At 42.4% G+C, this 288,358-nt stretch overlaps 1 long non-coding RNA gene across 2 annotated transcripts; it reads right to left on the minus strand.

The window, feature by feature from the left end:
* Positions 1-40,373: 40,373 nt before the first annotated feature.
* On the minus strand, positions 40,374-145,671 carry LOC146072510 (uncharacterized). 2 transcript variants are annotated; one of them, XR_014473163.1, is made up of 3 exons: positions 145,554-145,671; positions 112,483-112,609; positions 40,374-40,727 (listed from the first exon to the last, which is right to left on the minus strand). It is a non-coding gene; the product is annotated as an uncharacterized LOC146072510 (long non-coding RNA). The 2 variants fall into 2 exon arrangements; XR_014473162.1 differs by lacking the exon at positions 40,374-40,727 and adding an exon at positions 71,322-71,446.
* Between the last annotated feature and the right edge of the window lie 142,687 nt (positions 145,672-288,358).

The raw sequence follows: 288,358 nt of genomic DNA on the forward strand, positions 1-288,358 counted from the left end.
ATGGGAACGAGCATAGGATCAGATTTCAAACACATGCGATTTGACCACTTTCCATCCAGTTTCTCCACCCAGTCTGTCTGAATTGGATGAAAAGTGGCCAAATCATACTAGTGTATGGCCAGCTTTACATTTGGCATTGGACAAGCAGGATATGATCGCAACATGTCATCTGACAAACAAGCTGCAGGAAAAATGTCAAATACTATTCCAACCATGGCCAGCATAAATGCAATTAAATTGCATTTCTTTCCAGTCCCAGAATATTTTCTTTCCTTCTTTTATTTTAAGTTTGAATTTTTAACATCATTGTGTGAGTTGTGAGTATTCTAATATGTCATTTCACTTATGCATTTTTAATGTTGTAGTGACAATAATTTATTTGAATTTAAATTGAATTTCCCTACTATTTTGGGGCCCCGTAGCTTCCAACATATAGTGAAGATGCCCAAGCATCTGAAGGCAACACCTTAATACCTACAGTAGCAGACAAAAGCAAGTGAAATTCCGGATAGGGTAGCTGAAAGCTGATGTCACTGCCAGCTGGCGAAAGCTGAATCCTAAGCCTCATCCTGAATGGACTTAAGGTGGCCATACACACGCAGATTTATCTTCAGATCTGGCTGGTTGGAACAAAAACATGGTTACGGATGAGAGCCAATGACAGTTGATCATTTGCTTGAAATGCTGGAAAACTGTCACTGATCCATAACCATTTTTTTGTTCCAACCAACCAGATCTGAAGATAAATCTTACTAGTGTATGGGCACCTTAACTGCTTTATTTGACACAAGAACCTATACTACAGAGGCAAGCGGTATCCTGTCCTGAGCTATTGGCACATAATGTACACTGTACAGTACATGCTGCCGCTGTTGATTAGTGTTCTCTAATATTGCAGATTTGCTAGTATCAAATAGATAATAGTTTTGGTTTCTCTGTCATTTCTATCTAAAGAGCAATAATGTTACTAGCTAGAAATGGCTAGTAAAAGCATAGTTTTTTTTAAATGTTAGGCATACTCTAAACACAGTCAGAGTTTCCAAGTTTAACAATAATAAGTAAATCCCATAGTATCAAATTAAAACATGTTGATATGGTTATTTAAGGCAGAATTAAGTATCCTGTGTATAGTATTTAACAAAACGAGAAATTAGTACATATCTCTTGCATTTCAAGCAACAACACTCACAGTAGCCATCCCATGCTTTCCTATATGGACAACATTACTGAGGCTATAACTTTTAATCAATGCTACATATGTCTCCTCATACAGTACACTTAGCATGTCTTTGTCTATTTGGCACCAGACACTTGGCATGACTTCAATTTTTTTTTATCATTTTGGGTGCTGACATCTCTATTGATGTCAGGATGTCTGCACCAATTTTGTATCTGGTGAACAACATTCTGACACTGGTATTTTGACTTCCGGCATTCCGATTATTTGCATCTTTACTGCATCCAGTTACAACTGTAGACCTGTAATTGTATAATGCTTAAGATATAAACTAGTAAATACAAGCGTTGTTATTACTTTAATACATCTATTATGCTTCTCTCCTTATCTTAGTTAAATAGTGAACTGAGAGGAGATCATTTACTATAAAGAATGTCTGTAGTTTGTTGCTTAATGCAGCTTACACCTCGTCAAACTTGGGGGTTTATTTACTAAGTTGGGAGTACTATTGAATATAGGATGTTGCCCATAGCAACCAACCAACCTCTTTGTACTTATTTAGCACCTTCTAGAAGATAATAAATATAGGCCCTTATTTAGATCTGATTGCAGTTCAAATTTGTTCTCAAAATGGGCAAAACCATGTGCACTGCAGGTGGGGCACATGTTTCATGTGCAGAAAGAGTTACATTTGGGTGGGGTGTGTTGAAACTGAAATCTAAACTGCCGTGTAAAAATAATGCAGCCAATATTTACCCTGCACAGAAACAAAATAACTCACCCAAATCTAACTCTCTGCACATGTTACATCTGCCCCACCTGCAGTGCACATGGTTTTGCCCATTTTGAGAACAAATTTGTACTGCGATCAGATCTGAATAAGTGCCATAATCTGATTGGTTGCCCATAGCAACATTCCAGCTTCAAAAGAACTCCCATTTTAGTAAATTTACCCCTTGGGCATAAATGAGTTTATGACAAGTCACTGTCATAGACATGTTTGACAGGTTCAACATTTCTGTCAGGTGTAAATATTATTTAGATTTAAACAATATATCCTACAATACAAATAACATACTGAGTTCTGAGGGATAGATTTATTAAGCTCTGTGAAGCTATAAAGTGTCTGGTTTTTATCACCGGCCAATCAGCTCCTACCTGTCATTTTTCAAACCAAGGGCCAGATTCTCTAAGCTTCAAAAGTGATAAAATGGAGAGTGATAAACAGCCAGCCAATCAGCTCCTGTCTGACATTTTTCAAACACAGTCTGTGACATGGCAGGTAGAAGCTGATTGGCTGGCTGTTTATCACTCTCCATTTTATCACTTTTGAAGCTTAGATAATCTGGCCCCAAGCCTGTAACTTCACAGTTAGGAGCTGATTGGCCGATGACAAAAAAACAGACACTTTATTACTTCACGGATCTTAATAAATCTGCCCCTCAGTTACATACAGTTGCAAATGAATGGAAAGCCATCACTTTTCACTGTTTTTTGAGCCAACATGTGCCGACAGGCGGTATTTTATGCCCTACCATCCACTAGGACATGGTGGGAGAATAAAACCCATTGCGCGCGCAGGAAGCGAGGCGATGCGGTGCACTTGAAACTGTGTCCATGTCGACTGTGTTGACATTCAGGTAAAAAACTGTGAAAAACCCCATGTCGAACTTTTGACTTTCGACATAGACATTGTCGAACTAATGACCTATTGAACTAACGACCTGTCAAACTAACGACCTTTCGACCTAGAACCATGTCGACATTTCCCCATGTCGACCTAGACCCAAATCGACCTTTTCCCATGTCGACCTAATGACTGTCGACCATCATGCTGTAGACCAAATGATCCCAACCCGTGTGTTTACAGTGATTATGTGCAGAATAAAATCTCTAAAGATAAGCTGCTGTTATAGTGAGTGACTGTTATAGTGCGCACTCTGAATCATCCCCTGCATATTAATGACAGGAATTATTCATGCAGTCTACTGTGCAAAGACCCATGTATCAATACTAAATATACTGTAATGTCAGGGTTAAACATACAATACATGTTGTACAGATGTGAGCAGATCAATACGAAAAACTAATGAATCACTTCAGACCCTGGATTCCAGCAGTATTCCCACAGCATTGTGGCCTACAAGCTTGACATTTTGGCTGCTATTAACTTTTAGAAAATGTAAAATTAATCTCTTCATGGATATGCATCACTTGTAAACCTGTCTCCAAACAGCCTGATCTTAATGAGTTCTTGGCTTTCATTTGTCTCCACGAATACCTTTGTTTTATAGGGGACAAACCAATCACACTCATAACTTCAAAGTGAATGTGCATGGCATCTTTAATAAACTGATGCCACATCTTTTTTTTTTTACTGAGAATAATTAAAAGAAAATATTGTTTAATATCTGGAAGCAATAGAACATGTTCTCCTTATTTTTAAAAAATATATATCTTTTTTTACATCAGTAAAATACAAATGTATTGCAGGACTATAACCTACAATTATATTTTATTTGTGTGGTCCTCTGAACAAGATCCACAGAACCCATTTCTACCAGTTCTCCAACTATCAAGTTAAGTCCATTTGCAAAATTAAAATGGTGATGTATGGATCTAATTCTGAATAGTGTATGAATTGCACAGCAACAGCAAAGCTGCTGTTTAAATAAATTGCAAATGCAGCAGGAGATGTGTTATAGATCAGAGTGCTAAGGCTGCATATTGGGATCACCAGCCATGACTTGTGATGGTAGCAAACCTTGGTCAGTCTGGGTAAGATGAAGCTTACTTACACTGTTATCAGAGTGCCCTAAAGAAGTACAGTACTTACCTTTATATATAATTATAAATATTGCCATGTAACGAAAATTCAATTAATATATTTTGTGATGTGTAAAAATAGTTGCACACCAAAAATGACTTAGAAGGAATGTAGGTTTTTAAAATATGTGAAATGTGTTTCTGAATGTCTGCGCCAAAGAAGCCTTTGGAAAATCACTGAAATTCAGTGGGGTTAACACCTAGAACCCCCAAGTGTGATAAAAAGGGAAATTGAATAACAAAAAACAATCAAAAGCGCTAAATTAACATACACAAGTGTTATAAGTGCATTATAAACATTAATATAAGTGCAAAAAACTGTGCATCAATAAATGGAACAAGATACCGTATATACTCGAGTATAAGTCGATCCGAATATAAGCCGAGGCACCAAATTTTACAACAAAAAAACTGGGAAAACGTATTGACTCAAATGGGACCCTCACTCGAGTATAAGCCGAGGGGGGCTTTTTCAGCATAAAAAATGTTCTGAAAAAGTAGGCTTATACTCGAGTATATATGGTACTTTCCTTCTGCGTATCCATCGGGTAATCTGATAATTGTCCCGAAGTGATCCAGAAATGTTTTTTTTTTATTAAATAGAAAAAAATTTAAATAAAATAATTCTAAAGTAGTCTTATTGTTCTTTCATCTATACGTGAAGAAACCCCACTCTTACAAGGGATGTGAATAAAATGTGTTGAAAGGTATCTTTATAATGTGGTTTTTCCTTCACCAAAATAGGTTTCAGAGGAGCGTTCCCTTACTTATATGAGCAAATAGATAAAGCATATATAGGTTTCCTTTAGGTATCCTAAAGTGTCACACAAGGAATGGCATATCCCACTCACTCTTAAACAGGCTGCTATACTCCTATAAATGTATCTTTTTGTTCCTGAACCAACAGGGAGGGGATCTTCCCAAATCACAGTGGTGAGTAATTGGATACTTAAAATATATTTACTGACATATGGATAAGGCCACAAATATGCATACCCCCACTCACATACAAGAGAAGGGGGAAAACCCCATAAAGGTATCTTTTATCTGTAAAGCCTGTGAAGCTCTCACAATAAGAAGCGTATCACACTCATGATGTAGAAACTGGATATGTACACATCAAGGTATCTTTAATCATGATTCCCCCTGTATTATACCAGGCTTTGATCCCCAGATTGGTAGGCAGTAGTAGACCCCCAAAAAAGGAAGAAATATATATGGCCAAATATAGTCCTTAGTTGGACTTAAAATGACAATATATATTATTTTTTTAAAGGTTGCAAAAAGGAACCCAAACCAGGAGGCAACATGAAACATCAATCACACAACCACTTGTTAGCTGTTGCTAGATGTTAAAAAGGTCCGGACAAAGGCCCTTATTCTGGTTGGTGCGGATATATCCGCGTGCGTTTGGGCCGCCAATGTTTTGTGTCTGCGCATGTGCAGAGGCGTCTCTGCGCATGTGCGAGCGGGGCGTACGGCCAAATCCCGCATGATATGTGAACGCTCCGAACAGGGGGTGGAGAGGGGCGTGAAGGGCTATTTGGGCTCATTACCATATGCATACGCCCCACGTTTCATGGGCGTTCCCATGCAAACGCTGGGCGTATGTATGGTAATGCGGCCGTGACACACGTGTAGGGGGTGGACATATGACATCGCCGGATGTCAGCTGCCCGCCCAGATCCCTGCTTTTACACGGAAAAATGTCCGTGTGGTCTGAGGTTGCGGGAGCTGGTGGAGCACTCGGTCCTGCATTCGATGGTCTGCGACCATCGAATGATGGGGGAGGTTCCCTTAGATGGAGGGGGCGTATTCTGTGTAAAATACACGTGCGGTCCGTTCGGCCAGCTTCTTACCACATACGGATGGAGTTGGCGATCCGTATGGAAGGCGGGGTTTCGCACGCACGGTCCTGGCCGCATAATCGGATCCGGCCGCACCGACCAGAATAAGGCCCAAAGTGACAGGCAATAAATGTCTAACATTACCTCCGTGGTATTATATTCCATTATACAAACTACATAAAAAGCTAAAATGTTTTTTTTCTTTTGCTATCATTTGGCGGCTTATTTGAATAATAAAGAATACCCTGTAAGGGAATCAGGGCTTTAAATGAGCATTAAAATAAAATATAGTTAAAACAAACACTGTAAGTAAGATATACTGTATTTAGCACCAGCTATTTAATATGCATCACATTTACCTATATCTACATATATAATTGTGTTCACATAAGCATAGGTTTTATGTGATTTTGTTCCATTTCCTTCATATAGCTTTATAGCAGGTTTAAGCACTGAATTCCTAGTCCATTGAATTCAATTAGGCGAAGTTAATGTTCATTACAAGAATTTACATTGCCTTAGCCCTGGTTACTTAACCTTTAATTACCCTGATTTACCAGCATTACAAAAGTGCTTTAAGTGCTGCCTTTACAATTATGCTCGACGAGACAATTTCTTTTTACACTAAAGATGTGTTAAATATGAAAAGTCATAAAACTGAAAAAAGAGGCAAATCTTTATATCCATTCTTTAGGCTACAACATTATGTAACATTGCTTGTAATAATTGAAAGTAACTTTTACGAAATCTTGATGTTTAATTGAATGAACCAAGGCAACTAAATTACACTGTCCTGACCTTTGCATTGTATTTGATATTAAAGTTAAATAAACCAGATTTGACTATAAATATAATTTTAACCTATTGTCATCAGTATCTTTAAAAATAAATGTACACTACATTTTAAGATGCTAATGTCAGCGCTGTCACAAGTGCTCCTGGCGACCTGTGCTGGTGCCGCCTCCTCTGCATGTGACATCATATACAGGGTGTAGGTTTACTGGCACCCAGAAACTACAGCGTTCTCCAGAATCCTGCTGGATAAGTAAGTGATTTCTATCCCCTCCCCTAATTGGTTTGAGGATATGGTCAATTATTTGATATCTGAGACTCGAAAGACTGTGTCCTAATTGTGCAAAATGGCATGCCACGGGTTGATAATTGCCTTGTTTTTTTTACAGCAGCCCTAATGGTAGATTGATGTACACCCATTTGCTCCTTAAACTTGCACTGGGTCTTTCCCGTGTATAGTAAACTGCCCATGTACTCTGGAACACAGTGTGGGTGCTATTACGGGTTAAGTGGTATCCTATTTCTTCAATCATTTTTACCACAATTCAGGTGATAAATAGAATCACCTACCAACAGAAACTGGCAAGTTGAATAGGTTACCATTTTAGGTATGAGAGGAATTGACTCCCATAATGAAATCTGCAGCAGTGGCGTGCGTTGGGGTGAGGCAGGTGAGGCACCGCCTTTAATGTCATACTAGCGTATATGCTGGAGTTTGGAGTTTATAAAGTATGTCAAAAATACAAAGGATATATAAAAAATCTTCTTTTTATTATTGTATTCATTTTTATAGTCAATACTGTGGAGTAAAAAGTCTATGGCAGGTGAGGCACTGTGTCACCTGGCTACCTGTTCTGCACATCTATTATCAAAACTCAATGAATCTCCAGTAATATATACTGCTGGACATGTGTATAATGCCGACATGTACCCCATGGCTCATATATTGTGTGCATATCTGGCTCTGGTGGGGGGGGGGGTGTCAGCAGTGTGTCAATGCATACACCCCAGGAGGTAGTACTCAGGTGCCAGCATTTGGGCCTGAGAGGTAACCATGGTTCCGGGCACCTCTTAGTAGGAGTCTGGCGGTAGCAGTGATATCCTTGCCCACTGCATAGTGGGTGGAGTCCATAACAGGTGGTTATTGACGGTAACAGCAAATCCCCTATTGGCCTGGTCCTGTGAAACTAGGAAACGCCATCTGTGGACCTGAAGGGCGTAGCCAGAGCGTAAGGGCAGGTGTCCGATGATAGAAATTAATCAATTTTTTTCTGGATCATTTGAGAACATGGGAGTCACAGTTTATCTTTGGTGGGTGACAGCTGCTCATATGTAGTAGTGTAGTCCTGTCAGATACTTTATGATGGTACTTTTATGTTGCACATTCTGACCGGAACTCTGGGAGCATGTTGATGATGTAATCTAATGCTGCTGGGTCAGGATGTGCTTTCTATCTCTGCAGGAGTCCTCACACTTGGGTGAGGTTATATAAGGTATGACAATTTTTTGTATCTGTTATCCTGACAATAGTGCATTAAAGGGGCATTTTTGTTTCTGCACAACAGTTGTATCCATGGCAGCCTATTAGATGAACTGACCAGGCTGAACTTTGTCATCAATTAAGGGGCATATCCTCTCCTACAAGTCTGCTCAGCCTGCCCCTGCCTATCAGTACAATAGTTTGCTTGATACAAACACTACATACAGTGCAGTCAGTGAGTAAACAGCATTTACCTTTATTGCAGTGTCTACATTACCGTGGCTAGAAACTTGCAGAATTCTCTCTACAGCTTTACCCCACCTATTTTCAATGTAAATCATTCTACCAAGATCAAGTTTTTTCAATATTAAGAATTCAAAACGATGAAACAGAAGGCATATATACATATGAAGAAGCCTGCTTTGCACCTTCCCAAAAATGCAGTAAAGCTAAGTACTAAGGTTAAAAATGTTGTTTTTTAAAGGCAATGTTATTCCTTACTGTATTGAAACAGAATAATCTGGATATAGTATAAAGTTCAAACATTTTTGTGAAATTTATATATTACAATATATTAGTACTGTAGTTTAGTTTGTATGGAAAGGTATAAATAATGGGCTTTTTAAAAAGTAGTTGTGAAAGAGTAAGCACAAGAAAATATAAAAACAATGTACAGTAGATAAAGTTTTAAAACAAACAGGTCAAGACATGATAAGTAATCAAAAACAAAATACTGTAAATCAACCAGATAAATCAAATTTAAATTAAGAAAAATATTTAAAATAATACAAAATGCAGACAAATTGAAAAATCTAAAATTGCAAGAAATAAATGATGTGTTAAGCTGGATAAAACTTTATATTCATTGATTGACACTGCAGAGTTCACTGCAAGACTACAATCATGGAATGAATATACATTGATTATTAAGCTACATCAAAGTAGAGTGTTTCTGTAAATAGCATTTTTGAATACTCAGGGGCTGGATTCTGAGTTAGGAGCAAATTCAAAATGGAGCAATTTACACCTCAGCAAAAACATATTGAGCTGTAAGTGAAAAATAATGTTGCCCAGTGTGTATTCAGTATATGTAAAATCAGCTAGTTTTGTTGGAAATTTGTATTATCAACAAAATATACCTGTGGTTTTTTATTTTTATTATATACTCCTGATATACATCTATGTGAAACTGGGCCAATAAAATGCCCAGTGTCACTTAGATACACAATTTAAAACATTGTAAGCTGAGTTAACAGTATGGCATAACATTCCATTGATAATGTTGACTAATACAATGAAGAAAAAAATTCAAAAGGCTATTTTTTTAAATGACTGATTAACACAAAATTTTAGCTAATAAATCTATCTCACTATACATGTTCATGCAAATACTGAAAATGCTATAAAATAGAATGAAAAAATAGGCAGTAAACATTAGTTGCCAACAAAGTTCACCAGTATATTTAATTAAATAAATCTAAGATCTAATTGCATTGCTGTAAACATAAATGGTGCTATAAAAATAGACTACGTTCTGACAGCTTTTGTTCAGCTTTCTTCACAGGGAATTATGTTCAAGTACAGCATTCTGCTTTAACAATAGGAATAGATTTTTTTCATACTGCTTAAAAATTATTTGTGTAGGCAGATCCCAGGAAACTTTTCAGCTATAAAAATTTGACATCCCACAATGTTTCTTAAATGCACTTCCATTACAATACCATGTAACCCCTGCAAGGTAGTTGCTTAAAATAAATACTTCATTGCGGTTGTGTGAGATATTTGCGGTGACATATATAATATTAAAAAGAGATTTATGACAATGTTAATCAAAAGTATTTATACAGTAGTTGTACAATGAAGTATATTTAAATTTGTCAAAGTTCTTGGAGACTTCTTGGAGAATTTAAAACATGAATATCATGAAATACAAAACCATGTATGTATATAATTGTCATTTTAGGTCATGTTGTAATAACTGCCAAAAGCTGTTCATTTAAATAACCACAGATTCAGAAATATGACTCACAATCTCCAAAACAAGAAATACAAGAAATACATGTTTTCTTTGCATAGTGCCATAAAAGGCTAGCAATGCTCCTCACCTCTTTGGGGGGGAATTCAATTTTTTGCATTCTGGTGGCCAATAGATTGTGCCCAAAAGAGCAAGTCAAGTGTTGCTATTTTCAGCCATACACAGCCACTAGCACTAACCTTTTTTTTTTTTTTTAAACATTCAGTTTTTATTGTGAATTTTTCATAGAAATAACAAGGGGGTACAGAAGGGAGAAAGGGGTGGGGGGGACAAGAGAAAATCATAAATATTGAATGATAAAGCAATAATTGTCTCACTAATCACATCAGCCTGGAAAAATGCATTAGAATAATATAAAGTAACAGTCTGTATCCACACCAAACATTGAATCATTGTATAGCGAAGTTACACTCCGCTACTTCGAATATAGTAACGCTAGATCAGGAGGGTTGCTGTATATAGTTGAGTAGCCCATCTTTTCATTATACATAGACCAGCTAAGCCATTTCATAACTATCGAGTTTGGAGACGAAGAGTACGTAGCATTGGTAGTCTCATATACAAAGTGGCTGTGTATCTTGCTTCGGATAGTTTCTATGGATGGTAGTATATCCGATTTCCACAATTTAGCGATAACAGCTTTGGTCGCTATAAGGACATGTCCCGCAATATATCTGTCTGCTGCTGAAAATTGTATTGGGAAAAGGTGGAGCAGCGCAAGAGCTGGGTCCGGGGGAATGGGATGGTTCAATATCAAACTCATCATCCGAAACACTTCCCCCCAGAGAGGTCGCAGGCGTGGACACTCCCAAAATATGTGGAAAATGTCCCCAATGTTACCACATTTTCTCCAACATAAGTTAGAGGACGATGGCCAAATTCTATGCAGCCTCTCCGGGGTGAAATAGGCCCTGTGGATAAGCTTGAAAAACATCTCAGAATGATTTATACATCTAGAGACCTTGAAACAAGACCTAAAGATATTTTCCCAGTCTTCCTCGCTAAATGTTCTATCCAAGTCTCTCTCCCACAAGGCTTGGGAGTTCAGTTTAAATCTACTATTGATTGAGAGTAAATGTATGTACCACCACGATATGCCCCCCTTATGAGAGTAAGCACTCGCCCTAGCTTTAAGGAAAGCGGGAAAAGCTGGTTTTTTTGTATGAGTAGGTAGGTGTGATTGTATCCAACTCCTTATCTGGAGGTAAATGAAGAAATCTTGTTTGGGAACATTAAAATTACTCTGCAGAAAAGTGAAGGGCACCATATTATCTTCTATATATAAATCCCCCACTGTAATTATTCCTTTTTTAACCCAACCATCTAGTGGCAGATTGGGTATTGATGACTTCAAAGCCTTCAGTGATAAGAAAGGAGCCGGCAGTGCTACATTTTCTAAGGATGACAACATTTTATACCAGGCCTCTAAGGTTGCTTTGATGGATTTACATAGGGCTGAGGTTTTCCTCGTTACAGCAATTGGAAGCCATAACAGGTCTGCAATGGGGGTAGGGTGGGAATAGATACTTTCCAAAATCACCCACGGTTTTGGGTCCTGAAGGTCAAACCAGTCTCTAGCCTGGTTTAGCATACATGAAGTGTAGTAAGACTCTATATCTGGGTAGGCGACTCCTCCCTCAGTTTTGGGTCGTATTAATACTTTCTTTGCGATTCTAGGCCTAGCCCCTTTCCAGATATATTTAGTCAGAAGTTGGTTAAATTTGTTGAACAGGTATTTGGGAGGGGATCTTGGGATAGAGCGAAATAGGTACATTAATTTCGGTAAGAGGACCATTTTGGCAGCAGCAACTCTACCAAGCCAAGAGACATCGTGCATCATCCAATCACCAGTTAGCACTGCAAAGGCTCTTAACAAAGGGTTATAATTGCAGTCAATAAGGTGTTTTTCTGAAGCTAAGTTAATTCCTAAGTATTTCAGAGATTAGGTTTGCCATGAGTACTTGTATGTTTCCTTTAGTCTAGTGACGATATCAGGGGGGAGACCCAGGGGAAGGGCCTCGGTTTTACTAGTGTTAAGTTTGTAAAATGACACTTCAGAATAGTCCTGTAGCACTCGGTGGAGAGCAGGAAGAGACTTTTCAGGGTCTAAAATACATAATAGGACATCGTCTGCAAAAAGGCTAATTTTATGGGAAGAGTTACCAATTGCAGGACCTTTAATAGAGTCATTACATCTGATATATTCAGCCAGAGGCTCAACCGCCAAAGCAAAGATTAGAGGAGAAAGCGGGCACCCCTGTCGGGTACCATTAGAGATTTTGAAGCCTGAAGAAGTACATCAGTTCGTAAATACCTTAGCAGAGGGGTAGGAATACAGTGCCAATATAGCATCAAGTATCCGGCCATTGAAACCAAATTTTTCTAGGGCTGCTTGCATAAATCCCCAGTGGAGCCTATCGAAGGCCTTCTCGGCATCCAATGAAAGTACTAAGAGGGGGACTTTCTTTGTTGAGCAGAACTCAATAACACCCAGAACTCTGCGTGTATTGTCCGGGGCCTGTCTGTTCAAAACAAAACCAACCTGATCGTTTTTAATAAGGGAAGGGAGCAAGGGGCTTAAACGATTGGCAACCAGTTTAGCATATAATTTTAGATCAGAATTTAGAAGCGCAATTGGTCTATAGTTTTGGACTGATGTTTGGGATTTCCCCGGTTTGGGAATAGTAATGATACGGGATTCTAGCATTTCAGAGGGAAAATGTTTTACCGAAGAGGCTTCGTTGAAAACTTTGAGTAGCACTGGTGACAATTGGGTTTTGAAGGTCTTGTAAAAGTTGGATGGAAACCCATCAGGCCCGGGGGCCTTATCAGATGGTAGTGAGTCAATACCATTTTGGACCTCTTCTAGCGACCATGGTGCGTTAAGAGACAGACAGGACTCCGGGGACAATGCAGGAAGGTTAATTTTATTCAAAAAACTTTTGATCTTCTCTTGGATGGGTTGGCAGGTGGAAGGGTCATCTTTTAAATTATAGAGTTTGGAATAATACTCTGAGAAGACATTGGCTATTTCATTTGGGTCGTAAACTTTTGAGCCATGGTCTGAGTAGATCATGTGTATTTTTTCTTTAGCTTTCTTACCTCTCAGCCTTCTGGCCAACATTCTACCTGCCCGATTCCCAAATTGATAAAACTTTTGGTTTAGCTTACTAACATTACGTTGGACCTCTGCCAGATAGTAGCTATTAACTTTATCTCTTGCGTCCTTTAAGGTCCTAAAAAGGGCTTTGTCGGTTGGGTTGGTTTTATGGGTAGCCTCAAGGGTAGCAAGCTCTAGTTCTGCTTGCTCTAGGGATTTCTTATAATCTTTTTTAATTTTGGCGGCTATTTGGATTGCTGAGCCTCGAACCACCGCCTTAAGGGCGCACCAATGGTTAAAGGTAGATGTGTCGTTAGTGGAATTCTCCTGTAAATAATAATCTATGGACGAGCGGATAGCCTTCTGAGCCTCCAGCTGAACAAGACTCCGAGAGCCCAGACGCCAAGGTCTGGGAGCAGTCTTTCTACTCATTATTTCTTATTCAATAAATACCGGGGAGTGATCCGACCAGGATCTGGGAAGGATCTTTATCTTACTAAAGGAATCTAAAGACCATTTGTCTGAAATAGCGAGGTCAATTCTCGAGTAGGTGCCATGTACATGGGAATAAAATGTATAGTCTCTTACCGAAGGATTTTTGACCCGCCATATATCGAAGAGATCATATTCCGCTAATAGTTGGCGGAGACCCTTTGAGTGATTGTGATGTCGACTGTAGGGCATGGATTGAGCACGTGTACTATCCACAGAGGGGTCTGGGACCAAATTAAAATTTCCCAGGAGCAGCAAGGCTCCTTTGGACATTTGCTGAATTTTAGAGCAGAGCTTTCTGCAAAACGGGAGTTGCCTAGTATTAGGGGCATAACAGGACACAATAGTCACCTCTCTATTTTCAAGAGAACCAGTTAAGATCAGGAATCTACCCTCAGGGTCAGAATATTGGGTTGAGAGGGAAAATGTACAGTGTTGAGATATTAAGATCGCAACCCCGGCTCTTTTAGCCGGACCGTTAGCCATGTAGCAGTGCGGGTAATTTCTGTCATGAAATAAGGGGGGAGCTGAGTCTATGAAATGCGTTTCCTGGACAGCTGCAATATGGACTTTCTGTTTATGGAAATATTTGAGAGCTAGCCTCCTTTTGTTAGGGAAGTTAAGACCTTTGGCGTTAATGGAGATAACATTAACCATGGTCAATTGTTGAGAAAACTGCTTGAGAGATCAGACACAGACAGAGGATTGTACAAGAGAGAACATAGATATAATTCTGGCTATTAGATGAGGAGACAACAAAACAGTAAAAGGGAAAAGAGTGAGGTGGGGAAAGAAGGGAGAGGAGGTGGAGACCCCCGTCTGGGGGCAAAGTTGGACGCCGTACCATGGCGACACACAAAAGAGGTGTGGGGGGTAGTGGAGAACACAATAACGCCTGGATCTGTATCCAGCCTGGAACATAACACAGAGCTGATAACATGAATAGCCGCAATATAGTGCGGGTCGTCTCGTCCAGCAATCCCTTCTAGGATGCCCGAGGAGACGGGACCCGCCATCAGCAAAACAGAAAATATTGTCTAAATTCTTAGCGCCCAGAGCAGAAAAATAGCAACCTGTCATTAGATATAACACTTACAACATAATATTGATTGAAGAGAAAAGGCCAAAGGAACATCTCTCTAGCCTACAATACAATTATGCATATTTCCTATAATTTAACAAACAAACCATACACAAACTGTATAAAGGACATTAGAAGCATTGCAAGTATAACATACTTAATGATCAGTTCCCGACGCGGACCAGTCCTGCTGGAGTCCACGCCCGGGGGACGGGTTAAGTGGAGAGCTTGCAAAGTTTAAGTTGGTGAGGAAGTGTTTCCCTTCTTTAACCGAGGTCAGCACAACTGTGGATCCTCCTCGATTGATTAATAGCTTTGTGGGGAATCCCCATCTATATAGGATGTTCTCCCTCCGTAAGACAGTGGTGACGGGGTAGAAAGAGCGTCTCTTTGCTAGGGTAGCTTGAGAGAGGTCCCCATAGATTTGGAGCGCCCCCAATATTCTGGAGGATTCTTCGGACGGTCTGGCAGCTTTAAGTATCGCTTCCTTTACATGGAAAAAGTGTATCCGCATAAGCACATCACGTGGAGCATCTTCTGGGGCCCCTCTGGCTTTGGGAAGTCTATGTATCCTGTCTATCAACAAGTCCATGGAAGTTCTATTAGGAAGGAGTTTCTGGAATATGTTAACTGCAAAGTCATTCAAACTACTATTAGAGATCGTCTCTGGAACTCCACGCAGTTTGATGTTGTTCCGTCTTGATCTGTCCTCTAGATCTGAGATTTTATCCCGTAGGGCATCAACCTCAGCTTGCATTGTGTCATGGGAGGAGATTAAGTCGTTGTGGGAGGACGCAAATTCACCCATTTTGGTTTCAATATGGTCAGTACGCTCACCGAGATTGTCTATTGATTTCTGACAATCCTGTAGCGTAGCTTTAAGCTCCTCGGTCACATCTTTTTTAAATTGTAATAGTAGAAGCTTCATCGTACCCACAGTCAGCGCTTGATTATCATCCAGAGCATTGGTGTCTGAAGCAGGCACTGCCAATGGTGGCGTAAAGGGCTGTGGGGGACTAGGAATATTACTCTTAGGTTCTTGCCCTTCCTTTTCGTCAACTTTCTTGGATCTTATGGGGGAGGGCTTAAAAAACGCCATCTGTGGGATCGGTTTGGGTAATTTGCTGCGTTTAGTAGGCATATTTGAGGCAGAGTGTCACAGATAGAGAGAAATGAGGCAGTCGGATGGATTCAATCGAGAGAGATACTAGTGAGATAAACAGGTGCTAGGTTTTGCTGGCTACATATCCAGGCGAACACGGACCAGGTCAGATCATAATTTCAGTATGTTGGAGCACAAAGATGGGATTGTAATAAATCTTGGGGTCAGCAGGTGGCGCCTTGTGCTTGGTAATGGCTCTGATATTTATTAAAATGTTATCAATAATGCACAGTCTGGGAGAGATGTAATATATATATGCCTGGTGCTTGTAGTGCACAAAATTGACCCAGGGTGTTAAGTGACACGACAGCCTCCCTGGTATCTGTTAGCCAGGCAATTTTGAGGGAGCTGCTGCTAGGCAGACTCTGTGCAGGGAGTGCTGGCTGATGGATGCAATATGGCTGCCACCAACTCCGCAGGGGGACCAGAATCTGGTCCTGATTTTCTCAGGGAGCTCAGGTACTGCGGGGAGGACGGATGCCAAGCTTCCCCTGGGGTCTGGGCGGGGAACCAACCGCCCCAGGACGTTATTCCAGGCGTCCGTGCGGCTGCACGGACCGCGAATCGCCACGCGCCGGCGTCCGGAGCTCAGGCGCCGGCCGCGGCCGCTACTCTAGGCCCCGGCTTCAGTCGCGGGGAAGGCCGCGACCTCCAAACAGCCACCGCAGCTATCCCCGGGTCCGCAGGGCAGAGCACTCACCCCCGGAGATCACCAGGCAGCAGGGCAGGGTCACCAGGGCTGTACAGGCAGGCACTGCAGGCCGAATTCAGCGTATTCAGTTCAGCACTAACCTTTTTGATGGCCAGGTAACTAGTTGGTTATAATGCACAATGATCCTTTTGGCTAAAGGCATTTTTAAACAAGGTTTCTCATGGCCACTTATTTGGACTTTCTTGTAAAATACAAAGACAATTAGCAAACTCTGAAAGACTCCGTGTTTATTCATCAATAAGTAGATCTTATTAATTGCTTTGGGGCTCATTTGTATTTCAAATTAAATAATTTTTTGAACACGCTAAAACACCTAGACAAAGAAGAGTAACAATTCAGGTGCACTAGAGATACTAATACAGTATATGACATTTTTTACAATGATTAGTTTTTATTTATATGTGCTAAAAGTGTGAAAAGGGAATGCCATAAGAGCTGCTCCATTAACAACACTGCTGATATTAAACCACTTAGAAACTGGATAGATAACAATATATATTAGAGCACACTATTCACATATATAATAACATGTTACTTTATTATTATTATTATTATTATTATTATTATTACTACAGTTATTTATATAGCGCCACATATTACGCAGTGATTTTTAAACAGAATATTTGAACTTTCACATAAGTCTCTAACACATGTATATGCTCAAAAATTCATTCTATGGTTAATTTTGCTGGGAACCAATTGACCTTCCAGTATATTTTTGGATTATTGGAGAAAGCCGGAGTACCTGGAGAAAACCCACGCAAGCACAAGGAGATTATACAAACTCCACACAGCTAGAGCCATGTTAGAAATTGAACCCATGACCTCGGTGATGTTTCGCAGTAATGCCAAGCATTACACCGTCTGTGCTGCCTTTACATGCAAATATAATGTAAAATTGATGGGCTGTACTAATAGGGAAGTGGTCTCTTTTCAAGGCATAATAAAACGGGCAATAGAAGATTACAGTGCAACTGCATTGCCCTTGTATTTAAGAAAACTGAGAAGGATACAGTTTTGAAACATTTGAGAAAATGTACTAAGCCTTACAGAGTGATAAAGTGGAGCGATATAAACTAGTCATTTTTCACACCCATCCATTAACATGGCAGTTAGGACCCGATTGGCTGGTTCTTTATCTCCGACCACTTTATTACTCTAAATGGCCCATTGTGTCTAATAGTGAATAATATTTGAACCTTCACAAGCAAATGAAATAAAGGGAAGGACAAATTATGTAATCCGTACAAACTATACTATCTGTAGAAGGGATATTATTCTTCTATATATAAATGTGAGACACAAATCAAACAGAAAATTGGATACAGTGTTTACAAAATTACCTTTATTGAAGAAATTACATGATGTAATACAATAGGACTATAAATCAAGAATAATACACAAGGATTACAGCATTCTTAGAACATTTAGTAAAGCTTATACAAATAGGTGATGTTGCCCATAGTAACCAATCAGAGTCATTTTTTAAGATGCAATTTACAAATGTTAGACAGAATCTGATTGGTTGTTATGGGCTTTATGACCTATTTACATTTTTAGAATGTTTAGTAAAAGTATCTCTTAGCTTTTACAAGTATTTAAAGTGCAATACACTAATTGAATTTTAACTAACTATCAACTCTGTGACAGATACAGGCTGATTGAGGCTGGCGCTGGCGTCACAGACCCTCCTTTAAAATGCCTAGGCGCATCTGCAGTTTTTTCTGACACTCCCAGAAAATGCACGGTTACCACCCCAAATTGCCAGCTTCCTGTCAGTCAATTTGCTAGGGAATTGTGATAAGATCCATTTGCTATTTCTGTAGCTATTTTGGCTTCTCATTTGCAGATCAATTGATTATCAAATGACTGCACATACACACCAATCGGAGCACGCATGCACAGTCATTCAACTATTGTTTGATCTGCACATTCGCACACCAGCAATAAATTATTTTGTGTGCAACTGTTGTGATGTGCCTCTCAGATGTAGCAGTACACATATATCTATGCTTATATGTGTTACTTTCACAATTTATCTGTAATGGTTTTTCAAAATAGGCAAGTATATGCAACTATTGCAGTTAAGTTGCAGTATACTGATACTGCAACTTAGTACAGTATATTTAATTGTACAAGTTCTTGAGCTTATACAGTAGGTATAGCTACTGTATTTGATATGGTGAACCAATATAAAAATGATATTACAACAGTAGTTTATATTTTCCCTGTGATAAGTACTGTAGGTCAAACCCACAAATGATCATCGTTGGCCTGATTTAGAAGTGTACGCAGATGTGAATGTTTCAGATCTATGAAAATATGCTTATTAGAAAAACTCAGGAAGCTATACAAATATATTTATTAACAGTGTCTCTGATATGCCACTGGCATGTACAGATGCATAATTGGTTGTAAAATCAAACTTCAGAGCAACCCTATGAGCAAATCCTACAGTTTCTAAAAATGTCCACATACAGACATGGGGGGTGTTCCAGTTGCCCAGAAACCTTGATTCCTCACAGCCTGGCCAGCAACCAATACATCATACTTACTGACTTTTCTTCCACTTCCTACTTGATGTGAAGTCTGGTCGGTGTATAGGGGTCATGGCCAGTCAGTAGGTGGGCTGATCAGGGGTGTAGCCACACGATTGTGTCATTGTGATTCTGCCCTCTGCTATGCGGCACCAAAAAAACAGACATTGTATAGTGGGTGGCAGAGATACAATCATGCGATTCAGCAGATCTGAGTACTCCATATTGTAACCAATATCTCTGAATTCTATTATCATATAGTGTTCTAGACTGGTAACTAATATCACTCAGTGTGCCAGGAGAAACCATGGATTGTTACTTACTCAGTATTACCCCTTCTCACATTTATCCCCCCCCCCCTCTATCTATAGAAAGCTTCAGCTTCTTATCACTAATACCAATTAACACTATAGTATTTTCACTGGTGTGCTGCTCTGGGCTCTCTAGCTTGTGCTGGTTTTTGGGGTGCCACACCCTGCACCTGGATACAGTGCTAGGGACCCCCAATATACAGAGAAGCCTTGACGACAGCTTGAGGGCTTACACATAAATGTGTGCAAATATATGTAACCAATATCTCTGAATTCTATTATCATGTAGTGTTCTAGACTGGTTACTTAAACCATTCAGTGAGCTGGGAGAAACCATGGATTGTTACTTACTCAATTCCTACCATGTCCTGAACTATGTGTTTGTATAATCTCCCCATGTTTGTGTGGGTTTTCTCCGGGTACTTCAGTTTCTCCAACAATCCAAAAATATACTGGAAGGTCAATTGGATACCAACAAAATGAACCATAGTATGAATTTGTGTTTTTATGTTGCCCAATAACTAGAGCGTAATATTCCTACTCATCTTTGCTAGAATAACTGATTGCACTTTTACTAATAATATACAGTTCAGATGCTGGTACCTTGAGAAATACAGTAGCAACCTATCTAGTTCTCATGAGACTAAGGCAGGGGAAAATAGAAATTGTGACATAATGTAAACCACAATTACATACTGGTAGTGCTTAAAAATGATAATAAATCTGTAGTTTGGTTTTCCTGAAATGTGAACACACCCGATTTAAATAAAGTAGTTCAGAATCAATTTTGGGTTCCAAGTGGAACCGAGTGCCAGCTCAGTTCTTTAATCAGTTCAAAACTTGTATTTAAAAATCAAACCCAGGTTTCTGGACATATTACATCTGCCCCACCTGCAGTGCACCAAGGTTTTGTCCATCTGCAAAAATTGAAGCCTTGCTAACAGGTCTGAAAAGCTTGGTCTTGTGTTACTGAGTGATCAGTAGTGTCAACAACTGAAGCAAAAGACCAAACCTTGAAGGATTTAACAATAGACTGTACTCTTATTGAGAGGTACTATATTCTAATTGTTTGTCCTGTCACCTGTGCTTACCTAGTGCTCTGTACATGTTTCTACACATTTGATTTAAACTAATCAGCATTAGCCTGAATGTTATTCATACTGTGAATCTTGACAGTTGCCTGTTAATTTAATTTCCTGTACTACACCCTGTGTGTTAATAAATACATCTAGAAAAATTGTATTGTTCAGAATCAAAACTCAATAATCCGTTACACTTTTTAGCTCCCAATGTACAATAAGGGCCCCTCAGTAAATTAAATTTCAAGCAGCCATCTATTTACCAAGGAACATTAGAGACTATCACTTATTGTATTTTTTCTTTATTCAGTCATTGTTAGTCTATTTATAAACATTGTTCTTAATATTGCCCTTATGTATTAACCCCTTCCTGACGCAGCCAGTTTTTGCCTTCCTGACAGAGCCATTTTTTTCAAATCTGACATGTATCACTTAAGTGGGTATAACTTTTTTTTGCTTTTACTTATCCCAGTGATTTTGAGATTGTTTTCTCGTGACACATTGTACTTCAAGTTAGTGGTAAATTTTGGTCGATACAGTCTGTGTTTTTTTGTGAAAAATACCAAAATGTCGTAAAAAAATGGAAAATTTAGCGATTTTCAAAATGTTAAATTTTCTGCTTGTGAGACAAATAATCATACCACTCAAAATAGTTAATAACTAACATAGACCATATGTCTACTTTATGTTTCCATCATTATTTCAACCTCCTTTTAATTTTTTTGGACACTAGGAGGCTTAAAATATGAATAGCAAATTCTCAAATTTTCAAGAAAATTTCAAACACTGATTTTTTTAGGGACCAGTTCAGTTCTGATGTGACTTTGAGGGACTTGTATGTGAGACACCCCCATAAATGATGCCATTTCAAAAAACTGCACCCCTCACAGTATTCAAAACAGCATTTTGGAAGTTTGTTAACCCTTTAGGTGTTTCACAGGAATTAAAACAAAGTGTAGGTGAAATTTCAAAATTTCATTTTTTTTGCAGATTTGCAATTTTAATACATTTTTCTAAGGAACACAGTAGATTTTACTAGAGAAATGTGACTAAAAATTGATTCCCCCAATTCTTTTGTTTTCATAAATATCCTATATGTGGCCCTAGTGTGCACGTTGACCAAACCACAGGCTTCATAATAGAAGGAGCACCTACTTGATTTTGGAGCCTCCTTTTTATGAGATTATTTTTTAGGCACCATGTAGGTTTCTAGGCACCATAAGATGCTAAAAGTTAGGAACCCCCCCACAAGTGACCCCATTTTGCAAACTACACCCCTCAGGGAATTCATCTAGGGGTATAGTGTACATTTCAAACCCCCAGGGGTTTCAACAAATTTTGACACAACTGGGCTGTGCAAATGAAAAATTACATTTTTTACACAAAAATGCAGTTCTGGCTCAAAATTTTTCATTTTCACAAGGAATGAAGGAGACAAAGCACCCCAAAATCTGTGCCCCAATTTCTCCCGAGTACGGCAATGCCTCATATGTGACCAAAAAATACCATTTAGGTGCATGGCAGGACTCAGAAGGGAAGGAATGATATTTAGATTTTGCAGCTCAGATTCTGGTGGAATGTTGGTGGGTGCTATGTCGCATTAGCAAGACCCCCGAAGCACCAATACAGTGGAACCCCCCCACAAGTGACCCCATTTTGCAAACTACACCCCTCAAGGAATTCATCTAGGGGTATAGTGTACATTTCAAACCCCCAGGGGTTTCACCAATTTTGATACAACTGGGCTGTGCAAATGAAAAATTACATTTTTTACACAAAAATGCAGTTCTGGCTCAAAATTTTTCATTTTCACAAGGAATGAAGGAGACAAAGCACCCCAAAATCTGTGCCCCAATTTCTCCCGAGTACGGCAATGCCTCACATGTGACCAAAAAATACCATTTGGGTGCATGGCAGGACTCAGAAGGGAAGGAGTGATTTTTGGATTTTGCAGCTCAGATTCTGGTGGAATGTTGGTGGGTGCTATGTCGCATTAGCAAGACCCCCGAAGCACCAATACAGTGGAACCCCCCCACAAGTGACCCCATTTTGCAAACTACACCCCTCAGGGAATTCATCTAGGGGTATAGTGTACATTTCAAACCCCCAGGGGTTTCACCAATTTTGATACAACTGGGCAGTGAAAATGAAAAATTAAATTTTTTACACAAAAATGCAGTTCTGGCTCAAAATTTTTCATTTTCACAAGGAATGAAGGAGACAAAGCACCCCAAAATCTGTGCCCCAATTTCTCCCGAGTACGGCAATGCCTCACATGTCACCAAAAAATACCATTTGGGTGCATGGCAGGACTCAGAAGGGAAGGAGTGATTTTTGGATTTTGCAGCTCAGATTCTGGTGGAATGTTGGTGGGTGCTATGTCGCATTAGCAAGATTCCCGAAGCACCAATACAGTGGAACCCCCCCACAAGTGACCCCATTTTGCAAACTACACCCCTCAGGGAATTCATCTAGGGGTATAGTGTACATTTCAAACCCCCAGGGGTTTCACCAATTTTGATACAACTGGGCAGTGAAAATGAAAAATTAAATTTTTTACACAAAAATGCAGTTCTGGCTCAAAAATTTTCATTTTCACAAGGAATGAAGGAGACAAAGCACCCCAAAATCTGTGCCCCAATTTCTCCCGAGTACGGCAATGCCTTATATGTGACCAAAAAATACCATTTGGGTGCATGGCAGGACTCAGAAGGGAAGGAGTGATTTTTGGATTTTGCAGCTCAGATTCTGGTGGAATGTTGGTGGGTGCTATGTCGCATTAGCAAGACCCCCGAAGCACCAATACAGTGGAACCCCCCCACAAGTGACCCAATTTTGCAAACTACACCCCTCAGGGAATTCATCTAGGGGTATAGTGTACATTTCAAACCCCCAGGGGTTTCACCAATTTTGATACAACTGGGCAGTGAAAATGAAAAATTAAATTTTTTACACAAAAATGCAGTTCTGGCTCAAAATTTTTCATTTTCACAAGGAATTAAGGAGACAAAGCACCCCAAAATCTGTGCCCCAATTTCTCCCGAGTACGGAAATGCCTCATATGTGACCAAAAAATACCATTTGGGTGCATGGCAGGACTCAGAAGGGAAGGAGTGATTTTTGGATTTTGCAGCTCAGATTCTGGTGGAATGTTGGTGGGTGCTATGTCGCATTAGCAAGACCCCCGAAGCACCAATACAGTGGAACCCCCCCACAAGTGACCCAATTTTGCAAACTACACCCCTCAGGGAATTCATCTAGGGGTATAGTGTACATTTCAAACCCCCAGGGGTTTCACCAATTTTGATACAACTGGGCTGTGCAAATGAAAAATTACATTTTTTTACACAAAAATGCAGTTCTGGCTCAAAATTTTTCATTTTCAGAAGGTATGAAGGAGACAAAGCACCCCAAAATATGTGCCCCAATTTCTCCCGAGTACGGCAATGCCTCATGTGTGACCAAAAAATGGCAGGACTCAGAAGGGAAGGAGTGATTTTTGGATTTTGCAGCACAGATTCTGGTGGAATGTTGGTGGGTGCTATGTCGCATTAGCAAGACCCCCAAAGCACCAATACAGTGGAACCCCCCCCACAAAAGACCCCATTTTGCAAACTACACCCCTCAGGGAATTCATCTAGGGGTATAGTGTACATTTCAAACCCCCAGGGGTTTCACCAATTTTGATACAACTGGGCTGTGCAAATGAAAAATTACATTTTTTTACACAAAAATGCAGTTCTGGCTCAAAATTTTTCATTTTCAGAAGGTATGAAGGAGACAAAGCACCCCAAAATCTGTGCCCCAATTTCTCCCGAGTACGGCAATGCCTCATGTGTGACCAAAAAATGGCAGGACTCAGAAGGGAAGGAGTGATTTTTGGATTTTGCAGCACAGATTCTGGTGGAATGTTGGTGGGTGCTATGTCGCATTAGCAAGACCCCCAAAGCACCAATACAGTGGAACCCCCCCACAAGTGACCCCATTTTGCAAACTACACCCCTCAGGGAATTCATCTAGGGGTATAGTGTACATTTCAAACCCCCAGGGGTTTCACCAATTTTGATACAACTGGGCAGTGAAAATGAAAAATTAAATTTTTTACACAAAAATGCAGTTCTGGCTCAAAAATTTTCATTTTCACAAGGAATGAAGGAGACAAAGCACCCCAAAATCTGTGCCCCAATTTCTCCCGAGTACGGCAATGCCTTATATGTGACCAAAAAATACCATTTGGGTGCATGGCAGGACTCAGAAGGGAAGGAGTGATTTTTGGATTTTGCAGCTCAGATTCTGGTGGAATGTTGGTGGGTGCTATGTCGCATTAGCAAGACCCCCGAAGCACCAATACAGTGGAACCCCCCCACAAGTGACCCAATTTTGCAAACTACACCCCTCAGGGAATTCATCTAGGGGTATAGTGTACATTTCAAACCCCCAGGGGTTTCACCAATTTTGATACAACTGGGCAGTGAAAATGAAAAATTAAATTTTTTACACAAAAATGCAGTTCTGGCTCAAAATTTTTCATTTTCACAAGGAATTAAGGAGACAAAGCACCCCAAAATCTATGCCCTAATTTCTCCCGAGTACGGAAATGCCTCATATGTGACCAAAAAATACCATTTGGGTGCATGGCAGGACTCAGAAGGGAAGGAGTGATTTTTGGATTTTGCAGCTCAGATTCTGGTGGAATGTTGGTGGGTGCTATGTCGCATTAGCAAGACCCCCGAAGCACCAATACAGTGGAACCCCCCCACAAGTGACCCAATTTTGCAAACTACACCCCTCAGGGAATTCATCTAGGGGTATAGTGTACATTTCAAACCCCCAGGGGTTTCACCAATTTTGATACAACTGGGCTGTGCAAATGAAAAATTACATTTTTTTACACAAAAATGCAGTTCTGGCTCAAAATTTTTCATTTTCAGAAGGTATGAAGGAGACAAAGCACCCCAAAATATGTGCCCCAATTTCTCCCGAGTACGGCAATGCCTCATGTGTGACCAAAAAATGGCAGGACTCAGAAGGGAAGGAGTGATTTTTGGATTTTGCAGCACAGATTCTGGTGGAATGTTGGTGGGTGCTATGTCGCATTAGCAAGACCCCCAAAGCACCAATACAGTGGAACCCCCCCCACAAAAGACCCCATTTTGCAAACTACACCCCTCAGGGAATTCATCTAGGGGTATAGTGTACATTTCAAACCCCCAGGGGTTTCACCAATTTTGATACAACTGGGCTGTGCAAATGAAAAATTACATTTTTTTACACAAAAATGCAGTTCTGGCTCAAAATTTTTCATTTTCAGAAGGTATGAAGGAGACAAAGCACCCCAAAATCTGTGCCCCAATTTCTCCCGAGTACGGCAATGCCTCATGTGTGACCAAAAAATGGCAGGACTCAGAAGGGAAGGAGTGATTTTTGGATTTTGCAGCACAGATTCTGGTGGAATGTTGGTGGGTGCTATGTCGCATTAGCAAGACCCCCAAAGCACCAATACAGTGGAACCCCCCCACAAGTGACCCCATTTTGCAAACTACACCCCTCAGGGAATTCATCTAGGGGTATAGTGTACATTTCAAACCCCCAGGGGTTTCACCAATTTTGATACAACTGGGCTGTGCAAATGAAAAATTACATTTTTTTACACAAAAATGCAGTTCTGGCTCAAAATTTTTCATTTTCAGAAGGTATTAAGGAGAAAAAGCACCCCAAAATCTGTGCCCCAATTTCTCCCGAAAATGGCAATGCCTCATATGTGACCAAAAAATACCAGTTGGGTGCATGGCAGGACTCAGAAGGGAAGGAGTGATTTTTGGATTTTGCAGCTCAGATTCTGGTGGAATGTTGGTGGGTGCTATGTCGCATTAGCAAGACCCCCGAAGCACCAATACAGTGGAACCCCCCCACAAGTGACCCAATTTTGCAAACTACACCCCTCAGGGAATTCATCTAGGGGTATAGGGTACATTTCAAACCCCCAGGGGTTTCACCAATTTTGATACAACTGGGCTGTGCAAATGAAAAATTACATTTTTTTACACAAAAATGCAGTTCTGGCTCAAAATTTTTCATTTTCAGAAGGTATGAAGGAGACAAAGCACCCCAAAATATGTGCCCCAATTTCTCCCGAGTACGGCAATGCCTCATATGTGACCAAAAAATACCAGTTGGGTGCATGGCAGGACTCAGAAGGGAAGGAGTGATTTTTGGATTTTGCAGCTCAGATTCTGGTGAAATGAATGGTGGGTGCTATGTGGCATTAGCAAGACCCCCGAAGCACGGTGAAATGATGAACCTAATAATCCATAGATGTGTGGTATATTTTAAAACACTCCTTTATACATAGGCCGGGTTTGTCGGGGCAAGTTTCACAGTGGAAAATAGTTTCCTTTCTTATTCCCTTTTTATAGCAAACTTTGCACCTTTTTTGTGTCCTGCCCTTTCTTGCAGTGGAGGGGATTTCGTTCGGAAAATGCTGCCCTGGTACAATACGGGGGCCAGTACTAGAAGTACTGGGGCCCTCTGCTTGCTGGTTCCCAAATATTAGGCCCTTTATGACTTCCTCTTGAAAGTGCATAAATGTCCCCCTCTGGCTGGTAGAACGGAATAGCACCTAAGCGTTATACAGTGCCATCTGGATGATATACACGGCCAGCTTCTTGTACCATATTTTTGTTTTCCGCAGGACACTGTACGGCTTCAGTACCTGATCTGAAAGATCCACTCCGCCCATGTACTTATTGTAATCTAGGATACAATTAGGTTTTGAGGTGTGGGTACTGGTACCTCGTACAGGGATGGAGGTGGTGCTGTCTCCATGAATTGTTGTCAGTATAAGGACATCCCTCTTGTCCTTATATTTGACCAACAACATATTTTCGGTGCATATTCCCCTGCTTTCACCCCTTCTCAGTACTTGGGCAATGTGCGTTTTTGGGAGGCCTCTTTGGTTCTTGCGCACAGTACCGCAAGCTGCTGTACCTCTTGAACCAAGGGCCTTAAACAGGGGGATGCTAGTGTAAAAGTTATCCACACAGAGGTGATAACCTTTATCCAGGAAGGGGTGCACTAAATCCCAGACAATTTTTCCACTAACACCTACGAGGGAGGGGGGGCATTCTGGCGGTTCAATTCTTGAATCCTTCCCTTCATAAACCCTAAACCTGTGGGTGTACCCTGAGGTGCTTTCACACAGTTTATACATTTTTATGCCATACCTTGCCCTCTTACTGGGAAGGTACTGGCGGAATTTAACCCTTCCTTTAAAATGTATAAGGGACTCGTCGATACAAATAAATCTGTCAGGGATGTACATCTCTGCAAATTTGGCACTGAAATGATCAATGACCGGCCTGACTTTGAATAGCCAGTCAAAGGTGGGATCATCTCTGGGTGGGCACTGTGCATTATCGGTGTAATGTATAAATTTAAGGATTGCTTCAAAACGAGTCCGAGTCATGGCCATACGGTAAAATGGGGTGCTGTACAGAACATCTGTACTCCAATATTGCCTAATTTCTGGCTTTTTTACTATGCCCATATGTAACACCAGACCCCAAAACGTCATCATCTCTACTGCATCTACAGGGGTCCACCTAGTAAATGATGACGTGGGGTTTTGAGCAATAAACTGCTGGGCATATAAATTACTTTGGTCCACCATTAAATTTATAAAATCATCAGAGAAAAATAATTTGAAAAAGTCAATTTCTCTGAGACCTGTACTATCAAATTGGATTCCTGGGATGGCCAAAAACTCAGGAACCTGGGGCTCAAAATTGTCTGGTGGTGGGGTCCATACGGGATCAATCATTTGGGGGGGGGTCTCAGCTGCTCTACGGGGGCGTCTTTGAGGGGGTCCCTCATCACCAGAGGAGGAAGAGGAGCTTAAGACGAATCCTTCAAATTCCCCGCTTGCCTCACTGGCTATGTCAGAGTCAGAGGCAAGTATGGCATATGCCTCCTCCGCTGAATACATTCTTCTGGAGGACTGGGATGACATTTGGGATGCCATTTTTATTTTTGTGTTTCTGTAAGTGTAATGTTTCAACACGTGTATAGTGTAGGGGGGTACAAACTTTATTTCAACACGGGTGGAATGTAGTGTGTAGTGTGTATGTAGTGCAGAAAAAAAAATACTTTATACAGGAATTTGATCCCAATAAAAAAAAAAAAAATTGAAGGGGTTAAAAAAAAAAAAAATTGAAGGGGTTAAAAAAAAAAAAAAAGGTCCTGCGCCAAAAATTGAGCACAGATGTTGGTCAGTAACGACCGTCACTGAACAGCGCTCAAAGGCAACAGGACACCCACAAAAGCAACGTGGGTGTAAAAACAAAAACAATTTAAAAAAACTGCAGAAAAAAAATTATATCAACCCTGTGCCAAAAATGTTGTTCAGTGATGTACGTCACTGATCAGCGGCCACAGGACACCCACAAAAGCAACGTGGGTGTAAAAACAATTTAAAAAAATATACCACAGCACTCTCCAAAAAAAAAAAACAATTTAAAAAAACTGCAGAAAAAAAATTATATCAACCCTGTGCCAAAAATGCTGTTCAGTGATTGTACGTCACTGATCAGCGCTCAGCGGCCACAGGACACCCACAAAAGCAACGTGGGTGTAAAAACAAAACCCCACTGCACTCTCCAAAAAAAAAAAATGCAGATCAGTGATGCAGTGATCAGTGAACACTGATTAGCAGTGAGGGGCAGCAGGCACACAACTGTGTGCAACCTGACAGGGTGTATATATATAAAAAAAAACCTGGACCCCCAAAAAGTTGCTGATTAATTAATTTAAACTAATCAGCACAAAAGGGGGGGCAGCAGGGGGGGGGGGCAGCAGTCAGTTGCACACGCAGCACAACCTTTGGTGCAACTGACAGGTATATATATATATAAAAAAAAAACCTGGACCCCCAAAAAGTTGCTGATTAATTAATTTAAACTAATCAGCACAAAAGGGGGGGCAGCAGGGGGGGCAGCAGTCAGTTGCACAGGCAGCACAACCTTTGGTGCAACTGACAGGTGTATATATATAAAAAAAAAACTCTGCACCCCCAAAAAGTTGCTGATCAGCTCAGATATAGTGATCAGCACAAAAGGGGGTGCAGCAGACACAAAATATATCACTCTCTATCACTCTCTATCACTCTCTGTCACTATCTCTCACTATCTATCACTATCTTGGACTCTATGACACTGCAGCAGCAGGACACAGGAAGTCACAAGATCCAGGAAGCATCCAGCTGCTGGCAGCACGCTACCAGCAGTGATCAGCGGTGATCAGGTAAGTATAAGGCAAGGTTCAGGTATGTATAGCAGGACAGAGTGGCCGGTGACCGCTCTGCACGCAATTCCAGACCGGAATGGCGTCTGCAGCGCAGTCACCGTTAGTTTAAATGGCGCGCCTTGGCTGTGATTGGCTCGTCGGTCCGACGAGCCAATCACAGCCTTGGGGGCAGGTGGGGTGAGGTGTCGTCGTCACCGATGACCCCCTCATGCCCCCTGACGCCCGGCGGTGATTGACACCTGTGTTACCGAGCGTCTGATTCGCCGGTAACACAGGAAAACGCTGTGAATGGCTGTTCACACTGAACAGCCAATCACAGCGATCGCCGACAGGGGGGCGGCATCGCAGCCCCCCCTGGGCATGCAGGGACATGTCTGCTGTCAGGGACAGCAGACATGTTTAAACTGTCCCCGCGTCTATAGACGCGGGGACAGTTTAAAGTCATGACGTACATATACGTCATGTGTCGGGAAGTACATCCCGGCCATGACGTATATATACGTCAAATGTCGGGAAGGGGTTAATTGACTATTTATTATTGTCATTCTATAATATCAGATATATTGTGATGATTGCTAGCTAAATTTCCCAATCATGTAATTCACATCCTGTAACTCACATCAGTTCTTACCTGCTACAGTTTTTTTAGGGGGGGGGGGGGGTGTGACATACAGTAATAACAACTAACAAACTCATACATTATGTAGTCATAATATTTTAATAATGTGCTTTTCATGGCCCTATTGTATTTATTCTGAACAGGATACCATTTGTGCAATGTTTATATATTATCACTATGTTTGCTCCCAGCATTTTGTCCCAGTGGCTAATTCCAGTACCTTATGATTTCTTTTAAAACTGGGTTAGCTCAAATGTATTCAAACTATATAAGGTCACGCTGTTCTAGTGACTTCTCAACATGTTTCCATCAGATACTACTCCTATTGTCCTGTGTTATTTCTCTATATGTGGTTGTGTCAGATATAGGTGCAATGTAACTTTTTTCTACAATTAAATTGACTGGAACAGGGGTTCCCAAAGTTTTTTGAATCAGGGCGCCCTTGAGTATCAGAAATGTCTTCATGGCACCTGTAGTCCAAAACGTTCTTATTGAGAAATTTAGAGAAAAAATATTAAATTAAGTAAATTGTGCTTATAAGTCATCCTTAAGGGGCCTACAGATGGGGCTTCCCAGCAATGTGTCAGCTTTGTGTGCTGAGCAATCTGTCAGGGCCAGTGTTCTCTGGATTTATCCTGCATGCAGGATCTTAATCGCCCGGTGACAGGGACACACAGGGCCATGCATCGCTATCATTATGGCCCCTACACACGGAATGATGTAGGGTCATTTTCTAAGCTATGTAGTCAGATCAGACTTAGAAAATGATCTGAAATCGCCCCGTATGTAGGCCCATTAGACTTAGTAATATAGTGAGGCACAGGAATCACTTTTGTTTGTACACATATGTTATGATTGGAATCCACAAGCATTAGTTGTGCCGATTACATTGACCATAAATTGGTCCTGGACCACCAACCTGCGGCACCGCTGTAAGTGTCCCACACCCAAAGGTGCCACAGCACACCAATTGGGAAACACTGTACTACAAGGTACATCACAGACACCATTACTGTACTGAGTGAAGAGTAATGCAATAAAATGTTTAGAGCATTACACTAACACTTGTTTTTCTGGATTCTAAAAGTTTTTATACCTATTTCTTTTAACCAGTAAAACAGTACATTGATGTGTGATAAATATAAGAAATACTTTATTCTGTAGTGTCACCTTAAATTGCTTATCTTTAATTACAGGTAGATTTTGCTAATTTAGGTAATAACTAAAAGGACAGGCATTGATAATTTAATTGACCTTTTCTCATTACTGTTATATTATTTTATTAGCGTTCTTCAGTCATCTTTTTATATAAATGATCACCTTTTTCTAGTACTTTGATCTTATAAAATTATTATTACACCATTAAACAGAATTAGACAATCTAATGAAAAGTTAACTATTATTAGATGTCCCAAATGTGACCAACAGTAATTAAATTTTCATTAGCATTTCTCTTTGATGGATCTTTTATCACTTATTCCTTTGGAAATTTCATCTTATATTTTATATATATATAGTCTAAGATACCATTATCATTGTTCCAACTTGGGGGAACAATGAGATTACCAATTATTAAGTTAAATAGCCTCTAAAATATTAGTCACCTCTACTTAGTACAAGGTCCAATCTGATTTCCAACAATTTGAAAAATAGTCAAATCATGATGAGCAGTTAATTCTTTCATTTGGTGATAATGAATGTATTCATGATGTTATGAAAATAAATTAAGTGAAGGCTAAACAACTAAAAAAGCTTTATGTGTTAAAAACATACTGTATATATAAACATATATAAAACACACATGTACAAACACACGTCCCTGATCCTGGAGTCCGTGAGACATGGAGACGGAGAGCGATTGCCATTAATCAGCTTGGCAGCCTGTGTGTGATGAATCAGCTATAGGACCATTCACCCATGAGGCTCAACTCTGTTATTTTAAATGTATGTGATGGATATTTTTTTCAGTAAATGTGTTTCTATATGATACTTACCAGTGTGCGCCCCTGTCTTTCTTGTCTTTATGCAAAAAAAAACCCTGACCTGTGGTGGGTGGAGGCTGCATATAGACTGATATCCTATTACATCTGTCTACAAGACACTCTGCGCACTGGACTTTTCTTTACATATATATATATATATATATATATATATATATATATATACATATATATATATATATATATTTTACATACAAGAAAAAACAATGCTCAAACAGTCAAAATTCTCGGGACTCAGTTTCTGAACCTCTAATTAAATATGAAATCATTGGGAATTGGGTTCCTGGACCTGTTCTGGCCAAAATGCGCTTTCCATAAGATATATTTATATTCCATGTGCAATTAATGTATGCTAAACATTTAAGTAATGAATAAAATACTTCTTATTCTTTATTTATTTATTAACCTTATATAGCACATACATATTCTGCAGCGCTTTACAGAATAGTTGAACATTCACATCAGTCCCTACCCCAGTGGAGCTTACAATCTATATTCCCTAGCACATGTACACACAGACATTCTAGGGCTAATTTTTGTTGGAAGCCAATTGACCTACCATTATTTTTTGGGATTGTGGGAGGAAACCAGAGTACCCGGAGTAAACCCATGCAAACACTGGGAGAATATATAAACTCTGCATAGTTAGGGCCATGGTGGGAACCCAAGATCTCAGCGCTGTGAGGCAGTTATGCTAACCATTACACCATCCGTGATGTTCTTATCTGAACACTTATAAAAAAAACACAATAAATGTGAAAAACACAACAAAAGGTTTTCAGGTATACTGTACAATTAGTAAAAGAAACTTGGAAAAAAAGAGGTACAGTATGGAAAAGTGCCTAGCACAATGTAAGATATAGGTCTTTAATACAATCTGATTTGAACTCAGATTTGGATCTGTTTCTATTGTTGTCTTCTCTGTTTTTTTCAAGATGGATGCACTTTAAGATTAAAATAGTAGGGTATCCTTACCATTTCATTAAGGTAGGAATGGACTATACCATAATACCTAGTATGGTACAGAATGCGAAGGGACGGAACCCTCCTTAAAAAATCTGCATACAAATATTTTTATTTGGCACCTCCCAATTCATCTGTTGGGAGCAGGAATGTAAATATCGGGGCTATATGGAATACAACTTGTATCAAATATAACACAAATATGACCTACATGGGTGAAATGTAAAAGTACAGCAGAATATGTTTATTTCTGCCAGCAGATATATTTGGAACGCAATGGAACACATACCAATTAAGGGTCATATGGAAGTTGCAAATTTTGGAACACAAATGGAAAGCATACCACTTCTGGTTTTACCAAAAGTGGTCAAAAATACAGCAAAAATCGGTTACGGCCCAACATCAACTAATTTATGTGGAGTCTGTGAGTATGACATGTATAAAAAGTGCAATGGACAACTATCTATTAAAATCATAAGCGGAGACTGGAGATCACCAAATTGGCTGTTATCATTGTCCCCCCCATTGGTAAAAGCAATATTCATTTTTATTTGCAGAGTCTAACAAAACCCAAAGAAAGCTTCCCTTTGAGAAGCAATACTATTTTATTTTTATAGGTGGCCACCGATTTTCAATTCTGTGTAGAGTCTATATGTGTTTATTTTATTGTTATGCATAAAAAATGTTTTTTAATTTCTAACTTGATATATTCTTATTAATAAATATATTTATGTACAACTAAGTGGTGAGCGTTGATTCAGCCATACATGCATCTGGTTTTTACAAGCGCAGTCTTTCTGTACAAAATTTTTTGGGAGTACAGGTGGGGTACACGTAAGTGCACCCAACACCTCAATAGGTGTAAGATCACAATCACACCATTTAGCCTGCTGCTAAATAGATTGTGTTCTGTTGTAATATTAAATCAGGATATTGGAAAGTGAGTTGAAATTAAAACATCTTCAATTAGCACCTATCACAGGGGGAGATTTCTTCCCAAAAGTAGATTTGTAATAGCCATGGACCTTCTCTGATACAGCTGGGCTGACCATCGCTCTCTGGCCAGCTGTCACTGGTCTGAAAGAATTTAACTCCCCCTTGGCAACAAGCATCTAACTCCCCTATGACAATGAGCATGTCATCACCCATAGCAATGAACATTTAAATCCTAATTTGCAACAAGCATGTAATTCCCTTTGGCAATGAGCATGTAATACCCCATGACATTGAGCAAGAAGCCCCTGGCCACAAACATGTACCCCCTGACATTGAGCAAGAAACCCAGAGCAATGAGCATGTAGGTAAGCGGCACTTATGTGGCATAATATGTAATAGCCATTCAGTGTGTGGTATAATATCTAATGGGCATTATAGTGAGTGGCATAATAAGTGATAGGCATCATGGTGTGTGGCACAATATGTAATGGGCATTACTGTGTGTGTGACATAATGTGTAAGTGGGATTACTGTGTGCAAAATCAAGAATAGACTTGAAGCAAATAAAATTGTATAAGGCAGGTCAAAGGGCAGGTCTTGGTTCTGGTCAATGAATTAGCTGTGGGTGGGTCAAGGGGCGGGCCACTGTCATGTAAATCTCTCTACACTGCAATGTAAATCTCTCAACTCAACTATAGAACAACTTTGGGTTGTTCTATAGCTGAAAACTGGTTTCTGGAGAAGGCTGCTTTGTTAAGCTGTGGTATATCTGATGGTAGGATTGCTAGGGAAGGATTTGGGAGATATGCTGTAATTCTTTGTCTATATTCTGCTATCCTTTATACATGTAGTTTTCATGATTCTCAGTGAAATTCTCCTGTGTGTCTAATCCATGTAAGAATCACAAAAATAAGTTAACTTAAATCTTTATTAAACACACAAAATTAAGTGCAAGGTAAAACAGGTTTTAAGCAGCTAACACAAGCACTTGGAGTATGCAGGATTCATGCAGTTGATTCATGCACCAATATTATGGAGGCTAATGCACAGGTAGACTCTGGAGTATGGCAGATAACTCACTGTAACATAAAATCCATAAGCAGTGAGCTTCAGCCCACAGAAAATATTGGAAGTTAGCAAGTATATCACTGTAGCATACCTTCCATGACCATCTCCAGGAGGGACAGAATACTCTGTTCCTGGACTTCCCTCTTAATGTATGATTGCCATCACTTGTCACACACAGGTTAATTGATAAGAAAGGCGCTTCAATGCAGGTGATGACAATTATAAATTAAGGGAGAAGTCCAGAAACAGAGCATTGTGTCCCTCCTGAAGAGAGTCATGTTGGGAGGTATGCTGTAACAAAATGTCCATAAATCAGTAAAATGCAACTTTAAGAAACACTGGTTTTATTAGGTATCTCTCAGTATCATTATGTCAATAAATCAGTGAAATGATACATTGAGTAAACACTGGATTTAGTAGGTACTGTATCTCTCAGTATCATAATGTCCATAAATCAGTAAAATGCAGCACACATGAAGCGCTGGTATTAAGTAGATCACAGTTTGGTTAACCTTCAAGGGAATAGTTACTGTGGGCCTTATCCTAGTTCAATTGAATGGGAGGTATACTCGAGATTGGAAACTCAGAGTAGAAATAGGCGCCCTGTGGGGTGTGTCGCTAAGCTGCTCCTACTTGAGGGGTGTAAAGCCCTCTTGTGGATACAAAAGTGGGAAAAAAAGGTGGAGCGCTAAATGGATCAATTGGATAACACAATTTTAATATATATAAAATATTATTTAAAAAACAAGCAAAATATAGAAAGACAATAACATTAATGTCAGTGACAAAAAACAATAATACATATATAATAAATAGGACAAGGAAGACAATACTTATGTCTCTGCGTAGCTGCCTTTGTGTCCCTTTGAATAAGGGGGGCTTTTTACTCTCCGGGTAGTGCACTACCGAAATGGTGGTTGGCAAGTTGCCGTCCTAGATGGTATTAGGAGACGCTGGAGGATGATCTGGTTCCCAAGATTGGGGTCCTCACTAGGTTGCGCTGATCCCAGAAATAAATGAAAGCTGTGGTCAATTTTCTCGCTGGAGGAAGATCTGAATACCTTCTGGATGAAGGGTCCTCACGATAGTGCGATATTGGACATCCACAGAATGCAGGTTGATGACTCCCAGTTGGAGATAGGAATAAAGCTGGGATCCGGAGGGTGGCAATGAAAGGGAAAGCTTCCAGGAGAGTACCAGATGGAGGGGGGGGGGCAGTAGGCAGAGTTAGAGATTCTTCCCAGTCCTTGTTTAGTAAAAGCAATTGCTGCCTCCTGGAAGCTTTCCCTTTCATTGCCACCCTCCGGATCCCAGCTTTATTCCTATCTCCAACTGGGAGTCATCAACCTGCATTCTGTGGATATCCAATATCGCACTATCGTGAGGACCCTTCATCCAGAAGGTATTCAGATCTTCCTCCAGCGAGAAAATTGACCACAGCTTTCATTTATTTCTGGGATCAGCGCAACCTAGTGAGGACCCCAATCTTGGGAACCAGATCATCCTCCAGCGTCTCCTAATACCATCTAGGATGGCAACTTGCCAACCACCATTTCGGTAGTGCACTACCCGGAGAGTAAAAAGCCCCCCTTATTCCAAGGGACACAAAGGCAGCTACGCAGAGACATAAGTATTGTCTTCCTTGTCCTATTTATTATATATGTATTATTGTTTTTTGTCACTTATCCTAGTTCACTCTTTCTGACAAAATCTTTCTTAGATGGACAGAACCATGTGCACTGCAGGGGGGCAGATTTTAAATGGGCAGAGAGAGTTAGATTTGGGTGAATTATTTTGTTTCTGTGCAGGGTAAAAACTGGCTGCTTTATTTTTACACTGCAATATAGATCTCACTTTGAACTAAAACCCCACCCAAATCTAATCATCTCTGCACAAGTAACATCTGCCCCACCTGCAATGCACATGGTTTTGTCCATCTAAGAAGGATTTTGTCAGAGTGAACTAGAATAAGGCCCTATGTTCTGTGTGGGTTTTGCATTGGTCCGCTGGATCAGTGTTCTGGGTTTTGCTGATCCACCTTGCCTGGTTTTCATGCATACCATGGTCTTTGGGTGTGGCTGCATGCTAGGCCACTTCCTATTTATGTATGACTCCAGCACTGAGACCCTGCTGGTTATAGTTTGTGTATCCTGGTCACATTTGTTATATTCCTATGTACCTCAAGATTCTCAGAGTCCTAGCTACTACCTTAAGAGAGTACTCTGGAGTTCAGTGTATTCCAGCCTGTGTCTGAGGAATCCTTTATCTTACCTGTCATGTGTTCTGTGTAAAACCTGCCTGTGTCTGATAACCTTTACTTCCAGTCTGTGTCCAGCTTCTGTGAGTACCAGCGGCCTTCCCACACATAGAGAAGGAGGTCGCACCTTTCATTACCCTCTGCTGTTAGTATTCTCATCTGGAGATAATGCCATCTGGAGCCCGGGCTTTTGTCTGGAGACATGGAGGCAGTTAGGATGCAGGCTTAATTGCATGCTGTCTTGTCTAGTGTATATTGTTGTTTGTTTGTCTCATGGCAGTTGCTAGAGACGTTGGTTTTGTCTGGTGGATAGGTTGCCAACCTATCCACAATACTTTGGTTATTGTTTGATTAATTGTGACGGATTTGCATTTAGCAGCAAGGGCCACATCTCTTAGTTCTGTCTAAGTCTGCAAGGTTGCATATTTTGTTCATGTTCATGAGCTATAGCCTAGTGTGTATTTTTTTTGCTAGTTAGATTTCCTCTTGCTGATACCCTGATTCAGTTGGGACTTTGTGACCAGGTGGCATCTAAGTACAGGGTGGAGCTAGTCTGTCCTGTAAGGCGGCTATTATTGGTGAAATCTAAGACCGGCACAAGTGCCAACTGAGTCAGGGTACAGCAATAGAGTCAGGGTCAGGCTTTTGTGTCTCTGTGGCCTCACCATCTCGGTCACAGAGGTACATTTCTGGTTTAATCCCGAGTTTACCTCTGAGAATCCTAACAATTTCAGGTTGATTAAGGGTTAACTTTAGTTGATGTTAAAATGAACTGTTAACGTTTCTGGATGATTTTCAATCGGTTTTGACTTTAGTAAAGCTCCGATTTGCAAATATGACTAAAAATCTATCAAAAGGCAACAAGTTAATTCAATTATATCCCCTAGTGTAAGCATTATATGAGCTACTGTAACATTAAACTCATTTTTTTTTTAAAGCCAAATGGACCCTAACTTTATTAAAATCATGACATAATTACACTTGGCATAAGAATATCATAAGTTATTATGATGAATATACTGTATCTATGTATTGCAAAACAACATATCACATCTAATTTTTTGTTAAATTGTTAAACCACACATAACAAAATCTTTAAAATAGAAGTAAGAATATATATTTTCTTAAATCAATGTATATTCATGTATAATTAATTACAATTTTTCAAATGACATTTTAACAACCTATATAACTATGACATTTGTTTATTTGTTTGTCTGACAACATACTGTAGCAAATAGGTGAATTTTCTCCCATCACTGTCAGGTAAATTTGCTTTGTCATTTTTTTTTTTTTTTTACCAAAGTCTCTAAAGACCCAAAAATATAAGGGATGTAATGTTCTGAGATTTTTACATTTATAATTTACAAATCTTTTTAAAATGTTTCTCCTGTGGTTAAAACTTGCTTCAGGAGAATAATACAACAATGCCTATTGTAGTATTAGAGAAACAAGAGACATACAGCAGGCATATAATTATAAAACATATAATTTAGTTTGAGTACATCTTTCTAAAGTGACAATGCTCACAGCAGTCTCTTAGCAGTTTAATGCAGTGATAATTGGTGTAGCTAATTTTGCCATGCACATAATCCAAGATTAAAAAAAAGCCTTTATTGCAGATTGTAAAACAAAATAACTAAAGGTGGTAGTGATATATGTGTAAATTCTGATTATCTTAGTTTTTTATAGCAATAGATGTTGACAATAGAATTGTATGCTTTAATCCAATTATTGCACATAAAAACGGATACATATCAATTAATCATTTATTTTCCAAAGGCATTTAACTGAAAACAAATTTAAGCATTAATATATCTATGTACAAACATTATTGATAGGTTATTATTACAAGGCCCATAACACTTTTTGTGATATGTATCATTATTTGCATTTCTGTACCATCATGTCTACATGCTGACCAATTGCCTACAAGCCTACATTGCTCAAATAGTTCTACTATAAACTGTGACATTTTTTGTAAGCTGTTACATGTGATTTAGTCAAAGCAGAACAATTTACTCTAAATCATACAGCTTCAATACCCTTCTGAGTAGAGATAAATAATGTTAGATTTACATTTAAAAAATTAGTCCTGTTTTAACTCATCTTTCAGAGACTCAGTCTTCTGGTGTATTGTTATATGGCATTGTGACTAAGAAGCCTTTCTAGGTGAACAGATAAAAAATATGCTCAGCGGTAGAAGAGTCTCATGGGACTTGTTGCACTGATAGAGGCTCTTTGTCTTGACTACAACTACAAGGTACAGTGGGGCAGATGTATGGAGTGTCATTATGTGCTTTATGCATATAGCGCACCTTAATTCCTGGTTGTACCAGTTTCTTCAAATGCATGAATCGGCTTTTATCGAGGACAGCTTTGCATGCTTTCTATAACGAAGAAGCGCTAAAGCATAGTTTTTTCCCCCTTACCCGAATGTATCATTCGTCATTTGGTTGATATCACTCTTTATGGGCAGCAGCTCTCTTTGGCAGCTCAGTGCTGTAGTTGTACTGATTTTCTCTGCTCCAGCCGTATCCCCGTCCCAGCTCTACTGCTGCCTCCATTCCCCTTTCCCTCTCTGCTTCAGCTCCTTCCATCCTCTGCTTACCTTCTCCTGCCTGCTTCCCCGACATCTACAGTTGGAGCCCCAGTCAATTTTTTTCCTTAGGTCGTGGCTCACCATGGCAAGCGATGGCTATCCTATTGTTCTCAGAAGCAATTCAAAATATGAACAATACAGTAGAGGATTAGCATAGTAATCCTATTACTCACTTAATCCTATTAACAGGCCAAATGAGGAGGGCTCCATCTGTATTCTCCTGCCAGGACCCCGTCTGTTTATCTCTGTTCCAGTCGCATCCTCCCTCCTTGTCTCTCCCATGGCCACATCACTCGTTTCCTTCTCTGCTTCAGCATGCCTTCCCCACACTCATCTCGATGTCTAGCTAGTCTACAATCTACTTTGTAAAAGGGAGGTTTATTGGACCCGTAAACTCAATCCCCTTCACCATGATTTACTAAACGAAACAATTTAATTAAATACAGTAACCATCTTGTCTATCTTGTCTATATTATTGGGACAGCTAACAATGGCACACCTTGTTTTATTCTTTCACGGTTTTGGGTCTGACAACCCAGTGCCAGCTGCTATTGATAGCGCACTACTCCACCCCTTTTTTTTTTCTATAGTTTTCACTGAGGCAGTGTTTACAGAACTGGGTACTACTGTATGCAGAGATGTGCATCTGATTTCAGACATTTTACCCTCGTTGCATCAAATGCACACCTTTGGCGAGAAACCATGCACTGATAATGATGAATATGATAAAGATGATGGATATCAAACTAAGAATATGTGTTAGTGGCTGTCCTCCTGCAGGTAATTTTACATTTCTATATATGGGAATATACAGTACTGTGCACACATTTAGGGAGTTATTCAGGTTTTTCCGAAAGGCTGAAAATTTGCAGTTTTGTGAGTCCACCAAACCCTGCCATGCGAATGGTGGCCCGGCCACCACCCATTCAAAAGGGAGATTCGCTCACAGGGCCTGCGAATGGATGTTACACAGTAACATTCATTCACAGCCTTTGGGGATCCTCTCACATCATTTGATGGTTGGCGACCATCGAATGATCGCGAAGGGGCATGCATATAAAAGTGACTCTCAATTCACTTATATATGCGTGGATGCTCGGGAGGAAGTCGGCAGGCAGCTGACATATGGTGATGTCAGCTGCCCACCCCCCCCCTGCACCATCAGCCGATTAGCTTGAGAACGCCCAGCATTTTCAAGGTAACACCCATGAGATACTGGACATTGCCATCTGAAAATGGACTGGCTAACCGCTCCACGCCCCTCTCCACCCCCACCCCACCCCCACCCGCACACACCCTGTTCGCCATTGCCGCATGCACCTGTCATATGCACATGCACAGAAATTACCCTGCGCATGCGCATATGCAACCATTGATGCCCTTGCAAGTATTCTGGTCTGTGTGAATGGACCAGAATAATGGCCTTAGTTCTGTCCATGCACTGTAGAAGCATTTGAGAACTAATTGTATTCAGCTTTGCATTGAACCCTATGTTAGTATAGTACAGGTTGAGTATCCCTTATCCAAAATGCTTGGGACCAGGAGATTTTTGGATAACGGATTATTCCGTATTTCGGAATATTTTAATATTTCAATGATGTATTTTGAAGTATCTTGCATTTATGCTGTATAAACACATAAAATAAACACACATATTTTATTACCACATAAAATACACACAAAGATATTTTATTTGTTCAAAAAACAAGGTTTCAAAACATGAAACAAAGTTTGTGTACAATCTCAGGCACTGAAGTTGAATGCCAAGCAATCATTGTCTTGCACATATATAGTGCCAGTTACATATCATGTCCTCAGTTGGGCTGTTACAAATGTCCCCAGTGAGTTTTTAGCAAAAAAAAAATTTTTTTTTCACTTTCTGAAAAGTATGGTTTTCGGAATAATTCAGATAACGGATATTCGGATACGGGATACTCAACCTGTATGTACAATAAAATAGATATGTGTAATGGCAAATGACTTGTAAATATACATGTATGTAATATTTATACTTCTATTAGTTTTAGAGATTGGTTCTGATACTCTTCTCCAACAATAAAGTTAGGATATTCTTTTGATGCTGCAATTAATAGTGTTGATATTGCTCTATAACTGTGTACAGAGCCTATGTGGCTGTGAATTAGACATTGTAAGGACCAAACTATAGCCCTTTAGATACAGCATACAGTACATACAAAACTAGCTAACTGTAATTGATTGTGTCTGCAGTATATGAATAAACTAGTCATTTTGTTGTTTTTATTTTTCATTGAGTATGTTTTTTATAACTTTAGAACCTAAAATAAAAATACATTATTTAAACAGATTTGAAATATGTATTTGTACAATTTTTGACCCCAAAATCTGATCACTTGTTCAGATTTCTGGTAAACACGTTCATACTAACTACACACCATATGACCACATTTTCATACCATCTGATGTGTTGGAAGCCTTGCAATATAACAAAACAAAGATGTCAGAATGATTGAAACATGACAGAGAATCTGTCATTTTGCTGTGACTCACTTGAATCTGTTTTTCATCCAATATGCTTCGAATATTAAAGCCAAATCTTTATTTAGAATGGAAGACATGAAAAATAGGAACCGATTCTAAACTGTATTTTTAATTCCCTGCTGAAATGATGTTCATATCTAGCAATGATATATATATTAGCAGAATATATTTTTTTCTTTAGGTTGTATGCAAACTCTGCATTTATTACATAAAGTTTTTATTAAAAGTAACTAGGAATAAAGTCAATCAAATGATGATTATTTTTTGAGTGTGGAATATTTGAAACTACAATGTCCCTAAATTGAACAACAACTCATATGGGATATGGTTACATGGTCAAGAAGCATAAGAACAACTCCATTTGGTTGACATGCATGAAGGTCGGCCTTCCCCATGTCAACATAATGCGCATGTCAACATTCAGTCATGTCAACCTTCATTCATGTCAACCTAGTTGCTGTCTATCCTATGATCCATACCCAATCATACAGTATTATAGTAATTATACATTTGTATGCATTTATTAAATATGGTTAATTGCATGCTATTAATGGTTTTAAATCAACACTAAATCTAAACTTTTAAGTGAATGAATTTCAGTAAAAATTGCTATATCTATACTTGCAACCTATAGTGAAATACTAAAACTACTCAAAGCATATGCTGTGATGCTACAAATGCTTGAGCAAATACAATTATCAAATATAAATTATATTTAGAATACTGATATATATATATAGATATATGTATATATCTATATATATATATAGATAGGATCACACTCTCCCCTTCCACGTTTGATGATGGAGAAGTAAAGAAGAAAAGTTAGTGTATTCACAAGAAATACTGTACATATCAGTAAATTGCAGATGTTAACAGCCGACCCGACAGCTGTTTCAACCAGTCTTAGCTGAGGAAAAAAACAGCTAAGACTGGTTTAAACAGCTGCCGGGTTGGCTGTTAACATCTGCAATTTATTGATATATATTTCTTGTGAATACACAAACTTTTCTTCACCAAACCTGTGTGCTGGTTCTTCTTTTTCTTCTTTACATCTCCATCATCAAACATGGAAGGGGTGAGTGTGACCCTATTGACCTTTACAGACTCTGCACCAGCAAACATCATCAAAGTGATATATATATATATATATATATATATGAAGCGCCTTCTCTCTGCCCTCTTCTAGATTTGCCTTTCTCTGTGGATTCCAGAGTTCCTTCCTGAGAGTGAAGCAGCCGCAGGTCCATAAGTGACTTTGGTGTCCCTTCCCTTCGTTGTCATACAAGGGTATTTCATACTGGTGGACTATACTGAGATTACACTTGGCGCATAGGTCCATGCCCTTTACAATATATATATATATATATATATATATATATATATATATATATATATATATATATATATATTATGCAGGAAATCCGCACTCCCATCCAGGTAATGTCCACAACAGGGGGTGCTCCTATTAAGGAAAGTCACTTCCAAATACAAATGTACGGTTCCAGTGTAGATCACCAGAGAGGGCACTCACCACCAATAGCAGGTAAAAGAATTGATTTATTTGACAGAAGTCAGCATAAGTTGTCGACGTTTCGACCCCAAAGGGCCTTTTTCAAGACAGAGTAAAGCGATGCAGTGTGTCACCAGTAGAAGACCAGGAGTGGAGTGAAGCAGCCGCAGGTCCATAAGTGACTTTGGTGCCCCTTCCCTTCGTTGTCATACAAGGGTATTTCATACTGGTGGACTATACTGAGATTACACTTGGCGCATAGGTCCATGCCCTTTACAATATATATATATATATATATATATATATATATATATATATATGGAAAGGAGATTGAAAAGTCTGCGCCCAACTGTCAGTCAATAATGGAAGTACCAGTTAGTAGGTCCCTTGTCTCTCACACAGAGGGACAGATGTACCAAAAGTCCAATAACAGGAGGACTTGCAGCTACTTCTTTCTCTTTGGGGGTAATCTCTGGAATCCAAAGAGCAAACAAATCTAGAGAAGAGCAGAAAGAAGGCGCTTCATGGTGTAGTATTTTAGGATACACAATTTATTTAAAAGACAATCCACGATATGGGTCAACATGTACTCGTACCGAATAAAAAGACTCTCTGGACTGGGTACCACACGGCATAGGTTTAAAACCAGGGCAAATGCTACTCACACTGTACCAGGCACTTGGTTGTACTCGAACGCCGCGGGGCTGGGTTGCAGAGAAGCGTGGAGAGACACAACACGTCCTGGATACCGGTGTCAGGAGAAGGAGCGTCGTAGGCCACGCCCTGACGCGTAGGCACGCCCTCTGACGAAGTCTGCAGTGACGAAACGCGAAAACCTATGCCGTGTGGTACCCAGTCCACAGAGTCTTTTTATTCGGTACAAAACAATAATGTAATGTATAATACAAATTTATTTATAATAAAAATAAATATAAAAATTAAACAGTGACGATAAAAAACACTTAGTACCGATTGTTAATAAAAACATTGAATGGACCTGCCAAGAATTGATAATATAACCTGCTCTGGTCACTCAAAACAGTCCCAGCACGATTGGAGAGAGATGTATAGTGGGAGTCCAATTGTAGATATCCTTAAGCGCTGCTGGAGGTGTCCCGGTCCTTTAATAGGATTTTGCAGACTTGTGGGGATCGTCTCTAAAGCTGTGCTTTTTTAGGAAAGTGTGCTTTAATCTACGATCTCCATACAGTTTCAGAGGTATCACAGTCCATGGGGACTCGATGGATGTTCGGATCCTCTGTAAAGTGCGTTCGTGCTTGGGATAGAAGTGGGTCCCAATTGGGGGAGAAATAAAGTGCAAGTCCAGATAATTAAGCAGGAAACATAGTAGGCAGGTCTCAGTCAGGTCCTTTGGTGTTTTCCAGTGACCTGACTGAGACCTGCCTACTATGTTTCCTGCTTAATTATCTGGACTCCTAAAAAAGCCCAGCCGCACTTTAGAGAGGATCCCCACAAGTCTGCAAAATCCTATTAAAGGACCGGGACACCTCCAGCAGCGCTTAAGGATATCTACACCAAACAATAACACAGGAAAACTTTCCTCATGCCACACTGACACGCACATGACGTCATTTATGGTATCACGGAAAGCTAATAAAATCTACCACAAAATAAAATAAACAACTTTGCATCAATGGTGATACAGGTGCCCTGGGGGTACTAACGCTTATTGTGCCTAATCAATAATGCTCACAGAGAAGCAGTAGAATGTGGCCAGGGCTCCTGACCGGAAGCCGAAGTGTCTGTGATATGTGGCACCCACTAGTGTCCTTGTAGTTAGGGCAATATTGGAAACAGTCATCTATTCCACGTAGCTATTGGAGACCATCTAGTGTTCACAAAAAGTAACTGCACTATGGCCGTTATTCAGATCTGATCGCAGTACAAATTTGTTCTCAAAATGGGCAAAACCGTCTGCACCGCAGGTGGGGCAGATGTTACATGTATAGAGAGTTATTTTGTTTCTGTGCAGGGTAAATACTGGCTGCATTTTTACACTGCAATTTAGATTTCAGTTTCAACACACCCCACCCAAATTTAACTCTATCTGCACATGATACATCTGCCCCACCTGCAGTGCACATGGTTTTGCCCATTTTGAGAACAAATCTGTACTGCGATCAAATCTGCATAAGGGCCTATGTTACATCTTAGATTTACGCTGGCACTGTTGTGTATAAACAGACAATATTAAAGCATCAAACCATTATCAAGGCACCTAGGTCTGCACATACGGGCAGGTTGCAATTATGTACAGTCACCAGATAGTCAGTCTGTTAATCATAGGTGGCTACCTGGGCACCATATATGCCTGTATATATGGCATAACCTTCAAAGCATACACCCAGACATAATCAACAAAGTACAATACAACACCAAAAAATTTAAATATCTAGAACAAATATACAAACAAAAATATAGATAATTTAAATAATATAGCAACCTGCTCTATTGTTTAGGGCCTATAGAGCATCATAGCCTAGCCACCACTCAAAAAATGTGGATTAAACAACAATGTTGATGTCACATGGCACAAAGAATTGGGTACTTGTTTCTTATCACGGCCACAATCGCGGGCATCGTGTGCCTTAACTTTAAGGCACACGATGCCCGCGATGCCCGCGATTTCCTTTGAAAAAAGCAGTACTCGGGTACATCGCGTCGGTCGTGTGCCTTAAGAAGGCACACGACACGACCGACGCAATGCCCACGATTTCCCCATAGGCTTCAATGTTAAAATATTTTAACATTGAAGCCTATGCGCGCCCGACGCGATGCCCCCGATTTCTCCATAGGCTTCAATGTTAAAATATTTAACATTGAAGCCTATGCGATGGACCCGATTTGTCCATAGGCTTCAATGTTAAATTATTTTAACATTGAAACTGAGTCCATTTAAGATAGTAAAAAATGGGAAAAGGCCGAATAAGGGTCATTTCTCATTGGCTATGGCCCCGTCATGTGTGTAAAAAATAATGGACCCCATTGTGGCCGCCACCCCCACGATTAACGCAAACCCAAAGCGTGGCGAGGGGCGGCGGTGCGCGTCCTCCGACCTTTTCATTCCCCTACTATCCACGTCGGCGTGGAGTTGAGAATAGATTAGTGTGGCGAGCGCAGCGAGCCACCGAGCCCGAAGCGTGGCGAGCGGACGCTGATACCTGTGAAGCCCGCGAGGGGACGCAGGGATCTGTGAAGGTATCAGCGTCCGCTCGCCATGCTTCGGGCTCGGTGGCTCGCTGCTCTCGCCACACTAATCTATTCTCAACTCCACGCCGACGTGGATAGTAGGGGAATGAAAAGGTCGGAGGACGCGCACCGCCGCCCCTCGCGGGCTCGCTGCGCTTGCCACGCTTCGGGTTCGCGTCAATCGTGGGGGTGGCGGCCACAATGGGGGGACATTATTTTTTACACACATGACGGGGCCATACCCAATGAGAAATGGCCCATATTGGCCCTTTTACCATTTTTTACTATGTTAAATGGACTCAGTTTCAATGTTAAAAAATGTTAACATTGAAGCCTATGGACACGATGGACCCGATTTCTCCATAGGCTTCAATGTTAAAATAATTTAACATTGAAGCCTATGGACATGATGTACCCGATTTCTCCATAGGCTTCAATGTTAAATTATTTTAACATTGAAGCCTATGGAGAAATCGGGTACATTGCGTCGGTCGCGTCGTGTGCGTTTTGGTATGCACCCGACGCGACCGACACAATTTTTTCCGACACGACCACCACGATAGAAATCGTGGTGGCTGTGCTAGGAAACAAGTACCAAGAATTGTTCACTTGAACTAGTGTATAAAGACATTCAAAGGATTCAAAGGATTAAATTAATTGAATAAGGTGGTGGCCAGGCTATTGAGCTCCAAAAGCATGTTCAACAATTTCGGTCACCAAGCGCCAGCGAAACAAACGTGGGGAATCCTGCTGTGTCACGTAGTGCACACACGTGACCGGCAACCAGGCTGCAGACAGCTGCAAAAAGATGCAGACAGTTTTTCTCATAAAACCACCTCCAAAAGTCTTGTATTATAGGCATATCCGCCTTTATTTTATGCACAAGGAAAATTCATCATTCATTTTAAAGCATATCCAATAAAAAATGATATTTTAATAGCCGTTATAATCAACACCATTTTTCTGTGATGCAATGGTTCTCCCACCAAGAGTTTATTTTTTCTCTCCACCTCCTTTGGCATTAACAAGTCCATTGTTTATCTCAGCAATGCACCACTGACAGTCAACTACAAAGGTACCCTAAATAAATTCCATTATTGGGGTATCCTACGACATATATACCTGAAATTCAGATCGATGTCAGTTATCACAAAAACACCCAATTATAAAATTTCTAACTAATCAGTGTGGTATTACTCTCAAAAATTCCCTATCCCCCTTCCCCTATAAAATAATGTATAAATAGCACTATACCATCAGTAGGTTCCTTGCTGTAGGAAATGCTGCAGCTGCATGGTTAATGCTGTGCTTTACAAACTGGATTGCTGATGTTGATGTAACTCTTGAAGACAGTTCCTAGTGGACAGAAACCTTGAGTATCTCTTTTTTAATATGTCTATGCTTAATATCTATTAAATCCACAGCAGTTTTTAATTGCATAAAAAAGCTGGCCAGTGCTTCCTGATTTTAATATACCTTACACCAGCTCACATCTCTAAAAGGGACAGTGAAAACTTTTTTTTTGGACTGAGACCTCAACTCTGTACCAGCCGTATCTGTTCTTAGGTGCAGATTGGTTGGCCCTAAAAGGAGTCCACCAGGCAGAGAGGACCCAATTGTGAACAGCTTATGACGGAATACAGAGCATACCCATAATTAATAATTTAGTGCTGATCATTTGAATATACACATTTGAATATAAGGATCATTTTAAAGAACAAAAAATGATTTAATAATTTTAGCCACTAAGATCCGTTATATTTATTATAAGATACTGGGGACATATGATTTACTGGGATAAATCTAGAATTTCACATCTATGCATCACATCAAATCTAGAATTTTACCATTTTCAATACCACTCAGGTATTGTGTTTTTATCTATGCTTTTATATATTGTATTTTTGTTTTTAAATTTGGAATAAATTAGTGTGACATTAAGACGGTTCCCTCTTATTTGTATACTACCCAACTTGCGAGTTTACTTAATATGGAGGAGTAGAAATGAGGACCAATAAAGAAACCGCTATATGCGTTCATCTAGAAGTCGTGCTGTAAGTAACGGTATGCATTGTCACACTAAGGATTCCTCACGCAAGGTCCTGGGGTCCTGGGGTGAAAGTAATCACAATATTAGAGCCATATCTAAAAATAAACATAAATTAAAATGCTTACTGGCTAATGCAAGAAGCTTAGTGAGTAAAATCGGGGAGCTTGAAACGGTGATCAGAAGGGATGACTACGACATCATTGGTATTACAGAAACATGGTGTAATGAGTCGCATGACTGGGCATTAAACATGGAGGGATATACACTCTACAGGAAAGACAGGGAAAATAGAAGGGGCGGGGGTGTGTGCCTATATGTAAATAATAACTTAACATCATGTGAGAAAAATATGAGCACAGACCTGGAAGACGACAACTCGGAGACAGTGTGGGCAGAGATAACCGACAATAATAAGAAACCAAAAAACAAATTTATAATAGGGGTATGCTATAGACCACCAAATATAAATGAAAGGGAAGAGTCTCTTCTTTTAAACCAAATCAAACAAGCTTCAAATCAGGGTCAGGTATTAATTATGGGGGATTTTAATTTACCCGACATTGATTGGGAAAACGAAACAGGTAAATCAGCAAGAAGCAATGGGTTCTTAAGCTTACTTAAAGACCAGTTTATTACACAAACGGTAGAAACTCCAACTCGTGATGAGGCGCTCTTGGACTTAGTATTAACAAATAACACAGACTTAGTTTCAAACACAAAAGTAATTGAACAATTAGGGAATAGTGATCACAATATGGTTTCACTGGAAATCAACTTCAGTAAATTACATCAAAAAGGATCTGCAAAAATACTAAACTTCAGAAAAGCGAACTTTGAATTATTCAGGGAAGCCCTAACAGGAATTGGGTGGGAAACGGTTATGGAGGGAAAAAATGCAGAGGAAATGTGGGATACTCTAAAAAAGGTGCTTGATTCACTAACTATTGAATACATTCCTAAAGTAACTAAAGGTAAATTCAACAAAAAAAAGCCACCATGGTTGGACAAAGAAGTAAGGTCAGCTATCAACAATAAAACCAGAGCCTTTAAATTCTATAAAAATAACTTGAATGAGGAGGCGTTCGCAAAATACAAAGAATCAAACAAAACTTGTAAAGGGGTAATCAAAGCAGCTAAAATATTATATGAAGAGTGCATAGCCACTGAAAGTAAAACCAACCCAAAGAAGTTTTTTAAATACATAAATAGTAAACGTTTAATTAAGGAAAACATAGGCCCACTAACTGATACTAGTGGAAAAAGTGTTACTGAGGACAAGGGAAAAGCAAAACTGTTAAATGAGTTCTTCTCATCAGTATTTACTAAGGGAGAGCAGACTGTGGAACGAACATTTACCACAAACGGGACAAATAAGCCAGATCTCATTGTGGATTTCACGCCGAAGGAAATAATACTGAGGCTAAGCAAACTCAAAACAAATAAGTCACCAGGGCCAGATGGGATTCATCCGAGGGTATTAATGGAATTAAGGGATGAACTAGCTACCCCCCTACATTATATCTTTAGCAAGTCACTATCGTCAGGTATAAGGGGGGACATGCTCAACATGTACAAGTATATCAAGGGCCAATATAAGGAACTGTCACACACCCTATTTTCTACTAGAAAGGAATCTAGGACGCGAGGGCATGAGTATAGATTAGAAGAAAAAAGATTTCATTCAGCTAGTAGAAATAATTTCTTTACGGTCAGAACAGTCAAACTCTGGAACTCTCTTCCCGGAGAGGTGGTAACGGCTGGCTCATTAAATGCGTTCAAGGCAAAGTTGGACAAACATTTACTGGAGAAAAACATCCATGGGTACAAATAAGAAATATAATCTGTCTGTAAAATACCAGAACCTACCAAATCAGCAATGGATATCTATACCAGGTTGAACTAGATGGACGCAAGTCTTTTTTCAGCCTTACCTACTATGTAACTATGTAACTAAGGTGATATCCCATAAAGAAACCATTATATACATTACACGGGGGGTTATTCTAGTTCATTCTTTCTGACAAAATCCTTCTTAGATGGACAAAACCATGTGCACTGCAGGGGGGCAGATGTAACATGTGCAGAGAGAATTAGATTTGGGTGAGTTATTTTGTTTCTGTGCAGGGAAAATACTGACTGCATGATTTTACACTTCAATATAGATCTCACTTTGAAGAAAAACCCCACCCAAATCTAATTCTCTCTGCACAAGTTACATCTGCCCCACCCGCAGTGCACATGGTTTTGTCCATCTAAGAAGGATTTTGTCAGAAAGAATGGACTAGAATAACCCCCACGGTGTCATACACTCTCCTGTGAGTTTGGTACAATATAGAGGTTTCCCATGTACCCTTGAATATTTGAAAACCCTTGAATTTTTGAAGACTTACAGATTTCTTTTTTCATTTGGTATCTAAACGTTGCCATACGGACATTTATGTATGAAATTCTAAGAAGTCGGGCAGATCCAAAGATACCATTATAGGAGTCTTATCTATTCCTTTGTGAGTATGGTACGCTATCTATCCACATTCCCCATGTCTACACAGAAGGTGATCCTTTAAAGAAACCTTGATGCAAGGGATCTCACTATTTAATTTTGTGAGTTTGGTATGGCACCATATCTAGTAACTATTTTGCATGGTTGTCTGGAAAGCCCAACCTAAATGTCCCTATTTTTTTGTATAATAATATATATTGGGGCTAATTCAGCCAGCCCTAAAGATTACCAAAAATCGTGATTACCAATTTTCAGGAATCTGCTCATGCACAAAGCTTTAAACTGTGATCAAATTGCAAAAAAAGTGACTAGAGTCTAAGGGACAAGGGAGCAGTGGCCAAGTGTTGCAGGAGCACAGACAGCTAATTTTTTTGGGTATGGTCCAGACAATAGTGGAGTGTTAGGACCATTGGGAGAGGGACCCAAGCAGCTGCATAATATCACATGCAGCCTCTGTGACTCCAAAAATGGCCACCATGTGACTGACTAGACAACTAGGCTGTGCAGCCAGGGAGCTACCGCTAGTGTGACAGTGCTTCACTGTATAGCAAAAGACTTGTACTATAGAGATGCAAATGGTAATTTTTTCATTAGCATCGTGGGGGAGGGGGCAGCAAAAATAAAATACTAGCTAAATCAGGCTTATTATTAAAAATATTGTTCACATGTATGATATATTACATATAAAGTCTGTAAAACAGATTCTCAGCCATTATGCTTCTTTTGATACAATAATCCCTTTCCAATAAAACCAATTCAATCTTATTTTTGACTGCAAGTTAAAGTATGGTCATTTGCAGAGCATTATGAATAATGCAGGAACTTCCAGAAAGCACATGGATATTGTAATGTATGTAATTTAGAACAAACACGCTGATCACTTGGGAATGTAAAGACCAACAGCTGCTTCAAATATTTCTTCAGAACACATGCACAACACAAAGAACTGACAGGAGGGCACATGAAAAAACACATTTCCAGAATGCTTTCTGAGCATCCACTTCCATGGAACTGTAAGGCAGTCCAACTAATCAACACTTACCTCCACAACAAGAAACACAAAGTGAAAACATGCAACAAATGTCTAGACAGAAATGCCTTGTTTATATTAATACTTAAGACTTTAGATTCTTTGAGGCATCAAATTGCCAGATATTTTTTAAAACTTTGGGTCACGGAACTGAATAAGCAGTTCTGCTTTGGGACAGGTGTGGTATAAGATCCCGACAGTCGGGATCCCGACAGTCATTAGCCCGATGTCGGGATCCCGACTGCCTGGACAGCGGGGGAGCGCAATGAAGCCCCTTGCGGGCTCGCTGCGCTCACCACGCTGTGGGCACAGTGGCTCGCTATGCTCACCACAGGTTCTATTCTCCCTCTATGGGGGTCATGGACCCCCATGAGGGAGAATTGCCGGTAGCCGTTGGGATCCCGAGAGTCTGGGTTTTAACAGTCGGGATTCCGACGTTGGTGTAATGTCTGTCAGAATCCTGATTGTCTGTCAGCCATCCGGCACCCCTTTGGGACTTGCTGTCAGTGAGACAGCAAAGTGCTGCAAGTAATGAGGCACAATGTGTTTCTGTCAGTGATGAAGTAGTTTTGCCGTCAGTGCTGCTATAGGGCAGGGATGGGCTGCTGGTAGTGAGGCAGGAATGTACTTCTGTCAGTGAGACAGGGACAAAGGCATAACTCTGGGAGGCAATGGAGTCACCTGCCATCGGGCTGCTGCTTCCAGGTGGGCACCTCTCCCTCCCTGCAAATTTCAATCATTTAATTGAAAGCCATTGATATTGCTTCTGTGGCTGACCCCCCCCCCCCCCTCTTTGCAGGACAATAGATGTTGCACTCTCTTTATTCCTAACATAATATTTGCAAGTGCCACATTCTGTATTAGAGCCTTTGACCTGTTCCACTAGAAACAGATACCTTGCTGATTAAGCTATTTGCTCCTGCATAGGACACATGCAAATTCCAGTGATATGAAGTTACTAGATTGCATAGCTCTGCCTAAAGTACTAATGGTTGTGAACTAACTAATTTCTCTATGCTACCTAATTACCCCCCTCCCCCTCTAGGCAGACACATGGCCAGTGGTAGGGTTTTTTGGCATCCCCTTGCAAACTAGAATGCTATTCTGTGAGAATTAATGTGCAGGACCAATGTGGAGGTTAAAGTGGCTCTAAATTGCACACCCTCAGTAATGAAAGGTGCCATCTGCTGAGAATAAAATGGTTTACACACAGAGAGAGGGTGCAAATGCATTATGTGATCATTACATTACAATATAATATTTTATAAGAGGTCATTGATATACTAACAACCTCTTATTAAATATTATATTGTAATGTAATGATCGCATAGTGCATTTGCACCCTCTCTCTCTGTGTAAACCATTTTATTCTCAGCAGATGGCACCTTTCATTACTGAGGGTGTGCAATTTAGAGCCACTTTTCCCTACTATGTATATGTGTAGAAATACACACCTGAGGTTTTAGAATGCCTCATTTAGATAGGCACCACTCCCCCAACACCCTCTATGTTTTTAAGCAGGGAACTAGCATGGACTGCACTGAGACAGAGGCATAATTCCAAGAAAGTCCTATTTATTTGTACATAGTGTCAGAAAATTTGGGGTTGGCATCTACGCGTGGGGGCCCCCAGGCTGCTCTGGCTGGAATGTCTCAGGGCGTCACAACTTAAATACACAGTCACTTTTTATATCATGTTTGTCTTATTTATGTATGCACTACTTTTTTCACACTCTCTCTACCTCCAAACATATAGTAGGGACTTTCATACTTATAATTTTACCACTTTACTATCACTATTCTTTATTGTGATGCCCTGGGGGGGGGGTCTTTAGCTCTATTGTGTTTCAGGGTTCCCTGCGTCCCAGGTGGTGACCCCATAGTGTTAGGGACCTGCTTGACAAGAGGTGACCTGGACGATTGGTGAGCAGGCCAAAATCACTGGCCATTGATATACTAACAACCTCTTATTAAATATTATATTGTAATGTAAGGATCGCATAGTGCATTTGCACCCTCTCTCTCTGTGTAAACCAATGTGGAGGTTAAAATGTTCCACCTCACCATTAGAGGTGGTGGAACTCAGTTCCGCCCCGTTCCCCCTCACTTTCTCCTGATTACAACTAAAGAAAAGGAAAACAAAGACACCATTCCCTGCAAAACTAAATTTGACACCTTGAGACCAGTAATACAGAGGGCCAGTAGAGCATTTGGCCTATTGTTTATACCGACAAAGACTTACTGTAAACCTCACATCCGATGGCATGCTTTACTATAGCAACCAACATTAAAGACTGCATAGTACATACAGAAATCACTGGTATCGATTCACCAGCTATACTGAAGAACTTTTTAACCAAACCACCTTGGTGCTATTGTTGCTTGGTTATACACCTCTTGTAAAAACATGATGGTGGCATCAACATCGCCTTCTCCACACTCAAACAGGAATATCGATATTAAATTTGTCCTAAACTGCATTCCAATTTATGAAATCTATGTGATTATTTGCCCCTGCAAATTATACTATGTGGGGAAAACAACTAGAATGCTTTGTGAGTGGATGGCCCTCCACCGTTCTGCCATTAAAAATGCGATCAAGAACAAAACCTCAGAACAACCGCTGGCCAAGCAATTTAGCAATTAACCATCCTTTGATGTCTCTACAACACATTATCATTGATCCTCTCCCATCTTATATTGATCAGAACTGAATTTTTTGGCTGATTTATTTTTACACTGCAATTTAGATTTCAGTTTGCACACACCCCACCCAAATCTAACTCTCTCTGATAATGATACATTTTCCACACCTGCAGTGCAGCATGGTTTTGCCCATTAGAGAAAGATTTTGCTTTTGATTCATACTGAATTAGGTCCTAGATCTTAAATTCCTGCTTAGGAGCATCATTCATGATGTATGCACAGTAGATGTATGTTTATCATTTTAATAAACAAACAAGAAGTATTTTTTTATTGAAAATCTCTACTTTTTCAAACAGTTCTTCAATATTTTTCAGCTCCAGGCTGAAGCTGGCCCTAATTTTGGAATGATTCGTTGTTTATTTACTTGTAAAAATTTTCAGGCAGTAAAAGGCAATAATACAAATAAAGCTTCTTATTCTATTTGCACAATTGTAATATGTGTTTAATAACTTTAAGCAGCTGCATGTCATTCTGTCATCTTCACTTTCAATCTTTCTTTTTTCTCATAAAATGTATAAAGCATCTGATGGGTTTGTGTTCAGTAAGCAGCAGGGGTTATTCATATTTTAATGCAAAACACTTGCATATATAAAGTTAAACTGAAAATGTTATGCTATGTAATCCATCAAAGAAGTTATTTTTTAACATTATAAATTTTCCAACATTGACACTTTATTCATTTTCTTAAATTATAAACTATATGGGAAAGTGGCCTTAGACTGCACATGCTAACTGGGTGTGGATCAGTTGGTCACCAGCAAGTTGTTAAACAGTCATTAGGTCGACACCCATAGGCATACGCACATGTTATGCACAGAAACCCCCTAATGCTGTGCCCACCCTTATGAACACCTCCCTGCCGCTAGAAACCAGCTACAGTATACCTTTTCACTCTCTGTGTGAGGAGACTGCGCCGCTCGGGATGATGTGTGGGTACAGGTCTTGACTTCCTTGAAAAAGGCCAAGGGAAGGCCGAAACGCGTTGAAAGGACATTAAGACATTTCCACACAATCCTCTTCACAAACCAAGACCCGTACCAACACATCATCCCGAGCGGCACAGTCTTCTCACACAGAGAGTTGAGCACATGGACACAGCTGATACATCACTCTGGGAAAGCCAGTGTTAAAATAAAGCACCCAAAGCTAACTCTCTCTGCACGTTACATCTGCCACACCTGCAGGGTACAGTACATGGTTTTGCCCATTAGCAAACCAAATGTGATTTGCAACTGAACCAGAATCAACACATAAGTCCTGTAGTGCTGCACATGTTAAGTTAAGGAGTGCTAGGTAAGTGAGAGCAGCTAATATATATTGAGAGGGGCATTGAAAAATGTTACATACAGTAGATAAAAAATCAAAGTGTTATAAAGTGCTGAAAATAAGTATTACTTGGTGGTGGCTTGCAATAATAATATAAGTTTATTGATATTTCATAAATATGTTTGTCCTAGTTTGTCACACTTTGGCCCTTATTCTGGTTGGTGCGGTAATATCCGCGTGCATTCGTGCCGCCGATGTTTTGTGTCTGCGCATGTGCAAAGGCGTCTCTGCGCATGTACGAGCAGAATGCACGGCTGTCACAACTGAAGGGCTGGATAAAGTCGTGTGGTGTGTAGCAACCGGAGGCGGACCAGAGGAGGAAGGATTAAATCGTGCAGGTTTAATAATAGAATTCATCAATGGAAACAATACACACTTGAATACTTTCTTTAAGTGGCAGTTAGTGGTAAATAATACTTGAGCCAGCAAGGCACTTTTAGAACAAGAAAGTTCATTTGAATAATGACAGTTCAATAGCACAGGACGACAAGCAGGGGTCTTGAAGAATAAGAGGATCCGGAAAGAGAATGTACTTGATGGTAAATGAAGGATCCTTGAAGACTGGAACAAGATGAATGATGCAATGAAGATTGCAGAATTGCTTGGAAGCAGGAGACTTGAAGAGCTAGGCCAGGAAGCTCAGGGATACAGGCAGAGGCCAGACTGTGGAGAGAACTGGCAGCGATGGGGTTAAGCAGTAGCCTAGACCAGCACAAAGCACGAGCAAGGCACCAAGGTCAGGAGAGGTGAGTCAGAGAGCCGGAGTCAGCTGGGAGCTGTGAACGCCTCGGGAGACTCTTTGTACTGGCACTGAACAGCCCTAGGCAGATCCCCTATATCCCAAGAGGGAGGCTGTCATTGGCTGTCAGGTCAGTATGGGCGGAAACCTCAGACCTGGGCCAATCTGCTATTTGCCCTTAACCAAGATGGCGGTGCCCGCCTCCCGGCGCCATTACAGCACACACTGCTACACCTGTCGGCCCCCCATGCTGCCTGCTGCCCACCAGACTGCCGCTGCCCGCTGCCGCTGACCCGGAGACCACTACACGCTAGCCGACGGCGGGCGCGAACGGGTGAGTAATATGCCCGCCGCGCACCGCCGCGGCTGCGTGTGACAGTACCCCCCCTTTTCTGGGTGACCCCAGGGCACCTACGCACCTTGTGTGGGTTCCTTTGGAAGAATTGCCTCACCAGACGGGGAGCATAAAGATCTGCAGCATCAACCCAGGAGTTCTCTTCAGGACCGAATCCAAGCCATTCTACCAGATACTGCAGATGGGCATTGCGACAACGTGAGTCGATGATGCGCCTCACCTTGAACTCTGTCTCTCTCTCTGAGCCAATCTGGGGCGGTTTGGGCACCTTCTTCTGATATAAGTTCAATCTCAAGGGCTTTAGAAAAGACACATGAAAAGAATTTGAGATCTTCAGGGAAGAAGGAAGCTGTAGTCTGTAGGCGACAGGGTTAATAACTTGAGTAATTGGGAATGGCCCGATTAACCGGGGAGCCAGCTTCATAGATGGTAACCGCAGGCGTATGTGGCGGGTAGACAGCCACACTCAATCTCCAACCTTCAATTTGGGAGCCGCTCTTCTTTTCCTGTCCGCCATCCTTTTGTATCGAGCGGATGCTTTGAGGAGAGCAGTATGAACGTCTGACCAGATTTTCGCAAACCGTTGTAAGGAAGCAGCAGCTGCAGGAACATCGGAAGAAGATAAGTCTGAGAAATCTGGAGATCGGGGATGTTTGCCAAAAACAGTAAAAAAGGGAGTGGTGCCGGAGGATGAATGATAAGAGTTATTGTGCGCATATTCCGCCCAAGGCAGAAGGTCTACCCAGTCGTCTTGAGAAGAAGAGATGAATAAGCGAATGAAGGCTTCCAAGTCTTGGTTGACTCGTTCCGTCTGCCCGTTGGTTTGTGGGTGGAAAGCGGTGGAGAACTTGAGTTTGACTTGTACAGCGGAACAGAGGGCCCTCCAAAACTTTGCAACAAACTGCACTCCACGGTCAGATATAATCTCTTTGGGCAACCCATGGAGTTTGAAGATTGTGGAAATGAAGAGCTGAGCCAAAACTGGAGCGGATGGGAGGCCTTTCAATGGGAAGAAGTGCACCATTTTTGAGAACCGGTCAACTACCACCCAGATTACCGTATGCCCTTTGGAGGGAGGAAGTTCGCAGATAAAGTCCATAGACAAGTGGGACCATGGTTATGTGGGTATGGCTAGAGGTAGAAGAGGACCGGCAGGAGACGTTCTGGAGGACTTATGCTGGGCGCACTTTACACAGGAGGCGACAAAGCTGGTTACATCTCGACGAATGGTGGGCCACCAATATGAACGTAATAGAAACATTAGGGTCTTCTGTGCACCAGTATGTCCTGCGAAACGGGAAGCGTGTGCCCAGGACAGCACTCTCTTGCGAAGATTGAGGGGAACAAAGGTTTTGCCCGGAGGAGGTGAAGGTTGGACCGTAACTTGAGCAAAAACCAGAGGATCGAGGATTGGTCGAGGAGGAGTCTCAAGGTCTGCCGGAGTCTCGAAAGAGCGTGAAAGAGCATCGGCCTTGGCATTCATCGACCCGGGTCTGAATCTGATCTGGAAATCAAATCGTTCGAAGAACATGGCCCAGCGGGCTTGACGAGCAGTATGGCATTGGGCGTGCTTGAGAAAAGAGAGATTCTTATGATCAGAGTATACAGTGATCTTATGTCGTGCCCCCTCCAGGAGGTACCGCCACTCCTCCAATGCTGACTTGACTGCCAGTAACTCTTGCTCCCCAATGGGGTAATTCTTCTCTGCTGGAAGAAACTTCTTGGAGTAGAAGGCACAAGAGTGAAGTTCCTGGTCCTCCCCTTTCTGCGACAAGATTGCCCCGACTCCCTCTGAGGATGCGTCCACCTCGAGAATGAAGGGTTTGTCGAGATTTGGCTGAAGAAGAATTGGAGCGGAGACAAACGCATTCTTTAGTTGTTGGAAGGCTAGAGAGGCTTCGGATGGCCACTGACTTGGATCTACTCCCTTACGGGTTAGAGCAGTAAGGGGTGCAGCAAGGGTGGAGAAGTCCCGGATGAAGCGACGATAATAATTTGAGAAGCCCAGGAACCTCTGGATGCCTTAGAGCGTGGTAGGCGCTGTCCAGTCTAGGATGGCTCTTACTTTCTCTGGGTCCATCTCTATCCCAGTGCTGGTGAGGATGTGGCCAAGGAATGGAATGGAAGTGACCTCGAAAACGCACTTGTCTAGCTTGCAGAATAATTGATTTTGGCGTAGACGCCGCAGGACTTCAGAGACGGTTTGACGATGGAGATGGAGGTTAGGGGAGAAGGTGAGGATATCATCGAGATACACCACGACGGAATGATACAGTAAGTCCCGAAATATGTCGTTTACAAACTGTTGGAAGACGGCCGGGGCATTGCAAAGACCAAATGGCATCACCAGGTATTCGTAGTGGCCATCGCGGGTGTTGAAAGCCGTTTTCCACTCGTCACCGGAACGAATTCGGATCAAGTTGTACGCCCCTCTCAGATCCAGTTTGGTAAAAATAGAAGCCCCTCTGATCTTATCGAAGAGTTCGGTGATGAGGGGTAATGGGTAGCGGTTCTTGACAGTGATATCGTTTAGACCCCTATAGTCGATACATGGCCGGAGAGTTCCATCTTTCTTTTTTACGAAGAAAAACCCCGCTCCGGCTGGCGAAGTGGATGGACGAATGAAGCCTTTATTCAAGTTCTCACGAATGTAGTCAGACATAGCCTTGGTCTCGGGTAGAGATAAGGGGTAGATACGGCCCCGCGGTGGGAACTTCCCGGGTATCAACTCTATCGGACAGTCCCAAGGACGATGAGGGGGCAGAGTATCGGCACCTCCCTTGCTGAATACATCAGAAAAAGAATGGTATGGTGTGGGTATAGACACGGGTGAAGCTGGTGAAGATGGAAGACTGGGGCCTCCTTCTTGAGAATTAATTTGATTGAGTGGAAGGATACGAGGCATGCAAGTGGTTAGACAGTTCGTACCCCATGCTTTGATCTCCATGCTGGTCCAATCAATATGAGGATTGTGTTTAGCGAGCCATGGTAAGCCCAGGACCATCTGGTGTGATGACTGAGGAAGGACTTTAAACTCTAGAGTCTCTTGATGTAAAGCACCAACTAGCACTGTCACTGGATTGGTTTGAAGGGTGATTTGCCCACTACAAATACGACTCCCATCCACTGCAGTGAGAACCAGGGGATGGACCAAGGGTTGTACTGTCAAGGAGTGTTGAAAGACGAAGGATGAAGAAAGAAAGTTTCCTGCCGCTCCGGAATCCAATAGGGCCTGGACTTTGATTTTCCCTTGAGGACACACAAGGGTAACTGGAATGGTGGAAACAGTTCAGGAGGGAGATGAAAGCAGGACTCCTAACCGGGCCTCCCTCTGGGAGGTTAGGAGCGTCCGTTTCCCGGACGCAATGGACAAGAGGACAGCAAATGGGCGGAAGAACCGCAGTAAATGCAAGAAAAAGTGGACAGAGTACCCTTCACCAGTGCTTCAATAATAATGGAAATACTTCCCCTTTTCCTATTTCGAAGGGGGAGAGGGACAGGTTATCTACTGTGCAGTGTGCTGCTGGCCACTGGTGATGAGATGGATCCTGCTGAAGAACCGCAGTACATGCAAAGATTCTCCCGTCGTCTACGTGACTTTTCTTCCAAGGAGAGCCGAGAGCGATTGATCTGCATGGGTTCATCAGGGGGTGTAGTTGTGGAAGAACCTGATCTAGGAACGGGAACAACATTGGTGGTAAAGCGAGGGCGGAGGCGATCGGAGCGGTTTCTCTCTAGTTGGCGCTCCTGCATCCGTAGATCTACTTTGTTGCACAGGGAGATGAGCTCGGCCAAGGTAGCAGGAAAGTCACGAGTAGCTAATTCATCCTTGATACGACCTGCCAGCCCATTCCAGAAGGCGGAGACGAGAGTCTCTTCGTTCCATTTTAATACAGAGGACAGGGTCTGGAACTGCACAACATACTGTCCCACAGATCGGCTACCCTGGCGAATCCTCAGGATTTCAGTGGCGGCAGAAGACACTCTGCCAGGTTCGTCGAAGGAAAGAGGTAATGAAAGCTTCATAGTCATTGAGCAGGGGGTCAGAGCGTTCCCAGAGAGGGGACACCCAGTCCAGAGCTGACCCTGCCAGGAGAGACACAATATATGCCACCTTTGCCTTGGAGGTTGGGAAGTGAGACGACTGCAGGGTGAAATGAACATCGCATTGGTTCAGGAACCCACGGCATCCCTTTGGCGAACCATCAAACTTGCTGGGAGTTGGTAGTTGCATGTGATGAGGAACTACGGATCCTGGTGTGGAAACAGGAACTGGAATCACTGGTGCGGGAGCCACCGACACTGGGGGAGCCGCCTGGGGCGGGGACAAGGCCTGAAGAAATTGAGCCACTTGGCGTTGGGTAGTTTCCACTTGTTCAAGACGAGCCACGATGCTTTGAAAGACGTCCGCCATGGAAGCCTGTTCAACACCCGACTCCATCGGGTCAGTACAAACTGTCACAACTGAAGGGCTGGATGAAGTCTTGTGGTGTGTAGCAACCGGAGGCGGACCAGAGGAGGAAGGATTAAATCGTGCAGGTTTAATAATAGAATTCATCAATGCAAACAATACACACTTGAATACTTTCTTTAAGTGGCAGTTAGTGGTAAATAATACTTGAGCCAGCAGGGCACTTTTAGAAGAAGAAAGTTAATTTGAATAATGACAGTTCAATAGCACAGGATGACAGGCAGGGGTCTTGAAGAATAAGAGGATCCGGAAAGAGAATGTACTTGATGGTAAATGAAGGATCCTTGAAGACTGGAAGAAGATGAATGATGAAATGAAGATTGCAGAATTGCTTGGAAGCAGGAGACTTGAAGAGCTAGGCCAGGAAGCTCAGGGATACAGGCAGAGGCCAGACTGTGGAGAGAACTGGCAGCGATGGGGTTAAGCAGTAGCCTAGACCAGCACAGAGCACGAGCAAGGCACCAAGGTCAGGAGAGGTGAGTCAGAGAGCCGGAGTCAGCTGGGAGCTGTGAACGCCTCGGGAGACTCTTTGTACTGACACTGAACAGCCCTAGGCAGATCCCCTATATCCCAAGAGGGCGGCTGCCATTGGCTGTCAGGTCAGTATGGGCGGAAACCTCAGACCTGGGCCAATCTGCTATTTGCCCTTAACCAAGATGGCGGCGCCGGCCTCCCGGCGCCATTACAGCACACATTGCTACACCTGTCGGCCCCCCATACTGCCTGCTGCCCACCAGACTGCCGCTGCCCGCTGCCGCTGACCCGGAGACCACTACACGCTAGCCGACGGCGGGCGCGAACGGGTGAGTAATATGCCCGCCGTGCACCGCCGCGGCTGCGTGTGACAACGGCCAAATTCCGCATGAAATGTTTACACAACGAACAGGGGGTGGAGAGGGGCATGAAGGGCTGTTTGGGCTCATTACCATATGCATACACCCCGCGTTTCATGGGCGTTCCCATGAAAATGCTGGGCGTACGTATGGTAATGCGGCCGTGACGCACGTGTAGGGGGTGGACATATGACATTGCCGGATGTCAGCTGCCCGCCCAGATCCCTGCTTTTGCACGGAGAAATGCCCGTGTGGTCTGAGGTTGCGGGAGCTGGCCGACCACTCGGTCCTGCATTCGATGGTCTGCGACCATCGAATGATGGGGGAGGTTCCCTGAGATGGAGGAGGTGTATCTGTAAGAAATTCACTCGTGCTCCGTGCGGTCGGCAGATTACCGCATTCGGACGGAGTGAGCGATCCGTACGAAAGGCGGGGTTAAGGACGCACGGTCCTGGCCGCATATTCGGCTCCGGCCGCACCGACCAGAATAAGGCCCTTTATATTGGCGCTAAGATAAGTACCATGATATGGAATATGGCCTTCAAATATATAAATGTACAAGTAGTCAGAAACTCCATCCATGAATGGATCCCTGTAGAGAAGTACACACTTTTTTTAACCACTTACTGTAGTAATCAACAAGCTATATAGTAGCTTAATTTAAATGCTTCATTCCATAAACCAATTTTGTTATAAACACAAAGTACAAAATGCATGGTTAGTTTTTTCGAAAATTATAAGTAACTTACTTGAAGGACTATTTTATTCTCTGTCACAAATCTCCGAAAAGTGGTAGTCTAGATATGTTTTGAAACATCTTTTGAAAGGGCCAAGTTTAGAGAAATAAAATAAATTTAAATTTGCAGAGTAAAATTATATATCACATACAGTAAATAAAACTTCAGATCCCTGTGAGTGAAGATTAAATTTGACATGCAAAATTACATAATAAGATCAGAGAAAAAAGTGAACAGTAAAATGAACAATTTAATATGAATATCTTTGAGTGCAATTTGAAGTTAATTAGTATTTTTTTAAAAGTTGTTAACCCCCTAACACTCTGCATAAGATTATATAGTTTGTCAGTTGTGGACCCATCTGAATTTATCTGACTAAGATGATTAATTTTTTCAGCATTTTAATACTTTCTTTTTATATGTAAAATGTTTTACACACTTTCACACCTGTATTGTCTTCAATATAAAATAATTGCTATCATTTGCAATCCTTTGCTAGTCTGGTGCCTGTCAGTGGTCTCTTTGGGCTGGTTTGGTAGTGCCCAACGTCCTAGTCCTGAACACCTAGAATGATGGGGAGTTAGGAACTTTTCCACCTCTATGAGGGTACCAGCCTGTGGTGGGAAAGATGATTATTTTAGCAAAAATTATGTAAAGAAACCTCTATTTAATTACATGTATTGGAAAATTATTCAAATTAGAATTAGTAAAGATTGTATAGTGCACCTGCATTTTTTGCCTCATAAATTATAAACTACATTCCTCACTTAACGACCTACCTGTTTAACCACCACCCGGACTTACGACCTGGGCCTTCGTTTAGCATCCGTGCTATGACTGGTCGGACTTACGACCCCGCCTGCTCAGATTTATGACCTGCCCATCTACCCTCTCGCAGTTATGACCTGCCTAGACTGTTTAGGGGCTTTATATAGGTTTGTTTAACAACCAATTCGCTTAACGACCGGGTCGTAGGAACGGAACCTGGTCATTAATTGAGGTATGTCTGTACAAGATTCTATTAGTGGTGAATAGTATATGCCTAATATAAGAAAAACATGTAAAACAAGGAATTTGGGAAAAATATTAAAATACAACTGATTAAAGTAAAAAATAGCAGGGATGGATGTATGAAGTGTTGAAAATATAACTACTGTATACAGGTTGAGTATCCCGTATCCAAAATGCTCGGGACCAGGAGAATTTTGGATAACGGATTATTCCGTATTTCGGAATATTTTAATATTTCAATTATGTATTTTGAAGTATCTTGCATATATGCTGTATAAACACATAAAATACACACAAATATATTTTATTACCACATAAAATACACACAAATATATTTTATTTGTTCAAAAAACAAGGTTTCAAAACATGAAACAAAATTTGTGTACTATCTCAGATATTGAATTTGAATGCCAAGCAATAATTTTCTTGCACATATATAGTGCCAGTTATATATCATGTCACCAGTGATGCTGTTACAAATGTCCCCAGTGAGTTTTTAGCAAAAAAAAATTTTTTTTTTCACTCTCTGGAATGTATGGTTTTCGGAATAATTCGGATAACGGATACTCGGATACGGGATACTCAACCTGTATACAGGACACTAATGTCACTGTTAGATCAATATGCCGGGTTGTACCTGAAATTTTATTTATTGATGTGACACAGCTTAGACCTCTTAACACAGCTTATCCCTGGATCAAAGATCATCTTCAAAGGCCAGCTCTTCTTACTATGCTGTAAATGGATCATGGGTCACATTGACTTGATTTTCTTGTTTACACTTAGCCTTACCGGGGGCCTTACCAGGAAAAACCCTGCTCACTAGGAGGTTTGGATTCCCTGATCCAATCCGTTTCCACTGACATAATTTTATGGTGAATTTGCAGTAAACCAGGATTTTCTTGGCAGTGAAAAAAAATAAATAAACCAGATCCTTAAGGCACCCTAACAGTACAGACTTTAAGGATAACCATGCTTTGGCACAGTTGACTTAATTAGTACCACAGTCAATTTGATTTAACCATTTGTGCTCAGCTGTGGATCGCCTTAAAACCTGAACAGTTACTGTAGGTTGCTTTGAGGGAACTGCTCCAAATTTTAAAATAGTGCCTAATGAAGTCATTAAATAGTAATTAAGCCATTTTCTAAAGGAAAAGGTTAGTCCATTTTAACAAAAATGATTTTAGAAAGAAGACAGCTCTGAAAAATCACCAAATATCTCCCTTATACAGTATATAACAATACATTGTAACTGATATCAAGATTTATTTTTAAGTACTATGTATTTCAGAATTCAAGATTCTGGTTCTAGGCCCACCATTGGTAAAGCTGGTGGCAGGTGGGAGGATCACGATGGAGGAGAGAAGGCAGAGGATTGTTCCCCATGGTAGTGCGGCAGTAATCTGGCCTAGCAGAGGCCACCACAAGCCTGGTCCCTAGACGCCGGACGTCCCTCAAGGTGGAATCCGGGTACTGGACCATGGGTTCAGCGGCAGAGGAGGACCTCAATCCATCCTGTGACCCAAAGTCCAGGTTCCCAACTACCATGCTCCAGTGGCCAGGTATCCTGTGACAAGGCTTCTGGTGGTGGTGGACCCCAGGGAGAGAATCCAATTGCCAATGGGGGAAGTAGTAGCAGCAGCAGCAGCGTCCACAGTGGAAGTGTTCTGAGGAAGGACTCAGTGTCTGAAACACATTAAGTGTGTGTGTGTACTCCACTGTGGACGCTGCTGCTGCTTTCCCTATTGGCGATTGGATTCCAGACCATCACTACACTATCCCCTTCGACTCCCTGAACTGACTAATTTGCAAATCATGTCTACATGGGGAAAATGGGGGCTTTCCACAATAGGAGACATATAATGGAAACATCCTGAAATCATTCCAGGGGCTGAGGTCAGACTTTTCTGTATTCAATTAATTTTTATATAGCTTTCTCCAGTTGAGACATGCTCTTAACACAGTTTAGAGATGCTCCCCACCCCCAATGCTCATGGACTCCTCATATAAGGACCTCTTAGTGGGAACAGCATGCAAGCATTTGGTATATACCATATATTCCCCTTTTCAAATGGTAGTGCATACTAGTAACTTACCCATGCTTATGGCTGCATGGGAGGCAAATTTGGGATCGATCACTGATGATATTTGGGAGTTGGATACTGGCAGTCCGCGCATTAGTACTATGATTGTTAGATTTCAACAGATTCAATTCTTTAATTTGTAGTCTACAGAATTTACTACACACCAGACAAGCTGTGCCGCATGGGAAGTATCTCTGCCCTGCAGTTCCACAAATGTGAAGTAAGAGAGGGTTCTTTTTGGTACCTAATCTGGTCATGGTATAGCAACATTTTGGTCGGAGGTATAGATACTACAGCCATCAGCGGCATTCCTAGGGAAGTTCTAACACCCATCTATTAGCTGCCATTTATGAGGACATTTTAGATCCTATGTGATAGATCTCTGCACCCTGACCATTGTTTGTATTTCCAGAACTTGGTTGGCTAAACCTTCCCGTCTACAGTCTCTTGGGTGTCTCTAATTAAATAAATGGTTTCCAATGAGAAATTTACACACCTATCAAAAAGATTAAAACTGAGCGCGATCCCAACTGGTTTAGGTCCAATCTGCTGCTGTTTAATGGGATACTAAACCCTTTTATCAAACAAAGGAAAAACACAGAAATAAACAGCGCTTTTGGACCAAACCAAATAAATATAGTTCATTTTTATTCTTAATTATTAACATACAATTTCTATATCATGCTGGTATAGGCCAGTTTAATACATCTTGGGTGAAATTTAATAGGATGAGAGATTCAGAAAGTGAGCGATTTGGTAAGAAATCTCCAGTCTTTTTAAAGCGGCAATCATTTACACTGCAAAACCAGTTTGATTTTGCAGTGTAAATGATTGCTGCTTTAAAAAAACTGGAGATTTTTGACCAAATCTCTCACTTTCTGAATTTCTCTTCCAATTAAATTTCACCCAATACAGTATATCAATTATCAATCAACATACATTGCTAAAACAACTGTGCCTTATTTTTATATAATGTGGCAATTATACTTCACAGCTTTTTAGATAGCAGCATAAGGGTTAATATCCAGAACAACTGTTACTTTTTCTTCTTGCTAATTTCAATAGCATAGCTTTATAGATGTTAATTATACTTCACAGCTTCTCATTAGCAGCATAGAGATTTATAGCCAAAGTAAGCAGATTCAGGCTTTATTAGTTCCACCCTGTTAGTATGGGTTTGCAAGAAGGTTAGCAGTCAATTCATAGAACAAATAGGTGGTTAATATAAAAACAATATATAGTCTCAGTCTTTGACCCAAATGGGTATTTGTAATCCACACTCTGGGTATTGGCAGTCGTCTTACAGGAACGTTCCTGGCTGCTGGTGCTTCCATATTTCATGCAGCCTTATCCGGAATAACAAGCCTGGATTTAGCATCCCCCCGATCCTGGCAAGTTTGTGGTATAAGATGAAAGATGAAAGTGTACAATGCATTTCCCCACCTCTTTGTCAATCAGCGGCTTCCTCAGATACATAATACGTTTTTCCCGCTCTGTGTCTTTTAAAAGAGCCTGTCCTGCTTTCTATTGGCGTGCATAATTAGGTTGGACAAGCCGCTTTCCAGTGCTTGTGCCATGCGCCGTTTACTCTGCATTCCAAGCCTCTTTATGGGTCTGTCTTTGGCTTCCATCTTTTAGTCATGTGGATGTAAGCCAGACCTTGTTCTCAATTCTGATTATAGCACAGCTGGCTGCAATTGCGGCAGAACACATGTCTATCTAGGTGAACAAAAATGTTGTTAACTGGCCATAGGAGTGTATAATCTTTATACATCATAACGCTTATTTTATGTCATCATTATTGTGCCTCACATAAAAAACATATTATTATTACCATTCTTTATATATATATATATATATATATATATATATATATATATATATATATATATATATATATCGATAAAAAGAAGGCCACACAATGCGCTCAGTGAATTTAGTTTAGCAGCAACCCTGAGGGGGTCCCCTGTTAGATAGGACCCAGTATAGAAATAGAGAGAAAGGGGTTTTCAGGGTGCGCTAGGACCTTTCAATTATTTAAGACAAAATGGTTTAAAATAGGAAAAATTTAATAAACATTTGCTCACAGAGCATAGCAGTATAAACAAAGGTCGAATTGATACACTTTACAATGTATAAAATGACATAAACACAATTCAGGTCAACAGTCGAAATGCGCCCAATAGGCCCAACGCGTTTCATCGTGAACACGACTTCCTCAGGGGCACAATACAACAGTAGGCAACGATGGTCACACTGTGAATTACAGTAAATACAAATAAATACAATGTCCATAAATTAGATAAAAACAAATAATAAGAACAGGGTAATAGGTTGAGCAGGTGTAAGAAAAGGGAGAAGGAAAACGACTAAATATAGGTCCTTTGGATAACATACCAGTCAATGGTTTAGGGTTTGGACACCAACCAAATATAGAGATTTTACAAAGAGGAGATGTCCTTAGGTGATTATAACATAATGTCCTAGAATTAAAGTTCAATGAAATCCTCAGTATAACATTTCGCTTAATTCAAAACAGATTATTTTCCTTTTGAAGTATGATGAAAAAAGTACATACCACCAATTTGTTTACAGATGGATAAACAAATAGAGAAACCATTCAAAGTTATACGGCTATAATGACCACTTTCAATTGTAGATAGATAAGGGGAATAAAATATATGTCAATACATACTATTTTCGACTAAAAAAAAACCGTTAAAAAATTATGAAAAATTTTTTTTTGATGTACATTTCTTTAGTCGAAAATAGTATGTATTGACATATATTTTATTTAATTCTATGTATTTTTCTGTCAATCTCTGCCCTACTTGCAGAGGTTGCTAAATTGATTATAATAGAGTGTCAATCTTATTCACTTCACCAGATTCCCCTTATCTATCTACAATTGAAAGTGGTCATTATAGCCGTATAACTTTGAATGGTTTCTCTATTTGTTTATCCATCTGTAAACAAATTGGTGGTATGTACTTTTTTCATCATACTTCAAAAGGAAAATAATCTGTTTTGAATTAAGCGAAATGTTATACTGAGGATTTCATTGAACTTTAATTCTAGGACATTATGTTATAATCACCTAAGGACATCTCCTCTTTGTGAAATCTCTATATTTGGTTGGTGTCCAAACCCTAAACCATTGACTGGTATGTTATCCAAAGGACCTATATTTAGTCGTTTTCCTTCTCCCTTTTCTTACACCTGCTCAACCTATTACCCTGTTCTTATTATTTGTTTTTATCCAATTTATGGACATTGTATTTATTTGTATTTACTGTAATTCACAGTGTGACCATCGTTGCCTACTGTTGTATTGTGCCCCTGAGGAAGTCGTGTTCACGACGAAACGCGTTGGGCCTATTGGGCGCATTTCGACTGTTGACCTGAATTGTGTTTATGTCATTTTATACATTGTAAAGTGTATCAATTCGACCTTTGTTTATACTGCTATGCTCTGTGAGCAAATGTTTATTAAATTTTTCCTATTTTAAACCATTCTGTCTGAAATAATTGAAAGGTCCTAGCGCACCCTGAAAACCCCTTTCTCTCTCTCTCTCTCTCTCTCTCTCTCTCTCTCTCTCTCTATATATATATATATATATATATATATATATATATATATAGAGAGAGAGCAAAGGATGAGCCACACATCCTTAATATGCAATGGCCACGGTGCAGGTGGGATGGGTATTATAGATATCGAGTTGACCCGCACTCGCTGGACTTCACAACCATTCAATAATGATCACTCCAACACCAATAAGTACAGCAACATTTTGGGGGTTTATTCCCTTCCTCAGGCTTGCCACAAACAAACAATATGACATACAGCTTACCTAAATACCTGTACTGCCTGGTGTATCCACCCTCCTCACGCCCTCCATGCACCTGAGACTTCCGGACTCTCCTGACACACGATCATGTGGATGCCCCTGATGACGTCAGACGGGGATAGCGGCTCCATCGGACTGTGTTACAAACATCGATACAATGAAAAGAAATATTGACACATACCACACAACATGTAATAAAAACAGCATGTAAAATATCTAATATGACAAGAAAGATGCATTTAAGTAACATGTGGGGAAACCGATTTAAATCTATTAAAAGATATTGTAATTTAAATGATTGTTTAACCCCTTAGGTTTCAATGTATCCAAGGTGTGTATCCACCTCAGCAATTTCAGATGTCTGTCACCACCTCTGTTGTCATCTGGAATGTGGATTATAATCATGTGTTGAAAATTGGCTAAATTATGTCTGGCTTCAAAAAAGTGCTTCGCTAGTTGTTGGTCCTCTGTTTTGCCATAAATGGCTGCTCTTATCAATGATTGGTGCATCCCCATGCACTCTTTAAATGTGCGCATGGTTTTGCCAACCTAATTAAGTCTGCATGGACATTTTATCAAATAGACCACATATGACGTGGAACACATGAGATTATATTTAATGGTAAATTTTTGACCTGTATATGGGTGACAAAAATATTTTCCAACAATCATATGGCTGCATGTTGTACAGCCCATACATTTGTGACATCCTACAAAATTTTTAGTGGATATGGCAAGTTGTTGTGTAACATCGGTATGGACTAGCCAATCCCGTATGTTTTTACCTCTTTGGTAACAATTACTAATTTTAGAGTACTTCAAGTTCTTGAATTCATTCTGTATCACTGGCCAGTTACAGTTTGTGATATTTATGGTTGCTGTAGAGACCGTATTAAATTTTTGTACCCAGATGAGAGAATCTACTGTACTACAATGTAGTCTCAAGTACTGATGGATCACTCGTTATTCTCTTTGCTCTCAAAAATTTTGAGAATGGTAGACTATCAATGGTAGGGGCAGGGTGAAAACTGTCAGCTCTCAGGAGAGTGTTTTTGTCAGTTGATTTTACATATACTGTACAGTAAGCTGGTATTTATCTTGTTATCCTGCACAGTGATGTTTACATCCAGGTAATTAACAGTCTCAAGGCTCATAGACAACGTCTATTAACAATCTGCATTGTTAATATCCTCAAGTAGGGTTACAAAATCCTCATAATTGCCTGTCCAAAAAAGAATCACGTCTTCTATATAGCGCTAACTGGGGTGACTTATAGAGTAGCTGGGTCATCACCCACTTTTATTTAGATATGTACAGTATGTATATATATATATATATATATATATATATATTCCAAAGACAAAAAACCTTACGGTTTCACATGTCCCATTAAGGCTTCTTACACATGATCTGGCATTTCTGAAACCTGTTGTAACTCTTCCACTCAAACGCCAAAAAGCAATGAAATTCCGATCATTAAGGCTGACGCCTTAATGGACGTGTTCCTTGTGCAATACAGATATGGTACACCATCACAGCCTGTGGGTAAGTGCAGATTCAGCACTCTCACAGAGTGAGATTGCTGTCACTCACACAATGGTGGAGCTGCTAATTCACAGATTTGTGTGCTCATTGGAATACACACATGCAGTCTATGCAACTGAATGTCTGAGCAAAAGAGAGCTGAGCGGATGGGGTAAAAGTGGTGTTGATTGGGGGAGGAGACAGTGTCATGTGGATGGGGAGGAATAGAAATTCGTAGATAATGGGAAGGCTAAGCAGCACTGATGGGGGAATAACAAAGCAGATGGGTGGAAAACAGTGGCACAGATTGGGGGAGATAAGACAGAGTGATGCGATTAGGTGCGAAACAGTGGAACAATTAAAGGTGGCCCAGATAGGAAAAAAGACCATAGCCGGGATGGTGGGTAGACAGAGGAGTGTGGATGGGTGGCAGAGCAAAGATAATGAAGGGAAAACAGGAGCACAGATGGAGAGAGGAGACAGCAGTACAGATGGAAGGAAACTGTGGCATGGATGAGGGGACAGAGCAGCCTGGATGGAGGGGGGACACAGTATCACTAATAGAGGGGAAGCCAGTGGCGCAGATAGAAGGAAACAGAGTGGCATTGATGTGGAAAGACAGTGCAGCACAGGTGGGGAATACACATTGGCGTGGATGAGGGATTACAGACTAGCATAGATAGGAGAACACACAGCAGTAAGGATTGGGGAAGACAGTGCTACATGGAGGCATATACTGTAGGAGAAGAAAGTGTAGATACATAGTAGTTGGAGTATTATAGTTTTTGCAATTATGCAAGATGTTTGTGGTATCTGCATGTGAATACTAAATGAAATGGATAGTAGGTAGTGATTGTGAGATGTTAGACCCCAGTGGTATAGTTCTAATAACTCAGTGGGATAGACAGTGTTAGATGATTGCGGGTACTTATTCGGATGAGTGCGCCACATAACTGCTCAGACCTTCAGTTGCATAGACTGCATGTGTGTATTCCAATGAGCACACAAATCTGTGAATTAGCAGCTCCACCATTGTGTGAGTGACAGCAATCTCACTCTGTGAGAGTGCTGAATCTGCACTTACCCACAGGCTGTGATGGTGTACCATATCTGTATTGCACAAGGAACACGTCCATTAAGGCGTCAGCCTTAATGATCGGAATTTCATTGCTTTTTGGCGTTTGAGTGGAAGAGTTACAACAGGTTTCAGAAATGCCAGATCATGTGTAAGAAGCCTTAATGGGACATGTGAAACCGTAAGGTTTTTTGTCTTTGGAATTTCATAGCTTTTTTTCAATTTATTTTTTTTAATTCAGAAATTTTCACTGTAAGAATAAATATTGGATTTTTAAAAATGTTTAAAAATACACACCCTTGGCAATGAGCATTACCACTGGCTACAAGCATTACAAACCCCTGGCAATGAGTATGACACCCATCCCAGAGCATGAAAGCCCTGGCAATGAAGACACCCATCTCATGAAACCCCTGGTAATGAGCATGACACCCAGTGTGTAGAAGCTATACTGTAGGGCATAATGTATCACGGGCATTGCAGTGTGGGGCATATGGTGCAGGGGACATTACTGTATGGGGCTTCATATGGTGAAAAAATGTTCTTCCTGTGGTGGCAAAGATCTGTTGATGCAGGGCCAAAAACTGGAGTGTAAGGTAGTCTTCTCTGGTGAGGCCATGCCCATTTTAATGAGACCACGCCCCTTGCTTGGGGCATAGATCAAATTACAAATGTATGGATAGGGTTAGGCTGCGAGTGTGTGTGTGTATGTACAGGGTTAGGCTATGGGTGTATGAATGGATAAGGTTAGGCTATGTGTGTGTATGGATAGGGTTAGGCTGCAGGTGTGTGTGTGTATGTATGGAGTGTGCGGATGGGCGTGTGTGTAGATAGGGTAGGCTACAAGTGTGTGTGGATGGTGTTAGACTATGTGTATGGATAGTGTTAGGCTACGTGTGAGTGTGTATGGATAGGGTTAGGGTATGTGTATGGACAAGGTTAGGCTACATGTGTGTGTGCATATATGATAGACTATGGGTGGGTGTGTTTGGCTACTGTGTTATAACCCTGCACACACACACACACACACACACACACACAGAGTCAATAATGCCTATCCTTAGATATACATGACACGCTGTCCCTACCAGGTCAGCTGCGGGTGTGTGAGAATGTATGTATGGATAGGGTTAGGCTACATATATGTGTGTGTGTGTGCACAGGGTTAGGATACAGGGGCCAGAGTCAATGATACCTACCTATACATGACACGCTGACCCTACCAGGTTAAGGAACTTTACCAGGTTGAGGGTTCCTCCCGGGGATGGCGACCAATCTACTCCTTCTGTCGGACTTGATGGTTTCCCCTCCAGCAGCGAGTTCCAGGCAGCCGCTCCCCTCTTCCCCGATGTCCGCAGATGCTGAGCAGGAACACAGAGCCAGGCCTCCTTCTTCTGGCATGGCAGTGGTGCGGTCTCCAGACTGGATCGCCAGATTTAAGGGGAGTGTCAATGGGGTGACCAGGGCGGCAGGCTCCCTGCAGAGGGCTGCTGCACATGTGCCTCCTCCCATGGTCCTACCTGCAAAGGACCATGGGACGAGCTACACACGACTGTGCATGCGCAGCAGCCCTCCCGGACCTATTTTGGTTTTGTGCAATGATCAAATTTGTTTTTTGGTTACGATCAAATTCTGCTAAGAGAAATGTGACCTATTTTAGTCTAAAAAAAGGGAGGTAGTGAATCACACCATACCTCTGGTGCTATATTGAATAAAACAGTTAATAGCCAAAGAAAGCCGCATATGACAACAAGCAAACCAGCTTGTAAGAAATAAAAGAAAACAATTGGAAAGCTGTCACAGCATTAGCAATTATACCTTTGATTAAAGTTAAAAACTAAATGTAATATAGGTCCCCCTGTTCAATAATAACACAAGTCTCAGTTCAATTGAAATATCAAAAATATTTTATAAACACATAATATATACAAAAATATACATAAATCACATGTAATTAATGGTAAAACAATGTAACTTAAGGTGCTGGCATCTCAATTAATTAATAGAAATGAATGTAGCAGCAGCAGACCTCACTTGAAGCTCAGGCAGGATGATGATGGAGTCGGCGGAAAACAGCTGGGTCATGATCAGAGCCCACAGCAGGTGCCCGTCGGCAGAGGAATCAGCACTTGTGCATCGCCGAGGGTGCGGGAGTAGGAGGGGGGTTTAGATGAGGTCTGACAGAGCAGGCAGTAGTAGGGAGGAAGCCGTAGCGAGGGACCAAGTTTGTGTTTATGCAGGATGGGGAGGGGAGTTCGGCGGGTGAGAAGCCCCAGAGCAGATAAAAGCTGCCGGTCACTGGTCGGCCGGGTGAGAGGTACGGGCAGGAGGTGTGGGGGGAGAAAGCCGCAAGGGCCAGTGAGACACAATGGGCCAGTGAGAGGGGGACAGTATACACATGAGGTCACTGAAGGGATGGGGGGGGACAGTGTACACATGGGGTCACTGAAGGGAAGGGGGACAGCGTACACATGGGGTCACTGAAGGGGTTATAGGCTGCGTATGGTTAGGATAATAGGCTGCCGGGGGGGGGGGTGTATGGTTAGGGTCATAGGCTGTGGGGTGTGTATGGTTAGGGTTATAGGCAGCGGGGTGTGTGTGTGTGTATGGTTAGGGTTATAGGCAGTGGAGTGGGTGTATGGTTAGGGTCATAGGCTGCGGGGTGTGTATGGTTAGGGTTATAGGCAGTGGGGTGGGTGTATGGTTAGGGTCATAGGCTGCGGGTGTGCATGGTTAGGGTTATAGGCTGCAGGGTGGGTGTATGGTTAGGGTCATAGGCTGCGGGGTGTGTATGGTTAGGGTTATAGGCAGTGGGGTGGGAGTATGGTTAGGGTTATAGGCTGCGGGGTGTGTGAATGGTTAGGGTTATAAAGAAAAAATTACCCGAAAGGCAAATCAGGCGCAAAAATTAGCAATATATATGTTTTTAATCTATATGATACACAGCTCAAAAAATTGCTGCTCCCAAAGAAAAGACTGAGTCTTTTTCAACAAGAACAAGAAATATATAACAAAGAAGAGAGTGCACTGTGTTGATCAATTGTAAATTTTTACTGAACAATTAATAATACATTTAATACATTATAAAAATATATAAAATAAATAAACAGACAATAGATTTAAAAATATGCATAGAGCACTATAAATTCGTTAGAACCTTCCGACCGTGAACTAATTTATGGTTAACCAGACTGATAATTTGTGCCTTCAATTGAGACAGTTCCTGAGGAATCAATAGTAAAAGTTCCTTTTGATATATTGTACTGGTGTGCAGCTGATAGCTATCAGTGAGGCGATGCTCCTTATTGTAAAAACCGGTTATATTACCAGATGTCTCCTGCGAGTAGATGGGGTGGTGATGTTAGATCCAGACGGACACCCGCTACTACCGGTGTTGCTCCGATGGTGAGGGAGACGGTACCGGGAGCAGGTGTCTTAGACGGGACTCAGCAGGTCTGCTGACAACCAACGCGGCCCCGATGTATAGAGAGCCAGCGCTGGGAGCTGACAAGGCTGGAGAGTGAGTCACACCCGGACGGTCAGATGTAATAGACATCTGACCGTCCGGGTGTGACTCACTCTCCAGCCTTGTCAGCTCCCAGCGCTGGCTCTCTATACATCGGGGCCGCGTTGGTTGTCAGCAGACCTGCTGAGTCCCGTCTAAGACACCTGCTCCCGGTACCGGCTCCCTCACCATCGGAGCAACACCGGTAGTAGCGGGTGTCCGTCTGGATATAACATCACCACCCTACCTACTCGCAGGAGACATCTGGTAATATAACCTGTTTTTTTACAATAAGGAGCATCGCCTCACTGATAGCTATCAGCTGCACACCAGTACAATATATCAAAAGGAACTTTTACTATTGATTCCTCAGGAACTGTCTCAATTGAAGGCACAAATTATCAATCTGGTTAACCATAAATTAGTTCACGGTCGGAAGGTTCTAACGAATTTATAGTGCTCTATGCATATTTTTAAATCTATTGTCTGTTTATTTATTTTATATATTTTTATAATGTATTAAATGTATTATTAATTGTTCAGTAAAAATTTACAATTGATCAACACAGTGCGCTCTCTTCTTTGTTATATATTTCTGGTTAGGGTTATAGGCTGCGGGGTGTGTGTATGGTTAGGGTTATTGGCTGCTGTGTGTGTGTGTATGGTTAGGGTTATTGGCTGCTGGGTGTGTGTGTATGGTTAGGGTTATAGGCAGTGGGGTGGGTGTATAGTTAGGGTTATAGGCTGCGGGGTGTATGTATGGTTAGGGTTATAGGCTGTGGGGTGTGTGTATGGTTAGGGTTATAGGCAGTGGGGTGGGTGTATGGTTACAGTTATAGGCTGCGGGGTGTGTGTGGTTAGGGTTATAGGCTGTGGGGTGTATGTATGGTTAGGGTTATAGGCTGCAGGATGTGTGCGTATGGTTAGGGTTATAGGCTGCGGGGTGTGTGTATGGTTAGGGTTATAGGCTGCGGGGTTTCTGTGTGGTTAGAGTTATAGGCTGCGGGGTGTGTGTGTTTGGTTAGGGTTATAGGCAGTGGGGTGGGTGTATGGTTACAGTTATAGGCTTCGGGGTGTGTTTGGTTAGGGTTATAGGCTGCAGGGTGTGTGTGGTTAGGGTTATAGGCTGCGGGATGTGTGTATGGTTAGGGTTATAGGCTGCAGGATGTGCGTGTATGGTTAGGGTTATAGGCTGCGGGGTGTTTGCATGGTTAGGGTTATAGGCTGCGGGGTGTGTATGGTTAGGGTTATAGGCTGCGGGGTGTGTGTGTATGGTTAGTGTTATAGGCAGTGGGGTGGGTGTATGGTTACAGTTATAGGCTGCGGGGTGTGTGCATGGTTAGGGTTATAGGCTGCGGGGTGTGTATGGTTAGGGTTATAGGCTGCGGGGTGTGTGTGTATGGTTAGTGTTATAGGCAGTGGGGTGGGTGTATGGTTACAGTTATAGGCTGCGGGGTGTATGTGTATGGTTAGGGTTATAGGCTGCGGGGTGTGTGTATGGTTAGGGTTATAGGCTGCAGGGTGTGTGTGGTTAGGGTTATAGGCTGCGGGGTGTATGTACTGTATGGTTAGGGTTATAGGCTGCAGGATGTGTGTGTATGGTTAGGGTTATAGGCTGCAGGGTGTGTGTGGTTAGGGTTATAGGCTGCGGGGTGTATGTACTGTATGGTTAGGGTTATAGGCTGCAGGATGTGTGTGTATGGTTAGGGTTATAGGCTGCGGGGTGTGTGTATGGTTAGGGTTATAGGCTGTGGGGTGTGTATGGTTAGGGTTATAGGCTGCGGGGTGTGTGTGTATGGTTAGGGTTATAGGCAGTGGGGTGGGTGTATGGTTACAGTTATAGGCTGCGGGTGTGTATGGTTAGGGTTATAGGCTGCGGGGTGTATGCATGTGTATGGTTAGGGTTATAGGCTGCGGGGTGTGTGTATGGTTAGGGTTATAGGCTGCGGGGTGTGTGTATGGTTAGGGTTATAGGCTGCGGGGTGTGTGTATGGTTAGGGTTATAGGCTGTGGGGTGTGTGTATGGTTAGGGTTATAGGCTGTGGGGTGTGTGTATGGTTAGGGTTATAGGCTGCGGGGTGTGTGTATGGTTAGGGTTATAGGCTGCGGGGTGTGTGTATGGTTGTGGTTATAGGCTGCGGGGTGTGTGTATGGTTAGGATTATAGGCTGCAGGGTGTGTGTGTATGGTTAGGGTTATAGGCTGTGGGGTGTGTGTATGGTTAGGGTTAGGGTTATAGGCTGCGCGGTGTGTATGGTTAGGGTTAAAGGCTGCGCGGTGTATGGTTAGAGTTATAGGCTGCGGGGGGGGGAGGAGTATGTTTAGGGTTATAGGCTGCAGGGGGTGTGTATGTATGGTTAGGGTTATAGGCTGCAGAGGGTGTGTATGGTTAGGGTTACATATGGAGGAGGGGGCAGTGGGGGGAGACAGCATACACACGGCGGGCGCACTTGGGGGGGACAGCGCACACACGGGGGCACTTGGTACACACAGGGACAGTGGGGTGGGGGACAGGGTACACACAGGGACAGTGGGGGGACGGATTTACCTGGGTGCAGCTGCTCCTCTGATGGCCCAAGTGGCTTCTTTCTGCCTTCCCGGTGGCGGAGGCAACTCAAGGAAGCGCCTTAGTCCCGGCGGTACCATGGGGTGGTCAGCATCTAGGCAGGAAATATTATAATAATAATATTAAAGGGCACACAGCGTACACACGGCGGGGGGCACAACGTACACACTGCATGGTGCAATAAGGGGGCACAGCGTACACACGGGGGGCACTGAGGGGAGACAGCGTACACACGGGGGGCACTGAGGGGAGACAGTACACACACGGGGGGCACTGAGGGGAGACAGCGTACACACGGGGGCACTGGGGGGAGACAGCATACACACGGGGGGCACTGGGGGGAGACAGCGTACACACGGGGGGCACTGGGGGGAGACAGCGTACACACGGGGGGCACTGGGGGGAGACAGCGTACACAAGGGGGGCACTGGGGGGAGACAGCGTACACACGGGGGGCACTGGGGGGAGACAGCGTACACACGGGGGGCACTGGGGGGAGACAGCGTACACACGGGGGGCACTGGGGGGAGACAGCGTACACACGGGGGGGCACTGGGGGGAGACAGCGTACACACGGGGGGCACTGAGGGGAGACAGCGTACACACGGGGGGCACTGAGGGGAGACAGCGTACACACGGGGGCACTGAGGGGAGACAGCGTACACACGGGGGGCACTGGGGGAGACAGCGTACACACGGGGGCACTGGGGGGAGACAGCGTACACACGGGGGGCACTGGGGGGAGACAGCGTACACACGGGGGGCACTGGGGGGAGACAGCGTACACACGGGGGGCACTGGGGGGAGACAGTGTACACACGGGGGGCACTGGGGGGGAGACAGCGTACACACGGGGGGCACTGGGGGGAGACAGCGTACACACGGGGGGCACTGGGGGGAGACAGCGTACACACGGGGGGCACTGGGGGGAGACAGCGTACACACGGGGGGCACTGGGGGGAGACAGCGTTCACACGGGGGGCACTGGGGGGAGACAGCGTACACACGGGGGGCACTGGGGGGAGACAGCGTACACACGAGGGGCAGACAGCGTACACACGGGGGGCACTGGGGGGAGACAGCGTACACACGGGGGACACTGGGGGGAGACAGCATACACATGGGGGGCACTGGGGGGAGACAGCGTACACACGGGGGGCACTCGGGGGAGACAGCGTACACACGGGGGGCACTCGGGGGAGACAGCGTACACACGGGGGCACTCGGGGGAGACAGCGTACACACGGGGGGCACTGGGGGGAGACAGCGTACACCCCGGGCGCACTGGGGAGAGACAGCGTACACACGGGGGGCAATCAGGGGAGACAGCGTACACACGGGGGCAGTGATGGGGGGACAGCGTACACTTGGGGGCAGTGACGGTGGGACAGCGTACACACGGGGGCAGTGACGGGGGTACAGCATACACTTGGGGGCAGTGACGGGGGGACAGCGTACACTTGGGGGCAGTGACGGGGGGACAGCGTACGCTTGGGGGCAGTGACGGGGGGACAGCGCACACTTGGGGGCAGTGACGGGAGGACAGCGTACACTTGGGGGCTGTGACGGGGGGACAGCGTACACTTGGGGGCTGTGACGGGGGGACAGAGTACACTTGGGGGCAGTGACGGGGAGACAGCGCACACTTGGGGGCAGTGACGGGGGGACAGCGTAAACTTGGGGGGGGGGGCACTGGGGGGGACAGCGTACACTTGGGGGGGCACTGGGGGGGACAGCGTACACTTGGGGGCAGTGACGGGGGGACAGCGTACACTTGGGGGCAGTGACGGGGGGACAGCGTACACTTGGGGGCAGTGACGGGGGGACAGCGCACACTTGGGGGCAGTGACGGGAGGACAGCGTACACTTGGGGGCTGTGACGGGGGGACAGCGTACACTTGGGGGCTGTGACGGGGGGACAGAGTACACTTGGGGGCAGTGACGGGGAGACAGCGCACACTTGGGGGCAGTGACGGGGGGACAGCGTAAACTTGGGGGGGGGGGCACTGGGGGGGACAGCGTACACTTGGGGGGGCACTGGGGGGGACAGCGTACACTTGGGGGCAGTGACGGGGGGACAGCGTACACTTGGGGGCAGTGACGGGGGGACAGCGTACACTTGGGGGCAGTGACGGGGGGACAGCGTACACTTGGGGGCTGTGACGGGGGGACAGCGTATACACGGAGGAGGGGGCACTGGGGGGGACAGCATACACACGGCGGGCGCACTTGGGGGGGACAGCGCACACACGGGGGCACTTGGTACACACAGGGACAGTGGGGTGGGGGACAGGGTACACACAGGGACAGTGTGGGGACGGATTTACCTGGGTGCAGCTGCTCCTCTGATGGCCCAAGTGGCTTCTTTCTGCCTTCCCGGTGGCGGAGGCAACTCAAAGGAAGCGCCTTAGTCCCGGCGGTACCATGGGGTGGTCAGCATCTAGGCAGGAAATATAATAATAATAATATTAAAGGGCACAGCGTACACACTGCATGGTGCACTAAGGGGGCACAACGTACACACTGCATGGTGCACTAAGGGGGCACTGGGGGGAGACAGCGTACACACGGGGGGCACTGGGGGGAGACAGCGTACACACGGGGGGCACTGGGGGGAGACAGCGTACACACGGGGGGCACTGGGGGGAGACAGCGTACACACGGGGGGCACTGGGGGGAGACAGCGTACACACGGGGGGCACTGGGGGGAGACAGCGTACACACGGGGGGCACTGGGGGGAGACAGCGTACACACGGGGGGCACTGGGGGGAGACAGCGTACACACGGGGGGCACTGGGGGGAGACAGCGTACACACGGGGGGCACTGGGGGGAGACAGCGTTCACACGGGGGGCACTGGGGGGAGACAGCGTACACACGGGGGGCACTGGGGGGAGACAGCGTACACACGGGGGGCACTGGGGGGAGACAGCGTACACACGGGGGGCACTGGGGGGAGACAGCGTACACACGGGGCGCACTGGGGGGAGACAGCGTACACACGGGGCGCACTGGGGGGAGACAGCGTACACACGGGGGGCACTGGGGGGAGACAGCGTACACACGGGGGGCACTGGGGGGAGACAGCGTACACACGGGGGGCACTGGGGGGAGACAGCGTTCACACGGGGGGCACTGGGGGGAGACAGCGTACACACGGGGGGCACTGGGGGGAGACAGCGTACACACGGGGGGCACTGGGGGGGAGACAGCGTACACACGGGGGGCACTGGGGGGAGACAGTGTACACACGGGGCCACTGGGGGGAGACAGCGTACACACGGGGGGCACTGGGGGGAGACAGCGTACACACGGGGGGCACTGGGGGGAGACAGCGTACACACGGGGGGCACTGGGGGGAGACAGCGTTCACACGGGGGGCACTGGGGGGAGACAGCGTACACACGGGGGGCACTGGGGGGAGACAGCGTACACACGAGGGGCAGACAGCGTACACACGGGGGGCACTGGGGGGAGACAGCGTACACACGGGGGGCACTGGGGGGAGACAGCGTACACACGGGGGGCACTGGGGGGAGACAGCGTACACACGGGGGGCACTGGGGGGAGACAGCGTACACACGGGGGGCACTGGGGGGAGACAGCGTACACACGGGGGGCACTGGGGGGAGACAGCGTTCACACGGGGGGCACTGGGGGGAGACAGCGTACACACGAGGGGCAGACAGCGTACACACGGGGGGCACTGGGGGGAGACAGCGTACACACGGGGGCACTGGGGGGAGACAGCGTACACACGGGGGGCACTGGGGGGAGACAGCGTACACACGGGGGGCACTCGGGGGAGACAGCGTACACACGGGGGGCACTCGGGGGAGACAGCGTACACACGGGGGGCACTGGGGGGAGACAGCGTACACACGGGGGGCACTGGGGAGAGGCAGAGTACACACGGGGGGCACTGGGGGGAGACAGCGTACACACGGGGGGCACTGGGGGGAGACAGCGTACATACGGGGGGCACTGGGGGGAGACAGCGTACACACGGGGGGCACTGGGGGGAGACAGCGTACACACGGGGGGCACTGGGGGGAGACAGCGTACACACGGGGGGCACTGGGGGGAGACAGCGAACACACGGGGGGCACTGGGGGGAGACAGCGAACACACAGGGGGCACTGGGGGGAGACAGCGTACACACGGGAGGCACTGGGGGGAGACAGCGTACACACGGGGGGCACTGGGGGGAGACAGCGTTCACACGGGGGGCACTGGGGGGAGACAGCGTACACACGGGGGGCACTGGGGGGAGACAGTGTACACACGGGGGGCACTGGGGGGAGACAGCGTACACACGGGGGGCACTGGGGGGAGACAGCGTACACACGGGGGGCACTGGGGGGAGACAGCGTACACACGGGGGGCACTGGGGGGGAGACAGCGTACACACGGGGGGCACTGGGGGGGGAGACAGCGTACACACGGGGGGCACTGGGGGGAGACAGTGTACACACGGGGCCACTGGGGGGAGACAGCATACACACGGGGGGCACTGGGGGGAGACAGCGTACACACGGGGGGCACTGGGGGGAGACAGCGTACACACGGGGGCACTGGGGGGAGACAGCGTACACACGGGGGCACTGGGGGGAGACAGCGTACACACGGGGGGCAGACAGCGTACACACGGGGGGCACTGGGGGGAGACAGCGTACACACGAGGGGCACTGGGGGGAGACAGCATACACACGGGGGGCACTGGGGGGAGACAGCGTACACACGGGGGGCACTGGGGGGAGACAGCGTACACACGGGGGGCACTCGGGGGAGACAGCGTACACACGGGGGGCACTCGGGGGAGACAGCGTACACACGGGGGGCACTGGGGGGAGACAGCGTACACACGGGGGGCACTGGGGAGAGGCAGAGTACACACGGGGGGCAATCAGGGGAGACAGCGTACACACGGGGGCAGTGACGGGGGGACAGCGTACACTTGGGGGCAGTGACGGTGGGACAGCGTACACTTGGGGGCAGTGACGGGGGGACAGCGTACACTTGGGGGCAGTGACGGGGGGACAGCGTACACTTGGGGGCAGTGACGGGGGTACAGCATACACTTGGGGGCAGTGACGGGGGGACAGCGTACACTTGGGGGCAGTGACGGGGGGACAGCGTACGCTTGGGGGCAGTGACGGGGGGACAGCGTACACTTGGGGGGGGGCACTGGGGGGGACAGCGTACACTTGGGGGGGCACTGGGGGGGACAGCGTACACTTGGGGGCAGTGACGGGGGGACAGCGTACACTTGGGGGCAGTGACGGGGGGACAGCGTACACTTGGGGGCAGTGACGGGGGGACAGCGTACACTTGGGGGCTGTGACGGGGGGACAGCGTATACACGGAGGAGGGGGCACTGGGGGGGACAGCATACACACGGCGGGCGCACTTGGGGGGGACAGCGCACACACGGGGGCACTTGGTACACACAGGGACAGTGGGGTGGGGGACAGGGTACACACAGGGACAGTGTGGGGACGGATTTACCTGGGTGCAGCTGCTCCTCTGATGGCCCAAGTAGCTTCTTTCTGCCTTCCCGGTGGCGGAGGCAACTCAAAGGAAGCGCCTTAGTCCCGGCGGTACCATGGGGTGGTCAGCATCTAGGCAGGAAATACAATAATAATAATATTAAAGGGCACAGCGTACACACTGCATGGTGCACTAAGGGGGCACAACGTACACACTGCATGGTGCACTAAGGGGGCACTGGGGGGAGACAGCGTACACACGGGGGGCACTGGGGGGAGACAGCGTACACACGGGGGGCACTGGGGGGAGACAGCGTTCACACGGGGGGCACTGGGGGGAGACAGCGTACACACGGGGGGCACTGGGGGAGACAGCGTACACACGGGGGGCACTGGGGGAGACAGCGTACACACGGGGGGCACTGGGGGGAGACAGGGTACACACGGGGGGCACTGGGGGGAGACAGCGTACACACGGGGGGCACTGAGGGGAGACAGCGTACACACGGGGGGCACTGAGGGGAGACAGCGTACACACGGGGGGCACTGGGGGGAGACAGCGTACACACGGGGGGCACTGGGGGGAGACAGCGTACACACGGGGGGCACTGGGGGGAGACAGCGTACACACGGGGGGCACTGGGGGGAGACAGCGTACATACGGGGGGCACTGGGGGGAGACAGCGTACACACGGGGGGCACTGCGGGGAGACAGCGTACACACGGGGGGCACTGGGGGGAGACAGCGTACACATGGGGGGCACTGGGGGGAGACAGCGTACACACGGGGGGCACTGGGGGGAGACAGCGTACACACGGGGGGCACTGGGGGGGAGACAGCGTACACACGGGGGGCACTGGGGGGAGACAGTGTACACACGGGGCCACTGGGGGGAGACAGCGTACACACGGGGGGCACTGGGGGGAGACAGCGTACACACGGGGGGCACTGGGGGGAGACAGCGTACACACGGGGGACACTGGGGGAGACAGCGCTCACACGGGGGGCACTGGGGGGAGACAGCGTACACACGGGGGCACTGGGGGGAGACAGCGTACACACGAGGGGCAGACAGCGTACACACGGGGGGCACTGGGGGGAGACAGCGTACACACGGGGGGCACTGGGGGGAGACAGCGTACACACGGGGGGCACTGGGGGGAGACAGCGTACACACGGGGGGCACTGGGGGGAGACAGCGTACACACGGGGGGCACTGGGGGGAGACAGCGTTCACACGGGGGGCACTGGGGGGAGACAGCGTACACACGAGGGGCAGACAGCGTACACACGGGGGGCACTGGGGGGAGACAGCGTACACACGGGGGGCACTGGGGGGAGACAGCGTACACACGGGGGGCACTGGGGGGAGACAGCGTTCACACGGGGGGCACTGGGGGGAGACAGCGTACACACGGGGGGCACTGGGGGGAGACAGCGTACACACGGGGGGCACTGGGGGGAGACAGCGTACACACGGGGGGCACTGGGGGGGAGACAGCGTACACACGGGGTCACTGGGGGGAGACAGTGTACACACGGGGCCACTGGGGGGAGACAGCGTACACACGGGGGGCACTGGGGGGAGACAGCGTACACACGGGGGGCACTGGGGGGAGACAGCGTTCACACGGGGGGCACTGGGGGGAGACAGCGTTCACACGGGGGGCACTGGGGGGAGACAGCGTACACACGGGGGCACTGGGGGGAGACAGCGTACACACGAGGGGCAGACAGCGTACACACGGGGGGCACTGGGGGGAGACAGCGTACACACGGGGGGCACTGGGGGGAGACAGCGTACACACGGGGGGCACTGGGGGGAGACAGCGTACACACGGGGGGCACTGGGGGGAGACAGCGTACACACGGGGGGCACTGGGGGGAGACAGCGTTCACACGGGGGGCACTGGGGGGAGACAGCGTACACACGAGGGGCAGACAGCGTACACACGGGGGGCACTGGGGGGAGACAGCGTACACACGGGGGGCACTGGGGGGAGACAGCGTACACACGGGGGGCACTCGGGGGAGACAGCGTACACACGGGGGGCACTCGGGGGAGACAGCGTACACACGGGGGGCACTGGGGGGAGACAGCGTACACACGGGGGGCACTGGGGAGAGGCAGAGTACACACGGGGGGCACTGGGGGGAGACAGCGTACACACGGGGGGCACTGGGGGGAGACAGCGTACATACGGGGGGCACTGGGGGGAGACAGCGTACACACGGGGGGCACTGGGGGGAGACAGCGTACACACGGGGGGCACTGGGGGGAGACAGCGTACACACGGGGGGCACTGGGGGGAGACAGCGAACACACGGGGGGCACTGGGGGGAGACAGCGAACACACAGGGGGCACTGGGGGGAGACAGCGTACACACGGGGGGCACTGGGGGGAGACAGCGTACACACGGGGGGCACTGGGGGGAGACAGCGTACACACGGGGGGCACTGGTGGGAGACAGCGTTCACACGGGGGGCACTGGGGGGAGACAGCGTACACACGGGGGGCACTGGGGGGAGACAGTGTACACACGGGGGGCACTGGGGGGAGGCAGCGTTCACACGGGGGGCACTGGGGGGAGACAGCGTACACACGGGGGGCACTGGGGGGAGACAGCGTACACACGGGGGGCACTGGGGGGGAGACAGCGTACACACGGGGGGCACTGGGGGGGAGACAGCGTACACACGGGGGGCACTGGGGGGAGACAGTGTACACACGGGGCCACTGGGGGGAGACAGCATACACACGGGGGGCACTGGGGGGAGACAGCGTACACACGGGGGGCACTGGGGGGAGACAGCGTACACACGGGGGCACTGGGGGGAGACAGCGTACACACTGGGGGGAGACAGCGTACACACGAGGGGCACTGGGGGGAGACAGCATACACACGGGGGGCACTGGGGGGAGACAGCGTACACACGGGGGGCACTGGGGGGAGACAGCGTACACACGGGGGGCACTCGGGGGAGACAGCGTACACACGGGAGGCACTCGGGGGAGACAGCGTACACACGGGGGGCACTTGGGGGAGACAGCGTACACACGGGGGGCACTGGGGAGAGGCAGAGTACACACGGGGGGCAATCAGGGGAGACAGCGTACACACGGGGGCAGTGACGGGGGGACAGCGTACACTTGGGGGCAGTGACGGTGGGACAGCGTACACTTGGGGGCAGTGACGGTGGGACAGCGTACACTTGGGGGCAGTGACGGGGGGACAGCGTACACTTGGGGGCAGTGACGGGGGGACAGCGTACACTTGGGGGCAGTGATGGGGGGACAGCGTACACTTGGGGGCAGTGATGGGGGGACAGCGTACACTTGGGGGCAGTGACGGGGGGACAGCGTACACTTGGGGGCAGTGACGGGGGGACAGCGTACACTTGGGGGCTGTGACGGGGGGACAGCGTACACTTGGGGGCAGTGACGGGGGGACAGCGCACACTTGGGGGCAGTGACGGGGGGACAGCGTACACTTGGGGGAGGGCACTGGGGGGGACAGCGTACACTTGGGGGGGCACTGGGGGGGACAGCGTACACTTGGGGGCAGTGACGGGGGGACAGCGTACACTTGGGGGCAGTGACGGGGGGACAGCGTACACTTGGGGGCAGTGACGGGGGGACAGCGTACACTTGGGGGCTGTGACGGGGGGACAGCGTACACACGGAGGAGGGGGCACTGGGGGGGACAGCATACACACGGCGGTTGCACTTGGGGGGGACAGCGCACACACGGGGGCACTTGGCACACACAGGGACAGTGGGGTGGGGGACAGGGTACACACAGGGACAGTGTGGGGACGGATTTACCTGGGTGCAGCTGCTCCTCTGATGGCCCAAGTGGCTTCTTTCTGCCTTCCCGGTGGCGGAGGCAACTCAAAGGAAGCGCCTTAGTCCCGGCGGTACCATGGGGTGGTCAGCATCTAGGCAGGAAATATAATAATAATAATATTAAAGGGCACAGCGTACACACTGCATGGTGCACTAAGGGGGCACAACGTACACACTGCATGGTGCACTAAGGGGGCACAGCGTACACACGGGGGGCACTCAGGGGAGACAGCGTACACACGGAGGCACTCAGGGGAGACAGCGTACACACGGGGGGCACTCAGGGGAGACAGCGTACACACGGGGGGCACTCAGGGGAGACAGCGTACACACGGGGGGCACTCAGGGGAGACAGCGTACACACGGGGGGCACTCAGGGGAGACAGCGTACACACGGGGGGCACTCAGGGGAGACAGCGTACACACGGGGGGCACTCAGGGGAGACAGCGTACACACGGGGGCCACTCAGGGGAGACAGCGTACACACGGGGGCCACTCAGGGGAGACAGCGTACACACGGGGGCCACTCAGGGGAGACAGCGTACACACGGGGGGCACTCAGGGGAGACAGCGTACACACGGGGGGCACTCAGGCGAGACAGCGTACACACGGGGGGCACTCAGGGGAGACAGCGTACACACGGGGGGCACTCAGGGGAGACAGCGTACACACGGGGGGCACTCAGGGGAGACAGCGTACACACGGGGGGCACTCAGGGGAGACAGCGTACACACGGGGGGCACTCAGGGGAGACAGCGTACACACGGGGGGCACTCAGGGGAGACAGCGTACACACGGGGGGCACTCAGGGGAGACAGCGTACACACGGGGGGCACTCAGGGGAGACAGCGTACACACGGGGGGCACTCAGCGGAGACAGCGTACACACGGGGGGCACTCAGCGGAGACAGCGTACACACTGGGGGCACTCAGCGGAGACAGCGTACACACGGGGGGCACTCAGCGGAGACAGCGTACACACGGGGGGCACTCAGCGGAGACAGCGTACACACGGGGGGCACTCAGCGGAGACAGCGTACACACGGGGGGCACTCAGGGGAGACAGCGTACACACAGGGGGCATTTATGGGAGACAGCGTACACACGGGGGGCACTCAGCGGAGACAGCGTACACACGGGGGGCACTCAGCGGAGACATTGTACACACGGGGGGCACTCAGCGGAAACAGCGTACACACGGGGGGCACTCAGCGGAGACAGCGTACACACGGGGGGCACTCAGCGGAGACAGCGTACACACGGGGGGCACTCAGGGGAGACAGCGTACACACGGGGGGCATTTATGGGAGACAGCGTACACACGGGGGGGCAAAAAGAGTTTCTTCAGCCGCTCGGTCATACCTGTCGGCCTGGCATGATCAGTTGCTGGTCAGCAAGACGGAGAGGCCTCCTGGCTAAGCCATGCAACGCCATGCTGCGGGTGTGTGGCGGGATGGAGAGCCCCCAGGGAGCCGCTGCCTGTCACCGGCTGGAGGAGTGTGGACTTCTCCCCGATCTCCTCCAGCTGCAGCAGCATGCAGTAGGCTCCTTCTTCCTAAGCCATGCCCCGGCGTGATGGGATGCCCCCGGGAGCCGCTGCCTGTCACCGTCTGCGGCGCTGTCACTGGCGGCTCCGGGTGTGCGGCGGGATGGGGTGCCCCCGGGAGCCGCTGCCTGTCACCGTCTGCGGCGCTGTCACTGGCGGCTCCGGGTGTGCGGCGGGATGGGGTGCCCCCCGGGAGCTGCTGCCTGTCACTGGCGGCTAAGGGTGTGCGGCGGGATGGGGAGCCCCCCGGGAGCTGCTGCCTGTCACCGGCTGCGGCGCTGTCACTGGCGGCTCCGGGTGTGCGGCGGGATGGGGAGCCCCCCCGGAGCTGCTGCCTGTCACTGGCGGCTCCGGGTGTGCGGCGGGATTGGGAATCCCCCCGGGAGCCGCTGCCTGTCACCGGCTGCGGTGCTGTGACTGGCGGCTCCGGGTGTGCGGCGGGATGGGGTGCCCCCCCGGGAGCCGCTGCCTGTCACTGGCGACCCCACCCCCCCCCGGGAGCCGAGTCCTTTAATTACGGTCTATCCCCCCCCGCCCTTTACTGTAATAAATATATAATTACTTGCGCCGGACAACAGACTTTGAGCGGCCATCTTAGTACACCCAAGTGAAGCCTATTAAGTACACCCCCTCCTGGCGGCTGTGTACTGCGCATGCGCAACAAGTTGGAGCTCCTATCTTTATAATGGGGGACGTTTCACTAAATTTAATAAAAACTGTACCTATCTGAAAATCCTCAACCCCAAAAGGCACTCCACTGGGACAATATCTACCTAATAAAACAAACCCCAAGTCTCAATTGTTCCTCTACCCCGAGTTATGCCTTCCCAAAAAAACCCTCATAGACTAACATGGGTGACAAAGTGTCATTTCTGAAGTGTCCGAAAAAAACTGGCAGTTGGAAGTTTAGATCGCTCCCAATTGGTCATTTTTTTATATTTTGCCCTGAAATTTGGCAGGCAGCACCGGTTGACGATTCTACGCGTACATGCCAAATTTCAGCTCAGTACGCCCAGTCACTTTTGAGGTGCAGTCCCTCAAACACCATGCCCCCATCCGAAAAGTTCCCTATGGGAAAAATCCGTTCGTTGGATTCAGCCTTAATATAAGGGCACTACCGTGCCCTTATAATATATATATATATATATATATGTGTGTGTGTGTGTGTGTGTGTGTGTACTGGATGGCTGCAGCACTGGGGACTTGATCAAAAGAATCCAAACAACAGACAGCCCAATTATCTGTTAACGTTTCAGCCTAATGCAGGCTTTTATCTAAACAGCTTACATAAGTTTAATGTGGTATCTCCCCTCTATATAATGTGCAGTATTACCCAGGAGGTCAGGGGCAGCGTGCACTTCCACACACATACTTTGCGCCGGTCTGTGACGTAACTCTCAGTCTTCCGGTTGCCGCAGCAACTGAATACACTGTGGGCTGTATGAGTGAACAATAAATTTATATTGAAAAAAAATTGTGAACCTTTTTATGTGATTTACTGTGACCCGTGTAGAGGTTACAAGCAGATGTTGTGTGTGTCTCAAAAGATGCTACGAAACTAGGCCCGCTGACTCTGTAACCTAAAGTAATACTGCAACCCAAAAGAACAAAGTATTGAACAAAAAATTATATAACTTTGAACCAAAAATTATATAACTCAGTGGGACATTAGCTCATAAAAGTGCGTGACATCTATATCTTCAAAACGTTGCTACGTCAAAAATAAAATGTTTGTTTTAAGATAAACAATGCAAGAATGAAAAATCCAAATATGAATGTTGTTTATACACAAATAAAACAACATAATAATAACTAAATAGGTATCATCCTGTATTAACACCTAATTGAAAAATATTACTGTAAATACCCCTATTGTACTATAAAACCTACTGAATGCTAATATTGCATTACCCAATAGGCTTGGACATGCCTATCTTCCAAACTATAATCTTCGAACTAACATCTCTGAATAAATATATTTTGTTGAAGTTATTTCAAAACATCAGAGAAAGTGGCACCTTAGAGAAAGCAATGGAGTCCCAACTGTTCATTTAACCCCTTCAGGGGCCAATGAATCTAGTTTAAAAATCCATTATGTCTCTAACTGGAGTAATTTTTTCCCTCGGTTGCCACCCCAAGCTAGTGAAAGAACATGATCTATGACCATACATCGAGCTGAAGCAAAAGAATGTTGGGCCTGAGTGAAATGTCGCGCTAGCAGTTGATCGCTAGTGCCCTTTTGCAGGGCAGCACGTATGGCTGAGCAATGTGCTACCATACGCTCCCTGAACTGTCTTTCCGTTTTTCCTACATATATCAATGAACATGGGCAAAATATGATATAAATCATGAAACTGGACGTACATGTTAGGTAGAACTTAATGGGGAACCTCTTACCCATATAGGGATGACAGACTGTTGTCCCTGATTGCATGGAACTACACGTAGTGCAGTTAGGGCACTTAAAACAACCGTTTTTGGTGATGGAGCGGAAGGTAGATTTATTGATTTTACCCCAATTTGTTATGTCAGTTCTGACTAGGTGGTCCTTCAGGTTTATTCCACGTCTGTAAGTCGGCATCAATTTTCTCTCCTGTAGATTTAACCCAGGGTCACTAGCTATAATCGGCCAAAATTTCTTTGCTGTTTTTGCATTAGCTGGATATTGATGCGAGAAGAGGTTAATCCAAACCAATTTGTCAGTCTGATTCTTTGTTAGAACTTTTGGGGCTAACAACTCTTGTCTGGTTTTAACTAAAGCTTTTTGAAGCGGTTTGTCTAAGTCTCTTTGCTTATAACCCCTCTCTCTAAATTTCTGTGACATAGGGCCTTATTCTAAACACTCTTTCTGACAAAATCCTTCTTAGATGGACAAAACCATGTGCACTGCAGGGGGCAGATGTAAAATGTGCAGAGAGAATTAGATTTGGGTGAGTTATTTTGTTTCTGTGCAGGGAAAATACTGACTGCTTTATTTATCTCACTTTGAAGTAAAACCCCACCCAAATCTTATTTTCTCTGCACAAGTAACATCTGCCTTACCTCCAGTGCACATGGTTTTGTCCATCTAAGAAGGATTTTGTCAGAAAGAGTGAACTAGAATAAGGCCCATAGTCTCCAGTTTTCTATTCTGGCAACCTCTGGGTCGCTAACAATGCGAAGTACGCAGAGAAATTGGCTATACAGAACTGACTACTTACAATGAACTGGATATGCACTGGATGCTAGTAAAATATTATTTCTATCTGTGGGTTTTCTTTAAATGTTTGTGGAGATTCCTGAGGGACTTATGGCAATCGTTACATTGAGATAGTGAATGGCCTGAGTTTCAATAGAGTATGTGAATTTAATTGGATGGTCTGCACCATTATGGGTAATGATTAACGCTCTGAAACACTCCTTGGAAACTGACCACAACAATAAAATACCGTCGATATAACGTAAATATCGAACATTGATTTTACTAATGTTGGTATTGGTGAAAAATATGTCATTTTCCACTTCAAACATATAGGTATTGGCTAGCGATGGGACCACATTCGACCCCATCGCCACGCCCGATGTTTGAAGATAATGCAAACCATCAAAGAAAAAATAATTCTTAACCAACACCATGTCTAGCAATTTCAGAAAAAACATTGGATTTGGACCATCTTACACCATACTATTAGTGGTCAATCTCCTCATAGCCTGTATACTGATGTGGGATGAATGTATACAAATTACAAACATTGATGGTAATCAGTAGACAACCATTAGGCACCTGCCCCATGTCATTTAATGCTGTCAATAACGCTGTGGTGTCTTTATGAAAAGTAGGCTTTGCCTGTATAATGGGTCCATCCAGGTAGACCGCAATCGGCTGGAACATAGAACCTCTAGCCGATATTATCGGCCTACCTGGAGGTCTGGAAGCATCATTATGTACTTTTGGAATGGTGTACAGGATTGGCTTGACGGGAAATTCCACTGTAAGGTATTTTCTATAAGTGTCCGTAATGAACCCTTCCTGTACACCTCTCTGTAAACATGAATCCAATTCTTTTTTAAAGAATGTAGTTACGTCTCCACGAAGTTTAGAATAAACCGCTAACTGTTGCTCTATTTCTTCTCGGTAGTCGGACACATTTTGAATCACAATGGTTCCTCCTTTGTCCGACTGGCAAAATACAATGTACTCATACGTTGATAGATCTTTCAGTGCTTTACACTCTGTTTCAGACAAGTTCCATTGGTTTGGAGGTATCTTTCCCATTGGTTTCTTAAACTCTGACTCAAAAAGGCGTGTATATGTTTTTAAAGAAGCATTATTGCTGATAGGTTCAAAAGTAGAACGTGGTTTGAACAAGGTGATATGTTGAGGAATGGAAGTGGACAATTCTTGTCTTGGCTTCATAGGTGTCGATTCTGTGGGTGCTCAAGGGCCCGAGCACCCACGGAAATTGATGAGCACCCAAGGGCATGAGTCCCACTGCTGGGCCGCCATAATAACTTGCTCATTTGTGGCTGCAGCACCCACATTGCCAGACCCGCCACCTGAGAAAAAGTATGCCGGGAAGAGTGTATTCTGTAGGCGGAGTACCTGCACTATGGAGGCATTTATGTATGTGGAACTCTGTTGCCGTAATTTGAATTTTGGAGACAACTGTGCTCTGTAATATAAACTGGTATTATTTTGTGGCCACACCCCTTCATATATATATATATATATATATATATATATATATATATATATATATATATATATATATATATGAAGAAGGAATCGAAGTGTGCTCTATGTGTTTCATCACTTTTACATTTTAATAATAGTACAAATATATATATAGAAACCTGTATTTATTCTGATTCTTTACATAGACAAAATTCATTTAATGAAGACTTGGTACGTAATTCAATGGGTGATCCAACATCTAGATACACTTTGTTTAGTTAGGTATCAACTGATCCAATTGGTGATCCAGCATCAAAGAGTAGTTTTCTTTGGTAAAAAAAACCCTATGCGTTTCGTCCATTAGGACTTCATCATGGGTGATATGGATCTAATCCGAAATGTACCATAGAACAGATTCTCCAAGCAATGATTAAAAAAAACGCTGACCTCATAAGCCTTAGTAAAACTTCTGTCCTGCAGAGATGTGGGACTTGCCCAGAATTCTCCCAGGTATCGCTTAAAATAGCAAAGCAAAACTGCTCAAAACAGGGGTCTCTTCAGTGTACAGTAGGAGCAAGTTTCATCTTTGCTCCTTTGGTCATGGCTGGCCATGGCTAGCCATGGCTATTCTATTGTTCTCAGCTGCAATACAATACGTATTGCAGCTGAGAACAATAGAATAGCCATGGCTAGCCATGGCTAGCCATGGCCAAAGGAGCAAAGATGAAACTTGCTCCTACTGTATGTGCTGTTATACAATTGGGAAGTGGTGTAAATCATACTACTGTGAATGTGCAGCGATATATATATATATATATATATATATATATATACTCCAGGGGTCCGGCACAGCCACTGTAAATTCTCCAAGCTGGGTGCCCGCACGTAGGGAAAATATACCGGGGACAGAGGTGCAGCACTCCAAGCGAATGGTAAAACTTAACTTTTAATGAATACCAACAGCAACATTTCAATGCTATATATATATATATATATATATATATATATATATATATATATATATACACACACAATGGTGAGCTCTGGCACTCACTGCTTAAATGTGAAACTTGCTCTGGTGCCTTCCTGCAGCTGCAACCTGCCACGCATAGCACAGCTGAATATGTGTTTCCAGTGGCGGCACTCAGATAGAAAATAAATACAGTAGCCAGCAGAACGCCAATGTTTCAATTGCATTAAACAATTGCCCTGACGAAAATTGTTTAATACAATTGAAACGTTGGCGTTCTGCTGGCTACTGTATTTATTTTCTATCTGAGTGCCGCCGCTGGAAACATATATATATATATATATATATATATATATATATATATATATATATATATATATATATATATATATATACAGAAAACATATATATTGCCATTGGGACTTAATGAGGAATTTTCTCTTAACTGTTTTTTAGGAATTATCTTATATCATATTTTGTGCACCAGTGGTTTTGTTTAATGTAAACCAGGTATATGTGGTTAACGCAATTTTTAAATGATAGATTGTTACTTGTGATCGCATTACATATGCTTTATTGAAATTGATGCAGGCTCGGATCGGCGTACCACGATGTGGTGCGGGATCGGTGTCCTGTGTCTCATGTAAAAATTGGGTGCGCAATTGGTCCAGAATGGAGCGGTAACTGACACTTAATGTGTTAGCTGCTTCTTTACAATTAGGTCCGGTGACCAGAGACGCGTCTCTATGGTGATGGACGCATCAACGGGCTGATAACCTATCATGCATCTCACTCCCACTGATGACGTCGAAGGTAAGGGCTGTGTTCAGTCTCCATGGTGACCGCTGTCTAACCGGCGGAAGCTGCATCACACAGCATGTCACATGTGAGTGATGCACGGCTCTACACCCTATCAGATTGTACAGGAAGTGATGCTTTAGTACTGGCGGAGGCCATACTAGACACACACTTCCCACTTTACACATACAAGCGACCACAGGTAAGTACACTTATTGCATTTAGTTCTTAATTGCGGCTGCTATGAGTCAGTCAGGCAAGCTCCTGACGATGGACACTCATTCCAAAACAGCTGTTAAACAGACCTGACCATGTCCCCGTGTGCAGTACTTCCATGCAATTCACTGTGTTACCATCCTGTAATCCATTTCTCCTGCTGATAAGTATTTGGATATCTTGAACCTGCTGTTACATGGATTGTATATACTGCCTATGGATAAATCTACTTTTTTCACATAAAAACTTTTTTTGCTAATTGGTGTGCTTGCCTCTAATTTCCACTTTATTGCAACCCATATGTGGCATGGGCACCCAGATGAGACTATTGAGAGGTGTACGGATTTCCTATTTTTCTTATATATATATATATCCAAATCCCAGAAGGGATGAAAACAGCACTCAGGAGATGGTATAAATATGCAGATATAATGTATTTGGGGACGTTTCGGGGTATTAGCCCCATCCTCAGCCGAAACCTACAGTCGGGGCTGAGGACGGGGCTAATACCCCGAAACGTCCCCAAATACATTTTATCTGAATATTTATACAGTCTCCTGAGTGCTGTTTTCATCCCTTCTGGGATTTGGAATACCATATGTCTTCTACTTCTGGCACCGGGGGCAAGTTGTCAAATTTACTATAGAGTGCCAGCAGACTTTGGATTGCAGAAGACCTGCACCTTGATAAAAAAGCTGCAACGGCTTAGAAACGTCGGTGATACATCCAGGCTCCTGGTATTTCTTTCATCGAGTGCCGCCGTCTCTAGAATCCTCTCTCTCTCTATATATATATATATATATATATAATCTTCTAGTCAGCCCGGCACTTTCAGTTTATTATTATTTATTATCTATTATTTATTAACAGTTTCTTATATAGCGCACACAGATTCTGCAGTGCTTTACAGAGTATAGTTGAAAATTCACATCAGTCCCTGCCCCAGTGGAGCTTACAATCTATATTCCCTACCACATGTACAAGCACACAGACAGTCTAGGGTTAATTTTGTTTGGAGCATATCAGCCTACCAGTATATTTTTGGGTCGTGGGAGGAAACCGGAGTACCCGGAGGAAACCCACGCAAGTACTGGGAGAATATACAAACTCCGCACAGTTAGGGCCATGGTGGGAATTGAACCCATGACCTCAGTGCTGTGAGGCAGTAATGCTAACCATTACACCATCCGTACTGTTCATCGGTCAGATGCCCGGGGTGCCCTCTGATCAGATGTGTAGATGGAGACACCTTGATATATAGTAGATTAAATGGACTTGTACAGTCAAAAAATACAAAATATGCTTATGTGAAACTCTGTATTGGATTCTAGAGAGGTATCTGCGGGTGTCCAATGCATTTCATCCCTTGAGTGGTCTTTGGGACTTTTTCAGGGGTCAACATTGAAAAAAAAACCAGAGTGGCCCCCAACACTGTATCCCTTAGCAACATGCAAGGGAATGGTGACCATCGAATGATTTCTCCTGGGCTTGCAAATATAAGTCAGTGGAGACTGACTTATATTTGCAGGTGACAGGATGAAGACAGGGTGGGCAGCTGATGTCATGTGACATCAACCGCCCACCCCCAGAACACTTTGTACCAACTGCGATTACATTGGAACACCCAGCATTATAATGAGGACGCCCATGAAACACTGGGCATTCCCATGTCCCATACCACCACTGTCCCCGTCCCGCCCCCCCTCCTTCCCCACAGCGATCAGCCTGTAAACAGTGTAAATCACCTAGGTCACTTGCAATCAGGCTTTGCACATGCACAAAAATGTGCACGCCCAAACCCCAACCATCGGGGCAGGGCCGATTTCCGTTCATTGCGAATGAACCAGAATCACCCTAATACTGTATGTAATAGCCTGAAATGTGCAGGCAGAATGGGACAACCTGCAAGTATCCCTGATCTTGGTTCTTCCTTGTAAATGATTGCCGCTTTAAAAATATGGGCACATTTGCAGATATTCTAACACAGCCTGCACATCACAGTATAATACATATTGCACACATGCTGTTTTCTCAATGTTATTATGCCCCTATAGGCCAGTAAGATGGTTGTAGAGTAGATTTTAAACAATTTATAATGTGAATTTGTATACTAAAACTTAATACAAATTGAAATGTATTCTTCTAAATTTTTCATAATAACGAAATATATTTAGCAGGGTTTTTTTGACAATCATAACAGCACTGTGCCCAGAGGATGTGGTGAAGTAGAGCAGATAACATATTTTTAATGGAAAAATGATAATAATTGAAAGTGTTATTTTCAAAATTGGTAACCAAACCACAGTATGATGACTAGTTAACATTAAAGGAACGTTTTTCTATCACTGTCAACCTTTCTCCAAATTGTTGGCTTCTGTAATGTTTTTAGATGTAGATCAACTAGAGGAAACTACAAGTGTAATTGAATAAAAGTCTGCCTGAATCTGGAACATCTAGCAAGAAAGTATAAATAATGTTTGCCTGTGTGAATAACAGTTTTTATCAGAGACTCAGTGGGATCATAATGTATTCTTTCAATCTGCACCAAAGGTAATAGCAGGAAGCTATTTTATAGATTTCTTAGTAATCTGAGCTGATGTTATACCTGTTACAGAACATTTCCAATAAAATAGAAACACAGCAGGATAAAAAAGATACAAATGGGGTTTTTATATCAGTCAATAAAAGCATGACTCTGCAGTAATGGAACATTTGTTCACAAATTGTGTTGTATCTATACAATAGATAAGTTGATACAATATAAAATACATCATTTATATGAACGTTTTGGCAAGTGATTTCTATTAGTGTGGTATGATTATAAATAGATATAATATTGATATGCGTGCAACTAATCATATAAACTCTGAAATACAGTGGCGGAACTACCGTGGGTGCAGGGGGTGCAGCTGCTATGGGGCCCGGCGGTTGGGGGGGCCCGGGCCCCATGGACAGCAAGCAAGCACTCCCCTGCACACCGTGACTGCGAATATAAAGAGCTGCCGCGTCCGCAATAGAGCCGCCGCTTCCGCCATTAAGCAGTGCTATATGACAGTGAAGATTACACGGGGCAGGCAGTGTGCAGGACTGCTATGTGCGAGGACGCGGCGGGAGATTAGAATGTGAGTGCTCAGTGCACTATTGATGCACTGCCGTGCTGCTGACAATTTGTCGGTCTGGTCCGCTTTGGCTTCAAACACAGCAGCTGCGCTGGGACCCGGCCGTGACATGCACGCTTCTGCTTTCTGTCCCTGTAAGGCTTACAGCTCTGCTGTTTACAGACAACGGCAGCCACACACACAGACCCCCACGGTTGACAGCATTCCGGTCACCCCCCACTGTTGACTGCAGCCTGTTCGAGCGCAGCAGCTGGGCGCAGTTGTTGCCATTAGGGCTGGGACCATGAGACTATCTTTTCAGAGGCTGCCACCACATCCGGAACCATGCTCAGGGAGACAAACGGCTCACTTGCTTTCAGGTCAGAGAAGGTCTCTCTCACTCCCCCATTACTATAAGGAAATGTGACACATTACCCCTATATTCGCTTGTACAGAGCCCTCAGCCTCTCCCCATCACCCTTTGCAACTCACTGGTCTGTATGCTTCTCCCTCAACTTGTCACCATCTCCCTTCTCACTTTCCTCTACTTTTCACCATCTCTTTCCCCCCTATCATCCACTGCCTACTGCTAACACTGTAAGAGACACTGCTAAAAAAAAAAAAAATGTAATTCCCCTTTACATACAAATTTGACCAAGTTACATATGTGGGCCACACACTGCACATCCTGTGAGCCCACACACTCACTCACGCTCATAGACCTCCTTTTTTTTTTTTGCAGTATAGTGAAATTGGGGGGGGGGCTTTCCAGATTTTGCTATGGGGCCCACAAACTTATAGTTACGCCCCTGCTTAAATAACTCCCATGTTTTTTAAAGCAGCAATCAATTACTTGGCAAAATCAACCTGGTTTTGCAGTGTAATTGATTGCTGCTTTAAAAAACATGGGAAAACTCTCCCAAAATCTCTCACTTTCTGAAACTCTCACCCTATTACATTTGGCCCCCAGTGTTCATTCTAGCACCCGCCATATTTGAAAACCCATGCAGTTCCTCTTCCCTGCCTGGGGTGTCACTGTCTGCTGTAATGCTTCCAGCAGAGTGTGGTCTGTATATCAGCACTGATATGCAAACCAGACATGTGCTAGAAACACCACAGCAGACAGCGACACTCCAGGCAGGGAAGAGGAACTGCATGGGTTTTCAAAGATAGCGGGTTTTAGAATGAACACTCATTTATATACAGGTTGAGTATCCTGTATCCGAATATCCAAAAGCCGAAATATTCCAAAAAACGTGGTTTTTCAGAATCTTTTTTTTTCCTCCCCCTACCCCTTTTTTGATATTTACCACATCTCCCGGCATCTACAGTGGGCTTCAGGATCCTCTTCAACAGCATCTTCGGTCCCAGGGGTGCATTGCGCAAGTGCGCCGTTGACATCACTAGCGATTCTGCAAACTCGAACAATGCACCACTGGGACTGTTGAAGAGGATACTGAAGGCCACCGTGGATGCCAGGGGACACCATGGACGCGGGTGGACCATCATGTAAATATGTTAAAAAAAATATTCCCAAACCGGAAAAATCCCTTATCCAAAATCATTGTGGTCCCAAGCATTTCAGATAAGGGATACTCAACCTGCATATATATATATATATATATATATATATATATATAATCCAAAGTCCGGCAATATTCTGCCAACGTTTCAATTAGGTTTACTCATTTTCATCAGGGCAGTATGCCCTGATGAAAATGAGTAAAATGAGTAAACCTAATTGAAACGTTGGCAGAATATTGCCTTTGGCTGTCATTTTGTCATTATACTCTGAGTGCCGCCGGACTTTGGATTGTATGGGACCTGCTGGTTCCTAATTGCTGATGGCAACGGGAGGAGTACAGCTGGTATAGCGAGTGCCAGAGCCCATCAACGTGTATATATATATATATATATATATATATATATATATATAACAACTTGAACTTGAAAAATTAACATCACCAAGGACATTCAGTGAGATAAATGGCAGGGGAAGAAATGGAAAGTACCAGTAGCCAGATCTACACACAATGCAATGCACCCAGAAAGTATTCACAGTGCTTCACTTTATCCACATTTTGTAATGTTACAGGCTTATTCCAAAGTGGAATAAATTATTTTTTTCCCCTCAAAATTCTACACACAATACCCTATAATGACAATGTGAAAACGTTTTTGGGAGAATTTTTCAAATGTATTAAAAATAAAAACGAAGAAATCCCGTGTATATAACTATTCACAGCCTTTACCATGAAGCTCAACTATTCACAGCCTTTACCATAAAGCTCAATCATGTTTCCACTGATCATCCTTAAGACGTTCCTACAGCTTAATTGGAGTTCACCTGTGGTAAATTCAGTTGACTGGACATGATTTGGAAAGGAACACACCTGTCTATATAAGGTCCCACACTTGACAGTGCATGTCAGAGCACAAAACAAGCATGAAGTCAAATAAATTGTCTGTAGCCATCTGAGACAGAATTGTCTCAAGGCACAAATCTGGGGAAGGGTACAGAAAAATATCTGGTGCTATGTAGGTCCCAGTGAGCACAGTGGCCTCCATAATCCGTAAATGGAAGAAATTTGGAACCACCAGGAGTCTTCCTAGGGCTGGCCAGCCATCTAAACTGAGCCATCGGGGAAGAGTGGCCATAGTCAAAGAGGTGATCAAGAACATTATGGTCAATCTGTCAGAGCTACAGCATTCCTCTGTGGAGAAAAGAGAATCTTCCATAAGGACAACCATCTCTGCAATATCAGTCATCAGCTACTGTAACTACTACTAACAAGAGCTGTCATGTCTTATCAGTACTAACAGGAGAATATGCATGCATAACATCACAAAATTGTCTTAATACTAACAAAGCTGAAAAAGGACATGCTGCAATAATGGTTATATGCTTGTGGTAACAATAAGGTGCTCCCCAGTTAAAGCATAATATAAGTTGGCTGCTATGCTAATAACACTGGTGTGATTTATTGACTGTTAATTTACTTTTTATTTGTATATTTCTTTGCATGTATGGTTTATTGTCTTTTGTTACATATATAATTAATTGTGCTAAAGTGCAATATATATAAAGAGAGTTGGTCAGACAGCTATTTTTGTATTAAATACTAATGAGCGATTGAGTAACTATTCAATCCTGTGTGCAGTGTTATCATTATTTTGGAAGGGGCAAAACTGCCTAAAGATAAGCGTGTCAAGCTTGTACTGTAGCATCATATTAAAAAAAGACCTGAGGAAGTAATTGCTGCCAAAGGTGTATCAACAAAGTATTGAGCAAAGGCTGTGCATACATGTGATTTCTTAGTTTTTTATTTTTAATAAATTTGCAAAAATCTCCCAAAACCTTTTTTATTATGGGGGTATTGTGTGTAAAATGTTGTTGGAAAAAAGGCGTGTTATGGCTGTAACATGTCAATATGTCAAAACAGTGAAACGCAGTGAATACTTTCCGGATTGACTGTTCTTGGATCCAAAGGATCATGTGGGAAATATATACAGTAGCAATGTACAGCAGTATAAACTGCTGGAAATTGGTTTTTGATGTGAGGTGTGGAGAAGAAAGACAGGTGAGGTCATAGGTTTTTTTCCTCTAGAGGTTTGACTATAATTATGATTATTAGAATAATATTAATAATATGTTCTTTGTATTTTTATATAGTTATGTTTGTATAGTCAAAACTATGGAGTAAGGACAAGCAAGGCTCAAAACACTGAAGACCTATTGAGAGGTTAACTTGTGAATGGTATGTGATCAGAAAATATGCTTGATTTTTTCACTGAATAGCCTCAGGCATGCATGCTATGATCCGTACGCATGCACAGTCAATCAATAATCATCCTCCTTGCAAAATTGCATTGCTACTATCAGGTCTGAATAACCCCTATACTGTAGTACACACTAGATCAGTGATTTTCAACCTTTTTCAGCTCACGGCACACTGGACAAAACTTTAAAATTGCCAAGGCACACCATCAGTCCCCCACGGGGATAAAAAAAACCCCACACATACATTTGCCCCAATGGAAAAAAATTCAACACATACATTGGCCCCCACAGTAATAAAACATATAGGCCCCCCAGAGAAATACAAACACATTGGCAACCCTAGTGATTTCACACACTGCCCCCTATGCTGCACTGAAACCTGGCAGCAGATGCAGTTATAAGAGCTGAGCACCCACCGTGATTATACTGGGCTGGCTCCTGCACTGGCTCTGCCTCCAGTGTTGGTGCCTTTCTCGCGTTGGTGGGTGGGGGCAAGCTGTCTGCCCCCTCCTTCCTATTCTGATACCCCTGCTTAAGGCTGCTGCTTCCGCTCCTGTCCCAGCCCGCCCACCTATCCTGTACACAGAAGCCAATAAGCTCTGTGTACAGTACTAGTCGCTGCCGGGCATTTCCTGACCTGGCTGCAGCGCAGCTGTCCGCTCAGCTGAATGTCAGTACGCTGGCGGCTGGCACAGACCCCGCTGCCAGCAGGGTCTGTGGCGGCCGCACTGATATTCAGCTGAGCTGACAGCTGCTGGCGCACTGACATTGGGCGCACTGACACTGGCTCCCCCGTCTCTCGCGGCACACCAGACCACCGCTGACGGCACACTAGTGTGCCGCGGCACAGTGGTTGGGAACCGCTGCACTAGATTATATGCATCAGGAACAATGACCTCTGCACTAGAAACACTTATCTCAAAGCCACTGGTGCTGCTAATCAGCCCAACCCTGATATAAGTTACATAAAAAAAAAGAAGTGTACAATATATCATTGCCTTTTATTGAAAAGGAAATCTTTAGATGTTTGTACTGAAAGATTGTGGAATCACGCTGGGGCAGTGCAAGATCTGAAGGCTGAGTGACAGATGTAGTGGCTCCAACATAACAGAAATGCTCAGTACATATTGGTGGATTTGCATAAAAAAATAACTTAAGCCAAATTGTCACAACAATAACACTTTGAAAGCAAAGATATGTAATTTCAGTTTTATTCTTATGTATCAGTACTCTTAACTACCTTTAATTTTCTCTCCATGCTACCATATGATTTTTTTAATTACATTTACAGATTCCACCAGGGAAAGTATTTATTGGATTGTTGTTATTTTCTACAGTACTTTACAGATATATAAAACTTCTGGTCTCTTAGTCCCCACACAATGGTAGAGTGTGCCCCTCACATAACAAATAAACAACAAATCTGATATTCAAAAGAAAAAAATTGAGTTTTATAACCATAAACCACACTGACCAATTCAAGCTAGCCCCCTAATTTTATTTGCCAGACTAAAGGATCTTACAGTACCAGAAAGATACTGAGAAACCAACTCTGAAGTTACAAAAGCTAGCAGCTGCAATGTACTATACCACAGTTTGATCTACAATCTCTATGGCAGTGGTTCCCAAACAAGTGGTTCCGCTTCAGGGAGATGGGCATGGTTAGTGGGGTGCTGGGAGGTTAAGGCGATCCATGGGGACAGGCGGGGAGCTCCGTCGGAAAGGGAACACACGACCATCTCGTGTGCAGGGAAGCACAGATATGGGAGTGCCATTAATGAGATCGTACTGGGGGCATAAGGACAGTGCTGATATAGGAGTGGCAGTAATGGGAGGGTATAGGGCCAGCACAGGTAGAGAAGCAGGAGTAATGGGAGGGTACTGGGATATAGGGAAAGCACAGATATAGGAGCGGCAGTAATTGGAGGATATTCGGGGTATAGGGACAGTGCAGATATAGGAGTTACAGTAATGGGAGGGTATGGGGGTATAGGGACAGCACAGGTATATGATCAGCAGTAATGGGAGGGTACAGGGGAATAGGGACAGTGCAGATATAGGAGCGGCAGAAATTAGAGGGTACAGGGGTATAGGGACAGTGCAGATATAGGAGTGGCAGTAATGGGAGGGTATGGGGGGTATAGGGGGCAGCACAGGTATAGGAGCAGCAGTAGTGAGAGGATATAGGGGTATAGGGACAGCAGTAATGGAGGGTATGGGGGTTTTCTCAGAGGCATGGGGTGTAGTTGATATCACAAATCAGGTGGATAGCCAGGATGCAGTGGTTTATATGGTCTCTCCCACCTTCAACCCCCCAGGGGACAACTCACATGCTTTGATGCAATGGCAGAGTTTGTACGCATCCACTTTGCCATAGCCCAGTGTCACTGCTAGCAGCTGCAGCCTGAGTTCTGCTCTTTCTCCGCGGAGGGGAAACACTGGAACAGGTGGTCGTCTAGAGGAGTAGGGGGAAACCGGTGAAGGTAGGATGTCATTTATTGTGGACATTCAGAAAACAGGTCATGTGTTTGCTCTGTACAGTGCTGCTGAGAGGGTAGCCGGACCCTGGTAAAAGTTTGGGGGCATGGGCCTAATCAGGAGCAGTGAGGTTATGCCCCCTTAGGGACAAATTGGGTCAAAGCTGCCGTCTCAACCAGGGGCGTTTTGGGCTCAGCAACAGCCACTCCAGTATGTGCTGTGCTGCTGCTCCTGCCCAAGAGTGTCTCACTCACAATGCAGTAAGTGGACCCGATCCCTTGTGCAGCTGCCTCTCTCAGTGAATAAATGCATGTTGCGATCATGAAGGAGGGGCTGAATGTACCAGGGTGATGGTTTTTTGTTGGCTGAAAAAACTTGGACGGCCTTGGCATCGCTGAAGAGCTGGAGCTCAGCTAAGGAAATAAATTATAAAGGAAGCATCGGCTATGCAGTATCGCCCTCCAGTGGCCGGCATCCTTAGGCAGTTGCTTAAAGCTGCCTAGTGCGGGCACCGGTCATGGAAACAAGGACAGAAGGAAGGCAAGAATCCCTAGCCAAGAAAATCATAACCTTTACCTTGTTTATAGCAAATGCATTATGTGAAATATAGTTGACAGATTGCAGTAAGACTTGTGGTCTGGCAATATCAACATGGAACTTGAACATTAATGATTACATTTACTAAGTGTTTGATATTGTAATTTGCTGATATTCTGGTTTCTTAAATTTAAAAAGTCAAAATATGAATTCTAAAATACTCCTGTTTCCTGTTATTACATTACATGTTAATACAGTATTACATTTCAGGGTCAAAACTGTAAATATACCATAAGAGTTATATTATTATTCATTTTTTAATTTCAATAGTTTTTATTAAGAGTTGTGTTCCGTTAACCACGGAAGGGGATGGGATACAGAAAAAAGAAAGAAGGGGAGGGAAGGGGAACAAGGGAAGGGGAGAGTCCAATTACGTAGTATCATAATAATAATTATACATTGAGATAATATTCTTAAATAACAGAATAATAACAGCAATAAATCGCCAACGTACAGAATCAATCAGTTTCCAGTAAGAACTTGGCTCCCTCACTTGAAGTTGAATAGTGATACCAGCTAGACTATTTGCTTAGGGGAGATTTGGCCTGGAGGGAGTGAGGTAGACCTATAGTTTCCATCTGAAAAGCATGTTGAATCTTCCCAATGATTTTGGTAAGAGATGGGGGGGAAGGGATTCTTCCAGTTTTGTGCTATTGCAGCTCTAGTGGCCTAACACAAAGCAGCTAGTGTTGGATAGGTTATTCAGGTATATATGGAGCAATGCCAGTTCATGGAATATCGGGATCAGAGAATGTACAACTTTCGCTGCTAAGGCAAAAACATTTTTCCAGAGCTGGAGGATCTTGGGGCAGGACCAGAACACATGAAAGGTATCTCAAGGCTGGCCACAATTCTTCCAATGTAGCTTGGATATTGTCATCCAAATTTTGTGCAATTTAACGGGTGTGAAATAAAGACCATGTAACAATTTGAAATGCATTTCCATGTGGTTAGTGCATTTATACATAATATGAGAGGAAGTGTAAATTGATTCCCATTGTTTCTGGATGAATGAGTATTTTAAATCAGATTCCCATTTCAATTGCAATTGTGATTTACTATCTATTGGGTCCACTTGTGCTATAGTTACATAAATTTGGTACTTATATCTTAGTTGGGTGCCCACTAAGCTATTTGCTTAGTTTTACGCATCCCCTCGCCACGCTTCGGGCTTGGTGGCTCGCTACGCTCGCCACACTATATATAATCAACTCAGTGCCGACATGGATAGTGGGGGTATGAGCGTACTTACTATAGTGGGTGCCCAACTAACATATAAGTACCATAATTTTTTATTATACACATTGCACTTTACAGTTGTGAAGAAAACATTTGGTGTACACAGAAGGGATGTTTGGCATGACTGCAGCAATAGTAAATCAGAACACATCTGTAAACTCCTTTTTGATACATTTTGGTATATTATATAAACAGATTATAATGTCAGCTTATTGTATGTATATTATGCTCTCTGGGTCATTTCACTATATTACATTGAATTTCCTTTTCTTAATTTTCTTTGTATTTTCTAAAAATATGTTTTTTTGTGTAACCCATATGTGCATGCATGTGTTTAAAAAAATAATACAACTGTAAGGATAGATGCTTTATCTAGATGATCATCATAAGCGTTGCTTCCTTAGATGAGTGATATTCTATTAATGTTTTGCTGCTACTGACCTTTGCTTTATTTCTATCTATTGTTCCTTACTGCCTGACACGACTTTACTGTGTAGATGTTTCATATATTGGGGCATTTGCATGGGGTCTGAGTTTGCTGGAGATGTGGGATACAGGTTGATGTTTTTAAAAGCTGCAATCATTTACAAGGCCATATCAGGCCTTGTATACAGATGACCATTTTAAATAAATCACCATAAAAAGGACATTATGGATCCAGAGAAAGTACAGAGAAGGACAACTAAATTGATTATGGGCTTAGATTCGTTAGACTACAAAAAACTGTTAAACAGGTTAGGCATTTCAAACTGGGTAAGTCCATTTCATCATCTGCAGCACTTAACCCCACTAAAAGAAAATGTCTTACCATTTCCCCATGCCTAGTGGGATTCAAAACCTACTAACCAAAATTTGCATTTTATTTTAATAAAGGCAAATATATTGCTGTCTTGATAACAGGAGTCTTGTAATTATACAATTTCCAGTGTTTGTAATATGTTTTACAATAAACATTTTTAACCCTATTTAATGTCAACGTTGCTGTGAGAGATCCTCAAAATATCTGCTAAAATGCCAGCGTCGTTCTCAGCAACTGTTCTTTTTTTGTGTGCAATATTTAATTAAGCTTCAATTAATTAATTTGGTTGTATTTGTATTGATCTAATTTATAAAAGAGAAAATGTGTCTTTCTATACAAATCCATAGTTTACAAGCGAACAAAGACGTAACTACCATAGGTGCAAGGGGTGCAGCTGCTATGGGGCCCAGAGCTGAGGGGGCCCATCTTTACTGTCTAAGTAATATGTTTTACACACATTTATCACCATCAGTTGCTAAATAGGGGGCCCTTAAAAATCTTTGCTATGGGGCCTATGCATATCTAGTTACGCCCCTGCAAGCGAAGATTATGAAATTTGACATATGAGCGTATTAAAACACAGCCGAGGAAACTAAAACAATTAAATTGAATTTAATTACTGTTAATTTTTAATTAATTGAAAACTCCAATTTTTTGCTGTACACTCATTGGGCGGTATTCAATGTGAATACCGGCGACGTGCAGCGAACCCTGTTTAGAATTCGCTGCACATTTGCCACTGGTCGCCGCGTTCCGGAGCCTCGCCGGCTCCGGTATTCAATGAGTCAGGGGCTCGCTGCCCTTGACCGGCGAATATGAGCTCAGCCAATCAGAGAACGGCCATTCATTTGACAGGAATTATAAAATCTAATACCACCACTGCACGTCCCGTCCCGCAGCGCTGCTGTGCTGATATCTATGATCATCACCGCCCGGCCAGGTCAGCACTCCCCGGCACCGCCAGCTTAGCACTCAGGGACCCGCTGCCCGCCCCACTGCTCCCCCGGTGTCTGCATGCATATGCCTGTAAGGTGGGCAGGCATATGCATACAGGGAGGTCAGACGTGATCGTATGTACTGACTGTCCGACCTCCCTGATCCGGTCCGATGCGCACGGGACCGCGCATCGGATCGGATCAGATATCACACATCTGCGATTTTGGGCCGATTTCACCCGATTATCGGCACAAAGTGCCGAAATCGGATGAAATCGTCCCAAAATCGCATAGTGTATGGGGGCCTTTACTTTATAGAGGCAAAAAATGTGTATACTGTATGTGTATATATATATATATATATATATATATATATATATATATATATATATATATATATATATTCAGTATCATATGCAGGTTAGTAATACAGGTTGATTACCCCTTAGCCAAAGAAGAGTTTTGAATGGATTATTCCATATTTTGAAATATTTTTATATTTTAACAAGGTGTCTTGAGGTATCTTGCATTTATGTTATATAAGCACATCAAAACATGAAATACACACACACACACATACATTTTACTTGTGCATGAAACAAGATTTGAAATCATGAAACAAAGTTTGTGTCCTATCTCAGGCACTAAATTTAAATGCCAAGCAATCATGTCCTTGCACACCCCAGTCCAACAAGTCCATTTTGGCCTAGCGTCGTCTCTGACCGGAGTTACCTGTGGGGATATCGTGCCGCTCAGACGTGTGGAGTCTCACCGCTGCTGCTGCTGCAAAGTCTGATTGCCGTGTGAGTGTAACCTCTCCAACACCCGGCTGCTGAGACAGCACGCCTATGCTTTATATCTGCGGTGTTTAGTACTGCATTGTCTGGTACGTGATTATAAGCCATCTGTAAACCTGTAAACCTGTGTGTACCTTGAATAAATTTATTATACAGATTCATGCACTATAGAGCGCTCGCTCTCCTTATTTCTTTGTATATATATATATATATATATATATATATATATATATATATTTCAGTATCATATGCAGGTAAGTAATACAGGTTGATTACCCCTTAGCCAAAGAAGAGTTTTGAATGGATTATTCCATATTTTGAAATATTTTTATATTTTAACAAGGTGTCTTGAGGTATCTTGCATTTATGTTATATAAGCACATCAAAACATGAAATACACACACACATAAATTTTACTTGTGCATGAAACAAGATTTGAAATCATGAAACAAAGTTTGTGTCCTATCTCAGGCACTGAATTTAAATGCCAAGCAATCATGTCCTTGCACATATTTAGTGCCAGTTACATGTTATTTCCCCAGTAGTGCCAGTTACAGATGTAGCCAGTAGGTTTTAAACAAAAAAGAAAAAAGAAAAGTACATTTTGGAGACTATGGTTTTCGGAATAATTTGGATAATGGATATTTGGATAAGGGATACTCAACCTGTAATACATTTTAACACATCAATGCTATACCAGGGCAAAAAGTCCCAACCACGATCAGTTTAGGTAAATCCATATGCTGTGCAAATACAAAAATAGAGAAGAGGTTTTTGACTACTTATCAGAAATGTTGGTCTGGCATTTTCAGTGCTCCAGACCAGGTTCCAAATGTGCAATTCCTAAACTGCACACTCATTTAACCGACATGAGGCTTGTTCACCAGAATATGTCAAAATTAAAACAGTTATATTGAATATGTCCTGTCAACCACCTTATTTTCCTTATATGTGTTCCACACACTGCTATCTAAGGGCTAATATTATTATTATTATTATCTGCTTTTCACTTTTAAAATCATGAGATTTTGGAAAATCTAGATCTCCTTCAGGTGTTAACTGAAGGGATAACCAAATTTCAAAATGGACCAATGTCCCGCTTTGTGAAGTAAGTCGCGCACACATAGACCCTTGGCTGACATCACATACACTAAGGCATTCAAATGAGGGTCAACAAAGTGGAAAAAGTCATTTAAAAAACATTAAAATTGAAATACAAATGCAACAAAATACAGTGAAAGAATTTATACTTACGTGTCCTTGCAATCCCAAGACTTTCTATGAGCTGAACTCATATAAATTCTGATATTTTCGATAATCTTATCAGACGTTGACATCAACACCCAACTGTAAATCCAGTGGAAATATAACACTTGAAAACCTATGAACACATCTTACATCACTTGCCATATGTCATTTTTTACCCAAGACACCTTGAAAGTGGCCATTTTATAACTTACATCTTAATTTTAAATAACTTCCTAAAAACTAAATGAGATATCTTAAATTTTTTCTATATTTCCCTTCTCTTCTTAATTTATATTAATTTATTAAAATATAATTGCCTTAATATTTACATGTTGCTAATATATCTTACTAAAGTATATATTTTTTAGCTCTACATTTGAACATTTATTCTTTAGAGATTATGTATACTTCTTATCTGTGCTTCATGCTGTCTTTTAGCTATCTTCAGCAATGAAGTTCCCACTTCCATCATGTTATGTTTAAACAGACAACAAAGAAGTGTTTTCAAGGTTACTACTATCATAGAGCACACTACATTTATCTAGCTCTTATGAAACTCAAGAAATAATAATTACTAAACAGGACTAGATACATGATATTAACTTGCTTCAATATTTTAGTAAAATACATACTTTTAATGTTTTTATTTACTTAATGTTTGTTTTATGTGTATAAATAAGTCAAGACTTGTTCTATTGCTGCTTTATCACTCTGTCGCTTTTCTTTGCTACTGGGGACTTTCAGTTAGCAATTGGAAGGGAAATATCACAAGCTACCTTCTCGAGACCAGTTATGGTGTGGGCTCATGTGTACTTATTTGGCACCATAGCTATTTCAGCAATGTGTAGGTGGTGTATGACACAATCATAAGCATCACGAGTTTGGTAATTGGCTATCTTGGCTCATGTAATGAGTCCTTTATGCTCAGTTAGTCAACCTTGTATGCTAAGGGGCTAATTCAGACCATGCCATATGACGTCTGCAGGGGCGGATCCAGGAGAAAATGACAGGGGCGGGGGGCACCATGATAGGGGAGGAGGGGGGGTGATAGTGGTGCCAGTATGAACACAGTCCCACATTGGCATTGAACGTGAAGGATGTAGTTGTGCACGTGCCAAAGGTGCGCACAGTTTGAAAAGGGTGTGTGGCCATGTTAAAGGGGGCTTGTCCTTGAGTGTAGTGTACAGCACCATATACCACTTCTACACATTATGCAACAAAATAGTAGATCCAATTATAGGGAAGGAGCCCAAATTGGTGTAGTGTACAACACAATATACCATTTCTACACATTATGCAACACAATAGTAGACCCAATTATAGGGAATGAGCCCAAGGGAATGAGCCAAAATTAAAATTCACATAATGCCACACAGATTAACACAAAATTCACATAATTCCACATGGATTAAGAAATCATTCACATAATGCCACACGGATTGAGACAAAATGCACAATAAATTCCACAAACAGGGGCATTGCACTCTAAGGGCGCACATCAAAAATTTACACCATAATGCCCATTACACATTATGCCACACACCATAATGTCCATTACGTATTATGCCGTAATGCTGGCATATTCTAAGAGAGAAGAATAGGTCATTTTCAATGCTTACCATGAAAGCATTTGCATATGTGCCCCCACAATGTAATGTAGATCTCATTGTTGAAGACAAAATAATTGCGCGTTAGCACAAGATTAAATATTTTTAAATACAAATACAAATCTGGACCTGTGTATCTGGAGTTGTTGGAACAGTAAGTAACTTTTGCACTGCTGCCAGGCCCCTGGTATGGGGTATATTAGTATACAAATTGACAATGTCAACAGTGCATAACAGAAGATTTTGTGTTGTGAAGTCCATCTTGGATAATTCATCAACAAACATAGTTGTGTCCTTAAGATACGCTTTGCCTGCTTGAATTACCGGCTGCAGGTAAGCATCGAGAAATTTGGAAACATCCTACATGACTTAATCTTTAGCAGCAATTATTGGCTGTCCCGGTGGGTGCTTACCTTTTGTGTATCTTAGGGACTAAGTATAATATTGGTATTATTGGGGTGGTATTTACCAATGAATTATGAATATGCCAGTAACATTTAATTTTTTAAGTGCTTCATTGATGATGTGTTTATAGCTTGGAGAAGAACCACACAGTAATTCATAACGATGATAGAGAACATTAATACACTTGATGACAATATTAAATTTAAATATATGTATAGCCAGTCAGATATTTGTTCTTGGACATCAGAATTCAGCTACATGAAAGCAAAATCACCACCACTTTATACAACAAGACTACAGACGATAAATCTTTATTATTGTCATAGAGCTACCATCCTGCTCCATTAAAAAAGGGGTTACCCTTTTCCCAATTTAGCAGAGTAAGAAGAATATGCTCGGAGGTGGATGAGGAACAGCAACAATTATTACTGATGAAGAATAAATTCCTGGAGAGGGGATATAGCCCTGATGACTTAATACAAGCTTATAATAAAGTAATGGCAATTCCAAAATTACAATTCCACAAACCAGCTACAAAAGCAGAGTCTAAGAATAAAATCACCTTTATATCAGAATACACACTGTCTAACACAATCATCAAGAAAAGTTAAGCATTTCTGGCCAATAATTAACACAGACCCTTAGGGATACATTTCCGACACTCATTACACCCCATAGAGTAGGTGGCAAGCATAGCAAGCTTCGTTGCACTCCCCCGCTATCTGAGTCTGGGCAGTCGGGATTCCGACATCAGGCTAATGACTGTCAGAATTCCAACTGTCAGTGGGCTATACCATGCCCGTTACCAAAGGGGCTGCAATATCAAGAACTGGGTAAGGAAAGCCAACACAGTGGAGCCCAGTATAAAACCTGCCCAACACTTCTTAACAAAAAACCTGGAAACTACTGCTGCCTGGGATGAACAACGTGCAGCTTCCTGGAGCCCGGTGGCACATTTTCTCACCCACATAGTGGAAAAATCTACAGGTAAACCAAATCTACAAATGCAACTCCTCATTTGTTTTGTACCTCCTCAAGACCACATGCAAATTTAATGAACGAATGGCAGCACATAACAGTGCCATACGTCAAGCTCTAGAGGGCAAAACTTTGGAGCAACCTGATGCACGCCAATTTATGAAGATGATACTGTCAACTTTAAGATACAAAATAATAGATGGAGTTCCACTAACTATCAGAGGTGGAGATCGAGCACAGCAACTATTACAGAAAGAAGCAAGTTGGACTTTTGAGCTCAACACAATCAGCCCACACGGACTTAATCTGAATTGTTGTTTATAATTATTTTCTCCTGCCATAGGACCATAGTAGTATAGGAGTGCGCTCCAATTGATAAAGCTGCCCTGAGTGCAGTGAAACACATCTTTCTGAGGACCCCACACACCCCTTCACAGCAACAAACCTTGGGGACGGATACCTGGTAACATCGCCAGCACCACCAACTGCTATTGATACTTTGCGGTGAGTCCCCACTGTGGAGCAGCAGACGTAACTCCAGCCGCCTTGCAGATCGCAGCAACTGTGATCTTAGCTGCCCTGCAGATTACGCTAAAACTGTACCTCCAGCCACCTGATAGTTTGGCATCTGGGCCGGCCACACTTGGCTCACAGCATTCCAAGTGGACCCGTTCATACAGAGCACGGCTGATGGTGGAGTAGTGCGGGTAAACCACGGCAATTACAGTCAGAAATCCAGGAAACTTTTAAAGTACCCAGCTGCTTCTAAAAGAACGGACAGTGAGGATGGCTTTTGTGAACATTGATACCCACACCTGCATGCTTCTGGTGCCCCAAGGTCACTAAACCCACTTCAAAGGGACATTCACCAATACTTCATGTAAGTGAGCAACAGCTGATTGCATACATTTATCATCCAGTGGACTCCAGCCTATGGAGTAAAATATATTTCCTTGTGCAACTGCATCTAGAGATTAGACCAAACGGTCTGCAGTTATTCCCAGGTGTGTGCATATTTGAGCTATTAAGCCATGTAGCACAATTTTCTTATAGATAGCTTATTGTATTATTTTTAATTAATTATTTTATTAATGTATTGTTATGTGATTTGTTTTTAATAAAATTGTATTTTATTTTATTTATTTTTTCTAATTGTTTCATTTTATATACACCAAAGTGCCCAACGGTATTATTTCCTTTTGCTCTACCAATTAGAGGGCAGCATCCCTCTACCATAGAGGTTATACTATACACCGATGCAGCTCCAGGCCTACACATAAAAATAGGCCTACCATGTTGAGATTATAATGATCACTAGACAGACACCAGCTGGCCACATGTTTGGCCATTAGTCATAATGCTGGCCACACATCAGACCAACTTTCCTCCAACCATCCAACTAATTGGTTGGATGAAATAAAAGCCTGGTACTGTATAGGAGCAAATGTAATTTGTAATAAAGTCATTTGTTTCCCAAATCGGAAAATGGACAACAACTGTCACTCAGACAATGCACTGTAGTTGGACCTACAGTATTTGTTTAAACAATTTCACTGAATGTTTTTGTCTCTCCTAAGTTTGTGAGCATATTGCTTATTGGCATTTGCCCCCATACAGTACCAGATTTTCAGCCCAATCAACCAACTAGTTGGATGGTTGGAGGAAAGTTGGTCTGATGCGTGGCCAGCATAAGTATTACAATTGCATTGCTATTTTATATATTTATGCAATATTCTTACTTGGATATATTTAGGGAGACATTGGGGTGTATAGTGTATGGATTCTACATGCCAACATGGCATTGGCCTCACCTCCTCCATTTCTCACATAAGGCCCTTAAATATTTTCAGCTCCAGGCCCATAAAGCCCTTAATCCCGCCCTGTATCCCACCCTGTATGCACTTACCGATACCAGCACTCTGCTGGGCCCCCATTGCATAGGATGTTGCTGGGTACATACCAGTGACTTGCGGTGAGGTTAGTGTCAGGTGAGGCAGGAGTTATTTGGGACAGTGACAGTGGGAAAGCGGGTATAGTGACAGCGAGGAGAGTAACAGCGGGGGATGGGGGAGAGTGACAGTGAGGGATGGGAGGAGTGACATTTGGGAGAGAGACAGCAGGGGATGGGGGAGAGTGACAGTGGGAAGATTGATAGTGGGGAGAGTGACAGCAGGGGATGGGGGAAGAGTGATAGTGGGGGATGGGGGAGAGTGATGGAGAGTGATAATGGGGAGAGTGACAGTGGGGGATGGGGAGAGTGATAATGGGGAGAGTGACAGTGGGGGATGGGGGTAGAGTGACAGTGGGGCATTGCAGGAAAATGACACTGGGGAGAGTGACAGTGGGGGATGGGGGAGAGTGACAGTGGGGGATGGGGGAGAGTGACAGTGGGGGATGGCAGGAAAGTGACACTGGGGAGAGTGACAGTGGGGGATGGGGGAGAGTGACAGTGGGGGAAGGGGGAGAGTGACAGTGGGGGAAGGGGGAGAGTGACAGTGGGGGAGGATGGGGGGAGAGTGACAGGGGGGATGGGGAGAGTGGCAGTGGTGACAAAGGGCTGAAGCATTACTTACTTTTTAAGTATACTCGGGCTCCACCAGCCATGCCACCAGGTCGAAGGGATACAGCTGGCCCAGGCTGTAGCGGCAGGAGGAGGGAGGAAAGCCATGCCTCCCGGCGGGGTCCAGAGATACAGCCGCCGCAGCATGAGCAGAGAGCTGGCCACGGCAGCTGGAGGAGGGAGGAGAGCAGGGCCTCCATGCAGGAGCCGTGACTACCACCGCAGCGTGAGGAGAGCTGCAGCTGCTGGAGGAGGGAGGTAAGCCAGGCCTGTCCTGCTCCAGTTCCCCGGCCACCCTCCGCTCTCAGCGCTGCAGGTTAACACTGGGCTCTGCTCCAGCATGAACAGAGAGCTGGCCGCAGCGGCTGGAGGAGAGCCGGGCCTCCATGCAGGAGCCGTGACTACCGCCGCAGCGTGAGGAGAGCCGCAGCTGCTGGAGGAGGGAGGTAAGCCAGGCCTGTCCTGCTCAAGTTCCCCGGCCACCCTCCGCGCTGCAGGTTAACGCTTGCGCAGCTGAGCATCCAGGCTCTGCTCCAGCCATTGCTTCTGCCCCAGCCATGTTTGACAGTGGATCAGTCTGTCAGTGTGTGACAGACTGATCCACTGTCCTATCACATCTGTCTCAGTGACAGAGGGCGTGCTTTGATGTGGGGTGAAGGCACGTCCCTGTCACTGATGCAGATGTGAAGGTGCCGCTTCCCTATTGTTTTTTAATGGGCTTTTCAGCCTCTTTTGTGCCCACAACATATACCTGCCCCCCACTGCTGACAGTTTTCAACTGTCAGCTGGAGGCACAGCTCCCGCAGCCTCCCAGCCTTCCCACAGCATCTCCCACCATAAATGATATAAAAAAATACAAATAAGATATTTATATAACACAGTATATGTGTTATAAATATCATCTTTGTATTTTTTTTATGATTTATGGCAGGGGAGGCTCTGCCTCCCCTGCCTCCCCTGACTGCACGTCCCTGATACATACATAGTTAAATTTGTACCAAGCACTACATTCACATTAGGTATTGTTCAAAATGTGGCTATATGACCAAGAAAGAGTTATAGTGTATGGCTGCCAGTGATTGTCAAGGCATGCTGCTGCTGTCATAGGGCCCAATTGAGATCTATTCGCTGCAGTGCAAATTCTGGTCTGAATCGGGCCCATAGACCACAGAACTTGTAGCAAATGTACATAAGCCCTCAAAATCTATAAGCTAATGTTTAACTACTGTAAGGAGTTCGAACTACCATTTACAAATGTTTATAAAATGTGGTGTAATTGTGTTGAAGCAATTGCTTTTTAAATATGAAACTTTTTAAGTTGCAAAGGTGTTTCATACTATACAAACGAGTAGTTCTTGCAGTAAACTACTTAATATACTGAGGACATTGTGGTAAAAGATCTAGAGTTAAACTGAACATATGCTGCTTGTAATGACACTTTCTAAATCAGTGAAATTATCATTACAGAACATGTCGACAAATTAGGCAAATACAAGCTGCATGTGGGAGAAATGCAATTTCACTCCATAAAAAGAAATTAAGCAATAAAATATCAATGACAGATGTAGTTAGCTAAAGGTTTTGAGGTTTAAATACCAATTTGTGAAAAATGTATGCAGTTCAATCAGAACATCAGTTTAAAATACCAACCTACATGGAGCACTGTGATTTATTATTTAGACCAGATGTTTGGAGACCTTAGTAGAACCCTTTATTTAAGTTGAAATCATATCTGCCAGTTTTATATTTTTAAATTGCAAGCAATGCAGGTTAGCTCAAGTATAACCTATAAAACAAATCAATTATCATATGTATGCTCTTATGCATTATAGTTAAGGGCTTTATTGCAATAGATGTGTAATCTCCTTTCCTCCTGCAAGCCATAAAGAACTTAAAAGAATATTTCAAATATACATTTCAGTAAGCAGTCAAGAAAATGTTGTATCTCCAACTCACAGCTTCAATTTCTAAATAATAAAAAAAATGTTTCAAAAGACTACTGTAATCCTTTCACCCATTTAAATTCCATTTGTTTTTGTACTAGAGAAATGATGAGATTAAATATTCAAATGAGGTGAAAAACGCCAATCAAAATGTTACAGTATTTTTTTTTTAAATTAAACACCATGTAATTTCAGATGAACGAGAGTACTACATAAGCTTTCTCAGTGATAGGGCTGTTCCATCAGAGGAAAATATGTTATTGCATTATGTGAAAGATAAATAACTTATTTCCTTTTTGATTCACTCCTAAATAAATATAAAATATAAGCTAGTAATTTAGACTTGTATTAAAGTTTTAGGTACTTGTGTATTATCACGGCGCCCATCGCATTGTATACCATAAGGTATGCGATGCGATACAATGTCATACAATTTTAAAATTGTATGGCATTGTATATGGCATACAATGCCATACAATGCGATGGGATGCGATTAAAAATTGTATAAGCACCCTAATGGGTGCTTACAATGTTAAATGCACCCCCACGCCACCTAACACTATAAACGTGAACCCGAAGCGTGGCGAGCGCAGCGAGCCCACGAGGGGTGGCGATACGCGTCCTACGACCTTTTCATACCCACACTATCCACGTCGGCGTGGAGTTGATTTTTAAAGTGTGGCGAGCGCAGCGAGCCACCGAGCCCAAAGCGTGGCGAGCGCAGCGCATAACTTCACAGGTATATGCTGCGCTCGCCACGCTTCGGGCTCGGTGGCTCACTGCGCTTGCCACACTTTATAAAATCAACTCCACACCGACGTGGATAGTGGGGGCATGAAAAGGTCGTAGGATGCATACCGCCACCCCTCGCGGGCTCGCTGCGCTCGCCACGCTTTGGGTTCACGTTTATAGTGGGGGGTGGCATGGGGGTGCATTTAACATTGTAAGTAGAGATGTGCACCGGCCACTTTTCGGGTTTTGGGTTCTGATTACCTTGAGGTTTTGGGTTCTAATGGGTTTTGCCAAAACACCTCCTAAGTGTTTTGTGTTTGGATTTCTTGGGTTTTGGGTTCTGATTTTTTTGTTAAAAAAGCATAAAAACTGCTAAAATAGCAGAATTTTTTTTTTTTCTCCTACGCTATATTAACCTCAATAACATTCATTTTCACTCATTTACAGTCTATTCTGAACAGCTCACACCTTACAATATTGTTTTTAGGGCAAAAGGTTGCACCGAGGTAGCTGGATAACTATGATAAGCCACACAAGTGTGCGGCACAAACACTAGACTGATATGGCACACTTAGCATACCCTCTAGGCTGATACTGCACACCTAGAATTACCCCTGGACTGATATGGCACAGGTAGCATCACCCCTGGACTGATACGGCACATTTAGCATCACCCCTGGACTGATATGGCACACTTAGCATCCCCCCTAGTCTGATAAGGCACACCTAGCATCACCCCTGGACTGATATGGCACGCTTAGCATCACCCCTGGACTAATACAGCACACTTGGCAGCACCCCATGAATTATACGGCAGACTTGGCTTACCCCAGGAATTATACGGCACAGATGGTGGCACCCCTGACCTGATACAGCACACATGGAATTATACGGCACAGATGGCGGCACCCCTGGACTGTTACGGCACACATGGCGGCAGGCATGGAATTATACGGCAGACAAATTTCTGCAGTAAAAATAAAAATGTGTATTCTTTTAATTATAAAAAAGAGCAGCACACCTTACTTAGCAACACCCCATGAATTATACAGCACTCTTGGCTCACCCCTGGACTACAGCGCATTTAACAGCCCTTGCAGTAAAAAAAAAAAAACACCTTAATTTTATTTTCATTAAAAAAAAAGGCATCTCCCCTGGTCTGATATGGGACACATGGGGCACCCCTGGAATTATACGGCACACATGCGGGCACCCCAGGACTGATACAGGACACATGGGGGCACCCCTGGACAAATACAGCACACATGTGGGCACCCCTCGATGGATACAGCACACATGTGGGCACCCCTGGACTGATAGTACTGGTAGCCAGTGGAAACAGCAGATTGGAATTATATACTGCAATAAATACTGGTAGCCAGTGGCAACAGACTGGAATTATATAGTGCGATAAATACTGGTAGCCAGTGGAAACAGCAGACTGGATTTTTATATACTGTGATAAATAATACTGGTAGCCAGCGGCAACAGCAGACTGGAATTATATACTGCGATAAATACTGGTAGCCAGTGGAAACAGCAGACTGGATTTATATACTGTGATAAATAATACTGGTAGCCAGCGGCAACAGCAGACTGGAATTATATACTGCGATAAATACTGGTAGCCAGTGGCAACAGCAGACTAGAATTATATACTGCAATAAATAAAATACTGGTAGCCACTGCCAGTGGCAACAGCAAACTGGAATTATATACTGTGATAGGTGCTGGTAGCCAGGGGCAACAGCACACTGGAATTATATACTGCAATAGGTACTGGTAGGCACTAGCCAGTGGCAACAGCAGAGAGCTGACTGCAGCAGACACTAGGCAGTGCAGGGCAGGCAGTGGCACTAGCAGCACCAGTGGACTATCACACTGTGACTGACTATACAGGAGCAGATTCAGCAGAGGCAGGCCCCAGCACAAAGGAGAGACAGAACACAGCACCAGTCATCCTTGCAATGGTGATGTCTTGATCACTGAGCAGAGACACAGTACACAGCAGCACGGGCCCCAGCAGAGACCACACACAGCAGCAGCACACCCTTCCCTACCCTTCTCCGAGATTGGAGTGAAGATGGCGGCACGAGGTTGCGGAATTTAAGGGTTCCGTGATCTCGCGAGAATCCGATGCCGGGCGATGACGTTTTGGCCATGCGCCCGGATTTGAGTCAGGCTGGAAGTGCCGAGCGCTGCTCGTATCCGGGCCCGGATTGATGACGTCCGTGCGGGCTCGCATCTGGGGAATCCGAGCCCGCACATCTCTAATTGAAAGCACCCATTAGGGTGCTTATACAATTTTTAATCGAATAGGGGGCTAAAATCGCATCGCAGTGCATCGGGTGTATGGCTTGCGATGCGATAAAAACATTGCACGATCCATATTGGGGGCGCCGTGATATTACACAAGTACCAAGTTTTATGTCTGTATTTACATGTTAATTATTTAGACAGCCATGTGAAAATGTGTACACTGAATGTACAAATGTAAAACTGAAACATGCCAACTAAACAAGTATATGTTCAGTATGCAAAAACAACTGCAAAAACTTGTTTCATAGTTTCTGGCATGTTTAAGACCAAAATTTAGCGTAAGTACTTTTATTAAAAGTATTGCTCTATTAAATTCCAGGCCTAAGCACATCATGAAGTGGTAGTTTGCTTAGGAAATGCACCCCTATGTTGGATCTAACTTCAAACAAAAGAATTTTTCCCATATACTGTACCCCCTTCAATTGTTTAGAAAGAATGGAGATATTGTAATTCAGATACTGTATATAGGCATCTCCCTGATTACTTAACTGTGTTCCATCTGATCTCCTGAAAATACTACTAGCGCCTCAGCTACTCCCTGTGGGTTCCAACCCTCCATCGACTCAGCATCATATTAACATCAATTCACCATCAATACTCTATTGGTTCTAGCTGACCACTTGAGTCTCCAGTACAGGTACCTGTGTATTATAGCGGCGCCCCCCGATGTGCATCGCGCAATGTTTATATCGCGTCGCATCGGATGGCATGCGATGCGACGCGATTTTTGCCCCCTATGCGATGATAGATCGTATAAGCACCATAAAGGGTGCTTTTAAGCACCCTAACGGGTGCTTACAATGTGAAATGCACCCCCACGCCACCCCCCCAAAATAAACGTGAACCCGAAGCGTGGCTAGAGCAGCGAGCCCGCGAGGGGCGGCGGTCCGCGTCCTCCGACCTTTTCATACCCCCACTATACACGTCGGCGTGGAGTTGAGAATAGAAAGTGTGGCGAGCGCAGCGAGCCACCGAGCCCCGAAGCGTGGCGAGCGCAGCGAGCCCCGCAAGGGGACGCGGATACCTTCACAGGTATCGGAGTCCCCTCGCGGGCTTCACAGGTATCTGCGTCCGCTCGCCACTCTTCGGGCTCGGTGGCTCGCTGCGCTCGCCACACTTTCGAATCTCAACTCCACGCCGACGTGGATAGTGGGGGTATGAAAAGGTCGGAGGACGCGTACCGCCACCCCTCGCGGGCTTGCTGTGCTCGCCACGCTTCGGGTTCACGTTTATAGTGGGGGGGTGGCGTGGGGGTGCATTTCACATTGTAAGCACCCATTATGGTGCTTATACAATGTTTAATCGCGTCGCATCGCATTGTATGGCATTGTATGCCATGTACAATGTCATACAATTTTAAAATTGTATGACATTGTACAGCATCGCGCGATATCGCGTCGCATCGCATACCATCGTATGCCTTATGGTATGCGATGCGATGGGCGCCGCCAAAATACACAAGTACCCCAGTACATTTCCTAACTATTCCCAGTGGGCTATATTAAGTCTCCCAGTCATCACCGATCACCATCGGTAAATCATCGGATCAACATCAGATCATCTCCTGCCTCAAACCTTAACTGCTCATATACTTACCTGCAGTGTTCACTCCATATCCAATATTTTGTCACTGTACCACACCAGAGACTCCTAGGACATCCCAGAATTCTCAGTTTCCTGTTTCCCTTTGGTTCCAGAGGATTTCAGTCCTCAGTTGGTTCCAGCCAACTCCTGCTCATATCCAGTTCCAGTCTGGTCTCTATTACCCTTTGGTTACAGATGATTCCATAAACTCTACCAGTCCCAATTCGGTCTCCATTACCCTTTCAGTACAGTCGTTTCCAAGAACGTCACCGGTTCCATTCCAGTCTCAGTTATTATTCATTTTCTTCTGATTCATAGACTTTGGATTTAAATTCATTAAAATATGTTTTAATTATACTTATCTCTTCTGGACTCCATCTCCTCAGAATCAGAATCAGCTTTGTTGGCAAGGTATACTTGCATATACTAGGAATTTGTTTTTGGCTTTCAGCCAGGTGGGTAACAAGTAAACAACATAGAGTATAAACAATAACCAATATAACCAGGTGGGGGGACATGTACAGTCATACAGAAAGTTATTCCGAGGGGAAATCGTGTTAGATTATGTGCAAAGAGTTATGGCGCAACTAGACAGTGAGGTGTTCATGAGTTCACATGTCAACAGGTGAACCGCTTGAGGGAAGAAACTTTTTAGGCTTCTGGTAGACCTGGGAAGAATAGCCCTGTAGCATCTACCTGATGGCAGCAGGTTAAACAAGCTATAGCCAGGATGTAGTTGGTCCTTGACTATTCTCGTTGCCCGCTTTTTTGCTCTGGACAGGTACAGGTCCTGGACAGAGGGAAGGTCCGTCCAGATTATCTTCTCCACAGTTCTGGCTACCTTTTGGAGTCTGCATTTATCTTTCTCGCTAGTGGAGCCATACCAGACCAGTATTGAGAAGCACCGTACAGACTCCACAATCGCGAAGTAAAAGAGGAGCAGAAGCTTCTGTGGGATGTTGAACTTCCTCAGTTGACTAAGGAAGAATAGCCTCTGCTGCGCTTTTCCAACAATATTATCAGTATTGGACCCCCATTTAAGGTCCCAGGAGATTGTGGTTCCTAGGTACTTGAAGGAGTCCGCTAGCGACACCACACTGTCAGCAATTGTTAGCGGAGGAACACCAAAAGCCTTCTTCCTAAAGTCAACTACCATCTCAACGGTGCACTACCATCTCAGCCATGCCTTTGGGCCCTGCACTCTACCTCACTCCCTGAGATCCACCCACTTAGGTGGTTAAAGTTTACCTATAAGCCAAGCTTCCTCTATGTTCTAGACCCAGACTAAGTACTCAAGCTTTCTTGTGTGGGTGTTTTACTATCAATAAAATATTTACATTCCATGGTTTAAAGGCATGATGGAGCTTTTTGTTTTGACCTAGACATCTAAGGGTTATAAGCCATGTTGGCAATTATGCTGCCACAATCCCTGTTACTGGCATCTCAGGATGTTAATGAACCATTCATATATTTGAAAATTTTATGTATATGTTAAAAAAAATTCCCATCAATAGTAGGGCTGTAAGCCAAAATAGAACAAACTGACTCCCACACATGTACTGTACCTGCAAATACTGGGCTATCAAATAAATAAGGTAACTTACAGCTTCAGACCAGTGATGACTAGTGGGATCAGTATTACTAAGCTGACTCAACTATATATTTTTGATTAACTTCAGCACAGGTTCTCAAAGTCAGTCCTCAGGACCCAACACAGTGCATGTTTTGAAGGTCTCCTCACAGAATCAAGTGAAGTGATTAGCTCCACTTGTGGATCTTTAAAATGTGTCAATTGGTCATGACTGCACCTGTTGGGTGACATGGAAAACATGAACTGTGAACTGAGGATCGAGTGGTTTGAGAACCACTGAACTACAGCAATAAAAAATGAACGGATTGCTGTTCATGATAAATAGACCCTATATCTGTTAACAGGATCCCTACATCCTCTAACAAATAAAGCTCTTCAAGTCCATCATTTTAAAAAATATATTATTTATTTAGTATTTATATACAGATTCTTATATAGCGCAGCAGACTCTGTTGCACTTTAACATTGTAGACAGTGATAAAACAAACTGGGTAACAACAGACTTGGAGGTAGGCGAGCCCTGCTGCGAGCTTACAATCTATAGGGACATAGGAGGGAAAGACAAGGACAGGCACCGGTAATAGCATAGCAGTCCCATCAAGTTACAGGTCCAGAAGGGAAGCTGTATAATACATAAGTGCCTCAGAGGGCTATGCGTGTGTTACTATATGATAGGCTTGCCTGAAGAGGTTTTTTCAGGGAACGCTTGAAAGTTTGGAGGCTATTTCCTCTCAAGGGTATTATATTGGATTTACCCCAGTTAATTCTCAGTCCGCAATATTTTCCGAAGTTATCAACTATTTTTAATACTACCGGTATTTCTGTATGATTACCAAAATATATCAACATGTCATCTGCATACATTGAAATAATCTCTCTATCTTTCCCTGTCTAAACCCTTCCAGTTCTTGGATGATTCTTAATATAGCAAGCAGGAGGAGGAGTTTGCAGGTGCACACTAAATATATATGCTAGACCTTTTAATATCTTGCTATATTGCATTTGAGGTTATTAGCATAGTAATGGCCATTAGTATGGGCTTGTCCACCGCATCCAGGTTACCTCAATAGGACAAGTCCCTAACACTACTCTGGGACAGGTCCAGGGCACAGGGCCCCCCAGGCCAGCCCAGCAGAACCACCCCATGGCATCACATTAGTGTGAAATTAAAGTGATAGTAAAAGGGATAGGGGAAATTATATGTGATAGGACTAATGAATCCCATAAAAGGACTCAGAGGGTCAAGAAACTATGGCCAGTCATACAGACAGACACAGAATTAAACTTGAGTGGAATGTCTCTTATGCCAGCATATAGAAGGGGCAAAAATCTTAGAGACCAGTTAGTAAAAACTTGGGCGTAGTGGCGTGCAAGGGGTTGCTCACTGGTGCCCTTACTGATGGCTGCTCGTATTGCAGAGCGATGTTGTGCCATCCGCTCTTTGAACTGTATCTTGGTCTTTCCTATATAGGCCAATGAGCACGGGCAAAAGATGATGTAGACCACGTATTTAGAGGTACAGGACAGGTAATGCTGAATTAGGAATTTTTTACCAGAGTAATGGTGTGAGACATACGTCCCTGACTGCATATAACTGCAGGTGGTGCAGTTGGGGCAGCGAAAGCAGCCCTTCCTTGTTTTACCAAGAAATGAGGTCCCAGTTTTTCTACCCATGTTGGTAATGTCAGTTTTTACTAACTGGTCTCTAAGATTTTTGCCCCTTCTATATGCTGGCATAAGAGACATTCCACTCAAGTTTAATTCTGTGTCTGTCTGTATGACTGGCCATAGTTTCTTGACCCTCTGAGTCCTTTTATGGGATTCATTAGTGAAAAGATTGACCCAGATTAGTTTGTCTGTTTTTTCTTTAGAGCTGTTCTCTGTACTCAATAATTCTGCTCTTGATTTGGCTAAAGCCTTAGTGCGTTGTTGTAAGAGATTGTGCTGCTCATATCCCCTTTCGAGAAATTTTTCGAGCATGATGTCTAATTCTTTCTGGGCTTCAACCGGGTCACTCACTATGCGTAAGACGCTTAGGAATTGGCTGTAAGGTCTCAGTCTGTACAAGTCTCAGCAGGTAGCACCTCATATGTCCAGGGTGTGTAGTTTAGGGCCCCTCCCCCTATGTACCATATATTGTGTATTCATACACACTGGAAGGAACTAGAGACGCCTTCCTCCTTAACTAGCACCCCACCCACCTGTCCCAGATTGTTGTTTTTAATTAGGTTGGAGTCCCAACATTCAAGACTGCACACCTCAGCTTGGCACTATGAGGGTAAGTCCTACTGTACATATATGCTGAGTGTTGGTCTGTGGGACTGTGTTTGGGCTCTTTGGGCTGCTGTTGCTGGGCTGCTCCATGGCATCATATCATACACTTTCAATCACCCCTTTAGTTTGTTTAATATATATGTAGCACCCTTCACATTTATTATTACTTCTTACCTAGGTAAGTCCTATCACATATAATTTCCCCTATCCCTTTTACTATCACTTTAATTTCACACTAATGTGATGCCATGGGGTGGTTCTGCTGGGCTGGCCTGGGGGGCCCTGTGCCCTGGACCTGTCCCAGAGTAGTGTTAGGGACTTGTCCTATTGAGGTAACCTGGATGCGGTGGACAAGCCCATACTAATGGCCATTACTATGCTAATAACCTCAAATGCAATATAGCAAGAAATTAAAAGGTCTAGCATATATATTTAGTGTGCACCTGCAAACTCCTCCTCCTGCTTGCTGCACTACAAGTCTCAGCAGGTAACACCTCATATGTCCAGGGTGTGCAGTTTAGGGCCCCTCCCCCTATGATTCTTAATATTCAAGCCAAAGGCTCAATCACCAGGTTGAACAAGGCAGGGGATTAATTTGGACTCTTGCCCTAGGGTCCCTATATAGCAATTTAATCCAATTTATACATTTAGGGCCAAACCCATATTTTTACAGAACAGACAACAAATATGTCCACTCTATACAATCATAAGCCTTAAGGCCCCCATACACTAGGGCGACTTGTCTTTAGGACAAGTCGCCCCCGACTTCCACCTGAGCTTCCCCGGCTGCTCCCCGGGGGAGCTTGATTAGATTGGCACTTGATGTGCCATTTTTTACATGTGATAAATCGTCTCGATTTATCACATATAAAAAACCCGGGGAGCAGGGGGGGGGGGGGCTACAGAGGTGGGAGCTGGTGGGAGCAGGGGGGCTGGGGACGCTGCGGGGGACAGCGTCTGTGCGGCGAGGCGGTAGAGGGAGCTGGGGACGCTGCGGGGGACACAGGCGGCATAGAGCCGGGCAGGGGGAGCCGGCGGGAGCTGTCAGTGCTAGAAAAAAAAAGCCTATACAATGAATGGGCAGCCTGTGATTGGCTGAGCACTCTCTCAGCCAATTGCTGACTGGCTGAGAGAGCGCTCAGCCAATCACAGGCCGCCCATGCATTGTATGGGCTTTTTTTTTTATTCAATACTGACAGCTCCCGCCGGCTCCCCCTGCCCGGCTCTATGCCGCCTGTGTCCCCCGCAGCGTCCCGAGCCCCCCCTGCTCCCTCTACCGCCTCGCCGCCTCACTAGGTCCCAAGTCGGGTGGTCGGACGTGCAGCAGGTCCGACCACCCGACGCAGATCCGATGCGCACGGGACCGCGCATCGGATCTGAGGGGACATCAAAACTAGCCGATTTTGGTCCGATTTCGGCCAGATCCGACTGATCTGGCTGAAATCTGACCAAAATCGGCTAGTGTATGGGGGCCTTTAGTGCTATAACAGCCTTTACACCTTCCTGTTCTTGTTTTATCTGCAAATTAGTATATAATCTTCTGATATTCTCCCTCTTACTCATTCCCCTCCTAAATCCCATTTGATCCGGCAAAATGACACTACTAGATACACCCTCCATTCTGTGGGCCAGTACTTTTGCTAATATTTTGGCATCAATATTAATTAGTGAGATCGGTCATTGATTCAGGCAATCTCACCTCTTCCAAACTACTATTGAACAAAGCGGTTAACCATGGAGTTATTTTTTCCCTTAGTTTCTTAAAAATTTCTGCCGGTATTCCATCGCACCCTGGTGCTTTATTACCTGATAATTGACTAATAGCATCTTTTATTTCCTCTACTGATATGGGCTCTTCCATTTTTTCACATTGTTCTTTACTTATTTTGGGGATCTGTATTTTTTTTAGCGAGGATGTATACAATTCCTTATAATATTTAACAAATATCTGCGTGATTTCTGGAGTAGTATCTACAGATGAATCTGGCCTCAGTGTTGCTGGCGAATCGCCAGCAGCATGCTGCTGGCGATCTGCCAGCAACACGGCGCCTCTATCCGGGCGGCGGGGCGGCGAGGCGGACGCAATACTGTCCGCCTCCCACTCGATAGTGCTGGGGGGGACCTCTGGCCACTGTGGGGGGGTGCGGTCGCCCGGTGTGGGCACCGGGCGACCGAGGGCAGCACCGTCGGAAGGGGACGTGCGCGCACCTCGTGCGCGCGCGTCCCCTTCCGGCATACAGATGGCGGCGGAGCAGGGGATGGCGATGGCGATGGGGTGATGTACTATCACCCCTTGTTCAGACTCCATCTGTATAATATGGTTTTTTGGTGTCGAGTTTCTAATTAACTGATCCATATACAGTAGCTCCCTGGTCTGTCGTCATTTAAATATTTGCAGTGGGCTTAAAATCCTTGCTGTCTCATTGCTTCCACCTTTAGCTCTTTTATCCATAACCTATTTACTTGCATCCAGGCCTCCTTAGTTTTTTCAGTTTTATTTGCCAATATTGGTTTTCAAGTATTTTATTCTTTTTCTTCAATTCCTGTTTTTTTCCCTTGTTATTTTTATTTTATTTGCGCTATTCTTTTACTCAATGACCCTCTAATAACTGTCTTTCCTGCATCCCATACTATCGCCTGAGGTGCCGACTCCATATTGTTGTTAAAATATTCTTCCCATTCCTGCTCTAATTCTAGTCCTGTACCCTTTTGTTCTATCCATGCTGGGTGGCATTTCTAGATATTACATCCCCTATCCTCTTGATGTCTTATTTGTATCAATATCGGGGAGTGATATGATATGCCGTGGGGTAAGTGCTGTATCTTTTCAATATTGGAGATCATTATCCCATCCTAATCTATTTCTCTCCAATCCCATTCCATTCTATAAATATCAACATCAATACTATTATCTACTATGACCATGATATTAACACCCACAGTATGCACACATACTTATGTATACAAAGAACAGCTGATGAAGCTTTTAAGCCTGAGAAACATATCTCAGATGAAGCGAATGTACCCATAACATTCAATCAGACCACACCCCAAATTCACCGACAACCAATGGAACAGGTCCTGGCGTTCCATATATTACTGAACATTACTGCAATCCTTGCCAAAGGCACATAGTGCCGTAATGCATTGGAAACACCGATCCCACAGGTCAACAAGATACGGACTGCACAGCAGATGCCACACCAGCACAGAAGTGGCCACCAACATTACACTCTCCAGCCGGGGGAGCATACTATTGTGAGATGGGAGAGCACCTCACGAACCCAGAAGTGCTACCTCCAACGATAATAAAGGTGTTAGGGCTCTGGGGGTATCCCCGCCAACCCCTGACTCCGTTGCCTGAGACTGGGGTTGATGGACGCATGCAGAGCTAGTCTTCACCTTTAACCGCCCCTTCTGTAATGGCAAATTAGGTCGACCCAGACTCCGTTGCAGTCAGGTCTTATGTTTTGACAACGCGTCCATCAGGGCTGGAAGATAGCAAGGGGACAAGCCCCCACAAGAGACAGGAAAATCCCAGAAGCCCCAGGGGAGTAACAATCCTCGAGAGATGACACACAAATGAAATAGGACACACTGGTGATTTGGATGGGATAACACACAGTGTGGGTGCAACAATGCACAGTGATGAAATAAATATAAATCTGCCCCTAACGACCCCACACTGAGGTAAACAACCACCAGGGCTGCACCACCAAACAGTGTGGGACCACTAGAACAACAAATGAAAAGATTGCAGAGAGAACCCTGACTTATCTGGTAGAGAGGGTGAACCACAGATAAAGACAGGATGCAGCAGCACTGACGATCAGGAATCACAGAGATCTCTAACAGGAGAATCCAGGGACCAGGACAGACTCTGGAGATCATGCACAGCTAGGACCAGGAGACCAAATGCTTCCACAAACAGGTGAGCTGGAACAAGGCAGGAACCAGGAGCTATGACTGACAAGCATGCACACAGCAAAGGACTATGAGCTCAGACTATGAGACTATAACTGAGTCGCACGGCGGACCCCCGGCACCTGAATTGCACAACGGACCCCCGGCACCTGAGTCGCTCGGCAGGCCCCTAGCATTGGACTCGCTCGGCAGGCCCCTAGCATTGGACTCGCTCGGCAGGCCCCCGGCATCGGACTCACTTGGCAGGCCCCAGGCATCGGACTCGCTCGGCGGGCCCCCCGCATCGGACTTGCTCGGTGGGCCCCAGCATCGGACTCGCTCGGTGGGCCCCCGGCATCGGACTCGCTCGGTGGGACCCCAGCAATGGAGTCGCCCACGGGAACCAGGAGACTGGGTACCAATCCGGAAACCCCCAACATCTGAAGCAACTCTGGGATCCCCAACATCGGAAGCAACTTCGGGACCCCCAACCTTGGAAGCAAGTCCGGGACCCCCAACATCGGAAGCAAGTCCGGGACCTCCAACATCAGAAGCAACTCCGGGACCTCCAACATCGGAAGCAACTCTGGGACCTCCAACATCGGAAGCAACTCCAGGACCCCCAACATCAGAAGCAACTCTGGGAACCCCAACATTGAAGCAACTCTACTAAACATGCCACCTGAGCCTATCACCTGGGCTTTCCCCTTAGGGATTTGCAAACTCTGATTTTACAGGACAAGAAATCACAGTATGTGAGGAGCACCTCCTCTGTTGATTCCTAAACTCAAAATGGGGCCTTAGTACTTGGACCCTTTTCATTAATCAGAGCGCTTTTAATGGATGATGCAGCGGTACATTCCTCTGTCATAGTGGAGACAGGTGCCGGCATACGCGAGGGGGGGGTCCCATGCTGAAGGTCAGTCCCGGGACCCAAAATTACTGGTGGTGGCCCTGCCCTGTACATGCTGCATGCATACCACCCAACATGACCCATACCAGGAGAGACAAAATGCTCTGTTCCTGGAATTCCCTCTTAATTTTGGATTGTCATCACCTGTTTTAAACAGGTTCATTGATAAGAAAGGTGATGGTGAGCCTTAATTAGGAGGAAAGTCCAGGAATAGAGCATTCTGTCCCTCCTGGAGAGGGTCATGTTGTGCATATATGTGCATGCAAAAATTAATTATGTTATAGTCTCAGCTTTACAGCATATAAAATATTCTAAGTGATAAAGTAAACTTTGAGTTTAAAATAAAAAGTAATTTTAAAATTTTGTTTTCAAGTTATACATGTACTGTACAAACTACAGTACTTACAGTTATTTCAGTTATTGCAACCAAGAGATCCTTGCTGATCGTTTCATAGCACAGGTGTTTTGCTAATCTAATTTAATGATGTAGCTAACAGCAACTTGGTGTATAGCATTTCATTTGGAAGGAAAAGAACCTAGCATAAAAAAAAGTAATGAACTGGCACAAAAACAGATTCATAAACAAGCTGAGAAACCTGGGAGCAAGTGCTAAAGTAGCAAAATGGATACAAAATTGGTTGAGAGATTGGTGACAGCGGGTGGAAGTCATTTGAGTTCATTGAAAGGGGGAAAAGGGATGGTAGGTTGTCAGTTATGGTGTTGGAAATTGAAATCTATTTACAGGTGACAAACATCTGTAGAATTACTAATGCTCAGCTTGTTCAAAGTCCTGCAGAACTGAGATATACAATCTCTGCATTTACATTTTGGAAACAGACTTCTACAGTATAACATAATTTATATACATGAAAATAGCTATTAAAACGTAGGTTGAACTCGATGGACGCAAGTCTTTATTCAGCCTTATCTACTATGTAACTATGTAATAGAATGTTTAATCAGATAAATATGTGTAGTTGCATGCCAGGAAAATGTTGTTTTTTCTTAATTTTTTTTTATTTCATTTTATTTATTGCTTTATTTATTTTTAAAATTTACCAACGTTTAATATTTTTGGTGGATACATTATTAGAAAATTTTAAAAAGCATTTAAAAAAAAGAAAAAAGTATCTAGAAGAAAATGCAGCCTAAAGAATAAAAATGGGTAGATTTATTAAAGCTTCAAAAGATAGACAAGAGGAGGTGTTTCCCACAACAAATAATTACACTCTAGTTATCATTTTCTAGAATGCAATAGAGAAATGTAGCTATAATTTGATTGGTTGATATGGCCAGCTCATAAACTTTAAATTTTTAGAAGCTTTTTCAAATCTATCTTAAAGTAGTGGCTTTTAAACCTACTCAGAACCTAAATCATTTTCAGAAAATGTATTAATTGTACTAATTGTACATTTATAGATGGTCATCAACTATAAAGGTGCGTACACACGGGGGCGATAATTGCAAATATCGCTGGAAATATGGTCGCTGAGTGACCATATTGCCAGCGATGGGAGTGTGCACCGGTGATAAATCGCTGAGTGCGTGCTCCCGTTTTCAGCCCCTGGATGCTCGCTGGTCGGAGGAGCATGCTCCTCCGACCAGCGACTTCCCCTGCCTCTTCTCCCGGCAGTGTGATACTTTCATCTGCGACCATCTCTGGTCGCAGATGAAAACGGGACACTGAGCAATATATTGCCAGCGATCATATTGCCCCGTATGTAAGCACCTTAAGTACTAGAAACAAAATAGGACTTGTTTCTACAGATAGATGAGAATGCAGTCTTCATACATTGCAGTATATACAGTGTGCAGTATGTAAATATAAATATGTAGTAATGTAGTTTCTACAGTAAATACGTAGTACTATAGTTTCACAAAACCCAAAATGAGGATGCAAAGAATGATTTTTTTTTCAAAAATAAGGGCCTAATTGAGCTATAGTTGTAGTTGTAGAATTTTTGCAAAACTACATCTGCAGTTTGCAGCTTGAGGGGGGCCACCCAGCAGTGAGCAAGGCTGCCTCACAAGGCAAATCTCTTGCACATTTTGTAAATGCATCGCAGGGAATTGGTGATTACTTCACCGGTAGCCCCCTAACTCCGCATTCTAGCTGCAAAGCCAAGAGCATGGCCGCCATCTTTTGGGGAACATTGGTTGCATATGATATCTTGTGGCTGCCACGCATCCCCGAAATGGTCTGGACACACCTGCAATTTCTTGACTGACAATGCTGAATGCTGAATTGACACCCAAAAAAACGCAGAGTCAATACCCAATCGCTGCCCCTGTTCCTTAGACTGTGGTCAAATTTTTTGCAATGAAACCACAGCTGAAAAGGGCATACATGCATGCTCTGGCATTCATGCATGCACAGGAGTTCAAATGTTGCAGAATAGCGATGTTTTCAAATCTATGTATTAAGATAATTATGGCCATTAATGCAATAATTAACAATTTTTTATATAGGGGAAATGAAAGTAAAATGCACTGTGAAATCCATAGAAACATGCACACAAAAAGACATTCAGCAACCAATAGTGGCAATATGTGATCTCTACTTAAGTCATGTGACAGCATAAGAAAAAATAAAATTAATCCCATGCCCATTTAGACACAAGAAACAATGATAATTTGCCATAATTGTACATGTTATTCTTGATTACAGATTTGTTTAAAAACTTGTACAGTATTTCTAAATGTGTAAAAATAATATCACCCTTACAGTTCACAGGGTATATTAAGGTCAATTTTGGTAGCTTTAAAATTGATCTCAGTTACCTTTAGTCAATGGTGATAAAAGTCAAATAAAACTATTTTTGCCACAAAATTGCACATTCTGAAAGTGCGATTTTTAGTTGCGCCGGAACTCGCATCCAGATGTATTCCCATTGAAAAGTATACAATTCACATATTTAATGAGATGTGTCTAAAAATCGCCACACATGCAGACCAGGTTCTGACAGGCGAATTGGCCAGAACCCTGCACAGATCATTGCATGGTCCTGTCTTAAAAAATGTTTAAAAGTAATTTTTTTTAATGGCGTGGGGTCCCCCTTCCTGAGCATAACCAGCCCCGGGCTCATTGAGCCAGACCTGGTTCCAAAAATATGGGGGACAAAAAGCATAGGGGTCCCCCGTATTTCTGAAATCAGCCCTGGACTCGTGGACCGGTCCTGGTTCCAAAAAACGGGGGTCAAAAATTCTGGGGGTCCCCGGTATTTTGAAACCAGCACCGGGCTCCAACAGCCTGCAGTGTCATGCCACAGCCGGGGGACACTTTTTACATAAGGTCAGCCTTGGACGGGGTACCTGGAGGAGTGAGGTCCCCCCCAATAAAGTGGTCCCCCCGCAGACTTAACCCGTCGAGGGCTGAAGCCCGGGGCTGTCACTGGCATCCGTGTGCTGCAGAAGCTGGCCTGATAGGGTTAAACCAGTCATTCCTGCTGGGACTTGGAGAACCACAAGTCCCAGCATGCGGGGCATTAATGGGCCCGCTGGGACTTGTAGTCCACCTGTAAAAAGAATGTGGTACTTGTGTATTATAGCGGCGCCCATCGCATCGCATACCATAAGGCATGCGATGGTATGCGATGCGACGCGATATCGCGCGATATTGTACAATGTCATACAATTTTTAAATTGTATGACATTGTGTATGGCATACAATGCCATACAATGCAATGCGATGCGATTAAAAATTGTATAAGCACCCTAATGGGTGCTTATAATGTCAAATGCACCCCCCACGCCACCCCCCCACTATAAACGTGAACCCGAAGCGTGGCGAGCGCAGCGAGCCTGCGAGGGGCGGCGGTACGCGTCCTCCGACCTTTTCATACCCCCACTATCCACGTCGGCGTGGAGTTGAGAATAGAAAGTGTGGCGAGTGCAGCGAGCCACCGAGCCCGAAGCGTGGCGAGGGGACGCGGATACCTTCACAGGTATTGGCGTCCCCTCGCGGGCTTCACAGGTATCCACTGCGCTTGCCGCGCTTCAGGCTCGGTGGATCGCTGCGCTCGCCACACTTTCTATTCTCAACTCCACGCCGACGTGGATAGTGGGGGTATGAAAAGGTCAGAGGACGCGTACCGCCGCCCCTCGCGGGCTTGCTGCGCTCGCCCCGCTTCGGGTTCACGTTTATAGTGGGGGGGTGGCGTGGGGGTGCATTTAACATTGTAAGCACCCATTTGGGTGCTTAAAAGCACCCTTTAGGGTGCTTATACAATGTTTCATCGTATAGGGGGCAAAAATCGCGTCGCATCGCATGCCATCAGGTGCATGGCATGCGATGCGATGCGATAAAAACATTGCACAATGTACATCGGGGGCGCCGCTATAATACACAAGTACCAAGAATGTTAAAATAAAAGAGACGCGCACACAGAAAAGTATAGCTTTATTACACACACAAACACACACCTCACATTTACTCCAACATACTTACCGCACCAGGGTCCAGCGCTGTCCTCCCTCCTGCAGTGCCAGCTCACCCCGCACTGACAGCGGGGTGAGCCGGCTTTCTCTGGTGCAGATAACAGCTTCTATAGCGCTGTCCCAGTGCTACAGAGGCTGCTAGCATGGTTGGCTTATGCGTCTCCAAGTATTAATGGGCCCCCTTGGACTTGTAGATCACCTGTAAAAATAATGTTCAAATAAAAACACACACACAGAGAACAGTAAAGCTTTAATACACACACTAATACACACACTAATTTACACCAGTATACATACCATTCCAGGCTCCAGCAGTGACTCACTTCACCTCACCCCACACTTACTGGAGGGTGAGCAGGCTCCCCTCTCACTGACTGCAGGGTGAGACAGTTTCCTCCACAATAATGACAGTGGGGATCCCTTTTGTCATAGTGCTATAGAAGCACTAAGCCCTGATTGGTTGAAAGCATCTCCATGGGGATGTTTACAGGGGCCCCAATAATGCCCCACATGCTGGACCTATATTTCTCCAAGTCCCAGCATGCAAAATAAGCCTGCTGGTACTTGTAGTTCAACTGTAAAAAACAATATTTTTAATTTAATTTTACACATATCAGTCTGGTGTCTACTGCCTAGGGATGCTGAGGAAAGCCCTGGGCTTCAGGGCTGAACAGCCACAGTGCGCATGGTACGGCGAACCTTACATAAAAAGTGTCAACCGGCTGTGGCATGACACAGGGGACTATTGAAACCTGGTGCTGATTCCAAAATATGGAGGCCCCTCAGTTTTTTTTGTCCCCTGTATTTTTTAAACCAGCCCCGGACTCTTGGACCAGTCCTGGTTCCAACAATACAGAGGACAAATATTCTGGGGGTCCCCCGTATTTTAAAACCAGCACCAGGCTCCAACAGCCCGCGGTGTCATGCCACAGCCGGTGGACACTTTTTAGATAAGGTCCCCCGGCCGAAACACGAGCCCCGTGGCTGGTCAGCCTTGGAATGGGTACCTTGAGGAGTGGGGACTTGAAGAACCACAAGTACCAGCATGCGGGGCATTAATGGGCCCGCTGGGACTTGTAGTCCACCTGTAAAAAGAATGTTCAAATAAAAGAGACGCACACACAGAAAAGTATAGCTTTATTACACACACAAACACACACCTCACTTTTACACCAACATACTTACCGCACCAGGGTCCAGCTCTGTCCTCCCTCCTGCAGAGCCAGCTCACCCCGCACTGACAGCAGGGTGAGCCGGCTTTCTCCGGCGCAGATAACAGCTTCTGTAGCGCTGTCCCAGTGCTACAGAGGTTGCTAGCATGGTTGGCTTATGCGTCTCCAAGTATTAATGGACCCCCTTGGACTTGTAAAAAGAATGTTCAAATAAAAACACACACACAGAGAACAGTAAAGCTTTAATACACACACTAATTTTACACCAGTATACATACTATTCCAGGCTCCAGGAGTGACTCGCTTTACCTCACTCCACACTGAATGGAGGGTGAGCAGGCTCCCCTCTCACTGACTGCGGGGTGAGACAGCTTCCTCCACACTAATGACAGTGGGGATACCTGTTGTCATAGTGCTATAGAAGCACTAAGCCCTTATTGGTTGAAAGCATCTCCATGGGGATGTCTACAGGGGCCCCATTAATGCCCCGCATGCTGGACCTGTGGTTCTCCAAGTCCCAGCATGCAAAATAGGCCTGCTGGTACTTGTAGTTCAACTGTAAAAATAATATTTTTAATTTAATTTTACACATATCAGCCTGGTGTCTACTGCCTAGGGATGCTGGGGCAAGCCCAGGGCTGAACAGCCACAGTGTGCATGGTACGGCGAACAATACATAAAAAGTGTCACCCGGCTGACACAGCGGTTGAAACCCGGTACTGATTCCAAAATATGGGGGCCCCCTAGGTTTTTTGTCACCTGTATTTTTGGAACCAGGACCGGTCAAAGAGCCCGGGGCTGGTTATGCTCAGGAGGGGGGCCCCACACCATTTATTTTGTATGCCTAACCTATTTTCTTTTCCCATCATATAATAACCATATACCGTACAGGGGCAAATGCAGGATTTACATGGGGGGGGGGCCTGTTCATGCATGTACATATATATATATATATATATACTGTATATACTGTATACACACACAAACACACTTTTGTATGTATGTATGTATGCATGTATTATTTATGTATTTATTATTTATTAACAGTTTCTTATATACTGTAGCGCATACATATTCCGCAGCACTTTACAGAGTATAGTTGAACATTCACATCAGACCCTGCCCCAGTGGAGCTTACAATCTATATTCCCTACCACATATACATGCACACAAACATTCTAGGGTTAATTTGTTGGGAGCCAATTAGCCTACCAGTATATTTTTGGATTGTGGGAGGAAACCAAAGTACCCAGAGGAAACCCTCGCAAGTACGGGGAGAATATACAAACTCCGCACAGTTAGAGCCATGGTGGGAAATGAACCCATGACCTCAGCACTGTGAGGCAGTAATGCTAACCATTACACCATCCGTACTGCCCCACTTGTGTGTTTGTGTGTGGGTGTATGTGTATATATACACACACACATACCCACACACAAAAACACATCATGTGCACACACACACACACACACACACACCATACACACACATATCATAGATACACATGTATACACAAATACAGCATACACACATTATGTACACACATGCATAGCATACACACATTATGTACACACACATATGATACATACCTACACACATCATGTACACACAAACACACATATAGCATACATCCCATCCACACATACACACATCATGTACACACATACATACATATTTTTTTTAAAACTGTAAATGATTTGAAATTATAATTTGTTGCAGCTGTGGTAGTAGTAGTGGATGCTTGACTTGTATTGTTTTTATTTTCTCCATACAATACATCAAGAGCAAGAGCATCTACAGTAGCAACAGGGTTAGGTATAGAGTAGTATAACATGCATATTGTGGGGAATTAATCTCATGGGTCAATGGGGCAGATGTATAAAGCCATAACAAGAGATAAATGCAAGGGTGATAAAGAGAGATAAACATCCAGCCAATCACCTGCCAACAGATGTATTAAGCCATAACAAGAGATAAATGCAAGGGTGATAAAGAGAGATAAACATCCAGCCAATCACCTGCCAACTGCCATGTTACAGGCTGTGTTTTAAAAAAGTCAGTAAGGAGCTGATTGGCTGGATGTTTATCTCTTTTTATCACCCTTGCATTTATCTCTTGTTAAGGCTTAATACATCTGCCCAAGGGCGTACCTACCATAGGTGCAAGGGGTGCAGGTGCTATGGGGCCCAGGGCTGAGGGTGGCCCATCTTTACTGTCTAAGTAATATGTTTTACATACATTTATCACCATCAGTTGGTAAATGGGGGGGCCTTACAAACTTTTGCTATGGGGCCTACTGATATCTAGTTACGCCCCTGCATCTGCCCCAATGTCTGGCGGCATACAAAAACAGGAGATGATACATCATGGTTTTTCACTTTCTTGATGTGACTTGGCTTCCTTATTGATGTGACATTTCTGCTATATTGAAAGTCTGGATTCAATTACAAGAATCCACTTGATTTCAAAGCATCCTTTGCTCAAGCATTAATCAATGCTGGCTCTGTGGAACAACAAAGAGGAAGACCTCACAGAAACCCCTGAAATCAAGTTCAGTTTGAGAAATCACTAGTCAACGTTTATTTGGGCAAAATGTGCTAACATGCTACAATGCACCTTGTACATCTACAACTTCTGCAAAGTTTTAGATTTGGGCGGGTGTGTTCAAACTGAAAATTAATTTGCAGTGTAAAAATAAAGCTGTCCAGTATTTGTGAACTACATTCAAAACAGCCAGTATTTTTCCTGTACTGAAAAAATATCCATCCAAATTCTAATGGGTACATATAAGTGATCAGTTGAGGATGAGATTTTGCCCATAGAAACCAATCAGGTTGTATTATCTTCTAGAAGTAGCTAAATAAATAAATAAATAAATAAATAAATAAGAGATAAGAGGTACGTAGAATCTGTCAATCCCCTAAATCTCTCTGCACATGTTACATATGCCCCACCTGCAGAGCACTTCGTTTTGCCCAGTTACTTGCTTTCTTTGGTTTTGCTTACAAACATGAATCAGGCCCAATGTTCAAAAAAAATATGGAATTTAATTTAGCATATTTTAATATAGAGAAAAGATCATTGAGAGATAAAAAAATATGCAAATATACCAAATTGTCTTTCAAATATCCTTAACGATATCTTTCTTGATTATTAATTGGATTATACTGAAGTTCACTCTAGTAATCTACCTGTCAGGAAAAGTAATAAAAAACCATACTCAAAGTATTGTCTTCTACTGTACTTTTTAAAATGTGAAATTAATTACTTTTTCTGGTTTGTCCTAAAATATTGTTTATAGAAGCTTTGTTTGTTAGTTAACTCCTGACAGTAAGTGTAACTTTAGTCATCTATTTTTCATGTGTCAGATTTGTTCATTTTTTTTTCCAAAATAATTTTTATTAAAGGTTTTGTTCCGTTACACACGGAAGGGGAAATGAGTACAGAATAAAGATGGGGGGGGGGGGAGGTAAAATCCAACATACTTTGGTTTAAATATAAACAGCATAAACGTTGCAAGACCTAGTAATAACACATAAGACAATGGTGTGAACAAAGTTAACTAAGATTCGGTTATACTAGAAGGAATAAACCAGGTAGTTTCTTCAGTAAATTAGGCCATGTCAAATAATAGGGTTGCCCCTTCTGTCGAAGTTATACTCCTGCCATCATGACCATGTCGTCTCTGGGGAAGAGGGTTTGGGGGAAGAGGGTAGACCCATTGTTTCCATTTGGAATGAGTGGTGGATTTTCCTGATAATTTTGCAAAATGGGGGAGGGGTTTTCTAGTCTTGGGCTATTGCAGCCTGGGTGGCTATGAAAAAATGGCCTAATATGTAACTTTTGGACTGTGGTATGTCTGGTGGGTAGACGTGGAGCAACTCCAGAGATGGGAATTCATGAATTAGGACTCCAAGGACTCTGGAAGCAAGATCGAAGACTTCCTTCCATAGTAGTCTTATTTTCCAACAGGCGCAGAAGATGTGGTAGGCTTCTCCAGTCTCATTGCAATTTCTCCAACAAAGGTCAGAGATTGAAGGCCAGATTCTATGCAGTTTAGCAGGAGTAAAGTATAGGTCATGTAAGAGTTTGAAGTGCATTTCTAAGTGGTTGCTACATTTAGATATCTTATGTGATACAAGGTAGATTTTTACCCATTGGTGGCAGGAGATGGGGCACGCCATATCCCTTTCCCATAAGCTTGTGGTTCGGAGTACCAAAAGCTTATTGATCCCTTAGAGTTACCCATAGCTAGTTTTGTTAGTACTTTAGGGGGGGCAGCAGTATCGGGCCAGATGATCTTACTACACTCTTCAGCCAATGAACAATCCGACCAAGGGAAAATAGTTCCCTATCTGGGAGGTTAAATTGAATTTGAAGAGAACTAATGGGGGTTATGGAAACTACAGCTACTAATGAGTCAATAGAAACAATACCACAGGATATCCAATTAGTATGGTTTATATTTGGCAATAATTTCAATAGGGCATGCAGAGAGAGCTTGCGGGAAGGGCGGGAGACAAATTTTGAGGATATCACTAGTGTGTCCCATGCCGAGAGGGAATCGGAGATAGCACGTACATTAGTGTACGAGGGGGGTCTCTGTTGAGAGGGGGTCCAGAGGAGGTCTATTAGAGATGTAAGGGAGAACAACTGACTCTCCAGATCCACCCATTGTTTTTTGCTTTCAGCTAAAGGCCAGTCATTAATTTGGGCCACTAAACAAGCTAGTTGGTATTTCTTTAAGTCCGGGCCGTGTAGCCCTCCATGTTTTTGCAGTCTAGTTAATCTCTTATATGCTATGAGAGGGGTTCTTCCAAATATATTTCAAGATTATAGAGTGAACATGATTGATGGTTTTCTGTGGGACTAGGTAGGGAATTGCACGAAATAGGTACATAAGTCTTGGTAATATTGACATTTTAAAAGCTGCAATCCTCCCAAGCCAAGATATTTTCAGGCTGAACCAAGCTTTTAATAATGCATCCATCTGGGAAATCAGAGGAGTGAAGTTTATGTCTGTGACCATTGCTAAGGAGTTGGGGATATTATTTCCAAGGTATTCAATGTATCCCTTACTCCAATTATATTTGTATTGCGTTTTAAATTCAGAGATTTTCTCTACACTCAGGTTGAATAGTAAGGCTTCAGTTTTGGTCATATTGAGTTTATAGAATGACAGTGCACTAAAGCGGTCAATAATGTAATGTAGGTCAGGTAATGAGGTGTCAGGTTTTGTTGCCAAGAGAAGGATATTGACGGCAAACATGCTTATCTTATGAGTAGATGAGCCCACACTTACACCTGGGAAGGCTAAGGACTGATGTTTCATCATCGCGAGGTGTTCTATAGCTAACACATTCATGATCTGAGATAGGGGACACCCCTGCCTCATTCCATTTGAGATCTTAAAAGGGATTGACATAAAACCGTTACTAAACACTACCGTGTTGGGAGAGCTATAAAGGGCCAGTGTGGAGGAAAGGATTGGACCACAAAGGCCAAACCTTATCAAGGTTTCGGTGAGAAAGCCCCAATGCAGCCTATCAAAGGTCTTCTCGGCATCTAAAGATAGGAAGATTGCTTCATCTCCTTTACGAGAGATGTATTCTGCTAGGACAAATACTCTTCTAGTATTATCTGTCACTTGGCGACCTCTAACAAAACCTACTTGATCCAGATGGATCAGATTGGTAATAAGGGGAGCTAATCTGTTTGCAATTCATTTTGAGAAAATCTTCAGGTCAGTGTTAAGCAGGGCTATTGGTCTGTAGTTTTGACAAAGCGAAACATTTGTTCATTTTAATGTTTTAATTAAAGTACTGTCAATTTAATTGGTTTGTTTCTATGTAATGCAACTTTTAGTTAAGAAAACTTTAAAATGTAGTATTATGGCTACTAAAGAGTACAATTAATTGAGCTTTATTATTACGTTTTAATACCTTCCTGATTAAAAATTGGGTACTTATGTAGTATCTGGGCGTCCGATTTTGTGATTGTATGCCTTACCTTAAGGCATACAATCAGATGCGATGCGATGCGATTCGATGCGATTTTGCATAGGATTCAATGTTAAGAAGGTCCTGTTCATTTCCCCACTATCCAAGTGGGCATAGAGTTGATTTTATATAGCGTGGCGAGTGCAGTGAGCCACCGAGCCCGAAGCGTGGCGAGCGAAGCGAGCCCCGCGAGGGGACGCATATTTCTTAAAAAGTATTCTGTGTCCCCTCGCGGGGCTCGCTACGCTCGCCACGCTTCGGGCTCGGTGGCTTGCTACGCTCGCCACTGGTTTATATCCAACTCCATGCCCACTTGGATAGTGGGGAAAGGAAAAGGACCCCTTTTTCCCATTGAATTCTATGTTAAAATGGACTCAGACCATTTTAACATTGAATCCTATGGAAAAATCTTGACCATCGCATCGCATACGATTTGGTCGCATGCGATGCGATCCGATTTCTAAATCGGACGCCCAGATACTACATAAGTACCAAAAATTGTACAAATGGCATGGTAAATACTAATCCACATTTGAGTACATAATCTAAAAGTGCATGGAATATATTTTATTTTGAATTAGTTTTGAATATGATATTGACATTTCCTGGTGTGTAGCAGCCTTCAGTTTAATAATGGTTATTGGTCAATGTTTGTATACCTCAGCTGTCAGATGTCCCAATTTCCAGTGTAGAAGCCTCTCAGGAAGCTGATGAGGATTCTATTCCGCATAGTAATGGCAGATGAATGCGATCTCAAGAAATTGCAGCAATAATGCTGGAAATAAGCTGAAGAATGAAAAAACTTCATAAATTGACTACAAATATATAAATGAAAGCTACCATCTGGACAATCTCATATACAGTACTCATCAAATTGTCAATAAACTGTGTGCTTTTAGGTAATGCATTATAATTGTAAATATCAATTACCATGCCATTTTTATTATTAACCTTTCAAATCTGGGAGTTTTTCTTTTTTGCCTCACCCTGTATATTACTGTATGACACAGATGCTAATTCAGAAATAAGTACAGGTTGAGTATCTCTTATCCAAAATGCTCAGGACCAGAAGAATTTTGGATAATGGATAATCCCATATTTTGTAATATTTTTATATTAGAATGAGGTATCTTGAGGTATCTTGGATTTATATTGTATAAGCACATCAAACACATGAAATACACATACATATATTTTATTTGAGCATGAAACAAGGTTTTAAAACATGAAAAAAAGTTTGCGTACAATCTCCGACACTGACCTTGAATGGCAAGCAATAATTTTCTTGCACATATTAGGTGCTAGTTACATATCATTTCCCCAGTAGTGGCAGTTACAGATGTCCCCAGTAGGTTTTTAGCAAGAAAAGTACATTTTGGAGTCTATGGTTTTTGGAAAAGTTTGGATAATGGATATTTGGATAAGGGATACTCTACCTGTACAAGACACTAGGGGGTATATTTAAGCGCAGGTTTGTAGAAGTAGATCTGTTTCCCAAACAGATTCTACCTATTATCCTTTAGAATGTGTAAGATAAATAAATAAAATCTGTTTAAATCTGCTTTTAAAAGCCCGCAGGTTAGTAAATATAACCCTGTGAATAACTACTTCTGGTAGAGCATTTAATTTATGCCATAATGGCCCTTATTCTAGTTGACTCGGATGGATGCTTATTTTTTCGGGTGGCCACCAAGTGGTTTTAGCCCCACCTACCGTATGGATCACTCACACCATCTGAATGCGGTAAGACACCGAGCGAACGGACCGTGAGTGAATGTCCCCCATCTGTGGGAACCTCCCCCATCCTCCGATGGTCGCCGACCATCGAATGATGGAACGAACGGTCAGACAGCTCCGAGTGCTTCAGACCACTCAGACATTTCTCTGTGCGAAAGCAGGGATATGGGCTGGCAGCTAGCATCTGGCTATGTCAGCTGTCCACCCCCACACATGCGTCACGGCTGGATTACCATATGTACGCTCACCGTTTTCATGGGAACACCGATGAAATGTGGGGTGTACGCATATGGTAATGAGCCCAAACAGCCCTTCACACCCCTCTTCACCCCCTGCCTGGATTGTTCCGACCAATCATTTTCTGTACTGAATTCACGCCATATTCAGACGTGCCGTGAATTCGCACATGCGCAGAAATGCCTCTGTACATGCGCAAACACAATACATCGGCCGCCCGACTGAACACGCAGCCATCCGACTCAATCAGAATAAGGGAAAATGTGCAGACGGTATAGGTGAATGATGATGCATCATTCCCATTCTAAATCCCAGTGTCCTATATTGGGAAAAAACAACTAAGTTATAAGAACTCATTGAAAAAATTACAACATTGCTGCACAACATTTTATTGAAAAAAATATGATAGGATTGTGCTCCTAATAAAATCATTTATTACAAACTAAAAACTTATATGTGATGCAACAGATTTGAAAACAAGAAAACAAGGAATGATAGCAAAGTTTTGATTTAATGTGTCTGATTTACATCCACTAGTGTATAATCATTAGAAGAAAACTTCTTTCAATGTAGGTGGGTGTGACTGGGTTGACTTTGGGTGGCACACCATAACATTTATTTCACCTAGTCAATGGCTGGTGGGCTAAATTTAATTAACAATAAATATGCCAAAAACCTTAATTATTGCTTAGTACAATATAGCAGAGCTTATTATTATTATTATTATTATTATTATTATTATTATTATTATTATTATTATTAAGTGTGCATCATCGCTGTATTTTTTGTAGAACTACAAGTCCCAGCATGGTAGCACCTCTTCATATATATGTAATTAAGATTTGCATTTTAAGATTCTTTCTCCCATTTATTCATTGTGTACTCTGTCTGATTAATAACCAAAAGAATACACTATCTAGAGGGTATCAAATTAGATTATAAATGTTCCTTTTTAATATAAATTGTATCTCCACATGTAAATAGTAATTTCAAATGTCCAGAAACAAAGCCGAATGTGTAAATATCAACCAATGCTACTCCAACATGCAGCAATGTTACCATACATATGGTTAGAGGAAGTACTGTATGTTGTTACCAACTCTCTTCAGAACATCTCTAGGAGTCAGTCAAGGATTTCAGGTTTACAACCTTTTAAATCTGCGTGATATAATTGTTATTGATTTACCAATAGCCATTTTATTATTAGCATTTCTTTACATGGTGCTACAAAGGATCTGAAGAAAAAGGAAAGCAAAACAGTGTCCAACAGTTAAATACAGTAGAGGACAAGGACAGGGTACATAAACATAGCTACATCATCAGAGGACACTGGGATACGTATCAGAGTGGCAGAAAACTGTGGGATTTGGTGTCATCATAGATGGTTTAAGAGAAGGAAAATCACATGAGGGTACAGAGGGTTAAGGTGAGATTTGGCTGGGTTTAGTGAAGAAGTGGGACTTGTCTGGAGATGAAAAGAGAGTGGACAATGGTGTTGTTGGAATCCTGTATGAGAACAGGTCTCATCCTGAAAATAATTTTGAGATAAAAATGTCAGGTTTGTGAGATGTCTTGAATATGTGGTTTAAAGGAGAGGGAGGAGTCAAGGATTACTTCAAGACAACAAGAGGGAGGGAAGATGAGTAGCTCAGTCTTAGACATGTTAAGTTTAAGAAAAATCTGGAACAATCAAGAAGAGATAGCAGAGAGACAGTTGGATACATGAGTGAGGAGAACAGGAGAGAGGTTAGGGGAGAAAAGGTTGAATTTAGTATCATCAGCATAGAGATGATATTGGAATTCAAAAGAGCTAATGAGTTCACCTAAAAAGGACATATAGACAGAGAGAAAATGAGAGGACAGAACAGAATATTGGGGGACATTTACAGTTAGTAGAAGGGGTAGTTGGAATCATGAGAGAGAGAGAGAGAGAGAGAGAGACAGAAATGGAACGTTCAGAGAGGTAGGAGAACCAGTATGATGCAGACCAGGGAAGTGAAAGATTTGCAGAAGGAGAGTCAAAAGTAGCAAAGAGGATGAGAAGAATAAGTAGAGTATAGGCCCTTAGATTTTGCAGTATGTAAATCATTGCAGACTTTTGTGAGAGCAGTTTCAGTAGAGTGGAGAGGATGGAAGCTAGACTTAAATTGGTCAAATTGGTTGAGATATGGGTCAGTGGTTGAGAGGGTGTATGGATCAAGGGTGGGTAGGTTTATTTATGGATAGGAGGGACAATAACATACTTGTAGGCAGAGGGGAGAGGGGAGAAGAGCTAGATGGGAACAGACAGAGGTAGAGGGGTAGGAAAGGAGGCAGGATGGGATAGGGACAGATGGGGAGGTGGAGAGGTAGGAGGAACAGATGAGTTCCATGACTTCCTCACCACATGCATGGGAGAAGGATGTCAGAATTGGTAAGAGGGAGGATGAGGGATTGTAAGGGAAAAGAGGTTGCTCATGGTCTATTGCAATGGTTCCCAACCTGGGGTAATTATACTCCTGGGGGTACTCTGCATACAATTGGTACTTGAAAATAGTATTGGTAATGCCAGAGGAAAAAGTCATCTCCCAGTGGCATAAGAAGTTTCCCATTGCCGTGGGGACAAACCACTTTTGGTACTGTCTGCAGCATCATAAGCATCTACCCATGCTTTTGCCTGACAAGCAATCCACTGGCAGCTTCCCATGCTGCTCTCAGACATCAGAAAGCATCTGCCTCATGATGATACAGGTGGAGGAAGCAGTGGCAGTAATCCTACAGATGGGAACCCCAGAAACAATTCCCAGCTAGCTGCCAGACACAGAGGGACCCATTTCCTGACTGCACACTACTCCTTCGCTGCTCTTTAATATAAGGACATGCATAAGGTCATGAGTACCACTCACTTCCACTCCACTTGTAAGTATTGTGGATATGTCAAATTCAGAGAGAGAGGTACCTATAAATGAAAAGCCTAATTAAGGTGTACGGGAGAGAATGCAGTTTGGGAACCGCAGGTTTTGTGGGATGTAATGTCCTGATGTATGGAGTGGAAAACTCAGGAGCAGAAAGTGAGGAGAGGAGGCAAGGTGGAGGTATACAGAGGAAGGAGTTGACAGTGGCAAACAGGGATGCATTATATAGGAAAGTGGCTTGAGAGAAATAATAGGAGAGGGAAGTGAGTAGAAGAGGGAGGAAAGGAAAGCAGTGTCAATAACCTGAATGTTACGCTTATTGATGGATAAGTAGAGAGGAGTAGGTTAAAAGAGAGCTGGTGATGGTCATAGAGGGGGAATGGAAAGTTGGAGAAATCAGAAATATCCCAATAGTATGGATATCCCTTGACTGTCAAACTAACAAACTGTCGAACTAATGACCATTCGACCTAGAACCATGTCGACCTTTTCCCATGTCGACCTAATGGTGTCGACCTAATGAAAGTCGCCTATTATGCTGTAGACCAAATGATCCCAACCCAATATATATATTATCATATTTATGACCCCTCCCCCCTTTCTTTTTTTCTGTACCACTACCAGCCATACCCCTGATGAAGTCGCTTGACAAAACGCGCTGGAATTTTTATGAATAAATAATTATACTGCAAAATGGATACTGTGTCTTGGGTGAATTGATGCTGATATTAGACTTCTAAAGAAAAGAAAGATTGAATAAAATATTTTTATTATGACATATTAGTGTCATTATCCTATTACTGTATTACTGTTATTACTGGGTGGTACTTTTAGGTTTAGGTTTAATTTTAAAATAGAGTGCACCCTAATTATCTTCTTCTGTACTTCCCCAAGCCCCTCACTAACAGAAGGGGTCCATAGAGGTGCTGCTGTCCATTTACAGCACAAGGCTGAGACCTATCACCCGGTGCCCTCGGTGAGGACACAGCTTCTGCTGGGCCACAATTGATATAGAGACGGTGGGCCGCGGCACTCGGGACTTAGTATTAAAAGGACAAGTAGCCACTCAAAATGACGTTTCAGCCTTTTTATTAGGCTTTTCTCAAAAAACAGCTTACATAAGAGAAAAATTGAATGCTCACCTCTATAAGTAGTGCAGGACCATTCGTTTGTGCCGGGACAGCCGTCACTTCCGGACGCTGGGGGGCGTGCATTGGTGACGTCAGAAATTTGCAAGACCGTTGCCCTAGCAATGGATCAACAGAGTGTTAATAAAGTTGTGGTTTAGAGACAAAAGGTAAAAAAATGCTGCTGGTGCATTACGCTATAGCAGTGCAAAAGTGTATAGACTTCTAAGCCAGAGTGTGACCACTATCACAACAAAACAAATGGTGCTGCAGAACAAACAAACTGTGATAAACACTTCTAAATGCGGTCATAAAAAGAACAAGAAAAAAACTGAGTTTCTAATTCATGATATAGACTAGCTATATAATGTTGTAATATACACATAAATCTATAAATATAGAAAAAAAATGTTTTATCCATTCCTGCCTGTAAGCTAGAGGCCGCTCAAAGCTACACTGTTACGTTGTGATGAACAAAAATTAATTGTGTTAATGTATCTATACTGATTCTTAAGCTCGCTGTGTAAACTGATGCTACACTTTTACTTAATTAGTGGAGGAGAATGTCGGATGGCACAAACTATCGCTTCTCAACTTTAGTGCGTCTAGTGCCACTCCATTTGCTCCCTGCTTAATGCACATTATGACTAGGATCACTGGCTCGTATCGATTAAGTTAAAATGGTGTTTATGAACTAAAACATTGGACTTGGTCTTGGATTTTCACGTTTAACGGGACCTCCTGCTAATTGAACATGTTGTTGGTAAGATTTAACTATAAAAAACACTGGAGACCCAGTTGTTCGTTAAGTCCTTTGGGGGCTAGTGTCTCCATCTTGAAGATCCACCTAGCTTCAAGCTGGAGCAATTTTTTGTCCCTATTCCCTCCCCTTGACAAAGGTGGGACATGATCTATGATCATGTATTTAACTGCTGAGAGTGAATGTCGAGCTTGGGCGTAGTGGCGTGCAAGAGGTTGCTCACTGGTGCCCTTACTGATGGCTGCTCGTATTGCAGAGCGATGTTGTGCCATCCGCTCTTTGAACGGTCTCTTGGTCTTTCCTATATAGGCCAATGAGCACAGGCAAAAGATGATGTAGACCACGTATTTAGAGGTACAGGACAGGTAATGCTGAATTTTAATTTACGTGTATATTACAACATTATATAGCTAGTCTATATCATGAATTAGCAACTCAGTTTTTTTCTTGTTCTTTTTATGACCGTGTTTAGAAGTGTTTATCACAGTTTGTTTGTTTGTTCTGCAGCACCATTTGTTTTGTGTGATAGCGGTCACACTCTGGCTTAGAAGCCTATACACTTTTGCACTGCTATAGCGTAATGCACCAGCAGCATTTTTTTACCTTTTGTCTCTAAACCACAACTTTATTAACACTCTGTTGATTTGTTGCTAGGGCAACGGTCTTGCATAATTCTGACGTCACCAATGCATGCCCCCCAGTGTCCGGAAGTGACGGCTGTCCCGGCACAAACGAATGGTCCTGCACTACTTATAGAGGTGAGCATTCAATTTTTCTCTTATGTAAGCTGTTTTTTGAGAAAAGCCCAATAAAAAGGCTGAAACGTCATTTTGAGTGGCTACTTGTCCTTTTATTACTAAGTCCCGAATGCCGCGGGCCACCGTCTCTCTCTCTCTCTCTCTCTCTCTCTCTCTCTCTATATATATATATATATATATATATGGTCTCCTTTAGGACTTTGAGACAACAACTATCCAATAAGGGTAGATCCATGTTTATTGGAAGAAAGCCACCATGATAATTCCTCAGAATATTCTTTGATTGGCTTAAATTAAGCTGGTGCACTGTTAAATTACTCAGTATCAGCGATCAGATATTGAATCAGATACAGAATTATTCTGTGAGTAGGGATGTACACTGCCTGGATCCAAAACTGGAATTAATTAATTTTGTTTCTGTGCAGGGTAAATACTGGCTGCATTATTTTTACACTGCAATTTAGATTTCAGTTTCAACACACCCCAACCAAAGTTAACTCTTTCTGCACATGTTACATCTGCCCCACCTGCAGTGCACATGGTGTTGCCCATTTTGAGAACAAATTTGTACTGCGATCAGATCTGAATAATTGCCTTGGTGTGTAATTGATATTCAATAACTATTGGTCTTTTCTGGAGTGGAGATTGCCATAAAATAATGTTTGGCGTCTTCAGTAACAGAGCTCACTAGATGTCTCAGGGACCATGACTGTGATACATGTCCCCAACAGTTCTAATCATATAGTGAAATGTAATAGGTAGCTAAAAGTAATATTTGACCTCATAATATATAACCACATTGCCTTGTGTATGATTATGTGACCTAATCCCTCTATGTGTCTTATGCATCTGACTCTGGGGTACTTATGTAGTAACTGGGCTGCCGATTTTGAAATCGGGTCCATCGCATCGCATCGCACCCGACCAAATCGCATGCGATGCGATGCGATGCGATGCGATGGACCCGATTTTTCCATAGGATTCAATGTTAAAATGGACTGAGTCCATTTTAACATGGAATTCAATGGGAAAAAGGGGTCCTTTTCATACCCCTACTATCCAAGTGGGCATGGAGTTGGATATAAACCTGTGGCGAGCGTAGCGAGCCACCGAGCCCGAAGCGTGGCGAGCGTAGCGAGTCCCGCGAGGGGACACAGAATACCGTCCCCTCGCGGGGCTACCGATGTCTTCACAGGGTGTTAACATTTTGAAATCAATATTTGCTCATGTATATTCTGTCAGATTATGCCAAAGTCACTCTCAAGATGTTTAAAGAACCAATATGTCACCAATTTGCTTTGTTAATTCTCTTTACATAGAAGCTTAATAGAGTTTTTCAAGTGGCATGATAAACTTAAAAATACTCACTCCCATTTATTATTCACAAATACACACACAGAAGGATCAGCTAATATCAACAAAAAGAATTAACACAATCCCCACTTTACCTTTTCTACTAGCAGCATACTGTATGTATAAATAATTTTTTGTCTTGGTAAACTGACATACTAACTTGGTCATTATTTAAAGATAAATATTTTAAGTGTGATTGTTGAAAAATAATATTGGTTCAGGTAATCTTACAGATTTATTGATAATAACACATACAATATAACATTTTAAATGGTTGATTCTATACCTTGGAACAAAGAACAAATAATAAAGTGTGATAAATATAAAAAGGTACATAATGTCCTGATGGTTAAATAATGGCCGTGTTAATTATTTTACCTGTTAAATTCCCTTGATGTACTTCTATTTGAGCTATACAATGTAGGTAATTACCATTTCAATTGGTATCAAATTATACAGTACTTTCACCAAAGAAGATTCTTTAATTAGCATAAAAAGGTATTTATTGGTTTGCCTTAAATAACAATTTTTTTACTTCAATGAATCACTAGTCAGAGAGCCAGTTATTCCACTTTAATAATATATACTTATAATATATACTTATTAAAAAACAGGCAACAACATTAAGGAAGAAAACTGATATAAATAGAAGTCAGTTTGTGGATAATACATGTTTGCATATAAATATATACAGAATGTTACTGAACACTTTCTAAATACACACACACACACACACACACACACTTCTGAGTGATTATTTACATTACTATGCAATATTGTCTCTCTTTCTCTCTCTTTCTCCCTCATTCTCCCTCCCTAATTCTCTCTCTCTCTTATTCTCTCTCCCTCACTCTCTTTTTTATCATGATGAAGGAGTAATGTTGTTTTAGTGTTATCAACACACATAGACTCAAAATGTGAAACTGGCTTTTCAAATATGGAATTGTATAGAATTGTGCATATATAAAATAATAATCTCTGCACTTTAGACATTTTTTTCCTAGCTTGGAGCAATACCAGAGCTGAATAGATTTTGTTTAAATTAATTAATAATTGCAAGCATTAGCTTTGGCTTATGACAGTTTTTTGGGCTATCTGATCAAAGTTAGTAACATACAGTTGACACCTGCCTGTCTATTTATCCATCATTAGTTGGTTATGTTTGGTTAAGGTGTCAAATATGCTGACAGATGTACTGAATGCTGCTGCTTTTTAAACATGGTTGCTATGGGTGCAGAGACAGCAGTCTCAGGAGGACCTGAAATCTTTCTTCCTCTAGCATAGATTTGAGTGCCTGTAAGACCACAAAGGCTACAAGCTGACACAAAAACCTAGAAAGACACAATAAACATCACTTTTCAAAATAATTGTGTTGGGACTTAAAAAGAGCCTATGGGACTGCCAAAAATCCCAGAATATTTCCAGTTCTTTTTGCAACAGCCATCATGATTAAGAACAAATGCTCTGTGTTACTGACTTCAAGAGGTAATACAAAAATGCAGTCTCTGTAGAATTAAGCTAGGTATACTAGAGGTGTGAAAACACTGTATTGGTTTTATTCATTTCTCAATGACAAATAAACATATTCATTTTTTTGAATGTAATATGTCACACTTCTTTCTAATAATAGCAATTAATAGATTCAATAAAAAAAAATAAAAGTACACTTTATATGACAGCTTTATAAATAATGAGAATTATGAAAGATAATCTAATCAAATTAATTATGATACATTTTCAATAATAAACATATTGTTTCACTGCCCTGATTGATATTGAGAGTATATGATTCAATATTTAGACTTTTGTTGAAAAGAAATATCTTCTTTTAGCAGATGTAAACATCATGAATTTATCTGACAAAGATTTTTTGTTTGGAATGACCAAGACAAGACAATAACTGTTCCATGATGTAGAATAAGCAAGTTTACAGCTCCAAAAACATGACAGTAATACGTATATATATATATAGCAAAGAAAACAGCAGCACTCGAAGGCTTAATAATTGGTCAAAAATGAAAACAAAAAGGCTCAGAGTGCCGCTGTTTTCTTTGCTATTTAATTGCCATTGTGAAGGTGCCGAATATATATATATATATATATATATATATATATATATATATATATATATATATATATGTCAGGGCTTAATCAGACCTTTTTTTTCAAGAGAAACATGCTGTACAAGTACATCAAAAAAGAACAGACAAGTAATGCATAGATAGTATACTGTACCTTAAATATACTGTAAGTGGAGCCCAGTAACATCTTCAGGCCGAGCGGGCAGCGTGTGGGCTTCCAGTACTGTCTTCCGGGTCCCTTTCCTATGATGTCACCAGGCGCACATCGTTGTCAATGCAACCATGGATGTGTGTGTACATGTATGTATGTATGTATGTATGTATGTATGTATGTATGTATATATATATATATATATATATATATATATGTGTATATATATATATATATATATATATATATATAGCAAGACCATGAGTCAAGGCTGCACACACAAGGCAATCCAGAGAGTGCTGGAGCTCACAAATTGGTCATAATACAAAAATGCATTAGAGAGCCAGCAACATCCAATAAAAATATTTATTTAATGATAGGCATATAAGTGCAAATCGGAGCAAAAAAGGGGTTAAAAATGCAGGAGGAAACGTCTACTTAGCATGTTAGTAGAAAGCCATAATCACTGCGTTCATCCTCCAACAACCAGTCATCACACCCGACAGGCTGTTTCGGTGCTGCTCAGCCCATGACTAAGGTGCTGAGCAGCACCGAAACAGCCTGTCGGGTGTGATGACTGGTTGTTGGAGGATGAACGCAGTGATTATGGCTTTCTACTAACATGCTAAGTAGACGTTTCCTCCTGCATTTTTAACCCCTTTTTTGCTCCGATTTGCACTTATATGCCTATCATTAAATAAATATTTTTATTGGATGTTGCTGGCTCTCTAATGCATTTATATATATATATATATATATATATATATATATATATATATATGATCTATAACAAACATAAGACAAGGGGCACCCAATAGTGCAGTATCATTCAGTAAAATTTAATGAATAAAAATATATAAATCTGTACGACGTGCGTACCATAATATTCCGTTAGTGGTGGACTAAAGACCACAAATTCCACACTGGCATCACACGAACAGTGAAGGTTAGCTGTGTACAGCACTCACGGATCCACCCGGGTCAGCAGTCACGCTTGAACAGAGTTTTCCCAGCTGAATCTGGCCCATGATCCATAGTGAACTTACTTCATCCAAATACCACATACAAGGGCAGCACATTATTCCAGTATCACAAAAAAAGGCCTTTCATTCACCCAGGTCACTACTAGGAAGCACAGGACATAAAACATTTGTTCAGTAAAAGTGTACATACAGTATAGTAAATTAATAATCTTCCTAAACTAAATATATACAAGAAAGTTGAAGAAGCAGTACAGAAGATTAACTACAATACATCAGTACTATAACCCATAGCACAGATCAAATCTGCTTAGACAGTATAAATAATATTATTTTTGCACAGACTACAGCTAGTAGACTTTTTTTTATTTTTGATGGCTCTATGTATCTGCAGACGTCTGGGTGTGCAATGGCAGCGGCGGTGGCTCCAGCCTATGCGAATGTTTTTATGTTCGAATTTGAGAAAAAGGTATTCTTTCAGCATAGGTTTGGCCAGCACATCCGGGCGTACTGCAGATACATAGATGACCTCTTTATGTTTTGGAATGGTGGGGTGGAGTTATTTGACATCATGATGCAGGAAATTAATGCCCTTGACACCCCGATCAAGTTCACCTATGCGTCCAGTGGTCATTCAGTGGACTTTCTGGATGTAACAGTGAACTTGGATAATGGTGTTTTAACTACATCACCTTTTACTAAACCCACCGATAGAAACACACTGCTGCTGTCAAGCAGCCACCATCCCCCGCAACTGAAGAAGGGCCTCCCCTATTCACAAATGGTTAGGGTGGTGCGCATTTGTAGCGATACCACTAAACTGGGTGAGGAGCTTGATAAAATAATTGACAAATTCCATTTGAGAAGGTATGCACTGCCCATGGTACAGTCTGCTAAGGATAGAGCTCTTAAATTAAAAAGACCTGATTTACTTAAATTTACTGTGAAAAAATCCGACAATGTATTCCCTTTTAATTCCAGGTTTGATACCTCTAGCAAAGTCATCCCTATTGCCAGCAAGGTGCTGTGGCCGATCATGGCCTCTGACAAAGACCTGCCAGGATTTAGAAATGTACACCCTCTTACCTGCTACACCAGAGGTAGAAATTTAAGAGATATTCTGGTGCACACCGATGTTACTGGATTCTCTACAGCTAACAACCCACAAGTAAAGTTGAAAAGACCTGGGTGCTATCGCTGTCCTCGCTGTGTCACCTGTAGCCACCTGATTGTTGGCAGTAAATTTAAAGACCCACATTCAGATAAAATGTACAATATTCAACATGTGTTAACTTGTGATACAAGGTTTGTTGTATATATGATAACTTGTCCCTGCGGTCTTTGCTATATTGGGATGAACTCCTGTAAGTTTAAAGAAAGGATGGGCATGCACAGGTCCACAATTAAAGCTGCGCTGGCTGGTAAAGATTCCGACCAGCCCCAGCTATTTCCCTGATGGAGATTATAAGTACATGAAACGGTTAATGAGAGGAGAAAGATAGAAATAATCGGTAGCTAAGCACAACAGAACCCCCACCTGTAAGTCTCATCAAAGATAAAACACCGGGATTGTAGTGTGGAGGCAGACTCCAGAGATGCGCGACGTGCTTCCGGGATGAGGAGGCAGAGATTATGTCATCAAGCACCCAGCGTCTGCTTTGGGCTTGTGTGCGGGCGGCTGCTTGCTGACCCGGCGTCTGCTCCAGGCCTGAGTGCGGCAGGCTGATCTCTGGGGAATACCCATTGCAGGACAGCATGCGGCTTCCTCTCCCTTCTCCTGAAGCCTGACATCGGCACAGAATTACTCTGCTGATATAAAGAGGTTGAGACGCTCGACAGACCCTGTGGATAGAAGGCAGTGGCAAGGAATAGACAATGTGGCTGGAGTTGCAGATATTGTCTGGGCACCTCACATAAAGCAACTTCTATCTTCTTTGAGCTGACAGGCTCCACCCAAACTACCCAGCTAGAGGGAGGATCCGTGACAGGCACAATACTGTCGGGCTGCTGGAGGAAAGAGCGTGTGGTAGCTTCCTTTTTCTGAAGAGACAGTGAGGGTATATCAGACTATTTTATACACAGGAGGAACTTGGACGACTCTCCAAACTTCTCAATATGGTGAGACTATAATTACACCATCTATTTCTCTATTCTTTGATCCCTTTGGTATATACTCTGACTATAACCCTACATTGCATGAATATTGAGTATCAGATAGGAGAACTGATTATAGAACTAAAATCAGAATTGTGGTCTAAGACTATGTAAATATAAGCCTGAACATTAAAACTGACCACAATGTATAAATGTTACAGAGTGCCATTGGAATGAACTCATTGCTATATGAAATATTAAGTGCTGTCAATTGGTAAAAGCAAACAGAAAGTCTAAAACTGGCCAAATAGCACTTTTATATTATACATTGCTGGCAGCAAGTGGAATAGTAGACTGGATGTATAATTGTTACAGAGCGTCCTTGGATCTAATTGACACTACCGGTATGTGAAAATTGATCTCAACTGTTGAAAGCAAACAGAACACTTAAAGGATACAGCGGGTCTGTTGTGCTCTCCTTTTTTTTTTTCTTGTTAGTTTGGTCCTCTCCCTCCTTCCCCTGTCCTGCTTTGCCCCCTATAAGGTATTGGAATATAAAGCAAGGAAGTTATGGGTAAAACTACAATTGCTGCTGCTGCTGCAGCAGCTGCTAGACTAGAGAAATATACACGTACCACCCATGCTTCTAAATCAACAGCTCAGAGTGTACCAAGCTCACCATCTTTACATCATGACCCAGAAACATCTATTAATGAATCAACTCAACAAATATTACAAGCGATATCTGCATCAGAACAGAGAGTCTCTGAAAAAAATAGCCAAGTACAAATAGATGTCTCCCTTCTAAGACAAGATATGCAAAAAATCTTCGAATGCGTGGATGAAACAGAGCATCGAATATCACAGTTAGAGGACGATACCTCCCCATTAATAAAGAAGATGCAAGATCTATCTTCTCAAGTGTTAATTATACAAACTAAACTCTCAGACATGGAATACTTCTAAGGAACAACATACGCATAGTAGGTCTCCCAGAACTTGTCGAAGGAATAAATCCAGAAAAGTTTGTGGAAGAGTGGCTGATCAAATTATTTACTAGAGAGGCCTTCTCAGAAGAATTTGCGATAGAAAGGGCACACAGAATACTATCAAAACCTCCACAACCTGGAGCCCCTGTGCAAACGCTGATAGCCCGACTACTGCATTTAAAAGACAGATACACTACTATGCGTTAAGCACACATCAAGGGGCCAATACATTATGACAGCCATGTGATATCCTTATATCCTGATTTTGCAATTGAAGTACAAAAAAATTGTGCTGGTTTTATGCAGGTTAAACGAAGGCTGAGAGAGCATAATGTACAATATGCTATGCTTTTTCCAGCCCGGCTGTGAATCCGAATGAAGCAGACATAATATGTCTTTCAGAGACCCATCTGAATGGAGAAAGAAGTAAGGCATTAAAAAACCCTGGGTGGGGCATGTATTCCATTCAACATTCACACAATATGCTAAAGGGGTGGCGATTATAATTAAAAAAATCAGTGAAATTTCAATTAGAAACAAATAAAATTGATCTGTATGGTAGATTTGTTTTTTAAAAGCAATTGCTAACCATAAACCAATACATATATTGGCAATATATACCCCCCCCCCCCATATAACAACGATGTCCTTCGACAAGCTGCAACTTTTATGGCTGCAGCTCCTGATATCCCTGTTGTATGTATGGGAGATTTTAACAATGTGATGAATAAGGAATTAGATCGGTGGAAGGAGGAAAGCCGACAGATGTGAAGAAAAAAACACAGTCTGATATATATCCCCAAAAAAATATTCACAGACATAGAAAGAATTACATAATCTTTTATATGGAATGACAGGCAGGCACTTGTGTCATTAAAACCTTATATAGAACAAAAGAGATGGGATGATTGGCCCTTTTAAATTTAAGAAATTATTATATTGCATCCCAATTAACACATAAACGTAAACGGCTGTCTAATTATACAGATGCAATGTTAAAAGGTTTTTTTGAGAGAACAGGTGAATACTAATGATTCTCCAATCTCCTTCCTCCTATCCGGAACAACTGTAAATGCCCCTATACTACGACAGGCTATTATGATTTGGAGATATATACATACATTAGAGAAATGGGAAGGTCTGGAGAACGAGTCCCCATTAAGGCTTATTAAAAAATATCTGGAATTGAAAAAGACATCAAGGGAAAATACAGTATATGGTCCCAAAAAGGTATTATGGTATTGGGACAGTTATACAGTAATGGCCAATTTAAAACATTTGGACAAGTGCAAATGGAATTTCATATATCCAAAAAATTTTCTTCAGATATTTGCAATTGAGGCATGCAATCCAAGCCCAGTTTGGACGTCTTACGATAGAAACCTCATCTTCGCCCATTAAACTTTTTTTTCAGAAACCTGGAAGTAGAGGACAGATCTCTCGAATATATATTAACATAAATATGAATCAGTATTCTAAAATCTTAGATAATTTAAAATTAAAATGAGAAACAGAATGAGAAAATGAGAAACAGAAAATTGGAAAAGCATAATAGGATCTATAAGATATGCTACATCCTGCATTAGATATCAGCAAGTACACTTTTATATATTACACAGGGTATATCATACTCCGGTAATGTTGCAATGGGCAGGTCTAAGAAAAGACCTGGTGTGGAGAGAGCCAGGCAGGATTCTGGCATTCTGGAAATGAGTATGGAGAGATGTTCGATCTACCGATCCCTTCATTGCACAATTTAGTCCCAGAATATGCTTGTAAGGATTAGAGCAAAGGAGAGATTGCTCTGCAATACTGAATCAATATGTTATGTGCTTATTCACACTGGCTAAAGTAATAATTGCTAGATGCTGGTTTTCAACCTACCAACCAGAAATCAGTAAATGGAGAGCACTGGTAAATGAAGTAGCCAGACATGAAAAGTATATGTTCCATTCCAGAGGGGCACCAACTAAATTCAACAATAAGTGGTATAGATGGTGCAACTTTAGTATGGCAAGTGGAGGAATATGACACACTCCGAGAAAGAAAATATGTAATAAAAGTTAATTCACTTGGGTTAAAAGGAATGCACATGATAGCAACAATATTTTTTTCTATAGGCACTTATTACACTGATTGAAAGATAGAGTTAGAGAAAAAACAATACAGAATACACAAAACAATCCTCAATGAGTAAATTTCAATATAAATTTAATATATTACAAAAAGTACACAAAATGTTCACAAAATGTTAAAATTGCACTAAATAATTTCAGATTGAGGTGTCGATATACTTGCAAGGACATGATGTATTAAGATGAGCTACTTAATCTGTGTGGTTTGTCCGCTAGAAGATAATTTACCCTAAGAATTATAAACTGTATTGTATATGCTCCACTTAAAATGTTAAACGGTTGCATAATATATTAAACACAAATAGGAGGATACAGCCCTGAGATATCATAGACAGGGGTGGATTGGATTGAAGTCTCCCTGCCTTCCCCAGAATGTAAGTGGAGGGGAGGAGGGCTCCCGGGACCCTGCTGGCTGTTATGTGTAAAAAAAAAAAATATATATATATATATATATTTTTTTTAATTAAATATATATTCATGTGCTATAAGCACATGAATAAAAATAGCATGCCCCTTCACAGAATAAAATTCCTGATTTTTTGACACCAAATAAAAAACAACAACAACTTTATTTTAAAAGTTCACTTTCCACTTCACCAGGAAAAGATGGCGATTTGCTACATGGTGAGGGACGGCGAGAATCACTTAGAAAGGTGGCGAGAAGTGCACGTTGAATAGGGTGATTCGCTTTCTGACCCAAAAAATCACCTTCCAACGCAAAAATAGCACAACTTCGCCGTGAAACAGGGTGAATTATCCTCATTGAATACTGCCCTTTGTCTTCCAAACAATTAAATGTAGACATCAACAAGTCTGTACAAATGTGTTGCACATTTTCAGATTTTTTTTTTTTTTTATTAAAATGACTGCCAAAAAAAGTTTATGTGAGGATGAGTTTTAAATGCTTGATGTAAACATTTGTACTCATTAAACCATTTATTGTCACAAAATGCCTTTAAAAAATGTAGCTCACTTTTAACAATGCTGCACAAATCAATCCATTCTTAAAAATGTAATTTCCAACATTATTATCATATTACAAAAGGAGACCTTGTGAATGAATACTGTATAACATGCAACAATAAATAGTTATTTTCATTATACTGTATAAACAATTCTTAACATCAAAAACTACTGTATTGCCTCTACCAAATCAAATTTTACCTAATCCTTAACTACTGCATGGTTATAAATGTATTTTAAATCTAACACCTCCCATGGCATGGTAAGATACTTTTCTACATCTAAGTTGTGAATAAGCATAAGTTCTGACTTCATATACAATTTAAAAAATATTTTCCAATCCAGCCGTTCTTGTAATATTCTTATTTAACTGGATTAGTTTTCCTTAATGTCATGTTTCACACTAAGAGAAAAGTGCACACTATCCACATGATAAAGTGCATTGATTTCAATTGTATTTATAATTTTTAAAGACATCATCAACTCTCAATCAATTTCTCACATTACTTCAAAGTAGGCATAAGATAATGGAGAATGTGTTCCTCCATTATAAAGAAGTAAATATTTTTTAAGCATTTTCCCGTTCCAGCTTTGTTACAAACTGTAAGAAAATACTGGGGGAAATGTAATAGGATGAGAGATTCTGAAATTGAGGGATTTGATCACCAGTTTTTTTGAAGTGACAATCATTTACACTGCAAAATCAGTTTGATTTTGAAGTGTAAATGATTGCAGCTTTAAAAAAAATTCTTACCAAATCTCTCACTTTCTGAATCTCTCATCCTATTACATTTCACCCATTTCATTTTGTTGACAAAGAACCAAGGCTTAGATGAATCAACAAACTAGCACAACATTGTATATTCTTGTTGCATGTTCATTTGTAGATCAGCATAGTTAACAAATCTCCAAAAATGTCCAGCACAAGTTATTCACTTGAGCATCAGAAGTTCTTAAATTCTCAAACAGCAAACCTTTAATAAGTTAAGGCTGCAACATATTACCAAATATTAAAATGTGGTTGTAACCAAATAAACACCAGAATGCTTTTTTTAACTGAACCATGCTAATCTCATCAATAATTAAAAGAACTAAAGTTTTAAGTAACTTTCTCAAATCAACAAAAGTATCAGTATTAAGATAACAGCACTCCAAATGATTCTCATGTTCTACAGGTAAGAGAAGATAGTGCAAACATAACTGCACTCAAGTGATATGCGGCTAATCCAGTCTGAGCATCAACACAACATAAACCAGATTTATCATTTAGTTCAAACACAAATGAATGTATTGCATTAACATAAAAAATCCTAATACTATGACAGACCCACTAGCAAACAGATTAATAACTGTTCTTTTTTACTTTTACAATTACTAGACTCATGAACTAAACTATGATGGATAGCTTTAGTAACATCATCATATATACAAACAAGCCTGATCAGCATTAAATATATTTCTAATATATTTAACAATTACATTTTCTTCAAGTTGTATATTCAGTTATCAAATATATATTTTATAGGCATGACAGATGAAGTAACGTCTTTGCCATACTCTACAGCAAATCATTTTCACTTGAATGAACACTTTCCTGAGACTCTTGAACACTTAATTCTCTAAATGACAACATAACAGACTCTTTTTCTAATATACCTTTATTAATGTTCAAAAGAACTGCACTCTATTTTTTCAATAGATGCCTTAAAACATTTTTCATAACTGGAAATATTGGCTAATAACTGTGATTCATTATGCTATGATGGAAACATAAACATCAATGAAAAATAAATAATATTCACATTTTTCATGATTTTTGAATGACAATGGTGATTTATGAAAATAGTTTTTACTTTTTATTTCACAATCTGATGATCCTTTTAGAAAAATAGTTGAATGATACAGTAGTTGAACCACTGTAAAATGTCATATGTAAGCATCTTCGTTCCAATGTAATAATGACTCCAATACTATAGTATATCTCAATTACGAGGAGTGCTGCAGCTGTCCTGTGTCAAACATCACCGAGAACAATGTTGATGCCATTTGGGTCATAGCTGAGTTAGACAAAAGGGTGACCATGGCCCATTAAGAAAAGCAGATATGCATCTGATTGGGATCCAACTACTTGATACACAACAAAATCTTGGCCTGACCAAGGTTTCTGTATGCTGGGTGCCATATCAGTTGACTTGAGAGCAGAAGGAGGCTTGGGTGGGTTGGTGCAACAACATGCGTGCCAGGTATGATGGAGGTAGCTCAAACTTTGTCTGGTTGATTATCAGTAACAATTACCCCAAGACCAAATAACAGTCAGCCCAGTGGAAGAAGAAAACAGTCTGGTTTAATAAAGTTTCTTTTCATGAAGAAAACAGAAATACTAGGACTTAAATAAGAAACAAATGTCAGTCCCAAATACAGTAACATCAGTGACAAGGGTTACACTGAGGTAAGGTGTATTGTTAGTGAAGCATAGAGAGAGAGAGAGAGAGAGAGGGAAACACAGAGGGAGTAAGGATGGGCACAGTAACCTCTGCACTTGCATTTGTTGTCCAGAGATGATTGTAAGACCTAGACACAGCCATATTCATATTGAAACCACACACCAGAAATTATGATCATGTAATGTAGGCTGGGCAGATTCCAACAGGTACTAGTTGATACACAGTAGTGACAAGGCAGGTGCTGTAATTTTTATTAGTGGTGAAAGGCAGAATCCTAATATAAGTATAAACCTCTCAAAACTGGTCAGAATCCTGGACACTGAGAGGAAAGAAAAAAATCTATATGGAGTTAAATAAAGAAGGAGTGTCTCCACAAAGTAGACCAAAAGAAAGGGGAGTCTGGCATATAAAGTTATGGACTCTGAAACAGACAAAATGGGGGTACTGTGAGATAAAAGAGCGAAGAATCTTGGTGAGAGCGAAAGAGCACTGATGGAGTAAAACAGAGACAAAAAGAGAGAAAATTAGACATTAATGAGGTAAAAGAGGGCTGGCACAAAAAGGGAAATGGGAGGACACTGAAAGGGAAGGAGAGATGAAAAAGAGTGGGGGATGCTAAAGTTACATTTTACAATGCTGAGGCATAGTTGTTGCATCAAGGGAGTGGAGAAGACACTGAAAGAAAGAGGGGAACGGAGTCAGACTGGGGCTAGAGAGGAGTGCGAACATTGAGTGAGACATAGGGTGAGATGTAATAGTGTACACAAAAGGGAAAAGGTGGACTCAATAAGCAGCTGCTATTTAGGGGTACTCAGCCCCTGGAATTTAGAAGAAGACAAGAGCAATGGAAAGCAGCGCTTTTAAAAGTAAGTCATTTATTAAGATCAAAGATATTTATTAATATGATATCATAATTAAAAATATTACACAATATTTCATATATACCGGCCGGTTTTAAATAAGCTTTAATATATATATATATATATATATATATATATATATATATATATATATATATATATATATATACATGTACCTGAAGACGATTAAATATCGAAACGTTGTATCTATACTTGGCTGTGAGATCTTTTGTTCTGAAATCTCACGCATTTGAAGGTCTGAGAGTGCCGCCCGCCACCCTACATGTATCTATCCCTTTGGGGAAGGCACCCGGCAACATAATACCTTGTAGTGGAGTACCTGAGTGCCGAGCAATCTATCCGCATATATATATATATATATATATATATATATATATATAGTAGTCCAAGTTATCCCACCGCAGCAGGAATGAACGGCACTCACGGAGTCTTGGTAAATGCAAACAAAGTGTATTAAAAATACAGGTACATAGGGGAACGTTTCGGGGTATGAGCCCCGTCCTCAGCCCTGTAGGCTGTAGGTCTGGGGCTGAGGATGGGGCTCATACCCCGAAACGTTCGTTCCCCTATGTACCTGTATTTTTAATACACTTTGTTTGCATTTACCAAGACTCCGTGAGTGCCGTTCAATCCTGCTGCGGTGGGATAACTTGGACTACTATTCATTTGCATTTATGGCACCTGGAGCACATTATGTCTATTTAATTTGAGTGCCGGCAGCATTGGAGTTCTATATATATATATATATATATATATATATATATAATTAATGAAAAAGGAACTCTCTCACAGCCAAAATAACAATGAATACAGAAATATTAAAGTAGCATGATATCAAATTCTAATTTTGCAGGTAATTATTTGCAATAGATTGACAGGTGCAAGCAATTTTCCTGAACTCTCTCAGAGTTCCGATTAATTGCGATGTTGTTTGTACTTTTAAAATATTAATGTCCTTCGTGTCCTTATTTGGATTTGCTATATATCGGGTTCTGTAGTAACTGAGGTTACAGTCTTAGCTTGATTTATTCAATCATCTGGTGCTTTCGATAATGCAGCCGTTTCAGGAGTGTATGCAACCCGGCAGGAGGGTAAGAGGTAGCCGTATTCCCAGCCTCTCCTCAAAAGGTCATTGGCTTTCTCAGGATCATCCATGAATGGAGGATTCTGCGGAAGCCGCTGACCTTTTGAGGAGAAGTGGGGAAACGTGTTAATCCTATTCCGAATACTGGCTTTCTCTTACCCTGCTGCCCGGGTTGTATACACCCCTGAAAAGGCTGCATTATCGGAAGCACCAGCAGCCGGGAGAGGACCTGAGGGTGCTGACTATGGGGAAGGAATCCATTTTTAAGTGTGGAGCTCCACTTACAAGTATTTAAATATTTATTATTTCATGCTGCATGATGATTGAATAAATCAAGCTAAGACTGTAACCTCAGTTACTACAGAACATGATAATTAACGGGATATACTGTAGCAAATCCAAATAAGGACACTAAGGATATTAATATCTTTTAAAGGTAGAAACAACATCGCAATTAATCGGAACTGTGAGGGAATTCAGGAAAATTGCTTGCACCTGTCAACCTATTGAAATACAAGATTTTTTTTTTTTTACACCATGCGCTGGATGGAAGTCAGCAGCCAACACTATACTAGAAGAGGTCTGACAAAACTCTTCCAAACAGATACAAACAATACAGAATTTGATAGTGTTTCAGGCGCTCAACCCAAAGGCTTAGAGTGACACTTACACATAAATTGCAAAATGTCCTTTATGTCCAAGTACTCCTCGAGAACAATATAAATAAATGTTATTTTTCTGTGGTTACTGAGAGACTCTTTGACTCATAACTCTTTCTGGAATACAAAGAAATATCCATTAGTGCAACACCTTCAATTCAAGGGAAAGAATTTATTCACACATTGCACTCACATTACAAAGAAATTAAAACAGCATGTAACACCCGATTGGTTATAATACAAAGATCGCAATACGCCAGATTCAGGATCTCACCACCCGGTTTCCTGGAACGATTAACAGGGATTTCCGGAATCTCCACAGTAAATTGGTCAAAAAGTGCAAGTGCAGGATGGCTTCACTCCAAAGAAAGGGCCTTATTCTGGTTGGTGCGTATATTTCCGAATACTTTCGGATGGCGTTTTTAGCCGTCTGCGCATGCGTGGGGAACGCTATGCGCATGTGCCACGCATGGTCTCCGTATTTGTACTCACTAATACCGTACAGAAATGTGCACCGCAATCACTCGGGAAATATGGGCGTATTATGGGCGTCACTCGGAACTACACAGGGGCGTACTTTCAAAGTGGGCTAAACTGGGCGAAAAAATGGGCGGACACGGGGGAGTGCACTCATTCTGGTAGGCGTGCATTCGGACAGCAAACCGAATGCACGCGAACAAAAAGGCTAGAAATATGCGGTGTCCATAAGCAAGTATTGCTTTGCGGACACCACTCGTTCATGCGCTAGGCAATCGCTACGCCTAATCAGTACAACCAATGTCAGCTGAAAACAATACAATCCACTCCTTTACTCATTACTCATTAATTACACGCTTGTCACTGCTTCAATTGGAACCATTTCAGCTTAAATGGACTTAACTAAACACACACATATATGCTGCACTTTTCACACACTTTTACACTGCAAATAATGGACACAACTTACTATTAATAATAGAAATACACATGTCACTTCTACATGTATCAATTAAACCACACATTTGGGGGCAAAAAAAAAACATTTATTACCAGAACTTATAAAATAAAATGGAAACCGTAACAAATTAAAAGGTACCATGCCAGGAATATAAATAAAAAATATATTATAAATACATGAATTTTTGACATACATAGCCACAGCAGAATCATTAGGAACACATCAGGTGGCTTCACAACAAGAGTATAGCACCAACACTTCAAGTACAGCAGACAGTAATGCTAGCCGAAAGAGGCCAACAGGGGAACCAAACATGACATTCGAAACGAGGGCAAATGTGGGTACCCTCTGCACGGAATTGGACACAGGAAGCTGACACACACAGCTCAATGAAAGATTTGGGAAGACATAAGGGTGGAGATTAATGCGGACACAAGTTCATTTGCGGGCACATTTGGCCCTGGTAGGCTCCTTGCCACGTGCAGCAGCTCTTCGGCCACGGCCACGGCCACATTCTGATGATGGGCCAGGTGGAGCAGATGCTGGTGAGGGGGGGGGGGATGGTGTTCCCCCTCTGCCAGCAGGGAGTGCTGCTGGTGGGAATGCACCAGAAACGGATGACATTAGGACCCTATTGCTGGAAACTAGCTCCACCATAAGCTCATTATGGTGGAGGAGGAGGTCATTTTGACGCAGGGCTTGATCTGCCAGCACCTGCAGGCTAGCAGCAATTGATTGGTGGGTGGCAGCCATAGCCTGCAGGCTCCCAGCCATAGTCTGCTGGGTGCTGACCAAACCCTGCATGACCTCCTCGGTCCTACGCATCCGCTCTGATGCCAAGTCTTCCTGCTGGTGAATATGGGAAAGCACCTGCCCCCACCTGTCGAATTCGGCCTCGGGCGGTGGCTGCTGCTGCTGCACGGGCCTTGCACTGGTGGCAGGTGGCACAGACTCCTCAACCTCAAGAAATTCTTGACCAAGCGGTGGGGATGCTGGTGAAAGAGAAAATTACAATTACAACACATTCCATGCAAAATTAGGACCAGCTACTTATGCCATGGCAAATAATTACCTTCAAGAAAAGAAGCAAAGACTTCCGCTGGGGCCTCGCTATCGATGGTTCTCACCTCCCAGACCTCCTCTACTGCAATGCAGCACTCTGCCATCTCCTCCAGGGGGGTGAGCTTCAGCTTTCCAGGCACGGGGCCAGCCCCAGAGGTGTGGCTGTGTTCCCACCGCTTGGTCAATTTCTTCTTGAGGTTGGTTTTGAAGTCGTGCCACCTGCAATCAAAGTTTACATATTACTACATGTCACTCCTCATGTTTGCTGTAGCAACCATTGCAATCTGCAACAGATTACAACATGTGCTTCATTACTCACAACTTACAATCATTGAAAATATAAAACCAACCCTTAGAGGATACATTCACACTCACCCTACAATAACTATCGATTACATGACATGGCAAACATGTCTGTGGATCCAAGCAACGTGACCGGCCATTTCCCAACTCCATCTAACATCTATTTTAAACATTACTGGTCTTCTACACATGAACTTGCCTCTTCTTAACGTGCTCCGTCTCACGAACTTGTGGAGCCACCGCATTAATCTCCGCCGTTATGTCCTCCCAAATCTTCCATCTCCTTGTGTGTGTCAACCTGTCCTGTGGAGACTCGATCCAATCCCGTGCGCGGGGTACCAGGATGGCAAGCTCCTGCGCTTCGAATGCCATGTTTCTGCCTGTTGGTTCCTCTGTTGCCCTATTTCGGCCACGCCCACGGCCACGGCCATGGCCAAGGCCACCTGTCGCTGTACTTGAAGTGCTGGCCTGGCTACTCTGTTGGGAAGCCACCTGTTGTGTTCCCAATGATTCTGCTGAGGCTGAAGATGGGCCAGCTGCAGATTGGCCTGATGTAGATGGCCCATCTGGCTGCTGTTCTCCCACTGACTGGTCTGGGTTGAGGGGGACATAGCTGGTGTTTGAGTCCATGCGGGCAAACAGCTCCTGGCACACCTGCTCTTCCTCAGATTGTGAGCCAGCCATGTTTGCAACAACATTGCAGTTTTCTAGCACACCTTTATATCCTATTTCTGTAATTGGCGTACATCAGCGACACCCTGCGTTCCGTACGGCAGCGTAGACCGTGCGGCGCATAGGCCACGCCCCTACCTGTGGAAAAAAAAAACCTGGTAAACTTAGTAAGTCTGATTTAGTAGCAAATTGCAGATTTGTACTCCAATGACCAACTAAAAATGTGTTCAGACATGAAATGTATATGTGAATGTACATTTGCACTGTGCACTTGTTTGGTATGTAGTACAAATGACACTAACCATTCCATATGTAAATCCACTCCACCACTCAGGCAATAGTAATCAGTGCTTGCATCCAAATCACATGGGAAAGGTGTCCAAATACTGGCTTGATGCTAGCTACATTGCAATCCACATCTCTAGTGTGGGCCAGTAGAAGGTAAGTGTACACATGGCACCATGGCCTAATATTGGGAAAAGGTCTTGCACTATTTGCTATGTTTCTGCTGTATAGCTTTCACTATAATAAAGCTGTTTAGTAGCTTGTAGAGTTAGGTGTAACTGGCCAGTGATGCAGACTATTTCACCTGTTGTTTTCACCCATGTTTTTGGTGAATGTAATAGATTATATATAATGGGTTGCAAACTTCTTTCACCCTGTCTGTTTAGGAGATACTAAGTAATGGCATGGTCTGCTCAACTATGCAAAGGGACAGCAAGTGTTGTTTTGCGATGCAATGGGTTAGCCGTCTGTTGTGGCACATACACGCTGTTAATGTCAAAATGAACAATAAAGTTAATACCAAATATCACACTGAACAACCAATTACAGGACATGATTGCTTGAATTGTGCCATTGCTAAGATGGCGGCCTATGGGAGAGCAGCACCCTTCTCTGGCGCGGAGCTGAGGGCACTGGTCTCCGTTATGGAGACCAGGCTGGGGCGTGCGGGGCCCTTCATTACAAACCGCCAGAAGCGCCAGGCGTATGCCGCTGCCCGCAGGCGCATATTCGCGCGCACCCTGGTGCGCAGGACCATCGCACAGCTGGAGCGGCGATGGTCTGATCTGAGGCGCCGGGAGCCAGAAAAGCTCCAGCAAATAAGGGCCAGCATTGCACGATGTAAGTTTTGATAAAGCGGATATTTATCTGATAAGATTAGATATGATTAATAACCCAAACCAAATATATTTACTTTATTACCTTTAAATATAACGGCAACGCTGAAATGATTGCACACCCACACAACCTTATTATAAAATGTATGGCAATGCTTTACTTAAAGAATAGCTTCATTACAGGTATTTGCAAATGCAGAATAACACAAGAAACATAAAATTGACTAGCTAATACTTAAACAGTAATTCTATATCAAATCAAAATGGACACCTTTCAAGGACAGTGATCAGCCATGATTAAACCTCCTTCATAATTACCTCCAGCCCCCTGTGCTTCCTTGTTCTTTCTCAACTGCCTTAACCACTCCCTCTTTATGCCCAATATTTATACTTTATTCAGCTCAGTTATTTCATTATTCATATGGCCTAAAATGTGATTGGATCAGTCAGTATTGAATTAATGATATTATAATCAGTCACGTCATTTCAGACTGGTAACTAGGAAGAGAAATTTAGAGGTCTCGTTGACCTGGAGGCCTTGGGGTCTACGCATGCGTACCCCGTTATCTGGTTAGTTCTCATTTCTAGACAAAGCTGAGCAGACTGGCTGTCTGCCCTTGTCCTCTGTTACATCAATAAGGCATTCTTAAACCCAGAAATCCAAAACAATATCTCATAGGAAATTACTTATTTCAGCAGTATTCTGACTCCACACGCCATCTTGTAACGAGATATGCAAGTCATGCCTAACAAAATGGCTGCTGCTTCTAACATATAATAACTGTTTAGCGCAAAGGGAAGGCCTCATACGCAGTGAATAGTACATTGTGCAACAAGCTAAAGTCATCTGCAGCAATAATAACAATATTTGAGAAAACAGAGTATAACAAAAGTATATAATTATTGATGCGTTATTTCAGTTTTAACAGTCCATCCTCTGAACTTCTCCAAAGAAAGTTCATATTTCTTGCAAAACGCATCATTTGTTTCTCTCTTAATGCATCAGAAAACCTTCTTGAAGCATTTCACTAGTACAGGTTGAGTATCCCGTATCCGAATATCCGTTATCCGAATTATTCCGAAATACGGACATTCCAGAAAGTGAAAAAAAAATTTTTTTTTTGCTAAAAACTCACTGGGGACATTTGTAACAGCATCACTGGGGACATGATATGTAACTGCCACTATATATGTGCAAGACAATGATTGCTTGGCATTCAAATTCAGTGCTGAGATAGTACACACATTTTGTTTCACGTTTTGAAACCTTGTTTTTTGAACAATTAAAATATATTTGTGTGTATTTTATGTGGTAATAAAATATATTTGTGTGTATATTATGTGTTTATACAGCATAAATGCAAGATACTTCAAAATACATCATTGAAATATTAAAATATTCCGAAATACGGAATAATCCGTTATCCAAAATTCTCCTAGTCCCAAGCATTTTGGATAAGGGATACTCAACCTGTATACAGAAAAATCAATAATATTATCTTGGCAAAAACATCAAACTTCTTAAAGCATATATAACATTGACTTATGCGAACCAGTTATTGGGGTTCAACCAAATAAACCAACTGTAGGGAATCACATCACTCACACCTGTTCAATAAACTAAATTTTTTCAACCCAAATAATTTAATTCAACTTTCCTTTTAACGTCATCATCCGTTTAGTATTTGTGATGCTTGTACCATATTTTAATTATATTCACAAATTCAAATACAATTTTATAAACTTGGGATAATGTAAATAAGTGTGTTTCTATACCATGTGTTACTTTCAAATCTTCATGTTGAATCACCACTGTATTAATTAGTAAAAGTACAATTTATTACAATAGATCTTGTTTGTAACCATTTAGAAACCTTAAGTTTGTAAATATAATATAATCCTTGTGGTAATGTCCATGGCTTATGAGACTGTATGTTTGAGAAAACATCATAAGAAACAATTCAATGAGTACCCCTTTTTTTTATCTAGATGTTATACTAGCACACCCAACTCTGTCACATAACCACATGTTTTGTTGTACTCCAAAATATCTCCTGTTATTACACTCTTTACCAATTTTAAACCTAGGGAGAGTCAGTAACCTTATAAGATTCACTTATGTAAATCCTACATAGAAAATTAAGTGTTGTTTGATTTGACTGCAAATATAAGTAGCCATTAACCCAACATTACCGGAGTGATACCGTAGATGACAATATAACCAACAATCAGTTTACCTTATTGTTCTTTTTATCAGCTCATGATGAGCGTCTTAAAGAAGAAATGTCAGTTTGCATTTAGATATTATGTTTGCACCATTGTTACCATCCTTACTTAGAATGCCTCTTCTTTACTGATACCTTACTAGATGTATTTTATCAATGGTTCTGGTGTGGGCGTTCTTAGTTACTTTTATGTTATTACTCATATATTTATTTTAAACCTTTTAATTAGTTTAACATATTGGCTATCAGTATTGTATTACCATCCTCTGATGCATACCGAAACCTGGGAGCATCAGTAGTATGATGTATATGTGTGTCTGTTATGATTATACTTGTGGGATTAAAATTAAAAGCAGAAGTAGAATACACCACCATGACTCTAGTAATACCTCTTTGATAACTATACACACTGTCCTTGCCAGCAACCAATCCCTGGTAACCCTCATTCACTATAAAAAGATGAAAACTTAAAAAACAAAAATGACTTCTTCAGTTAGTAAGTGTATGGGAAACTTGGTCACTCATGGGGATCATTGTTTTACACCTTGTCCACAACCCGCAGGGACACCACTAAGGGTATCCCCCGATTCCGTGGACCTCTTCTTGCCCACAACCCGCAGGGACACCACTAAGGATGCCCCCCGATTCCGTGGACCTTGTCTTGGTCTGTGTGGGGGCCCTGGACAGGCCCATCATCCAATAAGTTTATTAAGTTAGAATCACAGTCACAATATTTATCTGCATCAGTTTATTTTTCTTCAACTGATATCACCACCAGGTCGGAAACCTTCTTGCAGTGAGACGCATTAATTCAATTGGTTTGTTTCACAGGGACGGGTCATGCCTTCGATCTATGAGACATTTAATTGTAAGAATTTTTCTCACCATTGCATAGTCTCCAGGCTGGACCTTATAACAACATCCCTTCATAAGCTTGTTTGCTTTTCTGGTAAAGTATTTAGATGATGTGAGAATTAGAGTGACAAGTCTACTGCTGGATGTTGAATAGGGTTTGCTGGTCTCCCAAAAATAAAAAAATGTATATATAAATGAAAATAATGATCTTATAAGGGGACAGGTTCAGTGGCTGCTGAGGAGTAGTGTGAACGTTATACAAAACTGAAGACAAAACTTCAAGTCAACTCATGGTAATTTCCACACCCACCCTAAATAATGTGTTCTCAATGTGCATTTGTTAACATGTTCAATTTTGACTAAAACCTTTTAGTGAATGGTGAGTGCAACCAACCTTCAATACCCATATATTGACTTATTCCTTAGAATACCTTTCCTGTCAAATATGTACCTCTATGATTTCTTTAATACCATATGCCTTATGGGATAACATATCTGAACACAAATTTCTCAAAACATTTCTTTGCTGTAAAGGATGCTGTTCATGGGACAGCTGGGATGTTCCTTATAATCAAGATAACATATCAGATACCATTTAAATATAATGACAATTTTATATGCATGTAAATTCCAAAAAAAATATTTTTAACCTTAGGAATGGACCAGTGGTAGGAGAAATGTTTGATGGTTCTATAGGAATAATTTTCCTGAGTTCATTCTTCTGCAGATGCGTTTGGGCCTCTGCATAAGATGAAATCAACATACATGCCCTCTCTCTCCTTACATGGGTCATCCCATGGGCAGCTTCCGCATATGCCAGGAGGAGGGGTTTTGAGAGCTACTGATCTGCCCCCACCATCTTTACATAGGCCATTAGCCTTTTAACTGCATCCATTCATCATCCATTGGCACATTCCTTTTAAATACACAACTCTTGATGTTTTATGAGATTCTGCTGGTCAATTGTAAAAACATTAAATTGTATAGTGGTGTGATTCACAACAGTGGCCATCTTATTTTTGTTACCAAGTGCAACAAGATCACTTTATAACATGTGAGCTTGACACTTAACAACTACTGCCTTTGCAGGGAGTTGCACAGCCTTAATGAGCTCCTTTACTTGCTGTGATATTAGCGTATTATATCATAGCAAAATCACGATGGAAAATGAGGATCTCTAAATCCAATACTACCGCATATCCGGTATATGGCCATCCTGAGTCTCCTTGTTGGTGACAACTACAATCTTTGTAGATGGTAGTGGCGTGTCAGAGATATCAGGTCTAATTGGAGAAATTTTGCTTTAAATATTCCTCACAATCATGTTCTAAATCCTGCCTCTAATCCATCCTCTGGGACTCCCGGGTCCCACCAGGTAGCAGAGTAGCAGGATTTAGCGTACCACACCTGACAATGGTCAGGTCATGTGGCGCTGGGAGCAAAAGTTCCCAACGAGAGAACCATGCACTGGAAACATGTCTTGTCTGTGAGGAATTCAGTAGGAAAGCAACCGCATGAGGAACACATAATGTCAGTGGGTGTTGTAGTACAATGTCCTCTACTTTCTGCACTAAGGCCGCGGCAGCCGCCACAGCTCTTAAGCATGTCGGTAATGCAGCTGCCACTTGGTCAAGTGCGCAGCTGTAATACCCAATCGGTCTATGTGAATCCCCATGTATATGTGTTCAAACTCCCAAGGCCTCTGCTTGTTGTTCATTACAGTAAAGACAGGTATATGATAAATCTGATATATCCAGTGCTGTGGCTTCTGTCAGTGCGTGTATCAGAGCCTCAAATGAAGCAATTATGTCAGTATATTGTACTTTGTCAGCTCTGTGTCAGTTTGATTTAGTAGTAGTAATAGAAAAGGTGTCAGTAAGAGAATCCTGTAAAGAATTTAAACACATCATTAGATCATAAACATATTGAATCAGCATTGTGGTAGGAATCATGCAACTCATTGTGGGACATAGTGGGACTGTCCATAAAACTTTGGCTTAATTAAGTCCACGTATATTGGACTGTGCTGTAAATAAATGTAGTAAGTCCTGACTATTTGCTATATGATTGTAAGAACTATGCAGATCATAAATCAATGATTAGATGACTGTATTACTTCCATAACTTTAAAGTGAATTGATTTACACTAAAAAAATAATAAGAATAATCACATTGGGTAGATAACCTGCAATAACAGAGTGTTGCAAATACTATGGGTATTACATAATATGCTTTGTTGTCAAATTTGAAAAAAAAACTATTTCTTGTGGTCCATAGATGTTTAGAAACTTGTGACAGGATGAGTAGTTGAAAACTCATCAAAATACTAATTGCTAATGCAATATGAGCATCACTCGTATCCTCTAACCCCGTGAGGGTCGTCATATCGGTTAGTGCCTTCTGACAGCAGTGTCTCATGGATTCCTGTTAATAATACACAATTTCTTCCAAACCACTCTGAGAAAAAAATAATCATTAAATCATTACAAATATTTGAGAGAATATCATGATTAGTTGTGCAGCAAATGCGATTACTAATAGCAGTACCCAGTAGTGCTGCACCTAATTGTGACCTCCATTCCTTATTTGTGGGCTCATATGCATGACAAATGAATCTAGTAAAGTGGCAACATGCAATCAGATAAATAAGTAAGCATAAAAATGCAACTCACTATACATCTTATAATAATCACTATAAAATCTATATTTTCCAATAAGGGCTTTGATAAGGATTCTGCAGAGGTACCTGCAGACTCAATATTATTTTCTAAAGAATTTCTAGTGGCTCAGTAATAATAATAATAATAATAATAATAATAATAATAATAATATTTTTTTTAAAACACTTGCTTTTTCTGTGCAAAATGAAATGCATCAATTTGTAAATTAATCTTTTTTCTGGAATGGTCACACCTCTATTGGCTGTGATTTAATTAATAAAACAAGCAAAAGCAATAGCATTATTAAGCTCAGACATCATATTAGCATTTGTCATTTGGAAAAAAAAATGGCAGTTTTTTAAACAGATGTTGACAAAACAACATTATCACATGAGGGAAGCAGAGGGGAGGGGGCTGGAGGTCATCATTGGGTATGGCTGATCACTGTCCCATACAAACATTGCAATAACTTTAATCTATTCATTGTGCTTTTTCAAAAGGGTAAACAATATCTTCAATTCTAAAATCTTTCAACACATAATTGTTTATATGTCCTTGTTATGGAAAACAGTTCTGTAGCACTCCTTGGATATTTCACATCATTTAGGAATAAAACTTTACTCTCTTATCAATCTCATTAACCATTTCCTGCCTTTAATCTCCTACAGAGTTATTTCTGATGTTACTCTCACCTTATCACTGAAAAAAACTTATTCCCTTCTGCTTTTTCAAAAATAAACAAAATTTTTTTTTAAAAAATTATTCTTTTTTTTCCCATTTTTTTTTCTCCCTAAGGCTCTAAAAGACATATCACCTCTCCTCACTTCTCACTGAACAGAATTAACCCCTCAGTGGGACAGTACAATCTTTCCAAACATATGTGGGTTAGTGGGATATACTATCTCAATTCTTGAAGCTTTCACCACCTGTCACCAGACCATTGCGCGTCCACTCTCATCAAATAATCATTACCTCACAGGTGCATCATCACCGCCAATTCCAACTAACTATGACCAGCATAGTATTTTCTATTCCTTCTCACTTGCTCACACTAGTCACATACTCAGAACTTTCTGTGATCCCATACAAATGCTTAAAAAGGTGTTACCTCTTTCAAAGACAAAAATGTAAATAAAATAAATGAAAAATTTCCCCAAAAAACCTAACCTAGCGTTATGTGTCGCCCAATGTTATCACACCTACGCTGCGTTATGTGTCGCCCAATGTTATCACACCTACGCTTTCCACGCTGCGTTATGTGTCACCCAATGTTATCACACCTACGCTTCCACGTGTCCCACCCCCACCCTGTCTTCTTTTATTATGTTTCCCCATATATTCTACCTTGTACGTAGGTGGCAGATACCCCCTGTGAATCTCGCTACCGGTCAGCACTCTCACAGGAAAAAATCAACTCATCAAATCAGAAAAAAATTATATGCAATATGTCATTCTTTATTACCATATCTGCACAGTGTCTAAGCGATCATTACACGCTTAGATCACTATCTCCCCTGGTTATTTAGCTAACTGTGGCCACAGTATTAACCCCTTAAGATACTCTATCAATTTAGTACCTCGCTGGGGCCTCCAACTGATAAAGCGGATATTTATCTGATAAGATTAGATATGATTAATAACCCAAACCAAATATATTTACTTTATTACCTTTAAATATAACGGCAACGCTGAAATGATTGCACACCCACACAACCTTATTATAAAATGTATGGCAATGCTTTACTCAAAGAATAGCTTCATTACAGGTATTTGCAAATGCAGACTAACACAAGAAACATAAAATTGACTAGCTAATACTTAAACAGTAATTCTATATCAAATCAAAATGGACACCTTTCAAGGACAGTGATCAGCCATGATTAAACCTCCTTCATAATTACCTCCAGCCCCCTGTGCTTCCTTGTTCTTTCTCAACTGCCTTAACCACTCCCTCTTTATGCCCAATATTTATACTTTATTCAGCTCAGTTATTTCATTATTCATATGGCCTAAAATGTGATTGGATCAGTCAGTATTGAATTAATGATATTATAATCAGTCACGTCATTTCAGACTGGTAACTAGGAAGAGAAATTTAGAGGTCTCGTTGACCTGGAGGCCTTGGGGTCTACGCATGCGTACCCCGTTATCTGGTTAGTTCTCATTTCTAGACAAAACTGTGCAGACTGGCTGTCTGCCCTTGTCCTCTGTTACATCAATAAGGCATTCTTAAACCCAGAAATCCAAAACAATATCTCATAGGAAATTACTTATTTCAGCAGTATTCTGACTCCACACGCCATCTTGTAACGAGATATGCAAGTCATGCCTAACAAAATGGCTGCTGCTTCTAACATATAATAACTGTTTAGCGCAAAGGGAAGGCCTCATACGCAGTGAATAGTACATTGTGCAACAAGCTAAAGTCATCTGCAGCAATAATAACAATATTTGAGATATTGAGTATAACAAAAGTATATAATTATTGATGCGTTATTTCAGTTTTAACAGTGTTTACACATTAAATGGGCAATTGTACATTAATGCTTCCATGACCTTTTTTTTGACAATAAGGTAACCTGGTTGATCATGAGTTAAACATGGCATACACTATTAGTGTGGTACCTCATGTTTCACATGCTGTAATGTGGGTGTAATATGTCATTTTTTGGGATGCATGATGAATGAACAAATCATGTGACTTATTTAACACTCTGCATTTTGATTTTCCTTACAGCACGTGACTGTGCAAGATGGGCCCGTGAGCAGGGCCAGGAGGAGGTGGCCCATGAGGAGGCAGACCATGAGGAGGCGGGCCATGAGGAGGTGGCCCATGAGGAGGTGGGCTCGGAAGAGGCAGCCCATGAGGAGGTGGCCCAGGAGGAGGTGGGCTCGGAGGAGGCGGCCCAGGAGGAGGTTGCCTCGGAGTTGGTGGGCCACGAGGAGGTGGCCGAGGAGGTCGTGGAAGAGGAGGAGGCGTGTGAGGTGGTGGAGGTTGAAGGAAGTGGTAGGTAAACATAAGGCATCATTAATAATTGGTGGTACTACTATTTGTTAGGTACCACTGGTGAATCTTGTGTGTTTTACTCTATTATTAATTAAAAAACAAAAGTGGGTTACAACAGACACACTTAGGGGTTATTAGGCCCAAGCTGCAAACGTGGAATCTGGAGGCTCAGGTAGGTGATGCGTGTTTATTTATGGAGGGCCTTTCTATACTAGCAGAAAAAAACATCAATGGAGTATGGTGAGGCGTGATTTATAATGGAGTCCCAAGTGGGCAGTTCCCCTGGGCCCCCCTCTAGCCAGTTGGCCCATGTTGTTGCCATGTATTTTGCCAAGCTATTTTGTAGGATGCATTGACTTTAGAAATTGTTTGGTGTAAGGAAGCGGATTAGTGCAGCAGTTTCACCTATCTGGCAATGTGACAATGATTCCAGAAGTAAGGGGTAGAGGGACTAGGCTAGCCTTTAAATGTGGTATCCATCCATCCATCCATCCATCCATCCATGTATCTATCCATCCTTCTATGTATCCATCCATCCATGTATCTATCTATCCATCCATCTATGTATCCATCCATCCATCTATGTATCCATCTATGTATCTATCAATCAATCAGTTTAGCTATTAAGCAGTGACATGCAGGTATATATGTATGGCAAAATTTGGCATGTTGTATTGGATGTAGCTTTCTAGTAGATTGGTGATTGTTAAGGCAGGAGATTTTTATCAGTCACATATTCAGTAGTGTAAGCCAGTGTGTGTGTGTGGGCCCATTTTATTTTTTACCATTACAAACAGTATTGCCTATGTAATTGTTTGTATGTATGATTTCGCATGCTGTAGGAACTTAGGATTGACAGTACAAGGTCTACCTGATTAGCATAATTAATGTTTATCCCTCTTTAACAGACGACCAGAGGCAAGAAGGCGAGGGGTTGAGAGGGGCCCTCCTCAGACTGCACCAGCACCTTCTACTCATGGCAGAAGAGGTTAAAAATGTATGCGACCTCCTGGTCTGAAGACCTTTTTTTTTTTTTTACTTTTGTAAGATGTAAATAAAGTTTTCCAGTTAAAGTTAGAAGTGGTCTGTGTGTTATTGTATAATTTTACAGTATAAGTATAAATATAAGTATATAAGTATAAATAGTGGTGTTTATTTATGTAAGGTGCAAAAGGGATATACAGTATATATAGATGGGTTTAGTGCATAAAAGTGGCTGCAAGTGAAGGGTAATGTAAAGATGTACATAGTGTGTTGATTTGTATGTGTGTGTTTGCGGGTGAAGAATAATTGATGATGTAATATGCATACAAAGAATGTTGTGAACTTAGCATGATGAAAGGGTTAATGTAAAGTGGTAGTAAAGTATTTAATGATTAATTAGATAAATAATAGATGACCATTAAAAACAATCCGTTTTGAATGAGGTAGCCTAATTGCATAAGTGGGTCATGTTACAGATTTGGGTGTTCTGATAAGAGTGGTGATTTGTGCGTAAATACACCGCATCGGTGGGTACGGCCAGGTTCCCGTCCATTCTAACGCGGTAAGACCGTGCTTACGCTGTAAGACCGTGCAGAATGTGTGCGTGTCCACCGCACACGCAAGGTTTGTATGTCGTCCGTACACATGCCCTGTTCTTAGAGTGAGTCCGTCCGAATGCGGAGGCTCGGGGGGCGTTTCTACGGACGATGTCCGCACAGCGTGGCGTGCGGACCGCTACGTAAGAATTCGGGAAAGTACGCACCGATCAGAATAAGGGCCAAAGTGCGATTGTGCGGCATCAGCTTCTCCTACTGCCAGGGATTAGTCAGCTCTATGCATTTCGGACTTCATGAGTCCTTCATCCGAAGCATCATCATTTTGCAATTTATGTGTAAGTGTCACTCTAAGCCTTTGGGTTGAGCGCCTGAAACCTGTCAACCTATTGCAAATAATTACCTGCAAAATTAGAATTTGATATAATGCTACTTGTTATAGAGTGCAATTTTCACGATTTATGCCGATTTCAAAGAAAATTATACATTATATTTTTTAATCAAGGTGTTTTTTTTTTAAGAAAAGGAAGTGTGTAGTTTTTCAGTATAATTAAACCCCCACCCTTGGAGCATAACCCTGCACTCTTTGAGATGGTCATGGTTTCACAAATATGGGGGAACAAAGAGTCGAGGTCCTCTCATGTTTAAGAAACTAGCATAAGATTCTTGGGCTCCAACAGCCAGCTATGTAATGCCACAGCCACGGAACACTTTTTATACAATGTCCCCTGGCCAAAGCATTTTCACCCTGGCTGGTCAGCCCTAAAAGAGGTCCCCTGGGAAGTGTGGACCTCCCAATAAACCCCCCCCCCCAGGCTTCACCCATCCGGGGCGGCTGAAAAAAGAGTTAAATAAAAAACATTGGGTTGTGCTGTGGAACTACAAATCCCAGAATGCAAGGCATTCTTGGAGTTCCTTGTAGTTCCACAGCATGACCAATGTAAAATACATGAAAACTACAAGTTTATTATCATACATTCATACACACATTCACAAACCGATACATACATACATACATACATACATACATACATACTGTCAGCGGTTCTGGCATGAGTGCCAGAAATGACCGTGGACCAAGAGGATTGAGGGTTAAACTGTGCAGGGTTTAAAAACTCTTTTAACATAAATACAACTTGAAAGAAATTACAGAATGCAAACTAAAGTTCAATAGAATCCACGTATAAATTCTTTGACAAATATCTCTTTAAGAAATAAATGTGGTTTCTCTAACTTAAGTGGAGAAGGTTGCTGTTTAAGAATGTAGGTGGTGAGGAGGATAATACAGATCCAGATACTGGGCTGGAGGAATTGGACTGGCTATGATGAGATGGAGGACCTGAAAAGAGAGAAGGTTCAGGGAAAATGCTTGCTGGCTGAATGTTAACTGGGGTAGAACCAGACTGGGGGAGCAGGCAGAGGACAAGCTGAAGCTGTGATGGGATCTCTGAAGCAACACCAGAAGCAGGCTGAGCAGAGTGATACTGTAGCAATGGTCAGAGATAGCCAGGAGTTACAGGAAGTAACTGCACTAAATACCTTTTTGCACTGACAGCACACAGCTCAGGCAAAGCCTCTATATACCCCAGGAGTGGCTGCAATTGGCTGACAGTGGAAAGGAACAGGAAAGGCAGACCAATACCACATTTGCCCATAACCAAGATGGCAACACCAGCCTCCCAGCACCAACCAAGGAACCAGGCCTCACAGCCACTCTTAGAGCCTGCATGCTTACACTGAACCTTTGCCCTTCCTCTGAGAGTCCCCTGCCAGCTGCAAGCATGACCAACAGCCAGAATGGAGCAGCGCTGCCGTGCAATGACAAGTGAGAATTGTGCCTGCCTTACACCACAGCATGTGATGGTGACAGTACCCTCCCTCATTTGGGTGACCTCTGGGCACCTCAGAACCCTCCTAGGATTCTTACGTAGGAATTGCTGGACCAGCTTAGGAGCTTGCAAATCAGAAGCATCAACCCAGGAGTTCTCTTCCATATCCAGCCAATTCCACCAAATATTGCAATAGAGAACCTCGTTGACAAGAATCTAGGATCTTTTTATCTCAAATTCCACTCCTCTCTCAGTGTTGACTGCAGGAGACTTAGGAAGTTTGTCCTGAAACAAATTAAATTTCAAAGGCTTCAACAGAGAAATGTGAAAGGATTTGGAGATTCTCACTGCTCCCCTCACATGCCTCCGCTGCAGGAGAAATCATTTGATGGTCGCTGACCATCGAATGTTTTCTCCTGCCTTTGCAAACAGAAGTCAGTTAAAACAGACTTTTATTTTTGAGCACTATGATCCTGTGATGTTAGCTGCCCACCCCCAGCAGGCATCAGCCCACTCACGTACCCATGAAGAGCTTGCACATGTGCAGACCCCCAAGCACCAGAATGGGGCCAAATTTGCCTCATTTGGATTGAACCAGTATGAGGGCCCTTGTGTAAGCACATTGCCACACATAGATCAATGATCAAAGCAGCAATTTTAAATGGTCATTTTGTGACATGTCATTTTGTTTTGGTAGGTCAGTGCTTGTCACTATACCATACATGAGCATAGATCATTTGACATTTGAGATATTACTATTACGGCGTGGTATCACAGTTTTAGCCCAACTATCACATTGGTCAACCCAAAGTTAAACTTTACAGATTTTGTATTATTATTATTTACCCTCATTCATAATGAGGGCTAGATAAGCCACAACACACTCACAATCTAGTGAGCACTGAATTATTTTCCTCAAGTGGTATAATTCCTCTGACCCTTTTATTTCACTCAACCACCTGGATTGCAGTCACACTACTGACAGTGTGCTCAGCACAGACCGCCACAATCTGATTGAGAGGAGCCCACCCAGTATTAACCCCTTCCCGACATATGACGTACATTTACGTCATATGTCGGTTGCGGGGGAATCAAGCCAGCTCACGGAGTGAGCTGGCTTGAAAGAGAGCAGGTAATGGCTGTATATTACAGCCAGGTCCCTGCTCTCACGGCCACGATCGGCGAGTTCGCCGATCGTGGCCGTTTAACCCTTTAAGCACCGCGGGCAAAGCGACCGCAGTGCTTAAATAGCTGATCGGATGGGGGGTGCCCCCCTCCGGCGCCGATCGGGGCCCCCCGCAGCGATATCGGAGGGTGCCGATCGGTTGCCATGGTAGCCAGGGGTCTAATGTAGACCCCTGTGCTGGCCGTGTCTGCATACCTATCATATCCTGCCTGAGGCAGGATGTAATAGGAAGTGCATAAAATCACTACGTTCAGCCATAGAGCTCTATGGCTGAACCTAGTACAGGCGATCGCGCCCCCTAGTGGTCAAGTACACTAGGGGGCCTTGTAGTAAAAGTAAAAAAAAAAAAAAAAAAAGTTTAAAAAAAAAAAAAAAAAAAAAAAATATTAAAAGTTCAAATCACCCCCCTTTCCCCATTTCCCAAATAAAAATAAATAAAAAATAAAAAAAATAAACATATTTGGTATCGCCGCGTTCCTAAAAGTCCGATCTATTAAAATATAACATTAGTTATCCCGCACGGTTAAAGGCGTAAACGGAAAATAATCCCCAACGCCAAAACTACGTTTTTTGGTCGCATCGCCTACCCAAAAAAAAATAGCTAAAAGAGATCAGAAAGTCGCCCATATCCCATAATGGTATTAATTAAAAAGTACACTTCAGCCCGCAAAAAATGATCCCTCACCCAGGTCCGTAGGTGGAAAAATAAAAAAGTTATAAGCCGCAGAACATGGCGACGTGACGCAAATTCGAAAAACCGTAACATTTTCTATTTTTTTTTTTAGTGGTAAAATGTAACGAAAACTATATAAGTTTGGTATCACCGGAATCGTAACGACCCATAGAATAAAGATAACCCATCATTTTAAACGAACTATGAACTCCAAAAAAAGCGTAACCAGCGCAAAATTGTGGAATGGCGTTTTTTTTTTTTTTTACCCCACATTGAATTATTTCCTGATTCCCCAGAATATTATACGGTATAGTAAATGGTACCATTACAAAGTACAACTTGTCCCGCAAAAAAAAAGCCCTCATGTGTCTATATAGCCGGAAAATTAAAAAAGTTACGCTTATTTGAACGCAAGGAGGAAAAAAAAAAAAAATTACCATAAAAGGCAATGTCGGGAAGGGGTTAAGTTCAACAAGTGTGTGTCTATATAAGCCATAAGGACAGACTAACCATTAATAAACTTTCATTCACTCATTAAAGGCAAGTACTGTATCAATGTATTGTGTATGATGCTAATGATACTAGAAAATATTATATGTACAGTACAAATGAACAGATTGATTTATAACTATATCAGTGCTGAGGTGTACAACTGACACAAGGACATTGGACTGTATAGTACTGTATAATAACTGTATAAGTGCTTTTTCACGTATTTATCAATTTTATTATACACATTCTTAAACTGTCCTGACATTTCTATACACATAAACATGAAATTCCATATTTTGCACATAATTGTCTATTTTATAGTTCAGGAAGAGACACATATTCATTCTTGCCTACTTTAAATTTCACCTCTCCAGGGGAAGCCCGGAGAGGCAACACATCAGGGGGGAAGGGGCAAAGCTGACATCACTTTGCTCTGCCTCCCATGCTGTAAACCTCTATGATTCGCGGGCCGTGGAGAGGGGGCGGTGCTTAAATTACACAAAATGACTCGTTTGCATCATTTAAGCCTCGCCCTCCTCACCGTGGACCCGCGATTTGCGGTAATTAAACCAGCGGGCAAGGGGGACTGAGGGCTCTGAACAGAAAGCAGGAGACTTGCTCACCTTCCCAGGGGGCCGGGGGGCGGACCCGATTTTCAGGAGGCTCCCGGCCATTCTGGGAGGGTGGGCAAACCTGCATATATTATTATGTTGTGTAATATTGTGTTTTAGTAATTTGGGCAGCTTTTGTCATACAGTATGTGACCTCACCTGCAGTGCACATGGTTTTGTCTATTTGAGAAAGATTTCTTTTTCGCAATTAACTCTGAATCAGGCCCCAAGGACTATGTATTTCTGTATTTACATTGTTTGACTACACTATTTACTAACATTAATTTCAACTACACTACAAACCCAATGCCCCTTTGCTTTGTATTTACATTATATCAATATTCATTCTGAATTCTGCTCTCATGTTATTGTACATTATACCACATGCATTATTTTAATTATATTAAACTATTTCTTCTTCTTTCTGGTTACAAACAATAAGGCTCTCAATACCGAATATGTTTTGTGACACTGCTTTATGCAATATGTTCAGTAAAAATTATTCTGAAAGGCTATTGTGCAACACTTTGTTCTCTATATATATTTATGCATGGAAATCTAGATATACTCTATCTTGTCACATTTTTGGTGAAAACCTATGCGAGGCGGACTGTGAATCCTTCACTGCTGTCTTCTTGTCATCAGCTAAGACACATGTCTGTGTAATGAATGGCAATATTTGTTTTCACTGAGGCATAAGTAGCATACAGCTCTATGATAAGGCAGAGAATTTTCAGTTTACTGTATGTTTGAATGTGTGACAAGAGAAAGGAGCACTGACAATGGAAGGCAATGCTAAAAAATAGGTGAACATAAAATGGAGTAAAACATACAGTATAATCAGTATTTATATAATCAGTATGAGGGTCAGAGCCTAACAAAAATCAGGAACATGGGTAGTCTAGAAGGAAATCTATGCAACGTCCGTGTTCCTGCTTCTACTACTGATTTAATGTTCATGACAAACATTGGAGAGAGAGCTGAGTGACAAAGAGGAATAAGGCTCATCATATTGGTGGCTGCTGACACTTTATCCAAATCCAATAAGAATATCAGGAATTATGAAATTTAGTGGCAACCTACATCACTTTAAATATACAAGTATGCTAGACAGAGGTGCAGTGGAAAAAAAGGGATTTTGTCAACAATGATTTAGAATGGGTTAACTGCCTCTTCATATAATGTATATAGCTAAAAGCATTATTGAGCTGATCAACTAATTAGTTTCCAAAGACCCTTGAAGCCTTAAGTCAATTTTAACTTAAGTAAAATATTACATTCTTAAATATATTTTTTTAAGTTTAAGTAGCTTAGTATCTATGAAGATATTTCAGATAAAGTGCCCGATGTCACACTTGAGGACTGACTTGTCTCTGAGGCAGGAGTAAAATGTAAAGAGAAAACAGGTTTTTTTTTAAGTTCACACATAGGTGGTACAACAATACTTGAAGACAGCAGGTTAGCATAACGAGTATGCAATAGTGGAGAATAATCTTGAATCAGCTGTATACTGGACTTTGTAATGAAGAAGTAAAAGAACTACGGGTACTTGTGTAGTTTCATGGCGCCGTGCTACTTCCGGTTTGTACGCTCGTCAAACTATCTAAAATAAACTAACTTAACTCCACGCCAACTTGTATAGTTCATACCCCCACTATCCATGTTGGCATGGAGTTGATTTTAGATAGCGTGGCGAGCGTAGCGAGCCACCGAGCCCGCAGCGTGGGCGAGGTACTGTGTGAGAATCTGTTATTCGAACACCTCGGCACAAGCCTGAAAGGCACTTAGATGGGTGTTTCTGAGATTCTGGATTGTGACAGCTGAATTAACAATGAAAAATAACACCAGTGGCATTTTATATTTAGTATTATGGTGATGAAAATGAAAATGCAGCTTGCTATAACTTATCTCTCCAGCGAGGTCCAGTGCTGTATCACTTCTCAGCAGCATCTTCCACTCTGGTTCTCTGGAGAGAGCAATGGGGACAGCTTCGCTCTCACCATCTATAAGGGTGGTACGGGGGGGGGGGGGAGGCAAAGGGGACGATTGTGCAGGACCCCAAGATCAGAAGCACAACAACTAATAATAATTTTTAAAGTGCCCTCAAATAAAAAAAAAAACTGTTTACAGGTGTGTGTGAGTGTGTATACAGTATATATATCATATTTTCCTGCTTGAATATCTCCAGGAAGTGCTGCAATTAAACTGGCTGATGTCAGAGGTCCTCCCTGAAAATGGCTGGTTCCCCCTGCATTTTTCCCTTACACCCCATGGTGCCACCCACAAATGCCAGGTGCATGTCAGTCACTTTGCGCTTGGCCTGTGATGAAAAAGCCACTGCCGGTTGTCATCACTGGGAGTCCTTGCGCATGTGCACTATGATCCGGGCGCATATGCATTCATTCGATAATCACTAGTCTATGAATTTGCAACATAGTGTACAGGTCTCATTCAGGCCCAAACAAGCTAATACAAGAGCTATAGTAGATTCTGTTCTCAGGAGAATTCTTCCATGGTATTTTTTCCAATTATTTATTAACTAATTTAACTAATTTCTTCCTGTTTCTGGAAAATATGTAACACTGCAATTAGTGTAGTGAATATAAAGTACAATGTACTTTTATATGTATATAGATGTGTTTATACAGAGAAAAACCAGAACAGTATATGTGTACTGAGGTATAGGTAACAAACATAGAGTGTATACACTAGTGGCCAGAGCAGTGGAGAAGATGCTAGAAGCTTTGTGTCCCAACTGTCAATCATCCCATGTGAGATGTGGGCAGGGCAGGGCTTGAGCCTGGTGGCAGTTCCCAGGGGCTGGCTGGCCACTTTCAGCCTGGGGGGGCAGACAAGAGCAAGTGGCCCTGGTTTTTCTTCTAGCGCACTATATAAAAAAACGATAAGCAGCACAAATGTACTTACCATTTTTTTATACATACAGTCATTGTGTTCCCACTAGGCACATGAGGAATGTGCCTAGTGGTGTCCCTTGCTGGGGGGTCAGCACAACATACTCACTTTAAGGCCAGATAATTTTTTGGTGTATAATTCTGACTTATTTTAGTTTGTAACTAGTGAGGGAGGGGTGGGCAATGGTCGGTTAATTGACGTGGGGGGGGGGGGGGGTGAGGTTGGTGCTGCTTTGGCAGTTGGATGGCCCAAACATAAAGGGTGAAATTACATAAAAGGGTGCGGCAACTAATAATATTGTGCCTTGAGGTGGCCTGACATGTCACTGTTATGACTTCTCCACATGTCACTATTATGCTATCAGAGTCCACCTATTGTGCCATCAGTCTCCTTTGCATGCCACTAATGAGCCATTAAAATCCCACATGCCCCTATTATGCCATTACACCTGGGGTAGCCAACTCCAGTCCTCGAGAGCTATCAACAGTAAATGTTTTCCAGGTCTTCTCACAGAATCACAAGTGAAGTAATTAGCTCCACCTGTGGCTCTTTTAAAATGTGTCAGTGAGTAATGAGGGCACCTGTGCAGAAGCTAGGTTGTCTGGAAAATGTGAACTGTTAAGCTGGCCATACATCAGAAAGATAGATCTTAAGATCGATTGCACTCATGATTGTGTACAATTTCTTTATACGAGAAGAGGAGAAAGGCTGTATGGGGGAACGCACAAAGTATTAAAACGTAACTTTTATTAGTATATTTTAAGATGCCCAATATCCACATCGGGGGCACTTCATAAATAGCGAAAATAATGGAGAGGTTAAAAAATTACATATATTACACAGACAAAGTGAGTGATAGAAAAATAAAGAGTTTGTGTGTTAAAAACACATTTGTTAGTTAGAGAGAGATGTTGTAGGATAGACTTAGAGACCTTTTATTTGAGGATCAGTTCTTTAGGTCATATATTTGCCAAATATATGACCTAAAGAACTGATCCTCAAATAAAAGGTCTCTAAGTCTATCCTACAACATCTCTCCCTAACTAACAAATGTGTTTTTAACACACAAACTCTTTATTTTTCTATCACTCACTTTGTCTGTGTAATATATGTAATTTTTTAACCTCTCCATTATTTTCGCTATTTATGAAGTGCCCCCGATGTGGATATTGGGCATCTTAAAATATACTAATAAAAGTTACGTTTTAATACTTTGTGCGTTCCCCCATACAGCCTTTCTCCTCTTCTCGTATAAATACATTGTCTCTGTAGGGAACTGCACCCCCCACACTGTGGATTCAACATCTGGGGGTCTTCTGTTCCACAATTGTGGACTTATATTCCAAATAGGTTGTGCGGGTATATACCCAACCCTGTAAAGGGTTAACCCAAACGATTGTGTACAATTTCCCCTGAAATCCCCAGCAGTCCTTGGTGGTTTTTGGACACACAATCTATACACAATCCATCATACAATCAGTCATACAATCCATCTGCTGCATGATTTTGTACACAAGATGTGCACACAATCTGCATACAATCCATCATACAATCAGTCATACAATCCATCTTATGATTGATTGTATGATTGTGTACACAAGATGTGCACACAATCTGCATACAATCCATCTTAAGGTGGCCATACATCAGAAAGATATTGTACCCAATCATACAATCTCAATTGATTGTAAGATGGATTGTATGCAGATTGTGTGCACATCTTGTGTACACAAATCATACAATCAATCATCAGATGGATTGTATGACTGATTGTATGATGGATTGTATGCAGATTGTGTGCACATCTTGCATACACAATCATACAGCAGATGGATTGTATGACTGATTGTAAGATGGATTGTGTGTAGATTGTGTGTCCAAAAACCACCAAGGACTGCCGGGGATTTCAAGGGAAATTGTACACAATCATGAGCGCAATCGATCTTAAGATCGATCTTTCTGATGTATGGCCACCTTTACAATCAATTGAGATTGTATGATTGAGTACAATATCTTTCTGATGTATGGCCAGCTTTAGTATCTCTCGAGGACTGGAGTTGGTTACCACTGCATTAGATTCCTCTAAACGCTATTATAATGCAAACAGACTCTTCCAAATGCTACAAGTATGCCATCAGACTTCTCTGAATGCCATTATTGTACCATCTGACTTCTTCACATGTACATATACAGATTAGATTAGACATAATTCATTTCACAGACATATCCTCAACATTACAGTACGTCCCAGAAAGGAAACTTCTATTCTATACAGTCGACCCAAATAGGGCTGCTGCTATTGGCATGTGTGTCGGCACCCCACCGTGCTGGGTCCACACATTGGGAATTAATTAAACCTGATCACATATGCATAAATTCGCACAGCCAGTGATCAGTTTAGCCTCCGCTCTGCTCCAGTGAAATCCCGCCTTGCAAATGAATGTGTACGGGTGTAGATTCACACCCGAGCGAATATGTCCATAACCCATCAGAAGCTGCTCACCATCAAATGATTTTTACACTGGACACCTGTCATGAATACAGGCACATCTGGTCTTCTGATGTCACATATCCAACGAGGCACACCATGCATTTTTCTCACACACCCAGTCTGAGACTCCCACTAAATGGCCAGTTACCCCCCCCCCCCATATGTCTACTTCTTGCCAATCATCTTGTCATCAGCTAGCAAAGAGAAAATGTAGCAGTCTTCATTTGCTAAACCTAGTCGCGCATGTGCAGTCTTGCGATAATTGCCCGAAGTGCGAGTTGGCAGCGGTACAATTATGTCTAATTCAGGCTCATTGTATAACGTAAGTACTGTATATATGCAGTTTAAGATTTTAAATTGAAAAACAAGCAAAACAATAGCTTACTGTGGGTTGCGGCTGCATGGGGGTACAGCTGCATACACCCCTTGCCTTTGAAAGCCCCCTCTTTCCAGGGTGGCAGCAGCTGTATGAGCCATGTGGGAGGGAAGGAAAGGAAGGGGAAGTGAGCCGCACAAAGGCTGCTGGCCTGTCTGCACCCAGTGACAATTTTGTCCGTGTCTCCCCCCGCTTGGGGCCCGCTAAGCCCTGCCCCTTCAGAGAGCCCTCCTAAGCAGCCACACAGTGCATCCTGACACTGACAGCCGGGGAGGCAGGATTATACATGATGACAACATGGAATTATACATGACACATGGCACCTTCCTGGAATAATGCATGACATGACAGCACCCCTGGAATTATAAGGCACACATGGCACACCCCTGGACTGATATGGCACAATGGGCAGCCCTGCAGTATATTAAAAAAAACTATTTTTTTTTTTTTAAATAGCAGCCCCCATATAATAACCCCCTAAATAATGCCCCCTTAGTAATGCCCCTATAGTAGTGTCCCTCATAATAATAGCCCATTAGTAATGCCCGCTTGGTAGTGTCCCCAATAATGCCTCTACCCCACAGTCCTGACAGTGACAGCATATACATTTAATTGGTATTGGAGGACTGAAGGTTATTTTATTTAATGCTTGCAGCAGCTTAATGCATTCTTTATATGCTTAGGCATGCATGACATGTGAGCACTTTTCATGTTTGATGAATAGGCACCATTTTGTATCCTCACTCGGAGGCAGGGACTTGGGGAAGCAGACAGTGAAAATTTTGTACTTACAAGACTCCCCTTAGTAAGTAAGTAAGCAGCCAGCGGCAGGGTTGGACGCCTGTGAATTCAGCTCAGGTGCAGGAGATCCCGCGCAGAGGAGCTCCATGTTGTTTTAGTGGAAAGAGACATTTTCAGCAGTCTGCTAAAGGAGTGGACTTAGGGGAGCTGCTGCATCTGAGGATGAGGATCGCAGGTACACTGACAGCTACAATACCAAGGTCACCAGCAGCAGATTCTCCATTTTGTGTGTCTGTAAGCCTAAGGCCGGAGTTGGGGGAGGAGCTACAATCTCCATGGACAGCATATGGTTGCCAAGTGGTTAGATAGAAAATGCCATGCACATGTCACCACACATAACAGAGTCAGGGATAAAGCTGGCATCATTTGAGTTTTTTTATATGTTGCATATGTTTTCATATGTTTACAAAGTTACAGAGACAGCCTTTGTGAGTGAGTACTTAAAGAAAATGGCAGAGACTAAAAAGTCTGTATGAGGTATAAGCGTGCTGGTTGGTAACACAGCTGTACAGCAGCCTGTTAGGAACAGCCAGCACAAAGTTACAGCCTTCTGTCCTGGAGACAGCCATAATACATAATTTAAATACTCATCTCATACAACTAGACTTGTATTGACATTGCCATATATTATTATAATTTAATGGTTTGCAGAGTGAAGTGCAGTTATTAGACTTATAAAAAACAACAACTTTTCAACAGTGAAATTTAGCAACAGTAAAAGGACTATAATATAATGGTGAAGTATTATCACCTATAGGAGAAGATATATCCTCCAAGGGACTTTGCAGGTACAACAATATTTTAACTGTTATAATTGCAGAGAATAGAGGAATATAGACGAACCTTATTCAAATTAATTTGAAACAAAAGTAACTACTGACTGTTAACAAAACATCCTAACTACTGGACTGAAAACAAGTTTCTGATGTTACAACTGAATTACCCTTAAAATGGATTTAAATATGAAAGAACTGAACTGTTAGCCGAAGCATTGTAGAGTTATTTCATTAAGTCTTTAAGCCAAAAGATTGGGTTTCAACACTTATTTAAAAGAAAAGGAGACACGGGTGTAACTAAGGGGGTTATTCTGGTTGATTCGCATGGCTGCCTTACATATCCACCAAACCCAGCCTGGCGAATGAACGTCCCGTCCCCCCTCGCAGTGCGGGTTAACCCACACAGGCTGCAAATGGATGTTTAGCATAAACTAGCATAAACATCCATTCGTATGCCTGCTGGTAACCACCCACATCTTTTGATGGTCGGCAAAAATCGAAAGATGTGGAAGGTACATGCATATATAAGTGACTTTTAAGTCACTTACATATGCGTGCACGCTGGCACGGATATGGGCGGGCAGTTGACATCTGGTGATGTCATCTGCCCACCCCTGCTCCTCCGTCATGGCCTCATTACCATGAGAACCCCCAGCATTCTCATGGGAAAGCCCATGGAACTTTGGGCATTCTCATATGGTAATGAGGCAGCCCGGCACCCCCATCCTTCTCCGGCCCCCACATGCCATCATGGGTGCGTACACCCAGTGAACCGAAAGTTCGCCGTGGGTGCACGCATCATACGTCTGCACATGCACAGAAACCCACCTGCGCATGCGCAGATGCGCAACATCGGTCCTGTATGTGAATGCATGCAGGACATAATAAACTTGAATAACCCCCTAAGTCACTGTGGGCCCCAAAGCAAACTCTTGAGAATCCCCCCCCACACACACACACACAGCATCAGAGAGAGGGGGAGTAGACATCATCAGATAAAGAGGGGGAGGAGATGGCTTGGCATTCCCCTGAAAATACAGGCATGGTGTCCCTGCTCAGGGCAGTTGGCTGTTGTCACATAACGTCAACACCTACCCCCTTTCAGTGATCTCTCATGAAATAAAAGTCAGTTCTGACCCACATTTACTACCGAAGGGGAGAGAAATCATTCGATGGTCGGCGACCATCAAATCATTTCTCTCCTCTTTGGCCGCATGCACGGGGATGTATTCTCATACACATACCCTTGCATGCCAGTGATGGAATGCGGGTGGCACTGGCATGTTACGGCTGTGTATCAGAACACATTCCCTTGCATGTGGCAGAAGGGGAGAGAAACCATTTGATGGTTGCCAGGGCAAGGCATTTGGTGGGATGGCACTGACCTGTTCTCTAGGCTGCGAGTGAACGCAGCCTAGCGAACAGGTCTGATTTAGTTCACACAAAATGCATGAAAATACAGAATATGGCATATTAGAAAATGTGATTAAGGAAATCAACATCAGCATAGTAGCCACAATAAACAACACTATATTTGGCATGGGAGTGTGGGCAATGAGGCCATTGCTCTAGTAACTTGGATAGGTTACATGCTAGAAAGCGATATCATTGTCTATCTGTTAGAAACTGCATTTCTACTTCTCAAGGATGGATCCTTTCTGTTTCATCAAAAGTGTGTGTGCTGTTGTGAGATGATCTTTGCAAGCTCAGGTAACCTCTGCTTTTAATAATAAAAAAATATGAAGGTGCTTAACATAGGTGCCGATTTATGTTTTTGCTGGTGGGTGCTCAAGCCAAAAATATAGAGGAGTGACTTCATGAGGAAGGGGTGTGGCCACAAAATAATACCACTTTATATTACTGAGCACAGTTCTCAGGGTGATTTTTTGGCCGCGGGACCTTATATAATAAGTGTCCCCCGGCTGTGACATTACCCTGCTGGCTGGTTTGGCCTGGGGCTGGTTCTTAAAATACGTGGGACCTCTAGTCATTTTGTCCCCCGTATTTTGGGAACCAGCCCCGTACCTGGAGCCTGGGGCTGGTTTTACAATGTTGTTGTAACTGTGAAAAAATTACCCAACGGGTAAATCAGGCGCAAAAATTAATATATGTAATATATATGTATTTTATCTATACGGTAAACAGCTCAAAAAAATGCTGCTCCCAAAAAAAGACAAAGTCTTTTTAACCAAGAAAGAAAAATATAAAAAGAGAGAGAGCGCACTGTGTTGATCAAGTTTATATTTTTACTGGAATAATGAAAATTCATTTAATACATTATAAAAAAACAGACAAACAATAAATTACTAAAAATATGTGCAATAAGCACTAGACATTCATTTAAAATCCGACAATGAACCTTATATGATTTAACCAGTAAAATTAGTTAAGCCTTAAGTTGAAGCAGTTTTTAAGGAAGTCAGTGTAATAGTTCCTTTTTTAGCGATATGTGCAGGTGAACTGCTGATAGCTATCAAAGAAATGGTGCTCCTTTTTTAGCGATTGTGCAGGTGAACTGCTGATAGATATCAAAGAAATGGTGCTCCTTAGTGTTAAACGTAATTTTATATTACCATTTGCTTCCTGCGGGTAGGTGCGGCGGTGATCTTATTTCCATGCGGACACCCGCTACTACCGGTGTTGCTCCGATGGTGCGTGAGCCGGTACCGGGAGCAGGCGTCTTAGGACGGGTCTTAGCTGTCTGCTGACAACCAGCGTGGCTCTGATGTGGAGAGAGCTAACGCTGGGAGCTGATGCTGCTGGAGAGTGGACAAAAACCCGGACAATCAGATGATGTAGGACGTCTGTGCGCACCTGAGCCGCGGTCACTGGGATGGTACACCTTTAGCTGTTTGTAGGAGTAGTCCAACAGTGGGAAGCACGATGTGAACAATAAGGCAGTCTGGATGGTAATCACGGTCGGAATAGAATACGTCTTGACGCGTTTCTCCGTCCTCCTATTACTGACGGTTTCATCAGAAGATGGTCTGTAAGTGATCAGCCCAGGTATAAAAAGGTGGCCTATCCAATCATTGGAAGGCAACAATCTAGAACACCTGTTGGTTGATTTAGCAGTTCAAAAGTCGGAAACCATGTCCCTTCATATTAAGCTGTTATGTTGGTAATATAATGCATGGTTACTGCTCAAACTGAAGACATCTACATATACAATGTTAAAAAACACATATCAAATGCATACATCATTAAGTAATAATTATCTACAATACAGCATCATCAAACGTTTTTCTTTTTATGTTTTTATATAGAATAGTAAAGAATATAAATTTATCTGAATTTACACAGCTAGAGACTAGAGCCGTCATAGCACTATACGTAGCGCACCCGACTATGAACGGCACAGCACAATATAGGAGGGTTCAAATCCCACTATGGGACTGAAAAATATAAATTAATTTTAATTCAGTTTATAATATTATTTTGTTTTTATTTCAAATCTAGAGGTCCTAGATATAATGAATAATCGTCATAGAAGTATTTAGTAATTTTAAACCAACTACAAAAGTTTGAAAACCTTAGTTTATATATAGATCATGAAGATTAATTGATACCCAAAGTAACTATGAGTCATATATAAATAAATAAACCAATAAACACATATAACAAAGGACATTAAATATAAATAAATGATATCAACAATAATAATAATAATAATAGTACGGAAAAGTGTTCACTTAATACATATATATATATAATATCACTTTGATTTATACTTTTAAATAATTTCCATATAAAAAGAGAGAGAGAAAGAAAAACATATTCTATGGATAATCACATCAATAGATTACATTATATATGTGTATATATATAAGACTCTGATGTTCCGAGGCAGAGAGGAACGAGCATAGCTGTAAGACAGAAGGATTTTAACATTTACCACACTTATTCCTTTGTGTTCATATTTTAATTGTATAGATAAATACATAAAGTTCTCAAATTAATTAGTTCTTATACCCATTTATTACTCACTTAATTAATAAGAAGTGAGAAAAAATTATCACAAAAAGTGCCCTTAAGTAGTGTGTTATTGAGGAATTTCTACTAATTGTCCCTTTTTTCTTCTTCTCTCCTCCCTTTTTGTGCTAAGTTTTTCCTGATTTTTGATTGATTAAATATTAACTAATAATTGTAATAGTTAATATAAAATAAGAAAACAAATATTAATAAAAATTAAAAAGAAATAAATAAAAAGTAATGATATATAATGGTTTTCATAAAGCGCCACATATTATTGTATCATTGGGTGATCTCTGGTGATTGTTTCTTTCCTTTTGTGATAATTTTTTCTCACTTCTTATTAATTAAGTGAGTAATAAATGGGTATAAGAACTAATTAATTTGAGAACTTTATGTATTTATCTATACAATTAAAATATGAACACAAAGGAATAAGTGTGGTAAATGTTAAAATCCTTCTGTCTTACAGCTATGCTCATTCCTCTCTGCCTCGGAACATCAGAGTCTTATATATATACACATATATAATGTAATCTATTGATGTGATTATCCATAGAATATGTTTTTCTTTCTCTCTCTCTTTTTATATGGAAATTATTTAAAAGTATAAATCAAAGTGATATTATATATATATATGTATTAAGTGAACACTTTTCCGTACTATTATTATTATTATTATTGTTGATATCATTTATTTATATTTAATGTCCTTTGTTATATGTGTTTATTGGTTTATTTATTTATATATGACTCATAGTTACTTTGGGTATCAATTAATCTTCATGATCTATATATAAACTAAGGTTTTCAAACTTTTGTAGTTGGTTTAAAATTACTAAATACTTCTATGACGATTATTCATTATATCTAGGACCTCTAGATTTGAAATAAAAACAAAATAATATTATAAACTGAATTAAAATTAATTTCTATTTTTCAGTCCCATAGTGGGATTTGAACCCTCCTATATTGTGCTGTGCCGTTCATAGTCGGGTGCGCTACGTATAGTGCTATGACGGCTCTAGTCTCTAGCTGTGTAAATTCAGATAAATTTATATTCTTTACTATTCTATATAAAAACATAAAAAGAAAAACGTTTGATGATGCTGTATTGTAGATAATTATTACTTAATGATGTATGCATTTGATATGTGTTTTTTAACATTGTATATGTAGATGTCTTCAGTTTGAGCAGTAACCATGCATTATATTACCAACATAACAGCTTAATATGAAGGGACATGGTTTCCGACTTTTGAACTGCTAAATCAACCAACAGGTGTTCTAGATTGTTGCCTTCCAATGATTGGATAGGCCACCTTTTTATACCTGGGCTGATCACTTACAGACCATCTTCTGATGAAACCGTCAGTAATAGGAGGACGGAGAAACGCGTCAAGACGTATTCTATTCCGACCGTGATTACCATCCAGACTGCCTTATTGTTCACATCGTGCTTCCCACTGTTGGACTACTCCTACAAACAGCTAAAGGTGTACCATCCCAGTGACCGCGGCTCAGGTGCGCACAGACGTCCTACATCATCTGATCGTCCGGGTTTTTGTCCACTCTCCAGCAGCATCAGCTCCCAGCGTTAGCTCTCTCCACATCAGAGCCACGCTGGTTGTCAGCAGACAGCTAAGACCCGTCCTAAGACGCCTGCTCCCGGTACCGGCTCACGCACCATCGGAGCAACACCGGTAGTAGCGGGTGTCCGCATGGAAATAAGATCACCGCCGCACCTACCCGCAGGAAGCAAATGGTAATATAAAATTACGTTTAACACTAAGGAGCACCATTTCTTTGATATCTATCAGCAGTTCACCTGCACAATCGCTAAAAAAGGAGCACCATTTCTTTGATAGCTATCAGCAGTTCACCTGCACATATCGCTAAAAAAGGAACTATTACACTGACTTCCTTAAGAACTGCTTCAACTTAAGGCTTAACTAATTTTACTGGTTAAATCATATAAGGTTCATGGTCGGATTTTAAATGAATGTCTAGTGCTTATTGCACATATTTTTAGTAATTTATTGTTTGTCTGTTTTTTTATAATGTATTAAATGAATTTTCATTATTCCAGTAAAAATATAAACTTGATCAACACAGTGCGCTCTCTCTCTTTTTATATTTTTCTTTGTTGTAACTGTAGCTGCATACCTTCCATTGCACTATAATTCAGGAAATGAGCAAACGGTCTTAAATGTTTTGATATGTGTTTTAAGAAATTGACCTTGGATCACATCAAGAACAAATAATTGATCTTGTTATAGAAATTAACTTGGAAATGATGTTTATTTCTAATATCATCACTTTCCTCACTGCAGTCTTTAGTAAGATTGCTAATGTGTTTCACACCTACACATCTCTACATCAATTTACATAGGACAAATTTGAGTGTAGGAGGCATCTTTGTGATAAGAATGTGTCTGCAGAAGAGAAGATTTTATTAACTGACAGCTGTGAATGAATAATGTACTTCAAATATGAATTTAACCTTTTGAGACTGTAAAGTGTGTTTAAGAGTAATTCCAAAGCACATTTTCTGTCACTTGGTTTAACTACTGTATCTTTGATGGGTAATAAATGTAGATGGTAAACCACTTGTGAAATGGATTCTGTAACAGGGGAGGAAGCCCCAGATGCATTAAAATATTTAGCACAATGCAGGAAGTATCTGCAGAGCACTAATGTATACCTGTCAAAAAGGTCATGCCAAGAGTGGTAGTGAGCATATACAGTACTGATTATCTCATATACTATTATCAGATGATTGATTGTCTGGATGTCTGCTGTCCTTTTCCATTTGTCCTATGTTTCGTTCCCTGTAAAATGGTTTGTTATGGGAACATCCACAATAATGTTTCTCCTTGGAACCGATGCCCTCACTAATTCCCTTCAGACCAGTACTGCAAAGACCATATATATTTATAGATAGATATAAATATTGTAAATGCCAATAAGGTAATTGATATGTTAAAAGTACTCTGTCTGGATTAATCCTTTCCATAGAGAATAACACATACATACTGAGTGACTATGAGTATACTCATGAAATAATTTTGAGGAAGGATTCTTGTGTCTGAGACCTTCAAAAGGATATACAGTATTCAAATAATCTATTTTGGGATGAAATAAAAAAAAAGGTAAATAAAATTTATTTCAATGCTTCCATTTTACTTTTCACTTTTGGTTTTACTACATTTTTTATTTTAAAACCTACTTCATTTATTAGGGTTCTAGTAGCAACGAAGAGGATGGGCAGCAGTATTTAATCTTATACAGTATATTGTTGTAATAAGATTAAAACAATATATAAGTATTTAATCTTATATAGCGTATAAGTATTTAAAGGTACTTGTGTAGTTTCACGGCGGCAGGCTACGCTACATTTTCAGCATAGGCTAAGCTACACTGTCAGCGTAGCCTAACGGCTGCCTAGCGTAGTCAGCGTAGTGACTCCATGGCAGCCCTGCGTAGTCAGCGTAGTGTCCCCGTCAGGCCGCTAGTCACCGTACTGTCCCTTGGAGCTGCAGTTCTGTCCCCGGCATCCCTGGCAAGTTTAGTGACCGCCTCTCACACAGCGCCGGTAACCGTCAGATCCCCAGCGCTGGTGGACGCCGGCGGAGAGGGGATCATGCAGGCGCTGACGGAGAGGTGCTCCATCTGTCAGAGATGCAGGAGTGTCTCACACGCTTGGGAATCTCAGTAATTATTGCAATAGAAAGAAAGACAGAGAAGAATGTATTTTTTGTAATTATTGCAGCAGGGTATGGCAACCCTGCCTGTGTCAGCTTCAGGGAGACAGAAAGGGTTAGGGGTTCGGTAGCGCGGTGTGCAAGTGCATCTCATGCACAATAAAAGACGCATTTGCCAGTGCTCCATGTTACATACTGGCATTTCAAACCCCCAGTATCCATGCCAGCCCGAAGCATGGCGAGCGGACCCAGTACGCGTCCTCCCAACCTGTTCATACCCCCACTATCCACGTTGGTGTGAAGTTGATTTTATAAAGTGTTGCGAGCGCAGTGAGCCACCGAGCCCAAAGATTGGCGAGGGGACACGGATTACATGACGTGTATTCCACGTGCACTTGCCACGCTTCGAGCTCGGTGGCTCTCTTCTGTGCCGCATATAACAAATAACCCCAAAATAAAAGGGTTATTTTAATCCATATAATGTTTTCCAGCTTTGCGTGTGTGTGTGTGTGTGAGAGAGTGTGATACACTCATATGTGCCGCATATAATATATAACCCCAAAATAAAAGGGTTATTTTAATCTGTATAATTTTTTCAGGATTTTCTGTGTGGTTTGGGGGTACACTCTCCTGTGCCGCATATTACTATAACTCCAGAAAGATTATAGAGAAAAAAATTTGGAGGATAAAATAGTGAAAGTATGAGAACCACTTCCTCTAAGTGCTGAAGCTGCTGCCACTAGTCATGATAGAACATGAAATGCCAACAACATCGTCTGCCAAAGCCGATGCCCAATGATGTCATTGTAGAGGGCATGTAAAATCCAAATGGCAAAGTTCAGTAACTTGAAGAAAAAAAACAAATGTAAATCGTTTGAGGAGAAATGTAAGCTTGCCAATATGCCATTTACAACACGGAGTGGCAAGGAACGGCTAAGGCCCTGGCCTATGTTCATGACTAGTGGTTCAGCTTCACATGACGATCTAAGCCCTCCTCCTCCTTCCGCTATAAAATTTGTTGTACACCAGGAGGAGGATATTGCTGTAGCTGGCGCTGAGGAGGAAGTTGACAAGGAGGATGCTGCTGATGGTGATGTGGTTTGTTTATATGCGGCACCAGGCGAGACAGTTGTTGTCCGTGGGATGCAAAAGGTCATTGTCATGCCTGGGTAGAAGACCAAAAAATTCCACCTTTTTGGTCTGGAACTATTTTTATCCAGATCCAGACAACAGTTGTCTCACCATATGTAGCTTATGTAACGCTGCAATAAGCAGGGGGTAAGACCATTGGGCACCTACTGCAGGTACATCCTCACTTATACGTCAATTGAAATTCATTCATAAGTCACTGTTTAGTTCAAAACCTGTGGCTAGGACCATAAGCAGTCCAGGGACACCTAAATCCCTTGATCCTGTTGTATCCAGATGTAACATGTGCAGAGAGATTTAGATTTGGGTGTTATTTTGTTTCTGTGCAGGGGAAAATACTGTCTGCTTTCTTTTTACACTGCAATATACAGTAGATCTCACTTTGAAGTAAAACCCCACCCAAATCTAATTTTCTCTTGTCCATTTGAGAAGGAATTTGCCTTTGCAAGTGAACCAGGATATGGCCCTATGTGTATATATGTATGACTACTGTATGTACAAGGTCTCAGCCATGCCGATTTTGGCGGGAAATCCTGATTTTCAGGTTCTGGACTTCAGAGTCCTATGGGTAGGAAGTTAGGGATGGATTCTCTCATCTGCTGTATGTGAGGCAGGGAACGCCAGCAGCTGAGGAAGTGATGTGCACTCCTGTGTAACATGAATTGGGGCATGATGTGTGATCATGTCTACTTTTATGTATGTGATATAGACTTGCACACAAGAACCCAATCCCACCTCTCAAACATTGCTCTTTAAGGCCCAAAGATTTAAGTGACTTGGGTCCCCCAAAGTTGTAATCCTAGTCTGACTTTAAGTTTCTAATTTCTATCACCACTGCAGTTCACCACTATAATTGCACAAATGTATTCTAATCAACTGCTATTTGATATTGCACACTTACTCTCATTTAAACAGTTAGAAATGATCCGATTGATGAAAAGAGGCTTTTATTTACATGTGTTTGCACTTAAGCCTCTGTATGATGTCAGTCATGCATAGCTGTCCCCACTAACTCATCCCTCAATGACACCATCCCACATTGCACCCCCAATTGTATAATATATCCTTTGCCAAAAGCCATAACCCGATTAAAACTAAAAAATACTTTGCGTCAAATTATTATTGTTCTGTATAAAAACAGACTTTGCACAGTAACACAAAGGTGCTATGCAGCAGCGACTGTATGTGTACTTATGTTTTATTAATATTGGCACAAAGAGCAGGCTCCTTTAGATGAAGAGAACATACACATACTGTACTGTACATTCCAGTGGCGTAACTACCGAGGGTGCAGGGAATACAACTGCTATGGGGCCCGGCGGCTGGGGGGGCCCGAGGTCCCAGCAGGACATCCCCTGCACCCTTTTTATATTATTTTTTATTCATGTTTTTTTTTTAATTGTTGGGGAACACTGTCTTGTGCTCCCTTCAGTGCCCATTATTAGCCAGCGCTAGGGAGCCCCCGGGGAGAGGGAGATCAGCGCTGTCTGCGATCAGGGGGCTGGCGCCCGGCAGGTCAGGGAGCCCTCAGTCAGCCCTGTGATTCCGGGGAGAGGGAGATCAGCGCTGCCAGCGTTCGGGAGCTGGCATCCCTGCAGGTGAGGGAGCCCTCACCCTCAGTCAGCCCTGTGATGCCGGGAGAAGCAGTTTGGTGCTGCTGGCGCCGGGGATCAGGAGTTGAAAACCCGGCGCCAGTGAAAGCGACCCGTCAGCCAGCCGGCCTGCAAAGTTTGAGCTGCTGGACGGGGATACACAACTGGAGACCCCATGTCGGAGATGGGAGCTCTGTGATGCCGGGGATAAGAAGTTTTGTGCTGGTGCCAGGGCATCAGGAGCTGAAGACCCGGCACTGGAGATGGGAGCCCTGTGCTGCTGAAGGTACATCTCCTGCTGCTTGGACTGTGGACAGAGCCCCCACTGACCTCTACAACCCCTCTCTCATCCTCTACCCCTCCTGCCATGGTCTACCCCCTCCCCCTCTCATCCCCTGCCATCCTCTACACCCAATCCCCCTCTCATCCTTTACCCCTCCTGCCATCCTCTACACCCTCTCCACCTCTCATCCTCTACCCTCCTGCCATCCTCTATGCCCCCTCTCATCCTCTACCCTCCTGCCATCCTCTACACGCCCTCCCCCACTCATCCTCTACCCTCCTGCCATCCTCTATGCCCCCTCCCCCTCTCATCCTCTACCCTCCTGTCATCCTCTACACACCCTCCCCCTCTCATCCACTACCCTCTCCTCACACCCTCATTCCCTACCCCCTTTGTCCTTTACCCTCCCTCATGCTGAACTACCCTTTCCCCCTTATCCTCCACCTCCTCTCATCTTCTACCCCCCTCCTAACACCCCCTGTCTCTCCCCTGTCTCTCCCCAACAACCTCTGTCCCCCTTACTCTCCCTGGCACCCTCTCTCACACCGTCTCTACACCTCTCTCCCTGGCACCCTCTCTCATTCCGCCTCTACCACTTTCCCTCCCTGGCACCCTCTGTCCCTCTTTCTCTCCCTGGCACCCTATCTCACACCATCTCTACACCTCTCTCTCCCTGGCACCCTCTCTCATTCCGCCTCTACCACTTTCCCTCCCTGGCACCCTCTCTCACATTTTCTCTCTTCCCTTTCTCTCCCTGACACCCTCTATTGCTCATTGTCTCTCCCTGGGAACCTCTCTGTCCATGTCTCTCACTTTCTCTGCCTGACACTCACTCTTCCTCTTCTTTCTCAGCAAAGCTGCTCTAGCGCGGTGTAAACAGCATGGCACCTTAGTAGGAGAAAGCCAGTACTTGCGACTAAACACCCGTGAGTACCGGCATCCTCCGACATAACAGCTTGCCGATTCGACTAGCCATGGGAGCTCTCTCCTAGCGCTTTTCATAGTTTGCTGAATTAAATTGACACACCCAATAGGCATTGTAGTGGCAATTATGGGGGGGGGGTTCAAAATGTTGCTATGGGGCCCACATTGTACTAGTAACGCCCCTGGTACATTGCTTTGCGTCACTTTCTGATTTAATAACTAACACATTAGATACTCATACATATTTTAAATAAAGTTTACATTCTGTTAAATGTAGATTGTAGAACATATATATATGTTTCATTGTTGACATGAGGGAGGACAGAAACCTATTTTTAAAAAAATTCAGAAAATCACAGTAGCTTGTATCAAAATCTCAATATGTAAAGATGAGTCTGGGGATCTGTCACAGCACAGGAACTACACAATAGCAGGAATATTTTAAGGATTTTATAGGACCATATTTTTGTAATAAACATCTATTTGCTTTAATGAAAGAAATTTTCACAGAATCACATCTGACAAGCCAGGAAATACGTTATTCCTAATGAACTAAAGACTCCGCGGGACATTAAGCCATGCTTGGAAAAGAGATTGTGCAAAGGAACTAAAGAGATTATTTAAAGTGTGCTGCTTTAGAAAGCTCTTTGCAGCAAATTGGTGCCTGGAAGTGTAGTAGGCGGTGATCACTTGCTGTTCTGCTTGCTTGCTAATATCACACATTTATTTTATTTGCTTGCTGCAATAAGTACATATACTTCTCAGAAATGTCATTTTCCTTAAAATGGAGCTTAGATTAGATCTTGCATTGTCTCTCTACATCTCCATGCATGCATGACTTTTGTCAGATCACCCACGCATGTCACTTTTATAACACCAGTATCTTAAGATTCTTGCTACTTTGTAAACCCTTCCGTCTTCACTATTATACAGCATTTACAGCACTTAATAGCCTGTATTGCAGAACAATATATGGGGTCTGTTTACTAAGCTTTGGAGAGATAACGTACCAGCCAATGAGCTCCTGACCTTTACAAACTCAGCATGTAACATGGTCGGTATGAGCTGATTGGTCGGTACGTTATCTCTCCACTTTAGGAAATCCTATTATTCATAAAGTGACAAAAATCACAAAAGAGTTAATGGGAAATGATTGCTTCTTTTTAGTGAAAATGTTTTGAACTGTACTCAAACCGGAACCTGCGGAAGATCAAGATTGCTGGATAGAAGTCAGAGCATAGGCTGGCACCATACCTCCTCTACAAACCAATGTTGTCCAAGTCCTTCTAACAGTGCTTACTACTAGAAAGAGGTTATTCTGGTTGACTTGCAAAACTGCAAATTTCGCACGGCCACCCTCCCCCCTCATATGCCGCGATCCCCCGCACTACTGCAAATAAATGTTTTGCATTACAATCCATTCACAGCCTTGAGTGCGGGGGGAGAAATCATTCGATGGTCAATGACCATCAAATGATTTCTACAGCACTCACAGAGGTGTCTCAGATCTGCAGGTACCCTTTGCAGGCAGATGCCCACCCCCCACACCCACATAACCATCCTATTACCATGGGAACACCCAGCTGGGCATTCCCCCATGGGCGAATCCCGTGGCCCACCACCCCACGCCCACTGCACACACTGTTGTGTGCGAGCGCCCAGTATATAATCTATTCGCCATGGCCGCTCGCACACAGCGGCTGCACGTGTGCATAAATGACTATGCGCATGCACAGTTGCTTAAAATTGGTCCCTGTTCTCATTGAGATCTGTTATTTAAATGGTATTTATACACATAGATACCCCAGGACATGCACTTAGAACATAAACATGTAACTGAAAGCATTCCTGAATTGTTGACTAATAAAATGTAGCTGTAGTTCATAGCAGTAGAAACGTTTGTGTAATTCTTTAGTAATTATAGCACAGCAGTTTAATGGACAATGATATTCAGAATGCATCAAGTACCAATATATTTCTTTGATTTATGTTTATTATGCTCCATTTCTAATGAATTTTATTTATGGTAGGCAATCAATAAGTCTATCACCTTGTTCCAAGTCTATAGCAGATTTGAGGCAGCCTCTGCTAGTTCCACTGTGACTACCAACTCTGCATTCCTAACTGATTCAGTGGTGTTAGATGACCTTTCAACTTTATTACAAGCAATGTACAGTACAGTACCGCCTTTATGGAGCATCCCAGATGCAGCAACTATTTGAGCCACGTGCTGCATGTGCTTTATTCAAAATTGTAACAAAAGTTGAGGTTCTTAATTTTTTTCGCTACATATACATGTCTAATTACCAATTGGAGTTCCCATGATTAGTGTTGCTTATCATCATGTACAGTACAGTACATCACTAGGGAAGATAGGGCTGGGGCCACAAGATCTCCAACAGATACACTACATCCAACCTCACTATAATCTACCACTGACTTAAATACTGAGAGGGAAATGTACTAAGATGGGAGTTCTATTTCACATGGGATATTGATATGGGCAACTAATCAGATATTATCTATTATCTTCTAGAAGGTTCTAAAAAAAAGAAGTAGATTTAGATTGATTGCCCATAGCAACATCCCATGTGAAATAGATCTCCCATCTTAGTAAATTTCCCCCTGAGGGCCGATCAACACAATGTATAGCATTGCTAAATCATTTAGAGGCTCATGTAAAATGAATATGATTTTTTCTGTGCAAAATATATTTCTGTACTTTGTTTGCAGACTCACATACAGTACATCTATGTTCAGCTCTAAAAGCATCCTTTCAATTGGAAGCATGGAACCAGGGACGTAACAAGAACATTGTGGGCCGCATAGCAAAATCTTGAAAGCTGCTCTCTGCACACAGGGGCTGGAGCCGGGCAAGTCAGACAGATTCAATACAGCTGGGGACAGCTGGAGCCCCTGCGTGCCACTAACAGATGTCAACCAGCGGTGACTGGGGGAAGTATGAGAGACCACAGATCATGGTCACCTGGCTGCAGGGCACGTGTAAATGGAGGAGGAGCCTGGGGCAGGGGGAGTCACTCAGTGGATAATAATGCTGCTGCACTGCCAGCCTGGCATCCAGTAAGCAGCAGGCTGACAGCCACATCTGTGCCAAGGACCCTGAAAGTCACCCTCCAGTACTCCTGCCTGCCTTTGAAAGTCCCTCCTATCTGGAAACAAATTGTATGGAATCATCATAATGCTCACTAGTAATTAAATAAATTAATTATGAATAGAAATGCAGAGGATTACTTTCTGGACCTAAGGGCCCTCCCTAGCGGCCGGGCCCCAGAGCAGCTGCATTCCCTTCACCCTCGATAGTTTTGCCAATGCATGGAACAGGGAATGAAGGGGATAAAGAAGTGTAAATTGAGTACATTAAAGGCATGATCATGTATTTCTGACGGATTTAGTAAGCAAAAGCATATGACTTTACCCATTTTAGACAGGGCCATTGCATATATAATATATAAGCACACTGGGTAGCTGCCAGGGGCCAGACTATTCTAGGGTCCTCAGAGGAGGGGTAGATAGGGGTTCAGTGGCAGTGCAAGATGCTGGCTGAATGTTTTTTTTTAAAGGGGCAATAACTTACAATGCCTTGTAAGCAATGTTCCCTCTAATTTTACCAAGGCTGTGTGCGGCAAAAGATTTTGGCTGTGCAACTTTGGAAGGAAATTAAAAATTTTGTGCGTCACTGATATATAACTGGAAAATGACTTTAGCATTTGTGTTAACTTTACTTCAAAATGATATTAAACATTCAAAACACAGCACACAATGTAATTAATGGGTGAAACACACATTAATTGAGTCCACAACTGCAAAAAGGGACCACTGCTGCTTTGTGCGCTCTGTTGTAATGTCTGTGCGCACTCTCGTCGAGTTGTGTGCGCGCGCACACGCGCACAGCTTAGAGGGAACACTGCTTGTAAGTGATTGCTCCTGAGTCATCTATGTTTAGTCAGCATCCCGCACTGCCCCGGAACTTAGGCGGCATTATATTTGCCCATTGCGATGAAACTGAATTCTCAACTGTCTCACAGCTTACAGCCACACAGTGAATTACTGTCAGCATGCTGATTGGTAAATGGATGAAGCTATCCACCAATCAGAGTGCTGAAAGCCATTCACTGTATGCAAGCACATGGAGCAGACGGCTAAGGACTGCAGGAGGGGCAAGCTATGTTTTTTTTAATTGGTTTACATTAATGGGTGTGGAGAAGCCCAGTGCATTGCTTTTTGCAGGGCCTTGAGTGCAGATAAGACAGTTGTGTAGTCAGGAGGCTGTTCAAAACTATCTATATGTTTTGTATTGGTTAAATACATCTCCATTGCTCCATATAACATTACGTATATAATTAGTGTGACTGCTGTAAACAAAAAAAAATGACTATTTAATTTTTGTAGGAAAAAACTCTTATGTTAACCTCTCCTATAAACATGGTACTGTATTACATTATTATATTGTTCACAACTAAGATCATACAACTCAAGCATTAACTACAATAACTTTCAAGCCATATCTCTATGCTACCATGGTGTGTAAGTATATACACACACAATAATGAAAGTAAACCAATATTGACAACATGCTTGTTACTTGCAATAGCAGATCTGTCTCTTGGTTGAACACAAGTATTTTGCTACAAAATACTGTGCTAAGTTCACAACTTGTTTACTGGTAAATGCAGACAGGTCTACCCTAACTCAATCTTGCATATGCCACTCACAAAAAGGCCTTTTTAGATATTACATATTGACTTTTAACAAATCCCTCCTGAGAATGCTTTAAGTATATGTTTGTGTAAATGGATATATTTTGTGGGTGGGTTCAACAGCATCAATAGCTACCAAGAAGATAGTACAGGAGTGGTATTCCACAGGTAATATTGGGGCAGATGTATGAACCAGCGTTAAGTGCAAAAATGCACTTAACGCTGGTTAACTGGGGGGGATTACGTTAATGCTAATGTATTAATGAGTTACGCTCGGCGGGGCTGTCCCCTGCAATCCCCCCCAGGGATTAATGGCCGAGGTGATGTATTAACAGCCTTCAAGGCGTTAATTCACCCCAGCCGCTTCGCCAGCTCAGGGCTAGCGTTGTCCTGTCCCCCACTGCGGGGACAATGATAGCCCTGCTTCTGGCTCGGGCTGCGCAGGAGATCTCGCGTTTTTTGCGAGATCTCGCGCATGCCCATTAGAGCCGGACAGGGGGGGGGGCGGGGGAGCCGATAAGGAGAGCCGTTAACGCTGGGCATAACGGCTCTCCTTATCGGCTTAGGGGGGTAATACATTGGCAAATAACGGGTGCCTGCTTCTCCTCGTTATGCAGGAGAAGCGGGACACGTTATTTGAGAAGCGCTAAGGGGGGTTAGTACATTTGCCCCAATATCTGACAAATGTACCCACTTCACAGGAATATGTTTAAGATTTTTTTTTTAGATTTTAAAATATTTTGAAATGCTGAAAATTAAACATTATGAACAATGTTGAGGATATAGTGGCTGTTCAAGTATACATTTTACAATTCGATTATTTGAATTATGTTCGTGTTTAGGAACAATAATAATATACAACCATGAATTAAAATAAAAGCTCCATAGCCCTTATGAACATCATTACTTGGTCAACCTCTTTTTTATTGTGGACCAAATTATTGCCTTTTGATGAATATTGCATTTCAACCAATAATAAGTTTTAATGTTCAATATTTTTTTTTTAATGAACATACATTATATACAGACAATTTGTACAATTTGCTAAGCTATATTATATCAATCTTAACATACACATTTACTATGTACAGTATGTGTAATTCAAGCTTCATTCTTCAAAATTCGAACGTTCAGTTTCTATTCAGAACTATGGGCCTTATTCTAGTTCACTCTTAAAGGCAAATTCCTTCTCAGATGGACAAAACCATGTGCACTGCATGGGACAGATGTAACAGGTGCAGATATAATTAGATTTGGGTGAGTTATTTTGTTTCGGTGCAGGGATACTAACTGACTGCTTAATTTCTACACTGCAATATAGATCTCACTTTGAAGAAAAACCCCACCCAAATCTATTTCTATCTGCCCATGTTATATCTGCCCCACCTGCAGTGCACATGGTTTTGTCCATTTGAAAAGGAATTTGCCTCTAAGAGTGAACTAGAATAAGGCCCTAAGTCTTACTTTTAATTACATGTGTAAAGAGCTTTTGTACTTAAACTTCTATAAACAGTTGAGGCTTTTCCATGTTTTTTCTTACACTGAGTAGTATCTGGTCACATTTAGGCAGCACTTATGGTGTAATGGTTAGCATTGCTGCCTCACAGCACTGAGGCCATGGGTTCAATACCCACCATGGCCCTAACTGTGCGGAGTTTGTATATTCTCCCTGTGTTTGCGTGGGTTTACTCCGTGTACTCTGGTAATAAATATACTGGTAGGTATATTGGCTTCCAACAAAAATTAACCATAGAATGTCTGTGTGTGTGCCTGTACATGTGGTAGGGAATATAGATTGTAAGCTCCACTGGGGCAGGGACTGATGTGAATGTTCAACTATACATTGTAAAGCACTGCAAAATATGTATGCGCTATATAAGAAACTGTTAATAATTGGACTTTCTCCTTTTGGCTTTACACCTGATCACATCAATAATTATAACTGAAATATTTTCATTATTTTCTGTAGAATAATGTTGCACATATTGTACTTGCCCTCTCCCTCCACAAACTGAAAAAGGACACAACAAAACCAGGCCAACATCATACCACCTGACTTTTTACCTAGAATTATTTACAGTGATCAAATAATATAATGGGGAACACTTGATGATTGCATATATTAGTACTGGGATCTGTAGTCTATTTTTATATTATATTATATACCAAATTTACAGTTTCAAATAGACAAAATTCTAAGATATTTATAAATATCTTAGTAACAATTTAACTGCACTAGACATAACTAAGTCCGAATTTTCATATTTTAAAGAAGCATATTATTTTTGACCAAATCCAGAACTCCAGCATGTTTTTTTTATCGGGAAAAAAAAAAATCTTGTTTGTGTTTCCATTTGAATACACATGCCTATACAGCGACATGTACAGTTTAACAATTACTGTTATCAGTATATCAAAAATATTGTTATGTTAAATAAAGGATGCAACTGTGCAATTAAGAAAAGACGTTTTAAATGTTTTCAGCATGAGAGTAAGCAGGTGGCTTACATCAATAGGATGCTTATGATCACCCTTAGTGATTATATGAATTTTATTGTCAACCCTGATGCCAAATAACCGTTATCCAGAGTTCACAGGAAATTTGTATTCAGTGAGATCTTGAAAGTGCCAGACCTATACAATAATGTTCAGTGTAACAAAAAAATCAATTGTACAAGTTGTCAAGATAGAGTATGTTCAGTTGGTCTTAAGGTCTTACAAACATCTTTAGAAATAAGTGAATTCTAATCCAAAAGGCATGTCACATAATGCAATACTAAAGAGACTTTAAACAGAGTTCTACATACATGTAGGTCAGTTTAATTACACATGTATTAATTTGGAGTATGTTCCAGTTTATTTTATTTATCTTACTAAACAAATAAAAAAATGTAGGCTTTCAATATTCATACAAATTGCCATACATGATTTTAAAGAAACTTTTCTTAAAAAAGTAAAAAAAAAATCTAACTTTACAATAACATTTTAATAACCATGAGTATATGGTGATGTCATAAGCACATTTTTAAAACCACACATATGGACCCATAAGGAATTTGACAAAGGCATTTTGAGGTTGTTTTTCTTTTACTTTTCACAAAGCACGTAAGTACCAAATCATAGTATGTATTTTTAGCTATACTTGTGATGCTAGAACCCTTATCATCATTACTGCAAACTACAGTAATGATAATGCTGACCATTGACTGCATCTGGTTATCTGAATGGGTCTAAATCTCTAGTAATTACGCTAATATTCCAGCATTATTGCTGCTGCAATCTATTTATAGAATTACAGTAAATGAGCAATCAATTTGCAGAAATGAAATATGGTTATTAGCCAGTGATATTAAAAATAGCATTTACATGTTTTACATTCATTTTATATGATCCCTGTGACTCTTTATTTCATGAATTACAGTATATGGTCCAGTAAAGTACTCCAATATGTACTGTATATATTCAATTGTGTAATAACTTTTCCAGATATATATATATATATATATATATATATATACAGAATAACCCTTTACCTGCGCTATAGAAGTAGCGGCCGCACCTCTATATGTCCCCCTGTTAGTGGGGGAAAAGAAGGGAAAGATACAAGAGAGATATATAGAGTGCGCCGTTTAAACAATTTTTTTAAAGACATTTTTCATTAAAACATTTCTGTATTAAAAAAAAATTCCAAGATCTTTTTGCAGCCTGATAACATCCAGTGGTTTAGATATTCTCAAATAGTGATCCACAAAAATCCCAACACTTTTCGTCATCAAGACTTTATCAGGGGTGATGATCAATGATGTGGGAATACTAGAATACCATATTCCACTGAGCGCAAGGTGTGGGTCCTCTTGGACTTCTTATAACATTAAAAAACATTCACTGGTATCCAATGTAGACTGAGCGAAAAAATTGCGTAATCAAAGATGGGTTTTAACAAATGATCCTGTTCGGCTCTGAACAGACAAATTGCAGGTAAACTCCAAATCCTTAAACACAAGCTTTTTGGAGGGTGTTTATGGATTTGGAGTTTACCTGTGATTTGTCTGTTCAGAGACGAACAGTTTGTCAAAACCCCTCTTTGATTATGCAATTTTTTTGCTCACTCTACATTGGATACCAGTGAATGTTTTTTAATGTTATAAGAAGTCCAAGAGGACCCACACTTTGCGCTCAGTGGAATATGGTATTCTAGTATTCCGACATCATTGATCATCACCCCTTATGAAGTCTTGATGATGAAATGTCTGAGAAGATTAAAATCAAGAAAAGCTGAGCAAGAAAAATTGGACCCTATTCGGTTATATTGAGAGATGTGCACAGACCCCTGTGTTTTGGGTTTTGTTCCAATTTATCATCATATTTTTATTTTGGTTTTGACAAAACCATCCTTAAGTGTTTGGGTTTTCTATCTGTAATTTATTAAAATGTTAATAAGCTAAAATCATGTAAATTGGGCATTTTAAAGGAATACAGCACATCTATGAAACATTACAGCATAACATTTGAAGAAATTATGGAACTAGTTAGTTAACTTTGGAATTGTTTTGGGACTTCTAGAGAAAGCGATGGATACACAAAAGAGTTAATTAATTTCAAACTTACAGTTGTAATTGATGTGCTAGTTTTATATATATATATAGATATATAGATGTAGCGGGGGTCATCTTTGCACCCAGTGGCCAGCTACCGCCAGGTGCTCGTGCGCACGAGAAGCTTGCGCGCCCCTTGGCAACGGAGCCTGCCGGCAGTCCCCGCTACCTTCCCCGCCATTGCCGCTGGTCCCCCTCGCCGCCCGACCCCCCCAAACTGGGCAACGTCTCCATGGAGACGATAAGCAGGACATTGAATCCCGCCTGGCAATATGCTGTCAAGAAAAAAAAAAACAGGCCACGGTTATGGCTGTCAGGACAGATCGACAGTCATGACCCGGGATTGAATACCCTTAGTTGTTGGTGCTCCCAGAAATATTGGGTGAAATGTAATAGGATGAGAGATTCAGAAAGTGAGAGATTTGGGAAGAAATCTCCAGGTTTTTTAAAGCGGCAATCATTTACACTGCAAAATCAAACTAATTTTGCAGTGTAAATGATTGCTGCTTTAAAAAAACCTGGAAATTTCTCACCAAATCTCTCACTTTCTGAATCTCTCATCCTATTACATTTCCCCCATTGAGTATATAAAGTCACAATGTATTATCCTTGAAAAAGGGGTGAAGACACCAGACTCAATCAGTTCATTCCAGGGTGTGGATGATGGGGGGACACCACACAGAACAGTAATATATGCTGCATCACTCATCTCCATGCACATACACAATGTAAATTTTAAACCCAAATAGAAAACACTGCAGTACAGGAAAATTGTTCTTAGGGTTCAGCATCCACTAGCACATTACATTACTCAGTATACTTTTTTTTATAAATAATAAACAATATCCTATAGTATACTGCAGCAAAATATTTCCTAGGGTTAAAAAAGGTACAGTTCCACTTTACTGGCACCCTAAAATTAATGACATTATATTTTTAAAGTACAGCACAATATAGACAGTCAGGCCTGGCGGCAAGGGGGGGTCAAAGGGGACATTTATGATTGGCTCCAAGATTTCCAGCGGCCCAAGATCCTCTGGATAATGGTGTAACAATACTGCTGCAGACCCCACAGTGGTTTGGGGTGAGGCAGCGCCAAAGGGGTCTGCAGGGAGCACTGAGAATAAATGAGGTGTTGGTGTCTGCCATGATTGACAGCCACCCGACCTGTGTACTCACAATAACTGTAAAATGTAAAACACTGCTAGAGGCATGGTCTGAAAGTATGGCAAAACATAAAACACATATACCTTAGGATCCCAAGTGATCTATATTATGTCCGGATATTGTCAAGAAAGTAAAAAAAAAAATAAGAAATTGATAAAATCAAGAGATTAGGTGTTCTGTTCAACAGCGCCATCTAGCATGAAGCTATAACAATAATGGCAACATAAGCTTGTTACCCTGGATATAGCAGCAAATGAAAGCCTGTCTGTGTTAGTGATTGCCAGTGGGAACATCCAGTGAAATAGTTTGAAACAATGTGCTCCTGCATTAACTGTGTGTACTGTACATACTGGGCCCAAGGGCCCAGGATCACCATTCCTCTGATCATATGTACTGCTGCACTATGTGACTGCAGCCATGTTATAGTTCCTTACTGAGTATTGTGAGCACTGTGTGCGAAGTGATATGATGGAGACCCAAGTTTCCCATTTAGCTCCAGAGCAACCTGCAATAAAAAATCTATTCCAGCAACTATGCTGCGTTTCAGATAGATGTATACAAGCTACATAGAACCCCACTTTGCTCAAAAATCTGTATAAAGTACTTTAATTAACCAACATCACTGGTTAAATAACTTGGCTGTCCATAGTCATCCACTGGTGTGTTTTTTATTAACTCTCAACACACAGAGCAGGAGTTCTGTAAGAAATAATAAAGGATACCCCCTAGGAGACACTATGAGAAGCATGCAAATATCACTTTCTGTAAACCCAATATATGCAAGTATTAAAGTCAAGAAATGACTAAGACAACTGGAAGTCAACGATAGATAATGAAATGGCATCAATGAGTAGCAACAAAACATACACTGATGATACAAGGATGAGTCAACACAAAAGAAAAAGAAAAGCGAAATGCAGTTGTAACCACTGCCTGCTATAAAACACTCTGACAAGATACAGTAAATAATATATTGTCATGGTCATATTTACCATATATGGTTTATTGCTCTATCAATTACAGTGTATTTGTTCTCAGCTTTCTTAAATGGAAAGATAACTGATTACATTTACACAGAATACACTGAGCATTACAATGGAAAACATGTTCCAAGAGGGAATAGTTTATTGAAGGAAAGCATTGTATGGTTTACACAGAGTTATTGTTGGTACTTTAAGCTAGATTCTGTACTATTTTGGAAGGACTATACATTTCTAAACTGATCCCTGTCTATACCAAATGATAACAGAGAAAAAATGTTAATTATTGTTGTTTATGTGGATGATCTGTTGCTAGCATATAACCAGTGACATGCATCGGTTAGAGCAGAAATTCTATTTAATAGACCTAGGGTTAAATTTATGTGACTGGCAATGCCCCTTAGCGAAGAAGTGAGGGAGGGAATATTTGTTGTCCTGTCAAAGCAGTAACATACTTCTCAACTTGACTCATGCAAGGAGGGACACAATGCTCTGCTCCTTGACTTTCCTCTTACTGTATGATTGGCAGCACCTATTTTTTAACAGGTTAATTAATTTAAAAAGGTGTTTCATCACAGGTGATGGCAATCATACATTAAGAGGGAAGTCCAGGAGCAGAGCATTTTGTCCCTCCTGGACAGAGAGTCATGTTGGGAGGTATGGCAGTAACCATAACAGAGACATTGATAAAGATACCGCAAGGTATTGAAACCGGTCGGCCGTGGTCATTAGGAGAAACCGTGAAAGGACTTCAGGGATCCCTTACCTTATTCCAGCATCCAGGGACATCTGTTTGGATTAACAACACATGCTTTTTTTGTCTACATTTTCCTGTGGACAAAATTGAATGGTGAGAGTCCTGAGATCCTGATCGCTGTTATCTGTTTTTTACTATGTTTTATTACAAGTGTATATACTGCACCATGATGTCCTTTTTTATCCTTTTGAGATACTACTTTATCCAAGCAGGAGAGTGAAAGGAGGACTTGATCCATAGTGATGTGTATCATCCCTCCCATTATGCGCTGTTGTCTAGCTGATATGTAGACCATATAATTCGGTACGAGTCAACACTATTACAACTTGAAGTCACCATATTATTATTGTTAACAATATCACACCATTGCAGACTTTTTTTTTTCTTTTTTGGGTATATCATCTTGAAAAATTTTATATTTCTAAGCGCCTTGAAAACTTGCCAAATTCTGTATGGTATTGTATCTCTACATTTTTTTAAGTGGTTCTTTAATCTTTTGGAAGTGGCTATCAGGGCTGCTAAGTTAGGGCACGATATTTTAGCCTGAATCTATTGTCTATTGGATGGTTAAACATGCCTGCCTGGTTAATCACCCACTGTTTAGATTAATGTCCTTTTCACATTCCACTGTTTAGCTTGTTGTAACCACAGTGGTTCCACCAATTGGTCATAAATAGAGGTAACAAATGAGTCATTGGTCAGAGGTAGCACGGAGTTAGGACATATAAAGATGTACATCAAGGGGAGAAGGAAAGACTAGGCTTGCCGTTATTGTGGTGCACCGTAAGGAGGTATTTTATATAAAATATAACTTTTATTCAATTATTCACTTAAAAAGCGACATATAAAACCAAAGACATACAAAATGGACAATTATCACAAAAGTTTTAAAATTGAGGAAAAGATTCCTCACGTAGTGAGACCCCAATGTCACAGTATCCTGTGGTTTTTGTTTGTCACAGCAGTGCGTCTTACTATATAGGGAGTAGTCTGCAGACATGAACAGATCAGTGAGTTTTACCCATGTGATAGTGTTATATCTGAGTAGCCTTTAAGTTACAATGATGAGTACTAATCCTCTAATTGCTAAGGTACTCCAACACTAGTTGTTTTAAATATGGTTATAGTGGGGAGATATAGTGATCTGTTAGGTCTAGTTCTGCTGAGTTTTTAGAGGCAGTATTACATGTGTGCTAGATGGCAGTATAACTGTCTGGAGGGTAATCAGCTGGTGTGGTGAATATATCACCTTTTCAATTCACAGGTGCTACCCAGCTGACCTTCCAACTGACTGAGTTATAGATAAATCAAGAGATCCAAATTTGTAGCATATTCATGGTGCACATAGAATGAATTGGCATCAGAGGGGTTAAATGCTAATGGTCTCTCTGTTTGGGTAATAGGTAGTTTTAGGTGATGATATAACTGTCTGGAGGGTAATCAGCTGGTGTGGTGAATATATCACCTTATCAATTCATAGGTGCCACCCAGCTGACCTTCTAACAGACTGAGTTATAGATAAATCAGAGATCCCAATTTTATAGCATATTCATGATGCACATAGAATGAATTAGCATTACCGGGGTTAAATGCTTGCGGTCTCTCTATATAAGTGAACACTTGTAATACCCTAAACAATACTAGAATACTAGCCCTGTCACCCCCGACAGATCCGGATTACAGCGCACCCTTGATGCTGACAGATGTCCTGGCACCAGCGGGGTAACGCCTTCGGTCTGATGGCGGGTGTAACTGTCCCTAATCTGCAGAACTAGGTAAGTATTCACCATTTGCATCTGGACATAGGTGGAATGGGGGAGGGGAGGCACAGTTTAACAATGAACCATGTGCCTTCACCACCCACTGGACAGTGCCGGAGGGCTGCGCACACTGTTGTGACAAAACAATGTTCAATGACAAATCATAAAGGAGGACAATGGGGTGCAGTCACTAGGTGCTGATGAAGCGAGCAGCGACACGCGCGTTGACCGTGTCCACCTAGTGACTGCACCCCATTGTCCTCCTTTATGATTTGTCATTAAACATTGTTTTGTCACAACAGTGTGCGCAGCCCTCCGGCACTGTCCAGTGGGTGGTGAAGGCACATGGTTCATTGTTAAACTGTGCCTCCCCTCCCCCATTCCACCTATGTCCAGATACAAATGGTGAATACTTACCTAGTTCTGCAGATTAGGGACAGTTACACCCGCCGTCAGACCGAAGGCGTTACCCCGCTGGTGCCAGGACATCTGTCAGCATCAAGGGTGCGCTGTAATCCGGATCTGTCGGGGGTGACAGGGCCACTGCCATCTAGCACACATGTAATACTGCCTCTAAAAACTCAGCAGAACTAGACCTAACAGATCACTATATCTCCCCACTATAACCATATTTAAAACAACTAGTGTTGGAGTACCCTAGCAATTAGAGGATTAGTACTCATCATTGTAACTTAAAGGCTACTCAGATATAACACTATCACATGGGTAGAACTCACTGATCTGTTCAGGTCTGCAGACTACTCCCTATATAGTAAGACGCACTGCTGTGACAAACAAAAACCACAGGATACTGTGACATTGGGGTCTCACTACGTGAGGAATCTTTTCCTCAATTTTAAAACTTTTGTGATAATTGTCCATTTTGTATGTCTTTGGTTTTATATGTCGCTTTTTAAGTGAATAATTGAATAAAAGTTATATTTTATATAAAATACCTCCTTACGGTGCACCACAATAACGGCAAGCCTAGTCTTTCCTTCTCCCCTTGATGTATTCAAATTTCTTGTCAAAATGTAGCACACCCCGCCAATATCACTGATTTAAGTGTAATAAATACTGGGGGCCTCTTCCGATATTTACATTATCAGTACCTAGTGCGACGAGCCCAACTTTGTCTTTTCATATAAAGATGTAATTGGACACGAGAGATGGGGGACAATACATAATTTAATATGTTTAGTAATATTCTAAATTGTTTACTGTACTAATAGGCATCAAGCATTAATTTAACACCATTAGAATGATTAAATTATCAGTGAACCTAATCAGCCCATGCCCCTCACCATGCAGTTAAAATTTTCATACCTGCAGTTCTAAATACCCACTCCAGCAACTGTGAATTAGTAAACAAATTAGTTTTTCAACATTATTTTAAACTATTTTAATAGTGACTATTTATCCAAAGCCTTATTGATAAAGCATAATCAAAGGTGAAAATGCATAATCCAGATAAAGGTTAAAAAAAAAAAAACGTTAGTCTGTCCAGCCAACCAGGATCAGTGTCTTCACTGATTGGCTAAGAAATGTAAGAGGTAATTCTTGGATGGCTGTTCGGCTTAAAAATAGGCAGAGGTCAACTCATTTGGTGTTCGTTGATACTGAACACTTATTTGCTCTATCAGAAAATCAGCATATTCTTATTTATTTTATTTATATTGATTTATTGCTTTTAACTTTTTTATTTTGGAACTGTTTTACAGTGAAAAGGTGTTCAAATGGATCTCTCCTGCACAAAAATGCTGTTTAATTTAGTGTTGCCCGTATTCCCTACACCAATAAAGTCATCTCTATACCTAAGGCAGTCCCTGTAACATGCTATTTAGTTGCCTAGCAGCAATTCTACACTGCATAAATTAATGTACACATATTTCTAAAGATATATATATATATATTTAAAAATAGAGCTTGCAATGATTGATATCTGCAATCCCCAGGGCCCCTACGTGTGCTACCATTACCACCTATCTCCTTCTTCATTATAAGTTTCACTGAAGTAGACAGCCAGTGGGTAGTCAGTAATGGTTAAATATGCTACATTTGCTCATGATGTTATCTTTTCAATACTCGCTGCAAATGAAGGGTTACTTTTGACTCTTCCTGCTTCAAGGATTTAAATCGCTTTGCATTATTAGTGTTTAAAAATATAACAAACAGAAAAAAAGCATGTAAACTTGTCTTGATTGCTGCTATTTTACAACAGTAACAAGGAATGTATTCTATTTGTTTGTCAGCATTCACACTTTAATTCCAGGGTGGTAATTTTATACTGCTCTTTAATTAACACCAGCACAAAATTCTCACAACCCATAGTCAAATGTCAGCAGTTGCTAAAATAAGACTGTAGTCCAGCTCAACAAATTAATATTCTTTACCTCACATGCATCAGTGCATTGCTCCCAGTCCCATTAAGTTATCTATGTTACATATCTCTGCTACAGTGAGTAAAAATAAATATTCAAATGACACCTGTCATGATGTCTGGGATGTCTGTGTCATAGTGTAGCTGTTTGGCATTATTTATAATTTGAAACTGACAACACTACTCAACAACGCAAATCAATTCTATATAATTCAAATGCAAACATCTATAATGTCCAAGTGTCACGACTAAGAGAGTTATCTATTCTCTTATATTTTAAGTTGCCATTAGTATTAATAGTATGGACTTGTGTAGCATCACACTAATAATACAAATCTTCTAAACAACAATGCCTGCTCTTATTTTATATAGATTTTTTAAAGAAAAATAGCTGACATTTCATTGCATTCATATGGCATTGTCAAACCCCTGACCTTGTGCTCTTCAGTTATGAAGAGAATTCATCATTTAGATGGCATGTTTCTTTTGTACACTATGAATGTTCTGGAGCAATGAGGATTAGAACAATTTATTAGCTTTCAGCCTAGTGCTCAAAACCACAGACTGGCCCCATGGGTAAATACAGTATGGCAGGGGTTCTCAAATGTTTTTGAATCACGGCACCCTAGAGCATCAAAATGCACCCCTAGGCCAAATGCTTCTTATTGAAAATGTCAGGAAAAAATATAAAAGTAAGTACATTGTGTTTATATGTCACAGTTATGTGGTGAGGCAGATTTTGCTCCTGTTTGTCCACATATGTTATGATTGGCAGCCACTAGCATTGCTTTTGCCGGTTACATTGCACATAACTAATATGAATTATTCCTGTTCCACCAACCCAAGGCACCCCTGTAAGTGTCATGAGGCACCCCAGGGTGCCTAGGCACACAGTTTGGGAACCACTGCAGTATGGTATGGTAGGAAGGTGAATTTAACAATCCTGCTAGGTGCTCTTTCCCATGTTGAACAACTTACTAGTGGAGTATGGTAGAAAGTAACAATGTTCAACCTTACTGGTGGACAACCTAAGGTAGTAAAACAGTGAGTGCAGTGAGTGGTAAATTATACATTTTCATTTTATTTTATTATTCTGTGTAGATATAACACACATCTCACTGTTTGTGTGAAGAATGATAATAACCCCTTGAATGCCAAGTGCGTTTGTCAAAATTGGTGTGAAAATTGCCAAGCAAAATTTGTTATTCATCAAAATGACATGTTATGTTTATCTTATATAGCAAATATAATCTTTTTTGGTACTTGTGTATTATCACGGTGCATCGCATGTGTACAATGCGATGCGACGAGATGATTGTTTCCTAACGTTTCTATGTATTCAATGGGTGTTCACATTCAATACATTACATACAATCATCTCGTTGCGCATTGTATGGCATTGTAAATGGTCTATATCACTAAATGACATAAAAATGCCATTTAGGGTGGCCCCTCACTATCCACTCCCCCCCACTATCCATGCCCCCCCCACTATCCACGTAATCCCGAAGTGTGGTGAGCGGCGGAGGAACGCGTCCTCCGAATTTTTTCATACCCCCACTATCCATGTCGGCGTGGAGTTGATTTTATATAGTGTGGCGAGCGCAGCGAGCCACCGAGCCCGAAGCGTGGCGAGCGGATGCGATATAGCTGTGAAGTACTCCACGTCCGCTCACCACGCTTCGGGCTCGGTGGCTTGCTGCGCTCGCCACACTATATAAAATCAACTCCATTTCGACGTGGATAGTGGGGGTATGAAAAAATTCGGAGGACGTGTTCCGCCGCCGCTCGCCACGCTTTGGGATTACGTGGATAGTGGGTGGGGGGACGTGGATAGTGGGGGGCCACCCTAAATGGCATTTTTATGTAATTTAGTGGTATAGACCATTAAAATCGCATCCCATCGCATTGTATGCCACACAATTCGATGCGACGTGACAAGATGATTATATCCTATCTTTTCTATGTATTCAATGGGTGTTCACATTCAATACATTACATACAATCATCTCGACGCATCCCATCGCATTGTATGGCACGCGGATAGATGAAGTGGCGATCATCTAGCCGAGTGGTGACCCACCAAGGACCGGTAATATACAATCTATTGCTCACTTTGACATTATATACAACAGTTTGCCGGGCTCATTTGCTCAAATTGCTAAACGCTGGATGCACTTGTCACATCAAAGTCAGAGTTTCATAATTAATAAGGATATCCTTAGCTCAATGAATACGTGCATAAGGACATATGATTAAAACCCGGACGCAAGTGATTGCACTGAATTTCTATGGGCAGTGATATGTGCCTATCACAAGGCTGACATTGTAATTGTTGCTATTTGGTTATGTTTATATTTATTTCCATTTTTTCCTTTATTTTTATTTTTTTACTTTATATTTATTTTTATTTTTAATTTTTTTTTGTATAGATTGTATTATTTTTTTTACTATAGATAATAGTTCAACAGATGAAGAATCACGACCACCACTGTTAAGTGGGCCTTGTGTCACATCATCACAAGGCAATGGAGGACAGCTCTAAGTACACTATTTTGCCAGAGAAATAGACTTGGCTCCCTCACTTTTTTTCACTGTAGAAAAGTATGCCTGATAGCTGGGCTCTTATACTCATATGACCATCATTTCTAGGGGCAAATAATTGACAATGTCCTCCTTTGTTGGTTAAATGTAAGCAAAATCATTTCACTTTATCTTTTTTTCCAGTATTAAATCAGAGTCTTGTCCACCACCCGCCATCCACGTTTCTAGGTATCAAGACTCCTAAGCAAAAACCTAGGTTATGGCTTCAAACCAAACAGCTCACTCTATTTTATTATGCAGTTTCACCATGGCTATAGTGAGTGGGTTAGGAATCAGCTTAAAGTGACCTGTGTCACTACTCTACACCAAAATTAATTTTTAATAATGCACCATTATTATACAACTTTTAAGATGTGTATTGCAGCTTAGTTTATGGACATATTAAAAAAGGTACTGTACCCCGAACATAACCATGAATCAACACAGATTACATTTTATCACTGCACATTTTGTAGCACCAGGGGCTATGTAAATTACCTACCTTATATAATGAAGATAAAATAGATTTACTTATCAATCGCTGGCTGCTTAAGATCAAGCGCAATAATCAGTTGACATATTACCATATCTCTTATAGTCACAAGGTGCAATTAAACGCACACATTAGATGCTGCTTATTAATGGGATTTGCTGTCAACCCCAGAAGAGAGATCTAAGAGCTGACAATGAATCTTTGGTTATATTAGATCATTCAGGAACATTCATTTTCACATAAACTGAGATATAATAATCAAATAGATTAATAATATGGTAGAAATCATAATGGTTACTGATATAATTTATTATTAATCAGAGATATGAGACAGAACAAATTTTTAAGAGTGTTTAGAACATCAACTGCTCCTACAATTTTCCACGATTGTATTTTAAACTTGTGCATTCTTTGCCCCTCAGCAAAACAAAAGTATTATATTTGACATCAAAATATCTGTGCAAAATATCTACTACTCTGTGTTTATGAATCCCATTCATCCAGGGGCAGACCAATGTGATGCAAGCTCTCAAATATCAAAGCTATTTGTGTCAGATCAGCACTTTCTTGCCGTCCTTTTTTTTCAAAAGAAAAACTCAAATTCTGACGTTTGTAATGTACGCACAAAGCAAGAAAATATGAATTATAACCTTAAAGCTCACTTGTAAGATATTAGTTTCATAAACTATTGGATGTTTAACCTCTTAGGAACATAGCATGCTAGAACTGCTGTTGTCAGAATGATAAAAGAAATATTAAACAACTATATCTCACAGCTCATCTCCATCTGTATTTTAAACCATATTAACTCCTCTTTATCCCAGATATAAAGCTTTCTTATATGATCATTAAAGATAGCTTCATGAAAAACTCAAGGATCTTAAACATCTGAACTTGTCTATGTCTAAGGCCATTTGATTTCAAACACAGCATCTCTTGGTATCAAATAATCATTTTTATATGTATTGGAATAGCATTCTGTTCAAAAATATACAGTATGTTATCAGATTTTCTCTGACTACAAATTCAATAATATTGGCAAAAGTTTAACAATGATATTTAATTTGTGATAACTGATTAACTATATTGATGAAGCCCACAGGAGAAGACCACTCTTTGTCAAGCAAATAATGATTAATCAGTCATAATTTATCATTAAAATAATGTAAAATAAATTTGTAAACATCATTGTCATAAAAAAAATCATTGGTGATGGTTTTAATTCAATAGTAACAAATTTTAAAATTCATGACCAAATCTATGACATTACGAGGGTTTCCATTACAATTTACAGAGTTTATTTAAATGTATTCAGATCTCTGTTCCCACACTGTAGCTAATGTTTATGTTTCTCCCTTACACTACATACCTAAAGAGGCATGAGCCATGGTAGCCCATTGTATCCTTGACTTATTCTATGTTTAGGAACTCCTGGTGATAGATCCTCATAATAATCATCACGCTGTGGGCTCGGTGACTCGCGCTCGAAACAGGTTCTATTCTTCCTCTATGGTTTTCATGGACCCCCATGAGGGAGAATAGCACCTGTCAGTCAGGATCCATTGGTATACTGACTTTGGGAATTTAGGCAGAAAGGTCATCACTATCAATTATACAAATGTACAATATTTATTCATCAGAGACAACACAATTTTCTTTGTCCCAGGAAAGCAATTACTAGTGGCACACTAGGTTATAGTAAAATTCAATGAAACATTAAAGAAATACAGATACAACCATTGCTCCTACAGTATTTCTGCATTCACTATTCCTGTGATGGCGGTATAACACCTAAACCTAACTCTAAAAACAGCCCTGGATTGAGTGGCTCCATTTAACCACCACACTCCATGTAGGCCTAGACGCCAACCCTGGTACTCTAAATTAACAAGACACCAACAAAATCTCTCACGCAAATTTGAAATGGCGTAAATCTCACAGTTCAATGGAAATATTTACATATACGACTATTTACCAGTACTATAGCCCTGGAAACTGCCAAACAAATGTATTTCCAAACTCTCATTTCTGCTTAAGCTTCTAAACCAAAACATATTTTTAATACATTTAAATCCCTTCTCAACCCTCCCTCACCCAAGCCACCAGCCACTATCCATGCACAAGATCTTGCTTCCTACTTCAGGGATAAGATTGACAAGATCAGAGATGAATTGGTGTGCTCCAACTCAGTCCAACTCAGTTGGTGATCTGCTCAATTCCATGCCTGAACCCTCTAATGCATTTATTTCATTTTGATCCCAAGAATGAAAATTAAGTATCTGCACTTTTCTCTTCCTCCCACTGCACTTTTCTCTTCCTCCCACTCTACTACCTCTTCTCTTGACCCTATTCCCTCACAAATAAGTAAATATCTGTCTCCTGTGCTCATCCCAATCTTATCTAAAAAATGTAACCACTCTTTCTCTACTGGTGTCTTTCCTTCATTGTTCAAACCCGCCGCAGTTATTACTCCGATTCTGAAAAAAAAAAAAAAAAAACAGAATTCTGAAAGCTCTCTCTCAAACTACCCATCTCAACTTCCATGCACCTCCAAACTACTTGAAAGACTTGCCTAACACACTTTCTTAATTTGCACAACTTACTGGACCTGCTTCGGTCAGGCTTTCATGCCAAACACTCCATAGAGACAGCACTGACTAAAATTGTGAATGATCTGGTCAATGTTAAGTCTAAAGGCCACTATTCACTACTAATTCTTCTAGACCTCTGCTGCTTTTGACAATGTTGACTACACACTTCTCATACAAACACTACAATCCCTAGGTCTTAAAGACACAGCCGTCTCTTCAGTGGTGCACGCAGGGAGGGGGGGGGTCTGAGTACACAGAAACCACCAGCTCTGACTGGCTTTTGCAGGTGTCTCTTAGCTGCGGCTGTAAATTGGGTTGCTGCGATGTGGATGCTTGCCGTTTGGAAGGTGAAGATGCTTGTCACTCCAATAACACTTGGAAGTGAGTTGGTGGATTTCAGCTGGTATCAGGCTGTGGTACAAAGGTGCTGGAAACTGGGTAATATCCACTAACATGTTTTACTCTCTGCAGACCCTTTTTAAAGAGTATTTTTCTGTTGGACTCATGCCTTATTACATAGTAACATGGTATCATAGTAAATAAGGCTGAAAAAAGACATTAGTTCATCGAGTTCATCCTATCTGGCTTGTAACTACTGACTTTATATATATAAGATTCCCTTAGTGGAAAAAATCTGTCCAATTAATTAACAGTACTTGCTGTAACCACTCCCACCGGCAATAAGTTCCAGTTTTTACTGCTCTAATGGTGAAGAATCCTCTTCTTAATTCAGTACGGAATTTGTTTTCCTCGAGCCTCAGTACATGTCCGTGTGTCCTAAATATAGATCTGTTAGTGAACAAATCATCTCCCCGTTCCATATCATTCCCAGTCCTGTAATTGAAAATACTAATCATATCACCTCTCAACCTTTCTTTCTCCAGTGAAAACATATTCACCCTGGTTTGGATTTTAGTGATTCGAGACCTTTTACTAGTTTAGTCGCCCTTCTCTGTACCTGTTCCAATTAATTTATGTCCTTTTTAAGGTGCGGTGCCCAGAACTGAACACGGTATTCCAAGTGTGGTCTCATCAATGCCTTGTAAAGAGGCACTATCACATTGGCATCCCTTGAATCCATTTGTTCCCTTTACTTTACATTTATCAATGTTGAACTCAAGAAGGGTTTTTGTAACCTGTGCTCTTATGAGGGATAAAGTGCTGGTAAATATATGGTACGGTGTACCAGTGCACTGCTTGAAGAAATCAATTGTGGTGATAAAAAACTGCTTTATTTCCAATAGAATAATTTGGTGGGTGCGGGGGTCAGGATATGGGGATGGGGCAATGGGAGCAGCAGTGCCGGCATATGCCTGGTAGGGTTGGATGAGCTAGTATGGGTGGGGTAAAAAAGGAGGGTAAAGTCAGCAGAGCAGAAGAAAGTAACAGTCTTGGTCGGAATGGTGCAGGTGGCTGGCGTCCCGTACAACCCACGGTACACTCTTACCTGACTTCCATGTCCCTCGATGTCCTCTCTGCTGTACTTGCGGGGCAGAAGCGGCGTCTTCCTTCCTGGTCCTTTCACGTGCCTCTGGGCTTCGGTGTGGCAGTAAAGCGAGCGGTATGGCGAGATCCTGCCTGCCAAGGACTTTAACTTCTGCCGGGCACCGTGTGCTCGACTCACCATGCCAGGAGGAGACTTAATGTGTGTAAGCTGTATCTCCAATCAGGGGCTGGCTGGCAACTTTTAGACTGGGGGACAAATGCAATCAAGTGGCCCAGCTCTTTTACCAGTGCAAAGGCAAAATGGATAAGGCAAAGAAAAATGCAAAATCTGATTACAGCCTTCATTGCATCTCATAACTTTCTGATTGACCATCGGCACACACATACATATTGTATAGGGACCATGGGCACACTGACACCTACACACATTGTATAGGGACCATGGGCACACTGACATACACATACACATTGCAGAGGGACCATGGGCACACTGACACACACATTGTATAGGGACCATGGACACACTGATGTGCACATACACATTGTATAGGGACCATGGGCACACTGACACACACATACACATTGTATAGGGACCATGGACAAACTGATGTGCACATACACATTGTATAGGGACCATGGGCCCACTGACAAACACATATTGTATAGGGACCGGGGCACACTGCGAAATACATATTGTATAGGGACCGGGGCACACGGCGAAATACATATTGTATAGGGACCGGGGCACACTGCAAAATACATATTGTATAGGGACCGGGGCACACTGCGAAATACATATTGTATAGGGACCGGGGCACACTGACAAATACATATTGTATGGGGAACGGGGCACACTGACAAATACATATTGTATGGGGACCGGGGCACACTGACAAATACATATTGTATAGGGACCGGGGCACACTGACAAATACATATTGTATAGGGACCGGGGCACACTGACAAATACATATTGTATAGGGACCGGGGCACACTGACAAATACATATTGTATAGGGACCGGGGCACACTGACAAATACATATTGTATAGGGACCGGAGCACACTGCGAAATACATATTGTATAGGGACAGGGGCACACTGCAAAATACATATTGTATAGGGACCGGGGCACACTGCGAAATACATATTGTATAGGGACCGGTTCACACTGACAAATACATATTGTATGGGGACCGGGGCACACTGAGACATACACATTATATAGGGACCAGGGGCACACAAACACCCCCACATATTGTATAGACACACACACACATATATTTTATAGGGACCAGTCCAGGGGAACACCGACACACACTGTAGTGTACACAAATACTTGAATACTTTAGTACAGCATACATAGAACAGTGGTATGCAATCCCTCCCCCTCCTACAGAACGAATACATCTGTGCTGTGCTGCCAGGCCTGTGGCTCCTGACGAGGAGCGGAAGTGAGGAGCAGTGACAGGGGCCCAGGAGTGCTGAATTGAATCCCATCTGGCAGCAGGACATGGAAATATCGTCCTTGCAGCTTGGAGTGGGCGGGATGCAGCGCAGGTGCTGGGCAGGAGGAGGACGCTAATCAGCAAGCGGCAGCTCTCTCCACGGCAGCCACAGGAGTGAAGGGGAAGCAGACGGGGTCAGCAGGCTTTGGGAGCTCTGTGTGTGCGGCAATACAATCAGAGGCTGCCGCTTGTAGCTCCGCCTCCGGAGCTTCTTCCTCAACGTTGCGGCCGCCGGCCAGTCAGCCGCATGCCCTGATCATGAATTCATCTGTGAGGGGGGCAGAACTACAAGCTGCAGCCTTCGATTGTATTGCAGCACAGCCTAAGCGGCCCGGCGCTCTATATTTCATTACCATTTGCCACTTATATGTGCGGCCCTAAAGAGCTAAATATGTAGTGGCCTGGGGGTCAGGTGGCACCCTGCCCCCCGCCCCAGTCCGCCTCTGTCTCCAATGCATGTCGGCTATCCTTAGCCTTCTTCAGAGAGTTTGGAGCCTCTGTTCAGAGGGCTTTTTATGGGGGCGGTGGATGTCTTTCACTCTGTACAGCAGTGGCCATCTTGTCAGGGAAAAGTTATATACCTCTGAATGGCATGCCATTTTTGTTATGGTATATGAAAAAAAGAAAAAAAGAGGACTAGAATACACATTGTGGGTGGCATCTTGTCGTATGTATGATGCTTAGTCCACCATTTTGAGTTCTGGATATGATCCCTCATTAAAAAGAGTTCTAATGCACATCTGTTCAGGACCGTATTTATAGAATCTTTTGACAATGCATTATACAGTATGTGCAGTTCTCTTTCTCTATGACATATTCACATGATGTAGATCAAGAAATTCAGATGGAGAGAGGAAGAGAAAAAAGGGTACTTATCTGGACTCCCGTTTTTCTTTGGGCACGGTGGCTCGCTGCGCTCGCCACACTATATAAAATCAACTCCATGCGTAGTTGGATAGTAGGGGTATGAAAAAATGGGGTGCATTTAACATGGGAGCCCAGATAATACATAAGTACCGAAAAAAGTACAATTGATATTAACAGCGAAGACAGCAGAAGAGCGTAGAATAGGGATCCATATAAATTACATCCTAGGGGGTGGATCTAAAGCAAACTTTTCACACAGGGATCCCCCCAGTGTTCTTAATATAACCAATACAGAATGCTGCATCTCAGGCTGTTAGAGTCACACAAATTATTATTGAAAATATTTTTTTGTGTGTTATGTTTTATTCAATGTACATGTAATGTTTTGTTGAATACAAATTCATAATTCATAAATCAAAAAAAATTATGTACAATGAGTATCATTCTTCCAAAAAATAATTAAATTAAATATCATGATTCTAACAAACTCAATGAAAGGTAAATGCTGCTGGTGTTCCTGTTTTCATATAAGGTTATTAGATTAAATTTGCAGAAAGTTTAAAATCAAGATTTTTTTAGCACAGGCTTATCACAATTGAGTAAGCAACAGACCAGTAAGTATTAAAAAGAAGAAACTTGAAAGCTTGGGATTGGATCCTAAGATGATAGAATGGATAAGATCTTGGTTGCAGGATAGAAAACAGCGAGTTGTAGGAAATGGAGTGCAGTCACAGGATGAAAAGGATACCAGTGGAATATTATTATTAACAGTTTCCCCAGGGATCTGTACTTGGACCAGTGCATCTTAATATTAATATAAATTTATTTGTGACACTGCAAATGGAATTGAGGTTAAAGTATGCCTTTTTGCAGATTACAAAAATGGATATAAAAGGGTAGACACACCAGGAGGGGTAAAATAAATAATTGTTGAACTACTGTAGGTGTATTAGAGGAATGGTCAGGAGCATGGAAACTACAGTTTAATGTATGAAAAGTGATTTTGTATATCACACAGTGCTACCCAATGGTAAGGAAACCTTATTACACCCTTAGGTAGTATATAAGAAATAATATAATGAGCATAAATACAAATAGTGGTTGGTCCACAATATTTTTCAATGCAATTTTTAACCTGTAAAGATATTAAATGTCTCCTTTCGCCAGTTGTTAAAAACACAGGGAGATAGACAAGAAAGAAACAATTGGTGCATTACCTTTGGTTACACAAAAGTTTTTAATAACAAGTTGCACTTACAAAGGTCATAACCTATTCTCACTCGTAAGGAATTTCTGACAGTTAAAGCATTGAATGATGATGAAAAACTTATAATAAAAGAAGCAGAAAAAGGAGGAGGTGTTGTCAGAGCCGGCCCTAGCCTAAATGACGCCCTAGGCAAGATTTTGGCTGGTGCCCCCTAGCACCGCCACTAGTACCTCCTCTGACCCTGCTCCCCTTTCCCAGCACCATCAACCCTCATCATAGCAGTCATCATTTTATTACACTTTTATTATACACTAACACGCAGGCATCAGCAGCTCTATATATTTGCCAATAACTGCATGAACTTATTGCTTGACCAACACTTTAATAATTTCTGCTGGGATGCCAGCAGCTTTCCTGACAGGAATTGTGCCAAGTCTGCTTTTTAATTTATGCAATTTTTACTGGTCCTTATTTAAGTGTATTATAGATTGTATGTTTATGTGCTAATTATATTCCAATTTCTGTTTTTTACCCACCTATACTATTACTATATTATTTTTGTCTATATAAAACTTTTATACCTAATACAGCGTGTCCTCCATCATTGACAGCGCAGTGTGTATTCCCCAAACAAAATATTTGTTAGAAGAAAACTTTTTCTTCTTTTTGGAGTCTGGCAGACTCCTTACACCTGCAGCAGCCATTTAAGGTTTTGTTTATACACAAAAAAATTTTATTTGCACCCTTTATCATATACCCATTAGCGCCAGGGCTCTTGTGAGATTGGGACATCCCCTTTCTCTTAAGTGAAAAAACTCCAATTCAAATTATGCCACACAGTAGTGCAACTTTATTCACATTATATCATGCGATGGTGTACCTTATTCACGTTACATCACACAGTAGTACCACTTTACCTTCTGTAAATTACTCCTCACATTATTCACATTATACCCTTAGAAAAAAATCCTGAGAAAATATTGTATTTTAAGCACCTCCATGGCCACACAGCAACCCAGCAAAAAGGCAGAGGAGAAGAGCTGCAGCTGCTGCTGTCACTTAAGGGGAGGGGGCCCGGGGCCCCCACTGGGCCCTTCCATCAGACTTTGGCCTGGGTAATTTGTACCCCCTACCCCTTTGACACACATGACACACATTATTAATGTCCTTATAACCGTAATGCCCCTTACACATTATGCCAACCTTTATTAATGCCCTTCATACACATAATGACACACATAATGCCCCTTACACATATGTTGCACATTATTAATGCCCTTATACACATGACACACATAATGCCTGTTACACATAAGTCGCACATTATTAATGCATTTATACATGACACACATAATGCCCCTTACACATATGCCCAAAACTATTGCACAACCAACCCACCCGCAGACAGCACTCGCACAGCCGCTAACAGTGTGACCTCTGCCTCTGCTTGGATACAGATGTTTCCTCATACATCTTGACTCAATAGGCCATGCAGCTCCTGGCCAGTTCTGCTAACGTTGGGTGCCTTTTTTGTTGAAAATTCGTCTTATTTGCATTGTTATGACCAGCACACACAAGGATCTTTCAATGATTAAAATGATATGCGGCATGCCTATATTCTGTGAGCGACTGTGGCTGTACCTGCAGACGGCATGCTATGTTACAGTGATTTCCATGAATACACTATTTCATATGCAGATACTGCCTCACTCATACACAGATTATAGGCATGCTGCATATCATTTTAATCAGCAGAAGCTTCTGATGCCCCTAGGCATTGCAAATGCCCTAGGCAATTGCCTAGTTTGCCTATGCCTAAGGCCGGCTCTGGGTGTTGTCCTTATGAACAAAGACAAATACATGACCGAGAGCTATAAACAACTTGAGGATGGATGGTGTTACTTACCATAAATTAAATAGTGACCCCTTTTGGAATTAACAACAAAAGTATTAAAATATGGGGTTATTAACAAAAAGGAGTTTCAAGTCCTGAATCCACCTATCCCAACAACATACAGTATGTACTGCCAAAAATACCTAAAAATACTGTAGACCCCCCCAGGAGACCTATAGTGTCAGGGTACAATAGTTTAACGTCTAACTTGTCAACATTAATTTACTTTTATTTTAAGCCCCTTGTACACACTACAAGAGCCTATTTGAAAGACAAAGGGGATGTATTAATAAAAATAGCAAACATGAAATGGCAGTAAGACATGTTTATTTGCAGTGCTGATATTAGTAAATAAGATTTATTCTTGTTAATTATTTTATATTTGAAGGTTATTTTTATGTTCAGACTCCACGATGGGTACCAAGTTTGCCCCCAGTTATGCAAATCTGTTCATGGCCTACTGGGAGGAGCACCAGATACGGTCAGGTGCTGTTCTGGAACTGGCCTGGTATCCTGGCAAATTCATTGATGATATTTGGTTTTTCTGTAGAGGTGATGAAACTTCTTTACATACATTTTGTGAGTCTCTCAACCCTAATGATATTTCATTCAAACTTACCTTTGATGTAAGTCAAGAAGAGGTTACATTTTAAGATCTATGGATCTATATTGATGAGGACACTATAAAACCATTTTTTTTTTTAAAAAGAGACATATTTCAATAGCTTCATAGATTGCACAAGTATGCATCACAAAAACTGGTTGGAGGGTATTCCCTTCAGGAAATAGTCTAGTAAGTAAGTAAGTTTTATTTATATAGCGCACTTTCTCCAACAGGACTCAAGGCGCTTTACAGACATTCAAAATAATGCACATACTGTAATACAAAGGGTTATCAGAATGAGCAGTACAGATATACATCACACATACAGATATGCACTAGATGCATTCTAATGAGGGACATGGACAACATATATTTACTGAGCTGTACAGCACCCAGGCAACCATTCAGTGGCGCCACTTGCACCAGCCAGATAGATAGACAAGTAAAACAGTACAGATATAGGACACGTACAGATATATACTACTGTAGATGTACTCTATTGAGTGACACGGACATGGGGAACATATATTTACTGAGCTGTACAGCACCCAGGCAGCCATTCAGCGGCGCCACTTGGTGATTGCACTACGGGGGTGACACGGGGTACATATTTGGCTAGCAGCACAGATCCTAGGCAGCCAGTAGAACAGTACAGGGTACACAGAACAAGACATAACTAGACATAACAGCAACAAAAGAACAAAAACAGAGCACAATTAACAGTACAATTCTTAGTACACAATACAGCTGAGCTATAGGGAAGTGAGTGAGTGAGACGAGATGCAGGTATAGAATAAAATAAAATTGCACTGATGACAAAGTATGCAAACAACAAATAATGGGCGTATCAGATAGACTCCCGAAGAAAGGCTATAAAAATAAAACCCTTGGGAAGCCTAAAGACTTGACAATATCGAGAGAGAGCAACTATTACAAATTATGGAGAAACAAAGTGATAATCATAAATGTCAATGGGCCTATATATCCCAGTATAACACTTGTTTTAAGGATATTGAACACATTTTTAAGTCAAACTGGAAACTTGTATTGCAAGATCCTATATTATCAGACAAAATTCCCATCAATCCTGTTTTTATTTATAGAAAAGTTCCTACTCTTAAAAATAAATTAGTACGCAGCAGCTTGGAACCAGAAATTAGATAAAGTATACGATCGAAAAGGTTTCATTGCTTCGGTAGTTGTTTGATGTGTAAAATCGTAAAGAGTACAAAAAATAAAATTCAGAATTTTATGGTGAATGGTAAAGCTTATTCAATAAATTAATTCATTACTTGTAATTCTCGCAATATTATTTGTTCTTTATTTATTATTTATTATAAGAGTAAGGATAAAAAATGTACTTCCTTTTTTGTAAATGGAATATGCTGTCTAAATATGTTGTTTACATTTTGGTTTGTTCTTGTGGTCTTGCATATGTTGGCAGGACCTCAAGACAACTAATGGTTAACCTTTTCGAACATATTTACAATATTAGGAAGTCGTTACCAACTCACACCATATCAGCGCATTTTTCCACCCATCATGAGGCAAAAGAGTTCAATCTTCCGCATTTTTAAATGGATTGCCCGTTTGGGCACCCTTGTACCAAGGGGTCTAAATGGTGATATTGAATTAAAATCATTCTTGATATAAAGTCCCTATCCTCTCTATTTACTTTATATTTTATATCCATTTTCCACATGGTATGTGTGGTAGTTTTATGCATTATTTATATCTAAAATGTATATTGTTTTTTATTTTGTTTCTTTAGGCTCCCTCCTTCGCATGTGCAGGATGAAATACCATCCTAATACATCCCTTTATATGGTGGAACAGACAGCCATTGATTTTGGACCCACTAAGCATGTGTAGTGCGCAGCCTATGTTGAAAATGTTTTTATTGTTTTTATTGTTCCCATTATGTTTCAAATAATTCATACTGTGTATATATACTATCTGGAATATGTATTCGCTTTGTACTGTGTCCCCACTGTACTGGCTTCACTCATGGTGCATGTGGAGCACATTCCTACTAACTTCAGGCTGGCATGGAATGCACGGCCATCTTGTTTCTGGTGAGTGACAACTGTGCAGTGGGGAGAGAATGCCGATTATCGGTAGATGATTATCAGGTGTGGCTTTGCTTAGAGTTAAATATCAGGTATTGCACACCTGCGGTTAAGCATTTGTAAAAAGGAGTTACACTCTGAAACGCATTATGCTTTTTACTTGGACACTTTTTTACCACTTCGCTGATCATTGGCTGTTTGGGCACCTGCTTTTCCTTTGACCGCATCATATACCAAACTGCACTTTTGAATAAGGACACCATCTTTTGTTTCCCATCTTGCCTGCTGTGTGCCATGAATAATATGTGTCATGTGATTTGATGTCTTTATATTGTAACTGCAATCTTTTATTAAATATTGTTACATATTATACAACACAACTTAATGCCCACTAAAGATTATACAACACACTGTAATACCCACTACATATTATACAACACTGTAATACCCATTATATTTAGTCACACACCGTAATGCCCATTACATATCACATTGCACACCATACTGCCCAATACATATTACATCGCACACCGTAGTGACTATTACATATCATGCCAAATAACTGCTGTGTAACTACATGCTCATTGTCAGGAGTTACATACTTGTTGCTAGGACTTTCTTGCTCAATGTCAGTGCTTACATGCTTGTTGCCAGGGGTTTCATGTTTGTTGCCGGGGGGGAGGGGGGGTTGATTTAATACTCATTGCCAGGGGGAATACATACTCGTTGCCAGGGGAATTACTTGCTTGGTGCCCACAACAGTATTACCTGCTCATTGCCGGGGGCGAGCACTGCACCACATTGCTCCCAGAATATGCACTTCTGGGTGCTCTGAGCTCCTGCACCTCTAGCTTCTGTCTCTCTGTCCTGTGAGCAGGGGCGGTGGGCAGCAGGGGATCTGTGAGCCAAGGGGCGACAGGCAGCAGAGAACCCTGCAGCTGTGACTTGAGCATGGGGGGCAGCTGGCAACCTGCAGCTGTGATTTAAGTGGGGGGAGACTGGCAACGATGGACATGCGGGTCAGTAGCGTGAAGGATGCTGGACTGTGTGCGGTAGGCCAGTGGGGAGTAACCCAGAGGACAAAATGCAGCTCCAGCGAGTGTTGTGAGGTGCTTTCCCTGGGCCATTCCCTCTCTCCAGAGTGGTAGCGCTCAGAACAAGTGTCCTCATAGCACCCCCCTGATGGCAGCCCTGCTTGTATCATTTGAATCTCCTGAGTGATGATTACTTCATTTGTTTGAGTTTTGTGGTTATAATTTATGTTAAAAGTCAGGATGCTATGTACTGTAAATGTTTTAACATTTCTGACAAATTTTTGTTGTGTGTGTGTGGTGATGTACGATTTTTGTTGTTGTGTTAAAAATATGAATATTAAAATGTTTTAAAAAGAGAAAATTATTTGATTGTAACACTGCTGAATTTGTTTTGCAAATTAAAATTACGTCTTTTTTTATCTCTTGCCATAGGGACTCAAAGCTTTCACATTTTCAATCAACACTTATCGAAACTGTTAATAACTTAATAGCAGAAGAAAGAAAACATGTTGGAGAACAAATGCTGGTAATAAACATGTTGATAAAATACATTAAATGCAATCCCTCAGGTGGGAACAGAAAGAAAATTAACAGCAAATCAAAAATGTGAAGCTTGCAATAGTTTTTTTTAAGATGAGGATACATGTTGCCATCTCTCCAGCACCCCGGAGCTCAGATGTAAAAGAGGCAGAACAAAAATATCAAGACACAAAGGGTGAAATTTAATAGGATGATTCAGAAAGTGAGAGATCTGGTAAGAAATCTCTAGTCTTTATAAAGTGGCAATCATTTACACTGCAAAATCAAACTAGTTTCGCAGTGTAAATAATTGCCACTTTAAAAAAACTGGAAATTTCTTACCAAAACTCTCACTTTCTGAATCATCCTATTAAATTTCACCCAAAGTTGTCATTATAATGTTACATGGTGCAGAATTATAAATCTTTTTATAAAAACGGTATTATCTATATAAAAAAATTATGCAGCACCCAAAAAATACTATTTACTGTAAATAGGAGAGTTTAAATGAATGTCCTAATCATAAATCACACTTTAAAAGTTGTGGATAAACTTTATTGTACTCTCTATAACAGAGAGCTATAGGTAAAAAGTTTGTCCAATATGTTGACAAAAGGGGGTTTGAGCCCTGAAACATTGGGCCTTATTCTAGTTTACTCTTTCTGACAAAATCCTTCTTAGATGGACAAAACCATGTGCACTGCAGGGGGCAGATGTAAAATGTGCAGAGAGATTTAGATTTGGGTGAGTTATTTTGTTTCTGTGCAGGGTAAATACTGGCTGCTTTATTTTTACACTGCAATATAGAGCTCACTTTGAAGTAAAACCCCTCTCAAATCTAATTCTCTCTGCACAAGTTACATGCCCCACCTGCAGTGTACATGGTATTGTCCATCTAAGATGGATTTTGTCAGAAAGAGTGAACTAGAATAAGGCCCATTGGCTTATCATAGTACACAATGGGTGAAATTTAATAGGATGAGAGATTCAGAAAGAGAGAGATTTGGTAAGAAATCTCCAGTTTTTTTAAAGCGGCAATCATTTACACTGAAAAAAAACAGTTTGATTTTGAAGGGTAAATGATTGCCGATTTAAAAAAACTGGAGATTTCTTACCAAATCTCTCACTTTCTGAATCTCTCATCCTATTAAATTTCACCCAATACAGGCTGAGTATCCCGTATCCGAATATCCATTATCCGAATTATTCCGAAAACCATACATTCCAGAAAGTGAAATTATATATATTTTTTTAAACTCACTGGGGACATTTGTAACAGCAGTACTGAGAATATGATATGTAACTGGCACTATATATGTACAAGAAAATTATTGCTTGGCATTCAAATTCAATATCTGAGATAGTACACAAATTTTGTTTCATGTTTTGAAACCTTGTTTTTTGAACAAATAAAATATGTTTGTGTGTATTTTATGTGGTTGATGTGTTTATACAGCATACATTCAAGATACACCCTTTCTCCAAATCCACTTTTTACCACCCTTACTTCAAAATACATCATTGAAATATTAAAATATTCCGAAATACGGAATAATCTGTTATCCAAAATTCTCCTGGTCCCGAGCATTTTGGATGAGGGATACTCAACCTGTATATCTATTTGAAAACTTTAAGTCAAAACAAATAAATATAATAAAATAAAGGTGCTGTATGAAGTAAAAAGTAGTGCCATAAAACAGGCCTTAACTGATAGTCCTATCTTATTTTGAAATAAGTATCCACGTAAGAGAAAACTGAGGGGTTTGGGTCCATCAAAGATAGTTCAAGTAAGAGAAGGAAAAGCACATGACGGAAGAGGAGCTTACATACTATATGGCACTGTCAACACCCAAACACCCAATGCACCTAAGCATCTACCAAAAGGCCACTTCCACCCCATATCCATGTGTTTTTTAATTTGGCTTGACTGTTGTAGTAGGAACTCACATTTAGGGCATAAAACTCGACCATGATCAATCCAGAGTACAACAGTGCTGGCCCTGACCCTGGTTTTGGAGGTATAATTGACTTATTGCCAGCGATGATGCTGACCTATGATATTTTTTGATTTGGTTCATGTCATGCAATTGGGTAAGATTATAATTGTTTTCCTTGTGAGGTAAGTACAGTACATTAGCTGCATATCATCACCAAATAATTATGTCATGTGTTAATAGTAATGGAATTTTGAAAGGGAGCAGGATCCAACTATTGTAGCAGAAATAATTAATTCAACTGTTAGGATGTCATCAACCGCAAACCTGCATAACATCAGTTCAACTCACTTATGGGGGTAGGTATAATAGGGTGAAAGAAGCCTGAGGTGTGGCATTTTGTTCAAGAATGGCCATATTTTTAAAGCGGGATATAGAAGAAAAGAAAAACTACAATTTTCACAAGAATGAAAAAAGAACCACTGTAACAAATCGAAATGAACACAGACAGAAACCCTACACTACAACGAACTATGCGAGAAGGACACCACTCATAACCACCATTCCACATCAAAAAGAATACAGAAAATACCAACCATACAACAATAGGAACTTCATCTATGACAATAAAGCAAAAGAATCATTCCAACAAGGACAAAACACAGCATTTCAAGAAGAGCAAAACAGTAGAAAAACTTTATTAGAAACAATACAAAGAAAGAGTATAGAACAATCTCACAATCAGAGACGCCCACTGAAAAGACACCAGTGTGAACTATCAGAAGAAGAAGATTCCGATACAGACCTAAGTATTGATTTTTTAGAGCAAATACATGGAGAGAACAAGCCACCCGATACAAAAGCGACCCAATACCACAAGAAACAAAGAATAAACACAGAAAACGTGGCAAGAGAGGAGGAAGTAAGTCCAAAAAGAAAAAACGCTCAAGTAACACTGCCATCCTAGACCAACAAATTACAATATTTAATCTCAGCAATAGAACACTTACCGAAACTCAAACAAAACTTTTACAAAAAGGACTGAAATTTGCCCCAGAAAGCCGAGTCAATAAATTCGACTTATATATGGACGTGCAAAAATATATAAGAAAAATCTGCTTAAAAAAGTTCTTTACAGGTCAACAAAACACACAAAACGTGCAAGTTTCTGAATATATCCATACAAACTACAAACCGACTTCAACATTCAATCCTGTTCATGTCAAAGGACCTCATATTAACACCTTTCAAAAATTACTTGAGAAAGAAATAGACCTCATACCAGAAAAACAACGACACAAGCATAACCTCTCCAGAGAAGAAAAAACAGCTCTAAAGGAATTACGTGAAGATAAAAATCTGGTAATTAAACCCGCCGACAAAGGCGGAGGCGTGGTACTGATGACACTTAATATGTACAAAACTGAAGCAAATAATCTCCTTTCTGATACAGAAACTTTTGAAGTACTTACTCAAGACCGGACAGAACTCTTCACAAAAGAACTCTTAGAACATCTAGAAGAAGGCCTAGCACTCAACATCATAACTCAGAAAGAATTTGATTATATATTTCAACAACACCCAAAAATTCCAACATTTTATTTTCTGCCGAAAATGCATAAAAGCACAACCAACCCACCGGGAAGGCCGATAATTTCGGGCATAAATTCAATAAGTTCAAATCTTTCGACTTACACAGACTTCTTCTTACAAGAATTGGTTATTCAGCAAAGAAGTTATCTTAAGGACACCACGAACATACTACAAATACTGAACCAAATCGAATGGAAGGAAGAATATACACTGTGTACAGCTGATGTAAAATCACTTTACACCTGCATTGAACATGAAAAAGGATGCGAACACACTAGACACTACCTTTCCACAAACTCAAACCTCAAAAACGCACAAATTAATTTTATTATGGAAAATATTAATTTCATTCTTACAAGAAATTATTTTTGGCATGATGAAACCTTTTATCTTCAAAAGAGAGGGACCGCAATGGGGACGCCACTAGCTCCAAGTTATGCTAATTTGTTAGTAGCAAAATGGGAAGATGACAACATTTGATCCTCTAATCCACACAATGAGCATCTCGCACAATGGTATCGTTACATAGACGACGTGTTCTTCCTTTGGCAAGGCACAGAAGAACAACTCCAGTCATTTATCACTCATATTAACTCAAATCAATTAAATTTGGAATTCACTATAACACATAGCAAAAAACAGGTAATCTATCTGGATTTGGAAATCTTCATAGAAGACCACATATTGAAGACAAGAACCCATGTGAAAGAAGTAAGTGGAAACAACATCTTACCCTCAACAAGCAACCACCATAACAAGTGGATTGAAAATATTCCCATAGGCCAATTCCGAAGACTAAAGAGGAATTGCACTGAGGATCAGACATTCCAAATCCAAAGCGAAAACATGAAAACCCAGTTCATAACCAAAGGATACAAAGAAGAACTCTTACAAAAACAATTAGAAAATGTGAAAAAAATTGAAAGGAAAGATCTACTTACATACAAAAACAAAAAAACCAACCCAGATCACAACTTCACCTTTTTTACCCAATATACCAGTAACTTTAAAATTGTGGAAAATCTTGTCCAAAAACACTGGCACGTACTAAAATTGGACCAGACTCTATTACCAGTGCTGCCACAAAAACCGAAAATAATTTACCGCAAGGCGAAAAACATTAAACAACAACTTGTTTCAATTTTTACAAAAACAGATACTGAACCTATGAACGTGACCAGTAAAGGTTATTTCAGCTGTTTAAACTGCAAGTCGTGCAAAAACAACAAAAGATCCACGAAACCAGTGACTGAATTTAAATCAAATCAAACAAATAAAACTTTCAAAATTCAAGAACATCTCTCATGCAATACTGAAGGAGTTATATACTTGCTGGAATGCCAATGTGGACTTCAATACATTGGTCAAACAAAAAGAAAAGTAAAAGTCAGATTTGCGGAGCACATCTATAATATTATAAAGGGATTGACAACTCATAGTGTCTCCAACCACTTCTTGGAAAAACACAATAGAGACCCTACTGGCTTAAAGTGTATAGCAATCCAAAAAATAAATCATAACAGGAGAGGAGGGGATTTCATAAAAGAATTGAGAAAAGCCGAAACCAAATGGATTTTTAATATGAAAACTTTAGACCCATTAGGCCTAAATATCGAAATAGAATTAAATGCCTTTTTATAAATGGTACCTGCTATATATTAACTTGCTTATTTATATCTTAATAATTTTTGTGTTATGTGAGTTGCACCCAAAATATAAAAACATCAAGTAACAGTTCTTAAGCCCCCTTTTTTATTTTTAACAAAGGAATGGATTCAGCCACACATGCGTTTCCCTCCTTTTTACCCGATTTCCGGAATGTCACTTCCGTTTTTCAATAAAGTTTTTTCCCAATAAATAGCCACAATGCTGGCATAGCAAACTATCCTTGACAAAGTGCGCATGTCGCATGAAACGCGTTGGACCAGATAGAAGACAAGAAGATCTCCCGGCAAGTCGTCCCCCTGCACCCGTCTTCAGCTCTCTCTGCGGCCGCCGAACAACTTCCGGCCACTTCCGGTTCCATCGGGATAGACGGAGCATCAGCGTAGCGGCTGCCGCACATTAGTGCAGTTCAGCCGGTCTCTGCGCTTGGAAGCCCTCTAACTAACATCATCCCAAAGGAAGCCTGGAACATCCAGAGAAGGAAACACCAACTAAAGTAGGGTAAGCTAGGGTCAGACGCACCGGAACGATCTCCACTCCATAACAAAAACCAACCTTTTCAAAAAAGGGTGTAAACATTCATAACTAACCTTTTTAATCCCTACAGGTACCATTCAAATTTTTTAAATTCTTCTTTTTTATAAAATCCACATTGCCATTATTTAAATTTATTTCCATTTCTAATTCATTTTATTATTTGCGCTCCTTAAAAATACCCTATTCCAGTGGTTCCCAAACTGTGTGCCGTGGCACCCTGGGGTGCCTCGGGACACATGCAGGGGTGCCGCGGCTTGGTGGTCCAGGACCAACTCAAATTATTAATGGTTAATTATTTATGAGCAAAACCAGTGCTGGTGGCTGCCAATCATAGAATGTGTACAAACCGAAGCAAATCCTGCCCTTTACCACATAACTGCCACTAAGAATCGCATATAAACCCAATCAAATTAATTTTTTTTGGACCTAGGGGTGCCGTGAAAAAAATTCTGATTCTCTAGGGTGCCGTGATTTAAAAAAGATTGGGAACCCCTGCCCTATTCATATTTTTAAAGCAGCAATAATTTGCAAGGCAAAACCAACTAAATTTATTATATTTACCCAACAGTCCCAAACATCAAAGTGGAGGAAAGAAAACTGAATGGCAGACAGTTTTATTAGCCAGGGCTCCCTTGTAGCGATACGGAAGTGTTTGCAAAAAAATTACAGTCAGCATGGACATGTTGTCATAGTGTCACATGTTTTTCAGTTAACATGGCTGCATTAGGGTGGCTAAATCTTGGACTGGGATAAGCAGAATCCTGAGATTTAGGGACAAAATACCAATCCTGGGATTTTCAGTATTGAGCGGTGCATGTGCAGCTTCATATTTCTACCATGCAGTGTTGAGCACACAGAAGGTTTGTGTAGAGCGCCAAGGTGTAATTAAACACTAAATTATTTATTTTTTAAATTAATTTGATCAATTGGGTATCACAAAGTAAAAAGACATTTAATTATCACAACAAATTAAAAACACATTCAATACAATGCACGTTATTTTTTCACCTAAAAGACTGATAATTTTGCTTTGGTAAAATAAGGCATACAGTACACCACTTGTCAATATATATGAAAAATAGAGGTAGGATACTTAAGCGAGTCCCGCTTGTTCCAAGATGTTGCTGCTTGTTGGGTTTTTTTTTTTGAGTCCCAATATGGAATGGGGCAAGGTAGGGTGGGGGAGGGTGGAAGTCCGGATTGACTTGTACTTGTGGGGATCCAGTTGGTCCTGCTGGAGGCCTTGGTCTCCGATTCCACTGGTGGGCAAGATGTAAATACCTCAATGATAACTGGATGCACAGAGTTGATGGTAGGACTGGAAGCAAACTGTAGACTGAGATGGATAGCAGCTGTGGGTTACCACAGCTGCTATCCATCTCAGTCTACAGTTTGCTTCCAGTCCTACCATCAACTCTGTGCATCCAGACCCTGGAATCCAGTTATCATTGAGGTATTTACATCTTGCTCACCAGTGGAATCGGAGACCAAGGCCTCCAGCAGGACCAACTGGATCCCCACAAGTACAAGTCAATCCGGACTTCCACCCTCCCCCACCCTACCTTGCCCCATTCCATATTGGGACTCCAAAAAACCACAAACCAACAAGCAGCAACATCTTGGAACAAGCGGGACTCACTTAAGTATCCTACCTCTATTTTTCATATATATTGACAAGTGGTGTACTGTATGCCTTATTATCAGTCTTTTAGGTGAAAAAAATAAGTGCATTGTATTGAATGTGTTTTTTAATTTGTTGTGATAATTAAATGTCTTTTTACTTTGTGATACCCAATTGATCAAATTCATTTTTTTTTTTTAATAATTTAGTGTTTAATTACACCTTAGTGCTCTACACAAACCTTCTGGTAGTTTTTTTTTCCCTATATCCACCCCAGGGGATTGAACCCCCCTATGTGTGAGCGGCCTGACAACAAACCACCCCATCTCTCCAGCGCCTTTATCACCTGGTGGTGATTCACACTTTTTCAGTGTTGAGCACACAGCTCAGTGCTGCCTGGTTGTCAGAGGTCACCAACCTGCCTGAAGATTTCACTAACTGCCCATCTGACAAAGTATCTGCTGCCTTCCCACTTGAGTCTCCCACTGCCATGAAGTGCCTTCCAAATCCATATAGCAGTTTGCCAGGGGTGGCTGTTAGATCTGTAGGGAAAAAAACGGTGGAGGTGTCTGCCGCTGGACACAGACAGGAGCGGGGACAGGGGTGACTGGCAGTCAAGAAGGGGAAAGAGCCAGACAGCATCCAGATCATATTCCCTGGTCTGCGGTAAGTAGGAATGGTAGGAGTGGGGAGGCTGGACAGGAGGATCAGGCTTTGTTATATGTGTATACCGTATATATATATATATATATATATATATATGTGCAGCAGGCAATCGGCACTCCAGATTAATCAAATGATGCCGAGGTGCCTTCCAAAAATAGATATAGACAAGAACACCCACCATGTATCCCCACAGGGTAGTGAGATAGAGAGGCGGCACTCCACGGACTTGAAAAAAATATTTTAGTGCATAAATCAAAGCATAGGACAACGTTTCAAGACCACTAGGGTCTTTTCATCAGGTCCAATAAACGTTAGTGGTATACAGACAATAAACAAAAGATCTTACCATGTGTTGTGATAAATATAGAGAAGTGTACAGCCAGCGTGTAGCTCCACCTGGCGTCGGATACCCCGCACTTCCGGGTTGCTCCATCAGACACAGCACACCCCTTGGAGGAGTGGTGACACACATCACTGTATCCTCTCATCGGAGCAGTGAGCAGTGATAACATAATCTAGTGAAAAAAAGCAAGCATCATATAATATCAGTGATGTGAAATGGAAAACTACAAAACTTAGGTGTACGCTGAAGTGGCTGGGATATATAAATCAATTCATATATGTTTGCGGCAATGTGTACAAAGAACTGAGTGTGTCAGAAAAAAACGTGAAGCTACAGAGAAATGGATATGTTGTGATTAAACAGTGGATGAGTGATATAAAGTATTGATTATAAGAAAAACAATATAAAATGTTAAAATACAGTTATTACACTGTAAGGACATATCATTGTGATACTAATTCAATAAATTCAATTTAAGATATTGTATGTGTGTATATATAAAGAGTATCATCAGAGAATAACTCTAATCGTATTATATATCCACATGTCCTCAAACCTGTAGATCGTTTCTCACAAGATTGAATCGGACAATACATTTGTCCCAGTTGCTTGTGAGAAACGATCTACAGGTTTGAGGACATGTGGACATACAATACGATTAGAGTTATTCTCTGATGATACTCTTTATATATACACATACAATATCTTAAATTGAATTTATTGAATTAGTATCAGCAATAGGCAAGAAGAAAAACGACTATTATTGAGGGAGCGCACTTCGAACAAAAATATTTACATAAAATTTAACTTTTAATAGATCATATTTCTAAATTATCCCATAATATGATATGATGGGAGGCCACAGTGAATTTATAGGGGTTAACTCACACATACTGTACAAACATATATATACACACACAGGTGGTGTTTTTGTGACAAAAATAGTAAGGAGTTGTTATTGGTTCAGCAGATCTTCAATGTATAGGAGAAAGGTTTATTGTCAAGAAATTGTCTTTATTATATAAATACTTCTGACAATAAAATTCTTTTTTTTACACCCAATATGTCTACTGTTTATTTCTGATACTCTTATTTTACTGTCCTGTGCTGGTCCGCTGAGGGGTCCTAGGCACTTTGATATACAAGGCCCAGGGATGGAAATATGGAGATCCCCTGTACTATGTTCAGGTACCAACAAATGGATACAGTCACCTGAGTCAGGGACCGGGTGGTCTTAATAATTCTGGCACAATTGCCTCTATTATTGCCACCCAATAGGTATTTTATAAACAGATCTAGAGAGCCCTGGCTGTATGTTAGTTTAAATGCCTTATCAACAAGTGTGCCCTCTGCTGTTTATAACGGGAACATAGCACTAAGTTGTGTCCTGGTCAGTGTATTATATACATGAAAAAATAAATATACTGAAAGAGTACTATACAGCCTCTCGCTATTGCAGGGGATGGCGGAAGATTCGCCAGCTGCCATCCCCCGCCAGCCGCCGTAAGGGAACACATGCGCACGAGATGCGCGTGCGATGCCTTACATCGGTGTTCCCCCCTGTTCCCCGCCGCCTCGCCAAGGGTCGCCCGGGTCCCCGCCGCCTTGCCGCCCCCCCTAACCCTGTCCATCTCCCTGAAGCGGAGACGGACAGGGTTCCTGTCCCCCCCGCCGGCGGGAAACTGAGACGCGCATGCATGTGAGATGCACGCGCGTCTCAGTCAGATCGGGCGCCTCTTCTGGCACTGGCGGAGCAATAGCGAGAGGCGCTCCATCTGTAAGCTTCTGCTATCCACCAATCAGCATGCTGACAGGCATTCAGAGTCTGGTACAGGCTTGGAGTCAGGTAGACAGGCAATGATTAACCAATAGTCTGGTTAGGCTGCAGCCTAGGGAACAAGTAATAGGGGGCGCCTTGCAGGTGACAGCCAAGGAATAAAAGGAAGGCCTAATTTTTTCCATGCTTCTTAGCTATCACATGTCCCGATGTTCTTAAGGTGACTACCAGTTGGCTGTGATAGAACCATTACTTTATGTACATTGTGCTAGAGTGCCAGCTGGGCAACCTAAAGCCAAAATCTCTTTCACATGCCACAAGTATAAGATCATACATGACAGTTATATAACCTTTGTTACAGTACATGAACATGGGCAGTATGACTGGCGAGGAGCAAAAACAGAGCAATTCTCATCCTGCTAAAAACACATTGTGGAAATTCTAAAATGTGCAGATATATATATATATATATATATATATAGGAGGGAAATCAAGGCACACACGCGGACTTGCAATAACTGAGGACCAACACACAGAGTGTGATACCAACGTTTCGGGGTTTATTCCGTTTTCAAGGTAAAGAACAACTGAAAAAGTTACAAACACATACCTTTGTACCCTCCATTCAGCACCACGAGTCCAGAACTGTGCGCCTGTCAGAGCCCGCCCGCTTGGATGACGTCACCATCTCCAAGCTTCGGGATCTCCTGCACGGCGTGGGTGGTTGCTAGGCAACACCAGGGTCTGTTCACTGTGTCTGAGGTGTAGGGGGATACAGTTACATAGCTGAATTCACCACAAGTGTACAAAAATAATGAGAGAAAGAATGTGAGAGAATCAGCGGTGCGTGAGGGACGCATCAATGCAATAAATGACAGAAATACGCAAGTTCATATGAAGATGTTAATGGAGAATTGTTCATTTAAGCCCCTCGGGCGTACAGTGTCCAGTTTGAATATCCACTTCGCTTCCAGTCGTAAGAGTTTTTTGCCTCTATCTCCTCCGCGCCTATCATCAGGAATCTGGTCGATGATGATGTAGCGGAGGGATGCAAGAGTGTGCTTGGCAGTGGCAAAGTGTTTGGCAACTGGTTGGTCCATCGGCTTGCCGTTGAGTGCTGCTTTGATCGCGGATCTATGTAGCGCAATGCGCTCTTTAAAAGTCCTGATGGTTTTACCCACATATCCTAAACCACAAGGGCACAATATAAGATATATGACGTGGTTGCTCGAACATGTCAGCGGGTATTTGATTTTATAGTCAAAGCCATGGTGAGGATGAGAAAAAGTCCTGGAATGCATCATGGCATTGCATGTGGTGCACCCCGTACACCTGTAGCAGCCCCCTGGTTTCGTGTACGTGCCTGGTGGCATCCTCGCAGATATGTCAGTCCGTACTAACCAGTCACGGAGGTTTTTACCTCTAGTGTAGCATGACATTAATCTAGACTGTTTCAATTTCTTAAGTCCTTTGTCGTGCTGGATCGTGGGCCAGAGGTCTCTTGCTGTGGAGGTAATAATGTTGTCCGCCGAATTGTAGGACCTGATCCAACGGATCACATCTGTAGAGGGATCCTTAGTCTTATTCCCTATCAGCGTGGTGGAGCGGGGAATGCTGTCGACTTTTCTGCGTGCATTCATGACTGTGGCCATAGAGTAGCCTCTGTCCAGGAATCTCTGCTGCATCTGGTCCAAATTGGCAGCCAGTGCAGATTCTGTGCTGGTGATGCGTTTGACTCTAAGGAGTTGCGAAAAGGGTAACCCTCTCTTGAGGGCAGGAGGATGATGGCTTTGTGCACGCAAGAGGGTGTTACGATCCGTCGGTTTGGAGTAGATGGATGTGCTGAGCCCGTCAGACTCTTTGGTAATACGGACGTCGAGGTAGTTGATTGTGTCAAGGCTCATGCTGTAGGTGAATTTGATGGGGCACGGCAGTGCGTTAATCTCATCAATGGCTTTAACGAACTCAAGTTGCGTGCCTGTCCATAATAACAGCACGTCATCGATGTAGCGGGTATAAAAGCTGATGTGTTCTTGCAGCTTGCCACTCAGGAAGATGTCTTGCTCGAGGGATGCCATGTAGGCATTAGCATACGAGGGGGCTATGGGGGAACCCATTGCACACCCAGTGCATTGGCGGTAATAGCGTTTGTTAAAGTAAAAGTAATTGCGATGGAGTATGAGTGTCAACAAAGTAATAAACAGGTCAATAGGAGGTCCTTGATATGCCGGATCATTGGACAAGAGATCCCTGGTGGCCTTAATCCCACCGTCATGTGGGATGCTCGTGTAGAGACTACAGATATCCAATGTCACCAACCAGGTGGTGGGAGGTATAGTCCCCAACTCATGAAGTTTGTTGAGTAACGCTGTGGTGTCCTTGAGATATGCAGGGGTCTTTTGTACTGCAGGTTGAAGAAAGTAATCCAGAAAAGTAGAGATCGGGCTAAATAGCGAGTCTCTGGCCGCAATAATGGGACGGCCGGGTGGTGATTGTGCATCCTTATGGATCTTGGGGAGACAATAAAGTAGTGGGACTCGTGGGAAATCCGTGGAGAGAAAGTCTTTGACAGACGTGGGGAATATATCATCCTGAACCGCTTGGGAAAGAATACTGTCCAATTCTTTTTTGAAGCATGCCGTGGGGTCCTGTGTCAATGGTTCATATGTCTCCACATTGGAAAGTTGGAACAGAATTCTTTCCAGAATTGGACAGTATTCTTTCCCAAGCGGTTCAGGATGATATATTCCCCACGTCTGTCAAAGACTTTCTCTCCACGGATTTCCCACGAGTCCCACTACTTTATTGTCTCCCCAAGATCCATAAGGATGCACAATCACCACCCGGCCGTCCCATTATTGCGGCCAGAGACTCGCTATTTAGCCCGATCTCTACTTTTCTGGATTACTTTCTTCAACCTGCAGTACAAAAGACCCCTGCATATCTCAAGGACACCACAGCGTTACTCAACAAACTTCATGAGTTGGGGACTATACCTCCCACCACCTGGTTGGTGACATTGGATATCTGTAGTCTCTACACGAGCATCCCACATGACGGTGGGATTAAGGCCACCAGGGATCTCTTGTCCAATGATCCGGCATATCAAGGACCTCCTATTGACCTGTTTATTACTTTGTTGACACTCATACTCCATCGCAATTACTTTTACTTTAACAAACGCTATTACCGCCAATGCACTGGGTGTGCAATGGGTTCCCCCATAGCCCCCTCGTATGCTAATGCCTACATGGCATCCCTCGAGCAAGACATCTTCCTGAGTGGCAAGCTGCAAGAACACATCAGCTTTTATACCCGCTACATCGATGACGTGCTGTTATTATGGACAGGCACGCAACTTGAGTTCGTTAAAGCCATTGATGAGATTAACGCACTGCCGTGCCCCATCAAATTCACCTACATCATGAGCCTTGACACAATCAACTACCTCGACGTCCGTATTACCAAAGAGTCTGACGGGCTCAGCACATCCATCTACTCCAAACCGACGGATCGTAACACCCTCTTGCGTGCACAAAGCCATCATCCTCCTGCCCTCAAGAGAGGGTTACCCTTTTCGCAACTCCTTAGAGTCAAACGCATCACCAGCACAGAATCTGCACTGGCTGCCAATTTGGACCAGATGCAGCAGAGATTCCTGGACAGAGGCTACTCTATGGCCACAGTCATGAATGCACGCAGAAAAGTCGACAGCATTCCCCGCTCCACCACGCTGATAGGGAATAAGACTAAGGATCCCTCTACAGATGTGATCCGTTGGATCAGGTCCTACAATTCGGCTGACAACATTATTACCTCCACAGCAAGAGACCTCTGGCCCACGATCCAGCACGACAAAGGACTTAAGAAATTGAAACAGTCTAGATTAATGTCATGCTACACTAGAGGTAAAAACCTCCGTGACTGGTTAGTACGGACTGACATATCTGCGAGGATGCCACCAGGCACGTACACGAAACCAGGGGGCTGCTACAGGTGTACGGGGTGCACCACATGCAATGCCATGATGCATTCCAGGACTTTTTCTCATCCTCACCATGGCTTTGACTATAAAATCAAATACCCGCTGACATGTTCGAGCAACCACGTCATATATCTTATATTGTGCCCTTGTGGTTTAGGATATGTGGGTAAAACCATCAGGACTTTTAAAGAGCGCATTGCGCTACATAGATCCGCGATCAAAGCAGCACTCAACGGCAAGCCGATGGACCAACCAGTTGCCAAACACTTTGCCACTGCCAAGCACACTCTTGCATCCCTCCGCTACATCATCATCGACCAGATTCCTGATGATAGGCGCGGAGGAGATAGAGGCAAAAAACTCTTACGACTGGAAGCAAAGTGGATATTCAAACTGGACACTGTACGCCCGAGGGGCTTAAATGAACAATTCTCCATTAACATCTTCATATGAACTTGCGTATTTCTGTCATTTATTGCATTGATGCGTCCCTCACGCACCGCTGATTCTCTCACATTCTTTCTCTCATTATTTTTGTACACTTGTGGTGAATTCAGCTATGTAACTGTATCCCCCTACACCTCAGACACAGTGAACAGACCCTGGTGTTGCCTAGCAACCACCCACGCCGTGCAGGAGATCCCGAAGCTTGGAGATGGTGACGTCATCCAAGCGGGCGGGCTCTGACAGGCGGGACGGTGGGGATGCCGGCGCACAGTTCTGGACTCGTGGTGCTGAATGGAGGGTACAAAGGTATGTGTTTGTAACTTTTTCAGTTGTTCTTTACCTTGAAAACGGAATAAACCCCGAAACGTTGGTATCACACTCTGTGTGTTGGTCCTCAGTTATTGCAAGTCCGCGTGTGTGCCTTGATTTCCCTCCTGCATTTCCCCTCTGCAAGAGCACCCCGGCAATTTCATTCATCCCTTTACGTGGAGTGCCATCCTCTACCTGTCTACATACCAGTACCGACACCAGTTGTCCGTATTCCTGGATTGTGCACCCCTCATCGTTATCTTCATCTACAAGGCTGGAACACCCCAAGACAAGTGCCGCCGTGATATTGATCATCTGATTATACCCGGCAGAATTTTAGCAAAAGGTGGCAGTCATTGCGTTTGCCAGTTGGACACACCATCTCAGGCATGTCGATCTCTGCCTCGCAATCTGACAGCAATTTCCTAGGTACACAGCTACCACTGGGCGAAAGGCTTCATTTCTCTGAAGATGAATCGAGATCCACGCTATTCAGCCAGAGATTCACAGAGCTACAAGGCGATCTGACCCCTGATGACATCTTTAATCAGCTTCTTAAACTAAAGAAAAAAGAGGTAGAGTTCCTCCTTCATGGTGTGACTCTATCCGAATACTTTAGAGAAAAGAAAATTCCCAGAGGTTTTCGGATCCGCAATACCCCCACGATTGGCAGGTATAACCAGGACTTTTGCCGCAAATGGTGCGCCATATTGAACAATTGCTCATTTGACCTTATGACATTGGTGATTAGTGAATCTGCAAGAGAAATGGAAGCTACACGCTCCAAAATAAATGACTATGAGACTCTACATCTCCCCACACTTGCTTCAGACACTGAGCAAGATTGGATTAACAAACTGTCTACACAAGTGTCGACATTCAAGAAGGAGCTCATCGAGTTCAAGAAAAATAAATTCAATAAAGTTAATAAAGATTACATGGAACAGAGTGTCTACAGATGGATATCGGGGCCACATCGACCCCAGAACAGAGACAGACGCTTCCAACGCCGGCCAGCTCGCACCACCGCACAAGACACCAACAGTGATACCCTATCTTCAGCGAGTGATTCGGGTGCTAGAGCTCCGGTCTCAAAAAACTCCATGCGCCAACCACAAGGGGTCAAGACCCGGGCAGAACGCATAAGAGGCAACGACCCCCTCGGCGAGGAGGACAACACCGCAGGCTCCAAGGGCAAAGTGAAAACAACCAAGAAGCCCTGATCTTCAACATTTCCCAAAGAACCCTATCCCCATTGGAGCACAAGGTGCTCAACAAAGGGTTATCTTTTGTCCCCACGAATCGCTTTGACCCATTCACATGGAAAATTGAGAATATGCACCTTAACCGCAATCTACGGTTACAAGAATATTTCAGCAAAGAGATGCCGGAAAGAATGCCTGTGCAACCTTCGATCTATGATAAATTTAAACTGAAATCCAAGTTCGACCCTCTTTCGCAGAACATCACCATCCAGAGCTTTTCCAAAATTTTGGAAACCAAGGTGAACATCAACCAAGAAACCAGTGGCCAGATCAATTCCAGTCCCTCATTAAGCAAGAAGAATTGCTCAAACTTCTCCAAAGAGGAATGGACAGCGCTTAAACTTATGAGCTCTTATAACGATGTGATGTTCTTACCAGCTGATAAGGGGGGAGGCATTGTGGTTTGGGGCTTGGAAGACTATAAAAAAGAGATTTACTCCCAACTTTCCAATGTGGAGACATATGAACCATTGACACAGGACCCCACGGCATGCTTCAAAAAAGAATTGGACAGTATTCTTTCCCAAGCGGTTCAGGATGATATATTCCCCACGTCTGTCAAAGACTTTCTCTCCACGGATTTCCCACGAGTCCCACTACTTTATTGTCTCCCCAAGATCCATAAGGATGCACAATCACCACCCGGCCGTCCCATTATTGCGGCCAGAGACTCGCTATTTAGCCCGATCTCTACTTTTCTGGATTACTTTCTTCAACCTGCAGTACAAAAGACCCCTGCATATCTCAAGGACACCACAGCGTTACTCAACAAACTTCATGAGTTGGGGACTATACCTCCCACCACCTGGTTGGTGACATTGGATATCTGTAGTCTCTACACGAGCATCCCACATGACGGTGGGATTAAGGCCACCAGGGATCTCTTGTCCAATGATCCGGCATATCAAGGACCTCCTATTGACCTGTTTATTACTTTGTTGACACTCATACTCCATCGCAATTACTTTTACTTTAACAAACGCTATTACCGCCAATGCACTGGGTGTGCAATGGGTTCCCCCATAGCCCCCTCGTATGCTAATGCCTACATGGCATCCCTCGAGCAAGACATCTTCCTGAGTGGCAAGCTGCAAGAACACATCAGCTTTTATACCCGCTACATCGATGACGTGCTGTTATTATGGACAGGCACGCAACTTGAGTTCGTTAAAGCCATTGATGAGATTAACGCACTGCCGTGCCCCATCAAATTCACCTACAGCATGAGCCTTGACACAATCAACTACCTCGACGTCCGTATTACCAAAGAGTCTGACGGGCTCAGCACATCCATCTACTCCAAACCGACGGATCGTAACACCCTCTTGCGTGCACAAAGCCATCATCCTCCTGCCCTCAAGAGAGGGTTACCCTTTTCGCAACTCCTTAGAGTCAAACGCATCACCAGCACAGAATCTGCACTGGCTGCCAATTTGGACCAGATGCAGCAGAGATTCCTGGACAGAGGCTACTCTATGGCCACAGTCATGAATGCACGCAGAAAAGTCGACAGCATTCCCCGCTCCACCACGCTGATAGGGAATAAGACTAAGGATCCCTCTACAGATGTGATCCGTTGGATCAGGTCCTACAATTCGGCGGACAACATTATTACCTCCACAGCAAGAGACCTCTGGCCCACGATCCAGCACGACAAAGGACTTAAGAAATTGAAACAGTCTAGATTAATGTCATGCTACACTAGAGGTAAAAACCTCCGTGACTGGTTAGTACGGACTGACATATCTGCGAGGATGCCACCAGGCACGTACACGAAACCAGGGGGCTGCTACAGGTGTACGGGGTGCACCACATGCAATGCCATGATGCATTCCAGGACTTTTTCTCATCCTCACCATGGCTTTGACTATAAAATCAAATACCCGCTGACATGTTCGAGCAACCACGTCATATATCTTATATTGTGCCCTTGTGGTTTAGGATATGTGGGTAAAACCATCAGGACTTTTAAAGAGCGCATTGCGCTACATAGATCCGCGATCAAAGCAGCACTCAACGGCAAGCCGATGGACCAACCAGTTGCCAAACACTTTGCCACTGCCAAGCACACTCTTGCATCCCTCCGCTACATCATCATCGACCAGATTCCTGATGATAGGCACGGAGGAGATAGAGGCAAAAAACTCTTACGACTGGAAGCGAAGTGGATATTCAAACTGGACACTGTACGCCCGAGGGGCTTAAATGAACAATTCTCCATTAACATCTTCATATGAACTTGCGTATTTCTGTCATTTATTGCATTGATGCGTCCCTCACGCACCGCTGATTCTCTCACATTCTTTCTCTCATTATTTTTGTACACTTGTGGTGAATTCAGCTATGTAACTGTATCCCCCTACACCTCAGACACAGTGAACAGACCCTGGTGTTGCCTAGCAACCACCCACGCCGTGCAGGAGATCCCGAAGCTTGGAGATGGTGACGTCATCCAAGCGGGCGGGCTCTGACAGGCGGGACGGTGGGGATGCCGGCGCACAGTTCTGGACTCGTGGTGCTGAATGGAGGGTACAAAGATATGTGTTTGTAACTTTTTCAGTTGTTCTTTACCTTGAAAACGGAATAAACCCCGAAACGTTGGTATCACACTCTGTGTGTTGGTCCTCAGTTATTGCAAGTCCGCGTGTGTGCCTTGATTTCCCTCCTGCATTTCCCCTCTGCAAGAGCACCCCGGCAATTTCGTTCATCCCTTTACGTGGAGTGCCATCCTCTACCTGTCTATATATATATATATATATATACTGTATATATAGTTGGGAAGGAGGAGTCCTAGATTACATCTATTTTTCTAAATAAAAACAAAACTGCCCAATATATTTTAATTACATATAAAACAAGCCAAAGTTTTCTCTGCATGTAAAAATATGCAATTGAACCCTTGCAAACCTAGAGCTGGATACACAACGTGCGATTTCTTAACAATATGCATTAAAAAATATATAATTAAACGATAGAAACATCCATATCGTTAAGTGTGAATACACAATATAGTTCACGATGTGCACTCAGACAGATCATTAACTATACCCACTGTCATCTAAACATGGGTGATTCTGATCCCCTTGGTCCCTGGCGTATTCGCACCGGGGACCAATGTTTGTGGTCTGCAAGTGAGTCGCCGAGGTGTTTGCGTTTTCTGGGCATACCCACAAAAATGCTGGGTGCACCCAGGGTCGGGCAGCTGACATCACAGCATGTCAGCCACCTGCCTCATTCTCTGACCCGGTCATTGCAAATATAGGTCAGTCAAGACTGACTTATATTTGCGAACAGGGGAAAAATCATTCTATGGTTGCCGACCATCGAATAATTTTGCCCCAGCATGCACCCCTGCAAATGGATGTTTATGCAAAACATCCATTTGCAAAGGGGCGGGGATGTTCGGACAGTGGCAGGCATTCGCTCATCGGGGAGGCAGTTCTAGTTGGCTCGCTAAGCAGCAAATTTACGCTGCTTAGTTAGTCAGCAAGAAACAGGCACTATATCCTCAGAGACTGAATGTTCGGTGGGGGTCCGGGTCACTGAAGGATATTGGTAACGATATTGTTCAGTTTATTTTGCTTCTGATCACTCCTACTACAGTATTACCGATATCATTAATGATATCGGTGGTGCCGCAATCGTATAGTGTGTAACCAGCTTTATAGTAACAAGTTAATGAAGCAAAACAATGAGAGGGATGACAAGTTATTGCTACAGTTGGCAAGAAGAAAACTTTAAGAAGCTATTTTTTGAGCAAATGATTCTAAACAATATGATAAACAAATCTTAAAAATGCTTTTTGAAAGAAAAATCTAAAAGTAAAACTCAAAGGCATCAGGTATACCCAGAAGAAGAAACACACAGCTTGCAGTAATCTGTAAATGATTGCTGAAAAAGTCTAGAGGCTTCTAGCTTGATCTGTGTTTGTTCCAAAGGCAAGCCAAGGAGGACGGTGTTAATAAAGAGAGATTTAACTGAGAGCTGTGTTAGAATAAAGTGGGCTACAAAAAGGTCAAATGTGATCAGTTGGTGCAGATTACAAGAGCTTTGAAAGGAATTGTGAAGAATTGAAGTTAGAGCTGTAAAACATTATACTGGAGGAATAATTGTAGGGGTGAGAAGAGCACCAGACAAGTATGAGTCAGGTCGACACAGAACACTGTTGGTGCTGGAATTGTGAGACTCTTGGTTGCAGCATTGTAGTCACTTAACAGACACAAAAAAAATCTTCACAGCAAACTTAAATAGACAATCACATATATATTTGTACATATATATCGTATGTTTCTGAAGTATAGGGAATCATTTAACAAACAAAAGAAAAATACTAATACTATGCTTTCCCTGTAGAAGCATTCTCCATCTTACATTTTGTTTTTAGTTTTAACAAATGTAAAAAAATCAACTCAACTTTTTTTCTGAAATGCTATTAGTTAATAGACTCTAATTTTTTTCAATAAATAACTCAAGAGTGTATGAGATTATAATAAGCATATGCATTTAAGAGACTTTGGGCAAGAAGCTTTAAAAAGTGATTAAGTGGAGAGTGCTAAACAACCAGCCAATCAGCATCTTCCTGTGATTTTTCAAACCCAGCCTGTAACATAGCAGTTAGGAGCTGATTGGCTGGCTGTTTATCACTCTCTGTTTTATCACTTTTTAAAGCTTGATACATCTGGCCCATACAGTACTAAATCAGTACTACTGTGTCTAATGACTTGCCATTATCGTTAGAGAGTCTGTTCATTATCTTGTGATTTTTTCAAAAGTAGGGGAAAATTAACATTTTCACCTATGTTTGAAGAAATTAAATTGTGGGAACATTCATTATAAAAGTAACTCAGACATCAAAATACAATATATATTATGTATCGCAAACCTGAGTGTTTGTTCTTCTGTTCATTCTGCAATCATTGTGTGTGTGAAACTATGCTCAGCTATCCCTGATTAAACACCTGAGAGTCTCTAGCCCAGTGTTCTTACAGCTTTAAGAGGATATTCAATCACCGTCGAGCATCTCCCCCATGGGAGATGCTCGACGGCGATTGAATATCCTCTTAAAGCTGTAAGAACACTGGGCTAGAGACTCTCAGGTGTTTAATCAGGGATAGCTGAGCATAGTTTCACACACACAATGATTGCAGAATGAACAGAAGAACAAAACTGTCGGGCTCGTTCTGCCGAGAACAGCCGGGAAGTGACGAGCTGCCGGCTGCATCTCGTCACTTCCCGGCCGCAACTCGCGGCCACGCCCCCTTCTCGTCCCGCTGCAGGTGGGACATTGAATCCCGCCTGCATGTTCTCGGTCGAGCTGACCGAGAACGGGACTGGGTCACGGCAGGCGAGCAAGCTCGTCTGCCGTGACCCGAAGATTGAATACCCCCCATAACCCCTTAACTCCCTACTAGCAAGGGTTATTTATTATTTATTTATAGTTTCTTGTAGTTTCAGCAGATTCCGTTTACAATAGTAGACAGTGATAAAACAAACTGGGTAACAACAGACAGACTTGGAGGTAGGAGGGCCCTGCTGCAAGCTTACAATCTATAGGGTTCACCATTCACCATTTGAACTCTCACTGTAATCCTCTAATTTCACTCCTGAAATTACAGTTACCATACTGTCTGCCAATCCATGCTAGGCAAGGGGATTAAATATCCTGTTCAAAGAACAGGAACTTGCCTTGAGCAATGTTGCTGATAACCTGGTTCCTTGTCTCTGACTTGTACTTGTCAATGCTAATCATCACTATCTGATGCTTCTAGGCTCCTGTTGGTATCCAGACCTATATCTGTAAACAGCGCTATTGATACACCATCACTGTCCAGCTTCCCGGCTTCCCAGTCGCATCAAATCACATGCCGCTGTCCTGCTATTCAGAATCATCTAGCTGCAGCTGCTGCCCGGACTTCCAGTGCCTCCTATGCTGTCTCTCTGCCCAGATATCGGTGCCATCTTGACACAGCCACTAACCAGCCATCCAGTGTGTATTAAGTATTCAAACTTCAGCGGCTATCTAGCAAATACTCATCATCCAGTTTCAATTTGATATTAACCAAGTATTATCCAGATTCCGCCCGCTATTCAGTGCATACTCATCATCCAGACTCCAGTTGCTATCCAGCGAGTAATTGTCATCTGGATTCCACTGTTTGTCAGCATGTATCTAAATCTTGGCTGTTCATCTGCCACTGCTGGATTCCTAGTCACTCATCTGCCATTGTCTGGCTTCCTGTGCTTTTACGACACTACCAGCATCCAATCCTCAATCCAACACTGCTAACTACTAAGCTGCTTTCTCTCTCCAGCAGTATATTTAATCAGTTCACTGTTAGCTGCTTTGTCGCTCTTCAGTCTCCAGTCAATGTTGCCACCTAGTCTCTGTGAAGGGTTACTCTGGTTATCCAGTTCCAGCATACCTAATGCTGCCTCCAATTCCATTCCGGCATTCCTTTGTTTCAGCCTGCTACAAGGTATTCTACTTCAACATATTAATCATTGCTTCTCACAACAGTCACAACCGAGTTCACAAATCCTCGTCGTGACATTATGCTTACCATTCAGTCCCAATCTGGCCTGCGGGCCCGATACTATTATATGGGGATCAAAGTTTATTACACTTCAAAAATAGTACACTTTGCATGCTTGATATCAGGAACCTATACTATCTTCCAATGGCCCTGACTGATGGATTCCCACTACTTCTTATAAGAAGGAAGATGTGGTTGTTAAAAGGAAAACTTTTGGATCCAAATTCCCTGGTTCTGCTTCTTCTGTTGGATGCTAGCTTCTTCATTCGTATGCATGAACACCAGCTCATGCATGTGCACTAGAACTGTCAAATCAGAATTGGCAGTGATAAAGCTAGTGACAATGCTAAGTTTCACTACCAAGGTATCAGTGACAGGGAACACAGGGGCAGCTGATCAGCTGAGAAATGTTGAATTGCTCTGGTAATTTAGTATGTATCTTTTCTACTCACAGCCAGTTGGATAATAAAGTAGCACTCATGAAATGAAACAAAATTGTGTTACTTCTTCACAATTCGTTGTTTCATAAAGCACCTCTACAGCTGTCATCCATTCAATACTGATAATTTATTATTATTATTATTATTATTATTATTAAGTTTTGTGCTGAGGCTGTTTCTCTATGTGTGTACAGTATATAGAAATGTAGACACTTAGGGTTAAATTTACTAAGATGGGAGTTATATTGAAGATGGGATGTAGCCCATAGCAACCAATTAGATTGTATCTCTTATCTTCTAGAAGGTGCTAAATATATAAGTAGAATCTGATTGGCTGCTATGGGCAACATCTCATCTTCAATAGAACTCCCACCTTAGTAAATGTACCTCTTACTTTGGTCCTGATTCAATTGACTCGCTAAGCAGTGTAAATTTGCTGCTTAGTGAGCCCTCTAATGCCGCCCGTCAGGTGAGCGAATGCCCGCTCCCTGCTGCCGCGCCAACCTCCCCGCCACAATTTGAATAGCATGGGGGCATACAAGCCAAAAAATCATTCCATGGTTGATGACCACGGAATGATTTTTGTTCCCTGTTCGCGAATATAAGTCAGTTTCGATTTACCTATATTTGTAGCATACAGCTCCAAGAACAGGGTGGATGGCTGACGTCCTGCGAAATCAGCCACCAGCCCCCGGCAGGCATCGGCCTGCCTGCACACCCAAGGGAATGCCCAGCATTTTCATGGGGATGCCCATTCAATTTTGGACATTTCCCTGCACCATCCCACTGACCATCTCCAACCCACCCATTCCTGTGTGAATGCCTCGGCAACTGTGCAAGTCCCCGAATGAGTCTATACAGCATATGGCATATATGCATGCACAGAGCAAAAAAATAGATCCCTGGAGTGAATATGCTGGGGACCAATTGGACCTGAATTAGGCCCTTTGTGTCAGAAGGATAAATAATAAATTATAATGAAATTATATAGAATTTTTTTTGTTTGTTTCAGTCATTATCTAGTGATCTCCAGACACTGTTATTCTTACTAAGGGCCAGATGTATCAAGCGTCAGAAAGTGATAAAACAGCCAGCCAATCTGCTCCTACCTGTCACCTAGTGCAATAAAGTATCTTGAGCAGTTGCAGGATTATCCCAAAAAAATTAGTAAAAGTAAACAGAATATAGGACTGAGATGAATAACTGACCAGGAGCATAGAGATGAAGATGCAGATCACATGACTGGGGTATGGATGTATGAATGGAATATGGGAATAACAAAAACAAGCTGATACCAATGTTAGGAAAAGGTCACAACACCCTACTCTAGCAGCTTACTCTATTGTTTCCCTTAGAAACCACTGGATACCCGCAGTGCTAAGGCTTCATCTTTAACAGCCATGTTTGAAGGGGAATTAGGTCTGCCCCAACTCCGGTGCTTCCAGGTCTTATACGGAAACAAGGCACCAGTTGAATCTAAGGGAAGACAATAAAAAAACTAACTAAATAAAACTAGAAGGCTACCTGAAAAATGAAGGAAAATAAGCAATAACAATGCACACAAAAACCAGAAGTGACCTCGTAGCATACAAAAAAACAATAGTGATCTTGTCACAGATAAGAAGCAGAGGCGACCTCACCCCTAATTAACGAGTACCAGAAGCGTCCTTGTCGCATACAAAAGAACTCTGGTAACATCATCGCAGTTGGCACCTAATGACGAGCAAATATAAAATAAATAACCCAGACGCAAAATATTCATAAAACAACAGTATACAAACAGAAGACCTAGCTGCAATACTCATAAGGATGAGGTGTGCTAGAAACAGGAGGCTGGGCCTTGGAGATCAGTAAAACAAGACATTTTTTCCCTCAGCACACTGAGTAATGTTAGTAACCAATCTTGAACACTACATGATAATAGAATTCAGAGATATTGGTTACATATACCTGCGCAAGTGTATGCTATGCCCCCAAGCGGCTTGGGGGCATAGCATACACCTGCGCAGGTATATGTAACCAATATCTCTGAATTCTATTATCATGTAGTGTTCAAGATTGGTTACTAACATTACTCAGTGTGCTGAGTGAAAAAAAAATGTCTTGTTTTAGTTACCCAGTATTACCCCCTCCCTCATGCACCTGGGTAATTTTACTGAACTAATTGAGCATCTACCACTATCTGTATGTGCCTTGGAGATCAGGCTGGGAAAATGCACCAAGGAACTGCACTGTGGGCAGCTTAATGCTGAACAGTCACTAGACACTCAAGCAGGAAATTATTATTGGCAGGGAGGGGCTGATTAGAATCCCTAATGAAGGGTAACCAGCTAATAAGATATCCAGGGCAGGTGGACTGCTGCACAGAGAACCCAGTTCAGGTTGCTGAGCAACAGCTTCATAACAAAACTAGCAGAAGCACACCTGACACAAACATCTCTACTTTGGAATACAGTTTGAGAGAGAAAATTCCCTTCTATAGCTGTCAAAATTGTCATTTTATGTAAAAAAAAAATGCATTTGCCACAGGCATTTACTCACCAACATCTGCATCCCAACTGGTCATTATGACTTTTTATATTTCTTTTTGCATCTAGCAGTGAAGGTATGGTATTGCAGTATTGGTGTATAGCAGGAGGATGAGCCTCAACTGTCCTTTGCTCTAAAGGGCTTGAATATTATAGTAATGTATAATACTTACAATATTTATTAGTAAAAAAAACAGGGGTATGCATACAGAACATTATAATGACCAAAATGTGTCAGGTTGCTATACTGATAGCAATTAAACAAAGTGATCTATCTAGCAGATACAGTTGTAATTATACACAAAATGTATGCAAGCCACATCGCATTGTATGTGTCAGTATCTGCTTACCAATTTATGGGCCTGGTTTGGTAATAGAAAAACTACAACTGCTGGTGGTACCATTACTGGGACCACCCAGCATGGGGCAAAACCCTCCTGTGATGCAAAAATCTGTGTTGCATTGCTATTCTGAGAGTGCTTCAAAGCCAAATGCAGGGCAGCCTGTGTCAGGTCACATCGGCTGCATGTGACTTCAAAAGGACTGGACACACCTGCATTGTCCAGACTGCCCCATGCAATGCCCAATAACACCATGTTGCTGTCCCCCCCTCTAATCGCTTAGACTGCAGTCATATTTTTCATAACAAAAGCACGTAGATTGATGAAAACAACCCTTTAGAGATTTTCAGTAATTTGTGGTGCTTACCGAATTGGACCTGTTACATGTTTTGGCTGGGAAACAATGTAGCATCACTTTTTATACACAGTTGCAATTATATACAGGATATAGGCATGCTGCATATCATCTGAATAGCGATAGGAATAAGATGCTTTTATGGGGAAAAAGTGCAAAAATGCCATGTACATGAGCTATTTTAATAGATCAAAGTTTATTTTGAATTTTTAAGGCTACAAATATCTTTTTAATGTTTATTTGTTATAAATGTGCCCTAAATGTATACTTGTGATTTTAAATATTTCCGAATACAAATTATCCCCCCAAATAACAGCTCTATTAATGTCTGAGCTGTTTTGTGTGAGACTTTCTAATTTGGCAACCATTATATCCTGGCCTGCAACTGCTAACGTGCGTACACACTAGGCGATATACTAATCAATTGATAGTGACACTAATAGTGTGTGATTACGTGATTACAATAGTAGAGATGAATAAACAAATAAATAAAAAGGAAGAAAGTTCTTGTCTGATTTTTTGTGTCGACCGTGTACTTTCTTTTAAATAATGATGTTGTGTTGTGTTGTGATGGTTTCCAAAAGTAGTGTGATCAACGTTGCACATACGATAAGAAATAAGATAAGTATATGATTAGGTGACTGTATATGTATTTTATATAGTGAATTTAAGATGTCATAAAGTGATGGGCATACCCAACTCACTCTAAAGGTGTGTATTTTGAAGCCTGTAGCAGTTTCTTTATCCTTCTGATGATCTGTTGTTCGTCACCTTCAGGATCTCTTGAAGTCAATCTTTCAAGATGTGCTCCGGTGGTATAAAAATAAATAAGAACAACAATGTGTAGATTCCTTTTATACAATTTGAAGAAGCATCAATTAAGTCCTTCTCTATAGTACAGCATACCTCACTCACCAATCAAGGTGTAGTGAGATGTATATAAAGGTATCTTTATAAGGGGAATTTACTCAAAAGAGCATACCCAGAACTCACAAAAGATATATGTAGTGACTCATATAGCGGTTTCTTTTGTCAAGGTGGGTTAGTTAGACGAAGGGCGTACCATAACTCACAATGGGAAAATGGTGAAGACTCCTTTCAAGGTTTCTTTTAGTTCTTTGTTATTCTTCCTCGTTCGAGGATGTAGTGTTTAGATTAAACCAAGGAGGGAAAGAAAACTCCAGTGTGTAGTATTGAAGAGGTATGGACATTTAGTATTATGATTTTAGTGTCCCATCCATCACTTGGCAGTGTGTCCTATATTATGACCCCCTTAGGAACCCAAGATAGGTGTTATCTTTAAAGAGGCAGAGCATACCGCACTCACCGCTATTAAAGGAAGGGGGCAGTAACGATGGTGTAATGGTTTATTCAAAAGAAAGGACACGGTCGACACAAAAAAAATCATACAAGAACTTTATTTTTTTAAATTATTTATTTGTTATTCATCTCTATTATTGTAATCACGTAATCACACACTATTAGTGTCACTATCAATTTATTACAATATGCGCCTCCTGAAGAGTCTCTTCCAAAAACTGTTTTTCTAGAATTCTATCTAAGGTGTTGGTGACACCTAGGAACACTCATTTCTGAAGCTGCATAGCGCCACTTGAAATTGTTGTTCACCCCTTCTTTTTCTATTATATAATAAACAAGATCACTTTTTGTGGCCTTTTTGACTGATATAGTTCATAATATTGAACAATGTGAACACTATCCCAGACAAACAATGCATGCTGCTGCAGGTCGTTAATGACCTCCTCCATTGTCTGTACATGAACAGATGAGGAAGCACATTGTTAACAAGGGCCACACACACACACCCCCCACTGGTGCTTCCCCATGCCAGTATCGGGAAATGTGTACAGTATGCTTATACTGATATCGGCAACCTGTGGCAGCCAATATTGTGTAGGGGCATTATAGTAAAGGATGCATTCCTGTCGGTTTAAAAAAAAATCTGAAGCCTCCTGCTCTAAAATAGAAGATGTGAGAAGCTGAATCCGATTTGCATTCAGAGCACCCCATTTCATTGCCCAAGATCCACTTTGGCCCTTATTCTGATCTGTGCGGCCAGATCAGAATATGCGGCCAGGACCGTGCAGGCGAATCCCCGCCTTCCATACGGATCGCCACCTCCGTCCGTACGCGGATATGTGGCGGTCCGCATGAAAGTGGACGGGGATACGCCTCCTCCATCTTGGGAGCAGCCCCTGCATTCGATGGTCGCCGAACATCGAATGCAGGGCCGCACGCTCCACCAGCGCCCGCCACCCTAGACCACACGGACACTTGTCCGTATGAAATCATGTATGGGGGCGGGCAGCTGACATCCGGCGATGTCAGATGCCCGCCCCCTACACATGCGTCACGGCTTCATTACCATGCATACGCCCTGCGTTTGCATGGGAACGCCCATGAAACGCGGGGCGTATGCATAGGGTAATGAGGCTAAGTAGCCCTTCACGCCCCTCTCCGCCCCCTGTGCGGGTCTAAAGAATAGGTACGGCGAAACCGCCTGCACATGCGCAGAGTGACCTCTGCACATGCGCAGTCGGAAACCATCGGCGGTCCGACCGCATGCGGAAAAATCCGCACCGATCAGAATAAGGGCCTTAAAGACTGTTGTTACAGCCTGACAATGGTGCTAAGGTGCCCATACACAGTGCGATGGTACCGTACGATGCGATGCGCGCTTCCACAGGTATCGCATTGCACAGTACAAAAAGTATATGCTGCACATACTTTTTGTACTGCCTTCTGATCCCATCACATCACACGCAAATCCCATGCAAAACGCATGCAATGCGATGCGATCCAGCCCATAACAGGTGCGATAATCGCAAAGTATATGGGCAACTTAAAATAATTTAATTCCAAACTGATTATTTATTTTAAAACTATTAAGAATTCAAAATAATTTACAGCAAGTTTCTTTCTTTACAGAATTTGGTACATATATTTTGAATACCTCATCCTTGAAAAGCGTTGGGTATAGGATGCCAGCAGTTAGGATGCTAGTGGTCATACTGCCCACACCAGCATACTTAAATTCAGGATAGTGGCTGCCAGTGGCGTAAGTTTATCCCAGTTGCCCGGAGGCAAGATAAGTATTGGTGCCCCCCTCAAATAGCTCAATCAGTAAGGTGTCTGTCTCCAGTAAGGTCATGGGATCTAATACAGGGTGTGACACTTGCAAAAATGCTGTTAGAAGGGGGAGTCAGCCACATTAGCAATATCAACTGCTTTCAATTAACTGATTCAAACTTGCATGGGAGGAGAGGTGCCCCCTTGGGAGCAGGAGCCCGGCAGCAGATGACTCCATTGCCTCCCAGAGTTCTGCCTCTGGTGGCTGCCAGGATTCTGGCATGAGCATTCTCACAGGTGTCTGGCACTCCATCCATCAAGATACTAACTACTTCCCATTCAAAATATTTATTTATCACAAATTTCACAGATTCTTTACTTCTTTACGCATATACAGTATGGGAGGAATCATTTGATTTAAAAGACTGCACTGAAATTACAACACATATAAAGTTGAGTTATATTTATACAGGATTTCTTTTTAAAGTGTAGTAGTTTGTGGTGTGACAAAAACCTTCTAGAATCCTAGAATCCATGAGCATTTGAATTTTCATGCAGTTTTATCCTTTAAAAGTACAGACTTTAGAAAATACTCTAGGGGTAGTGTGGAAACATTGAAATTTAGTATTTTATAAGAATAGTTTTGCTGATGATTTGGACAGGAACTGAAGACTTGTGAATAAAGGCATGAAATACAAACCTTTTCAATGAAAACTAATGTTGCACATACTGAAAATTATTGAGTACAGCATTAATTGCTTATTCTAATAAAAAGTATTTATCCAGAGTTCATATTAGGGTTCTGCAAATCTGTCCAAATGGAGAAAAGTTAATTTAAAATGTGTAGTTTTAATGGCCTTTTTATTCAAACCAAAAATTCCAAAATTCCAAATGCATGTCAAAATAGCATACCTCCCAACTGTCAAATGAAAATTTTCACGAGACAGTCATGATTTTTTGAATAGATGTCCTTAAACTGAGTAAAATGTCATATGGCTCCCAGACAATGTCTATAGTGTAGCTGCACTACACTATAAATAGACTGGACATTCAAATTAATCCTTATGGGACTTTGCGCATTCGGACTATTTGTATATATATATATATGGACATTGGAGTTGTTGTTTCTATGTGTTCCTTTCTAGTGTTCCCCGCCAGGCCGTTACCTAGCAACCTAGAGACGCCTGATCGGGAGTCCGTAGGAGATACCATGACGAGTCAATCACGTGACGTCCCTGACAGGACGATGGGAGGCGTGGCAGTCAGTCAGCATGGAGACGCGGGGAGTGAGCTGTTGGTGTTGGTCTATATCATTAAGTGTCCACATTGTATGTATTGTTCCCACTTTGATAACGGAGTAAAATCCGAAACGTGACCCTGTGTCTGCATTCCATTATTGCAAGTCCTGCTGAGTGCCGTTATATGCTACATGTAATTGGCCCCGGTGCCCGAAATACAATTATGCAAACGACCAAAAGAACAGCACTCAGGAGGCAGTTGGTAACATGAAAAAAAGTCTGTATTAAGATACGAGCTTTCGGGGTGTGGCCCCTTTCATCAGGTACCATATCACGTACCATATCGCTGAGCAACCATATTGCCCGTGATGGGAGTGTGCACCGGCGATATATCACCGGGTGCGCACTCCCATTCCCCCCCCCCCCCCCCCCCCGTAGTGATCGCAGGAACATGCTCCTGCGACCAGCTGATTTACACTGCCAGGCTCCCCCGGCAGTTTCTTTTTCATCAGCGACCATCTCTGGTCGCTGATGCAAACGGGATACTGAGCGATATATTGCTCAGCGATATATCGCCGACCGATATATAGCTTGGTGATATATCGCTGCCGTGTGTACGCACCTTAAGGTCTGTCTGGTGCCTGCCAACAAAGAGACAGGGTGAGTGCCTTGGTTTACGCCTGTCTGTTCTGAAGCTAAAAGAGCAGAGACTTTGTGTTCAAATTGAATGGAAATAAGTTTACCTATTGCCGCTGAAGAAAAGCTGGTTTTGTTTTGGACTTAATGTGCTGCTGAGAAGCCTCCTGTTAATTTGCTTATTAACCCCTTCCCGACATTTGACGTATATATACGTCATGGTCGGGAAGTACTTCCCGACACATGACGTATATATACGTCATGGCTGAAAACTGTCACTGCGTCTAGAGACGCAGTGACAGAGGGACAATGTCTGCTGTCCCTGACAGCAGACATGTCCCTGCGTGCCCGGGGGGGGCTGCGATGCCGCCCCCCCGTCGCCGATCACTGTGATTGGCTGTTCAGTGTGAACAGCCAATTACAGCGTTTTCTGTGTCACCGGCGAATAACGTTCGCCGGTGACATGGGATCGGAGGTGATTGGTGCTGTAAAGTACAGCACCAATCACCGTGGGGTGTAAGGGTGACACTGGTGTCACCCCACCTCACCCCGCCCGCCCCCAAAGGCCGTGATTGGTTCGTCGGACCGACGGACCAATCACAGCCATGGAGGGGGGTTTAAACTAACGGTGACTGCACTGCAGACGCCATTCCGGTCTGGAATTGCGTGCAGTGTGGTCACCGTGCCTGGCTGCCGCAGTATACTGACCTGATCCGTGCAAACCGTGCAAAATACTTACCTGATCACTGCCTGGATCTTGCTACTTGTGTTGTGCTGTGTTGTGCTGTGCTGTGTTGTGCTGCTGCAGTTAGCTAGAGAGAGAGAGATAGAGAGAGATAGAGAGAGATAGAGAGAGATAGAGAGAGATAGAGAGGCCTAGTGACAGAGAGTGCTATATTTTGCTGCAGTGTAATAGAGTTATAGATAGAGAGAGAGATAGAGAGAGAGAGATAGAGAGATAGTGACAGATTGTGATATATATTTTTTATATAACTGACTGCTGCCCCCCCTTTTGTGCTGATCACTATATCTGAGGTGATCAGCAACTTTTTTGGGGGTGCAGGGGTTTGCTGCAGTGTCATAGAGTGATAGATAGTGAGAGATAGAGAGATAGAGAGAGAGAGTGATAGAGAGTGCTAAATTTTGTGTCTGCTGCCCCCGCCTTTTGTGCTGATCACTATATCTGAGGTGATCAGCAACTTTTTTGGGGGTGCAGGGGTTTGTAAATTCCTGTCAGTGCTGCAGTGTCATAGAGTGATAGATAGTGAGAGATAGAGAGAGAGAGTGATAGAGAGTGCTAAATTTTGTGTCTGCTGCCCCCGCCTTTTGTGCTGATCACTATATCTGAGGTGATCAGCAACTTTTTTGGGGGTGCAGGGGTTTGTTTTTTAAATTCCTGTCAGTGCTGCAGTGTCATAGAGTGATAGATAGTGAGAGATAGAGAGAGAGAGTGACAGAGAGTGATAGAGTGCTATATTTTGTGTCTGCAGGAAATATATACCTGCCAGTTGCACCAAAGGTTGTGCACCTGCTGCCCCTCACCTTTTTTTTTTTTTTTGAGGGTGCTGTGGGTATTTTTACACACACTGTGATTTTGTGGGTGTCCTGTGGCCACTGTGCGCTGATCAGTGACGTACATCACTGATCAGCTTTTTCGGCACAGGGTTGATTTTTTTTTTTAATAAATTCCTGTTGCCTTTGAGCGCTGTTCAGTGACGGTCGTTACTGACTAACATCTGTGCTCAATTTTTGGTGCAGGACCTTTTTTTTTTTTTTTTTTTTTAATAAATTCCTGTTGCCTTTGAGCGCTGTTCAGTGACGGTCGTTACTGACTAACATCTGTGCTCAATTTTTGGTGCAGGACCTTTTTTTTTTTTTTTTTTTTTTTCTGCACTACATACACACTACCTGGTTGAAATAAAGTTTGTACCCCCCCTACACTATACACGTGTTGAAACATTTCACAACCACAAACACAAAAATAAAAATGGCATCCCAAAGGTCATCCCAAATGTCATCCCAGTCATCCAGAAGAATGTACTCAGCGGAGGAGGCATATGCCATGCTTGCCTCTGACAGTGACACAGACAGTGATGCAAGCGGGGAATTTGAAGGATTTGTGTTAACCTCATCTTCCTCCTCTAGTGATGAGGGACCCCCTCAAAGACGCCCCCGTAGAGCAGCTGAGACCCCCCCCCCAATGATTGATCCCGTATGGATCCCACCACCAGCCAATTTTGAGCCCCAGGTTCCTGAGTTTTTGGCCATCCCAGGAATCCAATTTGATTCCACAGGTCTCAGAGAAATTGACTTCTTCAAATTATTTTTCTCTGATGATTTTATAAATTTAATGGTGGACCAAACTAATTTATATGCCCAGCAGTTTATTGCTCAAAACCCCACGTCATCATTTGCTAGGTGGACCCCTGTAGATGCAGTAGAGATGATGGCGTTTTGGGGTCTGGTGTTTCATATGGGCATAGTAAAAAAGCCAGAAATTAGGCAATATTGGAGTACAGATGTTCTGTACAGCACCCCATTTTACCGTATGGCCATGACCCGGACTCGTTTTGAGATGATCCTTAAATTTCTGCATTACAGCGATAATGCACAGTGCCCACCCAGAGATGATCCCACCTTTGACCGGCTATTCAAAGTCAGGCCGGTCATTGATCATTTCAGCGCCAAATTTGAGGAGATGTACATCCCCCAACAATTCATTTGTGTGGACGAGTCCCTTTTACATTTTAAAGGAAGGGTTAAATTCCGCCAGTACCTTCCCAATAAGAGGGCAAGGTATGGCATAAAATTGTATAAACTGTGTGAAAGCACCTCAGGGTACACCCACAGGTTTAGGGTATATGAAGGGAAGGATTCAAGTATTGAACCGCCAGAATGCCCCCCCTCCCTCGTAGGTGTTAGTGGAAAAATTGTCTGGGATTTAGTGCACCCCTTCCTGGATAAAGGTTATCACCTCTATGTGGATAACTTTTACACTAGCATCCCCCTGTTTAAGGCCCTTGGTTCAAGAGGTACAGCAGCTTGCGGTACTGTGCGCAAGAACCAAAGAGGCCTCCCAAAAACGCACATTGCCCAAGTAATGAGAAGGGGTGAAAGCAGGGGAATATGCACTGAAAATATGTTGTTGGTCAAATATAAGGACAAGAGGGATGTCCTTATACTGACAACAATTCACGGAGACAGTACCACCTCCGTCCCTGTACGAGGTACCAGTACCCACACCACAAAACCTAATTGTATCCTGGATTACAATAGGTACATGGGCGGAGTGGATCTTTCAGATCAGGTACTGAAGCCGTACAGTGCCCTGCGGAAAACAAAAATCTGGTACAAGAAGCTGGCCGTGTATATCATCCAGATGGCACTGTATAACGCTTACGTGCTATTCCGTTCTACCGGCCAGAGGGGGACATTTATGCACTTTCAAGAGGAAGTCATAAAGGGCCTGATATTTGGGAACCAGCAGGCAGAGGGCCCCAGTACTTCTAGTACTGGCCCCCGTATTGTACCAGGGCAGCATTTTCCCAACGAAATCCCCTCCACTGCAAAAAAGGGCAGGACACAAAAAAGGTGCAAAGTTTGTTATAAAAGGGGAATAAGAAAGGAAACTATTTTCCACTGTGAAACTTGCCCTGACAAACCCGGCCTTTGCATAAAGGAGTGTTTTAAAATATACCACACATCTATGGATTATTAGGTCCATCAATTCACCGTGCATCGGGGGTCTTGCTAATGCCACATAGCACCCACCATTCATTCCACCTGAATCTGAGCCGCAAAATCCAAAAATCACTCCTTCCCTTCTGAGTCCTGCCATGCACCCAACTGGTATTTTTTGGTCACATATGAGGCATTGCCATACTCGGGAGAAATTGGGGCATATATTTTGGGGTGCTTTTTCTCCTTCAAACCTTGTGAAAATGAAAAATTTTGAGCCAGAACTGCATTTTTGTGTAAAAAAATGTAATTTTGCCCAGTTGTATCAAAATTGGTGAAACCCCTGGGGGTTTGAAATGTACATTATACCCCTAGATGAATTCCCTGAGGGGTGTAGTTTGCAAAATGGGGTCACTTGTGGGGGGTTCCACTGTATTGGTGCTTGGGGGGTCTTGCTAATGCGACATAGCACCCACCATCATTCCACCAGAATTTGTGCTGCAAAATCCAAATATCACTCCTTCCCTTCTGAGTCCTGCCACTTTTTGGTCACACATGAGGCATTGCCGTACTCGGGAGAAATTGGGGCACAGATTTTGGGGTGCTTTGTCTCCTTCATTCCTTGTGAAAATGAAAAATTTTGAGCCAGAACTGCATTTTTGTGTAAAAAAATGTAATTTTTCATTTTCACTGCCCACTTGTATCAAAATTGGTGAAACCCCTGGGGGTTTGAAATGTACACTATACCCCTAGATGAATTCCCTGAGGGGTGTAGTTTGCAAAATGAGGTGACTTGTGGGGGGGTTCCACTGTATTGGTGCAACATAGCACCCACCATTCATTCCACCAGAATCTGTGCTGCAAAATCCAAAAATCACTCCTTCCCTTCTGAGTCCTGCCATGCACCCAACTGGTATTTTTTGGTCACATGTGAGGCATTGCCGTACTCGGGAGAAATTGGGGCACAGATTTTGGGGTGCTTTGTCTCCTTCATACCTTCTGAAAATGAAAAATTTTGAGCCAGAACTGCATTTTTGTGTAAAAAATGTAATTTTTCATGTTCACTGCCCACTTGTATCAAAATTGGTGAAACCCCTGGGGGTTTGAAATGTACACTATACCCCTAGATGAATTCCCTGAGGGGTGTAGTTTGCAAAATGGGGTGACTTGTGGGGGGGTTCCACTGTATTGGTGCTTGGGGGGTCTTGCTAATGCGACATAGCACCCACCAAAATTCCACCAGAATCTGAGCTGCAAAATCCAAAAATCACTCCTTCCCTTCTGAGTCCTGCCATGCACCCAACTGGTATTTTTTGGTCACATGTGAGGCATTGCCGTACTCGGGAGAAATTGGGGCACAGATTTTGGGGTGCTTTTTCTCCTTCATACCTTCTGAAAATGAAAAATTTCGAGCCAGAACTGCATTTTTGTGTAAAAAAATGTAATTTTTCATTTTCACTGCCCACTTGTATCAAAATTGGTGAAACCCCTGGGGGTTTGAAATGTACACTATACCCCTAGATGAATTCCCTGAGGGGTGTAGTTTTCAAAATGGGGTGACTTGTGGGGGGGTTCCACTGTATTGGTGCTTGGGGGGTCTTGCTAATGCGACATAGCACCCACCAAAATTCCACCAGAATCTGAGCTGCAAAATCCAAAAATCACTCCTTCCCTTCTGAGTCCTGCCATGCACCCAACTGGTATTTTTTGGTCACATGTGAGGCATTGCCGTACTCGGGAGAAATTGGGGCACAGATTTTGGGGTGCTTTTTCTCCTTCATACCTTCTGAAAATGAAAAATTGTGAGCCAGAACTGCATTTTTGTGTAAAAAAATGTAATTTTTCATTTTCACTGCCCACTTGTATCAAAATTGGTGAAACCCCTGGGGGTTTGAAATGTACACTATACCCCTAGATGAATTCCCTGAGGGGTGTACTTTGCAAAATGGGGTGACTTGTGGGGGGGTTCCACTGTATTGGTGCAACATAGCACCCACCATTCATTCCACCAGAATCTGTGCTGCAAAATCCAAAAATCACTCCTTCCCTTCTGAGTCCTGCCATGCACCCAACTGGTATTTTTTGGTCACATGTGAGGCATTGCCGTACTCGGGAGAAATTGGGGCACAGATTTTGGGGTGCTTTTTCTCCTTCATACCTTCTGAAAATGAAAAATTTTGACCCAGAACTGCATTTTTGTGTAAAAAAATGTAATTTTTCATTTTCACTGCCCACTTGTATCAAAATTGGTGAAACCCCTGGGGGTTTGAAATGTACACTATACCCCTAGATGAATTCCCTGAGGGGTGTAGTTTTCAAAATGGGGTGACTTGTGGGGGGGTTCCACTGTATTGGTGCTTGGGGGGTCTTGCTAATGCGACATAGCACCCACCAAAATTCCACCAGAATCTGAGCCGCAAAATCCAAAAATCACTCCTTCCGTTCTGAGTCCTGCCATGCACCCAACTGGTATTTTTTGGTCACATGTGAGGCATTGCCGTACTCGGGAGAAATTGGGGCACATATTTTGGGGTGCTTTTTCTCCTTCATACCTTCTGAAAATGAAAAATTGTGAGCCAGAACTGCATTTTTGTGTAAAAAAATGTAATTTTTCATTTTCACTGCCCACTTGTATCAAAATTGGTGAAACCCCTGGGGGTTTGAAATGTACACTATACCCCTAGATGAATTCCCTGAGGGGTGTACTTTGCAAAATGGGGTGACTTGTGGGGGGGTTCCACTGTATTGGTGCAACATAGCACCCACCATTCATTCCACCAGAATCTGTGCTGCAAAATCCAAAAATCACTCCTTCCCTTCTGAGTCCTGCCATGCACCCAACTGGTATTTTTTGGTCACATGTGAGGCATTGCCGTACTCGGGAGAAATTGGGGCACAGATTTTGGGGTGCTTTTTCTCCTTCATACCTTCTGAAAATGAAAAATTTTGAGCCAGAACTGCATTTTTGTGTAAAAAAATGTAATTTTTCATTTTCACTGCCCACTTGTATCAAAATTGGTGAAACCCCTGGGGGTTTGAAATGTACACTATACCCCTAGATGAATTCCCTGAGGGGTGTAGTTTTCAAAATGGGGTGACTTGTGGGGGGGTTCCACTGTATTGGTGCTTGGGGGGTCTTGCTAATGCGACATAGCACCCACCAAAATTCCACCAGAATCTGAGCTGCAAAATCCAAAAATCACTCCTTCCCTTCTGAGTCCTGCCATGCACCCAACTGGTATTTTTTGGTCACATGTGAGGCATTGCCGTACTCGGGAGAAATTGGGGCACAGATTTTGGGGTGCTTTGTCTCCTTCATACCTTCTGAAAATGACAAATTTGGAGCCAGAACTGCATTTTTGTGTAAAAAAAATAATTTTTCATTTTCACTGCCCAGTTGTACCACAATTGGTGAAACCCCTGGGGGTTTGAAATGTACACTATACCCCTAGATGAATTCCCTGAGGGGTGTAGTTTGCAAAATGGGGTCACTTGTGGGGGGGTTCCTAACTTTTAGCATCTTATGGTGCCTAGAAACCTACATGGTGCCTGAAAAATAATCTCATAAAAAGGAGGCTCCAAAATCAAGTAGGTGCTCCTTCTATTATGAAGCCTGTGGTTTGGTCACCGTGCACACTAGGGCCACATATAGGATATTTATGAAAACAAAAGAATTGGGGGAATCAATTTTTAGTCACATTTCTCTAGTAAAATGTACTGTGTTCCTTAGAAAAATGTATTAAAATTGCAAATCTGCAAAAAAAAAGAAATTTTGAAATTTCACCTACACTTTGTTTTAATTCCTGTGAAACACCTAAAGGGTTAACAAACTTCCAAAATGCTGTTTTGAATACTGTGAGGGGTGCAGTTTTTTGAAATGGCATCATTTATGGGGGTGTCTCACATACAAGTCCCTCAAAGTCACATCAGAACTGAACTGGTCCCTAAAAAAATCAGTGTTTGAAATTTTCTTGAAAATTTGAGAATTTGCTATTCATATTGTAAGCCTCCTAGTGTCCCAAAAAATTAAAAGGAAGTTGAAATAATGATGTCAACATAAAGTAGACATATGGTCTATGTTAGTTATTCACTATTTTGAGTGGTAAGATTATTTGTCTCACAAGCAGAAAATTTAACATTTTGCAAATCGCTAAATTTTCCATTTTTTCACGATATTTTGGTATTTTTCACAAAAAAACACAGACTGTATTGACGAAAATTTACCACTAACTTGAAGTACAATGTGTCACGAGAAAACAATCTCAAAATCACTGGGATAAGTAAAAGCAAAAAAAAGTTATCCCCACTTAAGTGAGACATGTCAGATTTGAAAAAAATGGCTCTGTCAGGAACGCAAAAACTAGCTCTGTCAGGAAGGGGTTAATAAAGCCATGTCTTTCTGCAATCTATTTCGTTTGGGCCTACCTGTCTTGGAACCGAGATCTCACAATATATAGTGTACTACTGTAGCTGAGGTACCTGGCATTGCTCGGATTTGGTTGTGCAATTAGCTTTACTTGAACACTTTGGGCCTTATTCTGGTTGGAGCGGCCGGGCCGTACGCGTACGTCCCGGTGGTTTTCATGATCTGCGCATGTGCAGATACGCTAATGCGCCGGCGCGAACACTCCACAATGCTTACGGCCGGGTCTCAACGTGCGAAAAAACCTGTACGCGAGTGTACGGGTAATGGGGGCGGCATAGGGGCGTGTTGATGGGAGCGGCCGAAATAATGAGGGAAAATGGGCGTAAATATGGGCGTACACGGGGGTGTGCACCAAAAATGAGCGGTGCTACTACCGCACGATCGCCTAAAGCACCGTTCATTTCGGACACCAGACAGGCGCCCGGCAACCGCCAGCTCAGACCACCCCTACAGATACCGCATGCCAGCGTGCGCCTGGGATTGCTAATTAACGCTGATTACTACTCAAACACATACACCTGAATGTTATAAGCAATGCTGCAGTCTATTAAGTCCAAAGCATGATTTCACTACCTGCAAGCCACACACACAGCACGCAAACACATTGGAAGCTTCTCTTTCTATACTTCTCCACATTTAAACGTTTGTTTAATTTAAGGTAAGAATCTTTTTAAGACCTGCTTATATACGCTAAGGTAGGGATTTGCTAAACAGTTAGACACATTCACTACGTGCTTTCATAGACTTTACACAGTAGCACACTCAATCTACACAAGTCGACATGTGTCAACGTGTTCACTCTAATACAAACATAGGTTTTCTATTTAGGATACAATAACATAAACCACATCTAACACCTACAAAGGATGTTTCAGCAATGTTTGAAGGCCATGACCACTATTTTGCACACAATCTTTGTATAGTACCCAAAATACTGAACTGTACCACTATCTTATCTGCTATGAATTGGATTTGACTACACTCTGGATGTAAGATGCCACCAATCACATTATTGCACTCACATCTCTCTAACAAAGGATTCCTACATCTGCTTATGACACTGTCAAATCATATATATTTAAAAAGTTATGCATGTTTGTTCACAAGCTATTTTATCATGTTTGGCCCATTCACACATCTTTTTTTAGGGAGGACACATATGCATTCCTACACAAATGTACCTTTTCACCCTTGTTTGTCTGCCTCACCCACTCCATGAGGAAAGCATTGTTCTGGACCTGCTTTTACCTACTACTGTAGGAGCTACCTCACCTGCACACAAACTGCTTTCTCACCTATTAAGTTGCTCTGCACATGTGCTGACACAAACTAATTAGCTGGGAAAAGTTGGATAGGAACATGGTAATGGCCATGGAGAGGGTTACACATGGGAAACTTCTACCACACTTCATCAAATGTTCAAAAATACCCTGGTCAGTAAGTACACATAAATCTAGTATTTGTTTCACACAAGAAATTACACAGACCACAATTTTGATTTAATTGGGAAAAGAAATTTATTTGCTGTTCAGCATCACAGCTTATTTCACACTTTAATGTAAGAAATCAAATAAACAAATAAAATAGACACAAAAATAAAAAAACTGCCAGAACAAGAGGTTGCATATCTCCAAACATGTGTTACCCTGCAAATGCAATGGTGAAAGAAATGGGGACACCAGAATACGTACTGCAACAACCAGGGTGAATACTAAGCAAGATACACACCACCAAAAAAAAATATCCTGCATTTGTAGAGGTCAAAATACGAACTTTCATGCCCATGGCACGCAAATGGATCGATGGGCAACTCAGGAAGCGGATGTCCAGTGCAATTTAAACCTTTGGGCTCCAACCACAGAGGAAGTGAACCAGGTCTCATTTGGGCCCTTTTTTGCCCCTTTTAGATGGGGCCTTGGGGACAGGGGCCTTTGGCTCAGCGGGCTTTCGGCGTCTTCCCCTAGTCGACACAGGAGGGTCAGCAGACGTGGAAGGTTGGGGAGCAGCTTGGGGTGGGGCAGCAGATGGGGGATTGTCCCTTAGGGACCTGGCGGTGGACAGCTGCTCCGCAAGAAGTTCATTCTGGCGGCTGAGGTGTTGGCCAATGCTTACTATGCCAGCCGCCAGAGTTTCATTAATGCGGTTCAAGGCCTCAACCTGCAGCTTGTTTGTGGCCTTCCACTCCGCCATAAAATCCGCCACCTGCTGCTGACGGATCGCAGCATCCACCCCTTGCTGCTCGATCCTCTCCAGCGTCACCAACAGGCTCTCATCCCATGTCTCCTGTGGCTGGGGCTGGGGGCGACGTCTTGGTGGAGGCTGGACCACTTGCTCCACCTGTGGCTCTGCAGAGGAAGATGCTGCCGGTACATCCTGGGTTTCTGCTTCTGCTAGGATAAGAATTGAAAACAATGTCACCATCACATACGCAATAAAAAATATCTTTCTAAATACAATGCATTACTGTGACTTACCATCAAAAGCAGCATCAAAGACCTCCGCCGGGAGCTCACTGTCCATATTGGAGATCCCCCTGATCTCCCCCACATCAATCACGTCCAAGGAGTCCTGCTCCAGGGGGGTATACTCCAAATGGTCAGGCATAGGACCTCTCCCGGTGGACATGCTGTGGTTGTACCGGTCAGTCATCTTCCTCTTCAGTGTACTTTTGAAGTCAGTCCACCTACAAGTTTAAAAATACAAATATCACCATGAGATATGTGCACCACTGTGCTACGTGTAGGGTTACCACCTAGTCCCTTAAATTCCGGACACATGTTAATTACACAGGTTCTGTGGCAGTTTAAAATTAGGTGAAGTGGAGTCTTGAAGTCAGCCAGCCACAGAACCTGTGTAATTAATATGTGTCCAGAATTAAAGGGACTATGTGGTACCCCTAGCTACGTGACATTTCCTAGTGTGGGTGCTCTTATGTTTTTTTGCCATATGTGTCCCACACACACATTCATGTCTAAATTAGGAGGCATTTCAGTGTCTCATCTCATTCATTAGGCCACTAAATGCACATACATACATCACTATGCAGAAATGACATCATCCATGGCCAAATTAGGCACCTCAACCTGGTGTGAAACTACACATTCCACCATAGATTGACAATGTGGTTATTATGGAGTAATTTAACTATGATATGGCATACTGGGATGTGTAGTTTCTCACCAGCTACATGTGCACAGTTTGGTCATTCTTGTTTCAGTAGCATCATATGGAACATGTTACAACAACTCTTTCAAAAACACACTTTCTCTTGTCCCATCACATACTTCACATGAGCAGAACTGTGCCCATAACCTCACATCACACCAATGGTGCATGTTTCATATATCAATGTGGGTTATTAGACATGGTTGTGTTCACATGGGACATTGAAGTGTAGCACTATCTACAAACACACCTTTCTATTAGTCTCAAAACATACATGTAACATATGTACACACATATGACATCAGGGGGACAAAGACCAGGGCAATTTTTCAGCAGTCTCCAGCAGGAACTGAGGCCCTTATTCTAGTTCACTCTTTCTGCCCAAATATTTCTTTGATGGACAAAACCATGTGCACTGCAGGTGAGGCAGGTGTAAAACCCCACCCAAATCTGATTATCTCTGCACAAGTAACACCTGCCTCACCTGCAGTGCACATGGTTTTGTCCATCTAAGAAATATTTGGGCACAAAGAGTGAACTAGAATAAGGGCCTCAGTTCCTGCTGGAGACTGCTGAAAAATTGCCCTGACAAACACACTAACCTTTTCTTCACCGCGTCCCAATTTCTGACCACTGGTGCCACCTGGTTCACTTCCTCTGTGATCTTCTCCCAAAGGTTTCTCCTTGCACTGTCTTGGGCCCTCCTTCTCCGCTCCTGTTCCCTCTTGTTCAGTGCATCAAGCAGGGATTGTGCTGTAGCTCTCTGCAGAGCGTCCTCAGCTGCGGAATCGTCTGAGTCAGACATGTTTGCAGCAATTGTGGGCTGCATCTGACTGAATATTTATATGTTAATCTCCCGCCATGAACAAGGGGGCGTATATTTTTCCACGCAATGTAGATGCAAATTTACGCCGATATTTCCCGCCGATAATTCCCGCTTACATTACGCAGGTCTCAACGCACCTGATCAATCACCTGTATATGCACATACACAGGTTGTGGAGCATTGTGGGCTACATCGTGAAATGTGTGCACCTGTCATTCCAATGATGAGTGTTGTCAGCTGGTATCTGTTGGAGTTCGTGTATGCTTTGTGAGTCACATTTCAAAACATCACGTTACAATGCTTTCCTTACATATGTAATGTGTATGAAATTGTCATACAGCAACATGTCGCATTGTGGCCCTTTAAGCAGCGTAGTTATAAGTAGAGGGTTGCGTGTATTATTTTCCGCACACTGTAAATACAGTACTCCTCTCCATGGAAATCGGTGTATCGTGCCCCCTTTAAGCAGCGTGGTTATAAGTTGATGGTTGCGTGTATTATTTTCCGCACACTGTAAATACAGTACTCCTCTCCATGGAAATCGGTGTATCGTGCCCCCTTTAAGCAGCGTAGTTATAAGTAGAGGGTTGCGCAGAGCCGGCCCTAGGCATAGGCAAACTAGGCAATTGCCTAGGGCGTTTGGAATGCCTAGGGGCATCAGCAGATTCTGCTGATTAAAATGATATGCAGCATGCCTATATTCTATGTGTGAGTGAGGCTGTATCTGCATATGAAATAGTGTATTCATGGAAACCACTGTAACATAGCATTCCATATGCAGGTACAGCCACAGTTGCACACAGAATATAGGCATGCCACATATCATTTTAATCATCGGAAGCTCCTTGTGTGTGCTGGTCATAACAATGCAAATAAGATGAATTTTCAGCAAAAAAGGCACCCAACGTTAGCAGAACTGGCCAGGAGCTGCATGGCCTATTGAGGCAAGATGTATGCGGAAACATCTGTATCCAAGCAGAGGCAGAGGTCACAGTGTTAGCGGATGTGCAAGTGCTATCTGCGCGTGGGTTGCTTGTGCAAAAGTGTTCGGCATATGTGTAAGGGGCATTATGTGTGTCATGTATAAATGCATTAATAATGTGCGACATATGTGTAACAGGCATTATGTGTGTCATGTGTATAAGGGCATTAACAATGTGCAACATATGTGCAAGGGGCATTATGTGTGTCATGTGTATAAGGGCATTAATAATTTGCAACACATGTGAAAGGGACATTATGTGTGTCATTATGTGTATGAAGGGCATTAATAAAGGTTGGCATAATGTGTAAGGGGAATTATGTTTATAAGGACATTAATAATGTGTGTCATGTGTAAGGGGCATTACTGTGTGGTATTATCAGGGGTGCCGAGAGAAAGGGGTAGGGGGTACAAATTACCCAGGCAAAAGTCTGATGGAAGTGCCCAGTGGGGACCCCAGGCCCCCTCCCCTTAAGTGACAGCAGCAGCTGCAGCTCTTCTCCTCTGCCCAGCACACACTGCTTTGTGCTGGTCTACAGTGTGGCCATGGAGGTGCTTAAAATACAATATTTTCTCAGGATTTTTTTTTCCAAGGGTATAATGTGAATAATGTGAGGAGTAATGTACATAAGGTAAAGTGGTACTACTGTGTGATGTAACGTGAATAAGGGACACTATAACATGATATAATGTGAATAAAGTTGCTCTACTGTGTGGCATAATTTGAATTGGGGGTACTATTGTGTGGCCATGCCCCTTCCCAGGAAGAACACACCCCTGTTTGGGCTGCGCACCGAATGTGTGCACTGTTTCTATTTAAAATATTGCGGGTAGGAGCACCGAAATGACGACTGCTATGATGAGGGTTGATGGTGCTGGGAAAGGGGAGCAGGGTCAGAGGCGGAACTAGTGGCGGTGCTAGGGGGCACCAGCCAAAATCTTGCCTAGGGCGTCATTTAGGCTAGGGCCGGCTCTGGGGTTGCGTGTATTATTTTCCGCACACTGTATATACAGTTCATCTCTACATTGAATGCATGCTGTTGGTTGTGGTGTGTGTATATCGGAACGGTCCGCGTAAGTTTCTATTCGCATCCAGTTTGTTAATGTAAGAGGGATTAATAAAGTTAATACCAAACAAACAATTTTTTCGACCAATCAGCAAGCACCAAAAGTGATATATGTACCTGCAATTAATAACTGTGCCACTGCCACTATGACTTGTCCTCGAGCTAGGCCCTTTTCCACCTCTGAGCTTTTGGCCCTGGTCGACGTTATGGACCGTCACCTGGGGCCCAGGGGCCCATATGTTAGCAATGCGGACAAGCGGCGGGCGTATACTGCTGCCCGCCGCCTGATCTTCTCCACGACCGGCGTCCGCAGAAGCCTGGGGCAGGTTGAGCGGCGCTGGTCAGACCTGCGCCGGCGGCAGACAGTTTTGCTGAGCACCCTTCGCCGCCATATTGCCCGATGTAAGTTTTGATTACTAGTATGTCAGCGTTTTTTAGCAATGTTTTGTGTACTTTTTATAACTATGTTCCTGAGTATGGGGGTGTATATGGGGGGTATATGGGGGTATATGGGGGTGTATATGGGGGTATATGGGGGGTATATGGGTGTATATGGGGGGTATATGGGGGTATATGGGGGTGTATATGGGGGGTATATGGGTGTATATGGGGGGTATATGGGTGTATATGGGGGTGTATATGGGTGTATATGGGGGGTATATGGGTGTATATGGGGGTGTATATGGGTGTATAGGGGGTGTATATGGGGTGTATAGGGGGTGTATATGGGGGTGTATATGGGTGTATAGGGGGTGTATATGGGGTGTATAGGGGGTGTATATGGGGTGTATAGGGGGTGTATGGGGGGTGTATAGGGGGTGTATAGGGGGGTTAAGTAGTTGCTCAGTTTTTGGGTGTAGCATATCAATTAGTTCGCATGATAAATGTCTGAAATATAACAGCAATGATAATTTGGAAGGTTATGAGCATGACTAATGTGAATTTTTCTTTCCCCCTTTTTTATGCAACCCAATCTTCGATTTCGATGTCATCAACATGAACATTTCTGCACGGGCAAGGGCACGCATGGAAGCCCGGGAGCAGGCAGCCCGGGACCAGGCAGCCCAGGAGCAGGCAGCCCTGGAGGAGGAAGAGGAGGAGGAGGAAGAGGAGGAGGAAGAGGAGGAGGAGGAAGAAGAGGAGGAGGAAGAGGAGAAGAAGGAAGAGGAGGAGGAAGAGGAGGAGGAGGAAGAAGAGGAGGAGGAAGAGGAGAAGGAGGAAGAGGAGGAGGAAGAGGAGAAGGAGGAAGAGGAGGAGGAGGAAGAGGAGGCCGAGACAATGGCTCAAGCTTGGGCCCATACAATTTCCCCATCCCCTTCCCCCACCCCCTCCCCAACCCCCACCCCCTCCCCAACCCCCTCCCCCACCCCCCCCCCCCCCCTCCCCACCCCATTTCGAACCCCCCTACACCTCTCCACCACCCACCCCCAAACCTCTCCAATCCCCACTCACACCCACTTCCTCAACCCAAACTCCAGGACCAGCCCCCTTGCTCCTGACCCCCCCAACCACCGCACAGCCAACCAGCGGCGACCAGGATGGCTCAAGTAGCCGTAAGTAAATAATGTGTATAATGTTGACCTACACATTTCTACACATCAACAATCACAACAACCACATATGTGTATCCAACATCAACATTAGTTGCAACATATCACTGCAGGGCGACCATGAGGTGTGTCCTGTCCTTCTCCAGGAACAAGGGTCCCCTTGGTGGGTTTTTTGAGTGTGGCCATGCCTCACCCCTTGAATAATTGACATAACAGTACATCCAATGAGATATCCGACATTAGTGGTGTGGTAGTTATGTGGCTCCAGGTGTTGGGTAACTCCAGTTCCCAGCATGATGTGCAACACAGGGCCGGATTATAATGGAGGCACAAGGGGTCAGTGCCCCTGGGCCCCCCTCTAGTTAGGGGCCCCCTGTGGTTGGCATGTATTTTGTAAATAAATAATTGATTATTTTTTTATTTATTTTTTGGAGCTAAAGGTTTTGTCCATGGGTGGGGTAGTGCTGCAGCTTCACCTATCTGCCAATGTGACAATGATTTATGGTGCTGAACATCGGGAGCCAAGGCACACTGATTGCACAAGTGTGCAGTGCATTTCTGGGACTTGACTAAGTCCCCTGACACTTTGCACCAGAGGACAGAGGCTGAGAAGTTTGTGCTGAGCTCTGATTGGTGGAGCTCATTACATGCTTCTCAGGTCCATGGAGAACAGCAGCAGCAGCTTAGTCATGGGAGGGTTTGTAATCAGAGGCAGCACTAGGACTGTGAGGTCTCCTCCAGAGTAAGGGGCAGAGGGACAAACACAGGCTTTTCATGTGGTGTGTGTGTGTGTGTGTATATATATATATATATATATATATATATATATATCCCCTGCAGTTAACCATTAACTAAGTTTACTCTGTGTTTTGACAGTATAATATTCTCCCATGCAGTGTGCGGACAGTAATGACAAGTGCAAGGGGGCCCCCCGGTCTAAAGTACCCCGGGCCCCCCAAAGGCTTAATCTGGCACTGGTGCAACATAAATGTAGAGATTGTTTTGTTAATAGTGTGTGAGGCCATGCGGATGCATGCTTTACAAACATAGGTGTAGGCCTATAATTTGTACAGCAATGTCCTAAATTTAAAATAGTAAGGAGTGCTTAAGCCAAAACAATGTCATAACCCTTAAATAGCACAGCCTAATTGTGAGGTTAGAGGACAGTCCCCCAAAACCAAAGTACCAATTGGGATACAGCATACATTCATCCATGAAGGAGTAATTGAATTAATGTTATTTACTATGTACAGTATGTGTGTGTTAACATATTATTTTTTAGTACTGTGTTTACAGCAGACCCATCTTCAATGTAGTTTAAAAATGTATGTGGCCTTCACACATAACTCTGAACTTTTTAGTATGTACAAATACAACAAACATTTGTGTATGTTATATATTATTTTTTTTTTTTTTATCCCTTCACTACAGACACTGAACAGCAGCAGGAGGAGGTGGCAGCCCTCATGAGGGAGATACTACTGACCCTCCTGTACCTCCAGATACTATTTGGACTGTTGGAGGCCAGGATTTAATTTTTTTTTATCCCCCCCCCTTATTATTTGTGCCCAAAATAAACGTTTATGTACAGTTCGAAATTGCCTGTGTTTTTACTAATAAATATGTTAGAGGGCTTGTAAGGGTAGGTACATACAGATGGGTACTGTTCGTTATACTTGTAATTTGAGGTGAGGGGTAATGATTGATGTGTAAATGTGTGTGTTTTTGAGTAAAATAACACATAGTGAAAATGCATGCATGTTTAATGTTGTTAGATTAAAACATCACACATAACATCAGGGTAGGTATACATGTTAC

Source organism: Crinia signifera, chromosome 4, assembly GCF_055691185.1.
Source record: "Crinia signifera chromosome 4, ASM5569118v1, whole genome shotgun sequence".
Classification (NCBI taxonomy): Eukaryota; Metazoa; Chordata; class Amphibia; order Anura; family Myobatrachidae; genus Crinia; species Crinia signifera.